The following is a 288358-nucleotide window of genomic DNA, read 5'->3' on the forward strand; positions in this document are numbered from 1 at the left end:
GGCGGCTTCTCTTCAGTCCCGGCGGCGGCTTCTCCTCATTGTGTCCCCCGGCGGCGCATCTCCTCCAGTCCTCCCGCCTCCTTCTCTGCCAATGGCATGAGGTTTGCCTTGCGGCCAATCAGGAAGTGCGTATCAGATGCGCTTCCTGATTGGCCAGGAGGAGGATCGGTGTGACAATAGCAAATTTTCATTCGCTATTGTAACACAATGGGTGGGCTCGGGGCGCACTGCTCTGCGCCCCGGCTCCACCCTTTGCATCACCCTATTAGAGCCTCTGGCTCTAATCAAGTGATTTAAAAAAAAATAAAAAAAAACATTAAGCAACATGCATCCAGCGCCCTGCATGCAGATTAGGGGGCCGGACGCATGGATGGGGGGCGGCGCCCCTGAGCCCTCAATACACCGGCCGCCACTGACGAGAAGGCCTGGCTGGCAGTCTACGCTCAAATTCATACCAAAGGTGTTCTATCGGGGTGAGGTCAGGACTCTGTGCAGGCCAGTCAAGGTCCTCCACCCCAAACTCCCTCATTCATGTTTTATGAACCTTGCTTTGTGCACTGGTCCAAATCATTTGGTGGAGGGGGGGTTATGGCGTGGGGTTGTTTTTCATGGGTTGGGATTGGCCCCTTAGTTCCAGTGAAGGAACTCTTAAGGCTTCAGCACACCAAGACATTTCATGCTCCCAACTTTGTGGGGACAGTTTGGGGATGTCCCCTCCCTGTTCCACCATGACTGCACACCGGTGATAAAGAAGGACACTGGGGCTGGGTGGGACGGGTTATACTACACAATACAGCTATTACTATTTGTTCCATGAGGATAAGTTGGAGATCTTTTTAATAAGGAAATAAGAATGGAAGCTTTCAGTGTTAACATTGAGGGTGCCGATTGCTGTCATATTAAGAACAATAGTGAATCTGCTGAAAATCTCCAGCTCTGAGCTCCCTATTCTCTACAGTCACATCCACAAATACAATCCTCCTGACATGGAAAACATGGAGGGGGATGGGGGAGATTTAATAAAAGAGAGAGGAAACAAGAAGTGTTGTGTGTGATGGAAAGAAAACTTTTACCACTGACAGACAGACTGACAGACAGCGGGCACCACAAACAATAGGGAGAGGGGGAGGCGGGGCCAGGACATCCATGCAGATGAGGGGTAGAAGGGGGCCCTGTGATTGGATGATGATGAGTGGAGGGGCGTGTCGTCGATAGAGGAGCGCTCCTCCTGCCAATCACCTCCGCTCTGTCCCCGGCACTCCGCCCCCTATCTCCTCCGTGGACTTCAGTGATCCCGGCTACCGGGACAGGCAGATTTGGCAGGTGAGAGGCGGCTCGCTGAGTGCCGGGACCAGGTGAGTGGCCCGGGCTGGAGGGGGAGGGGGTGATCGGTACTGATGTCCATTGGTAGAATGCTGGCTGTGTGCAGTGCAGGTATGATGTACATATAGAAGTCACTAGAAGCCGGTCACTGCTTATCTCCTTACACCCGGTGCCGGGATCATCTGCGGCTTGTATCATACAGTGTCCGGGTACAGCGATCGCCGGGAGTAACATGGAGTGTATGGAGGGGCTCAGCCTGTGTCCGGAGTATAGGAGAATATAGGAGAGCTCCGCTATGTCTGTACCCCGTCACCTTCCACCCAGCATGGGACCCACGGGTGGCACCGGGTGACCCCCGGTTCAGTGGGATGAACAGAGAACAGATGTCAGGAGATCTGTGTACACAGCTGTCACCCAACATCTGTGCTGGAGATCTGCACACCCAGTGTAGTCATGTGTCACCTACCTACCTACCCACCTACTTACCTATCCACCTACCTACCTATCCGCCTACCTACCTATCTGCCTATTTATCCACCTACCTACCTATCCTCCTACTTACCTATCCACCTACTTACCTATCCACCTACCTATCCACCTACTTACCTATCCACCTACCTATCCACCTATCCGCCTACCTACCTATCCACCTACCTACCTATCCACCTACCTACCTATCCACCTACCTACCTATCCACCTACCTACCTACCCACCTACCTACCTACCCACCTACCTACCTACCCACCTACCTATCCGCCTACTTACCTATCCACCTACTTACCTATCCACCTACTTACCTACCCACCTACCTACCTACCCACCTACCTATCCGCCTACTTACCTATCCACCTACTTACCTATCCACCTACTTACCTATCCACCTACCTATCCGCCTACTTACCTATCCACCTACTTACCTATCCACCTACCTACCTATCCACCTACCTACCTACCCACCTACCTATCCGCCTACTTACCTATCCACCTACTTACCTATCCACCTACCTATCCACCTATCCGCCTACCTACCTATCCGCCTACCTACCTATCCGCCTACCTACCTATCCACCTACTTACCTATCCACCTACTTACCTATCCACCTACTTACCTATCCACCTACTTACCTATCCACCTACCTACCTATCCACCTACCTATCCACCTACTTACCTATCCGCCTACCTACCTATCCACCTACTTACCTATCCACCTACTTACCTATCCACCTACCTATCCACCTACCTACCTATCCACCTACTTACCTATCCACCTACCTACCTATCCACCTACCTACCTACCCACCTACCTATCCGCCTACTTACCTATCCACCTACTTACCTATCCACCTACCTATCCACCTATCCGCCTACCTACCTATCCACCTACCTACCTATCCGCCTACCTACCTATCCACCTACCTACCTATCCACCTACTTACCTATCCACCTACTTACCTATCCACCTACCTACCTATCCACCTACCTATCCACCTACTTACCTATCCGCCTACCTACCTATCCACCTATCTACCTATCCACCTACTTACCTATCCACCTACCTACCTATCCACCTACCTACCTATCCACCTACTTACCTATCCACCTACCTACCTATCCACCTACTTACCTATCCACCTACCTACCTATCCACCTACCTACCTATCCACCTACTTACCTATCCACCTACTTACCTATCCACCTACTTACCTATCTACCTATCCGCCTATTTATCCACCAACTTACCTATCCACCTATTTATCCACTTACCTACCTATCCGCCTACCTACCTATCCACCTATCTACCTATCTGCCTATTTATCCACCTACCTACCTATCCGTCTACCTACCCACCTATCCACCAACATATCTTTCCACCTACCCACCTACCTATCTACCTACCCACCTACCTACCCGCCTACCTATCTATCCACCTACCCACCTACCTATTTATCCACCTACCTACCTATCTATCCACCTACCTACTCACCTATCGACCTACATACCTATCACCTACCTACCCATCCACCTACTTACCTATCCACCTACACCCCACAGGGAACTCCAACTAAAATTAAAGAGGAACTCCAGTCATACCCTAACTAAGCCTAAACCTGTTCCCACCCCCATTCTGAGCCTATTCTATACTTACCTATTCTCGGGAGCTCTGGTCACATGATCGGGTCCCATCGCTGGCTTTGGTGTAGAGGAGGGACAGCAACAATGGCTGCTTTGCCTGGCCAATGACATCGCCCATAGACTTACCTTGGGGCAGCTGTTGTCCGTTGTCCATCTTCTACTGGGACCCGAAGCATGTGACCAGACTGGAGCAACTTCAGAATAGGTAAGTATAAGCATCTTTCCATTTACAGGGTAAATAGAACAGTCTTTCAATGGGGGGAGAAGTAGATTTAGGCTTAGAGTGTGACTGGAGTTCCACTTTGACATACATTGGGGATCTGTGGGTAGAATGTTCCGTACATTGGTGGTTAGTGCAAAGATTAAGAATGATTCTTACATTGGTGGTCAGTATGAAGAATGTCCCTTACATTGGTGATCAGTGGGAAGAATGCCCCTTACATTGGTGGTCAGTGGGAAGAATGCCCCTTACATTGGTGATCAGTGGGAAGAATGTCCCTTACATTGGTGGTCAGTGGGAAGAATGCCCCTTACATTGGTGGTCAGTGGGAAGAATGCCCCTTACATTGGTGGTCAGTGGGAAGAATGTCCCTTACATTGGTGGTCAGTATGAAGAATGTCCCTTACATTGGTGATCAGTGGGAAGAATGCCCCTTACATTGGTGGTCAGTGGGAAGAATGCCCCTTACATTGGTGGTCAGTGGGAAGAATGCCCCTTACATTGGTGGTCAGTGGGAAGAATGTCCCTTACATTGGTGGTCAGTGGGAAGAATGTCCCTTACATTGGTGGTCAGTGGGAAGAATGTCCCTTACATTGGTGGTCAGTGGGAAGAATGTCCCTTACATTGGTGGTCAGTGGGAAGAATGTCCCTTACATTGGTGATCAGTGGGAAGAATGCCCCTTACATTGGTGGTCAGTATGAAGAATGTCCCTTACATTGGTGGTCAGTAGGGAGAATGTCCCTTACATTGGTGGTCAGTAGGGAGAATGATTCCTACATTGGTGGTCAGTGGGAAGAATGTCCCTTACATTGGTGGTCAGTGGGAAGAATGTCCCTTACATTGGTGGTCAGTAGGGAGAATGATTCTTACATTGGTGGTCAGTGGGAAGAAACTCTCCCTTATATTGGTGTTCAGGGGGTAAATGGCTCTATGCTGGTGGTCCATTGGAAGAAAAGTCCTTATATTGGCAGTCAGCTGGAAGAACGCCCCTCTATTGATGGTCAGTGAGGAGAAAGTCTCTGAAGAATCTTCCCTACATTGGAGCTCAGAGTCCCTCCTTTACAGACTGATAAGGAAACCATGGGTGTCATACTGGTGGCTCAGCCAAGTGGTGTTGGACTCAGAATTATGAAGGCACCATCAGATGGGAGGTCATCAACAACAGCCCAAGAAACCCCTAGCAACCTCTTGAAGAACCATGGGGGTTCCACAGAACCCTTGTTAAGAATAACTGTTGTATAATCTGAAAGAGGGACCTGAGCTCTCCAATTTATAGAACTGGTCTTTGTGTGATTACATTGTACTGTGATAAATAAGGGGGTACATTTTTCAAGAATATACCTAAACATGAACTTTAACAATAGTTAAATTCAGATTTTTTTTTTTTTTGCTTCATCTACAGTTGTAGGAACATACATTTATAGTGACTTTATATATGGCATTTATATACTGTATATACTGTAGTTCATCCGTGACTAAGTAGTTTGCATCCTAGACCACCTGTTTTTGTTACTTTTTCTCCGTTTCTCCTTTTTGGTTGAGGACTCACAGGTAAAATCTTGGGTCCCTTTTCACAAACATTTTTGTATTGGATTCGGTTTGGTTTGGATTCTTGCCATTTAGCATTGGTTCTGCATCCAGTTCCCCCCAGGGACACCATATACTTGAAGTTTCTATGTCCTCCATGTGTTTGTGTTGGGCTTTCTTCCTTAATTCATAAAGATTCATCTACTTTGTAGCCTAATTGGCCATTGGGGAAAAGTGACTGATGTGAATAGTTCAAAATTCTCTGTAAAGCTCTGTGAGAAAAGTGTCACCACTGTGTAAACGATATAATTGGTTAGTGTGTATAATATATACTTTATATGCAGCTTTCATATTTAAAGATCTATTTTTTCCATCTTGTGTAATAATGAATAGGCTGCTTGATAAGAGTTTGTCAGATTTCAGATAGAACAGGCTTTGAATAAAGATAAGCGATCAGCATTATTTTAAAGCGACCCTGTCATGTGAAAAAAATCTGCTGAAGGGTTCCTGCAAGTGAAGAGTTGGTAAAGTGAACTCACTGGCAGCCCTCGACTCCTACTTCCCTGGTATTCAGCCACTGTAGCCTCTACCAGTCTCTTCAGCATTCAACACTTCCAGGATTTCCCTGCTGCACGCCAGCGTTCCTTCCTCTGACCCCTACATCACTACAGGGCACAGCAGTGACTTATGGCACTTTGCCACTGCAAGTACCGGCTTGGCTCCACTCGGCCCTGCTTGGCTCGGTTTGGTTTTCCACTGCATGGTACGGTGTTGGAACGGTTCAGTACGGTTTGGTACGGTTTACTTTTCCACTAATAGTAAGTGGATGGGATAACAACGATTCTCTGACCAATCAGTGGCTAGTAGTGACAAACAGTCAAGGCTTCATGCAAAGGATTGTGGGATATGGTACCGGTATGACCCTTTTGGAACCACAACCGAGGTAGTACTGTTTAAGCGAGCCATACTGTTCGGTTCCATGTAGTGGAAAAGCGCCGCTGTACCGTACCGTACCGAACCGCTCCAACATGCGGTACCATGCAGTGGAAAAGCGCAAAAGCGAGCCGAACCGTTCGGTTCCATGCAGTGGAAAAGCGCCATTAGAGGTTGGTGGATGGAACTACAGTGTGAGACTTATACACTGCATGGCCCAAAAAAAAAGCCACACACTCTAATATTTAATTGGATCGCCTTTAGCTTTGATTATGGCACACGTTTGCTGTGGCATGGTTTCGAAGGGCTTCTGCAATGTCACAAGATTTACGTCCGTCCAGTGTTCCATTCATTTTTCACCAAATGATGGGAGAGTTGGACCACTGTGCAAAGCCTTCTCCAGCACATCCCAAAGATTCTCAATGGGGTTAGGTTCTGGACTCTGTGGTGGCCAATCCATGGGTGAAAATGATGTCTCATGCTCCCTAAACCACTCTTTCACAATTTGAGCCCGATGAATCCTGGAATTGTCATCTTGGAATATGCCCGTGCCCATCAGGGAAGAAAAAATCTATTGATGGAATAACCTGGACATTCAGTATATTCAGGTGACCTCGTTCTTTGGGGACATGCAGTAACTATCCAATAGGATAGTTACTGCATGTTTAGTTTATGGCGCTTTTCCACTGCATGGAACTGAACGGTTCGGCTCGCTTTTGTGCTTTTCCACTGCTGGTACCGCATGGTATAGTGTAGGAACGGTTCGGTACGGTACGGCGGTGCTTTTCCACTGCATGGAACCGAACGGTTCGGCTCGCTTTTGTGCTTTTCCACTGCTGGTACCGCATGGTATAGTGTAGGAACGGTTCGGTTCGGTACGGTACGGCGGCACTTTTCCACTGCATGGAACCGAACGGTACGGCTCTCAAAAACAGTACCTACTCGATTGTGGTTCCAAGAGGTACCATACCCGGTACCATATCCCACAATCCTTTGCATGCAGTCACTACTAGCCACTGATTGGTCGGAGAATCCCACCCACCCCGTTGTTATCCCACCCACTTAACTTTAGTACTACTTTAGTGGAAAAGCAAACCTATACCGTACCGTACCGAACTGTTCCAACACCGTACCATGCGGTACCAGCAGTGGAAATGCAAACTGGGCCAAGCAGGGCCGAGTAGAGCCGAGCAGGTACTTGCAGTGGAAAAGTGCCAATAGTTTCTTAGTTAATTCCAGGTGGCGACTTTTTTTTGGGCCGTGCAAGGGATATGCAAAATGTTGAATGCTGAAGAGACTAGCGCAGTTATTGTTATAGAAGTGTGTAGCTATGTACAGTATATACTGTATGGAACAATGGGCAAAGAAGAATGCAGGGGGGGTCTCCATGTTGGAGTTCCCAGCTCCTAATCTGTTTTTCATGATGTAAAACAAATGGAAAATCTAGAAGGAACCACTTTGTGATGGCGGCAGCTTGATGATGATGGAAGGGAGAAGTAACAGAGTTCTTACTGTCAGTCCCAGATGACTCAACCTACCAGCATCTACCAAACACTGAAGCAGCACTTTTTATAACGTAGATTATGATTTGCCGCATCATGACTCTTAATGGCCTACAGTCTCTTCTCCAGTTCTTATCTTGTCAGCAGCCCATTAACAGGTTATAACAGCATCTATTTCAGCCTGACACCAAGCTAGTTGATCCTTCATATTTATGGTATAATAGAGCAGAAATAAAATACTGGTCATAAGCCTACTTGATCCCGAGGCCAGCCACAGCCAAAAGTAGGTGCACAGAATACTGTACAAGTCAGCAGTTGGGCAGATAACCGCATTAGTCAGTAATGACAGAGCATCCGGCTAAATATAAAGACCCAGATTTAAGTAGAAGCAACAGAATGAATCAGCAAGACTTCTCTTGTGTGTCCTTTATACATAAACATGGACCTGTCTGCGGTGCTGAATATTGCCTTCAATAGAGGAGAGTTTTTACCTCTCTTCTCTATAAAATGAAATGGTCAAAATGTTTGCTCTATGGATTCCGTGGGTGATGTTGGGACGACAGTCATAGACGTTACATCCATAGACAGGGCTGGGTTCCTCAATTGTGTACATATCCACTAATCACTTTGTATTATTTGAGGTGTCTAATGCCCGGTACACACGTTCCGATAATCGTACGACTAAAGTTTCGTAGTTGTTGCATGATACTAAAATCGAAAGCAACTCTGCGTACAAACCATCCGACTTTCTTCGTACGATTCACTGACCAGGTGTATTTTTCATAGCTACGTATCGGAAGCGATGTATATACGTCTGACCCCTGCGTCGTGCAACGTCATTTGACTGTTTCCGATCATGCGTGGTATTTGTCGATCGACTTTTAGCGTACGTATACTGTACTGACGAAACGATTATCGTTCGAGAACATGTCGTACCACAGAAGTTTTCAGGTTTGTCCCTTCGGATTTTGTTGGACCAACTGTCGTGATCGGCTGTCGAAAGCTGTGTACTAACGATCAGATTATCGTGAGACTAGGTCGAAAGCGAGTTTTGTCGTACGATAATCGGAAAGTGTGCACGGGGCATTAGAAAAGTAGCCTTTCTGAAGACTGTAGCAGCTTTGTTTCAATGTACTATATCAGAGCTCCCCAACCTCTGGGCCACCAAGCAGTCCATGGCCTGTTAGCAACGAGGCAACATGGCAGGAGGTGAGTGGTGGGGGAACGAGCAAGGCTTGATCTCTACTTACAGCCTAGTCCAGTGATGGTGAACCTTGGCACCCCAGATGTTTTGGAACTACATTTCCCATGATGTGTATGCACTCTGTAGTGTAGTTGAGCATCATGGGGAATGTAGTTCTATAACATCTGGGGTGCCAAGGTTCTCCATCACTGGCTTAGTCCATTACTGCCTGAGCTCCGCCTCCTGTCAGATCAGTGGCAGCATTGTATTTTCATAGGAACGTGAACTCTACTGTAAACTGCGCATGCGCGGGATCTAGGTTGTGTACTCCTATGAGAACGTAATGCCTCATCATCTAATGTGGAGGTGGAGCTGAGGCAGTGATCTAGCCCTGGGGATCAGCTGCAGATACAGATCATTGGTTGTAGTTTTTTATGCCTCAGGTCAGGTTGGGGATTTTAAGGGCAGGAGTAAAGGGTATAGATGATAGTAGGTAAAAAATAATAATTTATTTAGCAAAATATATATGTACAAAACTTTGAAGAGTGAATGGGTAAAGGCCCATTGAGTGATGGTGATAGAGGAGGGTAAAGAGTGAGTTTACACGTGAAATATAGGTGACTTTTGGTTTGTTTTGGACATTCCTGCTCTGCTGTTCCTTGTATCAGTGACAGGGACTAGTTCAGAGGAGGTGTCCGATCGGTAATCCGACGCGTTTCGGCCGACTGTGGCCTTTGTCAAGGATCGCCGACACAGATCATTAGCAGAGAGGTTTGACTGCACAGAGACCCTATCAGTGAGAGTCAGTTGATGTACTTCAATTTTACAGCTGCATCTGGTGGCAGGCCCTAAGTGAGAATCTGACACGTATTTTAGTCTGCTTGCGATTGAATCATTCCGAAACCATACTGCTCACCACCCCACCCCACCCCCACTCCCACCGCCCGGTCCATAGAAAACGTCCACAAAACCTGTCTCTGTTGACTTAAAAGGTTGGGGACTTCTTTATTATATAACAGTAGATCTCAAATGCCCACCTTACCCCCACCATGACCCAAATCCAGCATTCCTGCATGCATATTATTCCCACTTTATCTGCTAAGTAGAATATAGTGCCAATGTCATAATTTAATATAAGCATCAGCTTGGTTTAGAACAGGGGTCTCCAAACTATGGCCTCTAGTTGTTCAGGGAACCACAATTCCCATCATGCCTAGTCATGTCTGTGAATATCAGAGTTTTACAATGCCTCATGGGACGTGTAGTTCTGCAAAAGCTGGAGGGCCGTAGTTTGTAGATCCCTGGTTTAGAGCATGCTGAAGTCTGCTAAAAGTTTGACTAAAGCACTTACATTACAACATGTATTCCATACACCCAGACTAGAAATGAAAATTACTTTAAATCGGTATTAAACCCAAAAAGCAAACCTTTATTTTTTTAGAGTCTATCAATTCTTAGATATGGTGGCTGCACTAGTTTTCCTTTTTTTTAGACTTTCTTTCTTCTATTATCATCTTGTTCACCGGAACATCATCTGGTGAACCAGACAGTAATTCTATTTTTTAAAAGAATAAGCTGTCCATCTGAATGTTTCAGTTACAGAGATGAAGCAAACCATTTAAGGGCTCTTTCACACGGGCGGTCCGATCAGATCCGCCTGTCAGTTTTTTAGGCGGATCTGATCGGATCCTCCATGCAGCTCTATGGGGCAGCGGATGTCAGCGGAGACATGTCCGCTGCCATCCGCTGCCATCCGTATCTGATCCTGTCCGTGAAATCCGGACGGATGGAAACCCTATTTTTCCATCCGTTCAGGAATCGGATCGGATCGGATGAGAGCGGACAAGCGGTCCGCTCTCATCCGATCCCCCATAGAGAGCAGCGGGAGCTGTGACACCTCCCTCTCCGCACTGCAAGCGGAGACGGAGCTGTCATCCGCCGGCTCACGGCAGCACGGATGCGTCTACGGAGGCGGACCGCGTGAAAGATCCCTGACACGGGTGCTTACAGTGATCAGCTGTTAAATATTTTTGGAAACCTTTATCCCAAAAGGAAAAAAAACTTCTGTAACTGCTTATAAAATATTATCTGAAATTTGGCTTGAATTTTGTTAGAGCATTTAAATATGCTACTCTTTCTAACACCCCCTCTCCCCAGGCTGACAATGCTGCTCTCCAAAGGTGCCCCCTGTGCTCCTTCAGCCAGAGTGGGGGCACTCTAATACAGGAGGTGATTACTGTCCAGATCACCAGGTGAAAGCAGAGAGAAAAGAAAAATGATGCAGCCACCAAATCTAATGATTGGTAAGCTACAATATATTACATTTTCGGTTTTGGGTTTAATACTGCTTAAGGCTGGTTCACACTTGAATTGAATGTGGCTCACAGCAGGGGTTAGGTGCTTCCCTTTTGTCCGTTTCAGGGATGAATCAGGCCCGACTTTTTGCCTAAAAATGAGCCAAAGACTTGATGGACCCCTATGCAATCCGCTCCACAGCTCCATTGAGAGCCGAGCACACTCTCCTGTCATGGATGCGGTGAAACTAGTGTGAACCCAGCCTTAAAGTGTGGCCTGGCTATGGGCATTCAAATATATTCACATATTCTGAACAAGCAGTAAATAAACTTTAAAGGGTAAAGAAGCTATCAAACAAAGTTTTGTTACCATTTTGCCACCATCCCCCAAGCTGAACTAGCCCAATTTACCACCTCCTCCCCAAAAACCAAAGTTCCCTTACTAAGACAAGCACTCACTGACATCTGTAGCTGCTGGCACTCTGGAGCAAGTCATCATCAAAGTTTACAGCAGAAGCCTCTCAGTTATACTTTGACTTTCCCTCCCCCTCTCTGCTCCCCCAGAGGCTTGGCAGCCTATCGGCCTTCTAATCTCTAATGTAAACACAGAGCAGAGCATGGGAAAACAAAAAAGTGCTGGGACCTGACTTGACTTTAACAACTTTTCTGTTTCTACCCTAAAATTACAATATGAATTGACCCACAGTGGCTTTAGGTGCAGAGGTTCTTGAGGGCTAATATTAACCCTTTGCTGCCAACGTCAGCCAGCCCTTTATGTGGACAGAGATGCTGGAGGCCAGTAAAAGGTACTCCCCTTCATTTGTTCACTGTGATTGGCCACACAGTGGGAGCCAACCTACCGGCTCCTAATCATTGTGGTGACAGCTTGATCACAGTTTTGGGGGAGCCAATGAAACCAGACCCAGAACACCATAGCAGTGCATATACACTATATTACCAAAAGTATTAGGATGCCTACCTTTTCACACACATGAACTTTTTGGCATCCCAGTCTATTAGTCTATAGGGTTTATTATTGAGTTGGCCCACTCTTTGCAGCTATAACAGCTTCAACTCTTCTGGGAAGGCTGTCCACAAGGTTTAGGAGTGTGTCTATGGGAATGTTTGATCATTCTTCTAGAAGCGCATTTGTGAGGTCAGGCACTGATGTGGACGAGAAGGCCTGGCTCACACTCTCCACTCTAATTCATTCCAAAGGTGTTCTATCGGGTTGAGGTCAGGACTTTGTGCAGGCCAGTCAAGTTCCTCCACCCCCAAAATCGCTCATCCGTGTCTCTATGGACCTTGCTTTGTGCACTGGTCCAAATCATTTGGTGGAGGGGGGATTATGGATTGTTTTATAGTGAAAAGGGAACTCAAGGTGTCAGCATACCAAGACATTTTGGACAAAACCATGCTCGCAACTTTGTGGAAACAGTTTGGGAATGGCCCCATCCTGTTCCAATATGACTGCACAGTAGTGCGCAAAGCAAGGTCCATGAAGTCATAGATAAGGGAGTCTCTCTAGTGACCACAAATTCTTTCTAACCTACCTCACTGGTTTACACGTCAGTGACCCTAGCTTTTCTGTAGATAGATCCCAGACAGTGCTCTGCAGAACATGGGGCCTGCAAGCATAGTGACCTGGCACACATCATGTGTGTGGCCCACGCCCCTGATGACGTAATTTGTAACAAAAGGCGTCAGTGGGGCCCAGTGGTGGCTGGTGCTCCATGGGCCGGGGGGGGGGGGGGGGTGGGGACAGCGGACGGACCGCACCATACCCCCCCACGCGACCACACCAGGCCGCACACTATACCCCCCCGGACCACAGCGAGATGGGAGACAGGACAGGGGAGGCAGGACAGGACCCCCCTCACTCACCCTGCCTGGATACAGCAGCAGACGGCAGCTTCGGCTTCTTCCCCCTGTCTTCTGCGTCTCCTCCCTCCTCCTCCATGCCCAATGGCATGGCTTCTCCTTTCGGCCAATCGGGAAACGGGTCTCAAAACCCTCTTCCTGATTGGCCAGGAGGAGGATCTGTGTGACAATAGCGAATTTTAATTCACTATTGTCACACAACTGGGTGGGCTCACTGCGCCCCGAGCCGACCCTTTTTTTTAGCCTGTGAGAGCCTCTGGCTCTAGTCGCATGGTTAAAAAAAAAAAAAAAACCCATTGAACTCCATGTGTCCGGCGCCCCGCATGTAGATTAGGGGTCGGATGCCCCATATACACCAGCCGCCACTGGTGGGACCTTCGAGAGTGACATCGTTATGCACAGCAAGGCAGCCCCAGAGGAGCTCTATACACATGGATTATATGCTCTGAGAACCCCTTTTGCCCTTAAGATCTTGTAAGTTTATACGTTTTATGTTCATTAAACTCTTTTTTTTATGGTTTTACACTATGGGATTGCTTCCTGCCTTTTATTCTGAGTGTCATTGTGGCAGTTGGTTTGGAGCAGTGGTGATCTATTGCCTGGGGGGCTAACCATATTAATCCTAAAAGCGTTATTGGACTATTTGCTGTGATAGTGATGGTCATGGACATTTGGTAAGCAGATGATTTCTTTTCTTGCCTTTATTCGCTGGTGTCTTGCATCTGGTCAGAACACTGGGTTAATTCCTTTGTGAGATTTCCAGAGGATCCACATCCCTGCTGGACTTTTCCTTATGCTGGTGACTTTAATGGGAAACATTGCACATTGGACATCTCTTTCTTGGATTTATGGAACTTTTTATTTTATTTTTTTTCAAGTCTATATATATATTTTGGACACTATTTAATAATCTTTATATATGTATTGTTTTTTTACTAATTGTTTTATGTTTGTAGTGAGGATGTATGTATATGGTCATTTTATACCTTCACATTGTTGTTAAGTATATAATATATCGCGGCACTGTTATATACAGACACAGCATGGACTATACAGCAGCTTGGATATCCCAATTTGACAGTCAGTGCTTTCTGCACTTTACCAGTATAGTGTGTGTCTGTCACACCTCATATCTGGGCTGTGGATTTCATCAGTGCCATATATATCTGGGTACATGGAGTGTTGCCTTCTGCATGTCCTGATGCCAATGGGCCACCCAGTCCCTAGCTGAATGGCCATGTCAACCAGGTGATGCTGTCACTGTGCCAACACTGGTACTCTAGGTTGGCACTCGTAGGTGTCAATGAACCCATTTCTATACTGGGGGCACACCCAGCTTTGAAAACCTAGACTAAATGAATACAATATGTTAGAGATCCATACATTTCTGCCCTTAGATGTTTTTGAATAGATCTGTTTAGGCCACTACTATAGACCTCACATTATGTAGCAGCACTAGGGAATCTAACCTTGGAGTGGCGTGGGTGTAACCGTGCTAAAATCTATGTACCATAAAGTGCAGACCAGTAGGAGTCTTTAAAGTGAACCTGTGCTTTGTTCATATACACCTCCAGTCGTCTACTTACAGCAGGGAAATCCTCAAACTACGACCCTCCAGCTGTTGCGGAACTACAAGTCCCATGAGGCATTGTAAAACTCTGTCATTCACAGACATGACAAGGCATGATGGGAATTGTAGTTCTTGAAAAACTGGAGGGCCATAGTTTGAAGACCCCTGACTTAGAGTAAAGAGAGGAAGCTTTGTATTGCCACTTGAAGCTTACATAGGTCTAAGGACCCTCTCTCCTTCATTCTACTCTGAAAGTCCAATGAGGCTGCAGGACCCCCTGAACCTCTCTCTGGACAGTGCTGATTGGCCCTGTGCTGATCACATGCACTCTCCCAAGAATAGAAAGACATTCTTTAGCAATATACACCAAACTGAGCATGTGCAGACTGCCTTCAAGGCTTTGTACTATCAGGAGATGGATTGGGGACAGTGGAAGAAGAGGAGGATCAGGGAAGACAGGATCAAACTAGCTTTTTACACAGTGCAGAGGATTAACTCCTTAGGTTCCTCAGTGAGTATAACAAGCATGCTTTACTGCATATACACACTGATTTTACTGTTGTGGGTTTCTTAATGCTTTAAGGTGCCTTGCCATTCTTGAATTTTTTATATTTAATATTAAGGGTTCATATTCACCTTTTGTGGTGCGTTAATTCAAGCGCGTCATGTTGCACATTACCATGCACGTCATTGAGGCAGGTTGTTCAAAATGAATGGGCTGCCAATTAATCCTATTGTGCTTAAGAGCCCATCCACACAGAGGAGACACGACTTGCCGGGGCGACATGCACGGACTTCATATCATTGAAGTCAATGCAAGTCGCCTCCAGGTCGCCCCAAAGTAGTACAGGACCCTTTTTCTAAGTCGGAGCGACTTGTGTCGCTCCTATTAGAACGGGTCCTGTGCTAATCAATGGCAGGCGACCCACCGCGACTTGTCAGGCGACCAAGTCGCCTGACAAGTCGCGCTAGTGTGAATGGGGACTAAAACTGCACACGCAGCACACTACAATGCAGGTGTGTTGGTCTAGCATTAAAAACAAATGGTAACATGGAACATGTTACGTGCGTTACCGTGTGAACCTGGCCTTAATGTTTTTTTTTTTTTTTAAACCCCATCAGTTTGTTTTGTATATAATACTTTTTTATCAATTTATAATAGTTACATCTACCAAACCTATTCTGCACTAGTCAGGACTGTGCTAACCTCAGTGGCTGTCTACAGCAGACAACTCTTTGTAAAGTGTTATATGAGGCCGGGAAGAAATTGGGGATAAATTGTGCAGACAAATAAAACCTCCTGATTCTTGTGCGCTCAGTGTTTGTAACTGCCTGCAGGGGGAGCTGTTCAGGCTTCTTCTGTCTGTACTGACAGCTGGGATTGTTGGTCTGTTTCATATGTTATTCTAAGTGATCAGCTGCTCCCACAAGCGTGTGCGCTCTGCTCTCAGCTTCCAAACATGACTCAGCGCATACCCGCTAACACTCGCATACGTGTGGACTCGCACAATGCCCTCCTTACACCTCATTCAACTACATTGTTTTTGCTTCCAAGAACAATACAGAGCTGAGCTGGGGGAATAAATAAGAAAACACAATGCAAGTCAATAGTGCAATGCAAAACAACAAGGTCATCTGTGGAAAGTTTGAGGGATTACTTAAAGGACAGCTTCACTGTTGTCAAAGTTGTCCTTTAAATCCCCCCCCCCCCCCTCCATTGTAGCCAGCATACTTAAATACCTTTAGGGCCCACCAGCATCCCCATTACAACACGGCCGCTGGTGTGTGCTGTGTCACTGGTGTACTCTGTCATTTTTTTATTAGGTTGATTTTTTTTTGGAAATATCACAGTGAGTTCCATTGCAGTGTAGTGCAGCGTGACACCCCGCACCACTAAAGCATGGAAATAAGGCAAATAGCCCTGTCTGCGCATTGGGACAATGTTGGCCAAGACTTCCCTACGCAGTTCAACCCACCTGGTCGGAATGGGGTTATAGCCCGACCATCGAATTCCTAATTCTGTAGCCCTGTAAAGCTCTTCACAGCCTTTGGCATTGCATGACATTTATTGCTATGGCTTATCCATGTTCTTCTAAATGGTGGGGTGCTGCCATGAGTACAGATTGGCTATAGGAATAGATAGGTAGATGGTGCTCATGCACACTACACATAGGACTAGCTCCGTCCAGCACTTCACAGCATTTGTGTACTCTGGCTCCATTTATAGCTTGTCAATACCCTGAGTGACTGGGTGCAACCATACAGTGCCTTGCGAAAGTATTCGGCCCCCTTGAACTTTGCGACCTTTTGCCACATTTCAGGCTTCAAACATAAAGATATAAAACTGTAATTTTTTGTGAAGAATCAACAACAAGTGGGACACAATCAGGAAGTGGAACGAAATTTATTGGATATTTCAAACTTTGTTAACAAATAAAAAACTGAAAAATTGGGCGTGCAAAATTATTCAGCCCCTTTACTTTCAGTGCAGCAAACTCTCCCCAGAAGTTCAGTGAGGATCTCTGAATGATCCAATGTTGACCTAAATGACTAATGATGATAAATAGAATCCACCTGTGTGTAATCAAGTCTCCGTATAAATGCACCTGCACTTGTGATAGTCTCAGAGGTCAGTTTAAAGCGCAGAGAGCATCATGAAGAACAAGGAACACACCAGGCAGGTCCGAGATACTGTTGTGGAGAAGTTTAAAGCCGGATTTGGATACAAAAAGATTTCCCAAGCTTTAAACATCCCAAGGAGCACTGTGCAAGCGATAATATTGAAATGGAAGGAGTGTCAGTGTAACGCTCCTGCGTTTTTATAGTAAGCTGGATTTGCAGCTGCAGAATCTCCACTCAGTAGTCATGTAGAGATGTGTTGAAATACCAGATCCAACTCTCCAGACTCATCACTGTGGGCCTGTCTGCTTCAGCATACAGATATACACACACTCAATAAGATGTTCCTGGAGTGATGGGATGTATATGACAGTATGGAGGTGATGTGCTGAAGGGACAGGTGTGAGCAGTGACAGCAATGATAAGCACTTGATAGTAATGTTCAGGAGAGTAGTAGATGGTAATAGGTAGAATGCAGATAGGTTAGTAATCGTGTATGGTAACAGGTGGTGAGGACAGCAGATGACATATACAGGATAGACTAACCCAGTGCAAGGATAGATGGTAGTAGACTCAAGAGCTAGCAATCTATGTAACAGTGCAGATGATAGAATTAGTATGCATAGATAGTAACAGTCCTTAATGTGCAGAGGTAGATAGTGTAAGTTAGTTATGGAGGAATCCCCTGTGGGGTACTTATCACTAGTAAGGTTAGTAAGTAGAGGGGTCCGGTAGTGAGGGAGTGATCCAGTAGCGTGATACGGGATCAGTAGCGAGGTTCCGGTCTGTTCCAGGTAAAGGAGAATAGCTGGAGGCTCCGGCAGCATAAGACAAGGCTTGTGAGCATGCGGTAACATTGAACGAACAATGTGAGAGAGAAAGCCGGCGATTGAAATAGCCGCTCAGAGCGGCGCTCAGCGATGATGTCATCCGGCTTAAAGGTATATGCGTTCCACCTAACTAAAAAGGTGGGACGCAATATGAAGAGGAAAATGGGCAATAAGGGTACCAAAGGTACTAGAATCTTACAGTCAGACCACTGCAAATCTACAAAGACCTGGCCGTCCCTCTAAACTTTCAGCTCATACAAGGAGAAGACTGATCAGAGATGCAGCCAAGAGGCCCATGATCACTCTGGATGAACTGCAGAGATCTACAGCTGAGGTAGGAGACTCTGTCCATAGGACAACAATCGGTCATATACTGCACAAATCTGGCCTTTATGGAAGAGTGGCAAGAAGAAAGCCATTTCTTAAAGATATCCATAAAAAGTGTCGTTTAAAGTTTGCCACAAGCCACCTGGGAGACACACCAAACATGTGGAAGAAGGTGCTCTGGTCAGATGAAACCAAAATCAAACTTTTTGGCAACAATGCAAAACGTTATGTTTGGCGTAAAAGCAACACAGCTCATCACCCTGAACACACCATCCCACTGTCAAACATGGTGGTGGCAGCATCATGGTTTGGGCCTGATTTTCTTCAGCAGGGACAGGGAAGATGGTTAAAATTGATGGGAAGATGGATGGAGCCAAATACAGGACCATTCTGGAAGAAAACCTGATGGAGTCTGCAAAAGACCTGAGACTGGGACGGAGATTTGTCTTCCAACAAGACAATGATCCAAAACATAAAGCAAAATCTACAATGGAATGGTTCACAAATAAACATATCCAGGTGTTAGAATGGCCAAGTCAAAGTCCAGACCTGAATCCAATCGAGAATCCATGGAAAGAACTGAAAACTGCCGTTCACAAACGCTCTCCATCCAACCTCACTGAGCTCGAGCTGTTTTGCAAGGAGGAATGGGCAAAAATTTCAGTCTCTCGATGTGCAAAACTGATAGAGACATACCCCAAGCGACTTTCAGCTGTAATCGCAGCAAAAGGTGGCGCTACAAAGTATTAACTTAAAGAGGCTGAATAATTTTGAACGCCCAATTTTTCAGTTTTTTATTTGTTCAAAAAGTTTGAAATATCCAATAAATTTCGTTCCACTTCATGATTGTGTCCCACTTGTTGATTCTTCACAAAAAATTACAGTTTTATATCTTTATGTTTGAAGCCTGAAATGTGGCAAAAGGTCGCAAAGTTCAAGGGGGCCGAATACTTTCGCAAGGCAGTAGGAATAAATGGAGCGAGTGGTGCTTGTGTGCAATAGGCACAGGACTGGCCCCGTTCAGCCCTTTGAGGCATTTGTGTGCTATGGCTCCATTTATGGGCTGTCAGTAATCCGAACGGCTGGGTGCAGCCATAGGAATAAATGGAGCGAGTGGTGTTCCTGAACGCTAGGCACAGGACTGGCCCCATCCAGCACTTCACAGCATTTGTGTGCTATAGCTCCATTGCACTCCGAATGGCTGGGTGCGTTCATAAGTACAGATCAGCCCCAGGAATAAATGGGGAGAGTGGTGCTCATGTGCACTGAGCATAGGACTGGCCAAGCACCATACAGTAGAGCGTTTATACACAGGCTGAAGGTATTTTAGAATTTGGACTACACGAGGGGGGTAGGGGTAGTCCTTTTATGTTTTTTTTTTTTTTTTTTTTCTGGACCTAGACAAACCTGGAGATAGATGTAAATGGACACAAGTCTGTTTTACATCCAGTGGCATTTAGAACTGCATGGAACTTCCTATCTGCGCCACCTGAAAAGGCAGCCCTGATCAGCAAGAATGTGCGAAAGGGGCCTAACATGTATTTTAAAAAAGAAGAATAGCGCGCAAATGCAAAAGAAATAACTACCAAATCTGAAGACAATCCATAAATAAAAATGGGGGTTTGGTCCCACCATATGGCCATATCGTGCTCAAGCCCACTACTGCGTCAAAGTACCCCATTATCAGTGGGTCCTACACTATCCATGAAAAAGAGATGAATCCAGCCTTTCTTACCCTTGGAGATAATACTCCTTGCTGGGAAGGATGTGCAAATGCACTACAGGGGACTCCTCCTATATCCACTTGATGGTGGACACTGATTGAGTACAGGTGTGTGTGGGGGGTGGGGAGGGTTGCTCAACCTCGATAGTCTGGTCAGACCGAATACATAATAAACAGGATAAAAATTTGGGGGAGCATACCCATGTATTTCTAAAGCTGCTGCAGCTATGAACCAAGAGACATGTATATTAAAAAAGAAGAATAGCGCGCAAATGCAAAAGAAATAACTACCAAATCTGAAGACAATCCATAAATAAAAATGGGGGTTTGGTCCCACCATATGGCCATATCGTGCTCAAGCCCACTACTGCGTCAAAGTACCCCATTATCAGTGGGTCCTACACTATCCATGAAAAAGAGATGAATCCAGCCTTTCTTACCCTTGGAGATAATACTCCTTGCTGGGAAGGATGTGCAAATGCACTACAGGGGACTCCTCCTATATCCACTTGATGGTGGACACTGATTGAGTACAGGTGTGTGTGGGGGGTGGGGAGGGTTGCTCAACCTCGATAGTCTGGTCAGACCGAATACATAATAAACAGGCAAAAAATTTGGGGGAGCATACCCATGTATTTCTAAAGCTGCTGCAGCTATGAACCAAGAGACATGTATATTAAAATAGAAGAATAGCGCGCAAATGCAAAAGAAATAACTACCAAATCTGAAGACAATCCATAAATAAAAATGGGGGTTTGGTCCCACCATATGGCCATATCGTGCTCAAGCCCACTACTGCGTCAAAGTACCCCATTATCAGCTTTAGAAATACATGGCACGTACACATACATTGCACATCCTTCCCAGCAAGGAGTATTATCTCCAAGGGTAAGAAAGGCTGGATTCATCTCTTTTTCATGGATAGTGTAGGACCCACTGATAATGGGGTACTTTGACGCAGTAGTGGGCTTGAGCACGATATGGCCATATGGTGGGACCAAACCCCCATTTTTATTTATGGATTGTCTTCAGATTTGGTAGTTATTTCTTTTGCATTTGCGCGCTATTCTTCTTTTTTAATATACATGTCTCTTGGTTCATAGCTGCAGCAGCTTTAGAAATACATGGATATGCTCCCCCAAATTTTTTGCCTGTTTATTATGTATTCGGTCTGACCAGACTATCGAGGTTGAGCAACCCTCCCCACCCCCCACACACACCTGTACTCAATCAGTGTCCACCATCAAGTGGATATAGGAGGAGTCCCCTGTAGTGCATTTGCACATCCTTCCCAGCAAGGAGTATTATCTCCAAGGGTAAGAAAGGCTGGATTCATCTCTTTTTCATGGATAGTGTAGGACCCACTGATAATGGGGTACTTTGACGCAGTAGTGGGCTTGAGCACGATATGGCCATATGGTGGGACCAAACCCCCATTTTTATTTATGGATTGTCTTCAGATTTGGTAGTTATTTCTTTTGCATTTGCGCGCTATTCTTCTTTTTTAATATACATGTCTCTTGGTTCATAGCTACAGCAGCTTTAGAAATACATGGGTATGCTCCCCCAAATTTTTTGCCTAACATGTATTACCATACATGTGAGAATTTCCACAACCACATAAGCGAGGTGGATGGAGGAATCCTTCCCGCTGTGCTATTGTATTCTGACAGCAAGAACTCCTCTGCTGTCAGAATACACTGATCGGCTCTGCAGCCAATTGGTGGCAGCCTCTTGCCAACTGATGGCAGACAACATTCCTGTTGATTGTTGAATGTTGGCTGGAACGGCCATAGATGGATTCAAAGTTGGCAGGTCCCTGTTGAACCTGGCAAATATTGATGCATCTGTGCCAGCTTAAGTAGTCCCCTAGGGCTTTGTCACACAAGCAATCCCTTCCCCACTGAGATCCCTTTATCAACAGGATTGCTAACCAAACAGAAGAAATGCTCACCTTTTGCCAATCAATTTCTGCAGCATTTCAGCCAGCCTGGGAATCACACCATAGGAGCAGATACGTTTAGTCTTTAGTAGTCCTCTTGCTGGTGAGTTACTGACATGGCTCATAAAGCTGAACCCCAGACTTATATTATAAAGAAAAAATAAAGATATATTTTTATTTTAAAATTTTTTTTTACATAAAACTACTATAAACACCAGAATTTGATTGAAAGTAGTACTTTGCGCCAACCAGATGTCCTGCTTTCACATATGCTCACAGGAGAGGAGAGCAGAGAGATGAGCTCATCAATTGTTTGCTGTTCCTTTACTATGCAGTCACAGTACATGGAGGTGACTTAGCTGTGTTGGTGTTCCAGTCTCTCCCCTAAAAAGTTTAAAGTCAGCAGCTACAAATACTTTAGCTTCTGACTTTTAATATAAGGATACTTATCTGTCTAAGGATTTAGCGCTGGCCTCACCTGAGCTGTTTCGTCAATCGGCTTCAGGTCCACGCATCGGACAGCCAGCTTCCAACGGTACAAGCCGGAAACGGCGAAAGGATTTCGGCTCCAGCAGGATGGATGTCCATGAGCGGATGATGTACACTTCTCCACACTGGAACCTTGTTTTATGGGCATGAATATATGCTTACTAATGTGAGTGCATAATTTTATTCATTAAACCTGTTGCATAAAGTCTACACTTAGAGGCGCCTCTGTTTGTCTTTGTTTTAGCCCTGTGGAACCCCTGGCTTTGGTTTCTGGATGGCTGCCCTACATGGTGGACTTTTTCTCCCCCTGTGCAATTAATGACTTTTAACTCTATGGACTTTTGGTTCGATATGTGATCAAGCGCCTGTTAACATTGTGTATTCCAACGGCACATGCCCACAGTCTTCTAGGACCTGTGATGTATCCCAGAAGGCTGTGGAGGAAGGAGGCCAAACTTCCGCTTGGATCACTGAGGCCAACCGGCCAGAAGTGAGGGAGCAGGCACCTGTCAAAATCAGGTACCCACTCCCCCCAGCCCCGTTTGAGTGGAACTTCCCCATTTGGGTGATGTTCCCGCTTTCCAAAGCTCCTTCCACCCCCTTCCCTGCTGATAGGATGACATCTTTGGGTGGGCGGCGGAGCCGCGAGAGGACACGGAGTGATCACAGCCTCTGCCCTGCCAACGGTAGGAGTTCTGTGCAGGGGAGGCAGAGATCAGAATAGGGAAGAGTTATGTTAGAGAGGAAAGGGGGGGCAGACTGCAGGGGGCATTGTAAGAAAGCTGTGTTTGCTAGGGGCACTGTAATATAAAGAGGGCACTACTCTGTAAAGGGGCATTGTAATCATTACAGTGGAGTTCCCTTTATATCACAGTATCCCCCTTTTACAAAGCAGTCCCCTTTACATCACAGCCCCCCTTTACATTACAGTACCCCCCTGTACAATGCAGTCCCCTTTACATCACAGCCCCCCTTTACATTGCAGTACCCCCCTGTACAATGCAGTCCCCTTTACATCACAGCCCCCCTTTACATTACAGTACCCCCCTGTACAATGCAGTCCCCTTTATATCACAGCCCCCCTTTACATTACAGTACCCCCTTTACATCACAGTCTCCCTTTACATTACAGTACCCCCTTTACAATGTAGTCTCCTTTACATCACAGCCTCCTTTTACATTACAGTACCCCCCTTTACATCACAGCCTCCCTTTATATTACAGTACCCCCCTTTAAAATGCAGTCCTCTTTACATCACAGCCCCTATTTACATTACAGTATCCCCCTTTACAATGCAGTCCTCATTACATCACAGCCCCCCTTTACAGTGCAGTCCCCTTTACATCACAGCCCCCTTTACATTACAGTACCCCCCTTTACAATGCAGTCCCCGTTAAAATTACATTGCGCCCTTTACAGTGTAGTCCCTGTTATATTAATGTAAATTAGACTGTACTGTAAAGCGGCACTGTGATGTAAAGGGGGGCTGTGATATGAAGGGGAACTGAAGACACTGATATAAAGGGGGGACTGTGTTGTAAAAGAGCTGAGGACAAACTCCTTGAATATGAATTGCCCAGCCCATGGTGAAATTTGGCTGCTGTGAAACTGGTCCCTGGTGCCAAAAAAGGTTGGGGACCGCTGCTCTATGGGTAAACTGAAGATTTAAAATAAAAAGTTTTACTTTTATTTACCAAATATGTATTTTATCCTGCTGTAAAAAATATCAATTGGGAGTCTGTAATCTGATGATTGTTTAGTATTGAATATGTTTTTCTCTTGGGTATATTTTTGTATGCAGTATATTTGTGTCCAGTGTTCCTGATAAGAAGGATCTTCTATACATCAGTATGTGTGTGCGAGCGTGCACACAAGAACATCTGCTCAGTTCACAAGGCTGCGTCATAAAACATGTGATAGCTGTTTTTACTGCGAATCGTAGTTGATAAATGAGGTGTAATGGAGCCACGGTTATCGTCCACCAATTATCACTTGCTGGATGTTGATATTATGTGCTCATTAGTACCCTATAAAATATTTCCCAGAAATGTCCTAGATTTCCTGCGTTAGCTCACAGCATGCTACTGGTTTGGAATGAAATGATAGGCTATGCAATTATTATGTAAAGTGGCAGTATTTGTACAAGGGGGAATAAAAGATAAATCAACCCAAAGCCATTCTTTCACTGGAGTCACCCACTGCCATGTTTTACTTCAGCAAGAAGATTCCTTGTCAGAGCCCCTGGCCACTGGCATTGCCAGGAAAGGAAGTCTCATGCATCATGTTGGGTTGTGTGTAATGTAAAGCAGGGATCCTCAAACTACGGCCCTCCAGCTGTTGTGGAACTACACATCCCACAAGGCATTGTAAAACTCTGACATTCACAGACACAACAAAGCATGATGGGAAGTGTAGTTCCTGAACAACTGGTGGGCCATAGTTTGAAGACCCCTGATGTATAGGAAGATGATCCACCACGCTGTACATTTTCATTTTTTCATACTTACCTTTTTCAGATGTCTTAAGGTCAGTCATGTGATATGTTGGGTCCTTTCAGCAGAGGGCTGTCCCCTAGACACAGAGATTAACGATTGATACATTAACATCAGTACCACTGTCTGCATCCGTACTCTGTGAATAAGGGCTTTGTGGCGACACCCCTCAGGGCCAATGACAGCATTCTCCATAGTCTTCCAGGTAGAGTGGGGAAGGACCTGGGATCATACGAAGAAGAAAATTTGGGGGATGAAAAGGTAACATAGATTGTAATTATACCTTACTGGGGGGCCTGGTCTAAGAAGCCCTAAATGGCTAAAGTGACTGTGCTGAAAATATGCTGCTAAAATGGAAATGAACTCATCTCCAATCTCAGCAACCCAAAATAATTTGTTGAACATGACCACTTTGCTTTAAAGGGAAGTATGTCCAAAGCTTTTTTGGCCATACCTCTATTCTGGGTCACATGAGTGCACTTAGTTCTGCTCTCCTTTGACCCAGATTTAGCTAACAGCGAGTTAAAGTTCACTGCCGATGTTAAAGAGCCAGTCAAGGTTCTGCAAGGATCCCGACAATAATGTTGGGATCCACCCAGATGCTTGACTGGCAGTTGATTCAGCTGCTGAGAGCATGAACCAGCCGCTCCCACCCACTCCACAGCCTGGTACTCCAGTGAACGTTGGCGGGGCAGAGCAAAGAGCTGGTGACTGACAATCTCCACTCTCTGCTCAGTGAAGACCGAGAATTGAGTGATCAGCAGTCATTTGATTGCTCAGTTCTTGGGTTTTCTAGCTGGCTAAGGACAGTTCCAGCATTGTGCTAATGAAGGTATTCTCATCAATGGCATAAACAGTAACTCACCCTAGCTCCACCGCACTGTGGGAAGATAAAGAGCTAAGTGTCGGTGCTCAGGCTGAACGTCCAAACCAAATGTTATATGAATAAAGCCGGCACACGAAAAGTCTTCTTCCAAGTAAAATGATTTATTCCAACATGAATAGCGGTGACAACATGACAAATTCTGATGCGTTTCGGCTTTACGCCTTCCTTATAGCATGTACATGTACAATAAAATCAAACTTGTATAATGTGAAAACTGCTCCTAAAACTAGGGGCAGTGCATACTTAATTGCAATTAAAATCAATACATAACACCAGGGGAGGGGTGGTGTGTTCAAGTCGGTCAAGGATCAAGGAAGGTGTCCCATAGGAAAACAAACATTAAATGCCAGTCCACACTTATGCGATGACAGACACCGCATGCGACTCGGAGCGCACCGCTCCTACAATCACACGCAAAGTCTGTGCGACACAAACAGCCACACTGATTGCATGGGCGAATCAGAGTCGCACCGAACATGCACATGCCCTAATTTAGGTTTTTTATATTCATCAATGCACTTTACACCTCCGGCTCTGTCTAAAATACTGCTCCATAACAGAGCAGGACTTCCAGGTATGGGAGAGCATGTGACCTCTTCTGTGTGGCAGTGGTCCAGCCTCAGCAGTCATTCGGCATGCCAAAACACTGTCTCTAGGCGGGGGCATCACTGTCATCCACCCAGGTAAGGTCTGGTAAGATAAGAGTGGGCTGTTACTGAGTACACCTTGCTGGGGTGTGACGGGGAGGGGATATGAACAGGCACTGTCACTTCATTCTAAAAAGGCTGGGGACAGGGGCTTTTCAACATTACTGGACATAAGTGGAAGCGTTGCTGTGTCCACCCTCCCATGGATCATCACAGCTGACCAAAGAATCCTAGGGAAAAGAGCTCCTATTGGTTTCTGGGAGTGTAGTGTTTTTTGACACTGAACAAGGCTGAACATGCTAAGGAGGAAGAGTAGCCACATCAGCTTTAAAGTGTTTGTTAACCCACCATTTCATATTCCTGATACACTATAATACCAAAAGTATTGGGATGCCTGCCTTTGCATGTACATGAACATTATTGGCATCATAGTCTTAGTCCGTAGGGTTCAATATTGAGTTGGCCCACCCTTTGCAGCTAAAACAGCTTCAAGAAGAAGAAAGGTCAAACATTCCCATAGACACACTCCTAAACCTTGTGTACAGCCTTCCTAGAAGAGTTGAAGTTCTTATAGCTGCAAAGGATGGGCCAACTCAATATTGAACCCAACGGACTAAGACAGGGATGCCATTAAAGTTCATGTGCGTTTAAAGGCAGGTGTCTCAATTCTTTTGACAATATACTGTATGTAACTGCTGTGCTATGTATTTCTATGAAAAAGTATCCTTTTCTCTTTGTATTGCTTGCTTTGTGTAAAATCTCTGGTGTTGCTGTCAGTCCCTCTGCTTTCCTATTAAAAACTGACCACACTAACCAGGAGAGCATACTGTGGTTAATTCTCTAGATGTATTTCTATGAAAAAGTATCCTTTTCTCTTTGTATTGCTTGCTTTGTGTGAAATCTCTGGTGTTCCTGTCAGTCCCTCTGCTTTCCTATTAAAAACTGACCACACTAACCAGGAGAGCATACTGTGGTTAATTCTCTAGCTGTGCTGGGAACACAGTGTGCTCTCCGCCAATGATCCGACTTGTCCTGACACGACTCTCCTGCATTGCCTTCCACTGAGAAGCTCAGTGTTCTGCTGTGTCTTCTCCCCCCAGCTCTTATGCAGCTGAGAACAGCGGGAATGTGATCACTTATAGAAAAAAAGAGGAAAAAGGGTATTTATAATGTTTTTTTTAAATCTTTACATAAATGTTTTGCCTTTCATTTATATTTTAAACTGAATGGGTTTTTTTACTTGTTTTACAAGGTGATTGTTTGCAATCCCTTTACGTACTACTCTGTGCCTCTCTTACTGATTTCTCTCCTTTCCGGAAAAGAACTTGGATGAGTTTTATCCATGGCTGTAGTGGGAATTTTGTGTCTTGCCTGGAATCGCATTTTATCAAATTGTCATTTTAGGGCTTATCTCAATAGAAGTGGCTGGAGTGTACCAGTACTGGCCACCCTCTTGTAGACACATGTTTATAACGTTATATTTTGTCAATTTGGAGAAGAAAATGTATTTTAATTTCCAGCATAGAAAACAGGGTGCTGACATGTTTCACACAGATGTGTCTAGTCATTGAATAATCCAGAGGAGCCGTTTGACAGTTTATCAGCGTGATGTATATTGAGCCAGGAATGCATTTAAACAGCACTGAATACCTGATATTGCTAGATGCTGGCTGTTCTGAATTTGATAGCAATAAGAAGTTGATCAATGTAACAGTCACAATAAATCAAATTGATTAAACTTTATCTTTCCTGATTAACCATTTATTATGTGGTGGAAATCATGGGGCTTGGTGCATAGAAATGTGCTTCTAATGAAACTGCAGAGCACAGAGAACCTCGCTGTGCTTAAAAGCACATTTGCGGATATTAATATGCGCCAAGCGTCATTGATTTCCTTGCACTGAAAATACGATATGCAGCTCTTTTGTATAAAGAAATCCCGGCGCGCTCGGCGGCAAAGAGTAAAACAGGCACAAGCTGTGTCACGCTCATTGCCAAAAGTCCTGCTCCAACACAGGGCTCTTGTTTATTTATAGTCAGGAAAGAGGGGTTTACAGTGGGAGGTGACGACTATACAACACAACTAATCACACACATATATACATTCAAATGTTCAATAGAAAGGGATGTGTATGTTCACGAACGAGCTGAGCCGCGTGCATGAGTTTCCCGCCGTTGGGTGCACGAGGAATCGTGCTCTAAGGCGAACAATGACCCGCGTGTAGTAAAATGCCCGCCAAACACTATACAATAGAACTAGTGTGTATTCTCATGAACGCAGCCCCGCTAATACATGTGCATGCACTCCTGTCTTAACCTGTTAGAGTGAATCCTATATAATATAGTTCATAAAAACCATATTTGATAATGATTATGCTACTGTTCCAGTAAATGAGACTATATCTGCAAAGGAAATAGCAGCAGTATTTTAATCATGTGGATCGAGCATAATAGAAAGCTACCAGCTAGGGATGCACCGAAATGAAATTCTTGGCCGAAGCCGAAGCCGAATAATAATGAAATGCTTGGCCGAAGGCTGAATACCGAACGCGGTGTTTCGCATTTTTTAACATAAAATATGCCCATTAGCGTGCCCCTTAACATAAAATATGCTCATCAGAGTGCCCCTTAACATAAAATATGCTCATCAGCATGTCCCTTAGCATAAAATAAGGGGCACGCTGATGGGCACATTTTATGTTAGGGGGCACTCTGATGGGCACATTTTATGTTAGGGGGCACGCTGATGGGCACATTTTATGTTAGGGGGCACTCTGATGGGCAAAACAAAACATTTAAATCAGCGTTGCTCTTAACATAAAACATGCCCATTAGCGTGCCCCTTAACATAAAATATGCCCATCAGAGTGCCCCTTAACATAAAATATGCTCATCAGAGTGCCCCTTAACATAAAATATGCTCATCAGCATGTCCCTTTGCATAAAATAAGGGGCACGCTGATGGCCACATTTTATGTCAAGGGAGCACTCTGTTGGGCACATTTTTTTTCTTTTTTTTTTTAAGGGGCACTTTATAGGGCACTCTAATGTAATGAGCATGGCAAGTGGCAACAACATATGGCAGTCTGCACACTAATGCTTGTGCAGCTACCGTATTCTCCCCCAAATGTGCTCAGCTCCACATACCTGAACTGCAGCCAGGTCGGAGCCAAAAGCCGCGAACAGGGGGGCGGGGCGTGCACATAGTGTCAGGCTCGCTGGACCTAGTGTGAAGGAGCCGCAGTCAGGAGCAGGGGGCGGGACGCGCGCGTGACGTCACACCCCCTACTCGCGGCCGGACAGGACACCGTCGGCGTGTGAGAAGGGAGCCGGGAGCCACAATGAGGAAGGGGAGCGGTCCGGGCAGAAGCTGACATTGTTCGGCACAAAATTATTCGGCCTTTTGACTTATTTGGCCGAACACCGAAAGTGCTATTTTCTCTATTTTCGGCCGAATAATGTTCGGCTGCTGAATATTCGGTGCATCCCTACTACCAGCCATTATTCCAGCTAAAGGGCAGATATCTATCAAAACGATAATAATTCTGCATTACAAACATATCTCCGCCACTGAATACTGGGGCCCCGGCTGACTGATATACATTTGCGTGGTGGACTTAGCATCGCACTGCCATAGATCCGGAGCAGCGGTCGCTCGTTCGCATAGCCGCTCAGAGCATTAATCCTAATAAAATTTTCACAACACGTAAAGTGCAGGGTTTTGGTGGTCCAGGGTTAGCAATGATTCCATTGACAATTTAGATTTACTCTCTCTTGCTCCTGACATTGGGAAACTCTATGGTGTTACTCTTAGGATGTGCGTGTGTGTGTGTCTATGCACAGTATGTATGTGTGTGTGTGTATTTATATAGTATATATCATTTTTTAGGGGACTTTGATTGTCAATGCTGAGATAACATTAAGGTCTACTTGGTTTACTTTTAAATTAGTTTTCTGTGCTCCTCTGAAGTCAGACCTTACAGAGCTCCTCACATGTTCTGTGCGATGTTATGCTTCCAGTAGCCTGTGGAGTACAGCTTCTTCTTTTTGTGCCTATTACTATCTCATTAGCGCTGTCTTCTGAGCAAGTTAACATCTGGATGGTGTCAGGCACAGCTCCAGCCAAAACCTCCATCAGTATGTGATGGGGAAATCTCAACAGCAGGGTCACAGATTGTAAATAAATACATTACAAAGGATATATCCATTCCCCACTCTGTTCAATACAAAAAAAAAAAAATTTTTGATGGAAGTTCAGTACTACCACATTGTTCACTGGGCTTTATGTTTGGGAGACTTTAAGCACGCCAACTTTGCGGTTCATTATTAATCAGTATATGATAATCCTGAATCAATCCGAAAAGTAATTTGTGAAAAATGATACACAGAGACATAAGAGCACTTCTTGGATAAAATATTATACCAATACAATATATAATGAGCCAATTAGTAACATCATAAGGTCACATATGAACTCTTCTATAATGGTTTGCTATATACAATAAGGTTTAACGACCTAGGCAGGAAGGAAATGTATACAGACCCAGGCAGCAAAGAAGTCCCTAAACAACCTTTTTGTTGGGGTTACAAATGGATCTATTTCTCTGTATGGACTTATTCTTCTGTTTATCTTCTGCTCCATTACATTGTGATCCATGGCATGAAATTATGTAACAATGGAAATATGTATGTACATATAATTCAAAACAAACCCAAAAGTAAGAAACCCCTAAAATTAGTATAAGATGTGAGCAAAACATAAATTACATGAAAACTGACAGATGACTGTCTTCATTTATGCTTTTAGGAGGTAAATTACAGTATCTGGTTTGTATATCTAAAAAGTTTACTCTGAAATGTCTACAGTATCTGAGAAGATCCTAATCTGTTTAGCAGGCTTAACTTGTTTAGTAATAGTGAATCTGGGTTTGATGCATTGTGATATACATGAGCATAGGTGGTCTAGATTTTGAGCAGTAGTGAATTCCAAAGTTGTAGGTTCCTCACGGCTGGTCAACTTTTGTCAAAGGCATATGCGGTGGTTGTCCTGTCAAAGGTGTAGCAACTATAGTAACTGGTCAATAAGGCCTCACACTACGTCACTTAAGGGGCGACTTGTGAAATCGCATGCAGCGCGACTTTGGCGCCACTTGCACGGACTTCATAAAATGAATGTCTATGCAAGTCGCTCCAGGTCGCCCCGAAGTAGTACAGGACCCTTTTTCTAAGTTGGAGCGACTTGTGTCGCTCCTATTAGAATGGCTCCTGTACCAGTCAATGGACCGCGACAGTGCGTGAGTTGTCAGGCTGACCAAGTCGCCTGACAAGTCGGACTAGTGTGAATGGACACTAACAGTGCATTAAATGCAGGAGATGTTCTCTCTTCTCCCATTCTCAGATCTGCCTGATACATACCTCCATTTTCCTTTTTCTGAATTTTCCAACCTTTTTTTTTTTTTTCCCTCTTATCTCTGTAGTTGCCCATTTTGTGCATCTTTCATTTCCAGCACAGGCTACTAAATGGCGTCAGCTTTTTGTAATACAGACTTGCATGATCAATCATCCAAACCTTGAAGAAGGGTAAGAACTTGAAAACCCATTGCATGTACATTTTACTAGTAAAATTATTACGTTTTCACAATTGTAAATTTGAGACCATTCATTCATTTATGGCTCTCCTCACTAATCACTAGAGTGGCTGCAATTTACAAAGAAATAAAAAAAGTTAGGTTTTGACTAGAGATCGACCGATTATTGGCAAAGCCGATATATCGAGGGCCGATATGGACTTTCGGAATCGGCTTTTTATTTACAGATATTTCAGGGAAAGTGCTTGTACCAGGGTGATGCCTGCAGCCAGAGGCATCACCCCGGCACCGGTGTCCATAGCCGACGGTCGGCTGTCTTGTAATGACAACCGATGCGGCTAAGAAGCCGCTCGGCTGTCATTCCAAGGAGCGGGAGGGGACATCCCCTCCCGCCGCCTTCCGCGGCTCGCCCAGGTCTCCCATCCCACCGGGAGACCCGGGAATCCTACCTTTTACCGCCACCGTCTGACCCGGGTCTCCATTTCTTTGAATTCGGCGCTGCCACGTTCCCCGGAAGTGATGTCATGACATGACATCACTTCCGGGTACTGGCGGCGCCGAATTAAAAAAAAACTTACAGCATTCAAAACAGCCAAACTGGGCGTTTTGAATGCTTAAGTGCAGAGGAGGGGTTTGGGGTCTTTTAGACCCCCAGATCCCTCCACCACAGTACCTGTAGACATTAAAAAAAATATCGGCCAATACCGATACCCGATGACCAAAATATCGGTATCGGCAGTAAAAAAAACGATATCGTCGATCACTAGTTTTGACCATATACTTCGACTTGTGTCTTTGCACATTGGGCTTGAATTTTTTTCTAGTTAGTGCCTGTTGTGTCTCTCTGGATTCTGTTTGTACTAATGACTCCTGTACTCTGTGATTCACAATTACAATATATTTATTAATGAATATTTATGTATTACCTTTTTAGTTTTAGTTATTGTTTACTGATCTGTGATAAAACGTCTTAATTTAGGCAGCTGCTGGCTATATTTTACAGAAGTTATTTTTGTGTTGCTAAATAAACTTGTGTAGGTGCGTATATCCAATTTGCTTAACTTTTTTCGGTATGTGAGAGACAGCAAGGCTTCTACAGTGGGTGGGTTTGGGACCTGTCCTTTACATATGGGTAAGCAAAGGGGGTCCCCAGATCTACAAGGTACTGACTGTGGAGGACTTGTGCGCTACAGCAGTGGAATAAAAAAAAAAAAATGAAGCCCCAAACTGGTAGACCGGTAGACTGTGCTTCCTGTATTCAAGGTCCAATGTTCAATATTGACTTCCACACAAGCAGCTTTGCAGTAGAGATTTGTAGCAGCTACAAATCTCTCCGTTTGTTTTTCCTGGTGATTTGTAGCTGGCTGCACAGTTGGTGTGACTGAATACAATGCCTAATTAGGTAATGTATGTGAATAAGGCCTCTTGACCGTGGGTGCTCGAGCCTATTTAATGTCGATTTTGGCATTTTGCCCCTTCCGCTGGACAGCCCAGGTGCCGAGTAGAGCCTCCCATAGACATAAATGACTTAGCACAGCTGTACTGCAGATATACAGTGGTGCTAATGTAAACATGAGTATGACACATCGGCCGCTGTATACCCACAATACAGTCATGTGCAGCCATTAATGTCTATAGGAGGCTGTACGCAGCACCTGGGCTCTCTGGGTGAGAGGGATTCCATAATTGTTCATTACACCATAGACCCCAAAGGTAACAAGTTAGCGTGTTTTGGGGCCTAAAACCTTGTCTCAAAATAACCTTGTGTAAAAATACCAAACAAATTGTTCGCTTTGGTCCTTATAAGACCTCCTGTGTTCTAGCTCCCTTGTCACCTCCAGGTGAGCATGCTCCTCCGGAATCTCTTACTCCAATCTGTCTGATTATCTCCTGCTCTGTCCATCTTTAAGTGTTACTAAACCCACAATGGTAAAATCAGTCTGTATACTGTATGCAGTAAAGCATGTGTAGCAGGTTTACCAGGCATTGGGCCTGATATGGGTCTGCCATTGTTACCGGTGACACCTTTAGCCCATTTAAGCTGAATACCCAAGTGTGATAGTTGAGACGATGACCATTCCGGCATCTTTGGTTTGTTTTGTTTATTTGAAAATGAGGATGGGAGAAGGGAATGAGTGGGATACTCCTCTGGCTCAACTAGGTACAACTGGGAAATGCCTGTTAGCGCTGTCTTGACGCCAGCTGGATGCCGACCAACGCTTACTGACGCTTGAAAAATGCTTTATTACTGAATTGTGCTAGAACTTGACTTGTAACCCTCTGGTTAACTCAAAAGAACCTGGACTGTAGTAAAACTTGACTCTTGATACTCTGTTAAGCTCAAAAGTCCTGTGAACAGCTCCCTCCAGCCCTTCACTGACTGAGGTAGCTCCTTGTAACTGCTTGTACTGCTGCAACTCTCAACACTGTACACTGCACGCTGTACGCATTAACTCTTCAGGGCCCAGCTGCTGGCGCCCCCTTTACACTTTCAGGGTCCTCTACTAGGCACCCCCTCTGAACTTCAGGGTCCTCTCACTAGGCACCCCCTCTGCACTTCAGGGTCCTCTCACTAGGCACCCCCTCTGACACTTCAGGGTCCTCTCACTAGGCACCCCCTCTGACGCTTCAGGGTCCTCTCACTAGGCACCCCCTCTGACGCTTCAGGGTCCTCTCACTAGGCACCCCCTTTGACACTTCAGGGTCCTCTCACTAGGCACCCTCTTTACCGCTAGCTAGCTCCAGCATCCCTTGGACCTTCACCAGAGCGGCCCCCTCTCAGCTAGGCAGACCCCCAGGGGAAGTTACAGTACTCACAAACTTCTAATGCTTTCCTGAAACTGGGCCCCCTCAACTCCGCTGGTCCTCGGCACACCGGATCCTCTCTGCAGCCCAGCTCTCTTTGTACCCTCAGGCAAGCCGCCCGAGACGCCCGATCCTTCTGACAGGAGGAGAGACAGTCGTACTCTCCCTCCTGGGACTCTACTTCCCGCCAAAGACGGTGCGTCATGTCTTCCCCCCAAAGTTATATCCACTCCCAGAATTCTGTGCGGCAGAATCTGCCTTCCTGGGGTAGATACAAGCCTGAATGTGCCACTGATTGGGTTTCCTCCACTGCCCAATGAGAACCCTCTCATGGAGCCAGTGGGGAGACTCCCCTCTCAATGGCAACACCTGGGAGACATGAGAGCCCAGCTGAAAATCAGGCCCTGCTGTTAGGCAGCCAAGGCCCACTATGCTGTACTTTTGCCTAGCACCTACCTTGTAGGGTGCTACACATGCTTGTTATACTCACTGTGAAACCTAAGGGTTTATTCCTGTGCATTGTGTAAAAAGGCTGTTTGATCCTATCTTATCTGAATCTCCCCTTCTTTCACTGCCACCAATCCATCTTCTGATAGAACAGAGGCTATGGAGACAAGCTACACATGCTCAGTTTGGTGTGTATTGCTAGAGAGTTTTATTTTTTCTTCTAAGGAGAGTGCATGTGATTAGCATAGGGCCAATCAGCACTGTCTAGACAGAGGGTCGAGGGTTCTGCAGCCTTATAAGACAGAGCAGAATGAAACCTCTACTACAAGCTTTAACCAGACACTGATAGAAGTCACAAGCCTGCTCTGACTGCTGATGATAAAAGGTATTTAGCAGTTTATATTTACTAAAATAATTAATGTTCTGTGTACTGTGGGAGACCAGATCTAGTAAATGCAGGGTCCAGGGGTTTAGTAACACTTTAGGCAATCCCTGAAAACCCATCTCTTTAGAGAAGCCTATCCTGATTCTAACTAACTGTCAGGAACCATGAATCAGACCGAGTGTCAGGTAACCATCTGTCAGGTAACCACCAAAAGTTTGGCTAATCGGCGCATTCGCGCGAATACGCATGCGCGGCCAACTCCGGGCAAACTCAACCAAGAATGTGCGCGCGCCAATGCGCACGCGTGCACGCAGGACCTAACGGCGCTTGGCTAATCAGCGCATTCCCGGCCAACTCCGGGCAAACTCAACCAAGAATGTGTGCGCGCCAATGCGCACGCGTGCACGCAGGACGTAACGGCGCTTGGCGCCAAACGGCCTATTTAAGCTCAGCAATTAGTCACTAGCTGCTGGATGATCTTCAGCTTCCCGTGTTCCTTGTGCTTTGTTTTTGCCTGCTTATCTTGGATTTCCTGTCGCCGACCCGGACTGCTTGACCTCGACTCCTCTTGATACCTCTGGCTTCCTGACCTTTTGGCTTGTCCCTGGACTCTCCTCTGCCTTCTCCAGTGTCTGACCCGGCTTGGCTCTTGACTCCGCATTACCAGTCTCCTGTGGGCTACCCAGCTTACCTCTATTCCTGCAGCACACCTGCCTGGCTTGCCAAGTGTTCCAGATCCTCCTAGGACTTACCACTCAGTGGCTGCAGCCGCCATTTGGCCATCCCAGCTGCTTCGGGCACAGCACTCCCTGTCTCAGCTCCAGGGGTGCTCTGCACCTAGCCACAAGGGGAGCCCTCTCTACACTCCGGCTTCAGATCAGGTACCTGACACCGAGACAGAAAATGCTGTAAAATCACATCGTTAATGTAATGGTAAATAATGGTACAGAACAGTAAACTTGGTCAAAATAAAAGCCAGGTGTCAAAAGCCAAAACAGGAAGTCAGACAAGCCAGTGATCATCAAACCAGAAATCAGCGTAATCGGAGGCAGAGGAACAGGACCAGGAACCAGAAGGGACGTCAGCTGGGCAAAGTCTTTTACAGGAACACAGCAGAGAAACTCCAGATATGTTGACCAGGCGAAGGCAGGAAAGGAATGAACAAGGCAGCTTAAATAGCCAGAAGAGGCTGGCTGTAGGTGGGACTGATGAGCAGCTAATGACAACCAGGTGAGCCACTGAGGAAACAATGACAATTAACTGACAACTGACAACTGAGCACAGGGAAGAGAGCTGCTGCGAGCCCTGCCTTGACAGTATCCCCTCCTGAAGGACCCCTTCCCCCAGAAGGGCACCAGGTTTAAGGGGAAAACATCTATGAAAAGCACAAAGGAGGACAGGAGCATGTACGTCCGAGGATGAGAACCAAGAGCGTTCCTCCGGACCGTACCTGTACTCCAATGAACAAAGTACTGTATGTGGCCACGGAACCCACAGGAATCATTGATGGATTGTATCTCATTCTCCTCATGGTTCTCAACCTTAACCTGGGCGAGGACGTGGTACTGAGGTGGTGAAGGGGTTGCACACCAAAGGTTTTATTAAGGAAACAGGAAATACATTTGAAATATACATGTTAGAGGGAAGGTCTAATGCGTAAGCCACTGGGTTGTTCATACGGAGAATAAGGAAAGGCCAAAGGTGCCAGTTTCAGTGAGGGAACACAGAGTCAGAGTTTTATGACAGAAGAGATGACAGCCAGACCCTGTCCACAACCTGGTAGGAAGGCGCAGGTAGGCGTCGGTGGTCAGCATGGAGTGTGTACCTATCACTGGCACGTTGCAAGGACTCTCAGACCTGCACCCTTAGTGGAACAGAGATCACGGAGATGCTTCTCTAATGCAGGAATTCTTTGAGGACAAATGTGTCGGGCAACATGGATGGCTGGAAACCATAATTCGCCATAAACAGAGGCAATCGGGAAGCGGCATTAACAGCACTATTGGGAGCAAACTCCATCCAAGGTAACAGGTCTGACCAGTTGTTATGGTGGTCAGAAATATAGCAACATAGGAACTGCTCCAAGGCTTTGTTGGCTTGTTCTGCGGCCCCATTGGACTGTTGGTGATACACCAAGGATAAGGAGAGCTGAATTCCCAACTGTGCACAAAAGGCCCGCTAAAACCTGGACACTAACTGGCTACTCCTGTCCGAGATAATAACTTTGGGTAGCCCATGTAACCGAAAGACCTCCTGAGCGAAAATGGATGCCAGTTCTTTGGATGTAACCAATTTCTTAAATGGAATACATTGAGACATCTTCGAGAACCGGTCAACCACTGTAAGAAAAGCTGTGATAGACCAGGAAATAGACCAGATGAACTGGTTCTTCTCAGGGTGACTAGCTGCTTTGGAAGAATGGTATGTCTGGAACAAAGCAGTGCAGAGATTCTCTGGGACAAAGCATCGGTCACAAGGTATTTCAGCAGGAGAATAGATCTGAGCAGCAAGAATTCTGTTACCCAAAGGTGAAGCGAGACTAGTGCGAATAGTGACTAGAATGCAATCTGGTGGTATCACAGGAGTAGGAACCGACTCCATCTTGGAAGAATGAGGCCATGTAATTGAAGCTTGGCAGAAAAAGAGCCCATCGTGGCCTTCTGGGAGATAAGTGTTTAGCCTCTGACAAGAATGTTATATTCTTATGGTCAGTCAAAATGATGACCGTCACAGCAGTAGCCACGAGGAAATGCCTCCATTCTTTAAGAGCTAAAATGATAGGTAGCAATTCTCTGTCCGTAATCTTGCAATTGCATTCTGCAGGAGACATTGTCTTAGAAAAGTAGCCACAAGGTAGGACATTGAGACAGAAGGGCACCTACTCCAGTCTCAGATGCATCAACCTCAAGAATGAAGGGTGACATACGATCAGCTGAAACAAAGGCAGCCTTGAGAGACTCAAAGGCTTTATTGGAATCCGGACACTAATTCTGTGGGTTGCCCTCCTTCCTGGTCATATCAGTCAGGGGTTTGACCAGAGAAGAGAAGTTACGAAAAAATTTCTGATAATAATTGGCAAAGCCAAGAAAACGTTTTAGTGGACGTAGACCTACGGGACGAGGCCACTGTAGCACTGCAGATAGTTTCTCTGGGTTCATCGAAAAACGGAGTAGAATCGACATAACCCAGAAATTTAACCTGTTCATGATGGAACTAGCATTTCTTCAACTTACAATACAGCGTATTATCTCTCAACCTCTGTAGCACAAGGGAGACATCTGTGCGGTGGCTCTCTAGGGATTTTGAATATATGAGAATATCGTTGAGATAAACCACCACATATTGCTGCAACATGTCTCGGAGGACATCGTTGATGAATTCCTGAAAGACTACAGGAGCGTTGCAGAGACCAAATGGCATTACGAGGTATTCGTAATGTCCAGGTCCTGGTATTAAATGCAGTTTTTCATTTGTCGACATCCCTGATCCTCTCAAGATTATATGACCCTCTCAAATTGAGCTTAGTGAAAACAGTGGCTCCCTTGAGGCAGTCAAATAATTCTGTAATCAATGGAATCGGATAAGCTTTCTTAATCGTGATGTGATTGAGACCCCTATAATCGTTACAAAGGTCTCAGTTCACCACTCTTTTTTTCCACAAAGAAGAAGCCAGCGCCGGCAGGAGACGAGGACTTGCAGATGAACCCTCGAGAAAGTCATTCTGCAACATAGTCCTACATGGCTTTATCCTCAGACGACAAAGGGTAGACCCGGCCATTAGGGGGCATGGCACCAGTTTGAAGGTCAATTGCGCAATCATCTGTCTGGTGTGGAGGCAAACTACCAGCTTGACCTGTGTCAAAGTCATTAATAAATTTGTGTTACTCCTTTAGCAAGGAGGAGAGTGAAGAGGTGCACAAGACGTTAACCACTTTCTGAAAACATGTCTTACTGCATTGTGGTGACCAGGAAAGAAACTCAGCATGATGCCAATCAAAAGATGGGTTGTGCCTCTGTAACCAAGGATAAGCAATGACCACCGGGTAATGAGGTGAAGAAATGACTTGAAATTGGATTATCTCATGGTGCAGAGCACCTACGGCCATGGTCACAGGGCAGTCTAATGAGTCACATGGGCAGGCTGTAAAGGTCCCCCATCAGTAGCCTCAACAGCAAGTGGAGTGGCATAAAGCTGCAGCTGACTCAAGTGCTTAACACAAAGGCACTGTATTTGAACAGGCCTGCAGCCCCAAAATCGATTCGAGACCTGTGTATCGATGGACGACTCAGACCAAGAAAGGGTAACCGGAACTAGAGGCTTGTCCTTCAGGATAACTGGAGATGCAAAAACACCACCTAAGGTCTGTCCCCTACAGGACCTCAGGTTAGGGCGTTTCCCGGACTGGTTGGACAAGACTTCAATACGTGACCTGCCTGGCCACAATAAAGGCACAATCAAAAGAAGGCATTAAAAGGTCCTGTCCTCCACAGTGAGAGGTGGGAAGCCCAACTGCATGGGTTCTGCTTTGCTGGCGGACTCAGTACCAGGAGGCATGGGAGGCAAGCATGGGAATGCAAAGCTCGGAGCCAAACGTACAGGAAGCTTCCGCAAGGGCTCCTTTAAAGGAAGCTCTCTCTGAGTCTGGAGTCAATGAGAATGGCAAACATGATTAACTTCTCCAGATCTGTAGGCATGTCTCGGGCTGCTATCTTATTTTTAATGTTATCTGAGAGACAATGGGATAAAGCAGCCACAAGGGCCTCATTGATCCAAGTAGCCTCTAATGCTAGGGTTCGGAATTCAATGGTGTAATCGGCAACAGTTCTCATACTCTGTTTGATGAACATGAGGCTCTTGGCAGTAGAAGTGGAACGTCAAATACCCTTTTAAAGGAATCCACAAACTCAGGGTAACTCAGGACAATGGGTTTTTGCATCTCCCATAGAGGGTTTGCCCAAGCCAAGGCTCTATCAGAAAGCAAAGAAATAATGAAGCCTACTTTGCTTCTGTCCGTGGGGAACGCCTGGGGCAGCATCTCAAAGTATATCCCAACCTGGTTGAGAAACCCTCTGCATTGAACTGGATCGCCCCCAAAATGCTGGGGAAGCGGGGCAGAAGTATACATACCTCTTACAGAGGTAATATTCAAGGCGGGTGCCTGCGCAGAGACTGGAGCAGCAGCAGGGAGGGCCTGCAATACTGGTTGTACCGGAACAGCCACAGTGGGGGGATCCAGGTGAGCAATACCAATCAGGAGCATCTGTAACGCTATGGCAAACTGATCCATGTGGTGGTCCTGCTCATCGGATCTGGAAAAAATATTACCACTAGGTGGAATGCCTGCATCATTTGAATTCATGGCCGTCGTCTACTGTCAGGAACCATGAATCAGCCTGAGACAGAAAATGCAGAAAAATCACACCTTTAATGTAATGGTAAAATATGGTACAGAACAGTAAAAGTAGTCAAAACATAAGCCAGGGGTCTGAAGCCAAAACGGGAAGTCAGACGAGCCAGAGATCAGGAAACCAAAACTCAGCATAGTCGGAGGCAGAGTAACAGGATCAGAAACCAGAAGGGACGTCAGCCAGGCAAAGTCTTTCACATGAACACAGCAGAGACACTCCAGATATGTTGACCAGATAAAGGCAGGAAAGGAATGAACAAGGCAGTTTAAATAGCCAGAAGGAGCTGGCTGTAGGAGGGACTGATGAGCAGATAATGATAACCAGGTGAGCCACTGAGGAAACAAATGCTGACAATTATCCAACAGCTGAGCAGCCTTAGCACAGAGAAGAGAGCTCCTGCGAATCCTGCCCTGACACTAACAAACTGTTTTTTTACTTTCTCCATCAGCTCATCCCCCACAATTATTACCTTATGTATTACTTGACCCTCCCTCTTAGATTATATGCTCTAATGAGCAGGGCTCTCTGTATTGAATTGAATTGTAACTGTACTGTCTGTTTTCATTTTGTAAAGCACTGCACAAACTATTGACACTACTGTATGTACATTTTGTATATTAATAATAGGAATAACAGTAATAATAATAATAAAACTGTACTCTCTTCATCAGGGCTTACAGTAAAGTGAAGGTAAAGGTCTTTGTTGGTATAAATTCTGAGGTAGTATCTATAAGTGCAAAGGCTTCATCGGCTATTGTTTTTAAAACCAAAAGTGAAACACACTGAACTGTTACCTTAAGTATCTATGATGGAAAAAACATTTTTGAAATCTAGAAACATTTCCTGGACTTTTTCTGAAATGCTTTAATAGGCCAAAGACTGTGCTCTGCATGACCAAAATTCAGGTAACACTGGATCTAGTGACCCCAATCCACATTTCAGTTAGTCTTCATGCACACAGGATGTTTTCTAAACTCTTCTAGAAGCCTTCCTCCTAGCAGCAGTGTTTTGGCAAACAAAAAAACGCTTGATGAGCGTTTGGACAATAATTCATTTCATGGAAAAACGTACAGTGCGCATGAGGTCTATTACTTAGATAGGCAGCTACAAATCGCTGGCGTGCCATGGTGAAGGTTGGTGAACATGGAAAAGACGTGCATATATGGAAGAGAAAGGAAAATTCCCCTATTGGTGGGACTTTAAGGGCACTCAAATATTACATATAAACAAAATAAGTTTTGAAATAACATTTATTGAAAAAATATTACAAGAAGTTAAAAAATGGCAAGCTTGGCGTAATACATCACATCAGCAGGCGAATAGTGACCACATAACCCCAGGGTAAAGACCCAACGCATTTCGGAGTGACAGTGATTACTCCTTCTTCAGGGGTGACCTTGGATAGTGGTATATTCCGCTGTGTTGATTTCAAAGAGTAAGCCTGCCCGCATATTGTTAAAAACAAGTAGTCAGAATGCTCAGATCGAACACCAAGAAATGCTGTTTAGAAGTATCAGGGGAGGTTCTTTAGTTAGACACAGTCTCAAAGGAAAGATCTCAATAGTGTATGCTGTCCAGCCTATATATAAGCTGGGTAGGGACAGCTGAAACCCAAGGACTGGCAATCCTTGTATGTAAAAGGGATTGTATACCAGCGCTATGGAGTTTTCATGTGTACTGAATCAGGCTTAAATGGTGGTGTAAGCTGCCTCCAACCTACCTCTGAGGTAGTAAAATAGAAAAAGTTGCAAAAATGTTGGAACTGGCGCTACCACTTTAAATCGTGCATGTGCAAATAGAAAAGAGCATATAGTGCTAAAAGTGCACGCTATAAGATATAATATAAAATAATATAATATAAAGTGCTACGTGCTGTTTATGGGCTGTGCTTAGTGTACCATACTGTAAACATCATATGTTATACATATAAAGTGCCGAGTGCTGATAATGCCAAAAACCGCGTGTAGTGATTAAGGAACCAAATAAACAAGCAAAGTATGGCGTCGGTAGATGACCCACCAAAACACCGCTGCTTACCACACTCTTTCGGCCGATGCCTCAACACTTCTCGGTCACTAAAATAAAGGATAAGCCTCCATTGCGTAGCATATGTTATGTCAAACGAATTAACGTAGCATCCACTCACAGTTAGGGAGTTCACTGTCAGCTTGAGAGGTGTTCGCCGGACCGCTTACGCGTTCCACCGGCTCAAACCACCGTTCCCGGAAGTGACGTATTGACGTACACAAACCACGCCCTACGCGTTTCGTCATACGACGTCATCTGGAGCGTGCCATCCATCTCTACTCCCGGTCTTTTTATAGGCTGGGATGGCGCCATCTTGGTGTACCTAATTTGAGACCGAACACGGCGGCCATCTTGGTGCACCTATCCCGTAGCCTAGATAATATTTATTCATCATGTGAACTCCCTTCATGCTGTGTTTGCCGTACGTATAAAACAATAATCTTTATTAAAACAACAAGTACGACTAAACATAAATGGCTATTGGTAATTAAAATTAAGAATGGAATTAAAAGTTTAAAATAGATTGTGCTAAAGGTGATGTGTCTGGTTTAATCGGTAGTGAGCCGATGACCAGTAGTGCCGTGATATAAATAAAAGAATACTCATTAAAATAATTTTATTATAGTGACAATGAGATCTAGTGATGTGTGTTGGTTATACTTAGTATAATATAAGTTCGTGGGCCCACGTGTCTACGCAAATAGTGCAAGACTATAAAGAAAGTGCCCATACATGTACCAATCTAATCGGTGAGATAGAAATCGTGCTGAAAAATTTTTTTTTTTTTTTTTCCTGTTGTTTTTTAGAAACAATATTAGTTTTATGAAAAAACTGTTTCTCAGTAAGTCCATCCGCTGTAATAGAAGTCCATATCTTTGTAAACTTTCATAAAAATGAAAATAAAAATAAAATTATAATGAAAAAATATATGATAAAAATCCATTATGAATCCAGGCTTTTCCAGAGGACCCAACAACGTTATGCGGGGGAACCATATAAATTAGAACATTCCAAGGTAGGTGAAAAATAGGTGAAAAAATATATATATGTATAAACCCATAATACCTAAAAATTGTATAAAGGAGAATAAAAATATAAAAACTGTATCTTTTAAAAGACAAGGAGCTGTGATTCAAGTATTTTCATAAAGAAGAGGACTGAATTCCTTAAAAAATTCCTTAAAAAACCTTAGGACCCCAAAACCCTCATATTAAATGAGGGCCTATAGGGAGGTTATATCAAAAAACAAGGATTAAAAAGGATTAAAAGAGGATCAAAAAGGGGCAAGGCCACAAGGCTTAAAAGATTAAAAATCAGTAATAAAACAGTTCAAATCTATATCGATATTCAAGCCTTTAGGTTGGAGGGTCTGCATCTGATATATCCACTTTGTTTCGTTCCTCGACACATCTATTTTCTTGTTGCTTCCTCTCCAGTTGTTTTTTATTTTATCAATGGCGTCCTTGATTTGATACAAGGATTATCAAATCCTTGTATGTGTCTAGCCTCATCAAAATGGTGGAATCCCCGACTCCCTGTGTTCCCGGCAAGTGAGCAATATCTTTACATTTTCAGCCGCCAATTTTCAGTGGCCATTATTGGGACCTTTTTTTTTTTTTTTCTATCGGCAAAACCCTTTTTTCGGCCAATATATTGGTTCATCCCTACTCGCTACTATAGCTGTTGATTCTGTAGCTAACCTTAGAAAAAGTCAACAACTCATTTGTTGACCTACAAATTGTTGGGAGTTTCTGCGACACAGACCTTTTTTTTTTTTACTCCAATTTTATCCTAGCAAGAAAACAAGGAGAGCGATACTGTAACTGCTACAAATCACCAGTGTGACATGGTTCTTAGTAAGAACTGAGTAGAGGAACCCTACAGGTTTGGAATGCTACTGGAATGGTACTAAAACTTCATTCAGTAGTCAACACTAAACTGTGGAGGTAAGACCTGAGGTATGGCTGTTAACATACCAAGTTTGTTATAACAGCTCATGTCATATTGATTGGAAATAGCCTTGGTCTGTGTATAAATTGTTTGGTTCACTTTGTTAATGGTTTATGTGTGTATGGTTATAGGCCTTCACTGTATCAGTAAGCAGCATTTTTGTACATTAAGAATTAAGTCTCTAGTATCGTAATTTCAAAGCCAGCTCATCTTGGTTGGAGCCTGCGATCCCTCTGTAGCTGTTGGATTCGCTTTGACCATTTTAAAAGATAGACAACACACCATTTGCTATGTTGAGACCTCCATAATCAGCAGCGTTGCCCTTTGTTACCCGTGACTAAGAACACTTCCCCCTCAAACCCTACTACTTACCTATACTCTGTACTTGCCTTGGTTCCTATATTGCCCTTCTCACATGTGTCCTTACCATCCGATATGATTTCCTGACTGTTTGGTATGGGTTGTTACACTTTCCTAATTACTATGGGTTGTTCACTTGGCCCCTATATTCCCTGTCACGGTTGAATCCATAGTTGTTCATTTTTTAGGTAAATCCAGATAATATAGGGCTGAATGAATCCTAGAAGTTGGTGGCCAATGCTCATAAAAAATTACAGCTGGCACATAAATTTTAAAGTTTTCTCTAGTTGTCATCAATGGAACTGGCCCCTGAAAAAAATCTGAAAAAACCCTACGGGCTCTTGGATTGAACAAACTAGCTCATGAATTCCAGATTAAATTGTCCATGTCTGTCCTATAGGGGGTTATTTACTAAAACTGGAGATTGCAAAATCTGGTGCAACTCTGTATAGAAACCAATCAGCTTCCAGGTTTTGTTGCCCAAGCTGAAGTTAGAAGCTGAATGGCTACCATGCACAGCTGCACTAGAGTGCACCAGTTTCAGTAAATCTACTCCATAGTGACCGCTGTCTTTAGGTAATTGTGGCTAATGATTTGTATGTTATACAGTAGTTAACAGTTTGACCTATTCTTTCTACGGGCGGAACACATTCCTTGTATGGATAGCTTAAAGAGGGCATAGCTTTTGTGTATGATGGGTAGAGTTTGTGATCCTTTTTAGCTTCACAGGGAGTCTTTTTCTCCCAAGAGTCGGAAAGCATATTACTAGAGTAGCAATTTTACATTTGTACATTGTCTAAATGCATGTAAATAATTGCGTTTAGGCAGCCCATTTATTTTGCATGAGCTACCAATAAAACCCAGAATGTCCAAAATCTGACATGACCATACACTACCACACATTGACATGTGTCCCTTCACACGACAAGGCAGGTGAATTGGAATGCCACTCAAAGTAAATGGCACCACATCACACCAATGCATGTAACACATGTTAGTGTAACGCAGAAGGGATTTTGCCCTTAGTGTTTTGACATAGAGAATTAGAGTGCTTGCCTTACATAGGGCTCCCCTATGTCCAGTCCTAAACTCTAAATTCCTGCCCCTCAAAATGAAAATCCAGGGAAGGCTTATCTGAATTTTGACAGAATCATTGCATTGCTGGCTGTAAAAATTAAAGAGAACATGGTAGGACAGTTGGCCTTGCTAAGGCTCCTTTCCAGCACTGGAGGCTACTATCGTGTGACTTCTATAGGCAGTGCTATTGTAGGGCAGAGCACACCTGTGTACTGTGATATGTCTTCTCCAAGTGAGAACAGCCAATGGCAGCTACCAGTGCTGTGGATTAGCCACAGCTATGCCAAGTGATAGCCATCCTGACAAATTCCCTTTAGCATCTAAGTACAGAGGACCTGCCATGGGGTTCAAATAATCAGCAGTTGGAGTTTATTTATTCTGAATAAAACTGCTATCTTTTATAAGCAGAAAAATGAATCTGATGACCCTGTGATACATATGATGTTCTATGTTAGATTTTTTTTGCACAGTTTATAAACCGGAATTAGCCTAAGCCCTGAAAATAGTTTTCCAGAATCAGCATATTCGGCGTTATAAAATACAAGAGGGAAGTAGTGGTGGCAGCATATTCTGCATACATCTGTGGTGAACGTCTGTACCCACCAGACTCCACCACACTTAGTGACTCATTGGTGAAGAGTTGCTTAACTAGCCACACATTTATAGATTACACGGTCTACTCAGCAGGGGCGAGTCTGACTATTGTTATGTCTGAGGCACGGACTAATATGGCGTCCTTCTCTTGTCCTGCACAAGGCAGTTTGTAGTATGTCAACCATCCCGGTACTAGGAAGAGAACCCCATTCTTCACTAGCGCAATTTCAGCTGTTTGGCATGTGGTAAAGAACGCTCTTTTGTTGTATTGATTGCAAAAAATGTTTTTGTTTATATAAAAAAACTTTGTCTTTGAATAGATTTATATAAATACTTTTATCTGTCATCCAGGTAAAATGGTGGGAAAACTACTGTAGATAAAGTCATCTTGCCCAGGGATGTGATCATTTACTGATTCTTGCAAGCAGGATCTTACAGGCAGGAAGATCCTGAGTAACGCCTGTTCAACGTAAATGTCAACATCTTTCTTCCAGCAGGGATGCCCAGCTGCAGCATACAACCTCCCCTAGATGTGAATGGCTGTGCAATGCTGTACTTATGTATACGCCAGTGCTATCATAAACACAATAGAATGTTTTCTATTTTTTTTTTTTGCATATGTATGTGCAATACTCCTGTTTATGATAGCACCGACTTATACCGGGATTCAAACTATGGCCCTCCAGTTGCTCAGGAACTACAATTCCCATCATGCCTAGTCATGTCTGTGAATGTCAAAGTTTTACAATGCCTCATGGGATGTGTAGTTCCACAACAGCTGGAGGGCTGTCGTTTTAGGATCCCTGGTCTATCGGATCAAATGACAGTCAAATGAAAATGGACAGGCAGTCCATTTCCATCCAACTGCCCATAGAGAAGAGCGGGCTGGGCATAGCGAAGTGGACACGAACCTGTCAGCGAGGACCAGCTGACAGATTCCCCGCGGAGCAGGAGGATCCGCTGGACGGAGTCCGCCCCATCTGAAAGGGGCCTAAAGCTTAAGGCCCCTTTCACACATACGGTCAGTTCAGTTCATCAGTTCAGTCACGTCAAAATGTATCCGTTTTTCATCCATTTTTCATCCGTTTTTCGTCAGTTGTTATCCGTTTTTCATCCGTTTTTCGTCAGTTGTTATCCGTTTTTCATCCGTTGTCATCCGTTATTCATCCGTTGTCATCCGTTTTCATCCGTTTTTCGTCAGATCCGTTTTTGTGACGGATGAAAAATAGGGCATTCATCTGTTCAAAAAAACGGACATTGACGGAAGTGGATGAAAACGGATGTTAACTGCTGATCATCCGTTGTCATCCGTTTTTACATAGAGATACATTGATGTCCGTTTTTCATCCGTCAACGGATGGATGAAAAACTGACAAACGGACAGCATGTGTGAAAGGGGCCTAAAGCTTAAAGCTGGCCATAGGTTGTTCATTATGAACAATCTGTAAATTAGAATTTTCTTGGATATAGACCTTGCTGGTCTCTTGTCCATACACATGGGAACGTTTTGCAGGGATTTACTGATTCGTAATTACATTGTAGCCATACCTGGTATAAAAATGACTACAATTAAAATTTTTGAAGTCTGCCCTCAAGTCTATAAGGACTGCTATAAGGACTGCTGGCCTTATATCGTACAAATAGTTGCCTGCAGTTTTTTTGTCGTGTGTTTGAGGTTATGTATAATGAGATGAAAACTGAAACCATCTTTCCAGAAACTCATCAGTGACACAAATGAAGTGTGGTACAGACTAGGCCAGATAGCAATCTGCAGCTTTACTTCCTCCCTTGTCACTGATGTAAATATAGAGGGGCAGTCATGTGAGGAGACAGCAATACCGAGTGTGTCACTCAGGCCTGCTGCAAGACGTGTCACTGGGTCGAACATTGCTCTTATCTGTAGGTATGTACCTATTGCTATAAAAATGACATGTCACTTGTTCTAGGTAACTTACATTCAATGAATGCGTTTTAGAGCAATTCGTGTTTACTAGAAAATGTGGGAGAGGGTGATGTTGATTGCATGAGCTTTTTGTTATTATTTTGCATTTTTTTTTTTGGATTACTGATTGTAGAGGGGGTATTCCAGGAAAATACTTCATTAACAACTAGTGATACAGTACTACATGTACAACAATGGACATGTCTAAAATGAAAAAGTAGTGTTGATGTAAAAGGCAAAAAAGCAACATTATAAAAAAAAATGACACAATTAGGTAAGCAGGGAGACAGATGGAAATAGATAGGAGAGTATGATGCAAGAGGCAAAGGGGACAGATGGGGACTAATCAAGATAAAATACAAACCATAGGGCAGAGAAACAGGTGTGTGTGTGTGTGTTTGACCTGGTTGTTGTCGCTTTGTAAAAATGGAGCAATAGGAATTGTCTCTAAGGCTCGGTTCACATTGGTGCGATGGAAGACATCGCATGTGATTCGCACCGCACTGATTGTATGGCTGAGATCGCATCGCTTTTGGACCAAACTCGTGCAGGACCCTTTTTTTGGTCTGCACCAGAATCGGATTGCATGTTCACACCTATGCAATCTTCCTGTCCGAATTTACAGTTTGCACTGCGATATACAAACTGATCTGTGGGTGTCATTAACTTTGTATTGACACTCCCAGTAGTTCACATATGACATTGTGAACTGCCTGCGAGTCGGGTGCAATGCCGGAACCCGCAGTGGATTTGCAGGGTTTCCCTCATCCCACCAATGTGAACCAAGCCTTATTCAGCTTAAATGGGCACCATGATCTATCCAGCATTATATACTGTACACTTAATGCTCATCCATGTCTTTATAAACTTTGCTTTGTGCACTGGTCCAAATCATTTGGTGTAGGGGGGATTATGGTTGTTTTTCACAGGGTTATTTAGGGCATCAGCAAGAAAATATATTTTGGACAGTTTCATGCTCCCAACTTTGTGGGAACAGTTTGGGGATTGTCCCTTCCTGTTCCAAATTGACTGTGTACCGGTGCACAAAGCAAGGTCCATAAAGACATGGATGAGCGAGTTTGGGGTGGAGGAAATTGACTGGCCTGCACAGAGTCCTGACCTTAAGCCAATAGAACACCTTTGGGATGAATTTGAGTGGAGACTGCGAACCAGGCTTTCTATCCAACATCAGTGCCTGACCTCACAAATGCGCTTCTGGAAGAATGGTCAAACAGACTCACTCCTAAACCTGGTGGACAGCCTTAACTGAAGATTAGAAGCTGTTATAGCTGCAAAGGGTGGGCCAACTCAATATCGAACCCTACAGATTAAGACTGAGATGCCATTAAAGTTCATGTGCATGTAAAGGCAGGCGTTCCAATACTTTTGACAATATAGTGTATGTACCCCCATCCCTCCTACTCCACCATATCACTTCAACGGGACTTTAAAGGGACACCATTAAAAACTATTATATATTTTGCAGCTTGGACCAACGTAGCTATGTATATACCAAACCTCGCTGACCTCCTGGAAGCTGGAAATCACCACTAATCCAGAGATCTCTACTTGCAGCGACTGCCTTGCTGCATTCTGAACACAGGAGGTTGGCAGCTCAGCACCAGGGCCATTCAAAGTATACTTTGCATTTATATATTGCATATGCATACAGTATCTCACAAAAGTGAGTACACCCTTCACATTTTTTAAAATAATTTATTATATCTTTTCATGTGACAACACTGTTGAAATTACACTTTGCTACAATGTAAAGTAGTCAGCGTACAGTTTGTATAACAGTGTAAATTTGCTGTCCTCCTTAAAACAAAAATCAGCACACAGTCATTAATGTCTAAACATTAATGTGTTGGAGCTGGAGAGAGTCCAGAGAAGGGCAACTAAACTAATTAGGGGATTGGAGGACCTTGACTATGAAGAGCGTCTACAATCGCTCGATTTATTTTCCCTGGAGAAGAGACGTCTGAGGGGGGACATGATAGCAATTTATAAATATCTTAATGGGGATCCCAGCTTAGAAAAAAAGCTGTTCATTCGAAGGGATTGCATGAGGACTCGAGGGCATACAATGCGATTAGAGGAGAAGCGTTTTAACCACAGGCAACGTGGGGGGTTCTTTACTGTTAGGGCTACAAGATTGTGGAATTCTCTACCACAAGAGGTGGTTTCTGCGGGTAGTATGGTGGCTTTCAAAAGACTCTTAGACTTACATCTCAAGGATCAGAACATTCAGGGGTAGAGAGGTGTGAGATGAGTACAGCCACACACACCTACACAGGTTGAACTGGATGGACTATTGTCTTTATTCAACCTCACCTACTATGTAACTATGTAACTATGTAACTAAACGGCGGGCAACAAAAGTGATTACACCCCTAAGTGACAATGTTCAAATTGGGCCCAATTAGCCATTTTCCCTCCCAGTGTCATGTGACTCGTTAGTGTTAAAAGGTCTCAGGCGTGAATGGGGAGCAGGTGTGTTAAATTTGGGGTTATTGCTCTCTCTCATGCTGGTCACTGGAAGTTCAACATGGCACCTCATGGTAAAGAACTCTCTGAGGATCTGAAAAAAAGAATTGTTGCTCTACATAAAGATGGCCTAGGCTATAAGAAGATTGCCAAGACCCTAAAACTGAGCTGCAGCACAGTGGCCAAGACCATACAGCAGTTTAACAGGACAGGTTCCACTCAGAACAGGCCTCGCCATGGTTGACCAAAGAAGTTGAGTGGAAGTGCTAATCGCCATATCCAGAGGTTTTCTTTGGAAAATACATGTATGAGTGCTGCCAGCATTGCTGCAGAGGTTGAAGGGGTGGAGGGGGGGTTAGCCAGTCAGTGCTCAAACAATACACCGCACACGGCATAAAATCGGTCTGCATGGCTGTTGTTCCAGAAGGAAGCCTCTTTTAAAGATAATGCACAAGAAAGCCCACAAACAGTTTGCTGAAGACAAGTAGACTAAGGACATGGATTACTGGAACCATGTCCTGTGGTCTGATGAGACCAAGATAAAATTTATTTGGTTCAGATGATGTCAAGCGTGTGTGGCGGCAACCAGGAGTGGAGTACAAAGACAAGTGTGTCTTGTCTACAGTCAAGCATGGTGATGGGAGTGTCATGGTCTTTGGCATGAGTTCTGCTAGCACTGGGGAGCTACAGTTCATTGAGGGAACCATGAATGCCAACATGTACTGTGACATACTGAAGCAGAGCATGATCCCCTCCCTTCAGAGACTGGGCGGCAGGGCAGTATTCCAACATAACGACCCCAAACACACCTCCAAGACGACCACTACCTTGCTAAAGAAGCTTAGGGTAAAGGTAACGGACTGGCTAAGCATGTCTCCAGACCTAAACCCGATTGAGCATCTGTGAGGCATCCTCAAGCGGAAGTTGGAGAAGCGTAAGGTCTCTAACATCAACCAGATCCGTGATGTTGTCATGGAGGAGTGGAAGAGGACTCCATTGTCAAACTGTGAAGCTCTGGTGAACTTCATGCTCAAGAGGGTTAAGGCAGTGCTGGAAAATAATGGTGGCCACACAAAATATTGACACTTTGGGCCCAATTTGGACATTTTCACTTAGGGGTGTACTCACTTTTGTTGCCAGCGGTTTAGACATCAATGGCTGTGTGTTGAGTTATTTTGAAGAGACAGCAAATTTTCACTGTTATACAAGCTGTGCACTCACTACTTTACATTGTAACAAAGTAGCAAAGTGTAATTTCTTCAGTGTTGTCATATGAAAAGGTATAATAAAATATTTACAAAAATGTGAGGGGTGTACTCACTTTTGTGAGATACTGTAGATTGCATGTAAGTTATACCTGACAGAAAGGTGGTCATGTACTTTATTGTTAATAATTGGAAGTTGTAGTAGAGGCCGATAGAAAAGAAGTAATGCAGATAAGTTTGCATTAGCTTGACAGTGCAATTTCAAGTCAAAGTCCACAGAACAATTTGAATAAAGCAAAAAAAAAAGAACTCCTGACCATTTACCATATAACCACATAGAACATAGCCGATCCAGTGTCCCAGTTCAGTCCCAACCATGGACTAGCTCAAAATGAAGATGTTCACCTGTTTTCACTAGGTTCAAAAAAGGATGAATTGTAGAGGGATTGGCTTGTTTCTTAAGTGCATATTTAATATAAATAGAAAACTACACAAAGGTAATGTAGGAAAAACAAAGAAAAAATTTATAAAACAAAGAACAGAGGAGAATATTGCAATTAAGAATGAAAAGAGGGGAGGAAGGTGTGAGAGGCTGAGAGGGCTGAAAGAATTGAGAAGGTCTCCGATGCCCAGTTTAGGGGGCGCAAAATTCTGTTTTATTAAATATGCACTAATACAGACATCAGATGACCACGTACCCGACCCAATTTCAAATTATTTGAATGAAATTGGGTAACACAATGAGTACTTGTGCATATATACAATCACTGTACTACCATTTCTGTTGTCCTCCACACAGTATGACAGTATTGTATATTTTAAAAAATCTGTACATGACTAATTCTATGTTATACCAGTTGAAGTCATTTGTTTTAAAAGTGTAGTCTATCCTTTTCTACCCTTCTGTTCAGTCATTGAGCTTATGACATACCTACCAACATCACTGTCCCCACTCCTTTACTATGCATCTGAGGCTGTGACTGAAACCGTCAGAAATCATGTCATGTGTCATGGCCTTCATTCATTTTAGTGAAAAGACAGACTTAGTAGATGGTAACCACTGAAGTGAATGGCAGCCTCTTTGTGCATACTGCAGTGCAGCTAGGTGGATTTCTAAAGATATTAGCCACAGTGTAGTGTAGTGTCTAGAAGACCTCACAGTGAAGATGACAGCAACAATGTGGTAGGTAGGTATTTACAGTCAAAGTGCTGAGGAGACATGGGGGTTCGAAAAGTATAAGTGCCTTAACTGCAATAATCAACAAAGGCTTGATGGACTTATGAAGTTCCTTTTCTACTGCTTGGCTTGATGGAGTCATGAAGATCCAGGCATAGAATTCTTAAGCCTAGTACACACGCAACGATTATCAGCTGACCGGTCGTCCGTCTTTTGTCCAGAGTGGTGTTTTGTTGGTTGGAATGTGCCTAGACTGCACACGAATTTTCTCGCCCAACAAAATTCTACTTCAGAAGTGATGTCATGTGTTGGTTTGCTTTCTTTGTGTTCTTTCTTCTCTGAGCATGCCCGGTCTTGCTCATAAAATTTTTCCCTGTCGAAATCTGTACTGACTGCAAGAAAATCGGCGGACAAAAATGTTGTAGCCTGCACACCAGATTTTTTTGGGCCGAAAAGTCGGAGTCGGTTGTCGGAAGCATCATACTAACAAGCCGAAAATCGACAGATCGGTCGTCGGACGAAAATTCCCTGCCGATTTTCGACAAGTGTTTACGAGGCTTAAGAGTGCTCATCAACAAGCAAGCCTGTTCGTCTACCAGCCATATAATTTGAAATCTGTAAAAATAGAAACAAAAAGAAGGTCCAACTGTGGAGCGAGTGTGTAAGCTTGTCTTTTGAAGTAGGGAGTTGGATCTTCTTTGTTGTGATTTGTTGACAACGCTGTTATATCAGTATTTTTGTAGTTTATTATTCCCATAAAGTGTTGTTTCTTAATGCACTAGGCTTTTGCGCCCTCCTGTCTATTTTTAAAGTTTTCTGTTAGATTCCCAAGTTTGAAGTGGGCAGCATTGACAGAGTGTATGCCTTTGAAGGCACACCTGGAAACTAGTACTAAGATTACAGTCCTTATTTTCTGATGTCTGAGGCTCTGGAGCTGTGGGGTGTATGAACATACTTTATAAGGAATTTGAAATGTCGATTTTGGAGATGTTCTTCTCCAACTGAGTAAAAAGACCAATAATTTTATCCCTGGAAAATCCCAAATATGCTTTCGTTGGTCCAAATATTCACATCACAGTTATTTTTATTGGGTGGCCTACTATCAGAGTTCGAAAAAAAGAGGGGGTGCCCTTTGGGTGGGACTTTATATGAGGTATCTACACTAAGTAACCACAGCTAAAAAATGGCAATGAATGACAAAAAATGATTTATTGATGCAATCGTACATGAATGTAACAACAATAATAAAATATACAGCATACTGGGCATGTGACATAGTAGAGGCAATAGTACAAATAAATAACATATGTTGAACTCATATACTGTAGAAACTCGACGCGTTTCGTGAGTCTTAATAAGCTCAATTATCAGGAGTATATATGAGATAAAATGTATCTAAAAGTAAAAACAGTAGACAGCATGTTAATATACATGATTGTATCAGTAAGTGTGATATTGCAACATCTGTATGTGCAAACCATAATAGGAAAATCACACTCACATGTGGCCCAAAGAAAGATGGTGAATTGATGCTCCCATAAGGCGGCGGCTGCCGTAGTCTAACCGGGAGCTGACAGGACTTGTAAAAATGGTGAACACAATGGGGAGCCAGGCGAGGAGACAGAAGTGTTAGAATAGAATTTCTGTTTGGTAATGAAGCATGGGCTGGAAATAAATCAATATATATCTCTCAATAAAGTATAAAAGTAAAAAATAAAATAATTGTATCACAAAGTGATATCCAGAAAATGAGAATATATGTCTATGTATAAAAGATCTGAGTATATAAATGATATACAGCACATGCATATGATGTATGCAATAGAGTAGATAGAATCTTGGTGGATCTATTAGAGTATATTGAAATGGCAATGCAGCAATTGGACAAATAAAATACTGTGTCACTTGAGTGGTGAACGATGTGGAAAAATATAAGTGTGTGGGAATGTGAAAGAAAGGGAGGGAGTTTTGGAACATAAAAAATATGTGTAGAAACCGAAGAAAAAAAGCCAAATAGTGAAAGGTAGTGATTAAGACTGGGTGGGAATAGTAAGTCCACTCAAGGTGGATGTAAAAGTGGAAAGGAGGATAAGCCTCATCTGGTTAAATGAAAAAACAGAGAAGATCCCTAAGAGGTGGGACACCATAGTGGAAACCAAGGAGGGAAGGAAGTGGAGACATTGGGGAAAGAAATAGGATAAAGGTCCTCACCTGAATACCCACAGCGTAAGCACATGAGTGCAGTCCTGAAGCACCATGTAGTGGTAATGGGGACAGAGGTGTAACAAGTGCACCCACTCATCCAGTGGTAATAAGTCGGCCAAGGCTGACAACCACAGCCACAGATCAAAACACCCGCCAAACGTGCGAGCACCCAACGGCGTTCACACGTGGGGGGAGCATGGTGCCGATATACAGGTGGCCCCGCCCCAGGGGGGAGGGGGCAACCAGGGAGAAAAAACTCCCTGTTCGTATATCGTATATAATACTATAAGAATTCAGTATTATTTTCAATAAAGTATTTTGCATGTAGTGTAAACTTAAATGAAAGCTGTACAATAAAATGTTTTATTTGGTCTGTGTTGAATGACATTTTAATATGTAGTTTCTTTTTCTCCTTCAGGATGGAGCAGGATATTTTTCTGAGCTCAGATGAATTGGATGATGATGTATTTTATCCTGATGACTTTGGCTTTCCTGTTCAGTCTCTGACCCCTTCAGCTATGTTCACCCATAGCCCATCATACACTTGTATGTTGGGGCGTTTCCAGCTGTTCCCCCTCTCTCATTGCTGTGGCCCCGGGTGCAGGATCACGGACTGCGAGGATAAGGCCACCCAGACCTTAGAGCCATCATCCGTTAATCGTGATGTCATGTTACCTTGTGGTGTTGCAGAATCCCCTCAGAGACTTTTTTATGGTAAGCGACTCACACCATTAATGCTGTATCATTTCATCCTATAGAGCAGCTGAACTTGTCTTCTCGCTTTTTACTAAACAAAATCATTCTTGTTTGCCTTTTCCCTTGAAGTGTACATCTAGGCAAAACTTTTTATTTTTTAAGTTTTGAATAGAGCGGAAAATCGTTTGACCCTACACACACATATATAAATATATATATATATATATTCTACAAATCAGCCATAAGATTGTGACTATCGTAACCCTTCGAGGCATGAACTACACTAGACCTCTGAAGGTATGCTGGAGTATCTAGCACCAATTGGGCAGTAGCAGATTCTTTAAATCCTGTAAGTTGTGAGGTGGGGGAACCATAGATCAAACCTGTTTTTCCAGCTCATCCCACAGATGCTCAAGTGTATTGATATCTGGAGAATTTGGAGGCCAAGTTAAATTCAAACTGTTTTCTCAAACCATTCTTGAATTTATCAGATCAGGCCACCTTCTACCTGATCTGATCCTTCTTGATCCAGTTCCGATGCTCACGTTGTAGGCACCTTGGCTATGGACACAGATGGCTATGCAGCCCCATATACAACAAACCACAATGTTCTGACACCTTTCTATTGGAATCAGCATTATTTTTTCAAGCAATTTGGTCTACAGTAGCTCTTCTATTGGACCAGACTACACAGGCCAACCTTCCTTCCCCACATGCATCAATGAACCATGGCCACCCAGGACCCTGTCATCAGTTAGCCCGGTTTTCTTCCTTTGACCACTTTTGGTATGTCCTGACAACTGCAGATCAGGAACATTTTGCAAGTGCTGCAGTTTTGGAGTTGTCCTGACTCAGTTGTCTAGCCATTACAATTTGGCCCTTGTCAAAGTAACTTACGCTTTCCCATTTTTTTCTGGTTTCAACAAATCAACTTTAGGGACAACATGTTCACTTTCTACCTACAGTGGTGATCGAAAGTTTGGGCACCCCAGGTAAAAATTTGTATTAATGTGCATAAAGAAGCCAAGGAAAGATGGAAAAATATCCAAAAGGCATCAAATTACAGATTAGACATTCTTATAATATGTCAACAAAAGTTAGATTTTATTTCCATCATTGACACTTTCAAAATTACAGAAAACAAAAAAATGGCGTCTGCAAAAGTTTGGGCACCCTGCAGAATTTATAGCATGCACTGCCCCCTTTGCAAGGCTGAGACCTGTCAGTGTCATGGCTTGTTCTCAATCATCGTCTGGGAAGACCAGGTGATGTCAATCTCAAAGGTTTTAAATGCCCAGACTCATCTGACCTTGCCCCAACAATCAGCACCATGGGATCTTCTAAGCAGTTGTCTAGAAAACTGAAACTGAAAATAGTTGACGCTCACAAAGCTGGAGAAGGCTATAAGAAGATAGCAAAGCTTTTTCAGATGTCAATATCCTCTGTTCGGAATGTAATTAAGAAATGGCAGTCATCAGGAACAGTGGAAGTTAAAGCAAGATCTGGAAGACCAAGAAAAATATCAGACAGAACAGCTCGCAGGATTGTGAGAAAAACAATTCAAAACCCGCGTTTGACTGCACGATCCCTCCAGAAAGATCTGGCAGACACTGGAGTTGTGGTACACTATTCCACTATAAAGAGATACTTGTACAAATATGGTCTTCATGGAAGAGTCATCAGAAGAAAACCTCTTCTACGTCCTCACCACAAAAATCAGCGTTTGAACTTTGCAAATGAACATATAGACAAGCCTGATACATTTTGGAAACAAGTTCTGTGGACCGATGAGGTTAAAATTGAACTTTTTGGCCGGAATGAGCAACGGTACGTTTTTGGTGAAGAAGGGGCACAGAATTTTAATGAAAAGAACCTCTATCCAACTGTTAAGCATGGGGGTGGATCAATCATGCTTTGGGGTTGTATTGCAGCCAGTGGCACAGGGAAAATCTCACGAGTAGAAGGAAAAATGGATTCAATAAAATTTCAGCAAATTTTGGATGGTAACTTGATGCCATCTGTGAAAAAGCTGAAGTTAAAGAGAGGATGGCTTCTACAAATGGATAATGATCCTAAACACACCTCGAAATCCACGGGGGATTACATCAAGAGGCATAAACTGAATGTTTTGCCATGGCCTTCACAATCTCCTGACCTCAACATAATTGAAAATCTATGGATAGACCTTAAAAGAGCAGTGCGTGACAGACAGCCCAGAAATCTCAAAGAACTGGAAGACTTTTGTAAGGAAGAATGGGCAAAGATACCTCAAACAAGAATTGAAAGACTCTTGGCTGGCTACAAAAAGCGTTTACAAGCTGTGATACTTGCCAAAGGGGGCAGTACAAGATATAAATCTGCAGGGTGCCCAAACTTTTGCAGACGCCATTTTTTTGTTTTGTGTTATTTTGAAAGTGTAAATGATGGAAATAAAATCTAACTTTTGTTGACATATAAGAATGTCTAATCTGTAATTTGATGCCTTTTGGAGATTTTTCCATCTTTCCTTGGCTTCTTTATGCACATTAATACAAATTTTTACCTGGGGTGCCCAAACTTTCGATCACCACTGTAATATATTCCACACACTTTCAGTTGCCATTGCAACAAGATAACCAATGTTATTCACCTGTCAGGGATACAACAGATAGATAGATAGATAGATAGATAGATAGATAGATAGATAGATAGATAGATAGATAGATAGACAGTTTTTTTAATTTGCTACAAAATATGCTAAAGCACATGTACTTTATGTTATATGTAAATTATGGCACTTGCAAGCAAATTTGTACTGGTTTGCTGTGACATGCCACAGATCCCAAATACCTGTGCATGCATTCTTCTGTAAAGCACTGCCTCCTGAGATATGATGGGGCAATCCCAGGAGGCAGCTGGGTGCTCCAATCTGATTTTCACTTGGGTAAAAAATCAGAAAGTGCTGTGGTATAGCACAAAAAAGGTAATGCATGTTGCAAAAAACATTTAAAAAGATTCTAGTTCTGTAAGAGGAATGAAACCAGGGGAGATCCTTGTAATGGTTGAAGATCATCTTGAACACTGAAGAGGTAACTTGCAGTTGTAATAAAGTTGTAACCCAAGAGTTTACCATGTCTTTTTTTCTTCAGATATTATGATCTGATTGCAGTAATGTTATGAACATCAATAGAAGTCCATATATATGAGCAGAAAAAGAAAACTTTAACTTGAAATGGCCACCTTTGTCTGTGCATACCATTTAATATACCTTTTAAAATAGTGCCTAAAGAACCACTCAAAGAATATATAAGTAGAACATCAATAATCTGCACCCAGTCTTATCTGACTCTAAGCATACGTTGCAAGTCAAATCGCATATACCAGGGGTAGTGAATTAAAATTTAATAATGTGTAAATGTTTCGCGAACCTCAATCAGGTTCAAAATAGATTTCTTGCTGCTGGATCTAATTAAATAGGTAATTAGAGAGCATGCACGAGGATATCACATACTGACACACATTGTTCAGGTAAATGATACTTCCTGTTTATTTCTAATGTACAGCGTAATAAATAGTCAGTAGGCGGTGTCATATGTTAGTACGTCATAAGCATACTATTAGCATAATACTGATTATTTGCAGCTTTCTGATTAGTCATGTCCATTGTAAGGTAGTCCCCTTCGAGTTTATGAATGTTATCTTCTCTTGAAGGCACTGTGCCAAGGCTCCATCTTTCTTCTAACATTCCATTGTAGGTGGTGGGGGGTATCTAGTAATGCCCATTTTGAGTAAGGAAGACAGAAAAAGATATGTACATGTACAGAAAAACAGACATAGAAAAATAGACATTTTGCTTAATTCACAAGTGTTCATCACATTCCTTCACAAGCCCCCCTAAAATGGCTATATTTCTTCTGTCCCTCATACTATAGTGCCTACTCACCTGGCCCATACTCCTCCGAAACTTTTTAGGGCTGTACATAGAGAAGAGCAGTAACTAGTTCACTACCCCCCTCGATACAGCCTGGAGAGGGCAGTCAGGTGCTATCTATCCCTATAACCCTATAGAACTGTGAAATTATGAACAGGGAGTGACTGTAGAGGGGTGAAGGGTTTGTCCTCTTCCATCATAAGGCGGTCTTCTTCTTGGTGGAGAAATGTAGGTGTGCTATTGTCTACAGCTTTGCTCATTAGCTTCTTTACAAATGTTAGAATACTGCATACAATCAGGGCTAAAAGAACTACGATTATTAGTACTGTTACTCCTATCTGGGTGAGCACCTTCTGCCACCCACTCATCCAGCTAAAATATTGATCCCAAGGGTCTGTAATACCTGAGTTCTTCTTCAACTCAAACAACAGATCTTCCAATTTCTTGATAACTAGAGCAGTGGTTCTTAACCTTGTTGGAGGTACTGAACCCCACCAGTTTCATATGCGCATTCACCGAACCCTTCTTAATTGGCAAAATAAAATATGATTTTTTCAAATTCAACACATAGGTATATATTATTTTAGGTATATATTTATACAAAGGTGCACAAAATGAACAAAACCATTAAGAACAAAGAACAAAACCATTAAAACATGATTTTCACACAAAAACAAAAACATAATAATGAATATTTACTGCAAATTAGTGTGACTTCTGCTGTTGTCTTTCAGAGACCAGTTCAGAAATGCGCGGCTTTATCTTGGCAAGTGCCACTCATGTCATTTTCGCAACAAAGTCTGTTCCTTATCTTTGTTTTTATGTCCAGCATCCCCCCTTACAGCAGGCCAGGGTGAGGTGAGGTCCCGTCCTCCATATAGATTACCCCCTTTACAGTAGGCCAGGGTGAGAAGGATCTATATGGGGGACCCCGGACCTCACCTCACACTGGCCTGCTGTAAGGGGGGATCTATATGGGGGACCCAAGAGTGACCTAACCTCACCCTGGCCTCCTGTAAGGGGGGATCTATATGGGGGACCTCTCCTCACCCTGGCCTGCTGTAAGGGGGGATCTATATGGGGGACCTCTCCTCACCCTGGCCTGCTGTAAGGGGGGATCTATATGGGGGACCTCGGACCTCACCCTGGCCTGCTGTAAGGGGGAGATCTATATGGGGGACCTCGTTCCCCATATAGATCCCCCCTTACAGCAGGCCAGGGTGAGGTCCCCCATATAGATACCAGGTCCCCCATATAGATCCCCCCTTACAGCAGGCCAGGGTGAGGTGAGGTGAGGTCCCGTCCCCCATATAGATCACCCCTTACAGCAGGCCAGGGTGAGGAGAGGTCCCCCATATAGATCCCCCTTACAGCAGGCCAGGGTGAGGTCCCCCATATAGATCCCAGGTCCCCCATATAGATCCCCCTTTACAGCAGACCAGGGTAAGGTGAGGTCCGGACCATGGCCTGCTGTAGGGGGGGGAACTATATGGGGGACCCCAGAGTGACCTAACCTCACCCTGGCCTGCTGTAAGGGGGGATCTATATGGGGGACCCCAGAGTGACATAACCTCACCCTGGCCTGCTGTAGGGGGGGTCTATATGGGGGACCTCACCTCACCCTGGCCTACTGTAGGAGGGGGATCTATATGGGGGATCATGTCCCCCATATAGATCCCCCCTTACAGCAGGTTAGGGTGAGGTGAGGTCCCGTCCCCCATTTAGATCTCCCCCCTTACAGCAGGCCAGATTCCCCATAAAATAGATCCCCTTTACATAGTCTTCTCAGTGTTCTCACACAGACAGTCAGTCACTAGACTAGTACAGCCAGTACTACTCCAGTCCTACCTTTTTTTCACCTGTGTCTCAACTCCCGATCACAGGCTAGGTTTTCCTCCTGCAGGCTGCAGCACCACTGTCACCACTGGCTCTCTGGCCTCTCACCTGCCGGCTTCTTCTGCTGCTGCGGCTGGCTGGCCTGGTGGTTCTCTCCCGCGCTGCGCTGGGCGGCCGCTGCACGGGTTAGTCCCTCCCCCAGACAGTCCCTCTCCGCACCGCACGCCTGGCCTGTCACCCCCCCCCCCCACCACTCCACAGTGAGCGACGCCGGCTCCGGCTGGATCGGATTAGGCCGGGAGTCGAGCTGCACAGCCAGCAGTGAGAGTGAGCCAGGGGCAGAGAGAGCTGTGAGTGCGAACAGACTCAGCGGGCGGCTGCGGCCAGCCTATCATGACAGAGTGAGTGACATGACACTGCGGAGTGGATGTGCCCCCCCCCAGATGTTGCGCCCGGCCCCCCCTGCACCCCCCACGCTACGCCACTGGATGTTATGTATTTCCATGATGACGGCGCGGAACGGGAGCGGAAGAACATGCCCGAAACTGGAGAAATAGTCCCTGACAGCGAAGTGGTACTAGTGGAGGGTGTGCCGAACCCTCGAGACTGACCCACCGAACCCCTGGGGTTCGATCAAACCCAGGTTAAGAACCACTGAACTAGAGTAACCTTACCATTTGGACCAGTATTGTCAGGAATGTATGTGCAACAGGTTCCTATTTTTTCTATCATTTTACAGACACCTCCTTTCTCAGCTAACACCATGTCTAAGGCTATCCGATTCTGGAGTGTCATATAGGAAGTGGGGGCTAACTGGTCAGCAATTCCCTGGAGGGCATCCCTGGTGTAATTCACAAATCTCTGTTGGTTATAATATATGTAGTTAGTCCAATCTACATTCTTGTTGACAGTTATTATGGGGAGCAAAGACTCAAAACCAGCTTTTACCTGATCCCTGGCTTTGAACTTATCTGGGACCCCCCTCGGGACCCTTGTGGCATCTATGTACACGAGGATCAAAGCTTCCAGTGGGAGCTGCACGCTTCCTCCTGTGGTTGGGTGCTGGGTCAGTGTATTTATCAGGGGTATTATACTACAAAAATCAAAAATAAACGTAACCACTTGTGTGCTGGATGAATTGTACCAAAATGTAGTGACACCATTTGTCTTAGTGATGGCCGCCTTTCGAATACGTGTTTTGGTGATAATCACCTGCTGAGCCTTTATCAAACTAATAAGAAATAAGGATATACAGCACAATCATTGTGCTGCCAGCAGAATCTTGTCTTCAGGAGATTGGGCTTTCTTGCAGTGAAAGGCGTGTATCCAGGTGCTTCGTATCGGGGATCAAGTGAGTTTTTCCTTGTGAATTTTCTCACTAACACCCAATCTTCTGGCTGAAGACTGTTGGTTCCCGAGTCTGTTTCTGGATCTGGAATGGAAGAAAATACTCGAGAATGGATATTAGTTAAGGCTTTAGACAAATATGTAACATAACAGATTGTAACTGCAACTGCTGTGGGGAGTAACAGCCAAGTCTGGGAGCTGAACCAAACAAAATTTCATAGGGAGACAGGGCATGTTTCCCCCGGGGGGTGTGTGTCTGACACTGAACAGGGCAATAGGCAAACTGTCTGGTCAACTCATGTTAGTCTCTTTGGCCATCTTAAACATCCTATTCTTTAGAGTCCCATTCATCCTTTCTACCTTCCCACTACTTTGAGGGTGGTATGGGGTGTGTAAAACCAACTGAACTCCCAGTGCTGCCCAAATCTCTTTTGTTAGGGTGGCTGTGAAAGCTGGGCCCTGATCACTCTCTATCACCTCTGGGACCCCAGTGGTTTTAGCTGTCATGTTTGTGACTGCGTAGGCTCCTGGCCAGCCCGAGAACATGTCCACCACCACTAGGGCGTATTCATATCTGCCGCTTTTTGGCATCTGTATGTGATCAATGTGTATCCTCTGGGACGGATATAAGGGTTTTTCTAAATGTTTCTGCGGTGTCTTTTCTGTCCTCCCCGTCTTTCGTATTCTGCTCCTTTGTCGATCCATTCCAGTTTTCTTCTGTGTGAGCCGCCTTTGCATAGAGGCTAGGTATAGTCTGTCAGATGGCACATGCACTGCCAAAGACATCTGCACTGAGGATTCATTCTGCTCTTCAGCCGCTTCGGCCGTTTTTCGTTGTTTTGGCCGCTTTATCCGCCAAGTGGTTTCCCCTGGCCTCTTGAGAATTCAGCTTGCCATGTGCTTTAACCTTCAAGACAGTCACTTGTTCTAGTAGGAGTAGTGCATCCATTAAATCTTTGATGGCAGGACCATGTTTCACCAGTGTTCCGGCCGCTGTCTGGAACCCTCTAGCTCTCCGGATGATACCAAAATCATGGGCTACTCCAAGGGCGTATCTTGAGTCTGTGTAAATGTTGTCTCTTTTGCCTTCTGCTATCTTGCACGCTGCAGTGAGGGCTTGAAGCTCTGCTTCCTGGGCAGATACAGTTGGTGGTAATGCTCCTGCTTGTAGGATTTCAAATTCAGAGGTCACAGCATAACCTGTGTGGTACTTGCCTCCTTCATCTGCATATCTAGAGCCATCCACAAAAAGTGTGTTGTCAGGGTTTTCCAGAGGAATTTCACTCACTGTAGGGAGATATGAGGTTTCCAAGGGCATCATTTCAATGCAGTCGTGTGCAGTATCATAGGGGTCATAGGGATCTCCTTCTTCACCTTCTCCTTCTCCCCCCTCAAAAAATGGCAGAAGGGTGGCCGGGTTGAGAGTGAGACACCTTTGGAGGGTCACGTTGTCAGGAAGTAGGAGGGAGATTTGCACCCGTAGATGTCTGGCCGTGGACAGGTGTCGGATTTGCACCTGATTTAAGATGGCAGCAATGTCATGCGATGCCAGAAGAAGCAGGGGGTGTGTTAAGACAAGGTCTGAGGTTTTGTCCAGCAGTGCTTGGGCAGCAAAGACAGCTCTTAGACAGGAAGGACCACCCCTAGCCACGGGGTCTAAGCGGCAAGAGTAGTACTCGATGGGTCTAGTCCGTCCACCATGTTCCTGAGCCAGGATCCCTGTGGCGTGGCCATTCTTCTCCGACACAAACAGTTTGAAGAGTTTCTCATAATCTGGAAGTCCCAAAACAGGATCTGTGGATATTGCTTGCTTCAGCAGAATAACATTTTCCAAGGCCTCGTGTGACATGGTAAATGGCACAGACTTGAGAGCATCATAGAGTGGTTGCATGAGGATTGATGCATAAGGGATCCACGCCCTGCAGTAAGATATGAGTCCAAGAAAGGCATGCAGTTGTTAAGCTGCTTTTGGTTGAAGAATATTCTGGATTGCAGCTACTCGGTCTGATGTGATATGTCTTGTGCCTTTAGAAATGCAGTGGCCTAAAAAGGTGACAGTCTTGGAACACCAACGTATTTTCTATTTGGAGGCCTTACAGCCTTGTTCTGCAAGGTAGCATAGTAGACTTTCTGAATTTTCTACAGCAGCGGGGTAGTCATCTGCACAGAGGAGAAGAGTCACTGAAGGGTGTTCCTGTTGCCAGGTATCAAGGACGGAGGTTATGGCTTTAGCAAATTGGCTTGGAAATCTTGGACCATTCTGTATTTCCTGGTTCACCTTTTGGGATCAGTTTCTTCACTGGGAACAAAGGTGTGTTGCATTCAGAAGTACAGGGTATCAAAGCTCCAATAGTCACAATGGTCTCAACCTGTTTTGAGATAGCTTCGGATTGAGCTGGCTTCAAGGGGTCCAGTCTCTCTGGAGGCGTGTTTTTCTAGGTAGGAGTGCCCCAGGTTTTAGTTGCACCATGACTGGTGGTACTTTTAAGTGATCAATGTCTTCCGGTTCTGTGGACCATAGGCATGCAGGGATCCTGCCAAGTACTTCCTGTGGTACTGAACTTGGAGTTGTCGCTTCACGGAGTGTCTTCATGAGAGGCAGAGAACACAAGGCAGATGAGTCTTCTAAGGATAGGGGAGTATGTAGCTTCACTCCTCCTGCAGGCATAAAAATAATTGAGGCCTGTAGTCTGGACAGCACATCAGCTCCTAGCAGATTCAAGGGGCATGTAGAAGACACCACAAATCTGGCAAGCAAATCAGGAAATGTCCCCACTCGGAGTGGCTCAGTAAGGGGACTAGGTAAATTTCTTGTAGCTGCACTGTCCTGTTGTAGAGGGGCATTGGCTGTGTTTCTGGGTCAGGCAGACTTGTCATTAAGGTCGCTGTTTGTGATGGGGTTAAATCTTTGGGTGCCCTTGTCACCTGCGGTTGGTCGTCCCATTCGGATGTGTCTTCATCACTAGTATATTGGACCTGTAATCCAGGGAGGATGGGAGTGTTAGAACAGGGGGAATTGGATATAGGCCTTTGATAGGCCTTCCTGGTGTACCAAGATGGCTTTCTGCAGGAACTGTACTGGGGGGGGGGGCAGGAAGTGAAGACATGACTGCACCAAGATGGCCATCCGCAGGAACTGTCCCTGTGGGTTGCGTTTGAGTAGGAGTGGTGTGAGGATAATGGGCGGTAGGCGGAGAGTAAGGACCCTCCCCGTTATCTCTCCAGACACCATGATAGGGCGGAGGCTTATTGGCTTTACGATCGACTTTATGATACTCATACATTATGCAATTTCCAACCTTGATCGTCATCTTTCTTAGCTTCTACGTTCCATCATTCCTTATGCAATTTCTTAGCTCTTCTCACACAACATTCCTTTCTGTTCTGTTATCAGTGTACGCTGCTACTCCTATGGTTGCTCTGGCTGCAACCTGTCACCACGGGTTTGTTTGAACTCACAAACTTTTGCCTTCTCCGGTTTGCTAATATGCTGACCCATATTCCTTTTCCCCCCATCTGGGCCACCCAGCTCAAATGAGAGGTCCCTCACTCTTTTCTGTTCTTCTGCCGCTGTCTCAGCTGACGGCCGGAGGGGGCAGTACTGGCAACTAATCGCTTAACTTGATTTGAAACTTTTGGCTGTTTGCCAATTTTCAAAACTCAGACCAGGGGTGACCAGAGCTGACCAGAGGTTCCCCTCCTGCAATAGAGGATGCCCCCCAAATATCTCTTAAATACTATAATCAGATAAAAAGTTAATCTGATTTGAAACTTTTGGCTCAGTGCCAACAGGGTTCAATGGTCACACTAATTGCGGTAACCCTTTCTGTCCAAAAATAAATTCTATAACTATTACAGGAACAAAGATATTCACAGTTGAACCCCCCTTGGCAAGTAGCCAATTTTCAAAATTTTGCACCAGAGCTCCCTTTTACATAGGGACCCATTTGCAAAATGTAATTTCTCATTATCACTATTTCTATAAAAAATTGCCTCAAAACATCCTGCCGACTACGTTGAACTGTTTTTCCTGATAAAAACTGTTTTTATTCACTATTATCACTCTTCCCAGAGGTTCCTATGCTTTATACACAAATGTATAAATGGCAAAACTCCAAAAATTCCATAAAAAAAAAGTAAAAAAAAATAAATGCATATGTGTGGGAATGCTAGGACCCATAGTCCTACAAGCTCCGTGCAAGGAGTGACCCCCCCTCCCGCTTTCTCACCAGAAAAAAAAAGGTATGCCAGCTGCTAGCGGGGGAATTTATTTGATAACAGCTCAACAGTGCAAGTCTCAGACTGTCAGGGACACACAGAAGGGAAGGAGGGGGTTGAACTGAAAAAACTCAAACTGTAAGCCCTTCCTCTCTCTGTCTCTCTCTCTGTGTTGCCCGTAGCAACCTCAAACCTGACTGGATTTATCTGTGTAACAATGTACGTTTCATTTCACAACACACAGAACAAAACATAACTCCTGTCGTCTCTCTCTTGTCATGTGACCTCAACAGCTGAGCTAATCCCTCAGGGGATCCTTCAATCAGTCAACCCCCCGAGTAACCCATCCCGAAGGACGTATGTTGTAAGGTCCATCTTTTCAAGGGCAGACAGCTCACTTGAAACTCAGGCACTCTTACAACTATTATATCAGCCTATTGAGACACACTTCAAGCAAAACGACAGACACTGAAGACATTAATCCTGCCTCCCCTAGTGTCGGGTATCCACCTGCAGCCGAGCTTAACCCTCAGGGAGTCCTTCAAATCAGTCAACCCCCTGAGTAACCCGTCCCGAAGGACGTACGTTGCAAATATCCGTCTTATTCAAGGGCAAAACAGCTCACTTGAATCCAAGGGCAAAACAGCTCACTTGGGGACACACAAATGCAACCTTCCAGCCTGCAGAGACACACTCACTCAGGATGGCAGACACTGAACAAACAATATACAGCCAGCAGAAATCTTACGGCAGGTTAATAAAAACAGCCCCAGGTGAGGAATAAAAGATTACCCACCTCTGAAACATCTTTCGAAAAGCACTAAAGAGCTGCGATTAAGATAAGACGGAAACAAGTCATACAGTGGTAAGGTAAAAGTACCTACCGTACTCTCAGGGGTGCGCAAGTCCCTCTTGGTCTGTCTCATCTAGTCGCCAAACCTACTACGCGGCTTTTCGTCAGACGAACACCTGAGGGCCCCACGTTGGGCGCCAATTGTAAATGTTTCGCGAACCTCAATCAGGTTCAAAATAGATTTCTTGCTGCTGGATCTAATTAAATAGGTAATTAGAGTGCATGCACGAGGATATCACATACTGACACACATTGTTCAGGTAAATGATACTTCCTGTTTATTTCTAATGTACAGCGTAATAAATAGTCAGTAGGCGGTGTCATATGTTAGTACGTCATAAGCATAATATTAGCATAATACTGATTATTTGCAGCTTTCTGATTAGTCATGTCCATTATATAGTCCCCTTCGAGTTTATGAATGTTATCTTCTCTTGAAGGCACTGAGCTAAGGCTACATCTTTCTTCTAACATTCCATTGTGGGTGGTGGGGGGTATCTAGTAACGGACATTTTGAGTAAGGAAGACAGAAAAAAGATATGTACATGTACAGAAAAACAGACATAGAAAAATAGACATTTTGCTTTATTCACATGTCCGGTCACTAAAAAATTTTCCTGGCCGGGGTCCAAATCACAAGTCTGTGCCTTGAAAGATTGTACGCATCTTCTTTCCTTTTTTGGTGCAAGCTGTGCTCTATGGCGCTTTTTTTTACTGTTTCCTCCAAACACTCGGGTAATACTCTGTAAATGTCCCTAATAGTGTTCGCCCCTTACATCAGGTGCCCCTACCAGAGTAATGCATTACATTGAGTGCCCCCATCAAACTACCCCCCTCATTAAATCAGTTGCCACCATCAAGGTACCCCTCATATCAGGTGTTCCCATCAGAGTGTCCCCTTATATCAGGTATTCCGGTCAAAGTGCCCACTTACATCAGGTTTCCGGTGTCTCCCATCGGTGCACCCCTTACATTAGGTGCCGTCATCAGAGTGCCCCTTTACATCAGGTCTGCCCATCAGAGTGCCCGGTCTGGATTCAATCGGACAATGCCATGGCTGTGGCATACATCAATCATCAAGGGGGCACCAAGAGTGTCTTGGCGGCCCGGGAAGTGGCCGAGATCCTGGAATAGGCAGAAAATTTAGTTCCAGCTCTTTCCGCCGTGCATATCCCAGGAGTGGAGAACTGGCAGGCGGATTCATCAGGTGTAGGATCAGGGGGAGTGATCCCTGCACCCTGCAGTTTCACCTCCTGTGTGTCCGGTGGGGGACACCCGATGTCGACCTGTTTGCTTCTCGACTCAACAGAAAGGTTCAGAGGTTTGTGGCCAGGTCAAGGGATCCTCTGGCCGACAGCAAACAGATGCACTGGTGGGGGTCAGTATCGGCTAATCTATGCATTCCCCCTGCTGAAATCCCTGCCGAAGCTGCTGCGCAGAATAGGGGTGGAAGGGATTCCGGTCATTCTAGTGGCCCCAGACTGGCCTCACTGGTGTTGGTATGCAGACCTGGTAAGGTTGGTCGCCGATCCTCCTTGGAGGTTTCACCTCAGGGAAGATCTTCCATCCTGCTTTACAGTCGCTGGCTTTAATGGCGTGGCTGTTGAAAGCCAGGTATTGAAGGATAGAGGTCTTTCTGACTCTGTGATTCCTACACTGTTGAAGGCCAGGAAGGCTTCTTTCAGGAAGATCTATCATTGGACATGGAAATCGTACATTTCATGGTGTGAATCGTTGAAAGCGCACCCTTGCTTGTTTTCGGTGGCCAGGGTTTTGACTTTTCTTCAAACAGCGTTTTGGCACTATCAATGGCCAAGTAATGGCTTTGGCTGTGTTTTTCCAATGTCCTTTAGCTACGCATGCCCTGATTCACACCTTTATTCAGGGGGTGCGTCATATGGAACCTCCTAGGCAATCCCGTTACCTCCATGGGATCTGAATTTGGTATTGTCGGTTCTTCAAAAACCTCCTTTTGAGAACATTAGGGAGATTCCTCTCCTTTCATTATCTCAGAAGGTTGCCTTTTTGGTGGCTATCACTTCTGCTCGCAGAGTGTCTGAACTGGTGGCATTGTCTTGCTGTTCACCTTATCTGGTGATCCACAGAGATAAAGTGGTACTTCGACCTAATCAGTTGTTTCTTCCTAAGGTGCTTTCTCATTTCCATTTGAATGAAGACATCATGCTGCCTTCCCTCTGTTCTAAGCCCAAGCATCCCAAGGAAATTGCTTTGCATTCGTTGGATATGGGTCGGGCAATTCGAGTTTACCTGGCGGCTACTGAATATTTCAGGAAATCAGACTCTTTTTGTCCTTACCGAAGGACCTCAAAGGATTGGCTGCGACCGCTGAGACCATATCCAGATGGATCAGACAAACTGTGGTACAGGCTTATTCAATGAAGGATCAAGATCCTCCTTTCCCTGTGAAGGCGCATTCTTGGGCTTTTCGCCATCAGGGGTCAGTGATGCAAGTTTGCAAGGCGGCAATTTGGTCGTCAGTGCACACGTTTACAAAATTCTACAAGGTAGATGTTTTGGCATCTTCGGATGCCTCTTTTGGCCACAAGGTTTTGCAGGCTGCAGTGTAAAAGAGAACTTTTTTTCTCTTTTGAGGGTGTATGTTTTTTCTAGGTGAGCTCCAATTGTTCCTGGTTGAGCTCCTTGTTACCTGGTTGGTTACGTTTAGCCTTCGGTGAATTATGTTACATAGTTTCATAGTTACATAGTAGTTGAGGTTGAATAAAGACAATAGTCACTCCAGTTCAACCTGTGTAGGTGTGTGTGGACATACTGTATTTATTTCCCATACCCCTGAATGTTTTGATCTTGGAGATGTATGTCCAAGAGTCTTTTAAAAGTAGCCTTTAATCGCATTGAATGGCTTTGTGTCCTCTTTCACACCTTGTGACTGAATATTTTTTTTTTACTATGCTGAGATCACTGTTGAGGTATTTGTAAATCGCTATCATGTCCCCTCTCAGGCGTCTCTTCTCTAGGGAGAATAAATTAAGCGCTTGTAAATCCTTTAATTAGCTTAGTTGCCTTTCTTTGAACTCTTTCCAGTCCCAGGACATCCTTTCTGAGGATTGGTGACCAGAACTGGACAGAATACTCCCAGGTGTGGCCGGACCAGAGTTTTATAAAGTGGTAGGATTATAGACTTATCTTGACATTGCATGCTATTTCTTAGTCTATCTTCTACTAAGACTCCCAGATCTTTCTCCATTCTTTATTACCCCAGAGGTTCTCCCCAACGCGTTTGTTTTTAGTTCCCAAGTGCACTTCTCCACATTAAACCTCATTTGCCTGCATCATAATGTGAAGTTATTGCCCTGCTTAATTTTGTGTCATCTGCAAAAACTGAGATTGAGCTAGTGATCCCGTCCTCAATGCTATTTATGAATAAATTGAACAAAATTGGTCCCAGGACTGAGCCTTGAGGCACCCCACTTATCACTCCAGACCAGTCTGAGCATGCGTTATTTATTTCCACCCTTTGGACACGCCCCTTTAACCAGTTTTCTATCCAAGAGCAAACCTTGTGGTCTAAGCCTGCAGACCTTATTTTGTAAATAAATCGTTTGTGGGGGACTTCTGCCTTAGCAAAATCCAGATACACCACATCCACAGGTCTCTCCCTATCTAGCTCACAGCTCACCTCCTCGTAGAATGTTAACAGATTGGTCTGACAAGAATGTCCTTTTCAAAACCTGTGCTGATTACTGCTGATGATACTGTTGACTTTATAAAATTCTTGGATATAGTCCCTTATCATCCCTTCCAGTAATTTACATACTATTGACGTCAAGCTAACCGGCCTATAATTGCCCGGGATATGCCTCTGCCCTTTTTTGAATATTGGTATCACGTTAGCTTTCCTCCAGTCACCTGGTACAGTTCCTGTCAAAATACTATCTGCAAAGATCAGGAACAGTGGTCTAGATTTAACCTTACGGAGTTCTTTGAGTAATCTCGGATGCATGCCATCCGGTCCTGGTGATTTATTTGTGTTAATGTTATCAAGCCTTTTCATGATTTCACCCTGTGTTAGCCATAGTGGCATGTCCTGTGAAGTACTGCTAACCATACAGTCATGGTCAGTATATCCCTCCTTTTTCTGTGTAAAGACTGAGGAGAAGAAAGCATTTAGCACAGTTGCCTTCTCTGTGTCCTCTGTAACCATCCTCCCATCATCGTTAATTATGTGTGCAACATGCTCTGTCCTTGTTTTTTTGCTATTAATATATTCAAAGAATTTCTTAGGGTTCCTGCTATGTCTCGAAGTCAGTTTTAGCCTTCTTGATTTCGTATTTACATTTCTTACTCGATTCCTTGTATTGGTGGAAAGCCGATAAAGTCCCCTCCGATTTATATCTCTTAAAGGCCATTTTTTCCCCCTAATAAGTTTTTTTACATTACGGTTTAGCCACCCTGGTTTGGCCTTGGCTCTTCTAAATTTATTTCCCATAGGAATGCACTGTGAGATGCTTTTGTTTAATATGTTCCTAAAACATTCCCATTTTTCCTCCATGGTCAGTGTTCCTAGGGTTTGGTCCCAATTTATTTTCTCTATCATTGAGCACAGTTTGGGAAAGTTTGCCCTTCTGAAGTTTAGGGTTCTTATATTCCCCTCTTGCCTTGCTATCTTGTGATTTATGTTAAATGTGATCATCCTGTGATTGCTAGAACCCAAGTTGTCCCGGACTCCTTCTTTGCGTTCTTCTTTGCGTTTTTTTTTTCTCACCCCTCATGAAAATACTGCTTTGGGACGTCCCAATGGCTAAGAAGATATGAAGCTGCATCTGTCAATGAATGATAGAGCACACTGGATTTTTGACTTACCGTAAAATCCTTTTCTCTGAAGTTCATTGACAGACGCAGCGTCCGCCCCTCTAATTATGAGTGGAATGGGGTTGTTGTCTTCTAAACACTGCTTGCAACGAAACTGAGGGCTGTAGCAGAGTGTGTAGGTTTATGCCTGCAGGGACAGCCCCATAGGCGTGGTGAAAGCTTTTCCTGCCTAGTGTCCTATTCCTGATGGGAGGAGCATAACCCAATGGCTAAGAAGATATGAAACCGCGTCTGTCAATGAACTTGAGAGAAAAGGATTTTACGGTAAGTCAAAAATCCTGTTTTTTTCATAACATTTTATTTGTTTATTTTTCACACACAGCATTTTTTGAAGATTCTATTATCTTGCTACAAGTTTTTAGAAAATGCAGAAAGAGAATTACCACTTTTTTTACACATAGTTGTCAGTTTAATAAGCTATTTTTTCACACACAGCTTGGGCATACTGCTACTCCTTCCAATCGTGACGAAACCAAACACGCAAGATTTTTCCAGTGTTTGGACTGATTATCACCGGACATTGTACTTTGTTTATTCTAAAGCTGACCATACATGGCTGTTTTTTTTTTTTCAGCCAGGGAGCTGAACTTTTTTCATTCAACTGAATCGATTCCCCCATTCACACAGTCGAGGTGGAAGCGAGAATTCACCCCCTGTGTCGTAATCTGACAGCGAATAGTCAGCTGGACTCCTCCACTCTAAGAATACATTAATGAGCACTGTGACCTATTGGCTACAGCACTGATCGAAATAAAGTTTGAGCGCTCCAGTTTTAGTAAATCTCCCACACCGAGTTTGGGTTGACTGAGTCTATCTATTCTGATAAAATAGCAACTATCAGGGACCTGTGAATCATTGGGGGTCACAAGAAAAATTAATGTGCTACTTGAAGGATCCTGATGCATTAATTATTGATTTAACTATCCATGCTGAATCCTTAAAATGAATCTATGAGTACAGAAATATGGGAACTACAATTGCTTACTTTTTAAAAATGTAGACTTTAGGGCTAACATACGTAATCGGGATTCGCTACTTATTGAGTCCCTGACATAGAACATATGAGTGTAGGTTCATACTTCACAGGCTATGTGCTTTTTCCAGGTCAGTCACTCTGCTAGAGCCAGGATAAGAATGTTGGCCAGTATGGTGAGAGGTACACTATAAATGTAACCGTATGAGAACTGTATCCTATAACGGAGTATGCAGAATAGGGTTGTAAAGATGTGAAAGCATACTTTGTGTAATGTTGAAAAGAGGGGTCGAGGCTATCAACATTACAATTTACTTTATTTATAAAAAGTCAGCGACCTTCCTAGACCCAGTAGAAGGCTGTGCTGTCAACATAATCCACTCGTTGCAGTCCATCACAATTCACATCTGAGTTCCCATCAAACTTAATGCACAAATTACTTAGAAATACAGATACATGTCTCTAAAATTATCTTTGGCACGGCACAGCTGATACAACCTGAAGATGGAAAATAATGTGGTTCTAATTATGGACAGTGGCTGAATGCCACAATCTTACATACTCTTAGAACACAGACTGCTGTTCATGCAATTAAAGGATTCTGTGGGATTCTCCAGTATAATATAGCTAAGACCTAACAACAAATGCTGAAATCGGTGTATGTGTATATAAATATATACAGTATTTCACAAAAGTGAGTACACCCCTCACATTTTTGTAAATATTGTATTATATCTTTTTATGTGACAGCACTGAAGAAATGGCACTTTACTACAATGTAAAGTAGTGAGTGTACAGCTTGTATAACAGTGTAAATTTGCTGTCCCTTTAAAATAACTCAACACACAGCCATTAATGTCTAAACCGCTGGCAACAAAAGTGAGTACACCCCTAAGTGAAAATATCCAACTTGGGCCCAATTAGCTATTAGCCGCAGCTTTTCCTTGACTTTGCTCCTTCCTGTGCCGCAGTGGCTCTAAAGTTCTGTGGTGGTGGCTCCTCTAGATCCTGCATTGGCTGGACTTAGAGAGCAAGAATTCAGCTGGCCCAAGTGAGCGGGCACTGAAAACTAGGTGAATCAAGAGGATGGTGAGGCTGGCTGCTGAGCTCCTGCTTCTCATGGGACTTCTTATTAGAAGAGGAGAGGAGATTTAATATTGTGTGCTCACATGCTCAGTGTGTGCTGTATGATTGTTAAAATTGTAAAAAAAATAAAAAATAAAATTGTGAAAAATAATATAATAAAAAAATAACAAAGATAAAAAACTTCTGACACAGTCCACTGCCCTACTGACACTGTCCTCTTTGGGATTGGGGGAATCGGAACTGAGTCTTTGCCCCGGGAGAAAGAATGTCTAGCTTCGCCACTGATCTATGGACCCTTCATAGGTCCCCTCAAGGAACATTGTGATTTCATTTATAATTAATAATTACATTTTTGGTTTCCATTACCTATTAGAGATCATCAGGGTGATGTTTTTTTTGCGCTGGACATATTGTGTGTTTTTTTATGTTACCAATAGCCCAGTCTTCTTGGACTAATTCAGCTGCAGGCATCTGTCCTGGATACCTGTTAGACCTAAATTTGGAGCGCTGTTTTTTCCCTATTGGGATTGTTTGGTGTTGTGGTACCTGTCCCTGCACGTCTGTCAAACTTAGATGTGCATGTGAGTCTGTACAGCCATTGGGTCTCCATTCACTAACACAGACTGCCTGCTAGCACCTCTACAATGCTCTGAAAACATAAACAAATGGTTCTTGTATGCTTTATAGACCTCGGTGGCCATGTGAATGAGCCCTCGCAGAAACTATGCAATCGTTTTTCTCTCTTTTTTTGATATGACGATATGCTGAAAGCTTTGCCAAAACAGGACAGCTCTTGCACAGCGCATTATGGCAGGCTGACCGCTCTTTGTGCTCCTTCATCGCTGTCAGTTCAGAGCTGTCCCTCTTCTTTAGCCATTAGGTTGCCACTGGTGATATCATTTCTGTGCATGCATGCTGAAGTCGCATCATCATAGCAACAGGTTCCATTCTCCGCATCTTTCAGATGTCAGGAATGAGCCAGGAGTGTATACCACAATGTCTATGCATACCAGACAGTGTACACTAGAGAAATAATTGGTAGAGGAAAGGGTTTTTTTTTTTTTTTTTGGGCAGAAAACGCATGCAAAGTTTTACCAAAAAGCTGTACCTTCTAGTAATGTTTTAATTTAGAGTATAGTTTTGCTTTATTATGATGGAGCTTTTTTGATAAGTTAGGTCTAAATACCCCTGAAGTTACACACGCAATTAATATTTTTTTGTTTTCTTCATGGAATTACAGGAGAAACAATAGGAGTGCTTCTGATAATTACCCTAGCCGTACTCCTACCAGGAATTCTGAAAAACATGCTAGTTTAAAGTAGTGATAGCAAACAATGGGCTCCATTCACAAAAGGAACTTGCATGCGATATTTAGGTGTCCAGACACATTTTGCCTAAATATCGAATGCGATCCTGTAACTGGCAATTCATGAACCGTTCTGCCTCATTTAACGCAAAACGTTGATAACGTTTGGTAAATACCACATACACAGGCATTAAACTAAATTCGCAGAGGAAATAGTTAAATGTATGCAGAAATTAACCACTTTACCACAGAGGATTTTGCTGTCTTACGTCCAGGCCACTTTTTGCGATTCGGCGCTGTGCGACTTTAACTGACAATTGCGCAGTCGTGCGACGCTGTACCCAAACGAAATTTACGTCCTTTTTTTTCCACAAACAGAGCTTTCTTTTGGTGGTATTTGATCACCTGTGCGATTTTTACTTTTTGCGCTATAAACAAAAAAATTGCGTTTATTTTGAAAAAATAACAATATTTTTAACATTTTTTATATGAAATTCCCCCCCAAAAAAATTTAAAAATCTAAATTTTTTTAAATTTTTGGCCAATTTGTTTTCTGCTACCTATGTTTGGTAAAAAAAATCACAATAAGCATATTTTGATTGATTTGCGTAAAAGTTATTGCGTTTACTAACTAAGGGAAAGATTTCTGTCATTTTTGGTGTTTTTCTTTAACGCGTAATGGCGGCGATCTGCGATTTTTTTTTTGCGGGACTGCGACATTGCGGCGGACAGATCGGACCCTTGACTGACATTTTTGACACTTTTGGGGGTACCAGTGACATTTCTACAGTAATCAGTGCTATAAATATGCACTGTTACTGTAAAAATGACACTGGCAGGGAAGGGGTTAATTTTATTGGAGAGGGAGGGGTTAATGTATGCCTGGTGCTTACTAACGTGTGTGGGGGTTGGTGACTGAATGACTCAAGGACAGATTGCATGTTCAGCTATGCTGAACACTGCAATCTGTCACTCCTTGTCACTTAGGAGATCCGCCCGCTCTGTTTACACAAGCGGGCGGATCTCCAAATTAGATTCCCCGACGATCGGGGAAGAGCAGCGGCGATCGCCGCCGCTCCTCCCCTGGCCCGACTCCCGCTGTGACTGAAAACAGCGGGAGTGCGCCTCCTACAGGGGGAGGAGTCCGGCGACGTAGGTCTACGTCGCTGGACGGAATCGTGCCACTTTGCCGCAGTACAGTCCCAGTGACTGGTCGGCAAGTGATTAAGTAGAGATCAGGGCATGCAGTATTTATGGAATTTGCACAGGTTGGTAAGGAGCGGGCGGCTGTTTGCGTCCCTAACAACTAGTAAATAACAACGACCAACGAGTCCTCGGCTGTCAGTGGAGTTCCCTGTATACAGCTGAAAGTTAACCAAAAATAAATCCCGGCAATTAAAAAATGTAAAAGAAAAGTGTGGGGTCCCTCCTAAATCCATAACACCCCCTGGGGTCTTGTATGGATTTTAAAGGGAACCCCCACGCCAAAATGTAAAAAATAAATAAATAGTGTGGGGTCCTTCCAAAATCCATACCAGACCCTTATCCGAGCATGCAGCCCAGCAGGTCAGAGAGCCCAGCCACATGCCCTCAACATGCCCCCAAAACACCTTGTCCCCATATTGATGGGGACAACGGCTTCTTCCCCACATCCTTGGCTGGTGATTGTGGGGGTCTACTGGGGGAGGGGCTTATCGGAATCTTTAACAAAGGGGCCCCCTGATCCTGGCTCCTCCCTATGTTAATGAGTATGGAGTAAATAGTAGCCCTACTTATTCACCCAAAAAAATGTGAAGTGTAAAAAAAGACAGTTTTTGACAAGTCCTTTAGTTAAAAAGTAAAATCATCAATCATGACGCCCGCCGCCACCCCCGACCCAAAAACAAAGGTCTAGCTTATGCCGAAGGCTCTTGCCGTCTGCCAGCTCTGCCGTCTGCCAGTTCCTAAATAACTATGACGTCGATGACGTCAACTGCATTTTTCTTTTTTCAGGTTGGTGGTGGCTGCAGGCATTGTGATTGACGATAGATCTACACCGGAGGACATTTATATTTATTTTATTTTTTTAAAGGACTTGTCAATAACTATCTACTGTAATGTCTCTTTTTACACTACACATTTGTTTTTGGATGAATGAGTAGGGGTTCTATTTACCCCATACTCATTTACAGTGGGTACGGAAAGTATTCAGACCCCCTTAAATTTTTCACTCTTTGTTATATTGCAGCCATTTGCTAAAATCATTTAAGTTCATTCTTCTTCCTCATGAATGTACACATAGCACCCCATACTGACAGAAAAACACAGAATTGTTGACATTGTTGCAGATTTATTAAAAAAGAAAAACTGAAATATCACATGGTCCTAAGTATTCAGACCCTTTGCTGTGACACTCATATATTTAACTCAGGTGCTTTCCATTTCTTCTGATCATCCTTGAGATGGTTCTACACCTTCATTTGAGTCCAGCTGTGTTTGATTATACTGATTGGACTTGATTGGGAAAGCCACACACCTGTCTATATAAGACCTTCCAGATCACAATACATGTCAGAGCAAATGAGAATCATGAGGTCAAAGGAACTGCCTGAAGAGCTCAGAGACAGAATTGTGGCAAGGCACAGATCTGGCCAAGGTTACAAAAAGATTTCTGCTGCACTTAAGGTTCCTAAGAGCACAGTGGCCTCCATAATCCTCAAATGGAAGACGTTTGGGACGACCAGAACCCTTCCTAGAGCTGGCCGTCCGGCCAAACTGAGCTATCGGGGGAGGAGAGCCTTGGTGAGAGAGGTAAAGAAGAACCCAAAGATCACTGTGGCTGAGCTCCAGAGATGCAGTCAGGAGATGGGAGAAAGTTGTAGAAAGTCAACCATCACTGCAGCCCTCCACCAGTTGGGGCTTTATGGCAGAGTGGCCCAACGGAAGCCTCTCCTCAGTGTAAGACACATGAAAGCCCGCATGGAGTTTGCTAAAAAACACCTGAAGGACTCCAAGATGGTGAGAAATAAGATTCTCTGGTCTGATGAGACCAAAATAGAACTTTTTGGCCTTAATTCTAAGCGGTATGTGTGGAGAAAACCAGGCACTGCTCATCACCTGTCCAATACAGTCCCAACAGTGAAGCATGGTGGTGGCAGCATCATGCTGTGGGGGTGTTTTTCAGCTGCAGGGACAGGACGACTGGTTGCAATCGAGGGAAAGATAAATGCGGACAAGTACAGGGATATCCTGGACAAAAACCTTCTCCAGAGTGCTCTGGACCTCAGACTGGGCCGAAAGTGTACCTTCCAACAAGACAATGACCCTAAGCACACAGCTAAAATAACGAAGGAGTGGCTTCACAACAACTCCGTGACTGTTCTTGAATGGCCCAGCCAGAGCCCTGACTTAAACCCAATTGAGCATCTCTGGAGAGACCTAAAAATGGCTGTCCACCAACGTTTACCATCCAACCTGACAGAACTGGAGAGGATCTGCAAGGAGGAATGGCAGAGGATCCCCAAATCCAGGTGTGAAAGACTTGTTGCATCTTTCCCAAAAAGACTCCTGGCTGTATTAGATCAAAAGGGGGCTTCTACTAAATACTGAACAAAGGGTCTGAATACTTAGGACCATGTGATATTTCAGTTTTTCTTTTTTATTAAATCTGCAACAATGTCAACAATTCTGTGTTTTCTGTCAGTATGGGGTGCTATGTGTACATTCATGAGGAAGAAGAATGAACCTAAATGGTTTTAGCAAATGGCTGCAATATAACAAAGAGTGAAAAATTTAAGGGGGTCTGAATACTTTCCGTACCCACTGTACATAGGGGGGGGGGGGAAGGACCTGGGAGCTCCCTTGTCAAACCCTCGCCAAACTTGTGGGGAAGAGGCCCTTTTTGCTATCAACCTGGGGACAAGGTGCTTTAGGGGCATGTTGAGGACATGTGGTCTGGTATGGTTCGGGGGAGGGGGGGCTCGCTTACCCCCCTCCCTTTCCTGACCTGCCAGGCTGCATGCTTGGATAAGGGCCTGGTATGAATTTGAGGGGGTAGACCCAAAACATCATTTTTTTCACATTTTGTTTTGCCGGCAATTGTTTGTTTTTTTTACTTTCAGCTGTCAGCGGGGAACCTCACTGACCGCTGATGACTCATCAGTTGCCAAGGACGCAGCAGCCGTCCCCTCCTTAACAAACATCACAGCTACTGGTTGTTAAGGATGCCGGCGGCCACCCGCTCATTAACAACGTGGTATTTACTAATGGTAATGAATATGCCGGCTACCGCCAGGCATTACGGGTGTTGTAAAATCAGGTCAGCTAATGAGGAGAGAATGGGGGTGGGGCCAAGCCACCGCTCCGTGTCTGGACGCAGGGAGCTGTGACTCCGCTCGGGTGCCCGTATAGCAAGCCGCTTGCTGTGGGGGCACTCACTTGGAGGGAGGGGCCAGGAGAGCAGATGAAGGACCCGAGAAAAGAGGAGGATCAGGACTACTCTGTGCAAAACCAACTGCACAGAGCAAGTAAATATACCATGTTTGTTATTTTTATTTTTTTTTAAAAAAAGGAGACTTTACAATCACTTTAAGTTACCGCATGTTTTAACTACTAAAATACCACATGACTTCATAAAATAACTAATGCGGTATTTTAGTAGCATTCTTTAGTGAATGCCAAAAAATCTTTTGAAAATGCTGTGGGCTATCTTACAGCATACTCCAATACAGTAAGACACCGCTTTGTGAATGGAGCCCATTATCCTTGGTAAAGACTCCAGTAGGTGAAGGTGCTAAATAGAAACCAGAATGGTAGTCATAACACAAAGTTAGTGTCTTACTCTATCCAAAATGAAAAAAGTTTTGTCTTCAGTTCTACTTCAAGAGTACAGTGATCAGGAGCATATTATATACAGTTTGGTGTACAGTGACGTGGTCAGGAGTATCAAATATATTACAAAGTGTATATAGGGCAGGGCTCAGGAGTGGGTAACGTACAAAGTGGTGGGCTCAGGACTGCATATGGCTGAGGGTGCTGACCTCTGGAGTGCGTAATATGCAGGGTGCAGGGCTTAGCAGTACATATTTTTACAGGGAGACGGGCTCAGGAATGCACTGGCACTGCAAGACACATAACACACAAGACACAGTGCTTAGGAGTGTGTCTTGTGCAGGGCTCAGGGAACAGGAGCATGTGTTGTGCAGGAAGCAGGGCTCAGTAGTACATATCGCACAGGAAGCCGGGCTCAGGAATGCATAACACACAAGGCACAGGGATGAGGAGTGTGTATCATGCAGGGCACAGGAGTCCAGATTTCTTGCCCCAACCATGTAGTGTATTGTTACTCACCCTCCTCCATTTCAGTATAGAGCTCTTCCCCCACCCTCAAATTTCTCCCCCTCCCCCACAGTGTGGCAGAGAGTGGGGCTGATGCAGCTTGAACTTGCAGCTTGAACTGATTTGAGACTGGTGCAGCTATGTAAATCCCTCCACCTCCTGCTCATATCGATAGCACAGGGCAGGCAGGAGTGGGTGAGAGCCACCAGGAGAGGTGCACTGTAAACACAGAAACTGGCAGAGAAACAAGTAGAGCAGAAAACATCCTCTACCAGCTTCTCTGTTAACATTGAAAGCAGTGAGCAGTGAACACAGGGCCATGTTCTGGCTGAAATGGAGTACTGCTGGGTTCTGATTGAAAAAAGCCCTGATCCTACCCCCATCCTGTTTCAGCAGTTATTCGTTTATATCCACATATGACTGTGAAGTCTAATAGAAATCAGAGTTAAAAGCAGTGCCAGTTATATAACAGACTTGGTCAAACTTTCCCTTTTCTGTAATACAGATCAGTATCCCCCCTCCCTCCTCTGCAGTACAGCTCAGCTCTCCCATCTCCCCCCAAGCACCTGTTCTTTGTATACAATAAAGATTGGAAGGCTGTCAAGTCACTGCCCGGAGGGTTGAGAAAAATGAGCTAAGCTTCTGAGCCCACGACTTGAACAACTGAAGAGATTTTGCTGTAAACCTTGACGGTAAATTGCTCCACAATTCCTTCAGCTACAGAGGTTAGTGAGGGCCTGTATTAAAGTCAATTTGCTGATTCATAAGGATATGTAAGGACTTGAATGATTATGCCTTCACCACAGGTTAATTTTGAAGAAAATAGCCTCTATCTTCACCACCTTACATTAAGAATCACTTAAGTCACTTACCACCCCAACCATCCCACTTTCCATTACAGCTGTCTGTTGCTGAAACCAGGCTTTACATTCTCTTTGCAGCTTACTGGTGTTGTGTGTGTATATATATATATATATATATATATTAGTATCTCACAAAAATGAGTACACCCCTCAGATTTTTGTAAATATTTTATTATATCTTTTTATGTGACAACACTGAAGAAATTACACTTTGCTACAATGTAAAGTATTAAGTGTACAGCTTGTATAACAGTGTAAATTTGCTGCCCCCTCAAAATAGCTCAACACACAGCCAATAATGTCTAAACCGCTGGCAACAAAAGTGAGTACACCCCAAAGTGGAAATGTCTAAATTGGGCCCAATTAGCCATTTTCCCTGCCCGGTGTCATGTGACTCCTTAGTTTTACAGTGTTATTTGATGTTATCGCTCTCATTCTCTCATACTGGTCACTGGAAGTTCAACATGGGACTTTATGGCAAAGAACTCTCTGAGGATCTGAAACAAAGAATTGTTGCTCATGGTCGACCAAAGAAGTTGAGTGCACGTGCCCAGCGTCTTATCCAGAGATTGTCTTTGGGAAATAGACATATGAGTACTGCCAGCATTGCTGCAGAGGTTGAAGTGGTGGGGGGTCAGCCTGTCAATGCTCTCACCATACGTTGCATACTGCATCGAAGTGGTCTGCATGGCTGTCGTCCCAGAAGGAAGCCTCTTCTAAAGATGATGCACAAGAAAGCCTGCAAACAGTTTTCTGAAGACAAGCAGACTAAGGACACAGATTACTGGAACCATCTCCTGTGGCCTGATGAAACCAAGATAAACTTATTTGATTGGTGTCAAGCGTGTGTGGTGGCAACCAGGTGAGGAGTACAAAGACAAGTGTGTCTTGTCTACAGTCAAGCATGGTGGTGGGAGTGTCATGGTCGGGCTGCATGAGTTCTGCCATCACTGGGGAGATACAATTCATGGAGGGAACCATGAATGCCAACATGTACTGTGACATATTGAAGCAGAGCATGATCCCTTCCCTTCGGAGACTGGGTCGCAGGGCAGTATTCCAACATAATGACCCCAAACACACTTCCACTGCCTCGCTAAAGAAGCTGAGGGTCACGGTGATGGACTGGCCAAGCATGTCTCCAGACCTAAACCCTATTCAGCATCTGTGGGGCATCCTCAAACGGAAGGTGGAGGAGCGCAAGGTTGCTAACTTCCACCAGCTTCGTGATGTCATTGTGAAGGAGTGGAAAAGGACTTCAGTGGCAACCTGGGAAGCTCTGGTGAACTCCATGCCCAAGAGGGTTAAGACAGTGCTGGCAAATAATGGTGGCCACAGAAAGTATTGACACTTTTGGCCCAATTCTGAAATTTTTACTTAGGGGTATACTCACTCTTGTTGCCAGCGGTTTAGACATTAATGGCTGTGTGTTGAGTTATTTTGACGGGACATCAAATTTACATTGTTATACAAGCTGTACACTCACTACTTTACATTGTAACAAAGTGTAATTTCTCCAGTGTTGTCACATGATAAGATATAATAAAATATTTATAAAAAATGTGAGGGGTGTACTCATTTTTGTGAGATACTGTATGTATAATATATATATATATATATATATATATATATATATATATATATATATACACACACACATACTAAGAAATCTTATGATTGATAGACACCAAATATTCACCATGCCAAGTTAACATTTTCCATCATGTGTTTTTCCAGGTTGACAGCTTTTGCATCTTATCTACTAATTGCACTATCAAAGAGAAGAGATTATTTTAGCTACTTGACTGGTTGTCCTTAAAACAAAAGTGGCCATTTTGAAAAATGCTTTATATCATGTTAGCCAGTGGTTAGTCATTGGAACTTAATAAAAACCAAGGAATCACCCACGCCAAAATAAATAATAATATAGTCAAAAGCTGCTGACACTATAATCCTGGTCAATGAACATCAAAATATTAACACACAAATGCGGTGCTTAAGACCTCTTAAAAAGTCAAATATGCAAATGAAAAGCAATGTTCTAGAAAAGAGTCCATTAATTTTTCAAAAATGCATGCACGCCCCCAATGACGTCTGCTTATGACGAAACGTGTTGGGAAGAGCTAGGTCACGTGACGTCGCCATGTTGGTTAGTCGGCCATACTGTTGAATGGAAACATCAATTTGAGGACTTACATGCGTTTTTATGCTTCTGTTTGTGAGTGTTTTGAAACTTCGTTTCATTGAAGATCCTTGGTGCCATAGCAGTGGAGAGTTGGAGTGAGTTATGCCTAAGCTTTATTGACTACTCTTGCGCAAGTAGTTCATCTTTTGGGGTATGGGTCAGTGTGAACTCTTTCCTCCGGTGGCGGATTCTTCTCAACAATTCTCCTGCATGCATTTTTGCACATATATGGACTCTTTTCTGAAACATTGCTTTTCATTTGCACATTGGACTTTTTAAGAGGTCTTAAGCACTGCATTTGTGTGTAAATATATTGGTACTTAATAGACAGTGAGAGAAACAGACAAATGTGTCATAGGTGTGATGTCTAAAAAAACACGATAGATAGCGGATTACCTTTAGGAGCAATAATGATGATTTCTATGTGTGTTACAGGAAATGCCGGTTACCTTTTACATCAGCCGATAGACTTAGATATGCAAATAAGAGAGGAGACACAACACCGGAGACTGGAGCAGAGTGCTGAAAGGCGAATTGCTCGGAAGTTACAGTGTATTGGAGATCAGTTCCATAGACTTCACTTACAAAGGGTACATTTTTTTTTTTTTTTTTTATGATTGTTTTACTAGCCATATGCATCTCACTTCGAAATTTTTACATTTTCTTTGATTTTTAATGTTCTACTTTTTTAAAGTTGAGCTCAATTCACTGTTTAACTGTTTCCCAAAAGAAAGCTTGGATTATAAATGTTAAGCTAATATCCTAAATCCTTAATCAAATTAGCCAAAATTGTTTTCTACAGTGTTTTCATTTGCATTCTATCTACTTGTGCATGCACAGTGTATGCTAAAGTCAAGGCATGCTTATGGTGATAACTGTGCCAGTGTGCTTATGTCAATTCCCCACTATTCTTTGAAGCGCTCAGGGGGCAGGTGTCAAAGCTGGGTTACATGTACCATGAAAAGTGCAGATCTGCATATGGCGCTTTTCCACTGCATGGAACTGAACGGTTCGGCTCGCTTTTGTGTTTTTCCACTGCTGGTACCGCATGGTATGGTGTAGGAACGGTTCAGTACGGTGGCGCTTTTCCACTGCATGGAACCGAATGGTACGGCTCTCAAAAACAGTACCACCTCGATTGCGGTTCCAAGAGGTACCATACCCGGTACCATATCCCATAATCCTTTGCATGCAGTCACTACTAGCCACTGATTGGTCAGAGAATCCCACCCACCCCGTTTTTATCCCACCCACTTAACTTTAGTACTACTTTAGTGGAAAAGCAAACCATACCGTACCGAACAATTCTAACACCGTACCATGCGGTACCAGCAGTGGAAAAGCAAACCGGGCCAAGCAGGGCCGAGTAGAGCAGAGCCGGTACTTGCAGTGGAAAAGTGCCAATAGAGGGCTACGATGGCGCCATCATTGGCAGATAGGGGACCAGGAGGATTTTGCTTACCTTTAAGAGGGTCTTACCCAAATTGGCCAACAAACTAAGAAGCAAATAGAATGTTCAAAACATTAGGTAAGGAAAACTGTATTGGTTGGAATGGTAGGTGTTCGTTCTGCTTGAGAAAGGTTGGATGGGTTATTTTGGTCATGTGAATCTTGAGGGATTATTTACATCTAAAGATTGAGGTGTCTGTGGACACAAGAGAATTCATGCAATCATGAAGACATGCAACTGATGTTTGAGTGTTTTAATCCCAACTGCAGCCAGATCCTTTTTGTTACGGTTTTAGGTAGAAAGTGTGGATCCTCTGCTAGGTTTTTAATGATGTTTGTGTATTTGTCAAGAAGTTTTCTCCTCACTTCCAATTCTGTTTGACAACCATCACCTGGGCAGGAAGTGATGGCAAATATCCCCAACAAGGACTAACAGGGGATTACTAGTGAATAAATATAATTTTTGGAGATTCAGTAAAGAGAGGCAGTGAATGAAGACAGGTAGAAAGTATATACTGTATGAGTGTAGCAGTAGAGTTGACACCAGGTTTTAGAAATTTAGGCAGTAGTGAAGTCCCTCTTTTAGCATGTACCTACAGGTAAGCCAATATTAAGGCTTACCTGTAGGTACAGTTAATATCTCCTAAACGTACACAGTTTAGGAGATATTCATATGTACAGTGGGTACGGAAAGTATTCAGACCCCCTTAAATTTTTCACTCTTTGTTATATTGCAGCCATTTGCTAAAATAATTTAAGTTCATTCTTCTTCCTCATGAATGTACACATAGCACCCCATACTGACAGAAAAACACAGAATTGTTGACATTGTTGCATATTTATTAAAAACGAAAAACTGAAATATCACATGGTCCTAAGTATTCAGACCCTTTGCTGTGACACTCATATATTTAACTCCGGTGCTTTCCATTTCTTCTGATCATCCTTGAGATGGTTCTACACCTTCATTTGAGTCCAGCTGTGTTTGATTATACTGATTGGACTTGATTAGGAAAGCCACACACCTGTCTATATAAGACCTTCCAGATCACAATACATGTCAGAGCAAATGAGAATCATGAGGTCAAAGGAACTGCCTGAAGAGCTCAGAGACAGAATTGTGGCAAGGCACCGATCTGGCCAAGGTTACAAAAAGATTTCTGCTGCACTTAAGGTTCCTAAGAGCACAGTGGCCTCCATAATCCTCAAATGGAAGACGTTTGGGATGACCAGAACCCTTCCTAGAGCTGGCCGTCCGGCCAAACTGAGCTATGAGGGGAGAAGAGCCTTGGTGAGAGAGGTAAAGAAGAACCCAAAGATCACTGTGGCTGAGCTCCAGAGATGCAGTCAGGAGATGGGAGAAAGTTGTAGAAAGTCAACCATCACTGCAGCCCTCCACCAGTCGGGGCTTTATGGCAGAGTGGCCCGACGGAAGCCTCTCCTCAGTGTAAGACACATGAAAGCCCGCATGGAGTTTGCTAAAAAAACACCTGAAGGACTCCAAGATGGTGAGAAATAAGATTCTCTGGTCTGATGAGACCAAAATAGAACTTTTTGGCCTTAATTCTAAGCGGTATGTGTGGAGAAAACCAGGCACTGCTCATCACCTGTCCAATACAGTGAAGCATGGTGGTGGCAGCTTCATGCTGTGGGGGTGTTTTTCAGCTTCAGGGACAGGACGACTGGTTGCAATCGAGGGAAAGATGAATGCGGCCAAGTACAGGGATATCCTGGACAAAAACCTTCTCCAGAGTGCTCTGGACCTCAGACTGGGCCGAAAGTGTACCTTCCAACAAGACAATGACCCTAAGCACACAGCTAAAATAACGAAGGAGTGGCTTCACAACAACTCCATGACTGTTCTTGAATGGCCCAGCCAGAGCCCTGACTTAAACCCAATTGAGCATCTCTGGAGAGACCTAAAAATGGCTGTCCACCAACGTTTACCATCCAACCTGACAGAACTGGAGAGGATCTGCAAGGAGGAATGGCAGAGGATCCCCAAATCCAGGTGTGAAAGACTTGTTGCATCTTTCCCAAAAAGACTCCTGGCTGTATTAGATCAAAAGGGGGCTTCTACTAAATACTGAGCAAAGGGTCTGAATACTTAGGACCATGTGATATTTCAGTTTTTCTTTTTTAATAAATCTGCAACAATGTCAACAATTCTGTGTTTTTCTGTCAGTATGGGGTGCTATGTGTACATTCATGAGGAAGAAGAATGAACTTAAATGATTTTAGCAAATGGCTGCAATATAACAAAGAGTGAAAAATTTAAGGGGGTCTGAATACTTTCCGTACCCACTATATATCAGCCAGTGACGTCACCGGCACATGCGCACTGTGCTCTGAATGGAAGGCACACTCAAGTGTGCCATGTATTGAGAGTGCTGTGCTGAGATCATGACTCCAGTGCACATGAGCGGGAGTGATGTCATTGCAGCTCGGCCATTCAAATGGCTGGAGCCTGTAAACCTGTAAGGAAGACTAGGGGTGAAGATGGAATCCCTGTCAGCGGTGAAAGCGCACTGCCAGATGGATCCATTTTAGGGGTAAGTGTGTCATAATGTGCTAGTATGCGATGCGATATGCGATTCCTTCTACTGATACCAATGATGGGGCATTATCCTCCCACTGACACCAATGATGGGGCACTATTCTTCCCACTGACACCAATGATGTGGCACTAAGAATTCCCCCAATACTAAAGATACAACATTGTTTACTCCCACTGATGCCAGGACATGTCCTACTCGCACTGGCCATGGTCCAGCCCCCCTAAAGTCTGAGGGACAATAAACTGGCCCTTTGTTTAGAAAGTTTGGAGACCCCTGAGCTACAGTAATCAATGTAAGAAATTATTTGAGCTTTTGTATTGATTTTGATGGTGCCTTATTTAAAAGACTAGAGTGGGTGAAATTCAGAACTATCCTCGCTTAGACTTTTCTCAGATGGCCCCCTTTTGAAGGGTATGGGGCAATGTGTTCACCTTGACCTATTGCTCCTTATTTTTATGATGTTTCTGTGTACTCTGGGGAGCCAGGATTTCAGTGCAAACTCTACAATCCTCTTGTGTATACCCTAGGTACACTATATTGTCAAAAGTATTGGGACACCTGTCTTTACACGCACATGAACTTTAATGGCATCCCTGTCTTTGTCCATGGGGTAATATTGAGTTGGCCCACCCTTTGCAGCTATACCAGCTTCAACTCTTCTGGGAAGGCTGTCCATAAGGTTTAGGAGTGTGTCTATGGGAATGTTTGATCATTCTCTCAGAAGCACATTTGTGAGGTCAAGCACTGATGTTGGACTAAAAGGCCTGGCTCGCAGTCTCTGCTCTAATTCACCCCCAAGGTGTTCTATCGGGTTGAGGTCAGGACTGTGCAGGCCAATCAAGTTAATCCACACCAAACTTGCTCATCCATGTCTTTATGGACCTTGCTTTGTGCAGTGGTGCACAGTCGTGTTGGAACAGGAAGGGGCCATGCCCAAAAGGTTCCCACAAAATTGGGAGCATGAAATTATCCAAAATGTCTTGGAACTAAGGGCCAAGCCCAACCCCTGAAAAACAACTCCACACCACAATCCCCCCTCCACCAAATGATTTTGACCAGTGCACAAAGCAAGGTCCATAAAGACATGGATGAGCGAGTTTGGGGTGGAGGAACTAGACTGTCCTGACCTCAGCCCAATAGAACACCTTTGAGATGAATTAGAGAGGAGACTATGAGCCAGGCCTTCCCGTCCAACATCAGTGCCTGACCTCACAAATATGCTTCTGGAAGAATGGTCAAACATTCCCATAGACACACTCCTAAACCTTGTGGACAGCCTTCCCAGAAGAGTTGAAGCTGTTATAGCTGCTATAAAAGTTCATGTGCGTGGAAAGGCAGGCGCCCCAATACTTTTGACAATATAGTGTATAGGGCACTTAAGAGGGACAGAGTTTAGTGTGTGTGAATATCCCTAGGTTCTGGCAGTGGAACAGTGACAGGAGGATGACAGCTGTGTCTCTGCGCTGTGTGCGGAGATACAGCTGTCAGTTCCCCATGCATCTCTATGGGGGAATCGGATGGGAACGGACCATCGGTCCGTTCCCATCCGATCCGATCTGCTGGACTGATGGAAAATAGGGTTTCCATCCAACCAGATTTGATGGATCGGATCGGATGTCAGCACACATGTCTCCACTGACATCTGATGCCCCATAGGGATGCATGGGGGGACCGTTCAGATCCCCCAAAAAAACGTACAGGTGGATCTGAACGGTCCACCTGTGTGAAAGAGCCCTTAATGTAAGAACAGATTGCCTGAAGATGTGCATCAAAAAAAATTGCAAAACGCCAACAAATATGAAATATGTTAACAGTGTAAACTATTTCTGGCAACAAGTGTAATGCTGACCCCCCACTAAATATGTCATATACAGTGTTGGGATTCAGAAGTTTTCCTCCCCCGGCATACTATACAGTGAATGACATGCTTTTATATAGTAGTTAAATTGCAAGTATGAAGTTATAGCTTCACACTCCTTTTTCTGTGCGCTGCAGAATGGTACTTTTCTTTAGTCTGCTCAAAAAGCCGGCAGCTGCAGAACAGGTTTTACAGAAATCTGACTCTTTTCTGTCATTACGCAATGTTTTATCCCTGTCACTTTTTGTTAGGAAAGAAAAGGGCCGGGGAGGGGGAGAGGGAGGGGGTTATAAGGAATGGAGTACGGCCAATGTTTTAACAATAAAAAAAACACATAGGGAAGGTAAAATAAAATGCACTCCTCCTTGTTCTGTATATTCTGGCTGTGGTTAAAGCTTGCTCTCTCTGAGTAAATGTAACTGGAGGGCATGTTGATGTAGCTAGCTGTTTGGCTCTATTACCAACTGACAAGAAAAGCCATGACCTTGCTTTATAACTGAACATTAAACTCCTATCTTTACTTTACTGATATAACCTGTGATTGAGTGGAGGTTCCAGAAATTAATGTTCACAGATACCTGCATGTTACTTTTATGTTGGCCATACACGTAGCAGTTTTCAGGCAATTTTAGTCTACCCTAAAACTAAAATCCCTGCATCAATAGACATCCATGATCTAACCAGTGGCGGCTGGTGCTCCATGGGCCGGGGGGCGGCAGACGGGCCACACCATAGCGTCCCCCCCGGATCACACCAGCTCGCGCACCATAAGGGCCCCCCGTCGCCGGCTCACTCACCCTGGACTGACGTGGAGGGCAGGCAGCATCAAATATTTATTCGCTGTTTTCACACAACTGGGTGGGCTCAGGGCGGAGTGCTCTGCGCCCCGAGCCCACCCTTTGTTAAAGCCTATTAGAGCCTCCTGTTCTAATCACGTGCTTAAAAAAAAACCCATTGGAATCCATGCGTCCGGCACCCTGCATGTAGATTAGGGGGCTGGACGCATGGATGGGGGGCAGCGCCCCTGCGCCCCCATCGGACGGGCCGCCACTCGATCTAACACTAACCTAACTTACCCCTATAAAGAAGAAATCAGTATAAATATCTTTTTTGAAGCCGATCCGATCCTGTCTCCAGCGGCGAAAGCTCTGCAGAGGACACGGCCGACAACGGCTGTAAAATGAATGGGGAGGGACGTCGCCTATAGAGTTACTATGGGGCTTCCGTTGTCAGATGTGTCCTCTGCACCTGCCTCCACAGTGAAGCCACGGCTGACAGCTCAGCATGGGATTAAGTCGGATCAGCTTCAAAAAAGGAATGTACTGTATACTGATTTCTTCTTTACAGGGCTAGACACAGACTCAGTTTAGTTGGCTCTGAAGAAGAGGCAGGACCTCAAAACGCGTCAGCCAGTTCCTGTGGACTTTTTATCCATGATGTGATACTGTGGGCAATACAGCCACTCCAATGTGATACGCCTGTGTCAAGCATTTGTTTGTGAGTACCTTTCTTAAATAAAATAAAATATCTTTTCATCAAGGATAATGCACTAGGCCGGTGTGCCCTCTGTCCATTTCTCATTTCTAGATAGGTTAGTGTTAGATCATTAATGTCTGTAGATGCAGGGATTTTAGTGTTAGGGTGGACTTCTACTTTAAGAACACTTGGTTGGTGTTAGTTCACACCAAGTACAGTCCAGTGCGTTTTTATTCTGCATCAAAAATGCACTGACAGTGTTTAACATGGATTCCAATGCCCCTTGTTCACATCAGTGAAGTGAGTCAACAAAAGTAGAACATGTTTCAACTTTTTTTTGCTATGGAACACATTTGAAACATGGCAAAGGTTATCAAAAACACACTGGAACACACATGCTCTTAAATGAGGTAAAGAAAAAAAGGGGAGAAAAAAATGCACTGTAATATGCATGCACAAATGCATCCAGAAAGCAGAAATTGTGGTGTGATCCAGCCTTTACCATCGGTTTTGATCGTTTCAAAGTTACTTATCGTGTTTCCCTGAAAATAAGACCTATCTCGGTTTTCTAGGATGGCTGCAATATAAGCCCTACCCTGAAAATAAGCCCTAGTTAAAGTCCTTGTAAAATCATGTAATCCACGCTGTAAAAGGATTATATAATGTCCAGTGTGTGTCTTTATGTAACATTATTGAACAAAATACCTTATTTACAGTGCCACCAGGTGCTCATGTGACCCGCCGGAGCTCTCCTCCTCCTCCCGGCTGATGTCAGTGGCCCTTCCCTCTGCAGTGCTCTGAGCAGGATTTATGTCAGCGGGGATCTCATATCGCATCTCCCTCAGCAGTGCTCATTGCTCCAGCGGGTCATGTGAGCGCCCAGTGGCGCTGTAAATAAGGTATTTTTTACAATGTTACATAAAGACACACACTGGACATTATATAATGCATTTACAGAGCAGATTAACTAGGGTTTATTTTGGGTATTAGATGCTGACTCCTGAGCTGACAAAAAGGGAGAGGTGGGAGAGAAGACAGGGGACAAACTGAGACTGGGCAGAAGGAACCGCGCATTCAGCCAAGGCTCGGCAGTTCCTAAATGTTTTGCAGGACAATTTCATGGGTCAGATGGTGAATGCACCGACAAGAAACAATGCGGTACTTGACCTACTGATTACCAACAATACAGACCTGCTCACGGATATAGAAATACGGGACAACTTAGGGAACAGTGACCATAGGTCAATTGGTTTCAGTATTAATTACAGTAATAGGAAACACAAGGGTAATATAAGGACACTGAATTTCAAAAGAGCCAATTTCCCTAAACTGCGCTCGCTGCTAGAAAATATCAATTGGGATAGAACCCTGGGAACAAAGAACACGGAGGAAAAATGGGAGTGCTTCAAGAGCATACTTAACAAGGGGGTGGACCAGTGCATTCCACAGGGAAATAAATTTAAAAGAGCAAAACTAAACCCTGGGTGGCTAAACTCCAACATAAAAATGTATATTAGAGCTAAAGAAAAGGCCTTCAAAAAATTCAAGACTGAGGGGTCATTGGCAGCATTTAAGCATTACAAAGAGTGTAATAAGAAATGTAAAGATGAAATCAGGGCGGCTAAAATAGAACACGAGAGACATATAGCGGAGGAGAGTAAAAAGAACCCCAAGAAATTCTTTAAGTATATAAACAGTAAGAAAGCGAGGCCAGAACACATTGGCCCCATAAAAGATGATAAAGGAAAAATGGCCACTGAGGACAGAGAAAAGGCGGAAGTGTTAAATAATTTCTTTTCTTCAGTCTTCACAAAGGAATCGGGGGGCTACACGAACCCCGCTTGTAAGGCCGAACTAAATAATACACCTCAGGAAGTGCCGCCATGGCTAACAGAGGATAGACTTAGAGCTAAACTAGAGAAACTTAACATAAATAAATCCCCGGGACCTGATGGCTTGCACCCAAGGGTTCTAAATGAGCTCAGTCAGGTGATTGCCAGACCATTATTCTTGATCTTTAAGGATAGTTTACAGACGGGTATGGTGCCAGCTGATTGGAAAAAAGCCAACGTGGTACCAATATTTAAAAAGGGGCCGAGATATATCCCGGGTAACTATAGGCCGGTCAGCCTAACATCTGTAGTCTGCAAAATTTTGGAGGGGATGATAAGGGACCACATACAAGACTTTAGTAATGAAAACGGTATTATAAGTAGTAATCAGCATGGATTCATGAAAAATCGTTCATGCCAAACCAATCTATTAACCTTCTACGATGAAGTGAGCTGCCACTTAGATAAAGGTAAGCCTGTGGATGTGGTGTATCTGGACTTTGCAAAGGCCTTTGACACCGTTCCCCACAAACGCTTACTGTACAAACTAAGGAAGGTAGGTATGGACCATAAGGTGAGTACCTGGATAGAGAACTGGCTCCAGGGGAGAGTACAGAGGGTGGTGATTAATGGGGAGTACTCGGATTGGGCGGGTGTGGAAAGTGGGGTCCCCCAGGGTTCTGTCCTGGGACCAATCCTGTTTAATTTATTCATAAATGATCTAGAGGAGGGGATATCTAGTACAATCTCAGTATTTGCAGATGATACTAAATTAGGCATGCCAATATCTTCTATGCAGGATGTGGAAATCTTGCAAGCAGACCTGAACAAAATAACGGGGTGGGCAACTACATGGCAGATGAGATTTAATGTAGAAAAATGTAAAGTAATGCACTCGGGGGCCAGAAACCAGAAAGCAAGCTACTCACTAGGGGGGGAACCTCTGGGTGAGTCTAGGATGGAAAGGGACCTGGGGGTACTGGTAGACAACAGGCTTGGAAGTGGCATGCAATGCCAAGCCGCTGCAAGCAAAGCCAACAGAATACTGGGTTGTATAAAAAAGGGGATTCACTCCAGAAATAAAGAGATTATTCTTCCACTCTACAAGACTCTGGTCCGGCCACATCTGGAGTATGCTGTCCAGTTCTGGGCACCGGTCCTCAGGAAGGATGTGCTGGAACTGGAGAAAGTCCAGAGAAGGGCAACAAAAATAATTAGGGGAATGGAGGACATCGGCTATGAGGAAAGACTACAAGCACTGAACTTGTTCTCTCTGGAGAAGAGACGATTGAGGGGGGATATGATATCAATGTACAAATACTGTACTGGCGACCCTAGCATAAGGAACAAACTATTTAGAGTAAGGGAATACAATAAGACACGTGGCCACTCACTAAAACTAGAGGAAAGGCGGTTTAACCTTAAAGTGCGTAAGGGGTTCTTCACTGTAAGAGCGGTAAGGATGTGGAATTCTCTTCCGCAAGCAGTCGTATCAGCGGGGAGCATTGATAGTTTCAAAAAACTATTGGATGGACACCTTAAAGACCACAACATACAGGGGTATACAATGTACGGTTAAAAGCAAACACACACACATAGGTTGAACTGGATGGACTTGTGTCTTTTTTCAGCCTCACTAACTATGTAACTATGTAACTATGTAAATAAGAAATCAACTGAAAATAAGCCCCAGTGCATTTTTTGTAGCCAAAATTAATATAAGACCTGGTCTTATTTTCGGGGAAACACGGTAGTTACAAAGTTAGTCTGGATGAAAATAGTCCATCCAGTTAAACCAATAGAATGGAAAAAAATACAATCCTATATACACATCCAGTACTCATAGTTGATCCAGAGGAAGGAAAAAAACCCCAGTAAAGCATAATCCAATTTGCTCCAGCAGGGAAAATGTTCCTTCCTGATCCCCCAAGATTATCAGATTATCTCTGGATCAACTTTACCTATAAATTTTAGTATCCAGTTATATTTTGTGTATCTAGGAAATAATCTATTCAGCTGGCCAGAACCAACTCTTGAGGGAGTCTATTCCACATTTTCACAACTCTTACTGTGAAGAAGCCTTTCTGTATTTGGAGATGAAATCTATTTTCTTCTAAAGAATGCCCCCTGTCCTCTGTGTTGATCTTAAAGTGAATATCTCAACACCAATTTCACTATATGGACCACTTATGTATTAATACATGTTGATCATATCCTCCCTAATCTCCTCTTCTTTTTTTAAATAGAAAATAAGTTTATTTGTGCTGCAAAAATACAATACAAAAACTCATTAACACGTGAGTTACACACTTGTAAAACACTTAAAGTGAAATAAGTGAAACGAGATATACCTTCACCATACGAAAGAAGAGGTACAATGATACAATGTTATAAATATCTCACTCAGCAGCACCCCGCCCTGGTGATATATCAATTACATCCTGTCACTATGAGCATTAATCAAACAGTCATATCCATACCCCGGCCCCACCGCCTCCCCCCCATCCCCCAAAGACTTCAGAAAAATTAAAATCACAAAAAATGTATACATTAAATGTACGAGTATTCTCTAACCACCGACTCCAAATCTTATCAAATTTCTTGGGATACCCCCTGTGTTTATAAATCAATCGTTTATAACGAAGAGCAGAATTTATTTCCGCGATCCAGTCCTGAAGAGTAGGGACTGATTCACGCATCCACTGTCTGGCTATAAGTTTGCGAGTGCTAAAAATAGATTCCTGAAGAAAAATGGTAAAAAATGTATCAATGTCACAGTCAGGGAACAAACCTAACACACAGGGCAAAACATCCAACTGTAAGGGGGAGCCCATATGATCGTGCAGAAACATAATAACCTGTGTCCAGTAAGCCTGAATATCCGGGCAAGACCAAATGAGATGTATAAACGTACCCGGTTGCAGGGGGCAACGAGGGCAGGAGGAGTTATATGACCGCCTATATTTCAATATTCTAAGCGGAGTAAGATAAGCTCTATGCAAGATGTACAGATGAGTCACACGCGTTGAAAGTTTGGGCGAAGCCAACCTAGGGCACACCAAGATATCGTCCCAATCCATCTCATCCAGGAGACCCTTATCCACAGCCCAGCGAGCCTGTATCCGGGTCACCTGGCGATCACCTAATCTCCTCTTCTAAAGAAAACATAAATTCAGTTCAGATAAACTTTTTCATAGCTGAGATCCTCCATGCCTCTTATCAATTTGGTTGCACGTCCCTGCACTTTCTCAAATTCCCCAGTATCCTTTTTGTCAACTGATGCCCAAAACTGAACTGCATATTCCAGATGAGGTCTTACTAATAATATGTAAGGGGGCAAAATGATGTCTCTCTCTCTCTGTTGTCCATACCTCTTTATTCAAGAAAGGATTTTACTTTCTTTTGAAACTGCAGCCTGGCATTGCATGCTATTATTAAGCTTATGATCTACCAGAACATCCAGATCCTTCTCCACCAATGATTCCCCCAGCTGTTCTCCTAGTATGTATGATGCATGCATGTTTTTAGCCCCCAAGTACATCACTTGGAAAAAGAAACTGTTGAGCCTAGGTTGTGTTGAGTTGTTCAGTCATTTCTATAATGGATAGCTTGTTGAAAATGGTTACGGTTACTTAACATTTGCCCTGAATTGGGCCAGCAATAATGCAAATTGGATTTAAACATTCCTATAGGTGTGCATAAAAGCACAGCTTTACTTTAGAGTAGTCTCTCTCATCCAGAGTTGTGTGGAACCTTGGGATTCCTCCAGAGGTTGCAAGGGGTTCCCTGACAAATGAGACATTTCTGCTTGTCAAATATGTAATTGCTTACAGCAATCAGCAATGATCTTTTTAGCTATCTTTAAAGAGGTTCTTCAGTTTAAAAAAAAATATGGATACTGTAGCTGCTGACTTTTATTAAAAAGACACGAATCTGTCAGGGGATCCAGCACTGTCCTCACCTGGGCCAGTTCTTTGCCCTGTGTCACCATGTTTACTATGGGAAGTCGGATATAACTCCTTGTGGCTTCACAACTGGTTCTCCACTGTGCATTAATTAATCCGCTCCACTTTCTGAATTTTCCCGCAGCCTCCTGGGACCTGTGATGTGTCCCAGGATGTTGTGGGCTGGAGAATGAACATCTGCTGGCGTCACCATTGTTCCATTTTGTTTATGTTTTGCATGGACATTAATGGGCCAAATTTATGTATTTATTTTGTTCTACTCCAAACCTACTCCTTATGAGAGAGAATAAGAGGCAGCTTTTTAGATTAAAGCCTTAATTCAGAAGCTAGGGTGCCAAAACAAAAACAAATACTTACCTTATTCCATACTTCTGCAGGGTCCCTCTAGCAGTACAACCAGTCTCCCGCAGTCACCTCTCTAAGCCGAATACACCCATGGTTGCATGCTCATCTGTACCACAAACAATGCAGGGTTAGAATAGCCTTGAATTGTACATGATGATACCGAGGAGCCACCCACAGACCATAGTCGGCAGAGCAGGGGATAAGGTAAGTAATGATGCCTGTTCCTGTATCCCCTAAATATAATGTTCCATTTAACCCTTGCAGTGGGAAAGGCTTTTTCTAATTCCTGGAGTTGGGCTTTAACCGATTGCCGACCGTCACGCGACTATTTACGTCAGCAGTCAGCCCCTCACAGGCAGAGCGACGTAGGGCTACGTCGCTAGCCTGTGAGGCTCTAGGGAGCGAGCGCGTGCCGCTGGAGGTGCGCTCCCGCGCGGTCACAGACCCCCCGCGCGGTCACAGACCCCCCGCGCGTGTGCCCGGCGGACCCGATGTCTGCCGCAATGTCGCAGTCCCGCAAAAAAAATTGCAGATCGCCGCCATTACGCGTTAAAAAAAAAACAACAAAAATGACAAAGATCTTTCCCTTTGTTAGTAAACGCAATAACTTTTGCGCAAACCAATCAAAATATGCTTTTTGCGATTTTTTTTTTTTTTACCAAACATATGGTATAAAAAAAAAATTGGCCCAAAATGTTAAAAAATTTTGATTTTTACACTTTTTTGGGGGGGGAAATTTCATATAAAAAAATGTGAAAATATTGTTATTTTTGCAAAATTGATGCGCTTTTTTTGTTTATAGAGCATGATCAAAAAATCGCACAGGTAATCAAATACCACCAAAAGAAAGCTCTGTTTGTGGGAAAAAAAGGACGTCAAATTCATTTAAGTACAGCGTCGCACGACCGCGCAGTTGTCCGTTAAAGTCACGCAGTGCCGAATCACAAAATAGGCCCTGGTCAGGAAGGGGGTAAAATCTTCCGGGGCTTAAGTGGTTAAAGAGGACAATTTTATATTTCAGTTTTGGGTGGACAAATCACTCTCTAATTTCCCATATCCATTGGAGACTCCAATAGTAAGATCCCCCATGCTGAGTTGCTGATCCTGCTGTCTCCTTTATCATGGATTCCCATTTACTATTCCTGCAGCAATTTCCATGATGTACAATTCAAAAAACTCCTGCAGGGTGATGAAGAAAGGTGCTATAAATCCCTCAGCAGGCATGCAAACCTTACAACACAATCTAAGGACTTTACCACTGGTTGTGTACCCAGGAAAGAAAAAAATTGGCATAATAAAGCTACATCTAGACAAAACTGAGTGAATTTCCTCTTTCAATAAGTTTCTTCCCGTTTTAACCTTTAAAAGGAACCTCGTGTGTGCTGAAAAATAAACTGATTTCTTTAAATTGTGCCTTTTGGGCAGAATAAGCAAAGCAGCTTGATATATTGTATGTCACGGAGTAATATGGGGGAAGGGTAGAGCACCAATGAATGTGTACCAGTTGGCTCTGTCCTTCTCATGTGATGTATACAGAACTTTGCAGAACAGTTGCTGCTTTCATACAAGTTTTTTGTTTTAATCTGGTCCAAGTTATAAGGCAACTCCAGAAAGAAAGTTAAAGTGGTTTTAAAAATATTTTTTTCTCCGAAAATAAAAAACATGTCATATTTAATAGCACGGGCATGGGCTACTGGTGTCACCTAGGCAAACCCACCCTGAGAAATGATGTGTAATTGTCACTGGAATGTGTATAGGTAGACAGAATGTGGCTTAACCTCCCTGGCGGTATGATTATGTCAGGAATTACATACCAAAAGCGGTACAATTCTTTTCATGGAAATTTGGCGTTATGTATTATAGGCCTACAATTCTTAGTAATTACTGACTTAAACCTGACCAAAACAAGAGTCTAGTAGACATCCCAGATGTGATAAATTTGAAACACAAACGCGTGAATTTATGTCCCATTCAACATTCAAGGGACAACGAAAAAATCCACTGGTTTAGTCACCTGATAACACCATTGTCACTGATTCCACGGAATCATCTTTCTTTTCCTCACACTTGGGCTTCTGTCCCAAGCACTACTGTCACCCAATGCTTGTTGTATATACTATTGGTATTTACAGATTAAATACTATTGTATTTTAATATTTATCTACATTATTTCGAGTGATAAATGCTCATTGCTTTATATACCTCCTACTTGCCCATAAAGTCCCACTTGATCTGGTCTGAGGCACCAGCAACCCCTTATACAAACACGTGAATTATAATCGAATCAATAATATTATTTTATTATTTAATATATAATATATATAATAAAATTATATTATTGATTAGTATAATTCATGCATTATATATTATATATAGATATATGTGTGTGTGCATATATATATATATATATATATATATATATATATATATATATATATATATGCATATATATAATATATATATATATATATATATATGCATATATATATATATATATATACCGGTGTGTGTATGTATATATATATATATATATATATATATATATATATATGCGTATATATATATATATATATATATATATATATATATATATATATGCATGCATATACATATATATATATATATATATATATATATGCATATATATATATATATATGCATATATATATATATATATATATATATATATATATGCATATATATATATATATATATATATATATATATGCATATATATATATATATATATATATATATATATATATATATATATATATATATAAAATGTGTTTTGTGTTTTGTGTAACGTTTTTTTTTTTTTTTTTTAATTTCCCTCCCTAGTTCCGCTCCCATGCAGCATTGCTGCTGCAGGGAACGGAACTAGGAAGTGATCAGAGCGACGGAGACCGACGGAGGAGCGGCGGGACTCTCGGCTGGCGGTCACAGCAATGAGAGATCATCGCTGGATCGCCAGGATAAGGTAAGAGAACACCGCTGCGCTCTCTGCAATCCACCCCGAGCGTGACTCGGGGTTACCGCTCCTGATATGAAAAACCAACCCCGAGTCACGCTCGGGATTACCGCTAAGGAGGTTAAGGAAGATGAAGAATATCAGCAGCACCGAGATACTAGAAATCTTCAAAAATGGTGAAAATCGAGGAAATTCTATGATGATTGTTTATGATACACAGTCAAAGGTAATGATGTCCAATTAGGTGTATAGGGGTGCATATCAGAAATGGGTCTGGTCCTGCTTTGACAATGTGGCTGTCTATAGTAACCTATTAAAGCCCATCTTCAGGCACAGATACCTTCACAGATTTAGATTTCAAAAACATTCTTGTTTCTCTAGTGGACCTTTCTATCATGCAAGCACACTTCTGTCTTCTACAAATCAGATAGTTTAAATGCCAGAGGAAGTATAGTAGGATCTGTACTCCCTTGCTGCTTTGGATGTAAGTGCAGAAGGTTTTTCCGACCTCCCCTCCATTAGCATTCAAGAACCACACAGCCCCAGGCTCAGTTTTGGAGGAGAGGGGCAGAAACATGACCATAGAGCTGGGCTCTATGAGACCTACACCCCGAATAATCAGGAAGTACAGCGCATATTGTATTTTTATTCTGAAGGATCTGATCTAATGCTGTTGCATTTCACAGATGCCCTTTGCATCCCCCCTATTGGTTAGTAGATTTAGTGCCTTGAAATCTGGTCATCCTGGCCAGCAGTGTATTTATCCTGCTTGTAGTCTGAAAAATCCCAAGGTCTTCTCAGCTAAAAAGTGATAAGACATTTGAGGTTTTGTGATTTCTATACTTACTCCCTTGTTTTACAAGGCATTGATGATATGTATTGAGATTGGTTGGAGCTTTGAAGTGCTGGCATTGCCACTGAAGGACATGCATTTTGTTTGGTTAGAGATATGAAGTGCTGGCATTTAGCTCAAGCTGAGTTTTGAAGTGCCCGGTGTAGCGTGAGAATTACCTACCCCGTGAGAATTACCTACCCCTCGTCACTTCCGGCCAGGAACAGCTGAGCAGCGCAGCAGTGCGCATGCTCAAAGGGCCGGATACCTAAAGGGACGACAGAGGAGCAGACTAGTGCGCATGCGCACTAGTATGGAAATAGCACGGTGTACCGTGGAAAAAACCTACCCACGCGGCGGTTAAATAAAACAGCGGGGTTGCAATACGAATCATCTCCGCTCCTGTGGCTGTCACTTCCCTGCTCTCGGCAAGTAAATATAAAAGCGGCTGGCATCTCCGTGATTTATCTTTTCATACAGCCGCCGCCGCTTTTATATTTACTTGCCGAGAGCAGGGAAGTGAGAGGCACAGGAGCGGAGATGATTCGTATTGCAGCACAGTTGTTTTAATGTAACAGCTGCATTCCATAAAGTGCCGTGAACCGGAAGTGACGAGGGGTAGGTTTTTCTCACGGGTAGGTAATTCTCACGGAACACCCGGTCATAAGTGCACACATTTGAGCTTTGAAGTTCAAGCATCAGTACCAATCATGTCAGGTGTTTGCATGATTTAGTCTACTTTCACACCTACAGTTGTACTTAGGGATGCACCGATCCGACTTTTTTGGTCCCAATCCCGATCTTTTGCTTTGTGAAATCGCTGATCCCGAGTCCGATCCGGAAGTACTGTTTTGTGAGCTTATAACAAAATAATACTTCCGGATCGGTATCGGCAGATACCTTATAACATTGTGCATTCAAAATCTAAAATGTCATGGGTTTAGTCTTTAAGCGGTTAAACTCTCCTCCTCCGGCAGACGGAACGAAAAGATACATTGTAATCATTGTGTTTACTTAACTGGGAGAGTTGAAAGGAGGCTCTTTTTTTTTCTTTGACAGCTGTTCTCTGCTCCCTCACAAGCTATAAAGAGCAAAACCGGATCGCCCGTGGATCTGTTAATTTTACCGATCCCCCGATCCAGCTATAGGGGCGCATCCCTAGTTGTACTTCTAATTTATTCATTAGAGGTATTTGTTAAGTGCTGATAAGGTACATATATCATACATTCATAACAGTCCCTGCCCTTAAAATGTGTCAAGTCTAAGGTTCCTTCATGTACTAGGGGCAATTTTGACAGAAGCCAATTTACCTACCAGCATGTGTGATAATCAAATTATAACAGCGTTAGCACAAAAAATTGTGACCAATAAATATGTGTTAAAATATACAAATATATGCAATATAACAATGAAAACTTATTAAACTTTTTTAAAAAGTCCTTCTTAATAAATTTTGGTGATTCTTTAAAGTGCTCAAGTGCAGATCCTTAATCTTGGTGCAAAAAATAATAATTGAGGTGCTCGGGTGCAAAGCCGTCCAAACAAATATGGTGCACTCGTGAGTGGTCCTCCAGGTCCCCTACTCACCACAATGTAGGTATATCAGCGCATATAAATAATGATGCGGCTTGTGATATACAGGCTCCAGTGTTTGTTCCAAGTGCCTTAGATGGGATCGCTCCGATATAGCGGTAATCGTATAGCCAGATATGTAATAAAAAGAGGGGCCAAAAGAGGGGCAAATACGTTCTGGTATTTTTATTTCCCCAAAAGTTACATGCTATACTTACAGGAACGAAGGTTTAAAAACGCATGGAAAACAGATCGGAACGCCGCATTGGTGTGCGTTCCACGGAATCCAGGAAGCTGGACCGTAAGTGACGATGCGTGGTTCGTGCGCCGGAAGTTACGTCAACGCGTTTCACCCTTTGTGTGGGCGTTTTCAAAAGACTTTTTTCAAAAAAAAAAAGTCTTTTGAAAACGCCCACACAAAGGGTGAAACGCGTTGACGTAACTTCCGGTGCACGAACCACGCATTGTCACTTCCGATCCAGCTTCCTGGATTCCGTGGAACGCACGCCAATGCGGCTTTCCGATCTGTTTTCCATGTGTTTTTAAACCTTCGTTGCTGTAAGTATAGCATGTAACTTTTGGGGAAATAAAAATACCAGAACGTATTTGCCCCTCTTTTGGCCCCTCTTTTTATTACATATCTGGCTATACGATTACCGCTATATCGGAGCGATCCCATCGAAGGCACTTGGAACAAACACTGGAGCCTGTATATCACAAGCCGCATCATTATTTATATGCGCTGATATACCTACATTGTGGTGAGTAGGGGACCTGGAGGGCCACTCACGAGTGCACCATATTTGTTTGGACGGCTTTGCACCCGAGCACCTCAATTATTATTTTTTGCACCAAGATTAAGGATCTGCACTTGAGCACTTTAAAGAATCACCATAGTTTATTAAGAAGGACTTTTTAAAAAATTTTAATAAGTTTTCATTGTTATATTGCATATATTTGTATATTTTAACACATATTTATTGGTCACAATTTTTTGTGCTAGCGCTGTTATAATTTGATTATCACACACGTTTTTCCAATATTGTTTTGGATGCACAGCAGCTGCATATTATATTGCATATATATTGATCACTTCAGGTGTTAAGCGCTGTTATAATTTTGTTTTTTACCTACCAGCATGTCTTTGGAGGGTGGGAGGAAACCGGAGTACCTGGGGGAAACCCACGCAGGCACAGGGAGAGCATGCAAACTCCATGCACGTAGTGTCATGGTTGGGATTTGAACCCATGACCCATTTACTGCAAGGCAGAAGTGCTAACCACTTAGCCACTGTGCCACCCATTGATGGCATGTGCCAACTTATAAGATTCACTCTGAAATGGTAACATCACCAGGGCCTCCAGGGGTACTCCTCCCTATAAAACAATGAGATCTCACAGGATTTCAGGAAATTCCACAAGATCTCCTGGTAATTAACTTTTTTTTTTATTATATTTTTTATTACTTTAGATCAGGTAACCGGTCACATGTTCAATGGGGCAGATAAAGATCTATGCATCAATTTAATCCAGGGATCCTCAAATTACGGCTCTCCAGCTGTTGCGGAACTCGTCCCATGAGGCCTTGTAAAACTGACATTAACAGGCATGACTAGGCATGATGGGAATTGTAGTTCCTGAACAGCTGGAGGGCCATAGTTTGAAGACTCTTAATTTAATCAATCTTAAATTCATTCACAGATGTTTTTCCCCATAACAAACCACCCAATAATCAAACTGCACATGCACGAGATCTGGCTGAGGACATCATCAGTGGGATAGCACAGGAAACCAGGAAGAAGAAGTCAGCAACCAATGATGGGGTTTGCTAAAAAATGGTAGCCCAGGACAGTTGTGACAGAGCAGTAGTAGGGTGAGGTAGGATTTAAAAAAATGGGCACATATAGTCGGACTTCTTTCTCAGTTTAGTTCTGAATAGCATTGTCAGTCTAGTACAGGGGAGATGGGGTCCACTTTTAATTTATAGAGTTTTTGTGCATAGGAGCACTAACAATTATATAATAATTTTAAAGTAAAACCACATATAATTGTTTACAGGCTACTAAAAGATAATATTTAGCAGTTTCTAGCTGAGGTGGTAAAAGAGGTGGGAAGGGTTAGAATGTTTATGAAGAGCCATGATTTTAAACGAAGCGTTCACAGGTTTTATATCTAAGCCTTTACAACAAAAACGTAAAGGTGAACTAAAAGCAGACATTCACCCCTTTCTTACCAATAGCTCCTCTATCTATCTCTGGGGCTGCCAAGCTGTCAACACCCCCGCAGCTGCTCTAGCACAACACCAGAGGTAAGTAGAGCGGGTATCAGGGAGGTGGGGAGGGTGTCCTTTCTTAGTTCATAGTTACATAGTAGGTAAGGTTGAATAAAGACAATAGTCCATCCAGTTCATCCTGTGTAGGTGTGTGTGGCTGTAATCATCTAACATAGCCCTGAATGTTCTGATCCTTGAGATGTACGTCTAAGAGTCTTTTGAAAGCCACCATACTTCCCACAGAAACCACCTCTTGTGGTAGACAATTCCACAACCTTGTAGCCCTAACAGTAAAGAAACCTCCTCGTTGCCTGAGGTTAAAACGCTTCTCCTCTAATCGCATTGTATGTCCTCGAGTCTTCATGCAATTCCTTCGAATGAACAGCTTTTTTTCTAAGCTGAGATCCCCATTAAGATATTTATAAATTGCTATCATGTCCCCCCTCAGACGTCTCTTCTCCAGGGAGAATAAATCGAGCGATTGCCGCCGCTCTTCATAGTTAAGGTCCTCTAACCCCCTAACCAGTTTAGTTGCCCTTCTCTGGACTCTCTCCAGCTCCAACACATCCCTCCTGAGGACTGGCGACCAGAACTGGACAGAATACACCAGTTCGCCTTTACTTTTTTTCTGTAAAGGTTATCTAATCCATTAGGGCTGCTGCTGTTCCCTTGGCAGCTTTACTCCACAGCACTGATCCCTAGTCATGTAACCTGTTCTTGATTTAGACTTATTTTTTTGTAAGAAAGAATTACACTTTTGTACCAGTTGACATTGCCAGATGTCACAGGGAGAGATCGCTGGGGGTCCCCATTAAAATTTTATTATGGGGCCCTATGAATTCTAGTTAGGCTCCTGTTGCAGTCTGAGTTCAGGCTCAGAGTCCAGTGGCTGTAGCAGTAGAGAGGTTCACAGGTAGTCAGCAGGAAATATATCAGCAGATCCCAGCAGATGGCGCAAGTTCATCCGTGGCATGGGGTCTAAGAACTAGCCGGTATTCACCAGAGTTTCTAGTGTTAGAAATAGATTTTGCTACGTGCTAATATCAGGTCATGGTCCTGAGGATCACACCACCAGGAGGTGAGAAAGTTGGGTTTAGGTAGAAAATGTAGTAGGTAGGGATCAAGCAAAAGCACAGTCTGTAAACAAACTGGTACCAAGTAGTAGCTGGTTGGGTTCAGACAGAAGCGTAGCCAATAAAAAATCCAAGGGTCCATAAAGATTGGTTGTAAAGACAAGGGCAGCAGCAGGTATGCAAGGAGCAAGCTAGAGGGATCACAATATTCTGGCAAAAAAGAAATGTAGAAACATGTCTTAAAGTGTTTGTCACCCCAAAACTTCACATCCTGACATGTTCCTGCTGCACCGTGTACTTGTATATGAGAAAGTATTCTGTTATCTTTGTATTGCTTCCTTTGTGTGATATCCCTGCTGTTCCTGACAGTCCCTGTGCTTTCCTGATAAAAACTGACCACATTAAGCATTCAAATACCCCGTAGTCAGTTCTCTAGCTATGCTGGGAACTCAATGTCTTCTCCTCCAATGATCGGACTTGTCCTTACACGCCCCTGCTGCACAGCCATTCCCTGGGAAGCTCAGTGTGCTGCTGCTTCCCCTCCTCCTCCCAGCTTGTATGCAGCTGAGAACAGAAGGAATGTGATCATTTATAAAGAAGGGAAAAAGGGTATTTATAATGTTTTTTTATATATCTATACAAAAATGTTTTGCCTTTCATTTATATTTTAAACGGAGTGGATTGTTTTACAAAGTGATCACTTACAATCACTTTAAATCAGGAAGATCATGGGAGAAGCAAAGGGTTCAAAGTTCACTAGAGACAAGACACAGAGCAAGGTTGTCCATGGATTCAGGCAGAGAGCTGTCCAGCATCTCTGGTGGCACAACAAGAAGAGCCACAGTTGTGGTTTTAGACGTGGATCCTGACAGCCCCTGTGTCCTACCTATCTCAGCCTACTGGTCTTAAAACAATCATAGGCAAAGCCGGTATTAGATATTAGAAGAATTTTCTCTAAATCTAGTTGATAATCCTTAACCACTTTACCACCGGAGGATTTTGCTGTCTTACGTCTGGGTCACTTTTAGCGATTCGGCACTGTGCGAATTTAACTGACAATTGCGCGGTCATGCAATGCCGTACCCAAACGAAATTTACGTCCTTTTTTTCCCACAAACAGAGCTTTCTTTTGGTGGTATTTGATCACCTGTGCGATTTTTTACTTTTTGCGCTATAAACAAAAAAAGAGCGACAATTTTGAAAAAGTAACAATATTTTTCACATTTTTTTATATGAAATTCCACCCAAAAAAAATGTAAAAATCAGAATTTTTTATCATTTTAGGCCAATTTGTTTTCTGCTACATATTTTTGGTTAAAAAAATCACAATAAGCGTATTTTGATTGGTTTGCGCAAAAGTTATTGCGTTTACTAACTAAGGGAAAGATTTCTGTCGTTTTTGGTGGGTTTTTTTTAACGAGTAATGGCGGCGATCTGCGATTTTTTTGCGGGACTGCGACATTGCGGCGGACAGATCGGACCCTTGACTGACATTTTTGACACTTTTGGGGTTACCAGTGACATTACTACAGCAATCAGTGCTATAAATATGCACTGTTACTGTAAAAATGACACTGGCAGGGAAGGGGTTAATTTTATTGGAGAGGGAGGGGTTAATGTATGCCTGGTGCTTACTGATGTGTGGGGGGAGGTGACTGTGTGACACAGGGACAGATCGCAGGTTCAGCTACGCTGAACCCTGTAATCTGTCCCTGCCTGTCACTTAGGAGATCCGCCCGCTTTGTTTACACAAGCGGGCGGATCTCCACACTTGATTCCCTGATGATCAGGGAAGAGCAGCGGCGATCGCCACCGCTCCTCCCCTGGCCCGACTCCCGCTGTAACTGAATACAGCGGGAGTGAGCCTCCAGCGGCGCTCGCGCGCCACTGAGAAGGGGCAGTGTCTGGCGACGTAGGTCTACGTCGCCAGACGATAACGAGCCACTTTGCCGCAGTAGAGCTCTAGTGAGCAGCGGCAAAGTGGTTAAACTGGGTAATGACAGTCATGTTTGTGGATTGTGGCAGACAACCCCAGCTGATCCTTATTATTATGAAGAAGCATTTCTCGGAGTTAGATCTTTGACCTGTCCCCGTTGTCTCCCCTGAGATTAGGCAGATGACAGGCTTGTCTGGCTTCTATCCTGCTACCCTTACCAATAAACAAACCTAGCTGGCAAAAACAAGCATTCATGTTAATGGAATGATTGTACAGCCTACATGCCTGAACACTATCTAATGCCTACGGCAAACTTGGTCAGATTTGCTCTGAGCAGTTGGTAAAGGGTTTTGCCTGAGCAGTTATCACAAGCATAACCGTTTTTCAGCTTTTCCTTTATAAAAAGCTGTAAGGGTTGAACAGGGTGAGAGAAAATAAGCATGGTTGTGGAAAGTGAGGGGAGGGAGGGGGAGGCATCGCGTGAGTGAAACAAGGGACAGCATGGCCGTGTGTGTGTTTTGTGGTTGAAGTCTCCTCCCTGTTTATATCGCTTTCTATATTTAGCTTCTGAGTCATAAGATATTTTACTACCCACAATGCACTACCAGCACCTGACTACTGCTTTTTTATTTTTTATCTTCCCAGCAAGCTGAGTTTAAAGATTACCCTGAGGACATTGAATTGGTTTCATAGTAATTTTATGAGCTAAATCTTTCTAACGCTATGAGAAGTAAATAGTACCTCTATGAATAACAATTCTAAACTCTGAAACAAATCCCTTAAAGACCAAGCATGGTATTTACTAAAGTGTCTATGACTGCAACTGTTACTTTATATGTTTTAAGGCCTATTACATGTGTATGGTGACCATACACTATACCAAGGTCTACAAATTATGGCCTATGGGCCACACCAGGCCCACTACAAGATTTTTTCTAACCTGCAGCTTGGGTCAGTGTAGTACAGTAAACCCCCCTCCATTGCGGGGGTTACGTTCCGGACCCAGCCGCGAAAAGTGAAATTCCGCGAAATAGAAAAACCCTATTAAAATGCATTGTAGGCATGTTTTTTTTACTGTCACTGTACGTGTAAAAGCATTTTAAGGTCTTTAAACACACTTTTAAAACAATAGAAACTCATTTGAACACATAAACGATACTGAGAGACATAGCAAGAGCTATGGAAAACACAAAAATATTTAATTCTGAATGATTTATATAGTAAAATAACATAACAAAAAAAAACGCAATATACCGGGACCGCAAAAACTGAACCGCGATGGAGCGGGGGTTTACTGTATTCTTACCAAATTGAAGAGTGAGTGCCGGTTCACACTAATACCACTTGTCAGGCGACTTGGTCAGCCTGGCAAGTCGTGCACCATCGCGGTCATTGGGTAGTACAGGACCGGTTCTAATAGGAGCGACACAAGCGCTCCCACTTAGAAAAAGGTTCCTGTACTACTTCGGGGCGACCTGGAGGCGACTTGCATTGACATTCATTTTATGAAGTCCGTGCAAGTCGCGCCGAAGTCGGAGCGACCTAGTGTGAACCGGCACTAAGGCAAGCAAAGACTGCCAATGAGTTCCACTCCAGCCCCCTTTTCAATCCTAACAACCAATAACATGATTGCCCCAGCAATTACAGGAGGACTTTCTTTGTTCAGACCTACTCCAGCTCCTGCCCTGCTGCTACACATCTACAGCTATACCTACAGATTACAGTGGTTAGGGAGACTCTGAAGTGGACCCAATATATGGGAGGACTCTGATGTGGACTTTTGTGGACTCCTATTGTTGTGAAGTAAGATTCAGCCCTAGCCCATTCTTCAGGAAAGTGGCAGAAATCCATCAGAGGGATGGACAGGATGTTATAGATTTTGGGGGGCATGAGTTGACTTGGCATCCCACCTCAACATAGGTCTTCAAATGTGGTTAGAGGCATACTGTGATCCTGCACTCATTGGATGGCATTTCTTTTTAACAAGACCAAACATAAATACCATTTGGCACTCCCTGCATAATTTGGTGTACCCTACAGCCAACAAATATTAAAGTACCCCATACCATTGTACTCACCTTCTTCTAAATCAGGAGTCTATCTAAACAAACAACCAGCTTACTGTCCTTTAAACTTTAGGGGGGGCAGTCTAGGCCCAATGGGAGTAAACAATGCCCTATCTTTGGTGACAGTGGGAGAATTAGTGCCCCATCATTGATGTCAGTGGAAGAAATAGTCCCCTGTGGTTGGATTCAGTTGTAGGAATAGTGCCCCATCGTTGGTGTCAATGGGAGGAATTTTGCCCTTTCGTTGTTTTCAGTGTGAGAAAAAGTGGCCCATTGTTGGTATCATTGGAAGGAATTATGCCCCATCAATGGTGTCGATGGAAGGAATTGTACATCATCCTTGGTATTAGTGGAAGGAATTGTGCCCCATCGTTTGTATTAGTGGAAGGAATTGTTTTTTTTTTTTAACACATTTTCTTTCCTTAACCCGCTGAAACCTCCCTTTGCTTATTTAGGAAATCTTGCCTGTTATACATCTAACTATATGTACAATTTATGTATGATCAACAGCATAAGACATTGACTCTGTTCTTTGGAGTTTCCAATACCAAAGGGTTCACTCTGTTGATGCAGATATGTTATTTTCACACATTTGCATCTTCTTTACTCTGTTCAAAAGTTGAACTGCATTTCAACCGTATCTTAATAGTGAATGCATAAAGGACCTCATGCATAAAACTTGAGGGAATGTAGTGCAGAGGTGTTGTTCTGATGGGATAGCTGATAGTCTATGGTTTCCTATTCTAGAGAGTGACAGCTTGAATCTGGTTGCTTTGAGTGATACCACATTTTCCTTTATGAAGGGTTCCTTAATGTGTATGTCCAGCCAAAGCCTTTGTTTAGTTTTGGATAGAATGAGTAGGGGTATGAAAGAGGAGGAGGGGTAAGGACTCCTATTGGTTTATAACTGCTTGCCAGCGCTTTGTTAAAGAGGCTTTCCCTTACTTTCTGGCCCAGTAACAATGGTTTTTCCAGACAGGAAGTGAGGAAAAACCTACAGCAGGGACACAAATAGCCATAAAAATCTGACAGGGGTCCTAGCCTTCTCCTACCCTACCTAAAGTGGAAGTAAAGCCTGGAAAAAACCCTTTTACTCACCTGATCATAAATATTTTTTTAAATCTGTACACTGACTGACTGGTGCCCAGTACAGTGTACAGTCCCTGCATATTACAGAGATAATACAACGCCAGCGTGCATGTGCAGAAGTTACATCATAAGTGCCTGCCCAATAAGCAAAGCAAGAAGCCAGTGGAGCCAGAAGAAGAGGAAGTTAACATGGCATCGGGGGCGACAGAGCGGATATGGGGGAGCTTAGACCTGACATTGCTGCAGTAGAACAGACCCCACCCAAACATTTTTATTTATGTCTGTGTTGCTGTCATGTGAAATTTTTGTCACCAGGTAGGTCAATAGCGGGAAAGCTCATTAATGGATAACTGTAAAAAGCATCTCTAATCCTTACCTTCTCTATTCAAAAAAATAGTTTTGGTCAGGATCCACCACGGAGCCTTAACCGGCACTTGGCTCAGCCTCTCATTAATCTGCTGAGAGCCGTAGCAAACCGTTTCTGCCCCCTCCACAGCCCAGCGGGTACAGGGGTTGACAGCAGTAACTGACAGTCACCAGCTCTCTGCTCAGACCTGCGGGGAAAGCTCAGATGCAGCTTCTTTCTTAGGTAAGTATTAATAAAAACAAAAGTCTGTATATGCAGTAAAACAGGCTTGTTATACTCACTGTGGAACCTAAGAGGTTAATCTTCCGCATTGTGTAAAAATGCTGTTTGGTCCTGTCTTCTCTGATCCTCCACTTCTCTTTTACTGTCCTCAATCCATTTGCTGATAGCACAGAGCCCTAGGGGGCACTCTGCACATGCTCAGTTTGGTATGTTTAGCTAGAGTTTTTTTTTTTCCTGGGGCATGTGATCAGCACAGGGCCAATCAGCACTGTCCAGACCGAGGATCAGGGGTCATGCAGCCTCATAGGACAGTCAGAGGAAAATGAAAACTCCTCCCACAAGCTTTAACCAGTGCTCGGCCTGACACTGATAGAAGTCACAAGACTGCTATAAACTGCTGATGAGAAACGGTATTTAGCAGTTTGTATTTACTAAAATAATTGCATTTCCATGTTCTGTGTAATTTGGGAGACCAGATATAGTGAATGCGGGGTCCTGGGTTTAGTAACACTTTAAATCATTGAACAAGGACAAGTACAGAAATACCAGTTGTCCCAACATTGGATATACACATGCTTGTTCCAGGTCAATGCCTTAACAGAAGGATCAAAATGGCAGTTCTGGAGCTTTAGGGCTGCCCCACAATATTTGTGTCATGATAGGTTTCTTGAAAGAAACCGTGGGGTGGATTTACTAAAGGCAAATAGACTGCTGCTCTCTGCATGTGCAGTTGCTCCAGAACTTCGTGAATGAGGTAAAGATTCACTTTGCAAAGAATACCCAATCACGTACAAGGAAAATATAAAGAAACATTTTTGCTTGCACATGATTGGATGATAAAAGTCAGCAGAACTTCCCCTCATTTACTAAGCTGTGGAGTAACCACTCTTGTAGAGTGCAACTGCACATTGCAGAGTGCACAGTCTATTTGCCTTTAGTAAATCAACCCCATAGTCTGTGCACTTTGCAAGTGCACTTTGTACAGAATAGCCATTCAGGTGCATGAAAAATAAAAGAAAATAGCAATTTTTCTTGGACATGATTGGATGATAGAAATCAGTAGAGCTTACATACATTTACTAAGCTCTGGGGAAAATGAGTGCAACTGCACTTGCAAAGTGTACAGTCTATTTACCTTTATTAACTAAATCCACTCCATTATGACCAAATAAATTCTGTTTTTCATGTAGAAAGATGTATGACCAGATATTATGAATGGATTTATCACAAATCAATGCTTGAGGCAACTCTTTCACAATCAGTAGGGTGGGCCTTCCTTTCATTTATAATAGAGGTACTGTTTGCCTTCCGGGAAAATTCACCTATAAAAAAGTCAGGTGGTAAACTTCACTTAAAATGTTCTTTCTTGTTTACCACATTTTACTTCCTCTTATTTTCCAGCTCGACTTGGTAAAGTTGTTACATAATCCAAAGCCCAGTCAAGTAACTTTTTTATTTTGCTTCCTTATCTTGAGCATATGTATAGTCTTACTAAAGAAAAATCAGAAGGCACGAGCGAGCGCCTGTACACAAGCCAGGAAGTTTCTTACTCTTTCCTCTATTGTGCATGTGACATGAGGATGCCGGCACTTGTAGATAAAGCATTTTAGTTATATTCTATACATTTTGCAAAACCTATTGTCGAGGGAAGAAGATTTTAGCAGATTTTTTTGGCTTCCTTGTGCTAGAATTGTCCCCTTTTAATGCAGAACTTAGGTATTCAGAGCCTGCAGAGTGCTTAGAAATATGCAAGCAATTCTACACATAGAACGGCACTAGCATAATCGTATGCCATAGCAATTATTTAAAGCTGAAGTTTAATCTGCCTTTACTGTATTTTGTCGTCCCTGGTTCCTCCTCTCCCACTCATCAACATGCTAACAAAATGTTAAATAAAACCTGTGCTTCCCTATGCAGTACAGGCAGATTGTGGCAGGTGGGAGCGGCCAGCAGGGTGCTTTACATAGCTTCCTGAATACGGGAACTGTGGTAAGGTCCAAATATGAGGATAAGCCGCCTTGACTGAAAGAACTGAATAGGGGTAAAAGAAAGGGGCAGGCCAGGGACAATAAAGCCCTGTACACACGATAAGAAATTCGGAAGGGAAATTTGGTCCGACGACCGATCTGCCGATTTTCGGATTGTTAGTATGGTGCTTTCGACAGCCGACTCCGACTTTTCGGCTGACAAAATCCTGATGTGCAGGCATTAAAATTTTTGTCCTCCGTCAACACACGTCCGATTTTCGTCTCATTAGTACAGATTTCGACGGGGAAAAATCTTATGAGCAAGACTGGGCATGCTCAGAGATGAAAGAACACATAGAAAGCAATCCAACACATGACATCACTTCTGAAGTAGAATTCTGTCGTACGGGAAAATTCATGTGCAGTCTAGGCACATTCCAACCAACGGACACCACTCTGGACAAAAGACGGACGACCGGTCGGCGGAAATTTGTTGTGTGTGTACGAGGCTTAAGACCCCTGGGCTAGACGATGCTGGACACAGTGTGCAGAGAAATCGGTAAGCAATTTCAGCACAGAAGAGGACTTTGTACATCAGTTAGAAGTAAGTAAGCCCAGAGTTCAGCTTTGAGGTGAACCTGTTTTGTGCCCATGCCTGCTCCTTTGCTTTTGAGACTCCTCTTTATATGAAACCAACCAGCCCGGAAGTATTTATACCGCAGCCCTGTGTTCCCAATGCCCATGAAATACATGACTTTTGTCCAGGCTGAAATTGAACTTTTAAAGCTTTTCCCAACACTAATCCTCACCCCTGTCATTCAGCTATAAAATGCGGGCATTTCCCTGGGTAGTAGAGACTAGGCCTTACACGGTGCAAATTTCTTTCCTGCAACCATGGACAGTGTTGACAGGGGAGTCAGCAATTGTCCTCTCCCGGTGGGGGCGGGCGGGGGAAGCTGTCCCCGCGGGGAGAAGACAGTGATTATTGCTAGCGGCTAAAGCAGCTGCTAGTGATAATGGCAAGAGAATCTGGCAGGCTGTTTGTACACAAGTTGATCGATTGATCAACTTGGTACATTCAGCCTGCCCATTATCGTCTTGAATCTCCGAACCGGCTGAGATTCGAAGCATGTATGGCCGGCCTTAGGCATATTACAGTTAAAAGACAATGGGCAGGACTAAAGCTGGCCATACACATACTGATTGTAACAGATACTTCCATCCATGCTACCCAGCATGGACAGGTGATACTTCCATCCATGCTACCCAGCATGGATATGTGATACTTCCATCCATGCTACCCAGCATGGACAGGTGATACTTCCATCCATGCTACCCAGCATGGATAGGTGATACTTCCATCCATGCTACCCAGCATGGACAGGTGATACTTCCATCCATGCTACCCAGCATGAACAGGTGATACTTCCATCCATGCTACCCAGCATGGATAGGTGATACTTCCATCCATGCTACCCAGCATGAACAGGTGATACTTCCATCCATGCTACCCAGCATGGACAGGTGATACTTCCTTCCATGCTACCCAGCATGGACAGGTGATACTTCCATCCATGCTACCCAGCATGGACAGGTGATACTTCCATCCATGCTACCCAGCATGGATAGGTGATACTTCCATCCATGCTACCCAGCATGTATAGGTGATACTTCCATCCATGCTACCCAGCATGTATAGGTGATACTTCCATCCATGCTACCCAGCATGTATAGGTGATACTTCCATCCATGCTACCCAGCATGGACAGGTGATACTTCCATCCATGCTACCCAGCATGGATAGGTGATACTTCCATCCATGCTATCCAGCATGGACAGGTGATACTTCCGTCCATGCTACCCAGCGTGGATAGGTGATACTTCCATCCATGCTACCCAGCATGGATAGGTGATACTTCCATCCATGCTACCCAGCATGGATAGTTGACTCTCCCGCTGAAAGCTGGTCCTGCCAACTTCAGAATACTCACAGTATCTGCATCTGATTGGATGCAGGCGCTGTTTGTCCATACATTTTCCAAACAAGGGTTGTTGGGCAGGAGGCAGCTGACAGGGTAAGAGTCTGAAATTCAATCAGTCTATGGCCAGGTTTAGAAATGTCTTAGGACAGGTCAGCTTCATTTTAATTGCACCTAAAGTTTGCTATAGGCAGAACCACCTCCAGCACTATGAGCATGTTGATGTTGATTTTAATATGATGTCTCTGTTAGGACTCTAATAACATTGTGGAAGATAAATGAAAGTATTAATATCATGTGGGGAGCAGAGTGGGGAAAGTACAGGATAGTGTTTGGTACAGCTTGTTGCTGTAAGATAATAATTAATAGGTAGTGTCTAACTGGGGTTGCATAATAAAAGTTCTAGAAGTTTGTGTGTCTGGCCTTTAGTCTTGCTTAATCAGGTTGCCAGGAAACTGGATGAACTTCCTGTCTAGAACAACTGTGACACAGCAGGTTTGCTTTGAACTTTGATACTATTGTTTCCTAATATGTATCTAAAAAACAATATACAATACTCTACCTCCAAAATTAGGACAACTAGTTTGTTGATTTTGGCGCTAATTGGTAACTGTCAGTGTCTGGATTTTAGCCCTGTTACCCCATGTGCTCTGACTCCTAAAGTGATTGTAGTCTTGTTTTTTTTTTGTTTTCTCTTTTACAAACATGTTATACCTACCAGTTCTGTGCAGTTGGTTTTGCACAGGGCAGACCGGATCCTCCTCTTCTCAGGTCCCTTTTGTACTCCAGGCCCCTCCCTCCTGTTCAGTGCTGTGGGGGCACCCGAGCCAAGTCACAGCTCATTCAGACACTGAGCCCTACCCCCTCTCTTTCCTGATTGGCTGACTGACTTTTATTGACAGCAGCAGGAGCCAATCATGCCACGCTGCTGTCCCTGCCAATAAAGAGGGGAGTCCCGGGCAGCTGAGAAACTCCTGCAACATTGCTGGATAAAGATGGGCTCGGGTAAGTATTAGGGGGAAGTGCTGGCTGCTGCACACAGATTTTTTTTTTTCCTTAAGAGATAAAAAACCTTCTGCCTTTACAATCCCTTTAAAGAGGAAGTAAAGTCACTCAAAAAAAAGAGAAAAAAAAAAGCCCTGTAAAGAGAAAGGCATAATGAGCTAGTATGCATCGCATACTAGCTCATTATGAAGTACTTACCTTACAACGAAGCCCCCGCCGTGCCGCCCCCTCAGCGACAGGACGGCCGACATGTCCGGCCGCCCTGCTTCTGGGTTCGCGTCCTCCGGCCATCTGATTGGCCGGAGGCGCGATTACATCACTCCCGCGCGTGCGCGCGGGAGCCGCCGTTCATGGCATAGGACTCTGAAGGAAGGGCACGGGTGGCCGTTCCTTCAGAGCGCATGCGCCGATGACGTCATCGGCAGTATGCACTCTCAATATCTCCTAAACGGTGCATGTTTAGGAGATATTTATAGCACCTATAGGTAAGCCTTAATATAGGCTTACCTATAGGTAAAAGTTTGTGAAGTGGGTTTACAACCTCTTTAAAGCCTAACTCCAGGTTTACTTTCACTTACATCAGCTACATACAGTATACACCGCTGTGTTCCAACAGCAGTATGGGGATTTCCCTTCTGCTACTGAAACAAAATTGAGTCCGGCTGATCACTCCTCGGCCATTCACAGGAAGCCTTGTATTTTATCGATGAATACAGAGTTTCCTCTGATCGTGATGTAATCCGCCCATCTCTCCACCTCAGCCAATCAAATCCCTGCCTCGTACCACTGCCAGAGCACAGTGCTGTATACTGTATGTAGCTGATGCTATATACAGTTTATACAGCTCTGACAGCAGCTGCATCAGTTAGTAAAGGAAACAGTTTGTTTGGGCCAGCTTGGCCCAAACTAGCTATTATTTAAAGTGAAATTAAACATGGAGCTAGGCTTTAAATGTAAAGGTAACCTGTCATGAGAGAAACACAGAGGCTGCCATTGCTAACCTTCCTTCCTGATAATTCCAGTTGCCTGGTTGCCATGATGGCACTCAATATAATTGACTGAGTTATTGAACTTGAATAAGTATCCAGATAAAGATTTTAGACTTTAATCAAGTTTCTTGACTCAGAAAATAATGAATCTAGTGGGTCAGTATAGCAGCCAGGCAACCAGCACTACCAGAAGGAGATCTACTTTGGGTTCTGGGCTCTTGTTATCTTGTTCCCATTAGACAAGTCTGGGAATGCAAATTCTCAATGATCTCCAAAGCATCTCAGACTGATGTTGTTGAAACAAACCCTCCCTTTAAAATTTAGGACCTGACCCTGACCTAAACTAGCACACTCTTCCCCTACTCAGATGTATACTTAGCTTGATCCGAGGGCCGTGGTCTCATGCTACCTTATAGACTTCTATGAGTTTATGTCCTGAGACTGAAGAACACATCTTTATAAATTCTTAATTAAAAAAAAGTTACATCTGAGCTTGGTGGAGTGTAAATAGTAGCAGTCTTCATACAATTGTATATGCCGGAGAGTACAGCTATTGCTATTGCTTTACTACTATAGTGCCATGGGCATGTGATCTGCGGCTCTTACACGGAAGTGATCCTTGGTTCACAGAATACATGACTCTCTGGGAATGGACAAAGGGAGAGGAGGGGTAGATAAATGAGAACATGGCTTTTGGCTCCGGAAGTACAGCAGCAGCATATACAAATGCATCAAATAAAGCGATATTAAACCTTCAGTTTTTTGGCACTTTCAGCAGCTGATTTAATCACTTACTGAGTATGAAGTTTCTTTCCCTATTATACCTTGTCTGTAATCCTGGACTCTGAACTCTCCTTTCGGCCCCACATCCAATTACATTCCAAAGCTTGCCGCCTCAACCTCCGCAACATCTCCATAATACGCCCCTTCCTAACCAATGACACCACAAAGCTTCTAATCCACTCCCTGGTTATCTCTCACCTCGACTACTGCAACTCCTTCCTTATTGGATTACGTTTACATAGGCTATCACCCCTTCAGTCCATCATCAATGCTTCTCACCCACATTACAAACTGCTCAGTGTCTGCTACCCTCTTGCTGCTACCCCTCTCTGGAAATGCCACCATTGACTGCCACTCACCCAACAAAATAAATTTGAAATACTATTAATAACTTACAAAGCCATCCATAACTTGGCTCCCAGCTACATCACTAACCTAATCTCAAAATACCAACCAAATTGTTTGCTTCGTTCCTCCCAGGAACTCCTGCTGTCTAGTTTCCTTGGACTGGACCCCTCTCTCTCTCCGCAGGTTCTCGGCACACCGCATCCCCCTCAGCTCAACTCAGCACTCTCTGGATTCTCAGGCAGCACCCAAGACATCCTCTTCCTCAAACAGGAGGAGAGACAGCCGTTCTCTCTCTCTCCTGGGACTCTGCTCCCGTCAAAGACACCCAGTCACGCACTTCGCCCAAACTTATACCCACTCCCAGAATCTGCCTTCTGGGGTAGTTACAAGCCTGAATGTGTCCCCTGATTGGGTTTCCTCCACCGCCCTATGAGAAGCTTCTCATAGGGACCAGTGGGGAGACTCCCCTCTCAGCAGGCACACCTGAAAGCCATGAAACCCTGGCAAAAAGAAATCATGGCCCTGCTGTTAGGCAGACAATGCCCACTATACATTTGCCTAGCACCTACCTGTAGGGTGCTACACCTGTTTTAAACTTTTTTTTTAATTTTCTCAGTTACTTCCTGGTTTCCAGGGCTAGGCAAATTATGTCATACATCCCAGGAGTCTTCAGGATGGGAGGAGATGGGTTTCTTAGCTAAGTATGCCCTCCTGTGTGCATGCCTGAGCTAAGGACAGATGGGTTCCAGGAAGTAAATGCTGCATGAATCATCTGCCCTTTGTCAAGATGGCCACAGACAGATGTGCTAGGGGGTATTTTTTAAAGTGATTTCTCAGTAAAATAATAGGTGATGGAATTCTGTTCTGGCACGTTGCAGCTGAAACCTGGGGTATATGCATAGCTACACTGGTCCATATTGAACCAAAGTAAATAAGTAAATATTTATACCATAAATCCTTCTTTAAACAATCTGAAGGATCTGCCACAGCTGAAATGGATAGTTCCTGATGAATGCTAGCAATGGGACCCAAAGAAAAATAACATCAATTAAACATTATTCTTTTAGAATGATGTAACATATCATTTGGTAACGGGCTCTTACTGTTTTTAGTCTTGAAAATGTACATTTTAGAACATCGAGCAATCCCACAAAGATCATAATTTATGTTTCTGAGTACAAAGAAAAATGTAAAAGGAGTTGTATTATCAGGGCGATAGCAATGGCGAGGGAGGATAGTTGTGTTATGTACTGTATAAAAAGCCATGTTTTGCTGTCTCAGCAGTGTGGTTTAATTTGAAGATTAACCTCGCAACCCGCTCAGTGTGAAATCACTTACAGATGGATCATTGCTCGCTCTCAAACCCCTCACCCTGGGATTTTAAAGAAGGTTTGGAACTATGCAATGAGGGATAAAGACCAGTGCTGAAAATGATTTTGTTGTATATGCAGCTGCGGCTCTGACAAGTTCAGTGATTTATCTAATTAAGTGTTTCAGTGTAGACAGCAGAGTTTTACACAGAAAAGGTTCATCACAGAGCGTAAATGTACATAGGTTCATGGATCCGGTTCAATCCTTATAAGACAAGTTTATGGAACAAGGCAGAAAAAGCTTATGAAAACTTTGAAGAATAGTCATATACTTTATAAATTTAAAAGGGGCGTAAAAAAAAAAAAAATCACAACTTATTTACGTTTTTTATTATTGTGCAAACCACTGTTTTCCCACATCTGCTTCTCATTGTTGGTTGCATTATTTGGATTGGGCTTCTGAATTTGTTTTAAAATATATTCTATATGGGGCCTTCCTCGCTCTTATAACATTGCAAAACACTGTTGATTTGGATTCTGAATGCCCATCATATGTAAATATCAAAACTCTGCCAGTTTTGGGATATTTTAGGGATATGTATCTGGGATATACAGCCTTGTGAAAAAGCAAGCACACCCCTCATAAATTGTTAATTTTTTTCCAACATTTTTTAACAGGCAAACATTAGATTTTGATTTAAATAGTGCCCACAGATAAAGTTCATATACTTGAACAAATGGCACATAAAATTTATGAAGTGTATATATTCTCATAATCTAAACTAAGAAAATGCAGACTTTTAACATGGCAAAAGTAACAATCACTTCAAATCCATGAAATTGGAATCCAATGTTCCAGATTAGATGCCAATGATTAGAACCTGGAGTATGCCAGTCAAATCTTTGTTATTTAAACACTAAATGTTTAGGGTCTGGTGTTCTCTTTGCTATTGGCATGTGTTGTGTTATCAAGTCAGGATCAAAAATGCACCCTTAGGCCCTTAGATGGAAAGTTGCGGATGGGTATGATTCTGGCAAGGGATTTAATAAGATTGCCAAATTATTTGAAATTAACCATTCCACTGTAGAGACAATAATCTACAAGTGGCACCGATTTCTAACAACTGCTATCTTGTCCAGGACTGGTCAGCCCAGCAAGTTTTTGATACTAAAATAATTCTTCAAGAACCCCAACATTTCATTCAGGTAACTCTTGCAATGGTTGGGGTCAAAGCACATGCATCTTCAATCAAAAAGCGATTGCACCAGTTAAACCTGCATGGGAGGTGTGTTAATAAAAAGTCCTTGAAAAAAAACATTACAGACAGCAAGATGACAGTTTGCCATTGAACATATAGTCAAAGATGAGGCCTTCTGGAACAGCGTGCTGAAAATAAATAAATCAAAAACAGTTGTTTTAGCCATGGTAACAGTGGACGTGTTTGCCGCAAACCGAAAACATTATTTCAGGAGAAAGACCTTATTGCAGCTGTGAAGCATGGTGGAGGAAATATGGTTGGGATTGCTTTGCTGCTTCAGGACCTCAGCAGCTTCCAGTCATCAGGTCAACTATATATGCACTGTGTATATAAATAGGCCTAGGCACTTTCACGGCTGAAACCTCATAGCTGTATATCTGCAATGTGAAACTTAAAGCAATAATGAACCCAAAAGCAAATACGGTAAAACCTTGGATTGCGAGTAACTTGGTCTTTGAGTGTTTTATAAGACAAGCAAACATTTTTAATTAATTTTAACTTGATAAATGTTCAAAGTCTTGCAATATGAATAGTGTCATGTCACAACTGAGTATAAATGAGAAGAGAAATCCCATTTTTAGTTGTGCGGGGACTTGCCATAGAAAACAGCGGCAGCCATGTCTGTGGAGCCTTCTGAGTGGCGTTTTCAGGAGTAGGAGATTTCCTCATCCCCTGGTGCTGACTCCTGGATCCTTTCATTTCCTGATAGCCACTCGTGCAGTGCAGATTCTCCTGGTGGCTGGGGTGCCTGGTTTCTGCAGGGTGGTGAGTCTGATGGGGTCCTCTCCCTCTCTGCTGATGATCGATTGGTGCTTTGTGAATGGCAACCAGGTGGTGGGGGTTGTCCCTTAGAAGTGATTTTACACCTTTTTGTGGGGTCCCCCTGGTGACTCATGGAGTCTTTGGAGCACATCTCCCCACCTGATTCCCTCACTTAGGCTGTGGGGCCCTTTGGGTCCCCACCATCCATCGATGCGCTGACAGCGGTCCTGGAGTCTTTTGTGTCCTGGGTGGAGGTGGCTTTTAGGGGATAGGCTGGCAAAAATCGTCCCCCGCCTTCCCCTGCCTTATCTGTCTCATCAGATCCTAAATCTGATTCGGCCACTGCGGACGTGGGTCACCCTGCTGGGTCCGCGACCACGCGCCATGAATCCTCAAATAGTGAGGAGAATTCCCCAGCTTCTGCAACCGCGCATGAAAAGGTGCTGGTGGACGCACTGATTGTATCTGTTGGTGAGACCTTAAAGATGGAGGACACAGCTGCAGCTGCGACGGAGGCCCAGGTTCCCATTGGCACTCACAAGCCATCCAGAGCGGCAAAGGTGTTCCCTTTCCCCTCCTATTATGACAGAATTGTTACTAAAGAGTGGGGACGACCAAAGCATCCCTTTGGGGTCCCTAAGCGATTTACTAGGCGATACCCCTATGAGGAGTCCCTTCTTTAGAAGTGGACTGTTCCACCGGTGGTGGACCCTCCAGTTTCTAGATCAAACAAGGCAACCATGATTTCAGTTGAAGAGTCCGCAGCCTTTAAGGACCTGGCTGACAGGAAGGCGGAGGCTGTGGCCCGCAATATGTACACCCTGGCTGGTTTGGATCTGAAGCTGATATTCACCATTGCCCTTGTGTCGCAGACTCTGACCGAATGGGCTAAGCTTTTGCGCCATAACCTGGGGGGAGCAGCTCCCCCCTGCCTTTACTGAGCTGGCGGACCAGCTGGTCCAGGGGCTGCAGTTTATCTGTGATGCCTCTTTGGATGCGGCTCCCCTAGTGGCTCGGCTCTCTGTTTTGCAGTGGTCCTTCGGCGTGTCTTTTGGCTCAAATGCTGGTCTGCAGCCCAGACTTCTAAAAAGGCCTTGACTGATCTTCCCTTTCAAGGAGATTGCCTGTTTAGTGCTACCCTGGATGACATCATTAAAGGTCTCAAAGGGGGAAAGAGTACCTTTCTTCCGCAGGCTACTAAGGGCAAGGACCGTCGTCGTAGACGTGGGCCCTCCTTCTTGGCTCATAAGAAGTTTTTGGTCCCTCAGAATCGACTGACTGACAAGGGATCGAAGTTCTTCGGGGCCTCCTCTGAAGGATCCAAGTGAACTTGGTCTGCGCACATGTCCTCTTCAGCATGAAGGTGTGCCCTCACCTGTATCTGGGGTTCCGTATGACCCGTGGACTTCCCTGGTACAAGACAAGTGGGTCCACAAGGTCATACGGTCCAGCTACAAGATTGAATTTTGTTCTTACCCTCTGGAAAGGTTCTTCCTTCCAACGTGTGACTTTCTCTGGTTCGCTTACACGCTCTTTTTTGGGGGTTTTACTCAAACCTGTTTACAGTCCCCAGGAAGGAAGGCAAGGTGCGTCCAATTCTGGACCTCAAGGCGCTGAACTGCTTTGTATGGGTGCAGAAGTTCAGAATGGAGTCCATTCGCACTGTGGTGGCTTCCCTGCATCAGGGGAATTTTCTTGCCTCCATCAACATCAAGGATGCTTGCCTTCACATTCCAGTCAGTGTCAGTCACCAGCGCTTCTTCCGCTTTGACGTGGAAAGAGAAAATGGGATTTTTGACTTATGGTCAAATCCATTTCTCTGATGTTCATTGACAGACACAGCACCCAGCCCTCTGTGGAGTTGTTATTCTTCTGACACTGCTTGTAACAGTACCTATAGCAGGGAGAGGGAGTATAACCTCTGGGACTGCCCATAGGCGTAGCCAGACTTTTTTTTTCTGCCTAGTGTCCTGCTCCTGTAGGGGGCAGTATAACCCAATGGTTACGAAGATTAGGAGCTGTGTCCGTCAATGAACATAATAGAGGGGTAAGTGAAAAATCCAATTTTTTTCAATAAAAAGCCAACGTGCTTTCAGGGATCACCCCTCTCTTTCCTTCTTCAGAGCTTGAATGCTAGCATTAAAGTATAACTAAAGGCAAAACTTTATATTTAGTTTCTGACAGAGAAGAGTGGAGTGGATCAGAACATGTATTAGGGTTTTTTTTTTTTTTTTTTTGGCGGTCTGTGCCCCTGTTAGGCTCTATTTGTCCTGTTTACCATTATCATTGAAAATGAATGTAAAATAAAATCCAAAATTTGGGGTTGGCCCACGAAAAATAATAGAGGGGAAATCTTCGAATGGTGACCAGGGGAATTCCCTTAACGTGCAGGGATTTCCTCTCACTTCCTGTTGGCTATTGGACAGAAAGAGAAGGAAAATATCCCTAATGGGACACAGATAGCAAAAAAAAATGACAGAGGTTATAAGCCTGGGAAAAAAGTTCTACTTTCATTCCAAAGTGATACTGGACAATAATTACAAATCAAATGGATATAAAGTAAGTAATTTGGATAGCCAAAGTGACAGGTTGTGAGGGTAAAATGTTACTAAACCTACAACAATAAAATCAGTCTGTATACGCAGTAAAGCATGCTTGTTAGCATGGTTGCACTGTGGAACCTAAGAAGTTAATTCTTTGCATTGTCTATGAAGGCTATTTGATCCTGTCTCTCTGATTCTCCTCTTCTTTCACTGTCTCCAAAAAACTACCCGATATTTACAGAGCCAGGGGACAGGCTGTGCATGCTCAGTTTGGTGTGAATTGCTAGAGAGTTTTTTTTTTTTTTCTTGGGAGTGCATGTGATCAGCACAGGGCCAATCAGCACTGAGGATCAGGGAAGGACAGAGGATCAGGGAAGAGTGAAAACTCCTCCTACAAGCTTTACTAGGAACTGATACAAGTCACAAGGCTGCTATATACTGCTGATGAGAAAAGGTATTTATCTGTTTATATTTACTAAAATAATTGCATTTCCATGCTCTGTGTACTGTAGGAGACCAGATATAGTGAATACAGGTTCTGGGTTTAGTAACCCTTTAACATAGAGTTGCCTCTAAATCTTAAATTGGCCTACTCTGGGGGTCAGGGCTCCACCAATGCAAATACTGTAAATAATATAGTTCTGACTATGTTGACCTTATTGCATTTTCCAGTCTAACAAATTACACAAATTATACTATGCTGATATCAAGCCGGATCCAGGTACTTACAATAGTTGTGTAAAAATAAATAATATTTTTTTGAATGAATACATACCATTTGTTGGATGTTCAGCTTTTAAGTATGTGTTTGGGAGTTTAGGCCACTACTAACTACTGTTTCCCCAGACCAGAGTGCAGCTGTGTACAGCATATCTTATATTAAAATAATAAATTACCATCAGTCTCCACATTACAAGTGCTATAATTCTGCTGACTATGTAAAACTGTCTCTGTAATGCATTGACTATGTACACTAAAATCTCCCATGTGGTCATTAGAAATATATTTTTAAAGACTGCTAATCCTACCCACTGATGATATGTCCCCATGTCTATTGTTTCTTTCTGGCATGAGCTCATCACAGTTTGTCTCTGTTTCTGATGCAGTGAGGACACAAAGAGTAATTTCTTATCTGTCCCTCTCTATTTTTTAAAGGACAAGTGCACTTTTCTAACACCCTTCAAGCACCCCCCTGGCATTAGCACAAAAAGTCCTCTGTAAGATCCTGTATCGCCCTTTTAGGTCTATGGACACCCTAAAAGACAGAGCAAAACTACAAATATTCTTCAGTCTATGATGTCACAAAGCATCTAGAAAAGCCTCTAGTAGCCAGGGACCATATGATCTTTTTGGGTTGGCGTTACATGGTGCAAGGATTGTGGAGGGAGGACCTGAGGCACCCCTGAGCATACCGAGTGAAGGAATTATGTAGCGCGTTTAGCCTGCCATAGTGCACAATAGGAGTGGTGTAAAGGGGAGGTTAAACTGAACCGAAGTATGACTGCTGCATACACTACCCACCAAGGTATGCCTGTAACTAAAATACAACTTTTGGACTGCACTGACCCTTCGATAATATGTTAATATTTAAGAAGCACAGTTCATGGGTAGCATCTTCACATATCCTGGGGATTTGCCATGGACCCATGGTAGCTTCGAACCTATACAAACCAAGGTGTTCACCTTTCCAAGGTATATATGGAAAAGGAGGGTTAATGTTAGCACACAAGGTATTACATCAACATAAAAAAACTAAAAATAGTCCAATGAGTCCATTAAATTGAGTCCATAAAACAGGTGGGTGACACCTGTCAATGTACAAAGTCTGATCATTGACATGCACTTAAGGCAAGGAAAGCTCTTCTGTAGAGTGAAGCCAGCTCTGTAAATGAGATGCAAAAGAAAGAAAAGCGCCTCTATGTACAGTATTAGTTAAAAGATCAGGCAGGCAGACAAGTGAACATTCACATAATAGCTGATAAAAAGGGGGCTCATCTGGGGGCTATAAGCCCGGTGACAAACGTCCTGCAAAAAGTGCCTTCGGTCCAAGGATGTGTCAGCCGCGATACCACGGGGGATGGGAGAGTGCCGGCAGATGAGCGCACATTTTGGACTAGCTCAAAGGACTAGAACATATAGGCTTGAACATATAGAAAGATGTTTTTGATACTCACTTATGTACACTAGCAGATATAAATTTCTGTAGTGCATATATACATTATCTGACCACCAACAGTATTTGCTATATCCGGTTCTTGTGCTATATTTCTATTATTAATATATATTTTTTTAATGTATCTCCATCTTTAGTTTAATGTTTTTTTTTCCAGTGTCCATATAGGTTGTGAAATTTCATGTTGTTTTGAGTTAATTATAATATTGGTATTGTCCCTTTAAATGTTAAACGTAACGTGTTCCTGCTAAGTATTTATATCTGCCTCTTACTCATCCCCGTATCACTTGACAAAGGAGCGCATGCTCAGTACGAGCCTCGCGCATGCTCTGAAATGAACTGTGGTTCTCCTCCCTTCCTGGTGACTTCACAGCGAGCGGTGCTGCGCTTCAAGCTGGCACTTTCTCATCCCCCGTGGTATCGTGGCTGACACATCCTTGGACCGAAGGCGCTTTTTGCAGGACGTTTGTCACCGGGCTTATAGCCCCCAGATGAGCCCCCCTAGTAAATACTGCACTTGGAGGCGCTTTTCTTTCTTTTGCATTCTAAGGTATATATGGCACTCCACTGTCATTATGGAGTAAATGACCCTTTGTTTTACGGCCAACAATGTCATGGGGAAGTCTCTTTGTAACATAAACTACAGTTCGTCAGGAAGGTGCATTGTGGGAAAGACATCAATATTTTCAAAACTGACCACAGACCAAATTGACTGTACAATTCCCTATAATCTTACCAATAACTATGTAGTTCAGGTTAATTAAGGCTGTCTTTTACCCCCACTGAACCTTGGTTTTTTTTTAAATGTTTTATCATTACCTTATTTTACTGCAGATTCAGCAAAACCGAAACCAAGTATGGTTCCAGATCCTTATCTTCTTCCGCAACTTGGTGTTACCTCGGGACAGGAACAGGGGTATCCTCATGAGGTGAGACTCATCAGCCTATTGCGATCAGTTCCGATGTTGAACCACTGGAGGACTCTGCACCATATTTTACAGTGGTAGATGCAAGGACTATCTCAATCAGGACTTTCTGTAAGCAGATGGGAAGTGTGGTCAAACACTGCTGAGAAACTGGCTTGTTTACATCATGTTTATGTCTGCAGATGTAACCTGTGTAGTACTGCAATAAGATGAGTAACGGAACAACAAGGACACTTGTATGCTTCTCTAGATGTGCCTTATCAGCTTGACACAACCAAAAACAACACAATAAATCAAGGGAATTTCCACTTTTGCAATGGTACATGTCCAATGAGCAGAGAAGAGTACAAGCACTTACTTACCAACCATGGAAAATACCTGAAAGCTCATGTACATGTGCAATAGTAGAATAGTTATTTACTTTTAAAGTAATGGCACTTTTCCACTGCAAGTACCGGCTCGGCCCTGCTTAGCCCTGCTTGGCCCGGTTTGCTTTTCCACTGCTGGTACCGCATGGTACGGTGTTGGAACGGTTCGGTACTGTACGGTATGGTTTGCTTTTCCACTAAAATAGTACTATAGTTAAGTGGGTGGGATAACAACGGGGTGGGTGGGATTCTCTGACAAATCAGTGGCTAGTAGTGACTGCATGCAAAGGATTGTGGGATATGGTCCTGGGTATGGTACCTCTTGGAACCACAATCGAGGTGGTACTGTTTTTTGAGAGCTGTACCGTTCGGTTCCATGCAGTGGAAAAGCGCCGCCGTACCGTACCGAACCGTTCCTACACCATACCATGTGGTACCAGCAGTGGAAAAGCACAAAAGCGAGCCGAACCGTTCGGTTCCATGCAGTGGAAAAGCGCCATAAAACATTCCCACGTGAACATTTTACAATTAGTATTCCAAAACGGCAAATGATAAACAAATTAGCCAGTTTTATATTTATTCTAAAAAAAAAATAATTGTATTTTTTTTTTAAATTGTTAGGTTGTCGCTTCTCTTAATCCCACGAATACATATAACCAGACTGAATGTGGGAAGGAATGAATTGAGAGCAGCATTGTACAGATGACAGCACAGGGCTATCATCCTAAAGCAGTGATGGCGAACCTTGGCACCCCAGATGTTTCTTAACTACATTTCCCATGATGCTCATGCACTTTGCAGTGTAGTTGAGTATCATGGGAAATGTAGTTCCAAAACATTTGGGGTGCCAAGGTTTGCCATCACTGTCCTAAAAGTACCCAAACATGTTACACATTTTTTTTGTAAGATTTCCCATTCTTTATGATTTTTTTCTTGCAGTCCAGTAGTTCTATTATTGCAACATGTATGTGGTTGTGTTTCTGATCAGGTGCAAGTGGAATTTTGGCAGAAATGTGATTTACTTTATCCATTGAAGTTGTAAACGTTGTGGTGTGCTTGTTTAATCAATTATGATTGATCACGCATTTATATACTGTATGTAAAAATTATTTTCCTTGGATGATGTGTGGAGTAATTGATAGCAGCTGATTTTCACCCTATTGCTTTCCTAAAAATAACAAATGGCATTTCAAATTAATTTGAAATAAGACTGGAGCAGTGCTCCAATGGGCGCTGGGCTAGGTAATACAAGGGGTTGCAGAGAGTAGGTTAGGAGTTTCATCCATTTGGCTGTGCTCTGTAACTGAAACCTATGTGTACATTTTATAGAGTGTATAGGAAAATGAAATGACTGAATCTAAAAAGTATATTTGTGTATGTAAACCAATGTTACTTGTTCTGGCATACTTTTCTATTAGCAGTGTCAGTGGGAGATACTGATGTTTGGATATAAAACCTCTTTCAATAGTAAAATAAGGACATTTCAAAGAAGAACTTCAGAAAACAAAACCCTGCAGACGTAGAGGAGTCGGTGTTTTTATACCCTAAAAATTAGCTTCTCTTATTTGCACCCATTCGGTCTGCATTGAAAGTGTTTCTGTTTGATAAGTGCAAAAAAAAAAAAAAAACACCTGTTGATTTTGCTAGAAATCTTGTGAACTGATAACTTTTTGTGCTTTCTTCCTGGGCACAAGGAGGGGTTATGGAGGTGAGGAGGGGGAAAAATTTTAGGAGATATCTGTGTTCTTTGTAATGCATCAGAAATTAATTAGGCAGGGCTGCCATCATAGGCTTTGAAATTCAGACATAAAAATACACACACAGGCATGTGGCCATATGGGATTGTATGAATTTTTTTGGACTGAACTAGATGGATTTGTGTCTTTTTTCAACCTGACTTACTAACTATGTAACTATGTCAAAAGAAGAAGGTAGGAAGGAATACAGTATATATATATTTTTGATCCATTAACATCTGTACTTAAAACATGTATAAAAGAGAAAAAAATGGGCCAATTTGCTTATTGTGCAAAGATGTCCAAAACGATATATATATATATATATATATATATATATATATATATATATATATATATATATGTGTGTGTATGTGTATGTGTATATATATATATATATATATATATATACATATATATATATTGTTTTTCCTTGAAATAGTCTTTAAGTAGTTACACTTGATACATCCAAAATGATTTAAGCGGCTACAAATTTTGGCTGCTCATGAAAACTGTGATTAACCTTGTGTAGGAAAGTCAGAAATGCTCTATGGCCATGGTTCCCAACCTCAGTCTTTAAGTATATGTTTTCAGGATTTCCTTTACCTTGCACAGAGGTGCTTTAAATCAACGTCAATGACTTGGTATTTATAACAGCTATTTTATCTTGGGGAAATTCCCAAAACACTACTCTATGGGGATGACAGTTAGGCTCCTTTCACACGGTCCACCTCCGTTGGCGGACTCCGTGCTGCTCAGCGGGGGATCAATTTGCTGATCCCCGCTGAGCAGGAAGGTGACAGCTCCCTCTCCGCTCTGTGTGCAGAGAGGGAGGTGTCAGAGCCCCGCTGCTCTCTATAGGGGAATCGGATGAGAGCGGACCACCTGTCTGCTCTCATCCGATCCCATCTGATCCGATCCCCTAGACGGATGGAAAATAGGGTTTCCATCTGTCCGGATTTCATGGACAAAATCAGATGCGGATGGCAGCGGGTGTCAGTGGACATGTCTCCACTGACATCCGCTGCCCCATAGGGATGCATGGAGGATCCGATCAGATCCGCCTAAAAAACTGACAGGCGGATCTGATCGGATCGCTCGTGTGAAAGAGGCCTTAAAGTACAACTAAAAGCAACACTTTTTTTAGGTTTGGATAGAGTGGAGAGAGATTAGAACACCTGTCAGATATTTATCATTGTCTGTTCCCCTGTTAACCCCTTCACGCTGACATAACACATATATGTGGGCTCACGAAAGTGGGCTTTTTTCTGTGGGCCCGAATATATGCGTATCTCCCTTTGTGCTGGGAGCACGCTGCACAGTGTACTCCCAGCACAGAGACCGGGCTCTCACCAAGAGCCTTGGGCTTCGTACTAACGATCGGGACCCGGGACTCCCGATTACAGGTCACCTGATTGCTGTGGTAGCTCTGATTGTCTACCACAGCGATCAGTCACTGTGAAGCCCGCCCCTGTGCCTCTCTCTCTGTGAATGGAGGAGAGATGCATTGTATATCTCTCTCTCCTTGCAGAGAAAAAAAAGTGTGTGTAAAAAAAGAAATGGTAGTAACAAGAAATATACAGCTATATTTAAAAAGCATTATTTGTTTTTTCTATTTTGTGCCAGTTTTCCTTCAGGAGATAAATCAGGAGATATCCATAACCATTTACCACCAAATTTGTGAGGGATGTTTGTTGGGCGCCTCTGCTTGAAAAAACAGTCTTTCAATTTTGTCTTGGTGGGGGGGAAGGAAAACCAGACAGGTGGGTGGACTTCTGGTGGTGTGCAAGTGTACCACACTAACTGAGGAAAGCTCTTGCAATGGTAGAAGCAATTCCAACTGGTAGACACGGAAGAAGAAAAGGCACCTCTGAGTGTTGCAGATAACACTTTATTACACAAACATTGAGCAGACTTACACTGGGGATGACATGCGTCCTCACGACTCGGGGTCTCTTCCTGATCTCGCAGCTCGTCCCGTCTTCCGACTGTCCAGCAGCAGGGAGATGACGCCAATGGGGGAGCCCAATCAGGAGTGGTGAATCAATGCGAGGCCAAGCGTGGTGACGTAAAGCGGCGGTAATGCGTTTCGGAGCATGCGCAGTTGTGCTTCTTTGTCTTGGTCTCCTTCTGGTGACCCTAGTGACAACCAGGAATTCTGTTATTTTGGAGGAATCTTCCTCTAATTTCCTGTTTTCACTATGGGACGGAAAGTGAGGGGAAATCTCCCCAGTAGGATACAGATTGCAAAAATAAATCTGACAGGGGTTAAAATCTTTCCTTACTTTATCCAAAATGGAAAAAAAAAGTTTTGCCTTTAATTCTATCTAAACTAATTTAGTTGAGAGGCTACAGAGTAGAGTTAAGGCCTAAAATTTTAGAGCAGCTTAATTCTTAAAGGACTTTATTGCTGTAAGTACAATTCACTTCTGAGAATGAACTTCACCACTTCTACTTTTTTTGGAGTTCCCATTTACTTGACCTATTGTCACAAAACAATTTTTATGACTGTGTGCTTGTAGACACCTAGTGGATGTGTCAGAATGCACTGGTACTGGCGTTTGTCAAGTAGAGATCTACTGGCACCTTTTTGTGCCTTCTATAGCATAGTTATGTTGGTTTATATGGTATTTTCCAACAATTTTACTTTAAGTGTGCCCAGCCCACTTTCCACCACAACTTAGAAGGTAGTAAGTAAAATTCTTACCTACATCATCAAGCACTGAGGTTGATTTTCTAAGAGCAAATAGACTGCACGAGAACTTAATGAATGTGGTGGTTTTACTTTGTAAAGAATACCCAATTGCATGCTAGGAAAAAAAAATGAATGGATGATGGAAGTCAGCAGATCTTCACCTCATCACTAAGCTCTGGGGCAAATTCCTTTTGCAAAGTGGACCATATATTTGCCTTTAGTAACTCAACCGTCTCATTCAAAGATAAAAAAGCAAGTGTTTCATACAAAACTGGGCCACTTAATCGATATACTCAGAATAAAAACTTGTTTTCAGTGTTAAAAAAATTACATTTTTTTTTCTATTTTGAAAGTGAAGCAAATAGCCCAATTACTGGATATACAGTAGGCTGATGCTGTAAATGAATGCAATTACAAAACTATACATGCAATATACTTTCCAAAATGTGTGACATTTTCCTACAGCAATTGGCATCCCCACCCCTTCCACAATGCCGTAATGAAGGTATCGCTGCTGGATTATTCAAATATTAGTTTACTGTACATCATAGAGAATCCAACAATAGTATATGACACTGTCATTAACTTTGTAAAGGCTTTAGGAATTTCAGTGGAGATATCACATTACTTGACACCTTGAGAGATACTGTATAACTCAGCATATGACTCAAATTGTTATCTAGAATGCAAAGTTTAACGAGACTGTAAAGTGTTTTTTTTTTATATTTTATCATTCCGAAGTCTAAAAAAAGTTGACTTTCTAAAAAGTAAATTGGACTTTTCAAATGAATTTGATTTGAAATGTTGATCCTTATTTGATAGTCAAGTGCAACCCTTATGCCTGATACACACTATCAGTTTTTTTTCGTTCAACCCAGCGGGCTAAAAAAACTGAAGAGCTCAGGAGGAGCTCGCTGTACTAACTATCCAACCGATGTTAGTACAACAATCTCCCCTCTAAGCTATTGTGTTGTGACAGGGGGACTGCCCCCTCCCCCCGGGTTCCCCAAACACACCAGCCATTGGCTGCCAGTGCTGATCGGATGCTGATCTGATGCTGGTTTTTCCAGCATGCTCATTTGACAGAAGTCGGCTGTTCGGCAGCTTCTGTCGGACAGGCAGGTGTACACATGGGCCTAATGTAGGCCGGTTTCTGTTGAATTCATGTTTAACTGACTCTTTTTCTAAGGAACTTCATTAGGAACATTGAAATATTCACAGTAGTCCCTGCCGTAAAAGAGGCTTAAAGGCTGAAAGCCCTACTACAGCCCTACACATACACTGTAAGGCTGATGTGTGTGGAAGTGAATTCATCTTCCAGCATATTAGTGGGAAGAATCTGGATCACCAGAAAAGCAGTACACGGAGTAGATATACAAATTCCTTACAGATATTGTCCTTGGTGGGATTTTAACCTGATGCAAACCGAGAGCGCAAATTATTGTAAGTAATACACATGGGTAATTTTGAAGGCCTGGTGAATGAATCCATTATTGATTCATATCTTATTAAAATTAGGGATAGACCAATATGTTTATTTCAGGGCCGATACCGATATTTTGGTACCTATCGGTATCGGCCGATATTTTGGCTGGTACAGAGCCTGTGGGTGGCTGACTCGCTGGTACAGTGCCTGTGGCTGGCTGGCACCGGGCTGCTGTGGGTGGGTGTATGGCTGTGATACACTCCCGCGAGACTAGTCCCGACTCCAGACGAGGCTGTCCAAGGCAAGGGAGGAGGCATAAGAAGGCAGAATGACGTTACAAAAATATCGGCAGTTCTGGATATATCGGGGAAAGTGCATATTGGCCACCCATATATTGGCCTTGCCAATAATCAGTCTATCCCTAAATAAAATGATCTATTATCAAATCAAAAAGATAATGTACGCGGGGAGTCGACCATTAGTTTTAGCCATGGGTAGATTTGTCACAATCTACGGTAGCCGATGTAATTTACACATCTTTCTTGCATGTTAGTGAAAATATATTTCATAATAAAGCAGACTTTGCATTAAAAAGGTCCCTTTAATAAAGTAGCTCCCCACCCTATAATGAATATTGGCATTAGATTTGGACTATTTAGCATTTCCAGGGCTCCCGCCGGTAGGATGGTGAACTCACCCTCACCTTGGTCTAGCAGGAGAAAAGTACATTTACTGACTTTTTTCTCTGCGTTTTTTTAACTTCAATGTCACAATTTTAATGAGGGGGAGGGGGCTCATATATTAGGTGAACATTTTAGTGCAAGGTCTGCTTTAAGCCCTGTGCATACCAAACACGGATACATCTGATAGAAGGAATTAAAACCCCCGGCCTGCTACATCTGCTTAACTAATTTATATCACCATCTGTTACATGATCATTTCATATGTTAACATGGCCACCTGTTACTTGTCACTGAGATTCAGCTGTTCTTTACATCATGAACTACAGGTAACGAAACATGCATGGATAAAACGGGTGATTCTGTCTGTCGTATGGCTGGCTGCAGCAATTTTTCTCATTTATTAAATGGTAATAAGGGTCATCTTGGACAAAAAATAAAAGTGCTCCTTAGCGTGAAACGTGATGTGACCCCTGCTGCTATTTAATAAGCAAGAAACATATTGGATCGGAGTGCAGTGATTCATTTTTTTTTTTGGACTGATTTGCAGGAGTGCAATGAATCTTGGGCGGTATACATTTTGTATGAATCCTCTGTATATTATTTTTGTTAATTATCAGTTTATATGTCCCCAATATGTCAGTGTTAAGCAAGGACTTGTTCTCCTCCAAAAATGTAAAAATAATACACCATTTTATTTTTTCTGGGATAGAGGTTGAGACCATCAAAAATGCTATTCTGGTACTCTGTGTGGCAGGGCACCTAATCTGTTGCTAGAACTCTCATTGCCAGATTTGACTAGCAGAGGATCTGGAAAGCTCCTTATCAGGAAGAAGGGTGCAACTGACGTGGTCTCTCTGTTCACCCCTAATTCATGTCTATGGGACACTTCTCACTATGAGCATATGCGAGTGTGCAACCAGGATAGTGTTGGCTAAATAAATGATGTATTATATTGAGACAATATCCATTTCCATTCTGTGTATGCAGGGGCCATTATCAGAGAGGCTACATTTTTGTTCCCCAGACTCTGATGTAAATATACACAAGTTTAAGTGGAACTTCAGGAAGGATATTTTTTGCATACTTGGCTTGATCTAACTGTTCATATCTGATATTCAGAGCTTTGCTGGGGATGCTGAAAATCACTGTACTGGCGGTCCCCGAGTTACAAACATCCGACTTACAAACGACTCCTACTTACAAACAGAGGGAGACAACAGGAAGTGAGGAAAAATCCACCCCTAGGAAGGGAAATTCACTCCTGAAAGAGTTCTCATGGGAAAAAGGTGTCTCCACTGAAGCTTTATCACTAATCCTTCTTTCCACAACAACCCAACATTTTCAAAATCACAGGGACAGAAATTGAGGTGAAATCTTCTAAATAGGGGTACAGTCAGCAAAACAAATGGTAACCTGGGTGTTAACCCACCCTTCCCTATGCTATCCAAAAAAAACTTAAACATTATTCTTTTGGCTGGAACTACATCTAAAACATGTACCTGTTTCAACTTACAAACAAATTTGACTTAAGAACAAACCTACAGTACCTATCTTATTTGTAACCCGTGGACCACCTGTAATAGGCCATACTGCTTACATTGATACCTGAGCTCTTCAGGGAGTTTTCCCTTTGTGCACTGAATACATGGGGTTGTTGACTTGACACCACTGCAATTTAGAGAACACCTTCTATTGTTTTTAAACTAAGGCATTCTCTAATTGAACAATGGGGAGATCGAGATATCACCTGTCCCTCTTCTCTACCTTGTTCAATCAGAGAATGCTCTTTAATCACTAAAAAAAAAAATGAAGCAAAGGAACAAGTGACCCCCTGTGTTCCCTGTGCAGAGGGGAAGCTGCTGGAACAACACCTGGAAGATCACAGCTATCATTGTATGCAGTGCGGACTACTACCAGTGACTCTTCAGCTATCAGATATGGATAGTTACATGGAACCAAGCTGGTCCAATGTAAGTATGAAAGAAAAGATCATTCCTATTATTCAGCTTTAAGAAAAATTATAGATGGAAAAAAGCATTGTCACACAGCGAAAGGAGTCCAGAAATAAAACACCGAAGGAATTATCATACCTCTTGATTTTGATTTGATATTGGAAGGATTTTCCAATGTGTTGTGCCAGTAAATTTCTCAACATACATTAGCATAATTATATTAAAATAATATCATTGGACATAACAAACACATTATATCTTTATATCGATAATACTTGGTACTTTTCATAGCACTGTTCTGTCGCTCGTTCTAATATCTTCCAATAGCATGAATGTGATATCAGCACCACTATTGATTCCTGCAGACGTTTAATGCTGAGCCAATAAACATTCTTGCTTTCACACTAGTCTATGGATGGCTGTAGAATGTCCCCACATGGTGCGGCCTCTCATCAAATCTCTATTTCTTTGTCCGTCAGCACTTCCTCTATAGCAGAATGTATAGATCTGTATGTAGTAATGAGTAGTTATTCCTAAGTGTCAGTCTGACTGTGAAATGTGTAATAGGTGTATATTTCCATGTACTTTGTAATGTATATATGACAAATTGTAGATGTGTGTAGTAAAATGAATGCTTTTTAGGCCTCATGGGCTTGGACACATTTTTTATGCATCCCCAGTCCCCCCCCCCCCCCCCCAAACATAGATGTTGTGCTGTACATGGCACAGTGTTACCTTTGGGGGCCTCAAATAAATAAAGTGGAAAGGAGTGAATGTACTGCTTAGAATGACGTAAATTGTATGAATTGTGAGTTGGTTTTTGTTATCTCTAGCTTTTATTACATGCATTATTACCAAAGAACTATACTTTTGTAAATAAATCTTGTAAAATAACATTTATTAGAGTTAGATCTAAGAATGATGCTTCCTTTTAAATGGATATTACCATGAATTTTATTTTCCTGATCTTATTTGATAGGGCTAATATTTTCTAAACATGCAGTTTTTTTTCATATTCACTTTATATTTTTAGTTGTTTTTCTGGGAAGTCTTATATTTGCTACTTCTTCTTCCCTTGTTGTATAATTGAATGTCCTTGCTGCACATTCTGTTATCAGAGATTGGGTTGGACTCCATTTACTAAGCTGCAATGTAATGTGTTATTAGGCAGTTGTTTTTTTCAGACATGCAGCAAGTTATTTTCAGTTTTCATTGGCTGTGATTGTTTAAAATAACAGACATTATGACAGTAATTGGCACAGTTTAGTGAATTAATCTACAGCAGGTAAGACATCGAGGTTTGATGGAACAAAGTTAAGTAGGGACTGTTTAGGATAGCTTCTAAGGAGAACATTGTGTCTAGGCATCTATAGGTATAACTACCTAAAAGGTTAAAGAGGAGTTCCACCCCCCCCATGAAAAAATGAAAGGTCAGCAGCTACAAATGCTGTAGCTGCTGACTTTTAATATTAGGACCTACCTGTCCAGGGTTCCCGTGATGTCGGCACCCGTAGAAGATTTTCGGATCGGCTCTCGGTTGCTGCCGTCGCCATTCAAGGTAAGGGAAACTGGCAGTGAAGCCTTTCGGCTTCACAGCCGGTCCCCTACTGCACATGCGCACTGCGCTTTCTAATTGGCCCAACGGTGGAGGAAGCACTCAGAATGGAAGAGGGAGGGGCAGTTCTAGGAGCCAATCAGATGAGCTGACAAGAATTCTGTCAGAAGAAGAGCAGAGTTAACAAAGTCCTAAGCCTCCAATCACAGGATGGAGGCATGGAGGTGACCAGGCCTTTCTCCTGAAGTGCAATAGAGAAAAGTCAGGTCACCAACTCTGTGTCTATCACAGGACTACATGAACAAAAATACTAATCCCATTGCACATAAAACCGCTTCCATGTATGTATTTCAAGGGTGCATTTAGCTGTATGTCTGGAATTCGACTTTTGGATATAGAAGAGTTTCTAAATAGCAAATATGTATTTCCTATTTTGATGGTAGTGTACCTTTAAATTCTGACTTCAGTGTTTCCAGCTGTACCTAATGATGATAATACGTATTTGTAGAGATCAGCATTATGTATTTTAGATTATTTTGAGTAAGATAGTATTACTTTATTAATCCAGCAATAAGTCAGTAACCAGTGTTATGGCACAGGAAGGGTAAAATGGAATTCAGATACATCATCTGTGTAATAAAAATATGATGAAGACATAATTATTAGAAGTCTTGTAGTAATAAGTTCTTTATTTATGTAAAGCATATAAAACTCTATGCACCCTTTATATTTCTTGTTCACCTATTGCTAGAAAAGTGTGCCTTGATAGTGACCCATCTGTCCCTTACTGTGACCAGTCCATGCTAGGTGCTCGGTGACGTCTTAGTGGCATCACCATCATTTTACTGTAAAGCACCTACTGTATGTTTTGCTTCAGCTCTATGTTTTTTTGGTTGTTCTGGTTTTTATTACTTTTAGGGACCAGTTCACACCACCTTTGGTGCATCTGAGCATGTGCGCTTTCTGCACGTTTCGTCACAACGTGTTTTTGGCAGTCCATTAATTTCAGTGTGGGACAGCGCAAAAAGTATGGAATATGCAAATTTTAAAAACATGCTGCATCAGATTGCACAGTACTGCGGGTCCATGCGTTTTCATGCCCGTGAACGCACCTGCATTTGCGAGATGTGCGGGAGCACTATTAAGGATTAATAGCAAAGGGGAGCAAACCACAAGCGCCAATCTATGTGTAGCAGTAAACCATTTAAATACAGTATAAAAAGTTCTTACTCACAAGAGTAGTATAAAAGCAAGCATTTGGTTATAAATGGTGGTCCTGGGCATCAGCATCATAGGGGCCCCTCTCAAGTCAATCACAGCTGTTCCTAGGAGTAGGCGTCACCTGAGTGCTAACTGAAGGCTTCCGTTAGCCGTAGTTCGCTGAAGCTCGACCATCCGAGGGCCGTGATGTCACTTCCTAGTTGCTGGGCTGTAGACGTACGGCGACTCGTTGCAGAGCATGCGCTCCTTCGTCATTAATGGCACCCATGCGTGTCAGCAGCCGACAGTGCATTCCTGTACTGCAATGTGTGAACTGGCCCTTAGTGTTAGCATGATTCACAAGTCTATGAAAGTAGTGCAACACCAAGAGCACCACGTGAAATCGTACTGAAAGGGAACACTTTGAGAACTGGTGTAGTGGAACTAAACCCTGCTATTCTTTACAGCCAAGAAAGCTGCCATCTTGGCCTCTATTTGATCTGCTGTTGCGCATGTGATCGGGTACGACTTCAGTCATTTGATGACTTGACATTTCGGTTGAGAGCACAAGTACTTGTTACAGTTATCGTTCATGACATGCCTTGAATGTAACTGTTCTTGTTTCTGTTCTTTCGACCATGGAGTCATATGTGGGAGTTACCTAGTGTAGTGACATTCACCCAAAAAAGCATTTAGATTAGGGATGCCCCAAAATTTCGGCCACCGAAATTATCGGCCGAAAATGAGCCTATCCAATTTCGGCCGATAATGGGTTAACATTGCCGAAATTAATATGGCCGCCATGAGGAAGGAGGAGGGCGCAGGGCAGGTTTTAAAAGTCCCGCCTCTGGCCGGCCGCCCGCCTCTCAATGACGTCCCTACTACGATCTGTGCATTAATGAAGTGACATACCAGGCGGGAGGGCGGGGCGAGCGGCCGCTAATAGATAGAACTATGTGATCCTTCCCGGTCAGCTCAGCGGGACTGTGTGTGAATGAGAACTGAACTGACCTGACACCGGGGGGGGGGGGCACCGCCCCCCCCCCCCCCCCCCCCGCCCGGTGTCAGGTCAGTCCTCATTCACACACAGTCCTGCTGAGCTGACAGGGAAGGATCACATAGTTATATCTATTAGTGGTCGCTCGCCCCGCCCCCCGCCCGGAGTGTCAGTTAATTCATGTACATCGTGCCGCTGACAGGGAATTGAAGAGAAGTGAAAGGTTCACATAGTGACAGCTATTAGCTGCCGCTCGCCCGCCCTCCCGCCCGATTTGTCACTTCATTCATGTACAGATCGTAGGAGTAGTGACATCACCGGGAGGCGGGCGGCCGGCCAGAGGCGGGACTTTTGAATAATGGACAACGTGACCGGAGGAAGCTGAGTGAGTAGGACGCTGATGGGGGGGGGGGTGATAGCTGAGGCAGCTTACCATTGGTATTAGTATTAATTATGCAGCATGAGGGGGTTAATGTATTGTCACTGCTGGTCACTGCTGCATTAGTGACCGACCAGTGGCAGTTAATTAACCCCTTTGTGCTGCATTAGTGCAACCAGTATCAGTGCAACCAGTGTTAATTAACACTGATACTGGTTGCAGTAATGCAGCACAAAGGGGTTAATTAACTGCCACTGGTCGGTCACTAATGCAGCAGTGACCAGCAGTGGCAATACATTAACCCCCTCATGCTGCATAATTAATACTAATACCATTGGTAATTAAATTAACCACTTGCCAACCCGTCACAGTACATATACTGTGACAGGGTGGCAGCGACAGGTGTACGTCGCTGCCTGTTTTTGGTATATGCCCCTGTTCCACCTATTTTAAAATTATTTGGGGGAAAAAGTCATTTTCGGTTTCGGTTTTCGGCCAAGGGCATCCTGCATTTCCGGTTTCGGCCTAAAAGTTTCATTTCGGTGCATCCCTAATTTAATTATTTAAATCCCTCCTCCCAAGAGTCAGCCCTTTGCTTGTTTCAGGGCTGGGTGGTCTTAGGAGTGCAGAGTGCTGTGGAAGCATCCTTCTGGCCCCTTCCACCAGCCTTGATCTGCCTCCATTGCTTAAAGATGTACAGAGACCCAGTGATGATGCTGCTGAGTCTAGTAAGGTATGTAATGAAAATGGAAAGATTGTATTTAAAAAAAATCAATAGCATAATGATAGGGGAAGGGGGGGAGCAGGGAAGACAGATTAAACTTCAGCTTTTCATAAAATTAAATTTGGTTTATATATCTGTTTTGTGTTTATTATAGTCTTTAAACTGAAGCAAATATTCATTGCAGGGGGAAATGTTTTTCAATTGTGATGTCATTTTACAGCCAGGTTCTACTGCTGCCCTAAAATAATTGCAAGATAAACTGTCATTGGTGGTATATGCTCAGGGCATAGATTTACATGACTGGACAATAGGGGTATACATTGCTATGCATCTGTCAAATAATAATTGCAAGTGTCTGAACTCCAGGATCAGCAAATATTGTCTAATTTCAAGAGTCATGTGTATTCTTACTTGAATCCTGGTGTGGTTTGTGTATTTCTTCCATGTTTGTACAGTAATCTATTGTGAAACATTGCCTCTGTTCAGGAACTTCCTGTAATAAAGACCAATCTCTGCTGCTCTCTCCTTGTGCAGGGTGACTGGTCTTGTCTTTACCCTCTCTTGTAGTTTTCTGCAGACAGCCTGCAGTGGGTGGAGCCTGCTAGGTCCCTCCCACTGCTCTGCTCTCTATGTACAGCACAGTGGTGATGCCACTGCTACTTTTACATTGTCATATCTGGTTTTACAAAATCATTGGTGCACACAAAGTAAAATTATAACCTTTGTAGATAATAAGGAATATATTTAAATGAAAGTTTTTTTGTGCTCTGAGTTGAGCTTTAACTGTAAACACCAATAATGCCCAAACATTCTTACCGTAAAACAAAATCTCTTCAATGGAAGAAAGCTTATAACAAGTGTTTTGATATATATTGTATACATTGTAAGACTTCATAAGCAGACCTTTGAATATGATAGTAGTCAAATTAAAGAAAGACTGTTATTTTTTAAAACTGTCAAGGAATTATTTACAAAAATGGCCACTTATAATATCATACCACTAAGTTGTCAGACCTCTGCTGATACCCATGCTTAACATCAGAGGTCCCCCCAGATTAGTTTCATCTTGTGTGCTCTATTCCAATAAACAGATTTGGTGTTTTAGATGCCTGTATTTGGCTTTGAGCTTTCGAATAATGCAACAATGTTCAGACAGTTGGCTATTCAAGCCTGAGCAACACCTCCAAATAGATAGCACAAGCAACACCAAAACTAAATCTTAGGGCCACAAAGACTCACAAGCCACTGGTTGGGGGATAATGAATCTATATTGTGGACATTATTAACATTTATACTTGTTAATGGGTCAGCTCTGAAAAGCACATGTTTATCTTCTCTTGTGAGTGGAGACCCAGTGAAAATGTAGCAAATGCATTAGCCACTTCACCTCGTACCCTGATCCTGCAGAATAATTTGTCTTGCATGAAATATTGATTTAATTCTCAGAATATAGAATGTAAGTTATAGAAATATTGTCCTGAAAATTCAGAACTGAGAAGAGGTGATTGGTTAATTATCATGTGCTAATTCAGGGCTCCCATTGCTTGTGTACATTTCCTGTATTCTGTATTTATATTGTATATTATGTATCATTCACACTGTCCTATTTTTGATACTTGCTCCTGTTTTTAATAAAATATTATTAATGCTTCTTTTATTGTTTCCTTATTTTTTAAGTAGTTGCATTTAAGGAAAATAATAGATTTGGCTTTTTTTCCAACAGGTAATAAAAGATTTGGGTACAACTATAGTTACAAAATTAGTCGGGTTGAAAAAGAACACACACATTTATCCAGTTCAACCAATAGAAAAAATAAAAAATCTCCATATAAATACACAGTTGATCCAGGGGAAGGCAAAAAAAAAAACTCAAAGCATGATCCAGTTTGTCCCATTATGGGGGGGTGGGGCAGAGACTCCTCCTGATCCCCCAAGAGTATATTGGATATTAGCTGGATCAATTACCCCTGATGTTTTGTACATATAAATGTTAGTAGCCAGTTATATTGTTTGCATTTAGGAAATATTTCTTGAAGGAGGCTGTTTCACTTTTTCACACCTCTTACTGTGAAGAAGTCTTTCTATATTTGAGGGGTTACATTTATTTAATAACTCTAGCAATGGGGTCAACTTGCTAAAGTAATAGAGGCTAATAAAGTAATAGCAAAGTTCACTTAGCAAACTAAAGGTTTACTTAGTGAATAAGGTGAAATGGTGTTCACCTCAGTCTTATAATAGGATATATATCATTTTTATATTTTTTGTGTACATATCTATGTGTTTAAGGTACCTAGAAAGTCCTGTTTTATCCTTTGGAGACTTGCTAGCTGGTGAACTACTGTTTTTTTCTTTTTGTGCCTTATAATAAAAACCCAGCTCCACCTTATTTACTAAACTAACCTCTATTTTGCAAATTAAGCATGCTTTTCCAAAATTAACATCCACTTTACTGAATGAAAAACCTCTATTCCTTTAGTAAATCACCCCAATATGCTGTTGATAACTTATTGTGAGTGGTTACTAATGCAGAAATATGAGAAAAATTCCAATAGGTACACTTATTCCAGTGACAGCTGTCTTAGGGAGATTCCATGACTTTACAGGGATTTTCTCTCTACGCAGTCAGTGTAGTGGCCCAAGGATTTGAAATCCCCGCTCTTCTTCCACTTCTTTCTGCAGGGCTTCTGGGACAGATCAGAGCAATTCTCTGCACCGGATCTGACCAATCAGAATCCCTCTCATCCGCTCAAGAAGTCCTGCAGAAAAAAGGGGGAGAAGATCGGGGATTTCAACTCTTCAAACAGCTACACCAGCTGTGTGGCCACTGACAGCTAATCACTCATGGAGGTAAGTACAGTGGGGAAGGTGTAGGGCAGGATTTCTCAACCAGGGTTCCGTGGAACCCTAGGGTTTCTCCAGAGGTTGCTAGGGGTTCCATGAGCAGTGAGTAATTTCAGCCTCTCTGATAAGTTCCAACTGACACAATTGATCTTTAGCTATCTGGAAGGAGGTAATTCTTCACAATGACCACCAGTGTAAGTAGCATTCTTCCCACTGACCATTACACTAATGTATCATGAGTTGTAGATATAATGATTTTTATCATGGGTTCCCTGAAACCTGAAAGTTATTTTTTAAAGGTTCCTCAGTGTTGGAAAGGTTGAGAAAGGCTGGTGTAGGGTGTTCACCTTTTTATTTTTTATTTTATTTTTTTGAAAAAGTGAACTTACACTCTAAACATGCCTGGGACAAACATAGATTTATACTCAGACAAAAATGTTTAATAATTCAAAACAAAAGGGGCAGTAATTAATATCCACAAAAATATATAAGCCTCAAATTAGACAGCAAAGTCCAATGGTCATCAAGTAAACAAAGGTGTAAGGATGCTGTATTGGCAGCTTAAAACAAAATAATCATTATTTATAATAATGTTTTAATGCCCTAATGATAAAATGTCTGTGACCATATTACTATTTGAGCTGCTGCTGTAAAATCCAATGGCCTTATTTTAACATGGGTATGCAAACAACAGATCATTGGTGCAGCTTGACCTTACAATGTAAATGATAAATGGGTACGGCTGGTGGGTGTGAACAGAAAAGCTTTCAGAGTTCTCCAATGTCCAATAGAGGACTTCCAGTCCTTGGGCTGTATTAGGAATGCTGGCCTTTCCCAGATTGGTAGCCATTTATGGCGATTACTTTATGTTAGGGAAAGTGATGATTATCTTAAGGCCAATCACACCAAGTAGCGGCTTCAATGCCCCACTATCCCTTTAGGACAGTCTTATCTATAATTCAAATGGTCGCTTCACTGGAACCAAAGGAGGTATACCTTACATCCAGTCTTATTCATGGATCACTTGTAACACAATGTCTTGTCTGCACGACAACCAAAGAGAAACACAAACCTGCATTATTTATGATATATTGAAAAAAACACAATAGGTGGATACATAAGTGAAACTGGGAAAAACACAATCAGGACCATTTAATCTTCCTTCATATGTCTATTCCTCTGCATGCATTTTCGTTGCAGAATCCTCTGCATGGGCCTTCAGCTCTCTACAAATGGCGTATAATTCCAAGTTCCCTCTACCTGCCATGATCTGTGTTAAAGAAATAGAGCATCTTAAATATTATTTGTTTAAGTTCTTTAACATTAACAAATCTAAATGTGACATGTCAACTACACAAAAAAAAAAAATGTATGGAAATTCAGTGTTATTTATTTAAAGGGTTTTAGTTCACCATTTAGTTTTGCACTTTTTCCAAAAAAAATTCCAATGCTTTCCATCACCCTCCGCACATTGTAAATGACTGTTCAGATTTAATAGCTGAGCATTTCCATATGCTTACCTTTTATCTGTGTGAAATCTGCACTTCTCCCAGTTGATGGGTTGGTGCGAGAGCTGTCGAGTAAAGTCAACTGTCTGCAGGTGGTTAAAAGGTTTAGATATCTGGGAATAATTATAACAGCTGATCCCGGGTTATCTATACAGGAAAATTTAGAACCATTAATAAAAAATTTTAGAAAAAAAATGCGAGACATGGAGTCATCTACCCCTATCGGTAATGGGTCGTTGCAATTTGATTACAATTATATGGCTTCCCCAATTATTGTATATCTTGCATAATTCTCCAATGTGGATTCCTGGAATGTGGTTCAAGAGACTGGAGGGGCTTTTTAGGAAACTGATCTGGAGGAAAAGGCAAGCTAGAATTTATCTACAAACTTTAAAATTAGCAAAAGGGTAAGGGGGGTTTGGTTGTGCCTCATCCCTGGAGTTACTTCTTGGCAGCTCAATTAAAACAAATGGGAAGCTGGAAAGCGGGTAACGACACTACCTGTTATAGCTCATGGGCACTGCTGTCCTATGTTCCCCACAAATCAATTATAGAGGCACTAGAGGCAAACTCATGGGGTGGGGTGAGACAGAGTTTGACAGTAAAGTTACTGGAGAAGGTATGAAACAAAACAAGATCATTATTTGGTTATTTAGGACTTACAGATTACACACCCATCTGGGATAATGATCATTTTATTGAACTTAAGAAAATAGGAACCTTCAATACTTGGAAACAGAAAGGAATGACTAAAATATCGCAGTTATACAAAGTAGGGATATTGAAGACTTTTCAGGAATTGAAAGAAGAATATGGGCTATCGAATAGAGACTTTTATATGTATCTGCAATTGCGACATGCTCTGGCAACACAATTTAAGGAAGGTGGATTGGTTTGGAGTAGAATCCCCTTGTTGAAAAAATTGATAGTTACATCTTTAAAAGGGTTAATTTCATAATTATATGAAAATATACAAGCAAAAGTGTTGGATAAAGACTCCCAACTGGCTAGCTGAATAAAGTTGCCAGAGGATCTGGGGAAATTGACAGATGCCCAATGGGAGGGTATAGTAACCTCAGTAGACAAGTTATCCTTCTCAACGTCTCAGAAACTCACACAGCTCTATATACTCCATAGAGCATTTTATACCCCCAAAAAGCTGTTTTCATTTGGGGGAAGACCAGATGTGCTCTGCCCCAGATGTAAAGTGGCAGTTGGGGACCTGATCCACATACTATGAAGGTACCCCAAGCTACATAGATACTTGAAGGAGGTGTTGGATAAAATAAATTCAGTATTCCAAATAAATTTACAATTGGACCCGGTCTTGTGTATATTGGGGTACTGTATATGGAGCAGAAAGGAGGATATGAGATCAAGCGAACAGCAGTTTTAAAATGCCTGTACAAAGTCAGAAAGCAATAACAGGGAATAAAATCGGAACCCCATATATATTAGACTGGTTAAGAAAAGTCAATAATATAATAATTAGAGAAAAAGTGGCTTGTATAAGAAAAGGAAATCTAAGAAGGTTTGAAAAAACATGGAAAGCATGGATAAAAACTCCTGGCCTGACTCCTGGGGTAGTAGATATGTAGAAATGTTTAGTTGAATAGTAAAATTTTAAGAGAGTTTTGGGGAGGGTGAGAGGGGGGGGGGGGAAGGATGTTCCGAAATTATTGTATGTTTGCTTTTTCTATTGATATATAACTTTTATTTTAAGGAAAATAATAAAGATATAAAAGTGAAAAGAAAGAAAGTGCTGCAGCTAGAGTGGGGTTTTTGGATACTCTATATAGCCTTGAGAGTTTTATATGAGATATAATGTGCCAACATCCCTAGTATACAATACAAAATTCTTGGTTCCTCAAGCCAAACATAAGTGGGACTTTTTAGGCAATTTTATGCAATTTTTTTCATAAATGCGATTTGTGCGATTTATGCGATTTTTTTTTTATATAATAAAATTTATTTAGGTTATCTTAAAGAGATTTGTACATAAAGTAGTGCTACAATTTGGCTAGAGGCCCAAAGGTGAAGTGATAAAGTAAGAAGTGACATGTCCCCTAATCTATCCATCTTTAGACGATCCCTGAAAACCCTTCTCTTTAAAGAAGCCTATCCGGCTACTGGCTACTAACTAATAAACTGTTTCACTTTCTCCATCAGCTCATCCCCCACAGCTATTACCTTTTGTATCAATTGACCCTCCCTTTTAGATTGTAAGCTCTAACAAGCAGGGCCCTCTGATTCCTCTTGTTCCAAATTGTATTGTAACTGTAATGTCTGCCTTCATTTTGTTAAGCGCTGTGCAAACAGTAATTAGGGGTTGAGCAGGAATCAAATGTTTGACAGTAGGATCCTCGGTTAAGATGGACCAATGTTTGTTTAGAATTTTCCTTATTTGCGGGTGTTTACTTGTATACCTCATGATAATTCTACTTTCTTCTTTATTTTCTGCTGATCCTGTACCAGTTGTTTTCTTGAAGAGGATTTATTGATGATCCCTTGTTTTGGCCCTATTGAATGCTTTTCTGAGGGAGGTTTTGGTGTAACCTCTTTGCATCAGGCGTTCAGTTAGTGCATTAGATTCTGTTTTGAAATCATCAGGGTTGGTGCAGTTGCGTTTTATTCTCAGAAACTGACTATATGGGATCGATTTTTTCAGGACTGTCGGATGGAAGCTCTCCGCATGAAGAATGGTGTTCCCTGCGGTTTCTTTCCTAAATAAGGTAGTATTTAGGTTTCCGTTCATATCCTTGTATACACATGTATCAAGGAAACTTACTTTGTCCTTGCTGTATTGCATGGTGAAGAACATGTTGTATTTGTTATTATTAATTTTACTTAAGCACTCTTTGATGAGGTGTTTCGGGCCATTCCATATGATGTATATGTCATCAATGTATCTTTGCTAGAGTGCTATATGGCTGGAGTATATTGCGTTGGCTTCATCAGCCAGAAAGTCCTGTTCCCACATTCCTAAGTAGATGCTAGCGTATGAGGGGGCGCAACTTGTGCCCATGGCTACTCCACATGTCTGGAGGAAGTATTAGCCGGAAAACGAAAAACAGTTACGGTAAAGCATAAATTCCATCATTTGAAGAATGAACTAATTAAATTTCCTGTCGTGTCTGCTTTGTTGGCCTAAAGCTTGTGTGACCGCCATGAGTCCTTTCTCCTGCGGGATGTTGTTATAGAGGGACTCTACATCCACCGTAATTAAGAAGGTATCTTTTGAGATCATTATTCCATCAAGTGTCTGGAGGAAGTGTATAGTGTCCTTTATGTATGATGAAAGTTTTGTGACATGCGGCCTGAGATGAGCATCTATGACTTGACTTACGGCTTCCGATATATTTCCATTTACGGAAATGATGGGTCTTCCTGGGGGTTCTCGTGCATTTTTATGTACCTTTGGTAATGCGTAGAATGTTGGAGTTTGTGGCTGCTTTGTTCTTATGTATTCCCAGAGAGTTTGTGATATTGCTCCTTCGTTCAGGGCTTTGTCCACTTTGATGTAAAAGTCCTCATTATAGGACTTAATCATAATCGATGAGATTTTCTTGTAACATTTCCCAATTTCAAGGATTTTCAGGCACATTTTTTTGTACATTTGATTGTACATGAGGACAATACTACCCCCTTTGTCGGCAGGTTTTATTGTGATGTTATCATTGCTTTGTAGGTTCTTAAGTGCCTGTCTTTGTTCTTTAGTGAGGTTGTCCGTGGTTGGGTTTTCTCGTAGGCCTTCTATGTTTTTCGTGGTCTGTCTGACAAACAGGGCTATAAAAACTATGGAAATTTCTGCACTAAAAAAATGTGTAAAATATAAAACAAACCAAGTGATACAGTGTAGAAAGCAGCTGGCACAAGATCCACAGACAATGATCTACAAACAATATAATCCAAAAAGTGCAGCGCTAAAATATCAATGACATGAGATAATGACTTAAAGTTCATTCAAGAAACATAAAAAGGTAGGGGTGACTAAAGAACCCAAAGAAAAGTCCAGTTTTGAAACAAATCCAGGAGTGTAGATATAATAGCAATCCTTCCTCCTTGTGACACCCAGGGAATGTGTAAAAGAGGGGACACCTCAGTGCACTAGTGTGAGAAGCAGCTTACCAAACAGCCATGGCTACTCAAATGAATGAAACAGCCTCGCCAGATGCAGCATAAATCTCAGGGACTCCAAGAAATCATAGGTAGCGCCAAGAGATGGTAGCTTCCTCAAGGTAACTCCATAGAAGTCAGATGGGAGTATGGAAAAAAATTGTACAGAAGACCATAGCGTAATCCCGTAAGGTGATAATAGTAAATTTATTGAACTACTCACATATAAGATGTAAAAACAGGCACCTAGAAAATGGTGGCTGGGGAACCAATAGCGGCGTCCCGCATGTATCCAGTCAGCATAAAACAATAGTAGCCGGCTCCTAGAAGGGGCGTGTGGACTCCAGACGCAAAGACATAGAGATATATTATCCAACATCAGGGGAAGAAGACAGTGAGAAAGAAAGGGGTGACCCCCACCTTCAAAAAAAAATCACAAAAATTTCCATCTCTAAAATCAAATCCAGCTATAGCCCTGTTTGTCAGACAGACCATGAAAGACATAGAAGGCCTACGAGAAAACCCAACCATGGACAACCTCACTAAAGAACAAAGACAGGCACTCAAGAACCTACAAAGCAATGATAACATCACAATAAAACCTGCCGACAAGGGGGGTAATATTGTCCTCATGGACAATCAAATGTACAAAAATATGTGCCTGAAAATCCTTAAAAATGGGAAATGTTACAAGAAAATCTCACTAAATATGATTAAGTACTATAATGAGGACTTTTAAATCAAAGTGGACAAAGCCCTGAATGAAGGAGCAATATCCCAAACTCTCTGGGAATACATAAGAACAAAGCACCCACGAACTCCAACGTTCTATGCATTACCGAAGGTACATAAAAACGCACGAGAACCCCCAGGTAGACCCATCATTTCCGGAAATGGAAATATATTGGAAGCCGTAATTCAAGTCATAGATGCTCATCTCAGGCCGCATGTCACAAAACTTTCATCATACATAATACACTTCCTCCAGACACTTGATGGAATAATGATCTCAAAAGATACCTTCTTAATTACGGTGGATGTAGAGTCCCTCTATAACAACATCCCGCACGAGAAAGGACTCATGGCGTTCACACAAGCTTTAGGCCAACAAATCAGACATGACAGGAAATTTAATGACTTCATTCTTCAAATGTTGGAATTTATCCTTTACCATAACTATTTTTCGTTTTCCGGCTCATACTTCCTCCAGACATGTGGAGTAGCCATGGGCACAAGTTGCGCCCCCTCATACGCTAACATCTACTTAGGAATGTGGGAACAGAACTTTCTGGCTGATGAAGCCAATGCAATATACTCCAGCCATATAGCACTCTAGCAAAGATACATTGATGACATATTCATCATATGGAATGGCCCTGAACACCTCGTCAAAGAGTGCTTAAATAAAATGAATAATAACAAATACAACATGTTCTTCACCATGCAATACAGCAAGAACAAAGTAAGTTTCCTTGATACATGTGTATACAAGGATATGAACGGAAATCTAAATACTACCTTATTTAGGAAAGAAACCGCAGGGAACACCATTCTTCATGCAGAGAGCTTCGATCCGACAGTCCTGAAAAAATCAATCCCGTATAGTCGGTTTCTGAGACGAAAATGCAACTGCACCAACCCTGATGATTTCAAAAGAAAATCTAATGCACTAACTGAACGCCTGATGCAAAGAGGTTACACAAAAACCTCCCTCAGGAAAGCATTCAATAGGGCAAAAACAAGGGATCATCAAGAAATCCTCTTCATGAAAACAACTGGTACATGATCAGCAGAAAATAAAGAAGAAAGTAGAATTATCATGAGGTATACAAGCCAACACCCACAAATAAGGAAAATTCTAAACAAACATTGGTTCATCTTAACCGAGGATCCTACTGTCAAACATTTGATTCCTGCTCAACCACTAATTACTTTTAGGAAAGCAGGATCATTGAATCACTGGTGCACAGTGAATACAAGGAGGGACCAAGAACAGACCCTTGTAAAGATAAGGGTACTTTTCCTGTGGCAGCTGCACCCAATGCAAGGTGATCCCTAGATGCACTTCAAAAATACTCCCTAATGAGGAACACTTTGAACCGATGCATTTTGTCAATTGCAGAACGCAAGGGATAATATATCTAATGGAATGTGAGTGTGGAGCCTTTTATGTAGGCAAGACCAAACAGGAATTCCACAAAAGAATCAGCAAACACATGCTAAACATGCAAGTCGGAAACTTCTACCTCCCCCTAAGAAGACACGTGGTTTAGGAACACAACTACAAGATGCCCATGGTCAAATTCATGGCCCTAGACAGACTCCACATACCCTTGAGGGGGGGGGGGGATTGGAACAAAATGTTGTTACAATGAGAAATGCGCTGGATCAGGCGCCTAAAAGCAACATCTCCACCAGGCCTAAATGAAGCAGAAAGTTATTGCCCATTCCTAGAAGGATTCGCATCGGGCAAAACGGATTAAAATGCCACATAACCGGAAAACCAAATAATTAGAGATCATGGACATGCATGCAGGTGAACAACATATATCGCACCTGTAGGGATACACAACTGCAAATAGAAGATTATTTTTCCAGTCCCAAGAAATATTGTAAACACTCCTCTACTTCTATTCTATTTTATTTATTTATTTTTCTACTTTTCATGTCATTATGTTATCTGGAAACAACCTCCTCGATAATACTCTCTCCATCCGTCACATCACTCACCCCAGCTTTGGGGAAAGTTTAATACATGCAATTAAGATGTAAATAGGCCAATTAATTAGGCATATTACAAATGCTCCCTAAAATAATCCTCCCTGCATGTATTTACACCATGTCTACATCCAACAAATAGTGAGAGGGATACTTTCAATATTCCCTCTGGAACTTTGTCCCCTTCCCCCATGGGGGTTCTTTGCTTGGGCCCCCGGTCTGACCATTGTATATAAGCTGCCCAAGTTCCACCCAGTGGCCCCCCATCTCTGCAACACCCTGAAAAATTAGTGTTTACTCCTCCTTGGAATACCACAATTTAAGCCACTACTGCTGAGTATAAATATATAACGAAAGATTAAATTTAACCGTGATACATATACTCTTTATTAGAACGAATGATTTCAGTATGTATAATCATATGCATAATTAATTCACTTGTCTATGTTGGACCTTATGATATTATGTAAATGCAGATGCAAGGTCTGAGTGCATGGAATCTCCCTCTCCAGAATATCCCATCCATCTTCCCCATACAGTACCCGGCACGGAAAACCCCGCTGTGTATACATATATACGTGGGGCAGCACTAGCCAGCAGACTGTACAACATCAGTGTCTCAAGCCCGCCCAGGGCCTCGGCTCCTCCTTTCCGTGTCGGCGGTGATCTTAATACGCCCGGACAGATGGTCTCCAGCCTGACTGGCGCATGCGCAGCGGGATCCGGTGAGGGCCTTCCGCCCTGACACGTAGGACCACGCTGCGCAGTACTGCGCATGCGTTGCCTACATATAAGATGCCGCGGATCCCAAGGAGAGTGCCATTCCCTTCTTACCAGAGAAGAGGAAGCACCTCCAGGAGAGACGGCAGACCAGGATACTTAAAGGGAACCCTTCTCCCTCTGCCCCATACGCATTGTGTGTAGCAAAAAGTAATGTTTTGATTTAACCAAACAGGCTAAAGGAGGGTTCTGTTCCCTGCTTTATAAACCTGATTCAAAGACTTCTATGGGAAAAACAATTACTTTATTACACTAGATACCGGCATACGACAGGATACATCAAATATTTGATGGGAGAACTTTTTTCTGACCCTAGATGCTCCCTAAATGTTAGTAAAACTTCCTTTATCGCATCCCATGCTCCTCATGTTCTTGGGAAATTTGAGTGGGCATATAAAAACAGCCAATTTATCTCCAACCTTAGATTGCTGAGGGAAACGCAGGAAGATATATAGACTGATGGGATAATCCTTAAGACACCCGCCGTAGACCAAAGTAAGTCAATATGACACATTTAAAGACCTCTTACCCCAGATATGGAGTGATGTTTTGCTCCCCTAATATGTCATTATGTCTTGCAGCATTATACAATTCTGCCGCACTCTCACCTCTATTTGCTCTCGTTGCTGCTCAGGAAGAGGAGGGAAAAAGGAGAGGTACCCTGCATTATTGATCTTAAAACACATCTGCATAAAAAAATAAAATGTAAGCCTTCGCATAAAACTTTCCACCGCATTTATGGAACATGGATATATATACCCCAATAACCATACATTATTGTATTGATAGATATGGTGAAAGTCTTGATAAAGGCACACAGCCAAAACGCATAGGATTAGATGCCTTCTGTACATCCTAAGTCTAAACCAAGCACAGATGACAGAAAATGACATCCTAAAGTCACCATTTTCACACATGTTACTTCTTACTTTATCACTTCACCTTTGGGCCTCTAGCCCAATTGTAGCACTACTTTATGTACAAATCTCTTTAAGATAACTTGAATAAATGTTATTATATAAAAAAATCGCATGAATCGCATTTATGAAAAAAATTGCATAAAATTGCCTAAAAAGTCACACTTATGTTTGGCTTGAGGAACCAAAAATTTTGTATTGTAGAAAGTGCTGCAGCTGCTCCCCAGACCCCACCTTTTTCTTACCTGAGCCTGTTCTGATCCAGCGATGTGCACAAGAGCAGTGGCTCCAGCTGCTGTCTCTCTCCTCATTAGACAGATTGATAGCAGCAGGAGCCATAGGCTGTCAAAAATGTGTGGGGTCAGACTGATGTTGGACAAGAAGGCCTGGCTCTCAGTCTACGCTCTAATTCATCCCAAAGGTGTTCTATCGGGTTGAGGTTAGGACTGTGCGTGTGCTGGCCAGTCAAGTTCCTCCACCCCAAACTCGCTTGTCCATGTCTTTATGTACCTTGCTTTGTGCACTGGTGTGCAGTTATGCTTGAACAGGAAGGGCCAACCTTCCTACAAAGTTAGGAGCATGAAATTGTCCAAAATGTCTAGGTATGCTGACACCTTAAGAGTTCCCTTCACTGATGACAAGTGGCAGTTCCTATAGACGTACATTCTGACGAAACGCGTAGGGAAGAGTTTAGAGCATCATTGCATCACTTCCAGCAACTTCCGGTTATGGGCGTGGAACACACGGAACCCTGAAATCCTGAATACGGAATACAGAATGTTGAACATCGCTGTTTGATTAGTAAGTGGATGTGTTATTTAAATAAAGTATATTTTACTGGTACACTATGGGCTATTGGTATTGTTGTTCCATGATAACAAAACAAACCTGATGAGCACGGATCCGGAGGGAGAGACCCTGACACCATCACATTGTTACAAGGCCTGAGACCCCCTAGAGGGGATTGCTTTTTGGTGAGTGTGGGACCATCGGGGGAGCACTACTTGAGCACTGGTTGGCACTGAAAACGTCTTGAAGAACACTTGTCACTTTATATAGTCAACATAGTAGAATTAGTAATATTACTGGTATTACTGGACACATGGATATTAGTTTGAAACACTGTGAAGAGCACTTTATCACTTTTTATTTATTTTATTTATTTATTTTTTATTTTTTATTTATTTATTTATTTTATTTTTCACATTTATTATTTTTATATATCCTTGATGAAATTTGAGAGCACTTGTCACTTATATTTGATGGAAATTTATTAAACTATTTTTGTGCATACTCTCTATTATCTTTGCACTTATCTATTTATCAATATTGTACAGATCTGTGGATTTAGAGAACTCTTCATCGAAGTATGGTTTTAAACACTGCCAATGTATACAATTAATTCAAGCACATAATCTACTCTATAGAGATCCAACACAAATAGAAGTGTACACCCATAGCATTTTAGAACACTCGGATATTCTTTATTAGGAAACATTTTAGGTTCCACAAAGACTTCTTAGACCATATCTTTGTTAGACTAGTATATTATGTACTAATTGCAGCACAGTTGTGAGACTATGAACCATCAGTGTAGAGCAGCCCCAAAATTCACTAACTTCTGATTTTACCAAATCAGTGCACAAGGCAAGGTCCATAAAGACATGGATGAGCGAGTTGGGGTGGAGGAACTTGACTGACATGCACAGAGTTCTGACCCTAACCCAATAGAACACTTTTGGGATGACTTAGAGCGGAGACTGCAAGCCAGGCCTTCTCTCCAACATCAGTGCCTGACCTCACAATTGCGTTTTAAAAATCAAACATTCCCATAGACACATTCCTAAACCTTGCAGGCAGCCTTCCCAGAAGAGTTAAAGATGTTATAGTTGCAAAGGGTGGGCCAACTCAATATTGAACCCTATGGACTAAGACTGGGATGCCATTAAAGTTCATGTGGATGTAAAGACAGGCATTCCAATAGTTTTGGTAATATAGTGTTTTTTTACTTTTTGTCTGTAAATATTTTTTACAACCATAAGATGGGACTTCTTTATGGCTCTTAATCAAGCAATTGCCATTGTGAATATCCTGCCAGCCTTTTACAGCTTCTTTAGGGGGGGCGCTGGTCGGATATCTTATAGGTTATTTATGAGGCATATAATTTACGTTTTTCTTGCAAAGGAATGTGAGGCGCCTTTGCAATCATCGAATTTCCTTATGATACTGTCTATGTGGACAAGTATTAAAGTGCTGTCAGTGGCGGCGTGTGCTCTGTACTATGGATAGACCGATATGTTTTTTTCAGGGCCGATGCCGTTATTTTAGTCACAAAGTATCGGTATCGGCCGATATGGGCCGATATTTTGTACATTTAAAGTTTTGAAAAATAAAGATAATTTTTGACACAAATCTGGTACTGGACATGTTATTGTTTGTTTCTTAACATTTTTAACATTAAAGGCTCGTTCTTCACACCTTATCTGTATGAAAACTGATAGGAAAACTGCACAGCTTTCACTTGCGGGGACATCAGTTTCACATCGTGTGATTGTGATGAATGATGCATAAACTGCTGCAGTAGTACTCACTTACTGCAATAATTTTAAATCACTACTGCAGTCAGTGCAAAACTGCTAGAAAAAAAGCTAAAAAGCTGGACAGTGGATTGGAGTGAACACTAGTACCACTACACTTTTTAATACTCCCAGTTAAGTAGAACAATATTATAGTGCAGGAAGTATAACATTTCAGCATGTTCACCTGTTAAATGGTTTCTGTTTATTTTCATATATTGCTGCCACTCCATTAACACGCTCACTTGGTACAGGAGAAAAAAGAGGAGCAGAGAGGAATCTTCTAGCATGAGAGGCAAGTCTTTTGTAGCGTGCCTCATTTTCTTTCCACCACTGAAGAGGATCACCAATTCTTCTGTCAATTACTGGTTCCTTTAAATAGAGATGAAGTTCATCATCCAGGCTCATTATTGCAGATTCAGAAGAAACCCTTGCATGAAGCCCCAATAAAACACTGAACATGCCATCAATTCGACCACGATGAAGAAGATTGTCTTCTGTTCGTTGTCTTCTTTTTGGAAATTTTTCTGTTTTTGCAGAATCCTGCTCTTCCAGATTATAAAAATGCTGTTCTCGAATTGACTTTTTGGCAGGAACCTCCTGCACCTCCTGTTGAATATCTTCTGTCAGCCATTGTTTTGCCTTAGCCAATACATCATCAGAAGAGAAAGCATAGTTCTTGTATCGAGGATCCAAAAGACTTGCCAGCACAACATTTTTAATCTCTTCATGCTTCTCAAAACATATATCAATCAAAGCTCTCTGCCTTGACAGACCATTATTTAGAAGTTGGAGGGTATTGTGTGCCATGCAAATGAGGTCTGACACATCAGCAAGCCTCATTCCTTCCCACATGTTTGCTGTGCTGTCTCGAAGGAGCACAAGCATCACTCGGTCTTTGTTGATTCCCCAGTCTTCAAGCATGCCTGGAAACATTTCTCTACTGTACTCAGTGTGGGGTCCTTGCATCACTTTTGTATTCAACACCGGTTGCTTTTTTGTCCATCCGCTGTCAATGAAGTGGCATGTAAGTTTCATTAGTGACTCTGTTTGTCCTGACCAGCATTCTCTGGTTTCAGCATAACCTTTACTTTCTCAACGATCTTTTGGTGAATCTTTCCCAGCATTTCGGTTTGATAATACTTCTCACTCTTCAGTGTGTACCTTGGCTCAACTATGGACATCAACTGCTTAAATCCAGAGTCAGACACCATTGTAAATGGCTGGTTATCAGTGGCCATCATCTCTGTGATAACTCTGTCCAGCAGTTGGGATCTTCCATCTGAATTTATCCACCTGTTCTTTTTCTGAAACATATCTCCTATTGTTGCCTGGGATAGTGGAGGAGGTATTTCACATTGTGGTTGTGATTCATTTTGTTTTTTTCTGTTCTGCATTATATAATTCAACATGATGAACTCTTAGATGGGCCCAAAGATATAATGTATTTTTTGTTTTTGCAGTTACTGATCCCATGCTTACATTGTTTGTGCATGTGTTGCACACTGCTGCTTTTCCTGGAGATGGTTAAGACGAGAAATAGTCCCAGACCACACTTTTACTTTTTCTGTCTGCATCCCTCTCCATTGCAATTTGAAAGAGACAATATAAGGTTAAAAACATTGCTGGCTTGCTGGCTGCTGGCACCCTGTTGTGGGTGGCTGGCTTGCTGGCTGGCTGTCACCCTGTTGTGGGGGGCTGGCTTGCTGGAACCCTGTTGTGGGGTGGGTGGCTGGCTGGCACCCTGCTGTGGCTGCTGGCTGGCTGGCACCCTGTTGCGGGTGGCTGGCTTGGTGTCACCCTGTTGTGGGTGACTGGCTTGGTGGGGCCCTGTTGTGGGGTGAGTGGCTGGCTGGCACCCTGCTGTGGCTGCTGGCTGGCTGGCACCCTGCTGTGGTTACTAGCTGGCCGGCATCCTATTGTGGAGTGGGTGGCTGGCTGGCACCCTGCTGTGGTTGCTGGCTGACTGTCACCCTGCTGTGGCTGCTGGCTGGCTGGCACCCTGTTGTGGGTGGCTGGCTTGGTGTCACCCTGTTGTGGCTGGCAGGCTAGGTTGGCTAAAGGTTAAAACTTTGCTGGCTGGCTGCTGGCACCCTGCTGTGGGTGGCTGGTAGGGCTGCAACGACGCGTCGGCGTAATCGACTCCGTCGACTCCGAAAAATCGTCGACGTGCGTGAAAGGCGTTGACGTGTCTACACGTGACGTCACACGCATACCAAAGATACGGCCGGTTCTTTCAACTTCACTTCCGCCGCGAGTACGAGACTTCCAATAAGACTTCCAATGCAATGCCCTCGATGCCCGTGCACAGTGGAGAACACTGTGCACGAGAGTTGGATTTTTCAGCAAGATGTTTCCGCAGCGCCGCTTTAAGCATTGCCGGCCGGGCCGCTGCATTGATTGGGGCCGCTGCAGGCTGATCCCTCCCACTGTCCCACACAGATGAGATGTCAAGCGTCACTCCAGCAGCAGCAGGTGAGCCTGAGGGGTCTGCACTGGGAGGGAGGGCTTACTAAGTGGTCTGTACTAGGTGGGAGGGCTTACTGTGGGGTCTGTACTGGGAGGAGGCTTACTGTGGGGTCTGTACTGGGAGGGGGCTTACTGAGGGGTCTGTACTGGGAGGGGGCTTACTGAGGGGTCTGTGCTGGAAGGGGGTTTACTGAGGGGTCTGTACTGGGAGAGGGGCTTACTGAGGGTCTGTACTTGGAGGGGGCTTACTGAGGGGTCTGTACTGAGAGGAACGCTTATTCAGGGGTCTGTACTGGGAGGGGGGCTTACTAAGGGGTCTGTACTGGGAGGGGGGCTTACTGAGGGGTCTGTACTGGGAGGGGGGCTTACTGAGGGGTCTGTATTAATTACAGGATTAATTAGCTAATCAAAAAAACAACTCAATTAAGCCAAAAAAATTAAATAAAATCGTTAGATTAGTCGACTAATCGTAAAAATAATCGATAGATTAGTCGACAGACAAATTAATCGTTAGTTGCAGCCCTAGTGGCTGGCTTGCTGGCTGGCTGTCACCCTGTTGTGGGTGGCTGGCTTGCTGGCACCCTGTTGTGGGCTGGGTGGCTGGCTGGGACCCTGCAGTGGCTGCTGGCTGGCTGGCACCCTGCTGTGGCTGCTGGCTGACTGGCATCCTGTTGTGGGGTGGGTGGCTGGCTTGCTGGCACCATGTTGTTGGTGGGTGGCTTTCTGGCACCCTGTTGTGCGGTGGGTGGCTTGCTGGAACCCTGTTTTGGCTGGCTGCTGGCAGCCTGTTGTGGGGTGGGTGGCTGGCTTTTACCCTGTTGTGGGTGGCTGGCTTGCTGGCACCCTGTTGTGGGTGGCTGGCTTGCTGGCACCCTGTTGTGGGGTGGGTGGGTGGGTGGCTGACTGCTGGCACCCTGTTGTGGGGTGGGTTGGTGGCTGGCTGCTGTCACCCTGTTGTGGGTGGCTGGCTTGCTGGAACCCTATTGTGGGGTGGGTGGGTGTCTGGCTGGCTGCTGGCACCCTGTTGTGGGGTGGGTGGCTGGCTTGCTGGCACCCTGTTGTGGGCGGCTGGCTTGCTGGCACCCTGTTGTGGGCTGGGTGGCTGGCTGGGACCCTGCAGTGGCTGCTGGCTGGCTGGCACCCTGCTGTGGCTGCTGGCTGACTGGCATCCTGCTGTGGGGTGAGTGGCTGGCTTGCTGGCACCCTGTTGTTGGTGGGTGGCTTTCTGGCACCCTGTTGTGCGGTGGGTGGCTTGCTGGAACCCTGTTTTGGCTGGCTGCTGGCAGCCTGTTGTGGGGTGGGTGGCTGGCTTTTACCCTGTTGTGGGTGGCTGGCTTGCTGGCACCCTGTTGTGGGTGGCTGGCTTGCTGGCACCCTGTTGTGGGGTGGGTGGGTGGCTGACTGCTGGCACCCTGTTGTGGGTGGCTGGCTTGCTGGAACCCTATTGTGGGGTGGGTGGGTGTCTGGCTGGCTGCTGGCACCCTGTTGTGGGGTGGGTGGCTGGCTTGCTGGCACCCTGTTGTGGGTGGCTGGCTTGCTGGCACCCTGTTGTGGGGTGCGTGGGTAGCTGGCGGATGGCACCCTGCTGTGGCTGGCTGGCTGGCACAGGGGCTGTGGGTGGCTGAGGTCAGGACCTGTGGGTGGCTGGCTGACACCGGGCTGCTGTGGGTGGGTGGCTAGCTGGCACCGCACTGCTGTGGATGGCTGGATGGTTGCTTGCTGCCGGTCCGTGGCGATGCGGAATTGCAGATGCACAGCACAGTGCATTGTGACTGTCTGAGGCTGTCCGAGGCAAGGCAGAACGTGTATAGGCCCAGTGCGCAGACACATGTGGAGCAACACACGCAATGACGTCACGTGTGGGCCACGCACAATATCGGTAATATCAGCAAATGTTTCAGGGCCGATAACGACATATCAGGAAAAGTGAATATCGGTCCTCCGATAATGAGCTTTGCCGATAATCGGTCGATCCCTACTCTGTACCCCTAATGACAGCACGTATGATGAAACGCGTAGGGAGGGGCCGGAGTACACGCCAATGTTTTGGCGCCAACCAGCAGCATTTTTGACTGTGGGAAAGACCCAAGTTAGCTTTGATTCACATGCATGTTTGTAGTACGGACTTTGTAAGTGCGAGTCTTTTATTAAAAAATTGCTGGTTTACCTGATTTACACTATGAAGAGCGTTCTTTTCTCTTTATAAAAATATCAACACATGGAGCCTTAAATACCTAGTATATGGTGCAATATACAGTGAGGTTACATACTGTCCTGCCGTGATTGCAGTGAGGGAACAGGAGATCCCGTGGAACCAGCTTATAGTTGTAAAAGCGTTTCATGACTATGGGGGTCATTATTATCCAGTAATCCCCCACCTTGTCCTCACTGTGGTGACTGGAATCTACTGGGATTTGGAAGTTTGCTCCTAAAGGAATTCACCTTTGCATTGTGTGAATAGATTACCAGTCACCTGGGATCTTTTTACCTTGAATGGGACTTTGCACTTCACTTTTTTTTAGCACGGTATTTGTTTGCACAACATTTGTGATATTTATTAAGCACTGCACTTTTTTTGTTTATTTCTATAAAACTGTAGTATTATTTTTTCTAAAGTTAAATTATGTAATTAAAAAAAAAAAAAAACATTTGTTAATATAAATGCTAACACTGTATTTGTGTTTTTAGATGCTGTAAATATATATATAATCTTTTTAGAAGTTATAAAGAACACTTTTACTTCTCGTTCTGACTTATGGCTTGTTTTGCTATGATTACACCACAATGCTGTATGTTCTTTCCAGCAGTCATGTGTGCCCTCCTTCGGGTGACGTGGCAGTCCTAACATTCACCCTTTGAGGTTTGGGCTGACCTTGTTTATGTCTGACAGAAAAAATCATAATAGCAACTGTAGTGAAGACTAACTGAAACAAAGAGACACACTGCCTCTGTTATTGTGTAACCAGACCTTGCAGTTGTAGACTAGGCCAGTGCTTTCTGGTACTTGAAATTCAAGCTGTGACAAGCTGTGATTATATATTACTGGCACAAAATGCAACTCCAGAGCGAACAGACTATGTAAAACTTCTGATATGAACTGCTTATCCGCTGAGATTTTAAATGTAACGAACTGCAAGGGTGATCTATTTTTATAGAATACAATACTATTCTAAAACTATAGGACCCTCAATAGGCTTTGCTAGTTTTCAGCATAAAAGGATTAGTTTGGTTATTTTTGACCCAGAAAGAATTTTTCTTTATTATACACTGAACAAAATTATAAACGCAACACTTGTTTTTGCCTCCATTATTCATGAGCTGAACTCAAAGTTCTAAGACTTTTTCTATGTACACAAAAGGCCTAATTCTCTCAAATATTGTTCATAAATCTGTGTTAGTGAGCACTTCTCCTTTGCCGAGATAATCCATCCACCTCACAGGTGTGGCATATCAAGATGCTGATTAGACAGCATGATTATTGCACAGGTGTGCCTTAGGCTGGCCGCGATAAAAAGCCACTCTAAAATGTTCAGTTTTATCACACAGCACCATGCCGCAGATGTTGCAAGTTTTGAGGGAGCGTGCAATTGGCATGCTGACTGCAGAAATGTCCACCAGAGCTGTTGCCCATGAATTGAATGTTCATTTCTTTACCATAAGCCGTCTCCAAAGGCGTTTCAGAGAATTTGGCAGTATATCCAACCGACTTCACAACCGCAGACCTCGTGTAACCACACCAGCCCAGGACCTCCACATCCAGCATCTTCACCTCCAAGATCATCTGAGACCAGCCACCCGGACAGCTGCTGCAACAATCGGTTTGCATAACCAAATAACTTCTGCACAAACTGCCAGAAACCATCTCAGGGAAGCTCATCTGCATGCTCGTCGTCCTCATCGAGGTCTCGACCTGACTGCAGTTCATCATAGTAACCGACTTGAGTGGGCAAATGCTCACATTCGATGGCGTCTGGCACTTTGGAGAGACACGGATCTCTCCACGGATGAATCCCGGTTTTCTTAGATCCCTGAGTTTAGCTCATGAAAAATGGGGGCAAAAACAAGTGTTGCGTTTATAATTTTGTTAAGTATACATCACAAGGTGATGGCATTCTGGTATTCTTAGACCATTGGGTTATGCTCTACTTCCAGGTCATTAGACACTGGCAATTAGCAAAGCTGAAACCTAGCCCTGTGTGACTCTTCTTATTCCCAGTATGACTATAGATTTTTTTTTTATTAGTTTTCAAAGCTGATGGGTCGCTCCCACTCTCTGTTCTGAGACATCTTCTCTTTTATTTTCTAATGTGTTTGATCTTCTATCAAGTTTGGTATCCTGCTGTTTGCCCCGCACTAATCTGGAACAGTTACCTCTTGGTTTACTGCAACTCTAAAGGACTGCACCCAGATCCAGCAAAATGGCAGGGATCGCCAGTAAGTTGCTAACTGGACCTGGAGCCACAGGAGGCACTCACTCTGGCACAGTGCTAAATCAGTATAGGTAGGTGTGTGGTGGTCTACAGTTCAAGGACACTGGTCCACTGCAGTGGAGCTCAAATCCTAAAGACCCCTGCAAGGGTAAGCCAGACCAGGTCCTGGAAAAGATTCAGCTTGGTCTCTAAGACTGTAACTGGGTAAGTTTTTTTTCCCTGTGGTCTGAAAGGTAACAATGATGGACACTAGCCTGTCACACTGGGGAAGAGTGCTGGGACCCCCATTGGTACTGGAGACATGGTTGTTGGTGGCAGCTAGGCTACTAATCAATGTTCTGGAGGGTTGCTTGGGTTTCCTTGTCAGGGTACAGTACAACAACTCCACGACGGTATCATATATCAGTCATTGGATGGCACCAAAGTCAGGCCACTCAAAGAAGTGTAGATCATTCTGTCTGGAGCAGACTTTATGTTGTGGCATTGTCTTTCATGCAATTTCCAGCTGTGGAAATTTTGCAAGCCATTGATGTCTAGATTCCAGGGAATAGTCTTATCTAGAAAGGTTTGCTAAGTTTGATCAGGTAAATTTTCAGATGCCAACAGATATTTTGGTTGGAAAGTGCTCCAGGCAGCTCTGTAGCTTTTACCTTGTCCTGGTATGGCTTTTGTTGAACATCCCAATGGTCTAAGAATATCATCCCTTTGTTCTGTAATGTACGATAAAGAAAACAGGATTTTTGACTTACACGTAAATCTATTTTCTTGAAGTACATCGCAGGACAGAGGACCCCTCCCCTCTCTGTCTTTGACCACTCCTATACTTCTTACTTAAAAAAAAAAAGGCATGCAAGGAGTGAGAGGGGTTATGAAGGGCTGGGTTTCAGCTTTGCTATTTGCCAGTGTCCAATCACCTGGAGGTGGAGAAAGAGGACCTGGAGGTGTGCCCTGCGATGTACTCCAAGAAAATAATTATACAGGTAAATCTAAAATCCTGTTTAAGGCCTAAAGTGGTAGGGTTCTAAAGTCCAAACTTTTATCTGCCTTCTCTACACCCACCTGTCCCTAAAGATTTACCTGTCTCCTCTGATTGATCCAGCATTGTGCCCGGCTGCAGGTCTTGTCCCTTCACTTCCCGATCTCATAGGAAACTCAGGCAGCAGCAGCTCAGTCAAATCCTGTCTCCGGAGCACACCCGCAGTAAGAAGATGTGGACTGGACTGGTGGGGGATCGCTACAGAGGAGGTAAAGGGCAAGGGATTACTCTGTGCAATAATGTAATAAAGTATAAACCTGGTTTTTATATTCATTTAAAAAAAAAAACAAAAAAAGCATTAGTATCACTTTAAAATCCATAAACCTCTCTATGAACCTCAATCTATGTTTAAACCTAGCTGTAAGGATCTTGGATTGTATGTTTGCAGAGAAACAAGGGTGGCAAGGGTACTCTGAGCCACCAGGATAATGGAAATATGCTCTTGCCCAGGTTCAGACTTCGCAGGAATATGGTCCTAACTAGAGCCCCTTTTTGTGGGGTTGCAAAATTACGCAGCAGCCACTTCCAGAATGCAGTCCCCATGATAGCCTTGCAGTAGACAGCTGATGGCTAGGCAGGCTAATACAGAGAATCGGTTTCCGGGCAAGTACAGCATTGTGAAAAGGCCAAGGAACATACTGTATTAATGTGCAGTCAGTGCAACAGAAATATAGCTGGGGTGTGTAGCTCCAAGTTGTTATTGGGAAAATTAGAAGACAACCACCGCTCAGATGAGCAATTCCGGTGCTGTGGGTGCTGGCCCTGGTTTGCCACCACTGCAACAGTAGAATTGAAGGAGAAATCGGCCGTCAAGTGTAATTGGGGATAACCAGACCAAAATTTCAAAGTCAGTGTGAGGAACAAGCATGTAGTCAAGGAGTTTATGACAGACAGAGTGCAAGGGTGGTTAACCACTTAAGCCCCGGAAGATTTTACCCCCTTCCTGACCAGGGCCTATTTTGCGATTCGGCACTGCGTGATTTTAACGGACAATTGCGTGGTCGTGCGATGCTGTACCTAAACGAATTTGACGTCCTTTTTTCCCACAAACAGAGCTTTCTTTTGGTGGTATTTGATCACCTGTGCGATTTTTTGATCATGCGCTATAAACAAAAAAAGAGCGTCAATTTTGCAAAAATAACAATATTTTTCACATTTTTTTATATGAAATTCCCCCAAAAAATGTAAAAATCTAAATTTTTTAACATTTTAGGCCAATTTGTTTTATGCTACCTATGTTTGGTAAAAAAAATCGCAAAAAGCGTATTTTGATTGGTTTGCGCAAAAATTATTGCGTTTACTAACTAAGGGAAAGATTTTTGTCATTATTGTTTTTTTTTTTTTTTTGGCGGAGATCTGTGATTTTTTTTTGCGGGACTGCGACATTGCGGCGGACAGATCGGACCCTTGACTGACATTTTTGACACTTTTGGGGTTACCAGTGACATTACTACAGTACTCAGTGCTATACATATGCACTGTTACTGTAAAAATGAAACTGGCAGGGAAGGAGTTAACTTTATTTGAGAGGGAGGGGTTAAGTGTGTCCCTAGGGGCGTGTTTCTAACTGTGATTGGCTGTGGCTACTGGTGTAAGAACAGAGATCAACGGTCCTACATAGTAGAACCGTGTGATCTCCATTCTTACACAGGGGAGAATGACAGGCGGCTGTGTTTACAATAGCCGCCTACCTTTCTCTTGCTCTAACGGACGATCGTGAGTGCCTGGCGGACATCGGGTCCGCCGTGGACACGCGCGGGGGGTCCGTGAGCAAGCGGGAGCACGCCTCCAGCGGCGCGCGCTCCCTAGAGCCTCACAGGCTAGCGACATAGACCTATGTCGCTTTGCCTGTGAGGGGCTGACTGCCGACGTAAATCGTCGTTAGGCAGCCGGCAAGTGGTTAAGATGAACAAAACGCAGTCTGAAATAGACTGCCAAATTTGCAAACCCCACATGGGGAATTTTGAGTGTTACAAGCTGACCTTAAAATGGAACCCAGTAAGGGGTGAAAGGAGGGGGGGAGGCAAAAATCAGCAGGACCCACAAAGTGCCCCCAAAGTGCCCCCAAAGTGATTTAGAGCAAAGGTATTCAATGAGAGATAGAATGAGGCAGCGGATTAACAAGCATGTTGTAGACGAACTCCAACTACCTGGCTGGATAAGAGCTCTAAAGGTAATTCAGTAACACTAACCCTCAACTTGAACATAATAATCTATATACTTAGGCCTAACATGGAGCTGAACCCTAAATAAACCTCTGGTTAGATTTACGCTACTATAGCAATGCATGAGGCTATATACTGTGATGTTACAAATATTGTGCAATTAACACTAAAAGACCTAGAGCTGAAATCTGTCTGCCAAAATACATTTATCTGTCCAGTGGCACAGGAGAACCTGCATAATCTGACTCCACAATTATTTCTTTAAGGCATTGAAAGGTTGAACAATTAAATGCCTAGTTTGTATAATTAAGAAGATTGCTATAAAAGCAGATTAGTGTGCTGCATTATTAGCCATTATTTTTAGAATAGCATAGTTTCCAGTAATTAGATGGCCATAAAAAGGTAGGTTTCAGAGCCAGGGGCTCTTAAATTATTTTGCAATGAAGACCTAACATATCTTATTACATTAATAGTATTAATGGAATTGACACACATACAGCACTGTGTAGTTACACTGTATACCGACAGAGACGTGGGTTGGTGTTTTAAACATAAATAGTGGTTGAATACAGCAAACAAGTAGTATTACATATCTGTGATATATATATATATATATATATATATATATATATATATATATATATATATATATATATATGTATATACACATATACAGTGACTTGAAAAAGTATTGATACCCCTTGAAGATTTTCCACATTTTATCATGTTACAACTAAAAACGTAAATTTATTTTATAGGGATTTTATCTTTTAGACAAACACAAAGTGGCACATCATTGTGAAGTGGAAGAAAAATGATAAATGTTTTTCAACATTTTTTACAAATAAATATCTGAAAAGTGTGGCGTGCATTTGTATTCAGCCCCCTTTACTCTGATACCCCTAACTAAAATCTAGTTGAACCAATTGCCTTCAGAAGTCACCTAATTAGTAAATAGAGTCCATCTGTGTATAACTTATTCTCAATATAAATAGAGCTGTTCTGTGAAGCCCTCAGAGGTTTGTTAGAGAACATTAGTGAACAAACAGCCTCATGAAGGCCAAGGAACACACCAGAGAGGGCAGGGATAAAGTTGTGGAGAAATGTAAAGCAGGGTTAGGTTATAAAAAAAATGACCCAAGCATTAAACAACTCAAAGAGCATTGTTTAATCCATCATCTGAAAATGGAAAGAGTATGGCACAACTGGAAACCTACCAAAACTTGGTTGTCCACCTAAACTGACAGGCCAGGCAAGGAGAGCATTAATCAGAAAAGCAGCCAAGAGGCCCATGATAACTATGGAAGAGCTGCAGAGATCCATGGCTCCGGTGGGAAAATGTGTCCGCAGGACAACTATTAGTCATGCACTCCAGAAAGCTATCCTTTACGGGAGAGTGATAAAAAGAAAGCCATTGTTTAAAGAAAGCCATAAGAAGTCCCATTTGAAGTTTTCGAGAAGCCATGTGGGGAACACAGCAAACGTGTGGAAGAAGATGCTCTGGTCAAAAGAGATTAAAATTGAACTTTTTGGCCTAAAAGCAAAACACTATGTATGGTGGAAAATTAACACCACCCTGAACACACCATCCCCACCGTGAAACATGGTGGTGGCAGCATCATGTTGTGGGGATTATGTTTCCTCAGCAGAGACAGGGAAGCTGGTCAGAGTAAATGGGAAGATGGATGGAGGCAAATACAGGGCAATCTTAGAAGAAAACATGTTAGAGTCTGCAAAAGACTTGAGACTGGGGCGGAGGTTCACTTCCAGCAGGACAATGACTCTAAACATACAGCCAGAGCTACAATGGAATGGTTTAGATCAAAGCATATTCATGTGTTAGAATGTCCCAGTCAAAATCCAGTCCTAAATCCAATTGAGAATCTGTGGTAAGACTTGAAAATTGATGTTCACAGACATTCATCTATCCATCCAATCTGACAGAGCTTGAGCTATTTTGCAAAGAGGAATGGGCAAAAATTTCGCTCTTTAGATGTGCAAAACTGATAGAGACATACCCAAAAAGACTTGCAGCTGTAATTTAAGCCAAAGGTGGTTCTTCAAATTATTGACTCAGGGGGGCTGGATACAAATGCACGCCAAACTTTTCAGATATTTATTTATAAAAAATGTTGAAAACCATTTATCATTTTCCTTCCACTTCACAATTTTGTGCCACTTTGTGTTGGTCACTATCACACAAAATCCCATAAAAATATATTTACGTTTTTGGCTGTAACATGACAAAATGTGGAAAATTTTAGGGGATACATACAGTATCTCACTAAAGAGAGCACACCCCTCACATTTTTGTAAATATTTTAGTATATCTTTTCTTGTGACAACACTGAAGAAATGACACTTTGCTACACTGTAAAGTAGTGGGTGTACAGCTTGTATAACAGTGTAAATTTGCTGTCCCCTCAAAATGACTAACAAAAGTGAGTACACCCCTAAGTGAAAATGTCAGAATTGGGCCCAATTGGCCATTTTTCCTCCCCGGCGTCATGTGACTCATTAGTGTTAAAAGGTCTCAGGTGTGAATGGGGAGCAGATGTGTTAAATTTGGTCTTATCACTATCACTCTCTCATACTGATCACTGAATGTTCAACATGGCACCTCATGGCAAAGAACTGTCTGAGGATCTGAAAAAAGAATTGTTGCTCTACATAACCCCAAACACACCTCCAAGACGGTCACTGCCTTGCTAAAGAAGCTGAGGGTAAAGGTGATGAACTGGGCAAACATGTCTCCAGATCTGAACCCTATTGAGCATCTGTGGGGCATCCTCAAACAGAAGGTGGAGGAGTGCAAGGTCTCTAACATTCACCAGCTCTGTGATGTCGTCATTGAGGAGTGGAAGAGGACTCAAGTGGCAACCTGTGAAGCTCTGGTGAACTCTATGCCCAAGAGGGTTAACGCAGTGTTGGAAAATAATGCTGGCCACACAAAATATTGACACTTTGGTCCCAATGTGGACATTTTCATTTAGGGATGTACTCACTTTTGTTGTCATGGCTGTGTGTTGAGTTAATTTGAGGGGACAGCAAATTGACACTGTTATACAAGCTGTACACTCACTACATTACATTGTAGCAAAGTGTAATTTCTTCAGTGTTGTCACATGAAAAGATATAATAAAATATTTACTAAAATGTGAGCGGTGTACTCACTTTTGTGAGATACTGTACAGTGGGGATCGAACGTTTGGGCGCCCCAGGTAAAAATTTGTATTAATGTGCATAAAGAAGCCAAGGAAAGATGGAAAAATCTCCAAAAGGCATCAAATTACAGATTAGACATTCTTATAATATGTCAACAAAAGTTTGATTTTATTTCCTTTATTGACACTTTCAAAATTACAGAAAACAAAAAAATAACATCTGCAAAAGTCTGGGCACCCTGTAGAATTTATAGCATGCACTTCCCCCTTTGCAAGGCTGAGACCTGCCAGGGTGATGGATTGTTCTCAATCATCGTCTGGGAAGACCAGGTGATGTCAATCTCAAAGGTTTTAAATGCCCAGACTCATCTGACCTTGCCCCAACAATCAGCACCATGGGATCTTCTAAGCAGTTGTCTAGAAAACTGAAACTGAAAATAGTTGACGCTCACAAAGCTGGAGAAGGCTATAAGAAGATAGCAAAGCGTTTTCAGATGTCAATATCCTCTGTTCAGAATGTAATTAAGAAATGGCAGTCATCAGGAACAGTGGAAGTTAAAGCAAGATCTGGAAGACCAAGAAAAATATCAGACAGAACAGCTCGCAGGATTGTGAGAAAAACAATTGAAAACCCACGTTTGACTGCACGATCCCTCCAGAAAGATCTGGCAGACACTGGAGTTGTGGTACACTATTCCACTATAAAGAGATACTTGTACAAATATGGTCTTCATGGAAGAGTCATCAGAAGAAAACCTCTTCTACGTCCTCACCACAAAAATCAGCGTTTTGAACTTTGCAAATGAACATATTGACAAGCCTGATGCATTTTGGAAACAAGTTCTGTGGACCGATAAGGTTAAAACTGAACTTTTTGGCCGGAATGAGCAAAGGTACTTTTGGAGAAGAAGGGGCACAGAATTTAATGAAAAGAACCTCTGTCCAACTGTTAACCATTGGGGTGGATCAATCATGCTTTGGGGTTGTATTGCAGCCAGTGGCACAGGGAACATCTCACGAGTAGAAGGAAAAATGGATTCAATAAAATTTCAGCAAATTTTGGATGGTAACTTGATGCCATATCTGAAAAAGCTGAAGTTAAAGAGAGGATGGCTTCTAGAAATGGATAATGATCCTAAACACACCTCGAAATCCACGGGTGATTACATCAAGAGGCGTAAACTGAAGGTTTTGCCATGGCCTTCACAATCTCCTGACCTCAACATAATTAAAAATCTATGGATAGACCTTAAAAGAGCAGTGTGTGACAGACAGCCCAGAAATCTGAAACTGGAAGACTTTTGTAAGGAAGAATGGGCAAAGATACCTCAAACAAGAATTGAAAAACTCTTGGCTGGCTACAAAAAGCGTTTACAAGCTGTGGTACTTGCCAAGGGGGCAGTACAAGATATTAACTCTGCAGGGTGCCCAAACTTTTGCAGACGCCGTTTTCAGAACCCTATTTTTCCTCCGTTCAAAAAACGGAAAGGAAGGAAAATCGGATGTCAGCGGTGTCATCCGCTGACATCCGCAATGCCCATAGACTTACATTATGTCCGCATATCATCCGCAAACGGATGGGATAATATGCGGACATATGGAGCGAATGACACAAATGTCATCCGCTCCGTGAAAAAAAAAAAAAAAGTCCCGCAGCAGAGAAAAACAGCGGAGCGGCCGTCTGAAAGAGCCCTAAGTGGGGTGTAGTTTGCTGAAGTTACTCACAAGTTGGCAATATTTGCAGGTGACATACTTAAGATTTACCTTCAGCTGTGTAGTGCAAGGGCCTGCCTGATTGCATACAAATTGAAAGTGTTTAGATTTGACCTCATATTATATGGTTTTGGTAAATCTAAAGGAAAAAATCTAAAGACAATTGTATAGTGTGTATGGCCCATTATGTATGTCTCCTCTCTGCACACTACCTTATCAGACCATCTCTCACTCATGGCTGATTTTGCGACCATTTTGGGTCTCCATATCAAAAAAAAAAAACAAGCCTTTACTATCACTTTAAGTATTAAGCATAACTTTATGCACAATAGCTGTGAAGATTTGTATTATTTTAATAAATCTACACAAATTTCCATTAAAAAAGATGCATGGAAATAACTATTGCTGACAGTGACAGTGCTTACTTCAAGATTGGATGATTTTCATAAATGCTCAGTCTGCTATATTGAGCAGTACAAGAACCAAAGAAGTAGGGCACAACTTGTACAAACATGCCGAGGTCACACTTGCTGATACAGAGGCTGTCTGCCACAGCCACATTTCCACGCACAACTCTGTCTTTAGTGCATTTTATTTGCAAAAAAATTGAACATGTGAGGGGTAAAGGTGCAGGATACTCCAAAATTGAATCAGAAATTCAGGAGGACAAACTTCTTAGCACAAATCCTATAAAAGAAGCAGGAACGCATGAGGGTCCCAAACTCAGGTTTAACTCACAATGTCCCAGAAGCTGTCTGTCACCTAGCTTCCACACAACACTCTTCAGTGAATTAAACAAAAAGACCATTCTCCAGAACAGGACTTCTAAAGAAATGCCCTCCAGTAATAACTTGCAATCTTTCCAGGCCCTCAGCCCAACACAAGCCAAGACCCAAACTGCAACTCCTGTCTCACACTTAGCTGCCTCTGAGGGCCAACAATTTCAGGAGAAAAGAAACCACCCTAGCAGAGGAAGAACCCTCTGCCCATGCCCTTCTCAAACATTTATCACCTCCACCAGACAACTTCTGGGTGCGTGCCCCTTTCCCAAGAAATAACAGGGGTCTGATAAATATTCATAAAACAGTGGTTGATGCTCCTATTCTATTTTCTGGAAGTTTCTTGTAGAAGCAAACAGGCACAATCAGTCTCTGAGCTTAGGAAAACCCTGACTAGACCAAAAAGACATAATTACCACACAGTAAAGCGGAGCCAAAAACGAAATTCAGCCTAACTTATGGCAGGGCACTACATCCGCCACCCCCCCCCCCCCAGTCTAAATATCTGGTCCTTATGGGCCAGGAAAATTGCCAAAATACTCTTGAGCCCAAGGATGAAGTATCCTGCAACTATCAATACATGGAGGAGTGGGAAGCGCCACCATCTAAGTGTAATTAGTCTCAAAACAATTGAAGCAAGAGAAAAATGAAAGGTGCCACTCACATTTGGTGAAATTGTAAAAATATGTATCCTGGTGGATATGCAGAGCTCGGCAGGGTCGCAGTTAGGTCTCTACGATCATGCTGTAGGAGCCGCTGGGAGAGAGCATCTGTTTGGCTGGGGTGCTGTGGATGGGGGCAGGTCAGCCACAAGATGGAGACAGTGGAGATCAGCTGAGAGGCTGTACCAAGGGGGTGGAGGTCCAGTCAGCAGGCTGTGGTGACTCCGCTAATAGTGACTCTGAGAATGGCGACTGATCAGCCACATGGCAGTAGTGGCAGGAGTCTGTAGCAATCAGCTAGTTGGGCCCAGCGCAGGGATGGTAGCCCTGTCAACAGGCTGGGATGGTAGAGCTGATGTCTGAGAGTAGACCAGGGCTAGAGCCAGAGCAGAGAGGTGGCAAGAGTAGGCTGTGGGTGGCATGGAGGCATGGCTAAGTGTTTCAGGGCAACAAGGAGGGCACCTTTGTCAAACCATCTTGGACCTCAGTTGATCTCCAGTCTCTTGCTGTCTCCGACTTGTGGCTGACCTACCATCCTCCCCAGCACCTTCCCAGCCAAACGGATGTCCTCTCCCATCGGCTCCTACAGCCTGAATGTGGAGACCCAGTTGTGACCCAGCCAAGCTCTGCATAGTTTCCACCAGGATACATGTTTGTACAATTTTACCAAAGTGCCACCTTTTCTATATCTCTGGCTTCAATTGTTTTTAGACTAACTGCACTTAGATGGTGGTGCTTCCCACTCCTTCTTGTATACACATACCCTAAGGTTTTCAATCCCTTCTTGGGACAGCTGCAGCCTGAATCCTAGTGTTTTTATGTTACTATTTCCCATCACACTGTTGTTGCTTTTTCATTTTATCCCCCAATAAACAAGTCCACCCCACCCCCTTCTACTTTTGCGCCATATTTTTTTTTTGTTTTTGCAACCATAGTCAATACACCAATATATGTGGCATTTCACATGAAACTGCAATAATAGCAGCATAGTGCACTTGAGACAATCACTAGGCAATCAGTCACCACATGACAGGTACTCCTACAAGTAACAAACAGCCTATCTGAGGTAGAGGCCTACCACTAACTAACCAAATGTAGTCAATGAATCAATTTTTTCAAATTAGTACAGTAAATATTCTTTGAAGTGTATTTTTTTTTTGCAAAAAATTTGAACATGGGAGGGATAAAGGTGCCCGTGAACCTGAAGCAGCAGATAACACTTAAGCCCGCCATAGACTGAGCATATTTCTTTTCTGCAACCATGGGAATCCCTCCCGAGGAGCCATTGTTTTCTTCCAATGGAGGGGCAGGGAAGCCGTTGGGAGAACACAGTGATTATTGCTAGCGGCTAATAATCACATATAAAATCTGACAGGCTGGTTGTAGCCAGGTTGATTGATCAATCAACTTGGGTACATTTAGCTTGCCCATACTTACATACATTCGAACCGCACATGGCCGCCTTTACATTACAGTCCTAAACTTGAAGCATCAACTTATCAAAGATGATCCTCCAATGTGTCAATGGTATTCTAAACATCATACAGCCCTAAGGTATTAAGTGCTCTTTTGCCAACTTGCGCCCCCCCCCAAAACATCCATAACCATAAGGGATTTGGTCTGGAGAAGAATTGTCTCCCTCAATGGACCACGTCCATTGGAAGGTGGCAGCTATCCTGGGGACTTGTGAGTACAGACCCTAAATGTATTCCTGGTAACTGTGTCCTTTTAGGGGTGTAAGTGCCAGTGGTACCTGTATTCTGAGATGGCTCCCATAGCGCCTCAGAGTTATGGCCATTTCCCTGTCATTAGCAGAACCTTGGAGTGTAAGCTTGGAGTAAAGTGCCCCTGTTACTTGCAGTGTTCTGGGTACCAATTGTTGTCCAGTGGTGCAAGGTAACCTGATGTCAAAGAAAATTACCTTATGGTCTACAGCTACAGATCTTCTATGGTTGTAGACTGCCTCAAATCCTTCTGTCTCCTCGTGAAATCCCAGACAGACTCGATGATTTTGAGATCAAGGCTCTGTGAGGGACCAAACCTTCACTTCCAGGACTCCATGCTCTTCTTTACGCTAAAGATAGTTCCTAATAATATTGGCTGTATATTTGGGGTTTTTGTCCTGCTGCAGAATACATTTGAGGCCAATCATATGCCTCCCTGATGGTAAAACATGATGGATAAGTAGATAGAATAGACAAAGGTGACCAGCGCTATGGAATAAATATCAACCGTATCTAAAATATAAGGTGTAAGCTGCCAACAACCGAACCCAATTAAAGGGTTAAGAGATGAAAAATTGCAAAAAAGGTTGAAAAAGGGCGCTACCTTTTAAAAGTGATAGAGTGCACTTAAATAAATAAGTGGTGTATTTCCCACTGTGAAAGGTAAATTATAAAGTGCATAAGTGATATGAGTCTATAAGAAGACAAATTATTTTATTCTTAAAATTAATAATATTAAAGTGCCAAGTGCTTGTGCAATAAATAATCCAGAAAAAAATGGAAAGAAAACAGTGAATTTTATTCAAGGTACAGATTATACAGTGTGAATAAAAACAATGGTGTTATATGATGATTTTTATAGGGGTGAATAAATTAAGGTTCCCTTGAGTAAATGTGAGTAAAGGTGAAAAGAAATTGATAAAAAAAAGGGGTTTATTCATTAGCAGTGAAAAAAGAGAGATCCGGGTTGCAATCACCAGCGTGGCCACTAGGTGTCGCACCCTGTATATACAACCTGCTGTGTGTTTTCCCAAGGAGATAGGGATGGTAATGCCCAGGGGTTCCTTCGATGTAAAAGTTGTTTGTAGTTAACGATCCCTCAAACATAAAGAAAAAATGGAAACCCCATGGTACAGTATCCTTTTACAACCACAAGAATGGTGTAGTGACTTACAGTTTTAGCTGTAGGCTGTCCGCGATCAGATTAGCCGGGAAGCTTCCGCATTCCATGGCCCTGGCTCCAAATGCCGGAAGTGATGTAATGACGTTGAAGACTCCACCCTACGCGTTTCGTCAGAGGACGTCTGCTGGAGCCGCCGCTTTGAGGACACCATTGATCGGGCAGTGTTGAGGATCGTAGACACAATGGTCAGCCAAGGAAACTTAATGCAGTAGATGAAAGACACATCATGCTAACTTCCCTTTGACATTGGACAACAGTGCCATCAGCACAGAACAGGCAGGAACAAATAGGTCCCAGTTATACCCATCTACTGTCCAAAGTCTGGAAGAATTGCAGCCAAAAAAACATACCCTTGACATGGAAACAAGGCTAAGCGACTCAACTATGCACAAAAACATAGGAACTGGGGTGAGGAAAATGTTTGATGTGATATATGGAAGGAGACAGCACAAGCCATTACTGTACAGAAGCCATGCTTTACTGAAGTAAACCAACAGGAAAAGGAAACACAACACAGGAAGTAGTACAACAGAGATGCACCATAGAGTTGCATTTAAAGAAACATATCATCCATAACATCTCCCCCTTTTAGTATTAATAAATGAACATGTGAAATTTGATAGAGACACAGTAATAACACATTCTATAGGTTAAGTCTCATAGGTGGTTTTGAACATCTACCACTACGGGTGAAGACTGGCCCTTGTGCAAGGATTCCTTTAGCCCTCTCTGAATTTACTGGGCTTCTCTCATCAGGTACTGGTATGCTCTGCGCTTGACGGTCGTCGGGCATACTTGCTTGCCCAGAACTCTCATTGCCGCTGGTATGAGGCTGTGCCTCTGTACACTCCTCACTGTCAATGGGTGAGTATGGCCTTGTGATACTGGGTGAGTCTGAACTACCAACGGGATACTGAGATTCAGGCTGCTCTGCCACTCTCAAATCCACTCGATTGCGGCGATAACGAGTACCGTCAACGTCCACAAGATAGGAGCGTGGTGCCACCTTTTGCAGACAAGTACCTATTCTCCAACGGCCTGTACGATCGCCAGGCAATGGCTTCATACGGATTCGTCCCCCCAGATTCAATTCTGGCAAATCTCTGGCCGACGTGTCATATCGTGCCTTAGACACTTGTCTCTTAATCCTTCATTTTTCTGGGACACCTTGTATGACAGAGGGTTCAAGCAGCCTATTTGCTACTGGTAAGGAGGTCTTCAATCTCCTTGACATAAGTCTTTGTGCCGGACTACTATCCATGCCTTCAGTTGGAGTGTTTCTCCAATGTAAAATGGCTTTCCATGGGTCTTTACCATCACTTTGTGCTTTCTTGCATAAATTTTTAACAATCTTTACAGCTGATTCTGCTTTGCCATTAGCCTGTGGATGACGGGGTGAGGAGGTAACATGCTCAAACTCCCATTCAGTAGCAAATTTTCTGAATTGTAGGCTTGCAAATTGAGGGCCATTGTCGGAGATCACTGTATCTGGTTGGCCATGACGTGCAAACTGTGCCTTGCACCTCTTAATTGTAGATTCCGTGGATAAGTCGGGAAGAAGGTCTATTTCCCAGAAGTCTGAATAATGATCAACTAATAGCAGGTATTCCTTGCCTGCGTAGTTGAATAAGTCCATACTGATAATCTGCCACGGACGTGTAGGTATCTCATGTGACATCATGGTTTCTTTTTGTTGTAAGTGGGCATATTCATTGCAGGTGGGACAATTACTGACAAAGTCTTTGATCTCACCATGCATGTTGGGCCAGTAAAGGGTATCACGAGCTTGTCGGTAGCATGCTTCACCACCAATATGGCAGGAGTGTATGCGCAATAACATTTCTGCTCTCAGTGACTTCGGCACGATGACTCTTGGACCTTTGTACAAGATACCATTTTGTATGCTGATCTCATCTCTAAAGGACCAATATTCCCTTACAATTCCAGGTACTGCCTCTTTTACATCCGGCCACCCACTCAAAACAATAGACTTCAAAGCTTGTAAAGTTGCATCACTGTCAGTGTGCTGTATGAGTTGATGTAATCGCTGATCTGTGACATTAAGATAGTCTGCTTGATTGATATCAGCAAAGAAATTTTGTTCCCGTTGCAGCAGACAAATTGTACGATGCTCATGCTCACCTCCAGGTGCCACATCATCTGACGTAGCTCTGCTCAGGGTATCGCTGATATACATATCACATCCTGGCTTGTAGACAACATTGAGGTTGTAATGCTGCAATGTAAGCATCATGCTCTGCAAACGCTTAGGAGCACACAAAAGGGGCTTTTTGAATATAGTTATCAGAGGTTTGTGATCAGTTTCAGCTGTAATTGAATCCCTTCCATAAAGATAATGATGGAAACGCTGGCAAGCAAATACAATGCTTAAACATTCCTTCTCAATTTGAGCATAATTTTGCTCAGCTGATGAAAGAGCTCTGGATGCATATGCAACTGGTTGACCTTTCTGCAAAAGGCAACAACCTAGACCATTTTTACTGGAGTCACTTTGTATCGTAACAGGCTTTGTGACATCATAGTATTTTAACACTGGGGCAGAGGTGACCAAGCGTTTTATGTCCTCTACTGCCTGGTCATGCTTGGGAAGCCAGTGCCAAACTGCATCTTTGTCCAGAAGTCGTCGTAATGGCTCACACACCCCAGATAAGTGTGGGAGGAATTTTGCCAGGTATGTAACAAAGCCAATAAATCTCTGTACTGCTTTGGCATCAGCAGGCAGTGGCATGTCCACAATGGCTTTAATCTTATCCGGGTCAGCTTTTAAGCCTTGTGAAGACAGGATATGTCCATGGAAACAAACTTCTCCCACCTTGAACTGCAATTTCTTTACACTAAGCCTCAGCATCACCTGCCGACAACGATCCAGTAGCGCTATTAACTTTTCATCATGGTCATGCTGAGCCTCCTTATCAGTATTACCGCAGCCAACTATAAGAATGTCATCAGCTATTGGCTCAATTCCATGAAGACCACCTAATAGTTCATGCTGCTTTCGCTGGTATACCTCAGGTGCTACAGAGACTCCAAATGGTAGTTTGAGCCATCTCTTTCTGCCCCAAGGAGTCCAGAACGTGGTCATGTAGCTACTCCTTTCATCCAGTTTGCACTGCAAAAAGGCATCTCTAGCATCAACAAGTGTGAAGACACGCGCTCTAGGAAGTTTGTGCAAAATATCATCGAGCGTTGGCATTAAGTAGTGTGACCGTTTCAGGGCCATATTCAGAAACTTGGGATCAATGCATATTCTGATCTTCTCAGGCTTTCTGATAACGACCATGTTACTGATCCAATCTGTAGGCTCTGATACTGAAGTTAGATGTCCTTCAGCTTCATATTTATCTAGTTGAGCTTTAACCTGTGGCTTAATGGCGATAGGCACATTGCGAGGGGCACATTGTACAGGTTGAATGGTAGGATCCAGTTCAAAACGAACCTCTCCTGGAACAGAGACTATCGGGCCCTCAAACACATCACTGTAGGCGTGAAGAATTTGCTGTTTTGTCAGTGGCCTAGAGATTTTGCAGGCTGCTTATCCACATTATGTAGCTCAGCAGGAATGGTGAACAGCATCAGTCCAAGGCGCTCACATGTTGAACCCGATAATAGAGGTTGCTGATCCGCGTCTACAATCTCAAAGTTCAGTTTGTGTATACAATCACGTATGCTGCATTCTGTTTGGAATAGCCCCAATGATTCCATTAGTTCCCCTGAATACAATTTTAGTTTGGTGCTACTAGGCTGAAGGGGTGTTCTGGGTGCCAGTTTCATTTTGTCCTTTATACTCATGACATCACATGTTGCACCCGAGTCCAGCTGGCATGGTTGGATTATATTGTTTAATCTGAGGTTTACAAACCATTTTTTGCCCTTTGTGTTTACAGCACCAATGCATTCTGAGGAGTAAACCATATCAGTGCTAAGCAGGTGTGCGTCCTCCGGATCGGATATTTGCTCAATTATGTGCAGCTTCCTTGCTTCCATTTTACTGGAGAGACACACCCTTGCAAAGTGATTTGGTTTACCACATGCAGTACAACTTTTCCCATATGCAGGACACTTTTCTTTCTCTTGTACATGCACATTGCCGCAATACTTGCATGATGCAGGCTTCCTCCCAGGTGAGTTGTGTAGGTGACCCTTGTGCTGAAACTTATGCTGGTGGTTTCTGAAGTTTTGCTGTTGTTTAGAGGCTGCATGGATATTGTCAACCAGTTTATCCTGCTCCATAGCTTTCATATGTTTGTCAGTAATTTCTGCAGTGTGACATATCTCAATTGCTGTATGTAGATCTAAATCATGTTTCCTCAACAGGTGGCGACGTGTGCTTTCACTGGGGATACCCAAAACTATTTTATCACAAATAAGTTCATCTCTCAGAGAGCCATACTCACAGCTTGCAGCTTTTTCTCTTAGCCGTGTGACAAACCTGTCTATTGATTCACAGTCTTCTTGCTCACAGCAGCCAAATATATATCTTTCATGAATGACATTTCTAGAGGGTCTGAAGAAAGCTTCCAATGCATTCAGAATGGTTTTGGTGTCACTCTTTTCCTCCTCTGTGAGGTTCAGATTATGCTTGTACACATGGAGGCATTCACTGCCCATCACCCTCCTCAGTGTGGCTGCTTGCACTGCTGCAGGCTTCTCATTCAACCCTGTGGCTAGGGAGTAGTCCTCAAATTCAGCCCTGAAATTGTCCCAGTTACTGCTGACATCTCCACTCACCCTCATTGTCTCAGGCAGTGGAATGCTGTTAGCTGCCATGATGCTGTTCTCCTTGCTGCAAATACTCAGTATCCAGGACAGGACTGCAAGTTTTAGAAAGCACAATCAGTTCTAAGAACACTCACATCAAGGCTAGCAGGCTCTCAGCATCAAATGTGTAGAAGGAGTATGGATCCAGAAATCTTCTGACACCATGTTTGATGTGATATATGGAAGGAGACAGCACAAGCCATTACTGTACAGAAGCCATGCTTTACTGAAGTAAACCAACAGGAAAAGGAAACACAACACAGGAAGTAGTACAACAGAGATGCACCATAGAGTTGCATTTAAAGAAACATATCATCCATAACAGAAAATGAGTCAAAATTTTGTTCGCCTAAGGGCTGGTGAGCAGTACAATAATGGATGTCTGCAGGTACAGTAACAGTGAAATATAGTGGAGGTTCCTTGCAAGTTTTCGGCTGCATTTTCTGCAAATAGAGTTGGCGATTCGGTTAGGATACATGATGTTCTCAATGCAGAAAAATACAGGCAGATACTTATCCATCATGGAGGTATGTGGCTGGCCCCAAATGTATTTTGCAGCAGGACAACAACCCCAAACATACAGCCTATGTCATTAAGAACTATCTTCAGCGTAAAGAAGAACAAGGAGTCCTGGATGTGATGGTTTTGCCCCCACAGAGCCCTGATTTCATCATCATCAAGTCTGGGGAGGCAGAAGGATTTGAGGCAGCCTACATCCGCAGAAGATCTGTGGTTAGTTCTCCAAGATGTTTGGAAAACCTACTTGCCGAGTTTTTTCAAAAACAAGCACTGTGTATACCTAGAATTAATGATGATTTGAAGTCAAAGGGTAGTCACACCAAATATTGATTTGATTTAGATTTCTCCTCTGTTCATATAGTGTACTTTTCATTTTGTTTATTTGATAAAAAGTAAACTATTAACAATTTCTGAAAGCATTTTTAATTTACAGCATTTTGTCAAACCTGCCTAAAACTTTTGCACTGTACTGTCTACATTGTTGTCAGCAAATCCTTGCTTTTCCTCAGGGAAGGTCAGCATTCAACCTGGGTAAACAGTTATTGCTGATAGAAAATGATTTGCCTGGAAGCTACTGGGTAATATCTACCCCTTCCCTCCAAAGAATAATAAAAGGAATAACATTAAACTGTAAGAACCAGCACTAAAAAAATCCCCTAAAATGTAAATATGCATTTCATGATGATAATGAGGTATGACAAGCTGCAAACTGCGTAGCGCAAATGTGGGAGTCGAATTGAACATGGTGCCACCCTCATTTTTCTGAAACTGCTGGTCAGATTTCAGTCTCATGTCTGTTGTGAACAGTCAGTGTAGGTGACAAAACACCAGCAGCTTAAAGCAGATGTGCAACTCAGTATATTCAGTGATGAAGTGAATCCTGTGTACATACAGTTCAAGCAGCTGAACAGAGCAAAGCCAGAAGGAAGTAGAGGAGAAAATGGAAGTGCCCGAGACCAGTTGGTGCACTGACAGCGCACACTGGAGGGCTTCGTATTACAGGTAAGTCTGTAAGCAGGTGCTTATGGGGTACTCTTGAACTTATTGCTGCTGCTGTAATAATTCAGCTGTGTAGTCTGAGCTCTTTCCCTGGTTTTTCTGGTTCCTGCCCCTGTTGTGGACTGACAAATATGGGAGGGGGGGGGGTCGCTGCTGAAAGGGGCTTTTCTCCACATGGGAATACAGAGAAAGGACTGCTGAACTATGTAGTTGTGCCCCCCCCCCCCCCGCTACTGGGTTACCCATGCAGTTTCTTCACTTGGAGCCAGGAATCTACCAGTAATGGGCTTAGACTAAAATACTTTTACCTTGGGAAAGGTATAAGCTAGGAAGCCTGCATTAGATAACTCAGCTTTATGTACACTGTTGGACTGTTACTGAATGCTAAGTAAAGTTTCTATGCCTGATCTGAAGTTTATCCAAAGGGGTGCATGAAGGTATATGGCATACCCAAAAGAACAGGGCCTGTGACACACACACAGGGATGAAGAGGAGAAGCTAAAGAGCTACAAGGGAAGGGTTTACCATACTGAGGAGTTCCATACAAGTCGGAGTAATAGTCTTTAAAAACATTCACTATTTCCTCTGGACACATGGTCACTCTCCCGGCCTGAGTCTCAAAAGACATTATAGTAGAGGTAGAAGTATCCTGAGATTTTGCCAGAAGGGCCAGCATGTGTCCAGGTTGTTCTTCCTCTTCATAGTGGTTTTGCTTCAGAAAGAACCTTCTGTTTTCAGCCTTCCTCAAAGACAATTTTCAATATAACTGTTGTGTCTCATTCCATTTAGCTAAGTTATCTGGTAATGGGTCATCTACATACAGTTTTTCCATTGTGGTCACTTTCCTCATTATAGTCATCTCCCAGTCCTTAGTGGATTTTTTCATCTTAGAAATGTGCTGGATTATGATTCTCTTAAAATAAGCTTTAAGGGTGTCCCACGCTATATCCTGCATTGCTGAAGCTCTGTTAATCCCCAAAAATTCCCAAAGTGTATCTATCATTTGTCCTTTAGGGGTGATCAACTGCAACCAGACAGTTCACTCTCTTTCACCCCCCCCCCCCCGCTTTTTTCCTAACCCTACTTTCAGGACTAAAAGGGGGGTGGTCTGACAGTCCTCTAGCCTCATACCTAATATCTGTTATCAGCAGAGCGAGAATATCAGTCCCTATCGCCATATCTGTCCTGGAAATTGAGGAGTACGTACCAGAGTGCTACTTATATACAGTAGATCTAAAGTACAAGAAATAGATAGAGAAATGGGGACTTCATGCAGGGTTTATATATTCCATATCTCTGAGAAGAAGATAGGGTATCGCTGGAAACACCCATATTGAAGAAGGCGGTATTAAACTCAGCTAACCATAAAACACCAGGGCCAGACGGAATACCAAATTAAATCTACTAGCTTTACGGGGAGATAATGTTACCTGAGCTGCTGCAAGTGTTAAATGGGGAATTGGAAAAGGGAGAACTACCCGTATCAATGACAGAAGCGACGATTATAATATTACCAAAAGAAGGGAAAGATCCCCTCCAACCCGCATCTTACAGAATTTCTTTGTTCTGTGCGGATGTTAAATATTGGGGAAAGTTTTAGCTAATAGACTGAGTAGGATAATCCACACTATAATTCACCCTAATCAGTGCAGATTTAGCCCTGGAAGATCAACATCATTGAATATTAGGAGATTATTTTTAAACTTACAAATTTCACCAGAAGAAATGTGATCTAGAGCCATACTGTCCCTTGACGCTGTCAAAGCATTTGACAGCTTTGAGTTGCACTACTTTTGGTCGGCTATGTCAGCATTTAACATTGGTCCTGTTTTTATAAAATGGGTGAAATTGCTATATAATGGTCCAAGGGTGAAAGTGAGGATCAACGAAAGGTTATCCGAATACTTCCTGATGTTCCCCGGGGCACAAGGCAGGGGTGTCCTTTGTCGCCCCTGCTTTTTGCCCTGGCAGTGGAATCTTTGACCATAGTCATCAGAACAGTGGGAGATGTAAGAGGTTTTAGAAGAGGGGTGGATGAAGAGAAGATATCACTATATACGGATGATATCCTTTGGTTTAAGGAGATGCGGATCACTCGCTAACCGCAGCAATGGATGTCATAAAAAGTTTTGGTGAATTCTCTGGACTTTCTATCAACTGGAAGAAATCTGTGTTTTTCTCGGTGGATGGATTGGAATGTGATCTGCTTGAGAGCGCAGGACATTTACAGGTAATGGAGAGCTTTAAATATCTGGGCATAATCCTAACAGTAAACCCAAAGTTGTATATATTAAAAAATCTAGAGCCCTTGGCCTTGATAAAAGTATTCAAGGAAAAATGTAGGACATGGAGCCGTCTCCCCCTGTCAATAGTGGGTCGATGTAGTTTGATTAAAATGGTGTGGTTGCCTCAAATTTTTTACATTCTGCACAACTCACCAATATGGATTCCCAGGGTATGGTTTAGAAAAATTGAGGGCCTCTATAGGGAACTGATCTGGAGGAAGAGACAAGCTAGAGTCCGCCTGCGGGTGCTGCAGTTGCCAAGAGATAAGGGAGGCTTTTCTGTACTGCACCCTTGGAGTTATTTTGGTGGCTCAGCTTCAACAGGTGAGAGGTTGAAAAGTAGGCAACGACACTATAATTCACGAGCGATGTTAGCCTGCACCCCACATACATCCCTGATTGAAGTATTAGAAGCAGACTCACTGGAAAAGCAGGGCTAGTGTCCTTCAGCAAAGTTGATGTTGAAGGTATGGAACACAACACGGTCACTATCTCAGTACTTAGGATTTAAAGAATTTACACCTATTTGGGACAACAAAAAACTACCAAAACTTGAAGGGCTAGAGAACTTTAACAACTGGAAACAGAAAGGAGTGGTAAGATTATAGCAACTATATGTAGCGGGGGTGTTGAAAACATTTAATTTATTGAAAAAGGAATTTGGGCTCTCTGAAAATCTTTACCAGTACCTACAGATAGGACAGGCATTGTCAACACAATTTAAAGAGGGGAGATTAGTATGGAGTAGAACCCCTATATTAATAATGTTGGTAAATTCTACTTCCCTAAAGGGCTTGATTTCAAAATTGTATAAAAACATACACCTAAAAGTACTGAAAAAGATTCTCAGTTTCCTAGGAGAGCAAAATGGGAGGAGGATGTGGGAGGGTTAACGGACACCCAATGGAATGGTATAGTAACTTCAATAGACATATTATCTTTATCAGCAGCCCAGAAATGTACACAATTTTATATTATCCGTATCCAAAAAACTGTTCCTGTTTGGGGGACATCCATATGCCTCCTGTCCCAGGTGCAGGGTTGCCGTTGGGTAATTGATTCACATGCTTTGGAGGTGCCCAAACTACACTGCTCAAAAAAATTAAAGGAACACTTTTTATAGCATCAAGTCAATTAAACTCCTGGGATATTGATCTGGTCAGTTATTCAGCAGAGAGGGTTGTTAATCAGTTTCAGCTGATTTGGTGTTAATGAAATTAACAACAGGTGAACTAGATGGGCAACAATGAGGCGACCTCCAAAACAGGAATGTTTTTACAGGTGGAGGCAACTGAGAATTTTTCCCCTACTTTTATGACTGTTTTTCACTAGTTTTGCATTTGGCTAGGGTCAGCGTCACACTGGTAGCATAAAGCGATACCTGGACCCTATAAAGGTTGCACAGTCCGTGCAACTCCTCTAAGATGGCACATTATTGCTTGCCATTGCCAGGAGGTTTGCTGTGTCTACCAGCACAGTCTCAAGAGCATGCAGGAGATTCCAGAAGACAGGCAGTTACTCTAGGATAGCTGAACAGAGCTGTAGAAGGTCCTTAACCCATCAGCAGGACCGGTATCTGCTCCTTTGTGTAAGGAGGAACACAATGAGCTCTGCCAGAGCCCTACAAAATTACCTCCAGCAGGCCACTGGTGTGAATGTCTCTGACCAAACAATCGCAAACAGACTTCTTGAGAAGGCTGGAGGGCCTCTAGTTGGCCCTGTGCTCACTGTCCGACACCGTGGAGCTTGATTAGCTTTTGCCATTGAACACCAGAATTGGCAGGTCTTCCACTGGTGCCCTTTGCTCTTCACAGATGAGAGCAGGTTCTCCCTGAGCACATGTGACAGATGTGAAAGAGTCTGGGGAAGCCATGGAGAATGTTATGCTGCCTGTAACATCGTTCAGCATGTCCCGTTTGGTTGTGGGTCAGTGATGGTCTGGGGAGGCATATCCATGGAAGAAATATGGGGCTGGTTGGGAGAATGAGGAGTTTAATGGTAAGACCACATCCCAAAAATTGGAACAAAGAGGAGGAACCCCCCAGTGGGACTTTAAAGGTCTTCAAAAATAGACCACTGCTGTTAGGCAATGAAAAGAGTATTTGTATTTATTTACAAAAACTTCTGTGGACAAAACATAATATACAATACATAAATCAAAATCAAATGGGTGGCTAGCCCTAAAATGACAGCATCATGTGTTCACCAGGTACAATGTAACAATAAACATGAGTAAACCATATGGTTATTACACCCGACGCATTTCTGGAAAGGTATCCGTCTTCAGAGGTGTTGTATAGACATTTGTGCAATACTGAGTACCTATGACAATGATGAGTCAGTTAATTAAAGCCATATAGTTAAAACCAAATGCGAACTGTCCAGTCTCTGCAGGAATGGAAGATGGTAAAACATGATCCCAGCAAGAATGAAGCAAAGTAGATGGTAGATAGAGCCCAACCAGGGGGGTAGTCAAGCCACTTATCCCGAGACACAGTCCAACCCGAGACCGTAAGTATACCTCAAGGTATACTTCCGGTCTCACTCTGCTTCATTATCCATTATCCAGTCTGTTTAGGAGCTCAGTGATGCCCTGGTCCAGATCTGGGAGGAAATACCCCAGGACTCCATCTGTTGTCTCATTAGGAGCATGCCCCAATGTTGTCAGGCATGCATACAAGCAGGTGGGGGCCATACAAACTACTGAGTACCATTTTGAGTTGCTGCAATAAAATTTCTGCAAAATGGGCTAGCCTGCTGCATCATTTTTTCACTTTGATTTTCGGGGGGCCATTTGATCTCAGCCCTCTGTTGGTTGATAATTTTAATTTCCATCAAACAATGTTACTTTCTTTCCTAACACATTACCCAGTCCATATCAATATAGATATCCAGCATGATATTGTTTCCGCATTGAGATCTGATGTGTGTTTCTTTAATTTTTTTTTTTGAGCAGTGTATATAGATATTGGGAAGCAGTGTTAGACACAATAAGATCAGTATTTGGAATACGTCTACAGATGGATCCGATGTTATGTGTATTGGGGTACGTGGAACAGAGTGTGGGATCTATGGTTTCATGAATAGCAGTCCTGAGATGCCTCAATCAAGCTAGGATGGCAATTACTTGGAAATAGATAAACCCTAGGCCACCTTCCATAACGGAATGGTTGAAAATGGTCAACAACACAATAATAAGAGAAAAAAGGAGAGGATGTAAAACTAGATTTGAAAGGATATGGAAAGTATGGATTGAAACCCCAGGATTGGCACCCAAAATTGAGAATATATAGGAGGTCTGGTTTTGTAATAGATGAATCTTAATAGTGTTATTGGGAGGAGGATGAGGGTTTAGGGCAGGGGTGAGGATTTGGTCCAGCCCCCCATGCAGACATCCCAAGTCTCCCGCGAAGTGAGGTGTCTGTCTCAGCTGAGCTGTCAGAATGGAGCCAATGTTTCCTGTATAGTTCTGGCTCTGTCCTGACAGTCTGAGTGAGTCACAGGCGGAGTGATATCAAATGCACTCCGCCTGTGAGGAGACTGACCAATACAGGAAGCATCTTCGTCCAGCGCGACGCCGCTCCTGAGTCCTCACATGTGACTCGCTCTGTTGAACTTGATGTCTCTAGCCAGCATTTCTCGCCAACAGTACCCACAGCAGTACCAGCCAGCACTACCAGCCTGAGCCAGCAGTACCAGCCAGCAGTATACCAGCCTGAACCAGCAGTACCCACAGTAGTACCAGCCAGCAGTACCCACAGCACAGTACCAGCCAGCAGTATACCAGCCTGAGCTAGCAGTACCCACAGCAGTAGCAGACAGCAGTACCCACAGCACAGTACCAGCCTGAGCCAACAGTACCCACAGCACTACCAGCCTGCACTACCCGCCTGAGCCAGCAGTACCAGCCAGCAGTACCCACAGCACAGTACCAGCCAGCAGTATACCAGCCTGAGCTAGCAGTAGCCACAGCAGTACCAGCCAGCAGTACCCACAGCAGTAGCAGACAGCAGTACCCACAGCACAGTACCAGCCTGAGCCAACAGTACCCACAGCACTACCAGCCTGCACTACCAGCCTGAGCCAGCAGTACCCACAGCAGTACAAGTCAGCAGTATCCACAACAGTACCAGCCTGAGCCAGCAGTATCAGCCAGCAGTACCCACCGCAGTACCAGCCAGCAGTACCCACCAGCAGTACCCACCAGCAGTGCCAGCCAGCAGTACCCACCAGCAGTACCCACCAGTAGTACCTGCCAGCAGTACCAGCCAGCAGTAACCACCAGCAGTACCAGCCAGCTGTACCCACCAGCAGAACCAGTCAGCAGTACCCACCAGCAGTTGAAATATTGACGTATTGGACTTTGCAAGTGAATTGAACTCTGAATGAAACCAAAGACCAGGGGTACTTTGCTAAATTCTTTTAATCCATGTATTTTACTGTTGCTTATTGTATGTTTTGTAATATTCTTCTTTCTGTAAATATTTTCTTGTACCATTTTACTTTTATTACATTAAAATTATATTTATAAATCATTAAGCTGAATCTCTGAATGCTCTAATCTAATTCAATAACTTTTTTGCCACTTTGAATTACTTGCCTCTAGCTATTGTGATATAACCCTGGTACATTCCTCATCTGGTTGTGACAGTGAATGTTGCAGACTTTTCTTAAAGATCAGAATTGCAACAGTGAATGCTGTGAGCAGTGTGTGTGTTTCTGTGGTGGAAGCTACTGTGCTACCTGCTCAGTTAATCTGCTCCAGTGAGGATCACACTCAATCCTCTGGTGCTAAAATTGTTGTCCCTGAGCAGGAAATCTCTGCAGGGGGTGAGATCTGAGAGTGTTCTCATCCACATATATCATTCTGTTCCAGTTTGGTGTAATCCATTGGATAAATGTCCAGGTGAATTCTCAAATTGTCCAAATAAAAATGATGAGAGTAGATACAAACAAATTATATTGTCTCTTGAATTCTGGCATTCAGAATGGCTAGAACTCTTTCATTTCACCACAACTATGATATTGATAGCTGCTTTCTGACAAATCAGTCAGCTTTTGCTATAAAAGATGGTAAACCTTGTATTGCAGATGTCCCAGCTTGCAGCTTACCATAGCTCTACAATTGTTATTTGTTTGATTTATTTTTATTAAGGGTTTTAAGTGAATCAAATGTACAACAAACATTGCACTAAAACCATAATGCATTCTAATAACATTGAAACTGCAAATATTATTTACTGTAAACTATCCATGTATTAGGAGTATTAGAAAGATAATGTACAAATGATTAAAAGGGGTAAATATGGAAAGACGGCAGGTTCTATATAACATGTAGCACGTAACAAAAGATAAAGAAGGAAAATGGGGGGGGGGGGGGTGGATCCTGTGGTTCCATGCTGCATGAACATTTACACATCTACATCAGTCAAGACACACTTCTGAACTTTTCCGTAATTTTTCAGGAGTCTGTATGCATCCTGGAAAGTTTTAATTGCATTCCATGACTGCCAGTTTTTTTCAAATCTAAGGGTAGAGGCTGTTAGAGCATGTGTACAGTAAGTGACTACATTAGGCAGGTGTAGTCTAATTTGAGGATCCAGTCCTTGATCAAGTGGGTAGCAAGAACGTGCCAGTGTGTGGAAATTAGTATCTTGGCTGTGTCTAATACATTTGGAAGCACCAACCCTTTCTAGTGCTTAATGGGTATCTCAGAGCAGTAAAAAGGGTAAGTCCATGGGTCCAGTAAAAATGATTACCCAGGTAAAATAGAAATTAACTTTGCAAGATGTGATGTCACCGTGCATACAAACAGAACGAAGGGATGTATTTCTGTGGATTTGGATGCGGAATCCTTATCCTAAGAGGGCAATATATTGTTTGGAGGATTTATACTAGTGTACTGAGTTGGAGGCATTATATTTGTAAGTGGCTCTGCATTCATTTAATTACAAAAAAAACATATTTTACATAATATACTGCACAATGATAGTTTTATAATTTTTGTAAGCCGTATTAAGCCGAAAGGAAAGCTTTCCCTTCTCCTTTCCAAGTTCTCAATAAACCCTAAAAACCAAAGAAACTGGACTGGTTCTTGTCTGAGGTAATCACACTTGGAAACATGCTTAAATGTCCTACTGTTGCTAATAGTAACCCAGGGGAACCCACACTCAGCAGCTCCCATGGGAGTACTGCTACATTTATATTTTTTATATGTACTGACTTACAAGCCTACACAAATATAGTCTACTTTGCAATTAATTGTCTGGGATGTAGGTACTTTTACAATTTCTGTACATTTTTGTAGCATACACCATTTTCTATGTAATGAATATGCTGTGCACAGCTGTATATGTGTAACCGCTGGCATAATATACACATATAAACATAAATGCCGGTAGTTTTTAGCATGTAGCTTTGCAAAGCGTTTTCTGTAATGCATGTCAATGGGCACAATTGTGCTGCAGCTGTAGCTCCGGGGCCCCACAAAACCAGGTATATTTTATTCTGTATGGCAACATGCCCTAATATACAGCCGTGTGCAAGAGTCTTTAGTATAGGGTGACCAGATGTCCCTGGTTTCTGGGGACAGTCCCCGGACTAAGGGCACTGTCCCCGGAGCCAGTCTGGCCCCGGATTGCAGGGCCCATCGCAGGCAGGTGCTAAGGCAGAGGGGGGTGCCAAAGCCAGTGGCATACCAACAGAGGGCGGTCTGCCCCAGATGCCGCACATTGGGGGTGGAGTCAGGCCGGCATTGCCCGCTGTGTCTGCTTTAATTTGAATCGCTGGGCCCCCGCCATCACCCAAAATCCCTCCTCCTGGTTTTTCTCCTTTGATAGAAAGCACACTTGTCCGATGCCGGGACGTGTGCTGTCTATCATAGGTAGGAGCCGAGCCAGGAGACGGGGCTTGTGTGACGGCGGGCGCCCAGCGATTCAAATTAAAGCTGACACAGCGGGCGACGCCGGCCTGTGTGATTATCTGACCAGCTCTCTTCTTCTCTCTTATCCCCTGCACTGGTGCGGCTGCATAGATCGGCACTTGTGAGGCTGCATTGCTGGACACTGGTCAGGCTGCATCGCAGGGCACTGGTGAGGCTGCATTGCTGGGCACTGGTCAGATTGCATCACTGGGCACTGGTCAGGCTGCATTGCTGGGCACTGGTGAGACTGCATTGCTGGGCACTGGTGAAGCTGCATTGATGGGCACTGGTCAGGCTGCATTGATGGGCACTGGTCAGGCTGCATTGATGGGCACTGGTCAGGCTGCATTGCTGGCCACTGGTCATGCTGCATTGCTGGCCACTAGTCAGGCTGCATTGCTCTGCATTGGTGAGGTTGCAATGCTTAGCACTGGTCAATTTGCATTGCTGGCCACTGGTCAGGCTGCATTGCTGGGCACTGTTTAGGCTGGATTGCTGGGCAATGGTGAGGCTGCATTGCTGATCACTAGAGATGTCCCGAACTATTCGCCGGCGAACAGTTCCCGGCGAACATCTCTTGTTCGCGTTCTCCGCCGCGGGCGAACATATGCAATGTTCGGTCCGCCGCTATACGTCATCATTGAGCAAATTTTGACCCTGTACCTCACAGTCAGCAGACACATTCCAGCCAATCAGTATACCCTCCCTCCCAGACCCTCCCACCTCCTATAAAAAAGCAAGGACAGCATCCATCTTAGATTCATTGTGAAGCTGCAGTGTTAGTTGGAGCAGGGAGAGTGCTGCTGCTGAATTAATAGCTAGGCCAGTGTTCTGTGTCCACTCCAGTCCTCAAAGACCCATCTGCTGTAAGGACAGCGTCCTGACAGCACCCCAAAAAGCCTTTTTTAGGGCTGGTACATCAGTCTGCTTTTATATATATATATATATATATATATATATATATATATTGCAGTTGCCTGCCCGTGTGTGAGAGGCCACAGGCCCACAGACTGTACTGTGTGCACACCACTCATATAGGGTGGCACAGTACCTTGCACGCATAGTATCACTAATATTCTGAAGCTGCAGTGTTAGTTAGAGCAGGGAGAGTGCTGCTGCTGCTGCTGAATTAATAGCTAGGCCAGTGTTCTGTGTCCACTCCAGTCCTCAAAGACCCATCTGCTGTAAGGACAGCATCCTGACAGCACCCCAAAAAGCCTTTTTTAGGGCTGGTACGTCAGTCTGCTTTATATATATATATATATATATATATATATATATATATATTGCAGTTGCCTGCCCGTGTGTGAGAGGCCACAGGCCCACAGACTGTACTGTGTGCACACCACTCATATAGGGTGGCACGTACCTTGCACGCATAGTATCACTAATATTCTGAAGCTGCACTGTTAGTTAGAGCAAGGAGAGTGCTGCTGCTGAATTAATAGCTAGGCCAGTGTTCTGTGTCCACTCCAGTCCTCAAAGACTAATCTGCTGTAAGGACAGCCTCCTGACAGCACCCCAAAAAGCCCTTTTTAGGGCTGGTACATCAGTCTGCTTTTTTTTTTCTACATATATATATATATATTGCAGTTGCCTGCCCATGTGTGAGAGGCCACAGGCCCACAGACTGTACTGTGTGCACACCACTCATATAGGGTGCCACAGTACATTGCACGGCGCACACGCAGTGCCCCAAATTGGAAGTAAGAGGACCGACCAACCAACCATCTTTTTCCATCTCCCGGTTCCTAAAATCTATTCCATACACCGGCCCCTGATAGGGGACGTAACAGGGATTAAACTGATAAGAATAGTACTACTTAACACACCACTCATACAGGATGGCACAGTATATTTCACAGCACACATGCAGTGCCCCAAATTGGAAGTAAGAGGACCGACCAACCATCTTTTTCCATCTCCCGGTTCCTCAAATCTATTCCATACACCGGCCCCTGATAGGGGACAAAACAGAGATTAAACTGGTAAGAACAGATTTTTTAATTTAAAAAAAAGAGGACAGCCTCTGCAGAGCTGGGTATTTTTTGGCCGCGTTACTGAACGCTCATGCACAATGGCTGTAGGCTCATGCGTCCTTTTGCCGAGGTGACAAACCTGGTCAGTCAAACCCAAGGCAACATCATCGACCTCATCCCATATGCGTTTTTTCTGGAGCGTGCCCTGCGAAGAGTGCTGGATCAGGCCGTAGATGAGCATGAAGAGGAAGAGTTGTGGTCGCCATCACCACCAGAAGCAGCCTTGTCGTCGTCGATTGCTGGACCTGCGGCAACTCAGAGAGAGGAGTCTGAAGAAGAGGAGTCAGAGGAGGAAGGTGGCTTTGAGGAGGTGGAAGACCAACCACAGCAGGCGTCCCAGGGGGCTTGTTGTCACCTTTCGGGGACCCTTGGTGTTGTGGAGGAAGAGACCTTCAATGATGTCAGTGAGGACAATGAACGGGACATGGCTAGCTTGGTATCCAACCTTGTGGAAATGGGAAGTTTGCAGTTGTGCAAATGGACTGTTTGCGGTTGTTTGCGGTGAGTTAAACGGGGAGTTTGGTCTGTCACTGTGAAGCGGGCGTAACCCTTACACTACCTGATCGATACAACATCATACCTGATCGTATACACACACTGGATGTTTTAAAGCATGTTATTCCAAACAATTTAGGAATGTTAGGTGATTTATGCCCTTTATGGATTAAAACCAGACTCTGTGTCAACTACGTCATTTTCCATGGGAGTTTTGCCATGGATCACCCTCCGGCATGCCACAGTCCAGGTGTTAGTCCCCTTAAAACAACTTTTCCATCACTATTGTGGCCATAAAAAGTCCCTGTGGGTTTTAAAATTCACCTGCCTCTTGAAGTCTATGGCGGTTCACCCGGTTCACCCGTTCGCAAACATTTGCGGAAATTCGCGTTCGCCGTTCCGCGAACGGAAAATTTTATGTTCACGACATCTCTACTGGGCACTGGTCTGGCTGCATTGCTGGGCACTGGTCAGGCTGGATTGCTGGCCACTGGATTGCTGGGCACTGGTGAGGTTGCATTGCTGGGCACTGGTCAGGCTGCATTGCTGGGTACTGGTGAAGCTGCATTGCTGGGCACTGGTGAGGCTGCATTGATGGGCATTGGTGAGGCTGCATTGCTGGGCACTGGTGAGGCTGCATTGATGGGCACAGGTCAGGCTGCATTGCTGGGCACTGGTGAGACTGCATTGCTGGGCACTGGTGAGGCTGCAATGTTGGGCACTGGTTGGGCTGCATTGCTGGGCATTGTTGGACACTGGTCATGCTGCATTGCTGGCCACTGGTCATGCTGCATTGCTGGCCAGTGGTGAGACTGTATTGCCGGGCACTGGTCAGGCTGCATTGCTGGGCATTGGTGAGGCTGCATTGCTGAGCACTGGTGAGGCTGCAATGCTGGGCACTGGTGAGGCTGCATTGCTGAGTACTGGTGAGGCTGCATTGTTGGGCACTGGTCAGGCTGCATTGCTGAGCACTGGTGAGGCTGCATTGCTGGGTACTGGTCAGGCTGCATTGCTTGGCACTGGTGAGGTTGCATTGCTGCTGAGCACTGGTGAGGCTGCATTGCTGGGCACTGGGCAGGCTGTTTTGCTGGCACTGATGAGACTGCATTGTTGGGCACTGTTGAGGCTGCATTGCTGAGCACTGGTGAGGCTGCATTGCTGGGCACTGGTGAGGCTGCATTGATGGGCACTGGTCAGGCTGCATTGCTGGGCACTGGTAAGACTGTATTGCTGGGCACTGGTGAGGCTGCAATGCTGGGCACTGGTCGGACTGCATTGCTGGGCACTGTTGAGACTGCATTGTTGGGCACTGGTCAGGCTGATTTGCTGGGCAATAGTTAGGCTGCATTACTGGGCACTTGTCAGGCTGCATTGCTGGGCACTGGTCAGGCTGCATTGGATGATGGGTACTGGTGAGGCTGCATTGGATATTGTGCACTGGTGAGGCTGCATTGGATGGGCCCTGGTGAGGCTGCATTGGATGTGCCCTGGTCAAGCTTGCATTCTTGGGGACTGATCAGACTGCATTGCTGGACACTGGTCAGGCTGCATAGATGGGAACTAGTCAGGCTGCATAGATGGGAACTAGTCAGGCTGCATTGCTGGGCACTGGTGAAACTGCATTGTTGGGCACTGGTCAGGCTGGATTGCTGGGCACTGGTGAGGTTTCATTGCTGAGCACTGGTCAGGCTGCATTGCTGGGCACTGGTGAGACTGCACTGCTGGGCACTGGTGAGACTGCATTGCTGGGCACTGGTCAGGCTGCATTGCTTGGCACTGGTGAGGCTGCATTGCTGAGCATTGCTGAGGCTACATTGCTGGGCACTGGTGAGGCTGCATTGCTGAGCACTGGTGAGGTTGCATTTGTCAGAATATTTATACTGCTCTGAATATAACAGTGTATAGTGCAAAAGTATACCTGCGCTGCTACCAAAACAAACTAATAAATAAATCTCAGTAATTATTGTGTATAAATAATCTGTGTAAAGTGCTAGTGCTCAACTTAAAATACACAATCCTATATCTTAAATACCAATCAATATAAAAATATACATAAATACAAATTTATTACACGTGAAATAAATAAATGTGAATAAAAATTCTTCAATTAACGACGTGCTGAAATAGTGACAGTCTTTGTGCAAAGTATAAGTCCAAAGTGCTGCGTGCTCATAAAACAAGTGCCGGTGCTCTCTCTACATGGGTAGGTGCTCCCCTCCTGGACCCCTACTCACCAGAAGCCAAATAATACACCGCATTCAAAAAATATATCCTTAGGTGGGACGAGCCTTAATGGACCATCAACTCAATAGCTTTACTGTAGATCACATCATCCAGGTATTTGCTCAAAAAAAGAAAAGAGATGCTGGCATCGTGAAGTATGTAACTACTTTATTCGATGCACACAATACAAGGTACACTTACAATATGGCAAAGGTTCAAACGCCTAAAAGTCATCCCACGGGTTGCCAATCCAAACGACTGTACTTACTCCCCGTGTCCCCGTAACTCGGAAGGTGGATGTATTCCGGCGTAGTGCGTACTCGGACGGACAGCTTGACGCGTTTCGCTCCTCACACAGAGCGTTATCAAAAGCTGGTCCGCTCCAGATACGCACTATATTTATAAGGTAACAAAATTACATAATTGCTGACACCTTAGAGGAACCGGAAGTAGAATGCCGCCATTTTGTGATTCCTCTGGTGGTAAACTTCCTGTTCACCATCATCCTACTATGTCTTTTCATTGATATCTACAACAGTTTATCCCCACATCATAAGCTTTTGTTGATCGCTTTAATATTTTCTGGTGCAATATGATATATTCCTAAAATTGTGAGTTAAAAGCTAGTATGGGCAGCGTGGTATTCCAATGGCGGAACCGGAAGTGGCTCCGCCATGTTGGGACTCACAATCTCTCCATATGCCGGAACCGGAAGTGATGTCGTCATATCGGGGTGAGCCGATGACGCACTTCCTGTTCCTCGTAACGATCTGGTTTTGGCTTAATCCAGCTCATGGGGTATACCAATCTGACTCAAGATGCGTCTAGCTATGGGGCCAATTCACTTTTACTGCCTTATTACAAACTAAGCCGGCCGTGACTTATTATTAACATTCGGCGGCGGAACCGGAAGTCCCGCCGCCATATTGGAACACCCATTATCATATAGAAATATCATAGCGGCCACCATATTGGGACTCCTAATCCTATTGTACTTCCTGTACACCACCTTACTAATCCTTACTGCTCATATTTAATTACTGCTCTAATTAATAAGTGTCAAAACTTTTAAAACACGGAGGCGTTCTAATTGCGGTGCCCCTTTACATACAATACACCTTACAAATAAAAAAAATTAAATTAAAATAAAATTAATTTCAATAAAAATACTCAATACATCCACATATATTAAATCAATTATTGTATGACCACTATGCAAAATCTTTTTCATAAATTCAAGATAATTTATATGAGCCTATATCAAGTTTCCCTGAGAAGGCCTATATGTATATATACTGTAAATGTCATTATGTTATACAACAATTCCATATCTAATACATTAACAAATTATTAAATAATTAAAAAATTATTAAAAAATTATTAAAAAATATATATACTTTTCTCAAATCATTCTATATGCCTAATTATACTAGAAAAGGCTAAAAAGTACATAATAATTGGCTACACAATATCCCAATTTTTGTCCTATTAAAAGACTTAAAATTAAAAATTATTAATAAAACAATTAATATCCAATTCTACATTAAGACCTGCAGGGATCATGGTTTTTAACTGTTGAATCCACCATGTTTCGTTCTGAGACACTGCTCTTTTTAAATGTGTCCCTCTCCAATGCGGAATAATCCTATCTATACCGCAAAAGGTCATCTTCCGAGGGTCCTTATTATGGTATAGTCTGAAGTGGTTGGAAAGGCTATGTTTGCGGAATCCTTTCTTTATATTACTTATATGCTCCCTCAACCGTATTCTTAATTCTCTCGTAGTGCGGCCCACATATTGAAGGCCGCACTCACACTGTAGTAAGTATGTCACATGTGTATTCCTGCAATTAATAAATTGGTTAATCTCATATTTCTTCTTTGTTGCCCAAGATTCAAAGTGCTTAATACTTCTCCTTTTGTCTATGCGACATGTCTTGCAGGCTACACACCTGCCACATTTATAAAAACCTGTTCTATCCAAAAAGGTTACCAATTTCTTTGGGGGATCTGGAATGCTCTTGACAATTCTATCTTTCAAAGTGGGAGGCCTTCTATAGATGAACTTGGGTTTATTAGGCAACATTTGTTTAAAAATTGGGTCCCTTAATAAGATGTTCCAATGTTTCCTTATACTTTTCTCTATGGATCTATATTGTTGATTAAATTCAGTGCAAAATGCAATATCAAAAGTTTTTTTATTATTATTTTTGGGTTTGTCAGCCAGTAGTTCTTTCCTATCTATTTTCTCAACTTGTTTTTTCACTCTATCTAGCTGTTTTCTTCTATATCCCTTTTCCTCAAATCTATTGATTAAAACCTCAGACTGCTCTTTGAAATCACTTTCTTTGTTACAATTCCTTTTTATTCTTAACATTTGGCTCTTTGGAATGGCCGAAATCCATTGCGGATGATGACCACTACTAGTTGGAATATAACTATTCCTGTCTGTGCTTTTAAAATATGTCTTTGTAAAAAGGTCAGAGCCATTCTTAAAAATAGTAAGATCCAAATAATTCACTTCCTTAGTACTAAAATCTTCCGTAAACGTGATGCCATAAATATTATCATTGATTTCAGACATAAACTTTAAAAAGGAATCATGTGACCCCTCCCACACAATAAAAATGTCATCGATGTATCTCTTATACATCATAAGAGGGGTATGGGATTTTTTAAAAATAGTTTCCGCTTCCCATTTGCTCATGAACAGGTTGGCTACTGTGGGGGCATACTTTGCCCCCATGGCTACACCTTTTGTCTGATTAAAATATTGTCCATCATGCCAAAAATAGTTATTTTGCATCGCCATATTAAGGATATCCAAAATAAAACTTATTTGTTTTTGCGGGAGCTTTTTCTCTTTTAATAGTGCCCATTCTACGGCTTTGCTGGCATCCTTCTGTTTAATGTTTGTATATAAGGAATTTACGTCTATACTAGCTAAAATAGTATTTTCTGAGATTTTTATTGTAGATATTTGATTAATCAAGTCTTTACTATCCCTGAGGTATGCTGGACAGCCCTGTGCAATGGGCTGCAGATGATAATCCACATATTCCCCCACTCTAGAGTAAATGGATTCCACACCGTTAATGATGGGACGTCCTGGGGGGTTAGTGGTACTTTTATGTATTTTGGGGTTTTGGTATATAATCGGTTTCCTTGGCTGTTCAGGTATTAGATATTTGGCTTCTTTTTTGTTTAAGATCCCATCTTTTTGTGCCCTTTTTATTTTCTTTGTTAACATGGCTTTCAATTTTTTTACTGGATCCCCTTTTAATTTTGTATAGGTTTCTCTATCCTCTACCAGACGGTTCAGTTCAGCTATATAGTTCTTTTTATCCATAACTACAATTCCCCCACCTTTGTCCGCAGGTCTTATTATAATATCATTGGCCTTCTCTAGTTTTTTTATGCTTTGTTTAATTTCCTTACTACCTTTAATAGGATGTATAGATATGTTCTCTATGTCTTGTTCAACCATCATTTTAAATACTTCTAAACAATGATTATTGGAGTTCCTGGGATTAAATGTGGATTTATTCCTTAATCCTCTATGCACATATCCGTCTTCTTCTAAAGTGCTCGTAGCTGATTTATTAAAAAAATGTTTCTTAATATTTAAAACTCTAATAAATTTGTGCAAATCAATAAAAGTCTTGATTTTATTCAACTGTTTAGGTGGTGCATACTTTAAACCTTTATCTAAAATCTTAAGTTCATCCTCATTAAAAACTTTATTACTAAGATTAAAAATTCCTGCGCCTAAGCGTCTCTTTTCCTTTTTCTTCTGTCCTCCCCTACATCCTCTCTTCTTCCTTCTCCTCCTTGGGGTGGTTGTGTATTGTGATTCCTCTGCGGTGCCCCTTGGGGAGGGTGTGTATTGTATCCTCTGTATGGGCCTCTGTAAGGGCCTCTTGGTCTCCAATATTGTTGACCTCTTGGCGGACCCCAATATTGCCCCCTTCCTCTGTATCCTCCTCGGCCTCTCCCAGGAGGTCTCCCTGGGCCCTGTTCCCAAAAATCCCCTCTATACGGGGGTCTGTAATAACTGTCATATTGTCTCTCCTCTTGATAATGTTCCCTTGGAGCAGGGCTAACCGGGGAGATAGGTTCATATCTATTGTGTGTGGGCACATTATACCTAGGAGATTGCTGGTATGTTGTGTTATTTCGATTCTCCCTAATTGGGGTTTCTGTCTCACTTATCGGTGTTCTTATGGGGGTCTCAGTGGGAAAAGTGAAGGTTACCTCTCTTTCAGGTGTCGTTTCTCTAGATTGTTCATTATTCTCTACTATATCTTCTTGCCATTTATATACGTTCCCTTGTTTATAGTCATTACAATCTCTATGAAATTTTTTAATTTTTTTCTTTTGTATGTCTTTATCTAATTTGGCAATATGGTCCTGGATGTTTTTCATTTTATCCTTATATTCTGTGTTGTCTAAAAAAGGTTCTAGAATTTCTTTTAAACCTTTTACTTTATTCTCTAGCATTTCTAGTTTAGTTTTTCTACGAGAAATGATGAGCCCTAATAACTTCTGTTCACAGCCATTGAAGAAATTATACCAACTATCTTCCAGTTCTTTAGTCTCTAACCCATCATTAGGGGCTATATCCCACCGTAACCTCCTCGGTGTGATGCCCTCTTTAAGATATTGGCTAAGTGTGGTGATATCCCACCAGGATCTTATTTGTTTATCTAACGTGTTTTTTAATTGTTTCAGGCTGCGATCAATATCCATATTTACTCCACCTTGGGAAAATATTTCCTCTGAGTTGATTTTCTTCTTACTAATCATATTAAATAAATCCATAGCTGCTTAGCAAAAATATATGTAATATTTTTGATAATAAGGATTAAAGGCTAGCGCTGAGGATTATAATTATACTTATAATTATACAAATACCACTGTATAGTGGGCTGCTGCTGGTATAAAAGGTGATGTACCTTCATAAAGTGTATAGTGCAAAAGTATACCTGCGCTGCTACCAAAACAAACTAATAAATAAATCTCAGTAATTATTGTGTATAAATAATCTGTGTCAGACAACAGAAAACCCCAATTAGGGAGAATCGAAATAACACAACATACCAGCAATCTCCTAGGTATAATGTGCCCACACACAATAGATATGAACCTATCTCCCCGGTTAGCCCTGCTCCAAGGGAACATTATCAAGAGGAGAGACAATATGACAGTTATTACAGACCCCCGTATAGAGGGGATTTTTGGGAACAGGGCCCAGGGAGACCTCCTGGGAGAGGCCGAGGAGGATACAGAGGAAGGGGGCAATATTGGGGTCCGCCAAGAGGTCAACAATATTGGAGACCAAGAGGCCCTTACAGAGGCCCATACAGAGGATACAATACACACCCTCCCCAAGGGGCACCGCAGAGGAATCACAATACACAACCACCCCAAGGAGGAGAAGGAAGAAGAGAGGATGTAGGGGAGGACAGAAGAAAAAGGAAAAGAGACGCTTAGGCGCAGGAATTTTTAATCTTAGTAATAAAGTTTTTAATGAGGATGAACTTAAGATTTTAGATAAAGGTTTAAAGTATGCACCACCTAAACAGTTGAATAAATTCAAGACTTTTATTGATTTGCACAAATTTATTAGAGTTTTAAATATTAAGAAACATTTTTTTAATAAATCAGCTACGAGCACTTTAGAAGAAGACGCATATGTGCATAGTGGATTAAGGAATAAATCCACATTTAATCCCAGGAACTCCAATAATCATTGTTTAGAAGTATTTAAAATGATGGTTGAACAAGACATAGAGAACATATCTATACATCCTATTAAAGGTAGTAAGGAAATTAAACAAAGCATAAAAAAACTAGAGAAGGCCAATGATATTATAATAAGACCTGCGGACAAAGGTGGGGGAATTGTAGTTATGGATAAAAAGAACTATATAGCTGAACTGAACCGTCTGGTAGAGGATAGAGAAACCTATACAAAATTAAAAGGGGATCCAGTAAAAAAATTGAAAGCCATGTTAACAAAGAAAATAAAAAGGGCACAAAAAGATGGGATCTTAAACAAAAAAGAAGCCAAATATCTAATACCTGAACAGCCAAGGAAACCGATTATATACCAAAACCCCAAAATACATAAAAGTACCACTAACCCCCCAGGACGTCCCATCATTAACGGTGTGGAATCCATTTACTCTAGAGTGGGGGAATATGTGGATTATCATCTGCAGCCCATTGCACAGGGCTGTCCAGCATACCTCAGGGATAGTAAAGACTTGATTAATCAAATATCTACAATAAAAATCTCAGAAAATACTATTTTAGCTAGTATAGACGTAAATTCCTTATATACAAACATTAAACAGAAGGATGCCAGCAAAGCCGTAGAATGGGCACTATTAAAAGAGAAAAAGCTCCCGCAAAAACAAATAAGTTTTATTTTGGATATCCTTAATATGGCGATGCAAAATAACTATTTTTGGCATGATGGACAATATTTTAATCAGACAAAAGGTGTAGCCATGGGGGCAAAGTATGCCCCCACAGTAGCCAACCTGTTCATGAGCAAATGGGAAGCGGAAACTATTTTTAAAAAATCCCATACCCCTCTTATGATGTATAAGAGATACATCGATGACATTTTTATTGTGTGGGAGGGGTCACATGATTCCTTTTTAAAGTTTATGTCTGAAATCAATGATAATATTTATGGCATCACGTTTACGGAAGATTTTAGTACTAAGGAAGTGAATTATTTGGATCTTACTATTTTTAAGAATGGCTCTGACCTTTTTACAAAGACATATTTTAAAAGCACAGACAGGAATAGTTATATTCCAACTAGTAGTGGTCATCATCCGCAATGGATTTCGGCCATTCCAAAGAGCCAAATGTTAAGAATAAAAAGGAATTGTAACAAAGAAAGTGATTTCAAAGAGCAGTCTGAGGTTTTAATCAATAGATTTGAGGAAAAGGGATATAGAAGAAAACAGCTAGATAGAGTGAAAAAACAAGTTGAGAAAATAGATAGGAAAGAACTACTGGCTGACAAACCCAAAAATAATAATAAAAAAACTTTTGATATTGCATTTTGCACTGAATTTAATCAACAATATAGATCCATAGAGAAAAGTATAAGGAAACATTGGAACATCTTATTAAGGGACCCAATTTTTAAACAAATGTTGCCTAATAAACCCAAGTTCATCTATAGAAGGCCTCCCACTTTGAAAGATAGAATTGTCAAGAGCATTCCAGATCCCCCAAAGAAATTGGTAACCTTTTTGGATAGAACAGGTTTTTATAAATGTGGCAGGTGTGTAGCCTGCAAGACATGTCGCATAGACAAAAGGAGAAGTATTAAGCACTTTGAATCTTGGGCAACAAAGAAGAAATATGAGATTAACCAATTTATTAATTGCAGGAATACACATGTGACATACTTACTACAGTGTGAGTGCGGCCTTCAATATGTGGGCCGCACTACGAGAGAATTAAGAATACGGTTGAGGGAGCATATAAGTAATATAAAGAAAGGATTCCGCAAACATAGCCTTTCCAACCACTTCAGACTATACCATAATAAGGACCCTCGGAAGATGACCTTTTGCGGTATAGATAGGATTATTCCGCATTGGAGAGGGACACATTTAAAAAGAGCAGTGTCTCAGAACGAAACATGGTGGATTCAACAGTTAAAAACCATGATCCCTGCAGGTCTTAATGTAGAATTGGATATTAATTGTTTTATTAATAATTTTTAATTTTAAGTCTTTTAATAGGACAAAAATTGGGATATTGTGTAGCCAATTATTATGTACTTTTTAGCCTTTTCTAGTATAATTAGGCATATAGAATGATTTGAGAAAAGTATATATATTTTTTAATAATTTTTTAATAATTTTTTAATTATTTAATAATTTGTTAATGTATTAGATATGGAATTGTTGTATAACATAATGACATTTACAGTATATATACATATAGGCCTTCTCAGGGAAACTTGATATAGGCTCATATAAATTATCTTGAATTTATGAAAAAGATTTTGCATAGTGGTCATACAATAATTGATTTAATATATGTGGATGTATTGAGTATTTTTATTGAAATTAATTTTATTTTAATTTAATTTTTTTTATTTGTAAGGTGTATTGTATGTAAAGGGGCACCGCAATTAGAACGCCTCCGTGTTTTAAAAGTTTTGACACTTATTAATTAGAGCAGTAATTAAATATGAGCAGTAAGGATTAGTAAGGTGGTGTACAGGAAGTACAATAGGATTAGGAGTCCCAATATGGTGGCCGCTATGATATTTCTATATGATAATGGGTGTTCCAATATGGCGGCGGGACTTCCGGTTCCGCCGCCGAATGTTAATAATAAGTCACGGCCGGCTTAGTTTGTAATAAGGCAGTAAAAGTGAATTGGCCCCATAGCTAGACGCATCTTGAGTCAGATTGGTATACCCCATGAGCTGGATTAAGCCAAAACCAGATCGTTACGAGGAACAGGAAGTGCGTCATCGGCTCACCCCGATATGACGACATCACTTCCGGTTCCGGCATATGGAGAGATTGTGAGTCCCAACATGGCGGAGCCACTTCCGGTTCCGCCATTGGAATACCACGCTGCCCATACTAGCTTTTAACTCACAATTTTAGGAATATATCATATTGCACCAGAAAATATTAAAGCGATCAACAAAAGCTTATGATGTGGGGATAAACTGTTGTAGATATCAATGAAAAGACATAGTAGGATGATGGTGAACAGGAAGTTTACCACCAGAGGAATCACAAAATGGCGGCATTCTACTTCCGGTTCCTCTAAGGTGTCAGCAATTATGTAATTTTGTTACCTTATAAGTATAGTGCGTATCTGGAGCGGACCAGCTTTTGATAACGCTCTGTGTGAGGAGCGAAACGCGTCAAGCTGTCCGTCCGAGTACGCACTACGCCGGAATACATCCACCTTCCGAGTTACGGGGACACGGGGAGTAAGTACAGTCGTTTGGATTGGCAACCCGTGGGATGACTTTTAGGCGTTTGAACCTTTGCCATATTGTAAGTGTACCTTGTATTGTGTGCATCGAATAAAGTAGTTACATACTTCACGATGCCAGCATCTCTTTTCTTTTTTTGAGCAAATACCTGGATGATGTGATCTACAGTAAAGCTATTGAGTTGATGGTCCATTAAGGCTCGTCCCACCTAAGGATATATTTTTTGAAGGCGGTGTATTATTTGGCTTCTGGTGAGTAGGGGTCCAGGAGGGGAGCACCTACCCATGTAGAGAGAGCACCGGCACTTGTTTTATGAGCACGCAGCACTTTGGACTTATACTTTGCACAAAGACTGTCACTATTTCAGCACGTCGTTAATTGAAGAATTTTTATTCACATTTATTTATTTCACGTGTAATAAATTTGTATTTATGTATATTTTTATATTGATTGGTATTTAAGATATAGGATTGTGTATTTTAAGTTGAGCACTAGCACTTTACACAGATTATTTATACACAATAATTACTGAGATTTATTTATTAGTTTGTTTTGGTAGCAGCGCAGGTATACTTTTGCACTATACACTTTATGAAGGTACATCACCTTTTATACCAGCAGCAGCCCACTATACAGTGGTATTTGTATAATTATAAGTATAATTATAATCCTCAGCGCTAGCCTTTAATCCTGAATATAACAGTGTCTACAGTATAAATATTCTGACACATTGTTGGGCACTGGTCAGGCTGCATTGCTGAGCACTGGTGAGACTGCATTGCTGGGCACTGGTCAGGCTGCATTGCTTGGCACTGGTGAGGCTGCATTGCTGAGCACTGGTGAGGCTGCATTGCTGGGCACTGGTCAGGCTGCATTGCTGGGCACTGGTGAGACTGCATTGCTGGGCACTGGTCAGGCTGCATTGCTGAGCACTGGTGAGGCTGCATTGCTGGGCACTGATGAGGCTGCATTGAAGGGCACTGGTGAGGCTGCATTGCTGGACACTGGTCAGGCTGCATAGATGGGAACTAGTCAGGCTGCATTGGATGGGCACTGGTCAGGCTGCATTGCTGGGCACTGGGGAGACTCTATTGCTGGGCACTGGTCACACTTCATTGCTGGGCACTCGTCAGGCTGCATTGCTGGGCACTGATAGGGCTGCATAGATGGGCATTGATAGGGCTGCATAGATGGGCAAAGCTGAACCTTGCATTCTTGATGTAGCGCACTCCTGAGCCCTGCATTCTTTATGTAGCGCACTCCTGAGCCCTGCATTCTTTATGTAGTGCACTCCTGAGCCCTGCATTCTTTATGTAGCGCACTCCTGAGCCCTGCATTCTTTATGTAGCGCACTCCTGAGCCCTGCATTCTTTATGTAACGCATTTCTGAGCCCTGCATTCCATTTCATTTTAAAAATCTGGTCACGTTACTTTAGTGGGAGGAGGTTTATGTCATTGAGAAGCCTGGGGGGAATAAAAGCTGCTGGCCAGGAGGTGCAGATCTGCCTGCAACCTGACAAAAACTAAGTGACAGCCTGCTGATCATTTGATTGGAGCTTGAAGATGGGTATGAGATGTGGGGGGGGGGGGGGAGTGTATGTGCTGAGTACTTATTACTCAGTGTGCTGAGTGCGTTGGGGTTGTGTGATAGGATGTAATATCTTTGCACTGTGCTGTACACAACATACTATATGCCAGCATTTTGTCAGGGAGCTGATCAGGACAGAGGTGCACATGTGTGAAAACATAGGCCTGGCAATATTGCCAGTATCTTACATGGACAAGGCCACTTATGCGGAAACCTGCACAGATGCACTGCACACTTGCATGCATTTCCAATTCCAGAACTGGCGCCGAATTCCCTATTTAAGGTATGTGACAGAGGATTGCTGGGTGATCTTCAGCTTGCCCATTTTCCTTTGTTCTGTGTATCCTGCATTATGCAGATTCTTGATGCTTTGTTACCAACTTCCCCTCTGCTTGACCTCTTGTTGTGACCCTGGCTTGTTTAAAGTGTACTGTAACTAAACCCAGGACCCTGCATTCACTATATCTGGTCTCCCACAGTACACATAACATGGAAATGCAATAGTTTTAGTAAATATAAACTGATAAATGTTTTTTTCTCATCAGCAGTTAGAGCAGTCAGTGTCTGGTTAAAGCTTGTAGGAGTTTTTATTCTCCCCGACTGTCCTATGAGGCTGCAGGACCCCTTTGTCTGGACAGTGCTGATTGGCCCTGTGCTGATCTCATGCACTCTCCCAAGGAAAAAAAAACTCTGTAGCAATACACTCCAAACTGAGCATGTGCAGCTTTCCCCCAAGGCTCAGTTCTATCAGGAGATGGATTGGGGACAGTGGAAGAAGAGGAGGATCAGAGAAGACAGGTTCAAACAGTCTTTTTACACAATGCAGAGGATTAACCCCTTAGGTTCCACAGTGAGTATAACAAGCATGCTTTACTGCATATACAGACTTATTTTAGTGTTGTGGGTTTAGTAACACTTTTGGGAGGCTGCTTCTTCTGACCATCCAAGTATGACCATCGCTTGCTTCCCAACCTCTGCTGCCTTCTCCTTCAGATTCCCTTCTCCCCCAGATTACTATGCTTTGCATTCTGTTGACCTCCTGTGTACGACTCAGGCTCAGATCTAGTCTAATCCTACTCGTGCCACATATGTCATCACATCGCTTGCTGCTGCACTAGGTCTACTCCACCACAAATGTACCCTCTGTTCCTGCTGTCACTCTAGACCACCTGCTTGAGAACCGCATAGTTGGACATTTCCTGAATAAGCAGACCTAAACGACACCTACCCTGTACTCTTTTGAGCTATATGGCCTATCATAACTTCCAAGGGTGCTAAAACCTTACCTGCAAGGGAAACCTCTTGTCTCCTCAGCTTCCAACCATTATGTGACACTATGTATGGGCTGTGTGTTTGAGTCGAAAGTAAGTTTGACTCAAACATCAGCTGTTCATGTGTTCGATGAACACACAAACAAACAGGAAGTTCGCCCACTGATGAGTGCCCCATAATGCACTGCGCTCTTGCGGTGCATCGATTGCTGATGATTGGCCAAAGCATGCACCTGACCTATATGTTTTGGCCATTCACAGCACAATGTACTGTGAGAGCCATGATTGGCCACAGGCAGAGTGCCCCACGCCCCACACTATATTAGGGTGCTGCCTACACGACAGCTGTGTATAGTGTTTGACAATGGAGATTAGGCAGGTACTTAGTGGATTGTGTGTTCAGTCAGTTTAGTGCAGTCAGTGTAGTGTTCAGGCATACCTCACTTTTAAAATGTTATATTGTGTTAAAATGTTAAAATGTATGGATATGTTGTAGTCCTGGGTCCCCTCTAGGTGCTCCCCAAGTTTGGTGTCCCTGTCACTTATGGTTCGGGAGCAGTGCCATGTCAAGCTGACCATTATTTCAGGCAAGAAGGGGGTGAAAGTGCCCTGTATTTAATTGGTTAAGGAGAACCCTATGACAGAATAAAAAAAAAAAAACAGCGTGGGGTCCCTCCCAAAATCTTTACCAAGCCCTTTAGGTGCGCCATCACCCGGCCACATCACCAGGTGGCACTGCCCCTTCTGACATCGTGTGACATCACTTAAAGTCAAAAGGGGGCGGTGCCACCAGGTGACGTAGCCGGGTGGCCCGCCCCATGCCTATATAAGAGATATAAGAGCTGTCAAAGCGGAGAGAAGGCAGACGGCGGGAGGCCTCCCAAGAGGCGGATTTTTTTTTTCCTATTTTTCTGGTCCAGCGGGCGGTGTGATTGACAATGGATTTGCATCGAGGGACACTATTTTTTTCTTATTTTATTTTTTTTAATAAAGGACTTGTCAAAAACAGCTTCCTGTGTTTTTTACTTTTTGACACTTTTTTTGGTGAATGGATAGGGATACTATGTACCCGATACCCATTCACATGGGGGGGGGGGTGGAATCTGGGGGCCCCCTTGTTAAAGGGGGCTTCCAGATTACAATGAGCCCCCCACCCGCAGACCCCCACAACTACAGCCCAGGGTTGTCAGGAAAAGGCCCTTGTCCCCATCAACATGGGGACAAGGTGCTTTGGGGGGGTGCAGAGCCCCCCCATCTCAAAGCACCCACTCCCCCATGTTGAGGGCATGTGGCCTTGTATGGTTCAGGAGGAGGGGATCCCCCCCCCCCTTTCCTGACTTTCCAGGCTGCATGCTCTGATAAGGGTCTGGTGTGGATTTTGAGGGGAGACCATATGCCTTTTTTTTTTTTAATTTTGAAGTGGGGTTTCCCTTAAAATCCAAAGGGCCTGGTATGGACTGGGGGGTAGGGGGGACCCTACGTCCTTTTAAAAAAAAAAAAATGTATCTGTATTCCTGGGAGCCGGCATTACATTACAACCACGAGCAAGTTTAAATTACATTTTTTCCTTTAGAAATGTCAGTATTGCTGCAGCAGGCCCCATACATCATACAGATGCGCCACTTTACAGGCAGACTAATGGGGACCCCCCCTCCCCAGGGGTGGGTGTTCGGCCCATCCCTATGTGACACATGAGCATTTGAACGTAAAGCAAGAAAGCAATCATGAAAAAAAATAATTTCCTTCTGTTTAGCAATAACTATTTTAAAGTATATTTAACCCCTTCCGTACCGCGTCATGTAAAATGACGTCGGCACAAATCCTTTCTCGATCCGGGCGGACGTCATATGACGGCGCCCGGATCTCCCTGCTACTGCGCGCCCCCGGGGGCGCGCAGCGCGGCAATCAGGGATGAGGCTCGTCCCTCGGACTGAGCCCAACCCCGATCAAGGTAAACAGCCAATGAAATTGGCTGTTTACCATGTGATCGGCTGTGTCAATCACAGCCGATCACATGAGTGGCTCCAGCGCGAGCCGCTCGTTCCTTCCTTAATGCGCGCCCCCGGGGGCGCGCAGCGCGGCGATCGGGGACGAGGCTCGTCCCTCGGACAGAGCCCATCCCTGATCTAGGTAAAGAGCCAATGAAATTGGCTCTTTACCACGTGACCGGCTGTGTCCAATCACAGCCGGTCACAAATGTCATCAGAGAACACGGTAACTAGCTGTCACCGTGTTCTCCTCCTCACACACTGATCCTGTGTGAGGAGGAGATTGTGGTAACAGCTAGTTACCAATCATAGTGCACCCCAAACACACTGATTGCCCCCCCCCCCAATAAAGAGCACCTGTCACTAGCCCATCAAAGTACCCGAGTACCTGTCACCAGCCCATCAGGTACTCTGATGACAGGTACTCGGGTACTCTGATGGGCTGATGACAGGTACTCTGATGGGCTGGTGACAGGTACTCTGGTACTCTGATGATGGGTACTCGGGTACTCTGATGACAGGTACTCGGGTACTCTGATGACAGGTACTCGGGTACTCTGATGACAGGTACTCTGATGGGCTGGTGACAGGTACTCGGGTACTCTGATGATGGGTACTCGGGTACTCTGATGATGGGTACTCGGGTACTCTGATGACAGGTACTCGGGTACTCTGATGACAGGTACTCGGGTACTCTGATGACGGGTACTCGGGTACGCTGATGACGGGTACTCGGGTACTCTGATGACGGGTACTCGGGTACTCTGATGACGGGTACTCGGGTACTCTGATGACAGGTACTCGGGTACTCTGATGACAGGTACTCTGGTACTTTGAGTACCCGTCACCGGAGTACCCGAGTACCCGTCAACGGAGTACCCGAGTACCTGTCACCTACCCATCAGAGTACCCAAGTACCTGTCACCTACCCAACAGAGTACCCGAGTACCTTCCACCTGCTCATCAGAGTACCTGACACCTGAAGTACCCGAGTACTTGCCACCTGCTCATCATTACCCATCACTACTCATCAGTACTCATCAGTACCCATCAGTACCTATCACCTATTAGTATCAGTACTGATCATCCGTACCCATCAGTACAGTATCAGTATCACCTATCAGTATCAGTACTACTCATCAGTACCTATCACCTGCCTGTCACATGCCCATAAGAGTACCCAAGTACCTGTCACCTGCCTATCGGAGTACTCGAGTACCTGCCACTTGCTCATCAGTACCAGAGTACCTGTCACCTGCCCAGCAAAGTAGCCGAGTACCTGTCACCCTTCATACAGCCACCATGTCTAAGTCCAAAAAGGTTAACATACGTCGTCCGTTTAAACCTAAATACCGGTGTTATGGCAGCAGATAGCTACCATAACCCTGGTATTTTTTTAAACGGTGGACGGTTGGCTTTCCGATAAGGGTGGTCCCAGCGGCGGATTCGCCGCGGGATCACCCTTCCGGGGTGGCGGAAGAGGTGCCCCCCCCCCCCTCTCGCTGCATTCTGGTCCTTTTCCCCGCTTACCGGACCCGCCGGCAGCGGGGAAAACGATCCGGTCCCAGATCCTCACAGACAGGATGTCGAGTGAGGGCAAGCTTGCCCTCACTCGACTCTATGGTCTTGGAGGACCGGAGCTACGGCAAACGTCGTTGCCTAGCAACCAGTTTAAAGGTCCCTTTTTTTTTTTCATTTTATTTAATTTTTTTTTTATTTTTATTTTTTTTTTTTTCTATCTTTTAGTGTACTTTTTCTATTACAAGTAATGTTTACATTTCTTGTAATAGAAATAAAAATGATCAATTTTTTTTTTTTTTTAAAAACAGTGTAAAAATAAAAAATAATAAATAAAAAAAAAAAAAAAAAAAAGAATTAAAGCGCCGTGTCCCCGCGAGCTCGCGCGCAGAAGCGAACGCATACGGAAACCCCGCCCACATATGTAAACAGTGTTAAAACTACACATGTGAGGTATCGTCGCGATCGTTAGAGCAAGAGCAATAATTTGAGCCATAGACCTCCTCTGTAACTCTAAGATAGCAACCTGTAGAAATTTTTAAAATGTCGCCTATGGGGATTTTTAAGTACCAAACTTTGTCACCATTCTGTGAGCGTGCGCAATTTTGAAGCATGACATGTTGGGTATCTATTTACTCGGCGTAACATTATCTTTCACATTATGGAAAACAATTGGGCTAACTTTACTGGTTTCTTATTTTTTAATTAAAAAAAGTGATTTTTTTCCCAAAAAATTGCGTTTGGAAGACCGCTGCGCAAATACGGTGTGATAAAAAATATTGCAATAATCTCCATTTTATTCTCTAGGGTCTCTGCTAAAAAAAAATATATAATGTTTTGGGGTTCTAAGTAGTTTTCTAGCAAAAACAACTGATTTTAGCTTGTAAACACCAAATGTCAAAAATAGGCCTAGGCAAGTGGCTAGGATGCATGATGATGCTCCTTGGATGTTTAGGCCCCTCTATATGGCTAGGCTGTGAAAAAGTCTCACACATGTGGTATTGCCATACTCAGGAGGAGTGGCAGAATGTATTTTGGGGTGTCATTTTTGCTATGTACATGCTATGTGTTAGGAATATCCTATAAATTGACAACTTTGTGTAAAAAAAAAAAGTTTTTATTTTTTTCCCACATTTTCCAAAAACTTGTGGAAAAAAATGACATGTTCAAGGGACCCATAATGCCTCATAGAATATACGTTGGAGTGTTTGCTTTCCAAAATGGGGTCATTTTGTGGCCTTTTCCATTGTGTTGGTGCTCTAGGGCCTTGAAAAGTGTGATAGGTAGTAAGAAAGTTTTATGTGTATTTATGCTCCTAAAACGCCTTATGGTGCTACTTGGACGTGGAGTCTCTTTTTGTGGCCAGGCTGTGTAAAAGTCTCACACATGTGGTATCACCATACTCAGAAGGAGTAGCAGAATGAATTTTGGGGTGTCATTTTTGCTGTGTACATGCTATGTGTTAGAAATAGCTTATAAATTGACAACGTTTTGGGAAAAAAAAAGAAAAAAAAATGTTTTCTTCATTTTCCCAAGAATTGTGGGAAAAAATTATAACTTCAAAAAACTCACCATGCCTCTTACTAAATACCTTGGACTGTCTACTTTACAAAAAGGGGTCATTTGGGGGGTATTTGTACTGTCCTGACATTTCAGGGCCTCAAGAAAGGAGATAGGCCATCAGTACATCTGGTGTGATCAATTTTCAGTAATTGGTACCATAGCTTCTAGACTCAATAACTTTCACACAGACTAAATAATATACACTAATTTGGGTTAATTTTACCAGAGATATGTAGCAGTATAAATTTTGGCCCAAATGTATGAAGAAAAATTAATTTTTTGCAAAATTTTATAATAGAAACTAAAAAAAAGTGTTTTTTTTGCAAAATTTTTGCTCTTTTTTTGCTTATATCACGAAAAAAAAAACCCCCAGTTGTGATCAAATACCACCAAAAGAAAGCTCTATTTGTGTGAAAAAAATGATAAAAATTTTGTTTGGTTACAGTGTAGCATGACTGAGCAATTGTCATTCAAAGTGTGAGAGTGCTGAAAGCTGAAAATTGGTCTGGGCAGGAAGGGGGTCTAACTGCTCTGTATGGAAGCGGTTAATGTCTTTATTTTATAAAGTACTATTTAAGAATAGAAAAGTATGCAGATAAATCGCATTTATAGTAAGTCAAATCTTAACAGCAAAAAAATATAATAGAGGGATCTCTTCAAGTAGGAACCTTCTACAAAATTAATTTTAATTTTTTCCACTTTCCAGGAGTCTGAACAACTTTAAAGAAACACAGTGTTTTGGGAGAAAAATAATAATAAAAGCATTATTCCTTGTTACTGTAGCTCCAGACTGGTAACGTTATGCCACACTGTGTGGAAGATCAAATGCCACGGCTGTCCATACACATGAAATAAGGAGAGTGTCTACAAGTACTTTGAAGTTTAGAAGGCTATTTTATTAGTGTGACAGGTCACTGATGGCAGTACTGATGGTCTGTGTGACAGGTCACTGATCACTGATGGGGGTACTGATGGCCTGTGTGACTGGTCACTGATGGCGGTATTGATGGCTTGTGTGACAGATCCGGATGGACTGTGTGACAGATGGGCTGTGTGACAGATCCAGATGTGCTGTGTGACAGATCCAGATGTGCTGTGAGACAGATCCAGATGGGCTTTGTGACAGGTTCTCTCTATTGAGAGTGGGGGCATGTGGTACACAGTAATGTGTAAGATCACAATAAAAAAAGAGCAGTCACTCACTGATCCCTGCTCTCCTCCTCACACGATTGGTGTGTGAGGAGAAGAAGCCGGGATCTTCTAATAATGAGTCCTGTGTTGACAGTTGTGACTGGCTGTGATTGGACATAGCCGATCACGTGGTAAACAGGCAATTTCATTGGCTGTTTGCCATGATCGGGTTGGGCTGTATCCGAGAGACACACGTCATCCCCGATCGCCGTGGAATAATATTCCCTTGAGATAGTGGAGGTGCTGGAGTGTCTTCTGAGTGTTGATACATGTAATTTGTGCTATATGGCTGTCCGTGTCAAATACAAACCTATATGATCCAACCTAATGTAAGTGTAAGATATCTCAACAGATTAGGTTGTTTTAGGGAGAGACCAAACCTGAAAGTGGAACTTCACTCTCAATCAACTTTGACATTTTTTTTTTTTTTAATTAAGTCTTTTATTAATTTTTATCAACATACACATATAATCTCACAAAAGCAGAAAAAACTAAATACACATTACATAAAATCCCCCATAGCCCCCAGTCATATACATTCCGTGAAGTGAAATAAGGCAAAACACTATATATTGCAATCATCATTAATAGTGAAAATTTGAAAAAAAGTTAGAAAAGGGAGAGAAAAAAAAAAAGTGAGGGTAGGGGAAAATACAACCCACATTTCCCGTCTCTTTTAGTCAGCATGTCAACATATCAGTCAAAAAAAAAAAAGGGGGAGGGAAACATCACATCCAGTGTTTTTCAGAGGGGGTCTGAATGGGGGAGGAAAAGGAAAACAAAAAACAGAAGGAAAAAAAATAGGAAATTGTCACAAAATTCCATAATAAATCAATACAAATTAAACCACATCATAAAATATGTGCCGTTCTAGAATATACTATACCAAATTCAGTATACTACATAGCATTATCGTGAGGGCAGGGGATTGTCAGTGGGTAGCTGTTAACCAAACTGGGCCCCTAGGTCTCTCTCCAGGATCTTTTCCCGTGGGGGACAGTCACCCTCAGAGAACCACAACTGTTCAAAGATAAACTAATTCCCAAACTCTGTAACATCACCCTGTCATAAATACCTTATCACCTTGTCTTCCTATGGTTTTTGCCCCTATTTTATCCTATTATACATAACATTTTGGAGGCCTATACCATTCTTCCTTGTTACCCATATACTTATCAAGCCCCTGATTAACAGAATTATACATCTCGCCCCCACCTTCAGACTCCGTTAAAGAGGGGGTCAGTACCCAGAAAATGGACCCAAGGCCTCCAACGTTCCCTGACCACCTCTTCCGTATTACTCAATGCGGCAGTAAGCTCTTCCATTTTGTGTATCTTGTTTACTTTTGAGATCCATAGACTATTCGGTGGTGGAGCAGTTTGTTTCCAAAAAACAGGTACACACGCCTTGGCCGCATTGAGAAGACGGAGGGTCAAGGACTTCCTGTAATTCTTAATTGAAATTTGAGTCAGATGTAATAAACACCATGCAGGATTATCCTGTACTTCTATGTTAGTTAATAATTTAATTACTGATGCCACTTTTTGCCAAAATGGCCGTAGAAGCTCACATTCCCAAAAGATGTGTATCATAGTTCCCTCAGCCAGTCCACAGCGCCAACACGTCCCCGATTGGGTTGTATCCATTCTTTTCAGCACTGAGGGGACCCTGTACCATCTGACAAGAATCTTATATCCCAGTTCCTGTGTTTTACTTTCCATCGACGACCTATGTACTAGATTCAAGATTTTATTGGTTTGTTCTTCAGACAAACTAATATTTAGCTCCTGTTCCCATTTTCGAAGGAACCGTGCCGGCTGAGCTTCCGTCTCCTCCATTAGCATTACGTAGAACATTGATATCAGATGTTTGGGAGATTCACCTGATAAACATATTTTTTCTAATGGGGTCAAATCCCGTGGAGTATATCCTTTTCGCTGAAATGCCTGAATAAAATTACCTAGCTGATAGGCACTTAGGTGGTCTAGTAAACCACCCGACCACTCCCTAATTTCCTCAAATGAAGGTGGGCGATCCAGTTGCCATACGTCGAGTAGACAAACTTTACCCTGTTGTGCTAGATTTCGTATTTTGGCATTGGTACACCCTGGGAGAAATTCAGGGTTACCCAGTATGGGTGTCATCGGGGATGGGGAAGGCGCGACCTTTGAATGAGCTTGAATTATTTTGGTTTCTCTTAGGGTTACCCCTATTGTTGGATGCACTAAAATATTATCTTTGGAAGAAAAAACTGACCAAGGAGCCGGTGGGGTCAGCTGGCCAGATTCCCCAATCTCCAACTCTACCCACCTTTTAGTGCCCTGGTTACCATGCCAATCCACTACTCTTACCATGTGAATCGCCCTGTAATACTTGAGGATATCCGGCAGACCTATCCCGCCTCTTGCCTTCGGCAAAAACAATGTCTGCATTCCAATCCTTGGGGATTTCTTTGCCCAGATAAATGAGCGGAATAGACTTTTAATTAGCCAAAAAAAAGCAGCTGGGACAGAGACTGGGATAGTCTGCATGATATATAAAATCCGGGGAAGCACGTTCATTTTAAGCACGCTACATCTGCCAAACCACGTTTAAGTTAAGTTTTGCCAACATCGTAAATCCGTTTTGATTTTACTCACCAATGGGAGGTAATTCTTTCTATACAGATGAGAAGGATCGGCCGTAATCTGCACTCCTAAGTATTGCAATGATACATCCCCCCATTGGAATGGGAACGACATTCATAAAAGCCGTTCTTCTCGATCCGATAGAAAGACATTTAAAGCTAAGGATTTTGTTAAATTTATCTTGCAGTTTGACAAGTTACCGTATGTCTGAAGGGCGTCCAAAATGTTCGGTAGGGAGGTAACCGGGTTGGTGGCAAAGAACATAAGATCATCCGCAAATGCGGCCACCTTATGCTGGTTGCCGGAAGCCCGCACCCCCGTTATGTTTGGAGAGCTTCGTATCTGACACAATAAGGGTTCCAGACTCAATACAAATATCAAAGGAGATAATGGGCACCCTTGTCGAGTGCCATTAGTAATTAAAAAGTAATCAGACGTCCAATCGTTTACCCGCACAGCAGCCGACGGATTAGAATAAAGGGCCAAAATGTACTGCAACATTCTAGGCCCCAACCCAATATGTGACAGGGTGGCATGGATAAAACTCCATGCCACCCTGTCAAAAGCTTTTTCTGCATCCGTTGATAACAGGACCAGTTTGCTTCTTGATGCCCATGCCAGGTGGATAAGGTCTATTGCCCTTATCGTATTGTCCCGTGCCTCTCGTGATGGCACAAAACGCACCTGGTCAAAATGCACTAGGTGGGGAATGTGCGGCAATAAGCGATTGGCTAAGATCTTAGAGAACAATTTAGTATCAGAATTTAGTAATGATATGGGACGATAACTGCTACATAATAAGGGATCCTTCCCTTCTTTATGGATAAGAGCAATATAAGCTCTTAGGGAGTCAGGTGGGAACCCTGCGTCCTTTCTAACCTCATTAAAATGCTGTAATAAGGGTTTAGTAAGATGCGTTTTAAACTTCTGGTAAGAGGATAGAGTGAATCCATCCAGACCAGGAGCTGTGCGTGGTCTTGTCTGTGCAATGGCAAGGTGTAATTCTTCTTCCGATATCTCCCCTTCTAGAGCATGTGCCTGTTCCTCTGTCAGAGAGGGCATCCCTGAGGCTTGTAAGTATTCCTCTATTTGTTCCTTTTCCTCTGATGGAAAACCTTTTTTTCCCTCTCCACATTTTGGGAGATTATATAAAGATTTATAAAAAGAACCAAACTCAGCAGCAATATCTGATGAGGTATATAGCTTTCCGCCCCCTTTCTTTGTATTCGAGAGATATGGGTATGTCTCCTAGGTCCCCTAAGTACCCGTGCCAACATTAACCCGGGTTTGTTTGAGTATTCATAGCAATACCGTTTGTACCACAACATTGCCCTTATTGTCCTCTGGAACAAAATGCCATTCAGCTCCTCTCTTGCATTTGTAAGAGGAGTCAAATGTGACTCCGCCAAGGACTTCTTATGCTGTTGGCTCAGGGTCTCTATCTTAAACAGTAGATCTTTAACTTTTTTTTGCTGCTATTTTTTACGTTGTGAACCTATACGTATAAGTACCCCCCGAATTACACATTTGTGTGCCTCCCATAAGACTGACGGCGTAATGGAATCGGTTGTATTTTCCAAAAAATAGGTAGCTAATGCCTCATCTATTTGTGTCTCTGTCTCCTGAGATTGAAGTATAGCTTCGTTTAAGCGCTAAGTTGAAGGTCTGGGTACCCTGCTTTCCCACTCTATCGTCACGTAAGCCGGTGCGTGATCAGAGATAGAAAAGTCCTCTATATCAGATGCCCTGACCAGAGGGAGATCTGATTGAGTCACAAGGATACGGTCGATACGTGTGTAGGCGCTGTGGACTGGCGAGTAAAATGTATAGTTTCTCTCTCCCGGGTGCATCAACCTCCATGGGTCGACAAGATCCAGGAGAGAGATTTCTCGTTGCAATTTCCGTAAGCGTGCATAAGACATACTAGATACCTTCCTGGATGTGTCAATAAGTGGCTTAGCTGCATAATTGAAATCGCCCCCCATTACCAAGTGTCCCTCTCGAAACTCAAGAACTATCGGGAGTAACTTCTGTAAGAACCCTAGATTCTCAGAGTTAGGAAAGTATACATTTAGAAATAAGCATTGTTCACCCTATACTCCCCTTAATCAATAAATATCTGCCCATGGGATCTGCTTTTTCTTCCCTGAATGACCAGGCCAAGGATTTAGAAATCAGAATACTGACCCCTTTAGACTTTGGGATAGGGGATGGGGCATGATATGACCAAGGAAAGTCTCTGTTGTGAAACCTGGGAAGGGAGTCTTTACGAAAGTAAGTCTCTTGAATAAAAGCTATATGAGTGGACTCCCTTCTCAGATCGCCCAACAGTCTCCATCGTTTCTGTGGTGTAGAAAGGCCTCTAGCGTTTAAGGTAGTAATTTTACACCTGGCCATCATGCGTCCCACCATACCTGTTCCGAGTCCCATATTGACAATCCCCGGCCCACGCTAGTCAAAACAAGATTGAATTAACGCTCGACAAAATTACATCAACAGCACAAAAAAAAAAAAAAGGGAGAAAAAATTCCAAAGGGGAGACACCTACTACACTGCTAAGATACACTAATAAATGGTTAAATATTAACCCAGCGCAACCAGGCGCTATCTATTGTGGGGAAAAGTGGATTCCTTGGCACCTAGAGACTAAGAAGGGAAAAAATAAAAAATAAAAAAAAACTGAAAAAGAGAATATCCTAGGATCAAAAAGACCCCCGATTTATCCACTTATACACGTGTCTATGAAAAATATCGAAGAGAAAAAAAAAACAAAAAAATATCCAAGATTAAGGAGACCTGTTCCAGTGGGCGCCCGCCTCCCTTATTATACAAAAACAAACCAAACCTGTCTACCCTGACAGGGTGGTGTTATCCTCCAATGATCTCCCACATACCGCCCCAGACCCCATTATCCCAGGAGACCCCAACCATCCCCCCCCCCTCTCTTCTCATCCTCATTTTATAATTATTCATTCAAGGGAAACCTCCTAATTAAGTCCCTCCATCCTGGCTAAGCAGGATAGGGGAGCTGACAGTTTCTGTTGCAGTCCTTTCCCTTTGCTTTCTCCGGCGATTCGGATGTCGACTTCTGCCAGGTCTCCAAGTATTTTGCCCTCCCAGTATGACAAGCCAGTCTTCCACTTCAATAGGAGGGAACTCAAGAAAAGCAAAAAGGTCCGGTAATTGGTCAGGCCATTTCAAGATGAAAGTATTTGCATTCTTTGATACAATCAAATAAAATGGGTGGCCCCAGTGAAACGTGGCCCCCTTGTTCCGTATGACCTCCAACAAGGATTTCAATGATGCCCTCATGCGAAGTGTGTTCCGGGAAAGGTCTGGCAGCAATTTAATATTTATGTAAGAAAGAGGTAGGGGGTGGCGCTGTCTAATATTCCAAGAAAAGGGGGTTATTTGTTAGTGCTATCACTAGTCACATGTAACAGGTATAGACCCAATATATAAATGAGGTAGCTATTGTGTCAAAGTGCCAAGTATGTGTAATTCACCTTTAAGGTGCCTAATGCTGTACATATAAAAAAAAAAAAAAAAAAAAAAAATGGATGTAAATGACACTTGAATGTCAGGTAAAATATTGCACAAGTGTGATATAACCAATAAATAATTGTAACCGTGCATAAGTGATATATCTATATAAAGTGACAAGTGCTAAAGTGAATGCTGACAATAATAATACAGTATAAGTGTATAAAACTTAATACAACATAATACATATAGATCTATGTGCAATCGTGCTTGGAAAGTAACTCAAATAGTCCCCAATGATTAAAGTGACCTGTGCAAATAAAATAAAATAACGTGACTGGTAAATAAGGGGGAATAATTTGAATAGTGAAAATAAAGTGACATGTGCTCAAGACACCCAACATGAGTATCCAATGTCCAAAAAATAGATGAGTCTCTATTTAGTGAAGCAGTGATGGGTGCTCATATTCTAGGAAGCTGTAACAGATTTCTTCGTGTGTCCTGTACACACCAATGGATAACCCCGTGGTGGGTAGTGAGGTGAACCGCGACCCCTATAGTAGGTAACACACTCACCAGAAATACCCACCCCACACAGGGGTATAAGGTGGGTATATGAGATGGATAGATCCTCCCTCCTACTCCAGGTCCTGGGGGGGGACAGCTGGGAAGGTCCCTGGTGGTCCAAGGGTTAAAGGATATCGACTGTGTACTGTATGGGTCTGGTGGAATTTCAGGGGTGTCCACTCCGGGGGTCCGCGGTGTGTATAAAGCAAGGGATCAAACGATAAAGAGGCACATAGTGTGAGACTGTAAATACAGTGCTTTATTCTAATAAGGCAGGGTAAAAGTACTCACAAACGTGGGTAATATATAGGCAGGGAAGTCGAGCGTCCGGAGCGCTATGCAATCCAAGCCTCGATGTGGGAACCGGAAGTGATGCGACTTGCCGTACCGGTTTCGTATTGGATACGTCCTCAGCAGCGTCGGGTCACTTCCGCTTGTCACTCCCACAAATACACTCATGGTGATTCCGGCAACATGTAATTGGCTAAACATCTAGTGGGCGGGGGGATCGGCCGGGGACTACAATAAAATGGAGATTTGGCTAATATTTTCTGTATTATGTTGGTATATTACAGCGGTAGCATCTTGCAAGGTTTGGCCGTCCTCTCATATATTCTTATGTAAATTTAAGGTGCTGGTATAAAGTTAGTTTTGAAAGCCAGCCAATTATGTGCCACATCTTGTAAGCTCCACATGATGCCATATAAATCCCATGTGTGCACTTGTGAGGAGAGGGGATGTGCAATATAAATTAAAAACGTATCTGACCATAATATAATATACATAAAAAACGTTCAAAACAATGGATAAAAACATTGGAGTAAATAATATTATAAGTTCGGTGTGGGACATCTAGTGGTGTTATATAGGAACTGCATATCCAGAAGAAGAAATATATATTGAATGAGAGAGGTGTTAAATATTAGACAAGGTGTGTAATAAAATCTACCAAAATACTAGAATATTCTCATGATATAATAAAAGTGTAAAAAAAGAAATTTTAGTATAAAAAATAATAAATAGATAAAAATAGAAATAAAAATAGAAATAGATATCTTGATGGTCTTCACAAATACGATCTGAATGGAGATAGGTATATGTAAACTGTAATGACTAAAAATTAGATATAAAGCAGTTAAGATCAATGTCTAGGTTTAAACCCCTGGGTTGTATTGTGTTAAGCCTATATATCCAGGAGGTTTCGTTCTGGGAGATTTTTATCTTTTTATTTCCTCCTCTCCAGTGTCCAGATATTGAATCTATCCCGCAGAAAGTAAGGCCACTAGGGTCTTTGTTGTGTGCCTCCAGAAAATGTCTGGATAGGCTATGTTTGGGAAAGCCTTTTCTTATATTATTTATGTGTTCACGTATACGGACATGTAGTGGTCTGGTAGTCCTGCCCACGTATTGTAGTCGACAAGGGCATTCGATGAGGTAGGTGACGTGGGTGGTTTGGCAGGTGATCAGTCTGTTTATATTAAATTCCTTTCCACTCCATCTTGACTTAAATTTCTGTGTCTTCCTGGGTTGGCGTTTGTTAGTTTTGCAGGGAAGGCATCTATTGCACCTAATAAATCCCTTGATATCTTGAAACATTTTGACGGGTCTTGGGGGGTCTATTACATTATGTACCAGTCTATTACGTAGAGATGGTGCTTTTTTGTATATGAATTTCGGCTTGTCAGGTATTAATTTGGACAGAGTTTTGTCAGATTTGAGTACTGGCCAATATTTTTTAATTATTTGTTCTGTCTGTTTGTAATTACGATGGAAGCCAGTGATAAAAGCTGTGTCATTTCGTTTGTTGTTGGTACGGTTCTTCTCTTGTAATAGATCATCTCTATTCATCTGTGCCACTATGTGTCTGGTTTTGAGTAATACTTCTTTATTGTATCCCTTTTCTACAAATCTGTTAAGTAGTATGTCCGTTTGGTTTAAGAAATCTGATATGTTGTCACAGTTTCTCCTAATTCTAATGAACTGTCCTTTTGGAATATTTCCCTTCCATACGGGGTGGTGGCAGCTTGTCATAGGGATATAGCCGTTACGGTCTGTTGTTTTGAAGAAAGTTTTACTTTTAAGTTTATTTCCGTCTCTAAAGATTTGTAAATCTAGGTAATTGATGTTATCCTGATTCCAATCTCCTGTAAATTTAATACCGTATGGGTTATTATTCAATTTTTTTAAAAATTCTTTTAAAGTGCTTTCAGTGCCTTCCCAAACGATAATGATATCATCTATGTATCGCCTGTAAAGTTTTAGCTGCGGGATGTTTTGTGTATAGATGGAGCCTTCTTCTAACATGTCCATAAGTAAATTCGCGACACTAGGCGCATAGCGGGCTCCCATAGCTACTCCTTTTGTTTGCAGATAGTAGTCACGGTTGTACCAGAAAAAATTACTGGACATGGCTAATTTTAAGCCTTCCATTATATATTGTATTTGAGCGTTTTTTAGTTCTGTTCTTTCATGTAATGCCTTATTAACTGCTTTGAGTCCATCCGGTTGGCTAATACTAGTATAGAGTGAATTTGCGTCGATGGTGGCTAGTATGCAATGTTCCGGGATTTCTATAGTTTTTAAAATTTTAATTAGATCTGAACTGTCTTTGAAGTATGACTTTCCCTTTTTGACTATCGGTTGGAGGTACTTGTCCAGGTACTCCCCTAGTCTGGAGAATAATGAATCCACCCCGCTGACTATTGGGCGTCCTGGAGGTTTTTCCGGGTTTTTGTGGATTTTAGGGACATAATATATCACTGGTGTTTTGCTTGATTCCGGTATGAGGTATTGAGCCTCTTTTTTGTTCAATATCCCTAATTCTTTGCCCTTTTTTACATATTCTTTCAGTTTTTTCTTATATGTTTTGGTAGGGTTACCCTTAAGTTTATCATAAGTATCTGGTATGTGTAAGAGATTGTGCATCTCTTGTTCATAATCCGTCTTGTTAAGGATAACCAACCCTCCTCCCTTGTCTGCGGGGCGTATGACGATGTTCTTCTTCTTCTCCAATTTCTTAATGGTATGTTGGATGTGATTGTATCTCCTCACAAGTGCACACATGGGATTTATATGGCATCATGTGGAGCTTACAAGATGTGGCACATAATTGGCTGGCTTTCAAAACTAACTTTATACCAGCACCTTAAATTTACATAAGAATATATGAGAGGACGGCCAAACCTTGCAAGATGCTACCGCTGTAATATACCAACATAATACAGAAAATATTAGCCAAATCTCCATTTTATTGTAGTCCCCGGCCGATCCCCCCGCCCACTAGATGTTTAGCCAATTACATGTTGCCGGAATCACCATGAGTGTATTTGTGGGAGTGACAAGCGGAAGTGACCCGACGCTGCTGAGGACGTATCCAATACGAAACCGGTACGGCAAGTCGCATCACTTCCGGTTCCCACATCGAGGCTTGGATTGCATAGCGCTCCGGACGCTCGACTTCCCTGCCTATATATTACCCACGTTTGTGAGTACTTTTACCCTGCCTTATTAGAATAAAGCACTGTATTTACAGTCTCACACTATGTGCCTCTTTATCGTTTGATCCCTTGCTTTATACACACCGCGGACCCCCGGAGTGGACACCCCTGAAATTCCACCAGACCCATACAGTACACAGTCGATATCCTTTAACCCTTGGACCACCAGGGACCTTCCCAGCTGTCCCCCCCCAGGACCTGGAGTAGGAGGGAGGATCTATCCATCTCATATACCCACCTTATACCCCTGTGTGGGGTGGGTATTTCTGGTGAGTGTGTTACCTACTATAGGGGTCGCGGTTCACCTCACTACCCACCACGGGGTTATCCATTGGTGTGTACAGGACACACGAAGAAATCTGTTACAGCTTCCTAGAATATGAGCACCCATCACTGCTTCACTAAATAGAGACTCATCTATTTTTTGGACATTGGATACTCATGTTGGGTGTCTTGAGCACATGTCACTTTATTTTCACTATTCAAATTATTCCCCCTTATTTACCAGTCACGTTATTTTATTTTATTTGCACAGGTCACTTTAATCATTGGGGACTATTTGAGTTACTTTCCAAGCACGATTGCACATAGATCTATATGTATTATGTTGTATTAAGTTTTATACACTTATACTGTATTATTATTGTCAGCATTCACTTTAGCACTTGTCACTTTATATAGATATATCACTTATGCACGGTTACAATTATTTATTGGTTATATCACACTTGTGCAATATTTTACCTGACATTCAAGTGTCATTTACATCCATTTTTTTTTTTTTTTTTATATGTACAGCATTAGGCACCTTAAAGGTGAATTACACATACTTGGCACTTTGACACAATAGCTACCTCATTTATATATTGGGTCTATACCTGTTACATGTGACTAGTGATAGCACTAACAAATAACCCCCTTTTCTTGGAATATTAGACAGCGCCACCCCCTACCTCTTTCTTACACACCATATAGTCTTTGGACTATATTATAGGGAGGCAGCAGTCTTTACTATATATCCAATTAAGCCCGAGGCGCGGAGTTTTCCAACTCATTTAATATTTATGCCTTCATATTCCAGTGGGTTCTGGGCCCAAGCCCTCCTCATTATCTTCTCTTTAACTGAATAGAAATGGATTCTAATTATAACATCCGACACCAAATCCTTATCCGCTCTCTGTGGGGCTTTCACCCTGTGGACTCTGTCGATTTCAATAGTTTCCTCAAGGGGGCTTCCCAGTAATTTATTGAAAATCCCCATCACTACGGTCTTTAACTCATGACCCCCAATTCCTTCTGGTAGCCCTCGCAGCCAAATGTTGTTTCTACAGCTGCGATTTTCTATATCGTCTTGCTGCAACAGAATCATGGTAAGTTGTTTATGAAAAGCTTCCTGTAAATTTTCTATGGCCGAGATTCTGGATTCATGCTTAACTTGCACCACCTCCACTGCATTAACCCTGGCATCGGTTTCATCTATTTTCAGTTTAATAGAATTTATTTCAGCTTTCAAGTCACTTACGATTGTGGCAGCCATTTCATGGATATCCTGTTTAGTAGGAATTGAGGCGCAGAAGTCTCTCCACTCAGTTGTCTGCGGTGGCTGGGGCTGATGCAGTTGGATCTGTGGCCTGTATATTGATTCCGCTGCTCGTTCCTGGGGGGGGGGGGGGGTTAGATAGCGGGGGGCTCCTTAATATTACAAAGAAAATGGCCTCTCCCCCGTTTGTTGTATATGTGTACTGGTGAGTGGACATACTGGGTGCCTTTGCTGTAATACTATCAGCTGGGCTTCCATTATGCCCCCAATTACCTTTTAGGAGGGATGGGCCACCTCCAGGCTCACCTGCCCCCTATCTATCCATTAGCTTGCATGTGCTCCCACTGTGGAGACTCTTTAAAATTCATTAGAGTTAGGACTGCAGGTAACAGGGAGCCTTGACGTGGCCCTGCAGCTTTCACATGCGTTTGCAAATGTGTGCTAACTAAACCCCTGTATTGACGCAAACTGTTAGACAGGCCAATTTGGTTGGTAAGCAGACTGGTTGGCAAATTGAACTGGGAATTTTATCTTTGTTTGTTTCAGGCTCCTTAATATTACCTCGTCCGCCAGCTCCTGAACCAGGATTGCTTTAGCTGCCAGTTTTTTTTGGGTCGCCGAATCCGCGGCTGCCGAACGCATTTGCGCCATCTTAGATCCCGCTCTGCCTTGCGGGGCTGCGGGACGCCGAAGGAAATAGGACGATATGTCTGGGCGTCTGCTTGGTGTTTGCGGCGATTCCAAAGCTTCGGCAACGGACATGTATGCCGGCGAGATGCAGGTCTGGGGCGGCGTGTGCGGGCGCTGGCTGTAGAGGCTGGATCACACCACTAGCTCAGGGAGCTCCTCTGCCTCGTGTCCTCACGGTGCCATAGCTTGGCCACTTCCCAGGACTTTGACATTTTTAATCCTTATGCTGCTAGCTTAGTAAATAGATGGAATGTATATCATATTAACTTGTTTTACTGTTTTTTTTTTACATTTCTTTAGTTAGTTCCTGGTTTCCAGGCCTAGGCAAATTATGTCATACATCCAAGGGGTCTTCAGGAGTGATTTTCTCTGCTAAGTACACCCTTCTGCCTGCATGCCTAAACTAGGAGCAGGTGGATTCCAGGAAATAAATTCTACATGAATCATCTGCCCTTACTCAAGATGGCCACGACGATGAATAGCTAGAGGGGTATTTTTTAAAGTGATTTCTCAGCAAAAAAAAAAGGATAGAGACATGGATGGATGGGTGAGTTTGCTTTGAATATGAAAAATTAATTAAATAGCGTTTTTGGTTTGTGGTGCCTAGATGCAGTGTAGTTCCGCTTGAATGACTTAGGGTATCAGGTCAGACATTTAAGGTCTTTAAGACTAGGTTCACACTACTGCGAGCACATTTTGATGCCATCTTCAGTGTGATTGTGTAGTGCAACTTTGTTGCATTTTTGATGCGGATTGTATATTCTATGAGGCCAAAATTGCACTGGAATCGCACCAAAGTAATACAAAACCCTTTTCATGAATGTGCCGTGCTGTGTTGCATTGATCTAAATGGGCACCATCGAAAACAATGTGATTTCCATTGTCATGTGATTCTGTGCAATTCAAATCACATCTGAAATCACACTAGTGTGAACCAGGACTGAGGGAGACAATAGGGACTGGTTGAAGATGATGGGCTACATACATTGACACATTTATCATACGCTTGGATTTCCTTTCCTAGCCTTTGAATAGTGGACATCCATCGGGATTGGTATGACCCCATACATAAGTGATGAGTTCCTTATGTAGCACCCTACAGGTAGGTGCTAGGTAAAAGTATAGTGGGCCTTGGCTGCCTAACAGCAGGGCCATGATTTCAGCTGCGCTGTCATGTCTCCCAGGTGTGGTTACTGAGAGGGCAGTCTCCCCACTGGCTCTGTGAGAAGATTCTCATTGGGCAGTGGAGGAAATCCAATCAGTGGCCCATTCAGGCTTGTATCTTCCCCAGAAGGCAGGTTCTGCCGCAGAGGATTCTGGGAGTGGGTATAAGTTTGAGGGGAATGCATGACGCAGCGTCTTTGGCGGGAAGCAGAGTCCCAGGAGGGAGAGTACGGCTGCCTCTCCTCCTGTCAGAAGGATCGGGTGTCTTGGGTGGCTACCTGAGTATCCAGAAGGGAGAGCTGAGCTGCAGAAGGGATCCGGTGTGTCGAGGACCAGTGGAGGAAGAGGGGGTTAAGTTCCAGGAAAGCCTTCCAAGGTCGTGAGTACTATGAACTGCCCTTGGGGTCTGCCTAGTGTAGAGGGGACCACTCCGGTGAAGGTCCCAGGGATCCTAGAGCCTGCAAGTGTAAAGGGGGTTGCCTAGTGAAAGGACCCTGAAGTGTAAAGGGGGATGCCTAGTGAAAGGACCCTGAAGTGTATAGGGGGCGCCAGCGGTTGGGCCCTGAAGAGTTAAGTGTGCAGTGTTAAGAGTTGCACCAGGACAAGCAGTCACCAGGAACTACCTCAGTCAGTGAAGGGCTGGAGGGAGTCATACGCAGGACTTTTGAGCTAGACAGAGTCAAGAGTCTCCCATCCCCATTATAAAATAAACAACACAAACCAAAGATGCCGGAATGGTCATTTTCTCAGTTCTCACACTTAGGTTTTCAACTTAAATGTGTTGGAAGTGCTTCCGGTAACAATGGCAGACCCACCTCAGGCCCAATGCCTGGAAATATTGCTATACTTATATATGACTTTCCTTAATAAAGGTAGACTCCACCGTAACATGTGTGCTCATACTAATAGGACAATCTTAAAAAAATGTTAACAACTAAAATTTGACTATGCAAATCTGTTTGTCAGATCCATGATAAATGACTGATGATAAACGTACAGAAGTCTGTTCACCTCACCATAAAACAGTGAAACATGCAGCAAATATAGGTGAATGTAAATACAGACAGCAGTAGACACTTGTTCTTGTTTGCACCTTATAAACTGCCCTGTAAATATCTTTATTTTTTTTTAGTAAGAGTTATTAAACCAATTATAAAATGGTATACTTGTTTTACAACTGTGCTCCTACTAATGCATTTGTAACTGTGAGCTTTATTTTGTCTACACATGAAGCAAGTGAATTGAGAGCTTCATGCTGGCTCAGTCACCTCTGCTACAGCTGTGGGCTCCACATGCCAAGTCTGCCTTGGCTCTGTCGACTAATAATTGTTTGTGGCTTAGGGCCAGGGACTGCCGCCAGATTCTGTCTCACTTGACTGAATGCGAGACGTAGAGTTTATTAATTCTCCGTGAGCCCTATTGTCTGGGCTCCGGCCTGTGTGTTTATTTACTTCAGCAGGCCCTCTATTGACTCAGGCAAAGCACAGCCTGACTGCATTGTTTAACTCTGCAACGACCTTCTGTCAACTCTGTGAGGTGCCTAAAACAAGGACTGTATATGTACACACTCAGTTGAGAGTATAACGTTTTTGAAACAAAAACTACAGCAATACAAACTACCTGCTAAATTGTAATAGCCATACATACGGCATCAGCCCCTCAAAAAGTTACAATGTATATTTACATGGAAAAAAAATATATAGAAAGTATGCCTGTGATGGCAGCACTCTCATTCCACCACTGTCACCACACTTATGCTGATCCATTGATCCAATGATCTTTGTCACATCTGATTTTTTTTTTTTTTTATAAAGCAAACAATTAAATACTTGTGATTGTGCCACTTTGAAGTTTTCCAATCTTTCCATCAAACTCAAGCCCTGAAGAAGGGAGATATCTTTGAGCCCCCGAACTGCGTTTTCTGTTGTCTTCCTGTGAGCAAATTATTGAAAGTGTTTGGGCTCTTAGACCTTTGTTTGGTGCTCTCATTGCATTTGTTCGCAAACATCTTAAAATTATTATTATTATACAGGATTTATATAGTGCCAACAGTTTACGCAGCACTTTACAATAAAAAGGGTGACAGCACAATTTACAATACAGTTCAATACAAAAGGAATAGGAGGGCCCTGCTCATTGAGTTTATAATCTAAAGGGAGGGGGAGGTGGTACAAAAGGTAGTGGCTGCGGGGGATGATCTGATGGAGGGGACTCAAGTACAGATCTTAGGTGGAGGTGGGGTAGGCTTCCCTGAATAAGTGTGTTTTCAAGGATCGCCTAAAGGCGCACCGGGTGGATGCTGATTGGACTTACTGGCAGGGAGTTCCAGAGGATGGGAGAGGCACGGCAAAAGTCCTGGAGGCGCGCGTGGGAGGAGGTAACAAGGGAGCTAGAGAGCAGCAGGTCCTGGGAGGAACAGGGAGGAAGATTTGGGCGATATCAACAGATTAGGTTGGTGATGTAGCTGGGGGTGATGCTGTGTATGGCCTTATATGTTGTGGTTAGTATTTTGAATTTTATACAATGGGGTAGGGGAAGCCAGTGAAGAGATTGGCAGAGAGGGGAAGCAGTCTCAGATTGGTTAGTAAGGTGTATTAATCTGGCAGCAGCATTCATGATAGACTGAAGGGGGGATAGCCTGTGTAAAGGTAGGCTAGTGAGGAGGGAGTTGCAGTAGTCAAGGCAGTAAATAACCAAGGAGTAGATAAGTTGTTTTGTGTGTCGTTAGTTAGGAAGGGGCGATATCTGGAGATGTTACGGAGGTTAAGGCAGCAAGATTTAGCCAGTGATTGGATGTGGGGCTGAAGGAGAGGTCAGAGTCTAGGATTACACCCAGCACCCTGGCATGTGTGGAAGGACCAATGGTTGTGCCATTGATCTCAATGGTAAAGTCATGTGGAGGGAATCAGGGAGGAGGAAATATTACAAGCTCAGTCTGAGAAAGGTTGAGTTTGAGGAAGTGGTGTGACATCGATACTGATAGGTCCCTCAGTAAGTTTGTGATGCTTGAGTAGATTGAGGTGGTGAGTTGAGGAGTCGAGAGATATATTTGGGTGTCGTCAGCATAAAGGTGGTAACCTAAGCCGTGGGAGGTTATTAACTGGACCAGGGAAAAGGTATAGAGAGAGAATGGGAGGGGCCCTAGGACAGAGCCTTGGGGTACCCTAACAGAAAAAGGAAGAGGAGCAGAGGAGATGTTGTTGTATGTGACACTGAAAGTGCGCTGAAATAGGTAGGAGGAGAACCAGGAAAGAGCAGAGTCATGGAGGCCAAGGAAGTAGAGTTTATTGAGGAGGAGTGGGTGGTCAACTGTGTTGAAGGCAGCAGAAAGGTCTAAGAGTATAAGTATGGAGTACTGGCCATTGGTTTTAGCAGTTAGTAGGTCTTTGGTGAGTTTTAGTAGGGCAGCTTCTGTTGAATGTTGTGGACAGAAGCCGGACTGTAGGGGATCGAGAAGGTTGTTGTCAAAGCGTTTAAGAAGCTTGGAGGCAACTGAGAGTGGGGAAATTGGTCTTAAGCTTTCCAGACAGGTGGGGTCTAGTGAGGGTTTTTTAGGTATGGGGGTAACCAGTGCATGTTTGAGCGGCGAGGGAAAGGTGAAGGAAGAGAGGGAGAGGCTGAAGATGTGGGTTAGAGAGTTTAGGATAGAGCAGGAGGGTGTTTGCAGTAATTGCGAGGGGACAGGGTACAAGGGACAGGTAGTGAGGTGGGCTATGGAAAGGAGTTTGGCAACTTCATCAGTGGTAACAGGGTTGAAGAAGGAAAGTGTTGAGTTTAGAGTTGGACATGAGGTGTTCTTTGGTGGAGGAAGATGGATGCTGGATATCTCACCACAAATTTTGTTAATTTTGTTTTTGAAGTGATTGGCAATCTCCTGGGCAGTAAGCAAGTTGGTGGGTGGAGGCAGTGGGGGGTGGAGTAAGTAATTAAGGGTAGAGAAGGTTTGACAAGTTTTGGATGAGAGGCTTTTGATGAGAGTGGTGTAGTAGGTTTGTTTAGAGGAGTGGAGGCAGGAGTTGTGTTTGGGAAGGGCAGATTTGTAGAGAGTGTAGTCTTGTAGGGTTTCCATTTTTCACCACACTCGTTCATGAACACGGCTGCCTTTCTTGAGACTTCTGGTGTCATCAGTTTGCCAGGGATTTAGCTGGCGAGGCCTGGTTCTACGTGTAGAAAGGGGGGCAAATGTGTCCAGGGAGGATAAGAGTATGTTGTTGTAGACAGAAGTGGCCAGGTCTGGGCAGGATAGGGGTGCAATTTTGTTATAAAGGTAGTCAGTGTCAGAATGGAGAATGGTTGAGGTGGCGCAGGTTCCTGCGGGCAAATGTTTGCAGGTTGGTGACATGGGAGGTAGAAGACAGGGAGAGCGTGAAACTTATAAGGTTATGATCGGAGAGAGTAAAAGGGCTGTTAGAGAGGTTGAGGGGAGTGCAGAGGTGGGAGAATATGAGATCAAGAGTTGCCATTGGAGTGAATAGTGGTTTGTGTCCATTGTGTTAGGTTGAAAGAGCAGGTTAAATTGAGTACCGTAGTTTAGAAGTTGCTAAGGTGTTAGCATTGATTGGAATGTTAAAGTCAATGAGAATGATGGCAGGAACTTTTGAGGAGAAAAGGTAGGGTAGCCATGCAGAGAAGTCATTGAGAAAACGTGATACTGTTCCGGGGGGCCGGTAAATTACTGCAATTCTCAGACAAACTGGGAAAAAAAGGTGAATGCAGTGCACTTCAAAGAAGCAGAGGAAAAGAGAGGGAGGTGTAGGAAGAACCTGGAAGGAGCTTTGTGGGGAGAGGAGAAGTCCAACTCAGCCTCCTTTTTGTCCGCTGGATCTAGGTGAGTGAGTTCAGAGGAGGCCACCATGGGAGAGGGCAGCTGGAGAGGCACTGTCGGATTCCTGGAGCCAGGTTTCGGTGATAGCAAGTAGATTGAGAGACTTGGAGAAAAACAAGTAATTGACAGAGACAAGTTTGTTAGAGACTGTGCGGGCGTTCCAGAGGGCACACAAAAGGGGGGGGGCTGACTTTTGGAATCAAGGGAATTGAGATAAGAAAGTGGGAGTTACGGCTACTGTCAGAGACAGTAGACTGCAAATTCTGGGGTTCTGGGGGTAAGAGTTGGCTGGGGGAGGGCCAGGGTTTGTGGCGGTATCCCCAGAAGTTAGAAGTAGTTGGAGGGTGAGCGTAAGGTGGAAGTGGGATTTATATGAGGGCAGGCGCTGCAGTGAAGTGGAAGAGGTGGCATTGTGTGCGATTCGAATGAGCAGCAGGCGATAAGTGCAGTAATTTTGAGAGCACAAAAGTGAGTGGGATATGTACAGGTTGTGGAGTGGAGACGGGGGGGGGGTTAAAGAGATAAAAGTTTGAGGAGAGTGGATGTTATTGCAAAAAAAAAAGAGTAGTATGAGCATGTTAGAGGGTGGAGAGAGGGGGGAAAGAAGGTAGAGGGAAAGAGAATAGATTAAGGGTATTTTTAAGAGAACCTGGCATTGATAACTAATGTTTGTATTTGCCTTTAAAGTAGTGCCGTATTGAAAGTGCCAGGCACTTAACGTCGCAGTGGCACTTTACCCAAGAAGTGGCCAGCCTGTCCCTCACAAGCCGCCCCGAGAATTAAACTGAATTTATCCTGGGATGGCTTTGGGGAGGTTAACAATTATTCAATTAAGAGATAATAAAAAAGGCACATGGTGAAAGTGTGTTTTTTTTTCCCCCCTAAACAAATTGCTAAGCAAGAGGGTGACAGCAGATAAGACTACGTGTTTTATCTTGGCCTAAGCACCATAATAAAAAGTAAGTGTAACTTTAACAGACAAGTATAAACAGCAGTTTTAAAGTCTTAGCAAAGCAGTAGTTGATAGCGGTCATGCAATAAAGCCCAGTGTTTCAGAGAAGAGTTTAGACAGTGGTTACTGATGGTTTGTAACGCTCCGGCGTTTGTTTAGTGAACTGGATTTGCAGCTGCAGAATTTCCACTCAGTAGTCGTGTAGAGATGTGTTGAATCACCATATCCAACTCTCCAGACTCATCATTGTGGCCCAGCTTGCTTCAGCATGCAAATATACAGACACTCAGATAAGATGTTCCTGGAGTGATAGGTCGTATACGATAGTATAGAGGTGATGTGTAGTGTTGAGCGAACACGGACTGTATTATTCGTGTTCGTACCGAATAATTGGATTTTTGTTACCCGAACACGAACACGGACACTTTACTGTATATTCGGGTAAAAATCCGTGTTCGGTCGTTTTATTTCCGGGTTTTGCATGCTTTGGCGCTCTTTTCATGGCGGGCTTTCAACAGCCAATCAACAATCGTTTAACTGGTGTGCCTTAAGCCATCCCAGCCATGCCTGCAAATGTCTCAGTAGCTGTGATTGGCCGTCTGAAGCATGTGACCAAGTCTTTATAAGTTCGAGGCAGCCGCAGCGGCGTCATTATGCTGCTTAGATCAGGGACAGAGCACACATCAACGTGCTGGCTGCTGATTAGGGAAAGATAGGCAGGAAAAAACCATTTGTGTCCGGATAGAATTGAGGGACAGGTCGGAGTGTTTAGGCAGGGCGAGTTGTAGGCATTTTAGGGATAGAGTCTGCTGAATTATAGGGTCAGTGTGTTCTACAAACTACAATCGATATTGCTGTGTGGGGTGGGGTCTGCACTTAGTTCTCCTGATCTACGATCTCTTCTCAATCCTGTTAGGGACAGAGTCTGCTGAATTTTAGGGAAAGTGTGTTCTACAAACTACAATCGATATTGCTGTGTGGTGTGGGATAGGAGATAGGCAGGTGTCAGTGATCCACATCCATTTTTCTGTGTGTGGGCTGCAGTGAACACAATCTTTTTGGGGTGCAGTGAACACAATCCTTTTGGAGTGCAGTGAACAAAATCTTTGTGGGGTGCAGTGAACAAAACCTTTGTGGGGTACAGTGAACACAATCTTTGTGGGGTGCAGTGAAGACAATCCTTGTGGGGTGCAGTGAAGACAATCCTTGTGGGGTGCAGTGAACAAAATCTTTGGGGGGTACAGTGAACACAATCTTTGTGGGGTGCAGAGAAGACAATCCTTGTGGGGTGCAGTGAACAAAATCTTTGGGGGGGTACAGTGAACACAATCTTTGTGGGGTGCAGTGAACAAAACCTTTGTGGGGTGCAGTGAACACAATCCTTGTGGGGTGCAGTGAAGACAATCCTTGTGGGGTGCAGTGAAGACAATCCTTGTGGGGTGCAGTGAACAAAATCTTTGGGGGGTACAGTGAACACAATCTTTGTGGGGTGCAGTGAACAAAACCTTTGTGGGGTACAGTGAACACAATCTTTGTGGGGTGCAGTGAACAAAACCTTTGTGGGGTACAGTGAACACAATCTTTGTGGGGTGCAGTGAAGACAATCCTTTTGGAGTGCAGTGAACACAATCTTTGTGGGGTACAGTGAACACAATCTTTGTGGGGTGCAGTGAACAAAACCTTTGTGGGGTACAGTGAACACAATCTTTGTGGGGTGCAGTGAAGACAATCCTTTTGGAGTGCAGTGAACACAATCTTTGTGGGGTACAGTGAACAAAACCTTTGTGGGGTACAGTGAACACAATCTTTGTGGGGTGCAGAGAAGACAATCCTTTTGGGGTGCAGTGAAGACAATCCTTGTGGGGTGCAGTGAACAAAATCTTTGGGGGGTACAGTGAACACAATCTTTGTGGGGTGCAGAGAAGACAATCCTTGTGGGGTGCAGTGAACAAAATCTTTGGGGGGGTACAGTGAACACAATCTTTGTGGGGTGCAGTGAACAAAACCTTTGTGGGGTGCAGTGAACACAATCTTTGTGGGGTGCAGTGAAGACAATCCTTGTGGGGTGCAGTGAAGACAATCCTTGTGGGGTGCAGTGAAGACAATCCTTGTGGGGTGCAGTGAACAAAATCTTTGGGGGGTACAGTGAACACAATCTTTGTGGGGTGCAGTGAACAAAACCTTTGTGGGGTACAGTGAACACAATCTTTGTGGGGTGCAGTGAACAAAACCTTTGTGGGGTACAGTGAACACAATCTTTGTGGGGTGCAGTGAAGACAATCCTTTTGGAGTCCAGTGAACACAATCTTTGTGGGGTACAGTGAACACAATCTTTGTGGGGTGCAGTGAACAAAACCTTTGTGGGGTACAGTGAACACAATCTTTGTGGGGTGCAGTGAACACAATCTTTGTGGGGTGCAGTGAACAAAACCTTTGTGGGGTGCAGTGAACACAACCTTTGTGGGGTACAGTGAACACAATCTTTGTGGGGTGCAGTGAACAAAACCTTTGTGGGGTACAGTGAACACAATCTTTGTGGGGTACAGTGAACACAATCTTTGTGGGGTGCAGTGAACAAAACCTTTGTGGGGTACAGTGAACACAATCTTTGTGGGGTGCAGTGAACAAAACCTTTGTGGGGTACAGTGAACACAATCTTTGTGGGGTGCAGTGAAGACAATCCTTTTGGAGTGCAGTGAACAAAATCTTTGTGGGGTACAGTGAACACAATCTTTAGGGGTGCAGTGAACAAAATATTTGTGGGGTACAGTGAAGACAATCCTTGTGGGGTGCAGTGAAGACAATCCTTGTGGGGTGCAGTGAACAAAATCTTTGGGGGGTACAGTGAACACAATCTTTGTGGGGTGCAGTGAACACAATCTTTGTGGGGTGCAGTGAAGACAATCCTTTTGGAGTGCAGTGAACACAATCTTTGTGGGGTACAGTGAACACAATCTTTGTGGGGTGCAGTGAAGACAATCCTTGTGGGGTGCAGTGAAGACAATCCTTGTGGGGTGCAGTGAACAAAATCTTTGTGGGGTGCAGTGAAGACAATCCTTGTGGGGTGCAGTGAAGACAATCCTTGTGGGGTGCAGTGAAGACAAACAATCCTTGTGGGGTGCAGTGAACAAAATCTTTGGGGGGTACAGTGAACACAATCTTTGTGGGGTGCAGTGAACAAAACCTTTGTGGGGTACAGTGAACACAATCTTTGTGGGGTGCAGTGAACAAAACCTTTGTGGGGTACAGTGAACACAATCTTTGTGGGGTGCAGTGAAGACAATCCTTTTGGAGTGCAGTGAACACAATCTTTGTGGGGTACAGTGAACAAAACCTTTGTGGGGTACAGTGAACACAATCTTTGTGGGGTGCAGAGAAGACAATCCTTTTGGGGTGCAGTGAACAAAACCTTTGTGGGGTACAGTGAACACAATCTTTGTGGGGTGTAGTGAACAAAACCTTTGTGGGGTACAGTGAACACAATCTTTGTGGGGTACAGTGAACACAATCTTTGTGGGGTACAGTGAACACAATCTCATACTTCTGAAGCTTTGAGGGTGCTGCCTGTTCTATACTCCTCCTCCTCCTCCTCATCCATCCTTTTAGGTGTACAAACAATAGTAATTGGGGCCTAGTGTGCTTCTGTACGTGTGAAAAACATACACTTTTTTTGATCATATTTCCTATTCCGTTATTCAATAAAAACCTTTGGGGCTCAATTAAATTGCGGAATAGTCTGTGTCGGTACGTGTGAGATCCACCTTTCCAAGTTTTTGGGGTTCATCTCATACTTCTGAAGCTTTGAGGGTGCTGCCTGTTCTATACTCCTCCTCCTCCTCCTCCTCATCCATCCTTTTAGGTGTACAAACAATAGTAATTGGGGCCTAGTGTGCTTCTGTACGTGTGAAAAACATACACTTTTTTTTTATCATATTTCCTATTCCGCTATTCAATAAAAACCTTTGGGGCTCAATTAAATTGCGGAATAGTCTGTGTCGGTACGTGTGAGATCCACCTTTCCAAGTTTTTGGGGTTCATCTCATACTTCTGAAGCTTTGAGTGTGCTGCCTGTTCTATACTCCTCCTCCTCCTCTTCCTCATCCATCCTTTTAGGTGTACAAACAATAGTAATTGGGGCCTAGTGTGCTTCTGTACGTGTGAAAAACATACACTTTTTTTTGATCATATTTCCTATTCCGCTATTCAATAAAAACCTTTGGGGCTCAATTAAATTGCGGAATAGTCTGTGTCGGTACGTGTGAGATCCACCTTTCCAAGTTTTTGGGGTTCATCTCATACTTCTGAAGCTTTGAGGGTGCTGCCTGTTCTATACTCCTCCTCCTCCTCCTTCTCATCCATCCTTTTAGGTGTACAAACAATAGTAATTGGGGCCTAGTGTGCTTCTGTACATGTGAAAAACATACACTTTTTTTGATCATATTTCCTATTCCGTTATTCAATAAAAACCTTTGGGGCTCAATTAAATTGCGGAATAGTCTGTGTCGGTACGTGTGAGATCCACCTTTCCAAGTTTTTGGGGTTCATCTCATACTTCTGAAGCTTTGAGGGTGCTGCCTGTTCTATACTCCTCCTCCTCCTCTTCCTCATCCATCCTTTTAGGTGTACAAACAATAGTAATTGGGGCCTAGTGTGCTTCTGTACGTGTGAAAAACATACACTTTTTTTTGATCATATTTCCTATTCCGCTATTCAATAAAAACCTTTGGGGCTCAATTAAATTGCGGAATAGTCTGTGTCGGTACGTGTGAGATCCACCTTTCCAAGTTTTTGGGGTTCATCTCATACTTCTGAAGGTTTGAGGGTGCTGCCTGTTCTATACTCCTCCTCCTCCTCCTCCTCATCCATCCTTTTAGGTGTACAAACAATAGTAATTGGGGCCTAGTGTGCTTCTGTACGTGTGAAAAACATACACTTTTTTTTGATCATATTTCCTATTCCGCTATTCAATAAAAACCTTTGGGGCTCAATTAAATTGCGGAATAGTCTGTGTCGGTACGTGTGAGATCCACCTTTCCAAGTTTTTGGGGTTCATCTCATACTTCTGAAGCTTTGAGGGTGCTGCCTGTTCTATACTCCTCCTCCTCCTCCTCCTCCTCCTCATCCATCCTTTTAGGTGTACAAACAATAGTAATTGGGGCCTAGTGTGCTTCTGTACGTGTGAAAAACATACACTTTTTTTGATCATATTTCCTATTCCGTTATTCAATAAAAACCTTTGGGGCTCAATTAAATTGCGAAATAGTCTGTGTCGGTACCTGTGAGATCCACCTTTCCAAGTTTTTGGGGTTCATCTCATACTTCTGAAGCTTTGAGGGTGCTGCCTGTTCTATACTCCTCCTCCTCCTCTTCCTCATCCATCCTTTTAGGTGTACAAACAATAGTAATTGGGGCCTAGTGTGCTTCTGTACGTGTGAAAAACATACACTTTTTTTTGATCATATTTCCTATTCCGCTATTCAATAAAAACCTTTGGGGCTCAATTAAATTGCGGAATAGTCTGTGTCGGTACGTGTGAGATCCACCTTTCCAAGTTTTTGGGGTTCATCTCATACTTCTGAAGCTTTGAGAGTGCTGCCTGTTCTATACTCCTCCTCCTCCTCTTCCTCATCCATCCTTTTAGGTGTACAAACAATAGTAATTGGGGCCTAGTGTGCTTCTGTACGTGTGAAAAACATACACTTTTTTTTGATCATATTTCCTATTCCGCTATTCAATAAAAACCTTTGGGGCTCAATTAAATTGCGGAATAGTCTGTGTCGGTACGTGTGAGATCCACCTTTCCAAGTTTTTGGGGTTCATCTCATACTTCTGAAGCTTTGAGGGTGCTGCCTGTTCTATACTCCTCCTCCTCCTCCTCATCCATCCTTTTAGGTGTACAAACAATAGTAATTGGGGCCTAGTGTGCTTCTGTACGTGTGAAAAACATACACTTTTTTTTGATCATATTTCCTATTCCGCTATTCAATAAAAACCTTTGGGGCTCAATTAAATTGCGGAATAGTCTGTGTCTGTACGTGTGAGATCCACCTTTCCAAGTTTTTGGGGTTCATCTCATACTTCTGAAGCTTTGAGGGTGCTGCCTGTTCTATACTCCTCCTCCTCCTCCTCATCCATCCTTTTAGGTGTACAAACAATAGTAATTGGGGCCTAGTGTGCTTCTGTACGTGTGAAAAACATACACTTTTTTTTGATCATATTTCCTATTCCGCTATTCAATAAAAACCTTTGGGGCTCAATTAAATTGCGGAATAGTCTGTGTCGGTACGTGTGAGATCCACCTTTCCAAGTTTTTGGGGTTCATCTCATACTTCTGAAGCTTTGAGGGTGCTGCCTGTTCTATACTCCTCCTCCTCCTCTTCCTCATCCATCCTTTTAGGTGTACAAACAATAGTAATTGCGGCCTAGTGTGCTTCTGTACGTGTGAAAAACATACACTTTTTTTTGATCATATTTCCTATTCCGCTATTCAATAAAAACCTTTGGGGCTCAATTAAATTGCGGAATAGTCTGTGTCGGTACGTGTGAGATCCACCTTTCCATGTTTTTGGGGTTCATCTCATACTTCTGAAGCTTTGAGGGTGCTGCCTGTTCTATACTCCTCCTCCTCCTCCTCCTCATCCATCCTTTTAGGTGTACAAACAATAGTAATTGGGGCCTAGTGTGCTTCTGTACGTGTGAAAAACATACACTTTTTTTTGATCATATTTCCTATTCCGCTATTCAATAAAAACCTTTGTGGCTCAATTAAATTGCGGAATAGTCTGTGTCGGTACGTGTGAGATCCACCTTTCCAAGTTTTTGGGGTTCATCTCATACTTCTGAAGATTTGAGGGTGCTGCCTGTTCCATACTCCACTTCCTCATCCTCCCTTTAGGGTAGGAAAAAATTTAATCGGGCCTAGTCTGTGTTTGTACGTGTGAGATACACAGTTTTTTATCCTATTCCGCTATTCAATACACACCCTTTTGGTGTAAAAAACATTAAATTGCGGCATAGTTTGCATATTTGACTGTGAGATACACCCGTGCGATACTGTTGTTCTTTTGTTCCGCTATTCAATAAAGACCTTTCTAGGGCAAGATCTTAAATTTCAGAAATATGAGGAGAGCGTCAAATAGGGGCCGTGGCCTGGGTCATGGTGGTGCTGCTGCTAGAGCTCCTGTTGCAAGGAGAGGACGTGGTCGATCTGTGCCAGCTACACGCACAAGTGAAACACCTTCCTCAAGTGTGAGTAGGCGACAGAACCTGCATCAGTATTTGGTAGGGCATCATACGCCTCTAGAAGTGATGAGGCCAGAACACAAAGAGGCGATAGTAGATTGGTTTGCTGCTGACAGTGCCTCCAGTTCCTTCACATTGTCTCCCACCCAGTCTACTGCAGAAAGGTCAGAGTTGGCACCTGCAGCCAATGTCCAACCGTCTTTCACCTCACCCCCTTGCAAATCAGGCAAGCAGTCTGAGCCCCAAGCCATAGAGCAGTCTCTTATTCTTTTTGAGGACTCTGTCAGCAGGGTTTCCCAGGGCCATCCACCTAGCCCTGCCCCAGAAGTGGAAGAGATTGAGTGCAGCGATGCCCAACCACTTATTTCTCAAGATGAGTACATGGAAGGACCATCACAGCACGTCTCCGATGATGACGAAACGCAGGTGCCAACTGCTGCGGCGTTCAGCATTGTGGAGACCGACAGGGAGGGCAGGGGTGAAGACTGGGTGGAAGATGATGTGGAGGACGATGAGGTCCTCGACCCCACATGGAATGAAGGTCATGCAGGTGACCTGAGTAGTTTGGAGGAAGAGGCGGTGGTCGCACAGAGCCACCAGCACAGCAGAAGAGGGAGCAGGGTGCAGAAGCGGAGCGGCCGTGCCCTAGACACTACGCCTGCTACTGCCCAACGCAGCAAGGGAACGAGCGCACCAAAGTCAGCTCAAAAGAGTTCTCTAGCGTGGAAGTTCTTTAGAAAATGTGCTGATGACAGGACACGAGTGGTTTGCACCCTGTGCAATCAGAGCCTGAAGCAAGGCATAAACCTTCTCAACCTGAGCACAACCTGCATGATCAGGCATCTAAGTGCAAAGCACGAGGTGCAGTGGAGTACACACCTTCAAAACCAAGAAACGTCTCTGGCTCATCCTGCTTCCTCTTCTGCTGCAGTCTCGGCCGCTCCAGCCACCTCTGTAGTCATACCGGCACCTGCCACCCCGCAAACAGACGATCTGTCAGCAACACCACCACCTGGGTCACCAACAACCATCTCCACAATGTCCCGTGGAAGCGTTCAGCTTTCCATCTCCCAAACACTTGAGAGGAAGAGGAAGTACCCCCCTACCCACCCGCGATCCCTGGCCCTGAATGCCAGCATTTCACAATTATTGGCCTTTGAAATGCTGTCTTTCCGTCTGGTGGAGACGCCCAGTTTTAAAAAGATTATGTCGGTGGCTGTCCCACAGTACGTCGTGCCCAGCCGCCACTACTTTTCCAGGCAAGCCATCCCTTCCCTGCACAACCAAGTGGGGGAAAAAATCAGGTGTGCACTGCGCAACGCCATCTGTGCCAAGGTCCACCTAACTACCGATACGTGGACCATTAAGCACGGTCAGGGGCGTTATATCTCCCTAACGGCACACTGGGTAAATGCAGTGGCGGATGGGCCTGAGGCGGATAGCAATTTGGCACATGTCCTTCCACCACCGAGGATTGCAGGGCGCTTCAGTTTGCCTCCTGTTCCTAACTCATCCTACTCCGCTACCTCATCCTCTACCGCCTCCTCATCCGGACAGCGTAATACCTTCACCACCAACTTCAGCACGGCCAGGGCTAAACGACAGCAGGCAGTTTTACAACTTGCCTGTTTGGGGGACAAACCACACACCGCGCAGGAGTTGTGGAGGAGCATGGAACAGCAGACAAATGAGTGGTTGCTGCCAGCGAGCCTCAAGCCCGGCCTGGTGGTGTGCGATAACGGGCGAAATCTCATAGCAGCTCTGGGCCTAGCCGTTTTGACGCACATCCCTTGCCTGGCGCATGTGCTGAATTTGGTGGTGCAGAGGTTCCTTAAAAACTACCCCGATATGTCAGAGCTGCTGCAGAAAGTGCGGGCCGTCTGTGCGCACTTTCGGCGTTCTCACCATGCTGCTGCTCGCCTGGCAGGGCTGCAGCGTAACTTCGGCCTTCCCGCTCACCGCCTCATATGTGACGTGCCCACAAGGTGGAACTCCACCTTGCACATGCTGCAAAGACTGTGCGAGCAGCAGCAGGCCATAGTGGAGTTTCAGCTGCAGCACGCACGCGTGAGTCGCTCTGCGGAACAGCACCACTTCACCACCAATAACTGGGCCTCCATGCGAGACCTGTGTGCCTTGTTGCGCTGTTTTGAGTACTCCACCAACATGGCCAGTGGCAATGACGCCGTTCTCAGCTTAACTATCCCACTTCTATGCCTCCTTGAAAAACCAATTCGGGCGATGATGGAAGAGGATGTGGCACAGGATGAGGAGGAGGAGGAGGATGAAGAGGTAACATTTCAAAGGCTTTCAGGGCAGTCATTCGCAAGGGGCTCCGAGGGTGGGTTCCTGCACACACAAACGCCAGGGACACAATTGTCCAGCAGGGGCACAGTTCTGGAGGATGAGGAGGATGAGGAGGAGGAGGAGCTGGAGGAGGAGATGGAACCATGTTCACAGCAGGGTGGCACCCAGGCCAGCTCATGGCCATCACTGGTGCGTGGCTGGGGGGATACAGAGGACACGGACGATACACCTCCCACAGAGGACAGCCTTTCGTCGCCTCTGGGCAGCCTGGCACACATGAGCGATTACATGCTGCAGTGTCTCCACAACGACCGCCGAGTTGCCCACATTCTAACTTGTGCTGATTACTGGGTGGCCACGCTGCTGGATCCCTGTTACAAGGACAACGTACCGTCCTTAATTCACTCACTGGAGCGCGATCGCAAGATGCGCGAGTACAAGCGCATGCTGGTAGACGCGATGCTGCTGGCATTCCCATCTGACAGCGGGGCCACAGTGGAAGCACAAGGCAGAGGAGGAGGAGGAGGAGGTCGCCAACTCAACCAGGGCACCGCCAGCACCTCAGAAGGCAGGGTTAGCATGGCCGAAATGTGGAAAAGCTTTGTCAGCACGCCACAACAAACAGCAGCACCAGCAGCTCAGATGGAACGTCTTAGCAGGAGGCAGCATTTTACCAACATGGTGGAGCAGTATGTGTGCACACGCCTACATGTAGTGAATGAGGGGTCTGCCCCCTTCAACTTCTGGGTCTCCAAATTGGGCACATGGCCTGAGCTTGCCCTTTACGCCTTGGAGGTGCTGGCGTGCCCTGCAGCCAGTGTATTATCTGAACGGGTATTTAGCACGGCTGGGGGTGTTATAACAGACAAGCGCAGCCGCCTGTCCAGAGACAATGTGGACAAGCTCACGTTCATTAAAATGAACCAGGCATGGATCCCACGGGACTTTTCCGTACCTTGTGCAGAATACCAATGGATACCGACCTTACCCAGCCATTGTTCCATTTTTGCTCTTTCTCACTCTTTTGGGGTGTACCCTCATTTAAAATTTGTGAAAAGAAGCAGTGTTGGCTACCTCGTCCTCCTCCTCAGGGCCAGATTAACGTAGGGGCTATTGGAGCTGCAGCTCCATGCAGGCCCCTACCTTTTATATAGGCCCCGGGTTGGCCATATTCACTGTGACCGCTCTTCTGTCACTTGTAAACACAGAAGTCTGGCTTCTATGCTCGCTTCCCCAGGCAGCACCCTCAGAACCTCCCCACACAGCGCGAAGGCCGGACAAGGAGGGACAGTTGCCGATGCATGGATGTGTTTATGGGCTTCAGAGACAGCATCCCATGTTGAATTAGGCATGCATGGCTGCACCCTTCCTCCTCTGGGTGCATGCCAAGGCACGGCCCTTAAGGCCCTTCAAAATCCTCAGCACCAAGACCATGATGCTCTTAATCCGGCCCTGGTCCCCCTCCACCGCCGCTTCCACCTACACCGCCCATAGGTGTGCGCAGCCTATTGCATTAGGGTGTACACCCCAAAGTTGAAATACACATGCATGTGTTTGCCTACATGTACATGGCCCCGATACATTACTCTCCCTGCTGGCAAAGAGAAATAGAGCAGAGCAGGTGCGAGGGAGATCTTTCCCATCTCCTCACTGGCAAACAGAGCGATAATGCTATGTGCCCTAGGTGATTAGGGTGTGCCCAGGTACACCAGGCACACCCTGTGCGCACGCCTATGACACCGCCACATCCACCACCACCTCAACCTCCCTCCTACTCCATATGGGCCTCGTCCTTCAGAGATGAAGAACATTGTTTTATTTTTCTGTTTTTTTTTTGTTGTTTTAAGTTATTTCCCTATCCACATTTGTTTGCAGAGCACTTGCCATGCTCTTAACTACGTTTTGCTGCCATTTGCAGCACTCTAGCCCTTTCCATTGGTGTTTTAGAGCCATTTTAGTGCCTTAAAGTTCGGCTCCCCATTGACTTCAATGGGGTTCGGTGTCCGGGAAAAGTTCGGTAAAAGTCCGGGACACGGACCCGGACTTTTTTTTAAAGTTCGGCCGAACCCGTCGAACACAGACATCTAGGTGTCCGCTCAACCCTAGTGATGTGCTGAAAGGACAGGCGTGAGTAGTGATAGCAATGATAGGCACTCAATAGTAATGTTCAGGAGTGTTAGCAGATGGTGATAGATAGTATGCAGATAGGTTAGCAATCATGTACGAGTAACAGGTGGTAGGGGACAGCAGATGAAGTGTACAGGAGTTGCTAACCTAGTGCAAGGATATAGATGGTAGTAGACTCAAGAGCTAGCAATCTATGTAACAGTGCAGATGATAGAAACAATAATGTATAGATAGCAACAGTCTTTAGTATGCAAGAGTAGATAGTGTAAGTTGATAGGAAGGAATCCCCTGCGGGGTACTTATCACTTAGTTGGTTTAGAGAGGTGAGGGTTCCGGTAATGAGATAAGGATCATGTAGCGAGATACAGGATCAGTAGCGAGATACAGGATCAAGTAGCGAGATACAGGATCAAGTAGCGAGACTAGGATATAGATGGTAGTAGACTCAAGAGCTAGCAATCTATATAACAGTGCAGATGATAGAAACAATAATGTATAGATAGCAACAGTCTTTAGTATGCAAGAATAGATAGTGTAAGTTGATAGGAAGGAATCCCCTGCGGGGTACTTATCACTTAGTTGGTTTAGAGAGGTGAGGGTTCCGGTAATGAGATAGGGATCATGTAGCGAGATACAGGATCAGTAGCGAGATACAGGACCAAGTAGCAAGATACAGGATCAAGTAGCGAGACTCCGGTCTATCCAGATATTGGGGAAATAGCTGGAGGAGGATAAAGTAGCGTCAGGTATGGCTGCATTACAGGTGGCTTGTACGAACACCTTGTGAGTGAAAGCCGGCGATTGAAATAGCCGCTCAGAGCGGCGCCTAGTGATGACGTCATGAGAGTTAAAGGGACAGGCAGGTATATGCGTTCCACCTAGCTGAAAAGGTGGGACGCAATGCAGAAGAAATGGGCTGGAAGGGTACCGAAGGTACCAGAATCTTACAGTACCCCCCCACCTTAAGGCCGGCTCCGGAAGGCCTATAGCACTGGTCTCTCCGGGTATTTGAAGTGTAACCTTCGTATAAGCCTGGGAGCGTGAATGTCAGAAGTAGGCATAGCTTTCAATGCTTCTTCAAATAACCTCAGATCCTCCCTACGTACCACCGTGCCATTAGAAGCGCGTGTGCATTCAGGTGCAAGAATTCCAATGTTTTGATTGGAAGCTATAAGGGTGCTTGCCAAAACGGGAATTTCTTTAGGTAGTGGTACAGGAGGGTTTTTAGAACGTGGTACAGGGTTCACTGGAGTTGAAGGAGGGGCTTCTACAGGAGTATCTATTCCAACTTTTGCCAAATTCTGGGTGTCCTTTTCTGATATAGAACGGGGACAGGGCTGGCAACAGCCTTGGCAATTTCCAGGCTGTTTTTCAGGGAAGACAGCACGGATTTGCTTGGCCTCCACTGGGAGAGCCTTAGGCCTAGATGGTCGGGTTGGGCAAGATGTAATGAAATGTCCCCCCTCTCCACAATAAAAACAAAGGCCACAGATTCTCCTGTGATCTTTTTTTTGTAAAGACAGCCTAGTATGCACGGTACCAATCTCCATAGGCTCCTCATCAACTTCTGGAGGATCAGGGTCTAAAGAAGGTGTGTTAGAGTGACAAGGCCGACTGTTTAAGGCAGGCTTGTACCATGACCAGGCAGAATCACCATACTCATTTGGTTTCCTTTTTTCCCTAGGTACCCGGGGTCTGCGGGAACTTGAAGCAGGTTTAGGGGTAGGTTTTTGGGAGGGGAGACACTGAGAGTGCATGGCAATTGTAAATGACTCCCAATTGTCTAGGATAGGATTTTTATCTTGCAGTTTCTGGTATGCCCATGTTTTCATCTTCCCGGAAAGCAAATTAATGGCAGCATGAACTTTAATAAAGTCATTATGATAGGTCCTGGGCTTAAGGACAAATAGGAGCTCACAATCCATCCGGAAAAAAAAAAAATAAGGAACGGGAACCATCAAACCTGTCTGGTAACAGGACAAGGGGTTCTGGGGGTTGAGCAGCAGTAGGCTGTGACACAGCAGCTAATTGCTTTTTTAAGGTATGGTTTTCGTTTAGTATTTCAGTAAGAGTTTGAACTAACCCATCTACCTTTTGTGTTAGGTGCATCACATGAGTGGCTAATTCTGCTGAATCCATTTTTTTTCTGGTTTGTGCAATCTGTAACGCTCCGGCGTTTGTTTAGTGAACTGGATTTGCAGCTGCAGAATTTCCACTCAGTAGTCGTGTAGAGATGTATTGAATCACCATATCCAACTCTCCAGACTCATCATTGTGGCCCAGCCTGCTTCAGCATGCAAATATACAGACACTCAGATAAGATGTTCCTGGAGTGATAGGTTGTATACGATAGTATAGAGGTGATGTGCTGAAAGGACAGGCGTGAGTAGGGATAGCAATGATAGGCACTCAATAGTAATGTTCAGGAGTGTTAGCAGATGGTGATAGATAGTATGCAGATAGGTTAGCAATCATGTACGAGTAACAGGTGGTAGGGGACAGCAGATGAAGTGTACAGGAGTTGCTAACCTAGTGCAAGGATATAGATGGTAGTAGACTCAAGAGCTAGCAATCTATGTAACAGTGCAGATGATAGAAACAATAATGTATAGATAGCAACAGTCTTTAGTATGCAAGAGTAGATAGTGTAAGTTGATAGGAAGGAATCCCCTGCGGGGTACTTATCACTTAGTTGGTTTAGAGAGGTGAGGGTTCCGGTAATGAGATAAGGATCATGTAGCGAGATACAGGATCAGTAGCGAGATACAGGATCAAGTAGCGAGATACAGGATAAAGTAGCGAGACTAGGATATAGATGGTAGTAGACTCAAGAGCTAGCAATCTATATAACAGTGCAGATGATAGAAACAATAATGTATAGATAGCAACAGTCTTTAGTATGCAAGAGTAGATAGTGTAAGTTTATAGGAAGGAATCCCCTGCGGGGTACTTATCACTTAGTTGGTTTAGAGAGGTGAGGGTTCCGGTAATGAGAAAGGGATCATGTAGCGAGATACAGGATCAGTAGCGAGATACAGGACCAAGTAGCAAGATACAGGATCAAGTAGCGAGACTCCGGTCTATCCAGATATTGGGGAAATAGCTGGAGGAGGATCAAGTAGCGTCAGGTATGGCTGCATTACAGGTGGCTTGCACGAACACCTTGTGAGTGAAAGCCGGCGATTGAAATAGCCGCTCAGAGAGGCGCCTAGTGATGACGTCATGAGAGTTAAAGGGACAGGCAGGTATATGCGTTCCACCTAGCTGAAAAGGTGGGACGCAATGCAGAAGAAATGGGCTGGAAGGGTACCAAAGGTACCAGAATCTTACATGGTTACAGCAGGCAGCAGTGGATTGCAGACAGGCAGAGTGGCTTTTGTATTGCATGGAAAAGTGTAAGCAGTTACCAATGGTTACAGCAGGCAACAGTGGATTGCAGACAGGCAGAGTGGCTTTTGTGTTACAGGGAAAAGTGTAAGCAGTTACCCAAGAAGTGGCCAGCCTGTCCCTCGCAAGCCGTCTGGGCTCCCTGCTCCTTGGAAACCCTGATTTTGTTGAGAGCAGCCTTACTGGAGCCACTGTGCCTTATCACATTCTGATTGGTGTACTAATAATTTTAATCAGCACCTTTTTACATGTAACAGAATGTAAGAGCAGCAATTTCAGGTCCCACTAGTGCTGGCAGAATGTGACAATTGCACTCTCAGCCTCACCGTTTGCAGAGATTATTCAGTTTGCAGGACAACAATTAATGTGCCAACTGATTGAGAGTGACTATCACTAGAGTCGGCTAACTGTACAGTCATACCCTGACATAACCAAACAGAAGCCACCGTTGCTTGTCTTATTGGAAACATGTACTGCTCACAGCATCTGCTTTAGCAATTCTGAACTTTTTTAACAGAAACTGATTTACTGAGTTTCAAAGAAAAATACAAAAACAGTTCCATGCGGTACAGAAAACATGAACAGTTCAGGTTTAAATGGGGCAAACAAAGATACGTGGTCAAGAGGAGCAACAAATCTCCATTAGTAGTAAAAGCTTAGATACAATTTAGACCATGCATTTGTAGGCAAAAACCTCAATCAAACAACTGAAATCAGACATAGGTACCCCATAGCCCAGGCAAAAACCAATATGCAAAGAAGGAAAGGCAGATAGTATTCACAGAGAAAGCCCTCTGGCTTCCACCCAAGGGCCCCGTATCTTCTGAAATTTTTGCAGGCAGTTACAACCCATATAGATCAGTTTGTACAAAGGAAGTACCTGATTCACTGTAGTTCTCTATTGTTGGATCGTGGGCAACTCAGCTATCCTCCATTTGAACAGAATAGTTAAAAAAAGAAAAATGAAAACAGCACCGGTGAAAGGAAGCTACCAGATCATCACCCATGCCCAACAAGAGAAAGACAGGATATAAAGGGACTCGTACCTCAAAAAGAGCATTAAGATCAGCAACCACACCTTGCCAGTTGGCAGGGCCATACCATGTGTAGGAAAGTGCCAGCTTCTATTCTTCACTTAGGACAGTAGTTATCAGCCTCAGGGTAGATAAGGGACAGCCAATGAGGGGTATAATGCACACGATGGAGAAATTTCAGCTGAATAAACCTATCCCTAGCCAATATCATTAAAGGTACAGTATATATTGTTGTATGTCCTTCCCCCAATCCTCATCAGTAAGAGCAGGCAGATCACCCTGCGAAATTCAACATAGCTGAGTGACTTTGGTTGTCTCCTTCCTTGAGATCCGTAGGTACAGAGACGAAAATATCCTATCTACGGTCTTACAAATAAGAAAATGCTAGGGTAACAGGTGTAGGAATTTGCGCCTGAACCACATGCCGCAATTGAAGGTATCTAAAAAAACATCCAGATTCGGAGGTGGTGTTCCACCTTCAAATTATCAAAAGTTAAGAGGGAGCCACAGGAAAGGATGAGTCTAGTCACCTGTTGCCAAACCACAATCGTGGTGCACATTGGGGTTATAACATTAGGTTAGATTGGTGTTCTCTAAACACTTCATTACTCAGTTTCGCATATGAACCAAGTAAAGCCGTCTCCAATTTCACAGCCAAGTTGCTCTGAAATTGGGTGAACCAATACCGGACTGCCACCAGAATTGCTGACCAATAGTAAGGCCAAAAGTTAGGAAGTGCTCACTCACCCTTTGACATAGGGAGTGGAAAAGTCATTTTTGCTATCTGGGGAACCTTCCAATCCCAAAAAACACAGTGAGTAGTTGGTTGAGCCTGTCAAAGAAGACCTTGGGAATCAAGACCAGGGTATTATGAAACACATACAGGAATTTAGGTAAAAAAGGTAATCTTTTTCAAATTACCCCAACCCACCAAGGGTAGGGTTTTCCAAGCCTATGTTTAAGGTGAAACAATACTGGATGGAGATTGTTAGACAAAAACTGGGTAAAATAGGACATTTAAATACAGTGACCCAGGAGAGCAGCAAAGGGACAGACAGAGGAGGGGTAGCTGGCATTAGCAGGAAATTAACAGATTTATCCCAGTTCACCCGTATTCCAGAGAACTCCCCAAACCATTCAAAAAGGGATAGAACAGCCAACAACGAGTCTGCATCCTTGAGGAACAACATAGTATCATCTGCATAGAGAGACACTTTTTCAACAACAGGGCCTACCACTATACCCGCCACCCTCTCCGACCCATGCAGCAGAGTCACCATAGGTTCAAAAGCTAGAGAAAATAACCCCAGGGATAAGGGGCACCCCTATCTCATACCAAGAACAAGGGGAAAAACAAGGAAATTAGACCATTGGTTCTCACCTGGGGCCTAGGGTTAGCATAGAGTAGTTTAACCCAGTCGACAGAGTTAGGCGCAAAACCAAGTTTCCACTGAACAAGCCACAGATAGTCCCACTTTGCCTGGGACAAACATAGATAAATACTCAGGCAAAAAAGGTAACGAAAAAAAAAAATGGGCAGACTCGATGGACTACTCTGTCTTTTTCTGCCGTCACTTTTCTATGTTTCTAAGTTTCTAAAGAATCAACAAAAAAAACTATACAAAACATCCCCACCCCAATCGACTCCCCATCATCCCCCAAACCGTGGTGTGCCTGATTTCCAAACAAAAACATTGTAGACTACCAATGGGGGGCTATGAATCACAAAGTAGCACTGACACAAATTGTTTAAGTATCAGTAAAATGTAGGAGGTGCCAACTATAATCAGAAAGGAGCACTAGGAGGGTAACTTGGAAAAAAAACGGTACATAACTTAGTTATAAACTAGAAAGCAAATATAGTCCAGAGGACAGAGAAGTAATTTGTATAGCACTAGCAGAAACTCTCATAAAATTATGGGCACATATCTTAAGTCGCAAACTGAAAAGCAAATCAGTCCAGAGGATATAAAAGACATTCGTACCTCTTTAACAGATCTCTCAGAAAATTTGAGGGTACAAAACATAGGTGTTAAAAATAATTGGTGCGCTAAACATATAAATGAGATTACAATATAACTCAATAAATGTGAAGAAACACAATACAAAAAGTGACAAATCTTGTGTGTTAAAGTCCAAAAGTAAATGTCCATCAAATTATATCCACATAGTGATAACCATTGATATGTGTTCCTACTGAAAACATTGTGATAATAACGAAGTGCTGGAACCACGTTCCAAACAGTGTAACGTCCACGTGAAAAAGATCCCCACCACCAGCAGGCTATTCTTCTTACCAGATATACAAATATCGTGAGCAATCCAAAAGCCACTTGATGCAGAAATCATGCACATCCACCCTGCGTGCGATACACACTAAGGAGCCTCTTACCAGATGTAAGATGAATGGGGCATTGAAAGTGCACTCTTCCCTGGCCAGAACGTGACAGGTAGCTGAATGGGTGGTCTGTTCCCATGGACCAGATAGTATGGGATCTTCTTATTGCCTCCGCAGGTTACCTCTTGTACAGACAGCCCCCACGGCTAGACAATTTCTACTCCTTGCTTCTTAGAAAGGCCGCCAGTATGTTATAGAGGATCCTCTATAAGAGGCTCCTTAGTGTGTATCGCACACAGGGTGGATGTGCATGATTTCTGCATCAAGTGGCTTTTGGATTGCTCACGATATTTGTATATCTGGTAAGAAGAATAGCCTGCTGGTGGTGGGGATCTTTTTCACGTGGGCGTTACACTGTTTGGGACGTGGTTTGAGCACTTCGTTATTATCACAAGGTTTTCAGTAGAAACACATATCAATGGTTATCACTATGTGGATATAAGTTGATGGACATTTACTTTTGGACTTTAACACACAAGATTTGTCAATTTTTGTATTGTGTTTCTTCACATTTATCGAGTTATATTGTAATCTCATTTATATGTTTAGCGCACCAATTATTTTTAACACATTTACACTTGGCACAGTATCTTGGTTGCAGCTTTACTTCAGTTATTATATCAGCGCACCCTTTTTTTTTTGTCATACAAAACATAGGTACAGAACTTAGCCAGGTAGTCCAGTAGGCAGAAAGTCCAGACCATATTCAAAACAGAATGGAGGATAGTCCCAGAAGGGTATAACTGGAATATGGAGGCTTTCGTGTCACACGTAGATTTCTTCATAGGCACAACATGCGAGGGCCCTATCCACTGAACACAGCCGCAGAAATGGGACGGATGTTGCTGAATATCCAGACGTCCAAAGATCATGAGGCCTATTGAAAAACACCTTTTTGCTGTCCTATAATATAGATAGCATTTGGCTCTGGTGAGTTTGAATTTCACTCATATGGTGGTGGACACAGCTACACGTGTGAACCCTTATTCATCATTTGCATCGGGATATATTCATGAACTTTGTAACATTTTTTTAATGAACATTTAATACATGATTTATTGCAATCCCCTCACTAAGATAATGTCTGTAACTGTTGCACTTTAATATGTTTGCAATCCACTTGTTTTAAGCGCTGCAACCCCTTTTTGTACTCGCAGAAATGGGATGGCCACACTGAAAGATCCCATAGTCCAGCAGGAGACCCCATCCAAAAGGCCCCTCATACTGCCAATGATTTGGATGTCCCCAGCTCAACAAGGGCCGCTGGGAATAATCCCAAATTATTAAACTTAACATACCAACCATCGCCATCTTGCACCTGAAGGAAGGCAGGGAAAAGCATGCTGTATTTGAGCCCTTTCCAACATAGAGCAAGCTTCACGATATTGAAGGAACACTGGAGCCTCTTTGTCTCAACTGAGTAATTGGGAAAGATCAATTTAGCGACTTCATGCTGAAGATCCTCATGCTTTCTTGCCTCCTTGCCTCCTAAAGAACCACATCTTGGTCACGAAAATTAAGCAAACAGAGAATAAAGGTGTGAGGAGGCGCAACCAGAGGGCCTCTAGTCAATGGCATTCTGTGAGCCCACCCCACAGTGAAAATTGGAGAAAATGGTGCCCTAGGCAGCAAGGCATGGAGGAGTCTTTCTGAGAAGATTGCTGGGTCTTGACCCTCAGTGCCCTCTGGCAGGCCTATAATGAGTATTCATTGTTGTGTATTGATGGGGTTGTGGTTTTCTGCATCCTCTGCTCTAGACACCCAAGATTTCTGTATTCATGGGGCTGTGGTTTTCTGCATCCTCTGCTCTAGACACCAAAGATTTCTGTATTCATGGGGCTGTGGTTTTCTGCATCCTCTGCTCTAGACACCAAAGATTTCTGTATTCATGGGGCTGTGGTTTTCTGCATCCTCTGCTCTAGACACCAAAGATTTCACTTTAGTGTGGAGAGCATGCAATTGGTTAGAATGTTCCCCTATGTGCCTCTCTACCTCTGACAACCAGTTGCAGAACTTCTCCATGTCCCGCCAGATGAGACCTATGTCGATCTGGAGGGAGTTCTTTATAGTGCTCAGGGTGGACTGACAGCCCATAATAGCGTGCATAAGTGCTTGGAAATGGTCTTGCTCAGCAGCCTGTTGGTCTACCAGCTCAGTCTCCATATTGATGGCACCACCATCAGATGTTTCACTCACTGTAGCCGCCACTCTTCCAGTCCCTGTCTGTTGATGACCTATCGTCATCATCTGCAGGGGTGCCCAGGAACAATAGGGGTGATATCACCCTGTTGTGCCACAGAATCACAGAGAAATAGCCGGCAGGGCAGCGGAGCTCCACTCTCCACTCCTGTCGAAATCTTGGACACTCCCCTAATTCTGAACGCACGCCCAGACAGGAATGTACTGAGTTTAAACTATAGTAGCCCTCACAGAGGCAAGGATTCCTTAATGTCTGGTTAAAGCATTTAGAGATTGCACCTGCAAGAAAAATATTGTAGAAAAGATCTTACCAAATAGACAATGAAAACTGTAAAATAAACAGTATTAAAAATGAAAAGTGCTTAGCAAAGTTTGCCTGGTTTTTGGTAGAATGTAAGCTTTGTAGAGTCCAATTCACATCCAACTTAATTCTGGTTCTGACAGTCACTGGCCCTCAGAAACCACTCTTAGTGTTCCGACATGGTTCTGGTGGTGGAAAATGAGAGTCCCGAATTGCAGATGCACCATCTTTTCTGGAAGTAATCACATGTATGCAGTTCATCCTATACATAGTCAGATTATACACAAGGCAACCTAGGTGGGAGCCCGGCTACATCCTTCCTACTCCTAGAGTAATCCAAGGGGATAAAGCAATTGGTCAAATATTGCACCTGCCTTAATCCTTATCTAATCTTATATACTATAGAGCAGTGTTTCTTAGACTCTCAGTTGGGATCCAAATTGGGTCATAGACATTTTTGTGATAGGTCACACAAGAATTTGTGTACAAATGAAAAAAATCATTATATCATTGGTTAGAATTTGCAGCAGTGTGAACTGAAAACATACAGTACATGGTGCCAGCATCCCAATGTTTACAAGAATACAAAGGAAACAGCGGGTAAAAGGTACTTTTAAGGAATGATATATTAGACAACCAATATACAGTATAACATTAACAAAGCTTTATCATTATTAGACTAATAACAGTAGAAAAATCGTTTACAGGCGGTAGATGATTACAAATCATATATTGCTTACAACGACAGCATTGTGTATCTATGTGTGACACAACATGTACCAACATATTCATTCCATGCATCACATATATTGTGCCCACATGCCTGATGAGTTTGCTTCTCATCAGGAGCAACCCGGTGGACCTTTATGTTAAAAAATAAAAAGTGTAAATAACTTAAATAACATGTAACAGGTTTTCTAGGCATTGGACCTGATGTGGATCTGCCATTGTTACCAGTTACCTCTCCAGCCCATGTGAGCTGCGACCCTGGGTGTGAGAACTGACACATTGACAACACAGGCATCTTTTTGCATGTTTGGTTGTTTTATTGTATTTTTAGGGGATGGGAGAAAGGGAATGAGTGGGATACTCCTTTGGCTCGACTATGTACAATTCTGGGACTTTTATAGCAAAAATGCCCGTTAGCGCTGTCTTGACGCCAGCCGACTCTAGCCAATGCTTACTGGCGCTTTGAACACACTGTATCTCTGAAAGCTGTGCTGGAACTCCAGAAGATCCAGGACTTTAGAATATTGAACTTCTGACACTACTTGCACTCAAAAGTCACTGACTGTTCCCTCCTGCCTTGCACTGGCTTGAGGTAGCCTGCTGTGAATTCCTGTATGCCTGCAACTCTTAACTGATGCACTACACACTGTGCACTGACTCTTCAGGGCACAAACTGCAGGCGCCCCCCTTTAACTCTTCAGGGTCCCCTAACTAGGTACCCCCTCTGTCACTTCAGGGTCCTTTACCTAGGTACCCCCTTTACAGCTAGCTGACACTTGGATCCTAGAACCTTCTCCGGAGTGGTCCCCACTGACACTAGGCAGACCCCCAGGGGCAATCCACAGTACTCACGACCTGTGTAGGCTTTCCTGGGACTGGACCCCTCTTTCCCTCCACTGAAGTATTTTTTAAACATTTTTCTTTTCATTAAACATTATTTAAAAATAGTTAAAGCGGAGTTCCGAGCAAAAATACATTTTTAAAAGAAAAATACCCCTCTAATCCTAACATATCCCCAATTACCCTAACACCAATCCCACATTACAGTACATTACAGTTATAGAATAAAGATAAATTCTTACCTTTAAAATTGGTTGCAGAGCGCGGCCATCTCCTGTGTGGGCATCTGAAGCCGTGGTGTCCCCCGCTGCATCCCTCTTCCTGGTTCTTGGCTACCCAGAATGCCGATCGCAATCTCGCGCATGTTCTGTAGATTGCGATCGGCAATCAGAGTAGCGGCCGGCCATTCCTATTGCATCCTGGGATTGATGACGCTCATCTCCCAGGACGCAATGCAAAGGAGGAAGTGACGTCGGGGGCCCTGGCCGCACAAGGAGGAAGAGGAAGGAAGGTAAGTTTATTTTCATTAAAAACAAGGTAAGTGAAAAAAAAAAATTAATTATCCAATTCTATTTCAGGTTTTTGTAAGCTAACGGACGGCGCAAAGTTCATTTTTAGGGTGGAACTCCACTTTAACACTTTAGCCACCCACCAATATGTGTTTTAACTGAAATCCCTTCCCCTAGTAAAAGCACCTCCCACACAGTACACAAGCACTGGTTAGGCACATAGTTAACCATTTGATGTTATCCCCTTCCCAGCCAGTGTCATTAGTACAGTTAGGGTCCTTTCACACGGCCGCTCCGTGTGTCCGCAAATCATCCCATCCGTTTGCGGATGATTTGCGGACATAATGTAAGTGAATGGCACTGCGGATGTCAGCGGAATACCATCCGCTGACATCCGATTTTCCTCCTTTCAGTTCTGTTCCATTTTTTCGAATGGAACAGAACCCTATTTTTTCTTCCGTGTAAAAAACGGAAAGGAAGGAAAATCGGATCTCAGCGGTGTCATCCGCTGACATCCGCAGTGCCATATACTTACATTATGTCCGCATATCATCCGCAAACGGATGGGATGATATGCGGCACACGGAGCGGATGACAGAAATGTCATCCGCTCCGTGGAAAAAAAAAAAAAAAGTCCCGCAGCGGACCTTTCACACGGAGCGGCCGTGTGAAAGGACCCTAACAGTGCATTTTTTTAGCACTGATCACTGTATTAGTGTCACTGGTTCTCAAAAGGTTTTAAAGTGTCAGTTAGTGTTTGATTTGTCTGCTGCAATATCGCAGTCCTGCTATAAGTCACTAAGCGCCACCATTACTTGTAAAAAAAAAATAAAAATAAACAAAAATTCCATAAATATATCCCATGGTTTGTAGATGCTATATTTTTTGCGCAAACCATACGCCTATTGGGATTTTTGCTTTACCAAAAATATGTAGCAGAATATATATTGGCCTAAATTGATGAAGAAATTACATTTTTACATTTTTTCATTGGATAGGTTTTATAGCAAAAAGTAAAAAATGTTGTTTTTTTTTTCAAAATTGTCTGTATTATTTTGTTTATAGCGCAAAAAATAAAAACCGCAGAGGTAATGAAATACCACCATAAGAAAGCTCTATTTGTGGGGAAAAAGGGCATGTATTTTATTTAGGTACAGCATCACACAACCACGCAAATGTAATTTAAAATGTCGCACTGCCTTATTGCAAAAAATGGCCTGGTCATGAAGAAATCTTCTGGAGGTTAAGTGGTTTTAGAACCATTTATTCAAAAACGGATTCCAGTGTTTCAGGGTTTTTGTGCATCATCAGTACAATTTATATAGTTACGTAGTTAGTCTGGTTGAAAAAAGACACCATCCAAAGCAAAAGTCCATCTATTTTAAACAATAAAAGGGGGGGGGGGATTACAATACAACCTTATATACACAATTCGTTACCAACAGTTGATCCAGAGGAAGGCAAAAAAACTGCAAAGGGGTAATAATTCCTTCCTGATCCCCCTGGAGGCAATCAGATATTCCCTGGATCAACTTTACCTATAAATGTTAGTATCCAGTTATATTATGTACATAAAATTAGGAAACAATCCAGGCCTTTTTTAAAGCAATCTACTGAGCTGGACAGAATCAGCTCTAGAGAGTCTTTTCCACATTTTCACTGTGAAGAAGCCTTTCTGTATTTGGAGATTAAATCTCTTTTCCTCCAGACTTAAAGAGTGCCCCCAAGGATCCATGGAGTTAGGCTTGGGACCCAACAAGCAAGCTTTATTACCTTTAATATTTAAAACAAGGTATTTTACTGAATTTTTATATTTTTGTTTTGTTAGAGAATTGTATATACAGTGGGGAAAATAATGTGCTTGACTTTAGGAATGGGGTTCTTAGGGTCATAGTCAGCATTTTTTCTTCCTCACAACACGACGAGTCGAGTTAAAGCGGGGTTCCACCCAAAAGTTGAAGTTCCGCCTATCTGCTTTCTCCCCCCCCCCTCCGGGGCCACATTTGGCCCCTTTCAGGGGGGAGCGGATACCTGTCAAAACAGGTACCCATTCCCACTTCCGTGTAAGGGCACCTTGGTGACCTACATCATTTGTGACCCCTCCTTCTTCCCCCTGCTGCCTTCTGGGAGACACACACAGGTCCCAGAAGACAGTGGAACCATTCAGAAAGTACAGCACTACACGCGCAGTAGGAAGCAGGCTGTGAAGCTGCAAGGCTTCACTTGCTGTTTCCCTTAGTAAGGATGCCGGGGCCTGAACCCGCAGCTAATGGATGGATTGGCTTTAGGTGTCAACATTGCGGGCTCCCCGAACAGGTAAGTGTCCTTATATTAAAAGGCAGCAGCTACAGAATTTGTAGCTGCTGACTTTTTATTTCATTTAATACAGGCTGGAACTCCACTTTAATGTCAAAGAGCTTAATTTTGGTCTCATCTGACCACAGCATTTTTTCCCATTCCTTCTCTGAATCATTTCAATGTTCATTGGCATGACCGTACTTGTGCCTTTTTAAGCAGAGAGACTCGCTGTGCTTTGAGGAAGAAAACGTCTGACTATGACCCCAAGGTCACCATCCCTACAGTCAAGCAAAGAGGTGGAAACATTGTGCTTTGGGGCTATTTCCCTGCTAAAGGTACAGACCGACTTTGCCACATTGAGGGGCCAATGGATGGCGCCATGTATTGTAAAATCTTGTGTAGCACCTTCCTAGGTAGGCGATAGAGAGAGAGTATAGTTTTGGATGTTTTCTGCTTACCAGAAAGATTGCCAGGTAAATCTATGTTGTTCTCTGCCTACCAGAGAGCAGGATCTGCTAGTGAGGTCTGTTCATGGTGCTCAGGTGACGCTCAGTTTCTCTGAAGTGTTTCACACTGGTTCAATAGGGAGGCATATTGGACAGTGGGAGATAACCTGACAAATGAGTGCACTAGCATTAATACAGCCCTGGTGATTGGCAGAGGAAAGTGCCTAGGTGCATGCTGGGATACTATATAAATGCCAAGGGCACATGCCCAGGGTCTTTTAGCTGGAGAGCGAGGTCACGGAGGGAGGCTGCAGCTGCCCCTCCTTTGTAGAGGTTGCCATGTGGCCTTTAGGTGGTCGACCTGAGGGCCTGAGAGTTAGAGAGGACCTGAACCCGAAGGTCCTGCAGAGCTGACTGGAAGGGAGACACTGGAAAGGATCTGATTCTGCATACAGTGAGCACAGATCTGTGCCAAGGGACCTGTCCAGAAGGGGGGGGGGGCTATCCCTTCAGCTAAAGGGATCAGTGGATGGGTGTAAGTAAAGGGGATGCTAGAGAGTGTCCTTAAAATAATGTAGTACATCAAGTTTGTTGCTGGAGAGAGAACAAGAAGTTCAAGTTGGAGTATACCACTATTCCCTTCTTCCATCCAAGTTCCACAATAAATACCAAAAACCCCTGGACTGTTTATTGAGTAACGAGCCATTGGGAGTAATGATGGATGTGTGAACTGTCCCTAAGTGACTGTCTGCAGGTAGTCAGAGGACACCCAAGAATTCATCACACTGCAAGCCCTATGAGGACAGTGCTACACTTAGATGAGAACCTTCTTCCCTCAGCCAAAACCCCGAAGATGGATCATGGATGGGTCTTTCAACATGACAATGAGCCACAACATACCGTCAAGGCAACAAAGGAGTGGTTTAAAAAGAAGCATGTTTTTTTTGTGCCCCTCCGCTAGGAATGCCTCACCTGAAAAGGAATTGGATAGTTAATTTTTTTTTTTTGTTTACTTACCTTGCAATTGAAGATCGAAGATACTCACCTCAGAGTACTTCCTCCCTCGGAGCCGCGGCTCACCCCGTCACTTCCTGCCTCGCTATGATTCCTGGGAGCTGAACGTCACAGCTCCCAGGAATCAATGCGACGGCACCGGCCCCGCTCGTCATTTCCGGGCGATGCCGCATTCCCCTGCTAAACAGCCGCGTCGGAAGTGATGAGAGGGGCCGGTGCGACGCATTCTGGGACAAGAAGACGCGGAAGAAGACACAGAAGAGGACCGCGCCGGCTTCAGCTGTCCACAAGAGAGATGGAAACGCAGTGGAAGAAATTTTCTAAGTAAGTATTTCTTCTAAAAGGTAAGTGCGAACCGGGACAGATCAGAGGCTAGCCATTGTGGAATGTGCTAGCCCTGACTATCCCGGGGGTATGTTTATTAAAAAATGACATCTGTGCCCGGAACTCCGCTTTAAGGTCATGGAGTGGCCGTAGCTAGTCTCCAGACCTTAACTCTACAGAAATTGTATGGAGGGAGCTGAAACTTGAAGCAAAAGCCAATAAACCTTAAGGATTTAGAGAAGATTTGTAAAAAAGAGTGGACCAAAATCCCTCCCGAGATGTGTGCAAACCTGGTCACTAACTACAAGAAACATCTTACCTTTCTTGCCAACAAGGGATTTTCCACCAAGTACTAAGTTATGTTTTGCTTAGGGATCAAATACTTATTTTACTCACTGAACTCAATTTATAACATTTGTATCATGTGTTTTTTTCTGGAATTTTGTTTGATATTGGTCTCTATTTTTTAAAATACACCTATGATAAAAATGATAGACCCTTCATTTCTTTGTAAGCGAGCAAACTTACAAAATCTGCAGGGGATCAAATAATTATTTTCGCCACTGTACATCCATTTTCATACAGTTCATCTTTTGTGCTGGGTAAGTGACCTGCACTATTGAATATATGTGCAATATAATTCTCCTGCTATACAAATGTACTGTTTATAAGTTTTCATGTTCTATGTTTATTTTAATGTTTATGGGTTACATTTGAATTATATTCATCCCATTATTGACTTGATTTTTGTTTTATTTTTACGTTTACATTAAAGGAGATGTACAGCCAAAGCTTGTTTGGCTGTATATCTCCTATGGATCACAGGAGTGCAGTTCATTCTGCACTCCCGTGACTCATTTTCAGCAGAGAGCGGGCTGTAGTCCGTTCTCTGCTGACGTCACAGATATCAGTCCAGGCACTGCGTCATCACGACCATGAAGTCAGGATCCACCAGGTGCCTGGATCAACACCTGTCTCAGCCTCTCAGCGAGCCGATCCCCGAGGTGCTGTATCTTGGCCTAGGCCAACAAGGCCCAGGCCTAGGGCAGCACTTTGCAGGGGGGGCAGCAAAAAAGCTGCACCACGCATGAGAAAAAAAACAGCCTCCTCCTGTCTCCCCCACTAAAAAGAGTCCCTGACGGCTTTAGCTACACACTTTTAGTATAATGCCAGTCTTATAGGGTGAATTGGGCTGTAGGGCAGGGTCCAGGAAGCAAATCAGTCTGGCACCCCCCTAAAGTGGTCACACTGCTACCTCCTGGTATGATATGGTATGATATGATGGTATGATGATGGGCGCTGCTGAGGCTGACCTTATGGGAACTGATGAGGCTACACTGATGGGCACGGATAGACTGTGGTTGTGGTCTGTGGTTTACAGATGACAGGGTGGGTCATAAACAGGAAGAGGTGTGGCCTTTACAGGAAGGGTGCATCATATTTAAATTAGGGAATGCACAAGTTTAGTCAGGCCTAGGGCAGCACAAAACCTAAATACACCACTGCTCCCCACCCCTCCACAGCCCAATGCTCCAATCAGCGAGGAGGGGGCAGAGCAGAGAGCTGCTGACTGGCACCCAGCAGCTCTCTGCTCGGGGAGCTGTCAGAACCGAGTGATCGGCGGTGTTTGATCGCTCAGTTCTCAGTGCAGAGGTGCCGGGGGACCGATGCTGCATCCACCTAGGTAGGTATAAATGGGCAATAACCCCAAACCCAAAACTTCTCTTTTAATTGTGTCATTGGTGAAGAGCAATGAGATGAGCCAGCCCTAAATCTCCCCTCTCATATGTCCCCTTCTGACAGTATAGAAGACAGGATGCCATTATAGAAGATTAAAACTAAGAGAAGGAAAGAACTCTGATGTTTTTAAACTCACCCCTGAACTAGCTAAGCCTTCTAAAAATAGCATTTTACCATGTTGGGGATTAGGGGCCCTTTAACTAAGGAGCTTTTGAAGATCCCAGCTGGAAGGAACTTTTCTACATTGTGCAGGGGATTTTCTGCTTAATTCCTCAATTCCCTGCTTTTGTATAAAACTATGTAACTGATTGAAGGTAAGCAAGTCTAATGTAAAATGAACAGATATTTCCTCAAAATCTCTTGAAATAGAGTAATACTTTTTCAAAGTATTCGTTCTTCTAGGAGAAAAGTATAACAAAAAGCTGAAAGTATAATAAAAAGCTAATTGACTGGAAATTAAAATAATCACACTTTTGTTATAGCCCAACATTACTTAAAGTCTTTTTTTTAGTTTTTGATAGAGGGGGAGGGGTCAGAACTCCTGCAGGTTTCATTACTGTCTTTGTCCCTGTTTTGTGGTATTAGCCTCAAAAGCTTTCCTCCTGGATGGGTGGGGACATAGACAGCAATAAAAAAACATTTTAGTACAATAGAGGTGGGTTCGAACCTTTCCAACTTTGTTCCCAGGGAAGATATTTCCAATCCATTCATGTCCAGGTGATACCGGTGGCGACAATGAAATGAGAAGTGAGAGGAAATTTGTCTAGCAATAAGTTCTAAAGCCTTGTACATATGGGCTGAATGTCGGGCGACATTGGATGGTTAAAAAAAATGGCTGACATTGGACCCATGTGTATGACAGCCGGTCCGACAGAAGCCAGGTAGCTAGTGGTGTGTACTAGGCTTAATTTTAACTCACTCTATCAAAAGCTGAAGTAGAGAAAAAATACCCATATAGGTTAAGCCTAGTACAAATGGGCCAAATGTCGGGCGACATCGTGTGTACTGCAACCAGTCCGAATGGCCAGCTTCTGTTCAAAGGGGCATGGCCGGGAAAGATCTGCTGATTGGCTCCTGACCAGAGCTCCCAGGGAAGAGAGGGGGCAGGGCCGGGTCAGAGCTCCGTGTCTAAATGGACACAGGGAGCTGTGACTCGGTTCTGGTGTTCCCATAGCAAGCTGCTTGCTGTGGGGGCACTCAACAGGAGGGAGGAGCCACGATCACAGAAGAGGGACCCGAGAAGAGGAGGATCTGGGCTGCTCTGTGCAAAACCTCTGCAACAGAGCAGGTTAGTATAACATGTTTGTGCTTTTTATAGGAAAAAAAAGAAACTTTACAATCACTTTAAGAACCCCACCACCATCAGACTTGAAATCTGTTCCTCCACTGGCTATTTGAGGCCTTTTAGTATACTGGTATTCTAAAATGGGGTGATCATAATGTGGTGTAGTGATCAAAGTGATAAGACCTGTGCTATAATTGTTCAAGTTGCATGACCTGTCCTGGCTCTAATTAAAACCCATTTCTTTATCGTACATCATAGGACACAGAACAGGTTATATACTTAACTATCTGGTTATACGCCAGCTATAGGTAAATGTACACTGGCAGACCAAAACAAATAGGAAGGCTATAAAACCCCTATCATACAGGAAGTACATTATTTTTTCGGCCCGTGTCTTGAAGGTGATGGTCACGGTTGTTTAGCTTTTTGTGAGTTCTGCTAGTCCTAGGCTGGTTCTTGAGAATCAAGGGGCTTAGATTATCGGATCTTTTTGGAATGGCTTGAAGGCTAACATAAATGATACTGAAGCCTTGTATAAAGAAGATGGAAGAAGCTACGAGGTTAAGCCTGTAGTGCAACCCTTTGGGCGCTGGACCCTGCATTACGGAATCCTGGGCATGGCAGAACTAAGGAATTTCCAGCAGGGCGATTTACAGGTCCAACGGAGTGGACCCAGAAGGTTGCAAGCGGTACCCAGTCCTTGAAGGTCCTTAGTGACAGAACCCGCCGTGATGGGGGAAGATTGGGGTCCTAAATATTATTTTAAACTCTGCAGCAAGGATAGGTAAGTAAAACTCCATTATTATATATGGGGTGATATTTCTGTGCAACACATGGTCAGCCTATCAACCATCAAATGTGAAAAAAACACAATATGGAGAGAACAAACTTGTTCTGCTCTATTTTGCCCACTAGGGGTTAATAGAATGGGAACTGTTCTCAAGAGCTACAGTCTGGCATGGTAATAGAGGCTAGTATACTTGTCAGCTCCTCCATTTTCAGGAATAGTTTCTCCCAGTATGAGATACCAGTAGCCTTTGTGTCCAGGCAGCGGCATGAACGCGGGACACCTGGCATACTCCGTGCCGCGCATGCGCAGTAGCGAATACACGCAGGGATTTGGAGGATGATCGGGTGGAGGACTCTGCCTTTAGGGAGTCAGTATCTGAGGAGGCTCAGACTTTGTCAGCCAGCTGTTGATCCAGTCTCTTATGGGGATGGTTCGCTCTGCATTCAAGTTACCTCTGGTGGAGGTTTCGGAAGTCCTGTTTTCTTCTCTGGGGTCTTTGTGCCCTCCACAGAGCATGCAAGCTTTTCTTTTGCACCCACTTTTGGAACAGGTTGTGTATTCTGAGTGGGATCACCCCGACATATTTTTTGTTCCTCCCAAAAAAATTTTTTTATATCCCATGGAAGAGAAATTTATAAAAAAAATGGAGCATGCCGACTGTGGATGCGGCAGTCTCTACCTTGAACAAAAATGTAACCTGTCCAGTAGACAATGCTCAAGTGTTTAAGGACTCTGCTGATAAGAAATTGGAGTCTTTATTAAAAGCTTCCTTTTTTCTGGCTGGCTCTGATATTCAGCCTGCTGTGGTGGCATTAGGAGTTTGTCAATCCCTAAACGATCACGTTAAACTGTATAATAGGCAAGGTCAGGAGGAAGATTCTGTTGACGATATGGCAGTTTTGCCTCAGGCCTTAATTCAGCAAGTCTCATGTTTAGCTCTTTTATCTGTTCATATGGCCAGAATTTTTTGGTTATAAAATTGGTCGGCCAAACTACTTTGCAAAAAGTTGCTGGCTGGTTTTCCTATTCATGCAGAACGTTGTTTCTGCTACCCAATTTAGGGGTTGTAGATACCTCTGCTAAAAGTTTTACTCCATCCAGGCAGTTTTCGAGGCCATAAGGAACGATTTCTAGAGGGAACCCTCAAAATCAGGGGCAGAAAAAGCCCTAGGGCGAAAAGCCCTTTAAGTCAGGCTCTAAGCCTCCGTTTTGAAAGGACGCCCCCACTCACTCAAGTGGGGGAAAGACTACAGTATTTCTCTGAGATTTGGAGGACAATGATTCGAGACAAGTGGGTCATATCCACAGTGTCTCAGGGGTACAGGCTGGAATTTCAGGCCTTTCCTCCTCCTTAGCAGTTTCTGAGTTCCAATGTTTCCTCAGATCTTTTAAAGAATGGCTTACTGTTTCAGGCAATAGACCGGTTGATGGGGAGATCATAGAAGTGCCAGAGTCTGAGAGATTTGCAGCATTTTATTAAAACCTGTTCACAGTTCCAAAGCCAAACAGGGACGTGAAGCCTATTTTAGACCTAAAGGCAGTGAATCAATATCTTTCTGTCTCGTCCTTTCAGATGGAATCAATCTGATCCGTGGTAGACTCTCTACAGGTAGAAGGCTTTCTAGCATCCATAGACCTTAAGGACGCATACCTGCAGGTGCCAATTTTTCAGCCTCATAAAAGTTTTTTTGCATTTTGCAATAAAGGATCGTCATTTCCTATTTGTGGCGCTGCACTTTGGGCTTGCAATAGCACCCTAATTATTTTACGAAGTTCCTAGCACTGGTTTTTGGCCTTCTAAGGTCACAAGGGGGTCTTGATATTAGTTTATCTAGATTACCTCTTACTCAGAGATAAATTAGTACAAGGCTTAGGGCAGAATATAGCTTTCACGGTGCGTGTTTTGGAACACATGGACTGGATCTGGAATTTCGAAGTCTGCCTTGCTACCAGTTCAAAGTCTGGAGTATCTAGGTCTAGTACTGAACATAGTTCAAGAAAAGTTGTTCTTACCTGCAAGGAAGATCATTGCCCTGAGGGATCAGGTTCGAGAAGTGAGAAGCAGGAGGCATCCCTCCATTCGGCTCTGCATCAATCTGCTGGGAAGGATGGTGTTCTTATTCAAGACGATTCCTTATGCCCAGTTCCATTCCAGACCTCCAAAGAGAAATATTCTGTCAGCCTGGAACAAGAAGGTTCAGGAGCTGGATTGTCCCATAATTTTGTTCCCCAAAGTTCGGCTAAGTCTCAATTGGTGATTGATAGCTCAGAATTTGGAAAAAGGGAGATCTTTTCTTCCGGTGAATTGGAGGGCAGTGACTATGGATGCCAGTCTCCCAGGCTGGGGGGTTGTCCTGGTGGACTTCACAGTCCAGGGAAGCTGGTCCCGGTTGGAACAGTGGTTGGCCATCAACATTCTGGAGCTTCGGGCGGTGCACCTTGCTCTGGATTTTTGGTCAGTCAAACGTCAGCGGTATCCGGTAAGGGTCCAGTCTGACAATGCCACGGCTGTGGCTTATATCAACCACTGGGGTGGCACTAAGAGCCGCTTGGCTCAGGAGGAGGAAAGCCGCCTGTTGGCTTAGGCAGAGGGGCATGTGCCAGTGCTATCAGCAGTCTACATTCCAGGTGTGAAGAAACTGGAAGGCGGACTATCTCAGCCGTCAGCAGTTACATCCAGGAGAATGGTCTCTGCACCCCAAAGTGTTTCTAAAGATTTGCAAGCGGTGGGGTACGCCGTATGTAGATCTGTTGGCATCCAGGTGCAACAGCAAACTAGACCAGTCTGTGTCCAGAGCAAAGGTATCCACCCACAAACAGAGTGGATACTCTGGTGGTTCCCTGGAACCAGTTCTCCATCATTTATACTTTTCCCCGGTACCACTGCTGCTGCAGGATCTTACGCAGAAGCAGTGATCTCGATCATTCTGCTGTCCCCAGCTTTGCCCAGACCAGAAGGGCCTAGTACTCAGAAATAGTATAGTTGCCAGGTAGATGGATCATGGAGGCTTCGGTCCCATCAAGACCTACTGTCTCAAGGACCAATATTCCATCCTACTTTACGGTCTCTAAATTTGATGGCATGGCTATTGAAGCCAGGGTGTTGAAGGACCATGGTATTTCAGGACCAGTTATTTCTACACTGGTGAATGTCACTAGAAAATATATATCACAAGGTCTAGAGGTACTACATGGCTTGTTGTGAAGCCGGAAGGTGGAATCCTCAGAGATATATGATTGGGAGAATCCTTTCTTTTCTTTAGTCTAGCGTGTAAACAGGGCCGGTGCAAGGATTTTTGACACCCTAGGCGAAACCTTATTTTGCTACCCCCTTGGCTCCACCCCTGACTCCACCCCCTTCACCTTGCCCATGAATATGATAGAGGTGGTGGGGATGGAGGAGGAGGGCAGGAAGGAGGAGGAGGAGGGGGAGGAGGAGGAGGAAGGGGGGGAGAGGAGGAGGGGGGAGGAGGAGGAGGGGGAAGAGGAACTTTGGGTGGCAGAGGGGGGGGAGGGGGGGAAGAGGAGAAAGAGGGAGAGGATGAGGAGGAAAGAGGATAAGGGGCAAGAGGAGGAGGAGGGGGGAGGAGGAGGAGGAGGGGGGAAGAGGAGGAGGAGGGGGAGGAGGGGGAGGGGGGAGGGGGAGAGGATAACAAGGAGGAGGAGGATGGGGGGAAGGAGGAGGAGGGGGAGGAGGAGGAGGGAGAGGAGGAGGGGGGATAGGAGGAGGAGAAGGAGGGGGGAGAGGAGGAGGGGGGAGAGGAGGAGGAGAAGGAGAAAGGGGGATAGGAGGGGGAGGAGGAGGGGGGAGAGGAGGAAAGAGGAGGAGGGGGGAGAGGAGGGGAGAGGGGGGGAGAGGAGGGGGGAGGAGGAGGAGGGGAGGGGGGAGAGAAGGAGGGGAAGAGGGAGTAGGAGGGGGGATAACATCACACATTTGAGAGATAACACATAAGTCATGTATATACGTATATACACTATAGAGTCAGTTATAGTATCTCAATGTGTACCACCAGGGCTCTGCTCTGCTGCCAATGGTTCTCTCTCTCCAGGCACAAGGAAAGTTAGGCAGCCATGCTTCTCCAGCTCTGTCTCACACACACCTCCAAGTACTGACCCCCGGAGCTCCACTGATCAGATACGTGTGTCTGCTCTGCTGCTGGATAAAGGGGAGGGGAGAAGGACAGAGCAGAGCTGGCTGTGGTAACTGGTCTTCACATGGATCATGGGAGGGACCAGGGACGGACGATCACTGCTTCTAAAGCTCTGGACTGGCACCAGAGAGTCTCTGAGAGAGACAGACAGGTCACAGACTGTGACCTGTCTGTCACTGATCATAGAGGCACGGGCAGCCTCTGTTCTTTCCCACATGGAAGAAAAATATATTTAAAATATATTTAAAAAAAAATTCATTTTTTTCCCCCAAATATATTGGAAATATATTTTTATTCCATATGGGTTCACTGTAAGTGTCAGGACTCGGATGTCAGATCGGTCCTTCAGTGCAGCCATGGCGCCCATTCACTCAGTGATCAGATCGGCTCGGAGAGGGAGGCTGAGACTGAGTAGGCAAACCAGTGGCCAGGTGCCCTAGGCGGCTGCCTAAATTGCCTAGTGGTAGTGCCGGCCATGCGTGTAAATTAAATTGGCTCTGGGACCTTGTCTATATTTTTCAGAAAACTCCTCCTGAGTATGGTGATAGCGCACGTGTGAGACTTTTACACAGCCTGGGCACATAGAGAGGTCCAACATGCAGGGAGCACCATCAGCTGTTCTAGGAGCATACATTACACATATCATTTCCTGATAACCTATCACACTTTTAAAGGCCCTGGAGTGCCAGGACAATGAAAACTCCATAAATTGACCCCATTTTGGAAAGCAAACACCCCAACGTATATTCTACGAGGCATAATGAGCCTTTTGAACATGTCATTTTGGGAAAATGTGAAAAGAAAATGAAAAAGTATTTTTTTTTTCACAGATTTTTCAATTTATAAGATTTCTCTAACACATAGCATGTACATAGCAAAAATGACACCCCAAAATACATTCTGCTACTCCTCCTGAGTATGGCGATACCACAGGTGTGAAACTTTTACACAGCCTGGCCACATACAGAGGCCCAACATCCAAGAAGCACCTTCAGGCATTCTAGGAGCATAAATTACACTAATTACCTAATTTCCTGACTACCTATTACACTTTTGAAGGTCGTGGAGCACCAGGACAATGGAAACTCCCACAAAATTACCCCATTATGGAAACTATCACAAAATGACCCCATTTTAGAAACTCCCACAAAATGACCCCATTTTGGAAAGCAAACACTCCAACGTATATTCTATGAGGCATGGACTGCAGATAGTTACTCAGGTACTCTGATGGGCTGCAGATAGGTACTCGGGTAATCTAATGGGCTGAAGATGGGTACTCAGGTACTCTGATGGGCTGGAGACAGGTACTTGGGTACTCTGATGGGCTGCTGTTTCTGATTACCTTTAGGATCGTTGATCTCAGCCATAAGTGATAGGCTCCCTTTGAGACAGCCTATTGTTCATGATAAATGTTTAATTGAATTCATTGAATTTAGAATAGTGTAGACAGTTTTGTTTGGATGACGGGTAAATAACACAATATACTGAATGAGAATGGTTTCTCATTGCATTAAGACAAAATACTTAATACCTCTATAATAGATTTTCTTCAGCAAAAAAAAAAAACTCAATGGCTTTATGGGCAGTGTGGCTCCATCTTTTAAAATATCCTCTCTCATTCCTGGGCTTTATGACATCAGCCACAAACAACGTCGATAGAGAAGAGTGCTTTCAAGAGCTTTTTAATATCTGAAGAACTTTGATACTGAACTTTGATGTCTGAAAAGCTCAGTTTGCTATGATTGCAAAAAGATCTGCACACCTACTGGAAGTTTCTTGTCATGTGGACTGCGATGGTCCTGAAGAGGAGATTATGTATGAAAATTGGATGCATTCTTAGGTGTTGCAGTGGAATCTTATGGAGGACTAGCTGTCAAAGTTACATCAGAGGAATCAACAAAAAACTTGGCGTTCATACATTGCTAGCCTAAAACGTCATTTTTAGCCTTATTTGATTTTAGTTTTTTTTTTTTTGTCACAATTATTTTTTAAATATTTTGTATTTTTAGCCTTGACAAAGCAAAAGTAGATGTTTCTGCAGAAGTAAATTGGGTACATAAGTCAGGAGAAATATGAACTAGATAAATAAATATTTGAACAAAGATTAGGCAGTTAGAGGGAGCTGTCAGGGAATTTAGAAGGGATTGGGAGAAATTGCAATTTTATCTGCCATTCTTCAAAATACCATTTATGTTAGGTTTTGTATGTGTTATGGGACCTAGTTTGCTCAATTTTTTCCCCAATATCAGTGTCCCTAGTATCCACATGTAGTTAGGCCCTACACAGCTTTGACTGTCACCAAAGGAAGCTCTACACTGTAAAGAGTTAAGAACCCAACTGTTCACAACCAGTATATGAATTGTTTGCTGTAGCACTGTTATGTTTCCAAGTTCCTTTTTTAATGGAAGGGGTAGTTGTGTGGCCTATTATAATCACCAAGAGAAGGGATTGATAGGGTAGATGGAATAGCCATTTATCAAACATTTATTTATAATTTTTTTTCAATCAGATAATTTTTATTAAAGAAAATACAACAAGATAGGTACAATAGTCAAAACTCAGACACATACTGTATATATAGACCAGTATAACAACAGATCGGTGTACATCCATCAATACATATATATGTGATCATTATTTATCTCTATACAAAAATACCTTTATCTTGACACATGCACATACTCTAGTATATAACTATTTTTTCCATTTTAATTCCTAACTAATTACATTCTTGACACAACCCCCCCCCCCCCCCACACACACACACACACACACACGTGTGATTAAGTATTCTTTGCCAGTGTTTATTTCATTTACTAAGCTGTGGAGCAACTGCCAATGCAGGTGTTCGCCGAACAGGCGAATAGCCAATGTTAGGGCCAAACTTATGCTCAGTCGGAACTGTTCGCGCAACACTTTTTACTAAAGGCAAATAGATTGTGCACTTTGCACTGCACTTTGCAAAGTGCACAGTCTATTTGCCTTTAGTCAAAAGTGTTGCGCGAACAGTTCCGGCTGAGCATAAGTTTGGCCCTAACATTGGCTATTCGCCTGTTCGGCGAACACCTGCATTGGCCGGGCGTTTGACCGTTTGTTCGGCCTGCCAAACGCCCTACAATGCACTGCGCGCTGCACAGTGTATTTTAAGCCCTGATTGGCTGAAGCATTGAAGGCTTTGCCCAATCAGGGCCCTGAACATTGTCAGAGCCATGATTGGAGAAAGTCATGATGACTTAGGCCATTCATGGCTCATTGCTCATAGACCCACCACACACTATAAAAGGTTCCTTCCCAGAGGAGCAATTTGCAGTGTGATATTGGAGTGGAGATAGATAGAAGAGGCTCTTTTTGTTGCTACTAGCGAGTTAGTATTCTATAGTGTGCTATTGTGATTCTTTTGTGAGTGTAGAGTGTCAGTGTAGTGTGAATATAGTAATAGTGCAGTACGTCGGTCTGTGCAGTTTTACTGTAGTGTCAGTGTAGTGCATCCGTGCAGTTTTACTGCAGTATATTGTACTGCGCCAGTGCAGTTTTACTGTAGTATATTGAAGTGCGTCAATGCAGTTTTACTGCAGTATATTGAAGTGCATCAATGCAGTTTTACTGCAGTATATTGAAGTGCGTCAGTGCAATTGTACTGCAGTCTATTGAAGTGTCTCAGTGCAGTTTTTCTGCAGTATATTGAAGTGTGTCAGTGCAGTTTTACTGTAGTATATTGTAGTGTCGTCAGTGCAGTTTTACTGCAGTATATTGAAATTACATTTCTGTCAGCGGCAGTTGTCAAGATAAAGTGCACCAAACACCACTTTCCATTAATTAAAGTAAATCCAATTACACATTTCCCTGTCTCTATTACATTTTGGTAATAAGCCCCCTCAGCATGTCTGGGTGGCCAACGAGTAGAGACAGATGTTCCCATGCCACTGTGAGGGGGCCAGCAGCGTTTGTGTCCACAGGAAAATGTTAAACGTGGTTTGTCCTCAGTCAGGGCACCATTTTCTTTCTTTAGTGATGTTGCCCATGCTATCCAGCCACAGCATGCAGAGGAGGTGGTGGACTGGCTTACTAAACCATCCTTATTCTTATTCTGCTTCCTTGTCCACACCAAACACCACTTTCCATTGATTAAAGTACATCCAATTACACATTTCCCCATCTCTACTACATTTTGGTAATAAGCCCCTTCAGCATGTCTGGGTGGCCAACGAGTAGAGACAAACGTTCCCATGCCACTGTGAGGAGGCCTGCAGCATTTGTGTCCACAGGAAAATGTTAAACGTGGTTTGTTCTCAGTCAGGGCACCATTTTCTTTCTTTAGTGATGTTGCCCATGCTATACAGCCACAGCATGCAGAGGAGGTGGTGGACTGGCTTACTTACATAGTTACATAGTTACATAGTAGGCGAGGTTGAATAAAGACAATAGTCCATCCAGTTCAACCTGTGTAGGTGTGTGTGACTGTAATCATCTAACATAGCCCTCAATCTCCTGATCCTTGAGATGTAAGTCTAAGAGTCTTTTGAAAGTCACCATACTACCCGCAGAAACCACCTCTTGTGGTAGACAATTCCACAATCTTGTAGCCCTAACAGTAAAGAACCCCCCACGTTGCCTGAGGTTAAAACGCTTCTCCTCTAATCGCATTGTATGTCCTCGAGTCCTCATGTAATTCCTTCGAATGAACAGCTTTTCTTCTAAGCTGAGATCCCCATTAAGATATTTATAAATTGCTATCATGTCCCCTCTCAGACGTCTTTTCTCCAGGGAAAATAAATCGAGCGATTGCAGCCGCTCTTCATAGGTAAGGTCCTCCAACCCCCTAATCAGTTTAGTTGCCCTTCTCTGGACTTTCTCCAGCTCCAACACATCCCTCCTGAGGACTGGCGACCAGAACTGGACAGAATACTCCAGATGCGGTCGGACCAGAGTTTTATAAAGTGGAAGGATTATAGTCTTATCTCTGGAATACATCCCTTTCTTTATGCATGCTAATATTCTGTTGGCTTTGGAAGCTGCCGCTTGGCATTGCATGCTGTTGCCTAATCTATCATCAACTAAGACTCCCAAATCTTTCTCCATTTTTGATTCCCCCAAGGGTTCCCCTCCTAACGTGTATTGTGTTTTTATGTTTTTGGTCCCCAAGTGCAAAACCTTACACTTCTCCACATTAAACCTCATTTGCCATGTCGTTGCCCACTCCGTAATTTTGTCCAGGTCATTCTGTAGGATATCTGCTTCATGCTGTGCAGTTATTGCCCTGGCCAATTTTGTGTCATCTGCAAAAACTGATAACGAACTACTGATCCCTTCCTCAATGCTGTTTATGAATAAATTGAACAAGGTTGGTCCCAGGACTGAGCCCTGGGGCACCCCGCTTACTACCTCAGACCAGTCTGAGTATGCGCTGTTTATTACTACCCTTTGGACACGGCCTTTTAGCCAATTCCGTATCCAAGAGCAAACCCTGCTGTCGATACCTGCAGACCTTATTTTATAAATTAAGCGCTTGTGGGGAACTGTATCAAACGCCTTAGCGAAATCCAAGTACACCACATCCACTGGTCTCCCCCTATCTAGCTCACAGCTCACTTCCTCGTAGAATGCTAAGAGATTGGTTTGACAAGAACGCCCATTTGTAAACCCGTGCTGGTTACTACTGATGATGTTGTTGTCTTTAGCATACTCTACGATATAGTCCCTTATCATCCCCTCCAAAAGTTTACATATTATTGATGTCAGACTGACAGGCCTATAATTTCCCGGGATATGTCTCTGGCCCTTTTTGAATATCGGAATCACGTTAGCCTTCCTCCAATCCCCTGGTACATCTCCTGTCCTAATACTGTCAGCAAAGATCAGGAACAGTGGTCTAGATATAACCATACTGAGTTCCTTGAGCACTCTCGGATGTACGCCATCCGGGCCTGGTGATTTGTTTGTGTTAAGTTTATCCAGTCTTTCCCTGATTTCCCCCTCTGTTAGCCATAGTGGCAAGTCCTGTGTATTACTACTAACCATACAGTCATGGTCAGTGTACCCTTCCTTTTCCTGCGTAAAAACTGACGAGAAAAAAGAATTCAGCACGGTTGCTTTTTCAGTGTCCTCTGTAACCATCCTCCCATCATCGTTAATTATGTGTGCAATATGCACTGCCCTAGTTTTTTTGCTGTTGATATATTTAAAGAATTTCTTTGGGTTTTTTTTACTATCCTCCGCTATTTGTCTCTCAAAGTTGATTTTAGCCATCTTGATTTCGTGTTTACACTTCTTATTTTCCTCCTTGTATTGCTGGAAGGCCGATACTGTGCCCTCTGATTTATATTTCTTGAAGGCCAATTTTTTTCCCCTAATAAGTTTTTTAACGCTACGGTTTAGCCAGCCAGGTTTGGCTTTGTCTCTTCTAAATTTATTCCCCATAGGAATGCACTGCAAGATGCCTTTGCTTAATATTGTTCTAAAGCATTCCCATTTTTCCTCTGTGGTCAGTGATCCCAGGGTTTGGTCCCAGTTTACCCTTTCCATCAATGAGTACAATTTTGGAAAGTCTGCCCTTCTGAAGTTTAGGGTTCTTATGTTCCCCACTTGCCTTTTTATATTGTTATTTATACTAAATGTGATCATCCTGTGATCGCTAGAGCCCAGGTTGTCCTGGACTCCTACCTCCGAGATTATGTCTGGGTCATTAGTGATCAATAGATCCAGGATAGCATTCTCTCTAGTAGGGGAATCCACCAACTGCGACATGTAGTTATCCTGTAAGGTTTCCGTGAATAGCCGGGCCTTATGCGAGTGTGCAGTCCCCTCTTCCCAGTCAATGTCGGGATAATTGAAGTCCCCCAATATGATGACTGATCCTAGTTTTGCCGCTTTACCTATTAGTGCTAAAAATTCCAGCTCTACCTCCTCCCCTTGGTTAGGTGGCCTATAGCAAACCCCCACAACTACTTTTCCCTTATCTTCTTCCCTATCGAGTTCAACCCACACAGATTCTAAATCCATGCTCATCCCATCCGTAATGTCACTCCTTTCTAGCACCTTTATATTGTTCTTGACATAGAGACATACCCCTCCCCCTCTTTTACCAACCCTGTCCTTCCGGTACACCGAATACCCTTGGATATTGGCCAGCCAGTCATGTGAGGGGTCGAACCAAGTCTCCGCTATTCCCACAAGGTCTATGTCTTCCTCATGTACTAACATTTCCAACTCATCCATCTTATTAGCTAGGCTCCTGGCATTAGCATATACCCCTCTTAGTTTTACGGAAGTTAAACGTGATTGGCGGTTTTGTTTATTTCTGTTTGGTCTGCTGTTCTCCCGCACAGACCCGCACTAAACCATCCTTATTATTATTCTGCCTCCTTGTCCACACCAAATACCACTTTCCATTGATTAAAGTAAATCCAATTACACATTTCCCCATCTCTATTACATTTTGGTAATAAGCTCTCCCCATCATGTCCTGGAGGCCAACGAGTAGAGGCAGACGTTCCCATGCCACTGTGAGGGGGCAAGCAGCGAATCTGTCCACAGGAAAATGTTGGACATGGTTTGTCCTCAGGCAGGGCACAATTTTTTCTGTTTAGTGATGTTTCTATGCTATCCAGCCACAGCATGCAGAGGAGGTGGTGGACTGGCTTACTAAACCATCCTTATTCTTATTCTGCTTCCTTGTCCACACCAAACACCACTTTCCATTGATAAAAGAACATCCAATTACACATTTCCTCATCTCTATTACATTTTGATAATAAGCTTCCTCCATCGTGTCTGGGAGGCCAACGAGGAGAGGCAGACGTTCCCATGCCACTGTGAGGGGGCCAGCAGCGTATGTGTTCACAGGAAAATGTTGGACGTGGTCCGTCCTCAGGCAGGGAACCATTTTCACTGTTTAGTCATGTTTCCCATGCTATCCAGCCACAGCATGCGGAGGAGGTGGTGGACTGGCTTACTAAACCATCCTCATTCCTATTCTGCCTTCTTTTCCACATACTTCTGCCATAGCCCCAGCATCATGCATGGAGGTGTCAGCTGAGTTATTTATACACAGTGTCAGCCACTTGCTCCTTGATGGGTTTTGGTATAGGTTTCATGGACACAATTAACACACAAGGAACAATTTTTCTGCACCTGTTTGACATGTGCATATCGTTTCAATTTTTTACTGCAAGGCCAATTCTTCAGTTCATCAAGAGTACCTCTATAGGGTTACAGTGTGAAGGTACCACCAACATCCAAAGCTTATTTTTTTCTGCCACTGTTTGACCAGGGCATATAATTTAAATTTTTTACAGCAAGGCCAATTCTTACTTTCCTCAACAGTACCTCTATGTGGTGTGAAGGCACCACTAACACCCAAAGCCCAATTTTTCCTCAACTGTTACTTCTATCCAAAGTCTGCAAAACAGACACCAGAATTTATCCAAAAAATCTCTAATCTTGTTCCGAGTGCACTAAATTGTGGCCTGATCATACAGACTTGCTCCCCAAACCGTTGTTTACAAAATAAAGAAAGCTTGCAGGGAAAACGTATTTTTTTTTTCTTTATAAATGTCATTTTTTGCTGCAGCAGGTTCTATACAGGGTACAACTTTTCAGGCAAACTAAGGGGACCTCCCAGACACTATATTTTAAGGAACTTTTCTTTTCTATTTTTCACTTTAAGCATCATTAAACCACTGCTAATTTACAAATGATCTTTTTTACAAACTTTTTTTGCATTGATACATGTCCCCCAAGGCAGTACCCGGACCCCAATACCCTTTGTATGCCCAATAACTTACATATAAGCCTTCAAAATGGGCACTTTTGATTTTTCCAGTTCGGGTCCCATAGACTTTATTGGGGTTTGTTGTTCAGCTCCAAACTTTTGCGATGTTTCAAAAGTTCTGGCGCAAACCGAACTGGGGGGAGTTCAGCCCATCTCTATTGGTAAATCAACCCTAAGGAGTCCACTTAAGTTAAAGTGCATTCTACTAGTCATTAGCTGTGTCAGCTGCATTCTTTTTTCCATCTTTTTTTCCCTTATTTCTACTTGGTGATCCTTCCTTTAACACGCTTCCTATCCTAGGGTGACGATACTTACTCACTGTACTGCTTCAGTGGAAGAGCATGTAGGTAGAGTACAGCGAGGTGCGGCGGCAAAAACACACAATCCAAGTGCAATGAAATAATACAATGACAGTACACAATAAACCCAGTGGAAAAACAATCCAACCGGGAACATTCACAGGTCAAGTAGCACTTCAGCTAAACTGGCAGTGCCTGTTAGGCGGGGCAGAGTGCAGCCTGTGCAGGATGTCCAGAAAGGTTGAAAGCCCTGTGCTTTCCCTTCTCATCAGTAACCTTACCCCTACCAGGCAGGGGGAACCTGTCCCTACTCTACCCACTCGCAAAATGCATGCCAAGCTTGGGAGCCAGAGCTTTAAATAGGCTCTGCCTCAAGGCCGGATCTAAGGAGGTGCTGGAGTGGGCTACACCCCTCCAAGATTTCACTTGTGTCTCCCCAAGCCAGCCCTCCTATGGAGGTTTTGGGTAGCCACTTAGCTCCTTCCACTATACCCACACTAAGGGCTGGAACAAGGGGATAGCAGTGAAGTCTTGAACGTAGAAGTGGCAGAGAGGAGGGAGCTAGGAGGAGGTGTGAGCTGTGCTGTGCTTCCCCCCTCCTGTGAGAACAGCACTCCTCCATGCAGCAGATGACAACAGGATCAAAAAAAAGTACTCATACCCCTTAAAATGTTCCACATTTTGTCATGTTACATCCAAAAACTTAAGTGTGTTTTATTGGGATTTTATGTGATAGCCCAACACAAAGTGGCACATAATTGTGAAGTGAAGGTAAATTATAAATGTTTTTTAAACATTTTTACAAATAAATATTTGAAAAGTGTGGCATGGATTTGTATTCAGTCCCCTTTACTCTGATAACCCTAACTAAAATCTCTAAAATCTAGTGGAACCAATTGCCTTCAGAAGTCATCTAATTAGTAGAGTCCACCTGTGTGTAATTTAATCTAAGTATAAATACAGCTGTTCTGTGAAGCCCTCGGAGGTTTGTTAGAGAACCCTAGTGAACAAACAGCATCATGAAGGCCATGGAACACACCAGACAGGTCAGGGATAAAGTTGTGGAAAAGGTTAAAGCAGGGTTAGGTTTTAAAAAAATGATCCAAAGCTTTTAACATCTCACAGAGCACTGTTCAATCCATCATCCGAAAATGGAAAGAGTATGGAACAACTGCAAACCTACCAAGATATGGCCATCCACCTAAACTACCAGACCCAGCATTATTCAGAAAATCGGCAAAGAGGCCCATGGTAACTCTGGAGGAGCTGCAGAGATCCACAGGTCAGGTGGGAAAATCTGTCCACAGGGCAACTATTAGTGATGCACTCCACAATTCTGGCCTTTATGGAAGAGTGGCGAGAAGAAAGCCATTGTTGAAAGAAAGCCATAGGAAGTCCAGTTTGCAGTTTGCCAGAAGCCATGTGGGAGACACATCAAACATGTGGAAGAACGTGCTCTGGTAAGATGAGACCAAAATTGAACTTTTTGGCCTAAAAGCAAGATGCTATGTGTGGCAGAAAACTACTGCACCTCACCCTGAAAATATGGTGGCAGCATCATCTTGTGGGGATGCTTTTCTTCAGTAGGGACAGGGAAGCTGGTCAGGGTTGATGGGAAGATGGATAAAGCCAAAAAAGGGTAATCTTAGACGAACACCTGTTAGAATCTGCAAAAGACTTGAGACTGGGGAGGAGGTTCACCTTCCAGCAGGACAACGACCCTAAACATACAGCCAGAGCTACAATGGAATGGTTTAGATCAAAGCATATTCATATGTTAGAATGGCACAGACAAAGTCCAGACCTAAATCCAACTGAGAATCTGGCAAGACTTAAAAATATTGCTGTTCACAGACACTCTACATCCAATCTGACAGAGCTTGAGCTACTTTGCAAATAAGAATGGGCACAAATTTCACTCTCTAGATGTGCAAAGCTGGTAGAGACGTACCCAAAAAGACTTGTAGCTGTTATTGCAGTGAAAAGTGGTTCTACAAAGAAGGCTGAATACAAATACACGCCGTACTTTTAAAAAATTTATTTGTAAAAGAAATTTGTAAAATTTTGAAAACTATTTATCATTTTCCTTCTACTTCACAATTATGTGCTACTTTGTGTTGGTCTTTCACAAAAAATCCCAATAAAATACATTTACATTTTTAGTTAAAACATGACAAAATGTGGAAAATATCAAGGGGTATGAATACTTTTTCAAGGCACTGTACATCGGGCTGTACACACACAGTTTCATTATCTGCCCACCGAGAGCTCCTTTTTCCCCAGAAGGACGGAATGTAGGTAGGGGGGCGAGTAATCAAACTGTGTGTGTGCAGCCTGATGTAAGCGATATCCTGTGTCATCTGCTGTATGGAGGAGTGCTTTTCTCAAAGGAGGGGGGAAAGCAGAGCACAGCCTCCACATCCTCCCAGCTCTGTAGCGGTTTCTCCCCTTTAAGGTGAGGGGGGTGGGGGGCTTACAGGCAGATTGTACACAATGGGGGAATTGTACACAATAAAGGGGGTTGGAGAACAATAATTTGTGTTTGGGATATTTGTGAAGGAGGGGGGGATGGGGAGCTATTTGTGCTGGGAATGGTAATGGGGAGTTTGGGGATTTGTGCTAGGAGGGGGGGGGTTGGGGGGAATTTTTGTGCTGCAGGGATTGTGCTAAGAGAGGGTAATATGGTAGGAGGTTGTGCTAGGAAGAGGGATTTGGGGGATTTTTTCCTAGGAGGGGGGAATTGGAGGGAGAGGATTTTTGCTGAGAGGGGAGATGGGGGGGGGGGGTATTTTGGGCTGAAGTGGGGAGGGGGGATTTGGGTGATGGAGATTTGTGCTAGGAGAGGGTAATTGGGGTGGTATTTGAGATGGGAGGCAGAATTGGGGGGAAAAGATTTATGGTGGGAGGAGAATGTGAGCCTGGGAGGAGGGGGGATTTTTGCATTTTTGTTTGGGAAGAACTTTGGCTTGCAGAGGGAGTTTAAACTTAGGAAGTGAGTGTGCTGATTAGTGCTGTCTTTTTTTTTCATGGGGAGGGATTTATGCTGAGACAGGATCCTCAGCCCAGGACTGGGGAGCACAATTTGTCATCTGTATTGCCCACACTACACAAAGGGCACACAACAGATCTCCTCCTCCCCACACAGCATATAGCTGACATAAGATTTCCTTACAGACCCCTGTTCTCTACCCTCCTGACCCCTATACACTGCCCTGCTGACCCCTGTCCTCCATACTCCTAATCTCTTTACATTGCCCTTCTGACCACTGTCCTCTGCACTGTTGACCCCCTTTCCTTTGCCCTGCTCACCCCTGTATTCTGTCCTGATAACCCCTGTTCTCCATCTTGCCGACCCCTCTCTTGTGCCCCGATGGCCCCTATCATCTTCCCTACTTCCCTACTGTATAGTCCCCTTCAATCCTCCCATACTTTACCCTACTGACTCTTGTATTCTCCCCTGCTGACCTCTCATTCTCTGCCCTGCTGACCCACTGTACAGTGCCCTGTTGACCCCTGTCTGCTTCTTGCTAATGAACGTACACTGCCTTGATAACCCACTGTAAACTGCCCTACTGACTCCTATACACTATCCTGCTGACCTTGCATCCTCTGCCCCCTGACATTTTTTTAGGCTACATTCGCATGTGGGCATAGTGGATCACGGGCAGAATCACCACAATTCTGCCCACGATCCGGAATCATTGCAAATCGCAGGATGCCTGTTCGATGCCTGTGATTTGCAAAGGCACCCCAAATGCTGTACGATGTTGCCGCAATTTCCACCTGCCGTATCGCGGTAACATCGTGCAAACAGAATCGCAGGACGCATGATGCCCAAAAAGATACAGGAGCTTCTTTTGTGCTTCATGCGTCCCGCGATTCTGTTTGCGCAATGTTACCGTGATTCAGCAGGCGGAAATCGCTGCAACATCGCACAGCGTTTGGGGTGCCATTGCAAATCACGGGCATCGCACAGGCGTCCTGCAATTTGCAATGATTCCGGATCGCGGGCAGAATCGTGGTGATTCTGCCAGTGATCCGCTATGCCCACATGTGAACGTAGCCTTTAGTGTACCACCGGGCTCCACATCACAAGCTAGATCTGCCCCTGCTCTGCCTGACCTGAAATGGCTGCTAAAGTCACATGGGGCAACAGCAGCATCAAAATGGGTCTCTTCCCCAGTGACCCAGGAAACATGTTCCTCTTGATTTCCTTACCCACTGCAGCGCCACCTACAGTGAAGAAAGTAGACTACGCCTGCCTACAAGCAGGGTTTTTCCCTTAGGCTGCTTGCTCTGGATTTGGACTATAGAACACGATACCCTCTCTTTATCTCTGTAAGGTAGGTGGGTGTTCTGTAGTTTACAGAAGAGAACTAGACAGCACTTTAAATTTCAGTGCACCAAAGGCAAAATGCACAGGAGGTTTTGAGCTTGCTCGATTTCTAGCAGATCAACAAGTATTTTTTGGACTTATTGAACATATATAACAAAACACTTTGGATGGTATATGTAAACAATAAAATGGGAGCCAAAATGATAAGTTGATGAAGGGTTTATTAAACTTGAATGCAATATTCAAACCTGCATAAAATGAGAGGGAAACCAAGGGCAAGGAAGAAATTATTCTAGAACCCTTAAATTTGAAAACTGCATTACATGTGCCAGAAAAGGCCATATAAGCATAGCTCCCGACTGTCCCTGATTTTGAGGGACTGTGCCTGATTTGGAGCAAAGTCCCTCTGTCCCTTTTTCCTCCTCATTTGTTCCTCAATTTGGTCTGATCTATATACAGTAGTTGTATATAAAAAGCACTTTTTGACTTTTTAAAAAAGTGTTTCCCAGTGCTAAACCTTTCAACCAATTTCTTAATTGCTGCATTTGCAAATTTGAAAAGCCAATATAAGGGAATAGCGGTGATAAAAAAAAAAAAAAAAAAATCACTTATGGGTTTAGCTAATAATTTTTCTGTATAATTCTCCTTTAAGGGTGCGTGGCAGGTGTGTGTCCTATGTCTACATACTTTTGCTAATAGGTGTCCCTTGTTCCTATCTCAAAAAGTTGGAAGGTATGCATATAAGTAGGAGCTGTGGCAATGAATAAAACAGAGTAGCTTGATGGCAATCCACATGGCAGCTTAATCTGGCAGTTTTGGTTCTCCTTATTGATCCTGCAAGCTATCCGGCACTCTTTCTTCACCAAATTGCACAGTGACCTTCCTCCCAGCGGCGGGCATCCTCCCGTATGGTCAACATATGAATAAAATTGGGACAACCGCTGCTCCACCTGTGGCCGACTGGCTGACTTATTTTTATAGTCTGTGTTGTCCTCAGCCATGCTGCAGCCTTCTCTCACCTCACAGCAGGAAGCCTCTGTCATGGTGGGTGATTTCAGCCAAGATGTCTCAACTGCTCCCTCCATGTCTCTGGGCTCCCTCCCTAACACAGATTTTGAAGTGACCCAGCAGCCTGCAGAGCCCACGCGGTCTCAGATAATGCAAGCCATACAGGATTGCAAGGCTACCCTCACCATACAGATAGAAACTATCCCCATTGATTTCTCTTTACCTAAACAATACATTCAGAATTTGCGTGAGAGGACTGGGGCGGCTGGGGAACGTATTAGCTCACTAGAAGACACTCTGCATCCATTATCCGCTACACTATGCACAACTACGAATGCAATGGTGGCTCAAAGCTAAATTAAATGACTTGAAAAGTTGGGCCCGCCTGAACAATCTTCCCACCCAGAGCTTTTCTTCCTCTCCTGGCTCTGGGAAATGTTTGGAGCTGAAATGTTATCCCCTAATTTCTTTATTTAGCGGGCCCACCAAACTCCTCCGCACCTTCCTCCTTCTGGAGCACTTCCATGCTCCTTAATTGCGCGGATGCTCAACTTTCCTTAATCTAACCAGAGAAAAGGAGGGCCTCCGCTACAATGGCAATGCTATTTTTATTTACCCTGACTTTTCTGCAGAGGTCCAAACGATTAAATTAATTATTTTCCTCAAAATTCTACAAACAATACCCCATAATGACAACGTAAAAGAAGTTTGTTTGAAATATTTGCAAATTTATTGAAAATTAAAAATGAAAAAAACACATGCACATAAGTATTCACAGCCTTTGCCATGACACTCAAAATTGACCTCAGGTGCATCCTTTTTCCACTGATCATCCTTGAGATGTTTCTACAACCTGATTGGAGTCCACCTATGGTAAATTCAGTTGGTTGGAGATGATTTGGAAAGGCACACACCTGTCTACATAAGGTCCCACCATTAACAGTGCATATCAGAGCACAAGCCAAGGCATGAAGTCCAAGGAATTGCCTGTAGACCTCTGAGACAGGACTGTATGGAAGCACAGATCTGGGGAAGGGTATAGAATAACTTCTGCAGCATTGAAGGTCCCAATGGGCACAGTGGCCTCCATCATCCATAAATGTAAGAAGTTTGGAACCACCAGGACTCTTCCAAGAGCGAGTTGCCTGACTAAACTGAGCGATCAGGGAAGAAGGGCTTTAGTCAGGGAGGTGACCAAGAACTGGATGGTCACTCTTGTAGAGCTCCAGCATTTCTCTTTGGAGAGAGGAGGACCTTCCAAAAGAACAACCATCTCTGCAGCACTCCACCAATCAGGCTTGAATGGTAGAATGGCCATATGGAAGCCACTCCTCAGAAAAATGCACATGACCATCCCTACAGTGAAGCATGGTGGTGGCAGAATCATGCTGTGGGGATGTTTTTCAGTGGCAGGAACTGGGAGACTAGTCGGGATTGGGGGAAAGATGAATGCAGCAATATACAGGGACATCCTTGATGAGTACCTGCTCCAGAGCGCTGTGGACCTCAGACTGGGGCGAAGGTTCATCTTCCAACAGGACAATGACTCTGAGCACACAGCCAAGATAACGAAGGAGTGGGTATGGGACAACTCTGTGAATGTCTTTGAGTGGCCCAGCCTGAGCCCTGACTTGAATGTTGAACCCGATTGAACATCTCTGGAGAGATCTGAAAATGGCTGTGCACCGACACTCCCCATCCAATCTAATGGAGCTTGAGAGGTCCTGCAAAGAAGAATGGGAGAAACTGACCAAAAAAATAGGTGTGCCAAGCTTGTAGCATCATACTCAAAAAGACTTGTTGCTGTAATGGGTGCCAAAGGTGCTTCAACAAAATATTAGAGAGAGGGAGTTTGAGACTATAAATGAGCAAATATTGAGCAGAGGCAGTGAATAGTTATATACATGTGATTTTTTTTTTTTTTTTATAAATTTGCAAAGATTTTAAACAAACTTTTTTCACATTCTCATTATGGGGTATTGTTTTTAGAATCTTGAGGAAAATAATGAATTGAATCAATTCTGTAATAAGTCTGTCACATAAAAAAATATTGAAAAAGCGAAGCGCTGTGAATACTTTCCGGGGGCACTGTATATGCATGGAAAAAGCGGTCATATAGCAGCTGTTTGCCACAGACAAATTTCTCACAATCGTAAGCCACTATTATCAGATAAAATGGCTCAAGTAAGTAAAATATCCAATATTACTGCCCTAGTAGTTTGTAGGTATTCCATGACCAGGCAATACTGAATGAACCACATGTTGAAAAAACTTTAAGTAATACAAATGTAGCATTTTGTGCTGCTCACATTTTAACACCTTTCTAACCATGAAATACATCAAAACCAATCAGATTCCATTTACTGTTTAGACTTTTAGTATAGTGAACTTTGATTGATAGAGAGTGTTTTCAGTGCTTTGCACTTTGGCTCTTAGAGGATTTATTGAATAAGTCTTCAAGTGCCTTCAAGTGAGTAAACACTGTCATCTGTTTTCAGCTCATTGGGTGCTAATACCCTATCAAGCTGTTTTCGCAGAAGTACATGAAATGGAAAGTAACAAACCGTCAACCGGCTTGTCAACCAAGAAACTAGTATTTTTAGCAAACCAGCTCCTTTTAGAAACGTCCATGAACTGCTTTTGATGAACAACAACATTTTAAAAGCTTTTCCACGCAGATACAAACAGGTTCATGAACAGTTTGTAAACCAACTTTAGGCTATAAAGCATGCTGGAACTTGCTGCTTCTCAACAGGTGGCTAACCTTGTAAGAGCTATGCTGATGGACTGACAGAAGAAACACCCACCTCGAGTGCATTAACTGGGGGTACAAGGTGTTGCAAATTGCATTTAACCAGGGGCGTAACTACAGGGGTTGCAGGGGTTGCAATTGCTACCGGGCCCCATGCTCCAGGGGGCCCGATAGCAAACCAGTGGGTGAACTTCCAGGATCTCAAAGGTCACACTTGCGACCGGGCCCTGGCATTGCACCACTGTGGGGAGGCCCCAAGATTGCAGGAAGGGGGCCCACTGCAGAACTTGTGAAAGGATA

General features: G+C 43.5%; 1 protein-coding gene across 3 annotated transcripts; it reads left to right on the forward strand.

The window, feature by feature from the left end:
* Positions 1 to 1273: 1273 nt before the first annotated feature.
* BMF (Bcl2 modifying factor) lies at positions 1274 to 129945 on the forward strand. 3 transcript variants are annotated; one of them, XM_082275300.1, is made up of 4 exons: positions 1274 to 1323; positions 56604 to 56899; positions 86061 to 86215; positions 129460 to 129945. In XM_082275300.1, the coding sequence occupies exons 2-4, from the start codon at positions 56605 to 56607 to the stop codon at positions 129556 to 129558; spliced, it is 549 nt and encodes a 182-aa protein (XP_082131426.1). In that variant the 5' UTR covers positions 1274 to 1323; position 56604; the 3' UTR covers positions 129559 to 129945. The 3 variants fall into 3 exon arrangements, with proteins under 3 accessions (XP_082131426.1, XP_082131427.1, XP_082131425.1); XM_082275301.1 differs by having other exon boundaries at positions 1288 to 1355; XM_082275299.1 differs by lacking the exon at positions 1274 to 1323 and adding an exon at positions 48968 to 49072.
* The last annotated feature ends 158413 nt before the right edge of the window (positions 129946 to 288358 follow it).

The sequence above is a fragment of the Pelophylax lessonae genome (genome assembly GCF_965119305.1).
Source record: "Pelophylax lessonae genome assembly, chromosome: 13".
NCBI classification, from domain to species: domain Eukaryota; kingdom Metazoa; phylum Chordata; class Amphibia; order Anura; family Ranidae; genus Pelophylax; species Pelophylax lessonae.

What these genes read in the sequence shown, in the direction of transcription:
- BMF (XM_082275300.1), top strand. Translation starts at nt 56,605, where the DNA reads ATGGAGCAGGATATTTTTCTGAGCTCAGATGAATTGGATGATGATGTA. An exon ending in CCCTCAGAGACTTTTTTATG is followed by an intron (nt 56,900 to 86,060) that starts GTAAGCGACTCA and finishes TGTGTGTTACAG; the next exon opens with GAAATGCCGGTTACCTTTTA. An exon ending in ATAGACTTCACTTACAAAGG is followed by an intron (nt 86,216 to 129,459) that starts GTACATTTTTTT and finishes ATTTTACTGCAG; the next exon opens with ATTCAGCAAAACCGAAACCA.